The sequence below is a fragment of the Tursiops truncatus genome, chromosome 7 (assembly GCF_011762595.2).
Source record: "Tursiops truncatus isolate mTurTru1 chromosome 7, mTurTru1.mat.Y, whole genome shotgun sequence".
In the NCBI taxonomy this organism is placed as follows: Eukaryota; Metazoa; Chordata; class Mammalia; order Artiodactyla; family Delphinidae; genus Tursiops; species Tursiops truncatus.
In genome coordinates this window covers 108,826,131-109,114,488 of record NC_047040.1, presented here as the reverse complement: position 1 = coordinate 109,114,488, position 288,358 = coordinate 108,826,131, and the positions used below count along the sequence as shown (strand labels likewise).

Sequence of the window (288,358 nt, the reverse complement as noted above, 5' to 3'; positions counted from 1 at the left end):
TGAGGGGCCCCTGTCCACCACCCCCAGGCTGAGGCTAGTAGGAAGAACTCATGGACCCGGCCAGGAAGGAGTGGCCATGCGGTGTCGCACAGGCACCAGGCTGAGCTCCCACAAAAGCGTAGGGGTGAGCCATCACCCAGAGTCTGGGAACCCGGGACAGGTGGGGCTGCAGCAAGGCAGGCTCACAGCGGCAGAGTCTGAAGCCCGGTGGCAGGCTAGATGGCAGGCCTGCCCCTCTGCAGGGAACTCGGAATGGCTTCCGAGGGAACGTGCACCTGGCCAGGAACGCGAGGTCAATTTCAGCTGCAGACAGCCATTCCCAGATCTGCCGGCAGGGAGGGAGACATCAGAGTTCCCACACGAGGGTGCTGTCAGGGACAGCTGACTTGGAGTGCAGCCCCGTTAAGCTGGGACTGGGCCAGCAAGACTCCACTCCCTGGCTGACCTGGAGGGAGGAAGAGGAGGGCCTTGGAGCTGAATTCCAGCCGGACGCCAGCCTCGCCAGTAACAGGGCAGAGATCATGGAGTCTTAGGGGAACTGCAGGTCCCAGGCCCTCTTCATCCAAGTCTCTGGCCCCCGCTTCCCCATAGGTGGGTGGGAAAGCCAAGGTCACATTTCAGGAAAACCCTCACACAAGAGGACCCCTTCTGACCATGTGCAAGTGTCCACGGCATCTAAACCCCAGCCTCTCTCTGCCCATCTCAGCCACGTGCACATCCTACAGAGACTGCAGATGGTAGTGGCAAATCTTGCAGGAAAAAGGCAGGATGTGGTAAAGTCTAGGAAAGAGCTGCTGTTCTCACACCCCAATCCCCATAAAGAGGGATCAGCAGGGTGGGCAGGTGATCAGCTGAAGAAGAAGAACCCCCTCCCCCACAGCAAGAAGGAGGGGCCCCAGGCCAACACCCAGCACCCAGCCTCACAGCGTGCCCGGGGAAATTGACGAGCGTGCAGACTTTTCTTTCAAAAGTGACCCTTTCTGGGATCGTATCACAGAGCCAGTTATCCAGCTTTGTCAGTGTCATCACACACACATCATCATCATCATCATCAACTTCATCATCTTTGCCTAAGAATAATCATAACCAAAATTTAAGAGTAAGATAAAATCGAGCTTTTTAAAAAATGTTTACATTAAACATCTCAATGTGATGTCCCATGTAAACCTCTTCTAAAAACAATGATATTTTGGTGCCTAAATTATGTGATATCATTTTCTGTGGCCTTTTTCTCGGACCGCGTGCCCTGGGGCGGAGTCCCCTGCCACCATCCCCAGCGCTGGAGAGGCCAGGGAAGAGCGTAGCCCTGCACCCGCGCAGAGGCTGGTGGGTGGTCTGGGAAGGCCTGGCTGGGCACTGTTCCATCCGGCAATTTTGGAATAACCTCCCCACGCCCGCCCCCTGCCCCGACCCTTGGGGTGGGACTAACCAGGAGCCTGGAGCCAAGGCTTGCACAGCTCTTGACTTCCAGGCAGAGTGGGGCCTGGATAGGAAACAGACATGCTTGGAATTCCAAAAATGCACCCGTCTCAGGCCTCTGCCTGCCTTCCCCAGCCTCCTGGGACTGTGAGAGAGTGGGGAGTGGGGCCTGGAAAGCAAACCCAGCCCTCTCCCCTCCCAGAGACAGGGTGGAACTCATGCTCACCGCACCACCACCCACTCCATCCCCACGGAGTCCAGCCTTGGGATTTCCTGTGCACACCCCAAAGCTGCCTGTGTGCCCAGTGGGCCAGCTCCAAGGGTGAACGCTGGCCCCGTCGCCCCAATAATGCAGTTTTCAGTCACCCCACCCCACCCCAGGGCATGATCTCCAAGAGGGACCCCCACCCAGGCCAGCCTCCTGATCCAAAAAGTGGAAACAAGGGGGCGTGGCAGAAACCCTAGTCAGACGCCCTCCTCCTGACACCTGACAAACTCCTGTTTTTCCCTTAAGAGCTCTTCTGAATTCAGCTCATCCAGAAGGCCCTCCCTGTCATTGGCCCTGAGGAGTCGGGGGCTGGTGGAAAGAGAGGGCACACCCACCAAAAGATCCACGTCCCTGATGAACCCCCAGAAACTGGTCTGGCATTAAGCATAGATCATGTCCCTGAGGCGGGGCTGGACTACCTCCCGCAAGTAGGTGTATGCTCTCACAGTAGACAAGGGAGGGAAAGCGGGTACAGCAGGGAGCACACAGCAGCCAGGACACAGCAGACGGGGTGGCAGATAGGAGACAGCGACTGCACAGCTGCTTTCTTTCTGGCACATCTGCCTCTACTAGAGACCCTCCTTGAATTCTTCATCGGTGCCTGGTGAGGTAGGAAGGGAAGTTCTTGCATTGAGCTGACCCATGAGGCCGGTGTCAGTGGTTTGAGTACAAATTGCGTTTATTTCTCCTCCAATCACTACTTTCAGGCATGTGTGTCAAATCTCCCTTTGGGCACACATTCAAGTACCAAGAAAATCCAGCCCAAAAGAAAAGTGTCTGTGTATCCAGTCTCCTTAAAACTCATTCAGTGAAGGACCCTCTTCCCCTCCCAGGGCACTCCTCATGGGCAGCTCCTGTTCCTGTTTATTGATGACTATCTCCTCACTGTATCCTCACATGGCTGGGTGGGAGCAGGCAGGGCGGGAGGTGGTGGGGGAGGTGTTATCTCTCTCTCTCCTGCATTCTCTTATAAGGGCACTAATTCTGTTCATGAGGGCTCCACCCTTATGCCCTAATCATCTCCCAAAGCCTCCACCTCCTAATACCATCACATTGAAGGTTAGTATTTCAACATATGAATTTGGGGGAACACAAACATTCAATTCATAAAAGAGATAGATATCCATCATACTGTAAAATTTATGATGCTGTCTGGGGAGGCCTGGGCTGACCTTTCCAGGGTGGTTGAAATATCAAAATTATTTTCATAATAATACTGAGACATTATTTGCCTTTTTCACTGTCATTCTCTCACGAATAAGCCCAGGCATCTTTCAGAGGCTGATGACATGTAACACATCCTCACTCTGATAGCTAGTGATACGTATACTGTGTATTCCTATGTTTTACAAATTTCCCAATTTTAAATTGTGAGATAGTGAATGCAGATAGATGTAACCATGTTGCTGGTAAGTGTTAAACAACCAGGTATCCAAGCAGTAAAGTCCTGCTATGTAGCCTTTGCCAGTTTCCATATTGTAAATATTCTTACCATGGCCGATTTTAAGCTACCAAGGTAATGTCCCTGAACAGAGTCCTAAAAAGAGCACACCATCACCTCCAGCCAACTGGTGAGAGACAGCTCCCGTACAGTGCAGCCCTGGATAGAACACACATTAACAGGAGCTCTTTGGGGTCCTCAATAATTTTTAAGAATGGAAAGGGGTCCTGAGATCAGAAAGTTTGAGAACCACTGCTCTACGTCACTGCTGACCAAACAATGTGCAAAGGACAGCCCTGGGTACAGTCAGAGCACAGGAAGCTGAGGACCTGGTTTCCAGAGTGCCAGCCTGATGGGGGAGTCCCTGGTGGAGACTCAAGCAAGGGGAGAGTCCACTGGACGGTCAGACAGAACGTGCAGCAGGAGGGCTGAAGGGGCAGTGACCACAGGTCTGGAGAGGCGGAAGGAGCAGGCCCTCTGCAAGGGGCTGGAAGCCGGAGAGCTTGGGCTCTGCTGTCAGGAGACCTGGTGTCTGATGGAAGCGGCTGTGATCAGCCCGTTGACCCGGCCACCCTGGTCTGCTCTGAGCCACATTCCTCCCAGAGGACCCCAGAGCCCCACAGTGGAGCAGAGGGAGGCTGGCAGTTTGAAGAATGATTTACAGGGGAAGATCTCTCTGGAAGGCCACCAACTAAGCCAGATAGGCTAGACGTGAGGTTATGCACTGACCCTGCGACCAACCTGTAGCAGGAGAGGAACTGCCAGGCCAAAGCCCGGTTGGTTCGTGACCACCCTGACCCAGCCAGCTCACCATGTTTCTACCCAGTGCCTCCACAGCCCTGCTCTGGTCTCGGAGTTGGGAGCTCCAAAAAGATTAAGGCTGCTCTGCCTTCCCTAGTGGGGGATGGGCAGGGAAACCCTGAGGTCAGAGGGACCTCAGGGTACAGACAGCAGCCTGGCCCAGGGGAGGCATCTTCCGTGCACTGGTGGGTGGTGGGAGGAGGGGCCTCTGCGAAGGACCACGTGCCAGGTTGTGAAAGAGCAGCAGGAATGCCTGGTGCCTGTGAGGATGGACAAGTGTCCCGGGGTTGGAAAGTCAGTGCAAAGGTGTGAACCAGCCCTGGGACTGGGAGAGAGGGCCTTGGGGGCCCCCAGAGCACAGAAGACACTAAGCGTGAAACCACGGTCCCGGGCTTGCCCTGAGGGGCACCCTGTGCAGGAAAAATTGGCTACAGAGGGTAAGTTCCTTTTGATCATCCAGGTAAAAACTCCAAAAGCTGTGAGGTTTCCTGTGTCCCAGAGGGGCCAGATGACCTGGTCCCTGTTTTTTTCACGTGCTCTGCCCAGAAAGTCCCCCCATCCCCCATGTCTAGTGCCACTGGGATGGGCGTACCCCACCCCCCGCTCCAGATCCCTCTCCCCTGCCAGCCTCCCCTCCCCCTCACCAGGTGTCCCAGGCAAATGCCAATAAATGCCCTTTTGGCCCAAGCAGTGTGAAGGTGGTTTGGTTTTAGTGATCAGTAATTAAAAGTCAGATTTTCATTTGCAGGAACATAGTCAGCAATGGGGAAATGAAGCATCAGACCATTGAACAGGAGGAATTGGCAGCTCTCAGGGCTAAGCATGAATGAGCAAACAGTACATGTCTGCTGTAGCATCCCTTCATCTTTGTCATCACTCCCCCCTGTACTGACTTTAAAATGTGTCAACTGCCTTTTACACAAACCATCCCATTTGCTCTTCCAAACCCCCGCAAGATAAGCGGAACCCACCCCCATATATATATAAAAGAAGTGAGAAAACAAAGGCTTAGAAACACCAAGTAACGTGCCCAAAGTTGCCAGCTGGTACAGCGGGGCCAGGATTTGCCCCAGGCCTGCCTGACCCCACAGCTCTCGGCCACCAAGACCTGGAGTTCAAGTGTGAGAACCTGCAAGCCTCAGATACACAGTCAGAAGCAACACTAATACACCTCTGAGAGAGCTGAAAGAGGGAAAACTAGAGTGTGGCTTTCAAATGCTCGATTTGCACGCATATTTTACTCCTTGAGAAAAATAAGGCATTGCCAGTGAAGCTTGTCTCACTCACACCGAACTTTGGAAACCTTCACATCGTCCCAGAGCTGCAGGATGGCTGGGGCAGTCAGAGGGGCTGCCAGACCCCTGTCTGGTGGAGGTGGAGGTGAGGGTCCTCTGGGCAATGGATCTAAGCCCACCAGGTTTAACAGCCAGGAAGGAGAATGCAGCTATGCTCTTATGCACGGTCGGCTCCCAGGTTCTCAATCCCAATGCCAGACCTGCAGGTGTGGAGTGAACGTAGGGGGACCTACATCTCTGCTTGCCCCCAGCTCCAGGAGGTGAAGCATGTGACCCAGGTTGATCCAAACAGCACATCCCACCCACTGGGCCCCAGTGATCACTTCAGGTGTGAGCACATGACCCAAGCTCATCTGATAAGAGGGAATCGCACTTTGGCAGGAATTCTAAGACACGGGGCTTTCTCTAGTTCTAGATCATGTAACTGTGCAGGAGTGAGGCCTGGAATTGCAACAGGCATTTCCCACCATGACAGAAATCAGCCTGAGAGGAGACTGGCCATATAATTGAGTACAGAAGGAGAATCACAGAGAAATGAAGGCAGAGTTTTTGAATTTTACTTATAGGAGACTATGGGGCAGGGACCACTGGGTTCCTGCAAAAATATCCATTATTTCCTCTATTATTCTTAGAAACAGAAATTTGATTTTGCACAGCGATGTGCCCAAGAGAAAAATTACATTTCCCAGCCTCCCTTGCAACAGAGGAGACATGTAACTAATTCTGGCCAATGGTACGCAGGTAGAAGTTCTCAGGCAGGGCTTCCAGAAAGGATTCTTTCAAAAGGAAGCCCTTCAGTCAACAGTTTACTGAAGGTTCTAGGTTTCCAGATTGGAAAGGAAGAAGTAAAACTATCTACTTGCAAATGACATGATCTTGTACACACCCTGAGAAACACACACCAAAAAAAAACCTATTCAAGCTAATTCAGCAAAGTTACAGGATGCAAGATCAACACACAAAAGTCAGTTTATTTCTATATACTAGTGACGAACAATCCAAAAATGAAAGAAAACAGTTCTATTGACAACAGCAGCAAAAACAAAATAAAATACTTAGGAATAAATTTAACAAAAGTGTAAGACTTGTGCATTGAAAACTACAAAACATTGTTGAAAGAAATTAAAGAAGACCTAAGTAAATGTAGAGACACCTGGCATTCATGGATTGGAAGACTTAATATCATTAAAGTGGGAATACTCCCTACATTGCTCCACAAATTCAATGCAACCCCTATCAAAATTCCAACTGGACAATTTGATCCTAAAATTCACATGGAAATGCAAGAGACTTAGAATAGCCAAAACAATCATGAAAAAAAGGACAAATCTGGATGACTCACAATTCCCAATCTCAAAACTTACTACAACGTTACAGTAATCAAGACTGTATGGTATGGCATAAGGTTTGATAGATAGATAGATAGATATAACAGAATTGAGATTTCAGAAATAAGCTCATAACAGATATGATTAACGGAGTTTCAATAAGGGTGCCAAGTCAATTCAACAAATGGTACTTGAACAACTGAATATCCACATGGAAAAAGAATTAATCTGGTACCCTACCTCACACCGCATACAAAAATGAACTCAAAGTGGATCAAAGTCCTAAATGGTAGAGCTAAAATTATAAAAGTCTTAGAAGTAGACAGGTGTACATCTTCATGATCTTAGGCACCAGTTTCTTAGATATGACACCTAAAGCCCAAGTGACCAAAGTTAAAAATAGGTAAATTGGACTTCCTCAAAAGGAAAGCTTTTGTGCATCAAAGGGCACTGTCAAGAGAGTGAAAAGACAAACCACAGAATGGGGAAAATATTTATAAGTCATATTACAGATAAAAGTTTATACCCAGAATAGGGCTTCCCTGGTGGCGCAGTGGTTGAGAGTCCGTCTGCCGATACCGGGGACGCAGGTTCATGCCCCGGTCCGGGAAGATCCCACATGCCGCGGAGCGGCTAGGCCCGTGAGCCATGGCCGATGAGCCTGCGCGTCCGGAGCCTGTACTCCACAACGGGAGAGGCCACAACAGTGAGAGGCTTGTGTACTGCAAAAAAAAAAAAAAAAAAAAAAAAAAAAGTTTATATCCAGAATATAAAATAAATTACTAATTTTAAAATGGGCAAAAGAAATGCAAACCAAAATCACAATGAAATATCACTTCACACCCATGAGCATGACTCTAATCAGACAGACAATAACAAGTGTTGGTGAGGATGTGAAGAAATTGTAACCTTCATGAACTGCTGATGGAAGTGCAAAATGGTGCAGCCACTTTGGAAAACAGTCTGACAGTTCCTCAGAAAGTTACCAAAAAGTTACAGGGTCACCATTTGATCCAGAAATTCCACTCATAGCTTGTATATATGAATGGGAAAATGAACATTTGTCTACCCAAACATTTGTACAAAAATATTCATGGCAGCATTATTCATAATAGCTGAAAAGTGGAAACAACCCAAATGTCCATCCACTGATGAATGAATGAACAAAATGTGGCATATCCATGCGATGGAATATTATTCGGCAATAAAAATGAACAAAGTACTGATACACTCTACGACATGTATGAACCTTGAAGATCTAATACTAAGTGAATGAAGCCAGATACAGAAGACTTCCATTTTACATGAAATCCAGAGAAACAGAAAGTAGATTCCTACTTGCCATGGTCTGGAGGAAGACAGGAATTGGTGGGGTGGGGGAGAGTGACTGCTAATGGGTACAGCGTTTCTTTTGCGGGGGAGGGGTGATGAAAATTTCTGCACTTAGTGTTAAGGGTGCACAATTCTGTGAATATACTAAAAGCCACCAAAATGCACACTTTAAGATGGCGAATTTAATGGTATGTGAATTATATCTTTATTTTTTAAAAGTGACACTTATTGTATAAGCCAGTTTGAGGTAGATTTTCTGTTTCTTGTAAACAAACACAAAAGACTCTTCTCTGATACTCAGTGGGGCTGCCCTACTCTGCTTTCTGCTTTATTCCTCTGCCAGGAAGGCAGTCTGCTTTCTCTTGAATGTGGATGGCGATGAGGCCTGGCTGTGATTGCCTGGGCCACTGGGACCAGGGATGGCCTGGAAGAGCTGGATGTAGGACTGGAGGTGTCCCCCAACTTTTGAGAAGGAAGAAAGTCTGACCCTCTGGTGCACATTTCATGGGTGTTGCTGCCTCAGGGCTCTGGAGGAGCGGGGACCAAAGAGTGACCCCATCAGATTGCCTCATGAACCACCAACCCCCCTTCCGCAGGTTGCTGGCCAGCCCACCTGGTCAGACGCCCGTATGGTACCACAATGGCCTCCCCCGGGCCAAGGCAGCCTGCACTGCTTCCTTGAGCAGAGGGACAGGGGAGGTGACAGGAGCAATGACTAACACACACCATAAGTCACCTCAGCCCATTCTTCAATCTTGTCCTGAAGAAGGCCAGCTACTCTGTTAAGCACATAATACGAGGTGTGTGCATGTGTGTGTGAGTGTGTGTGTGTGTGTGTGTGTGTGTGTGTGTGTGTGTAAATTCAGCTTTGGAAATGCCCAGCCTAACTCTCCCACAGCCATGCCTCTTGGTGGCCAGCTTTCAGGTCCCCTGCCCACAGTGTGGGAGTGCACAACCTGGGAATGTGGCCCATCACCAGGGACACACTGGGCAGCTCCCATCATGGGCGGGAAGTCACATAGATTCAGACGAGAAGCAGGTGAGGCTCCCTGCCTCCCTGAGGTGATGTCCATTCCATCGCCATACCACTGGTCAGCCACGCTGAGGGGCGGCACGTCAGGACAGACCTCAAACTCTCTGCTCTCCAGCTTCAGTCAAAGGAGCATTGTTCGTGGAGGAAGGCCCGGAGAACACACATTCCTTGGACTCTTGGAGATCACACCCACCCGAGAGCCGCAGGCCCGGCTGTGTGGTTTGGCCCATCAGGATTGTCTGCTGAGGGCTGTTAAGACAGGCCCAGGAAACCAGGGTTCTGTTGTTATTATGCTGTTGGTTTGTTGGGGTTTTTTAGAATCTTTTTTAAAGTATGCATTCACACAGAAAAAGGCACAGAACAAAAAACATGCGGACAGTGAAGTAAACACCCATGTAACCAGCACCCAGCGAAAGAAAACATTGCCAACTCCCTGGAAGCCCCTGGGGCCCCCACCTCACCAAAAATAACTGCATTTAAGTGGAACCTACAATTTGTACTTTTGTGTCAGGCTACTTTCACCCAAAGTTACACTTGTGAGACCTATTCATGTTACTGCATGTAGCCATAATTCATGAATTTTCATTGCTTAAGTATTCCACTGTAAGAATGAACTGTGAATTGACGTTTGGGTCCATTTCCCATTTGGGGCTATTACAAATAATGCTCTCAATGATGTTCTGGACCTGCATCCTGAAGTCCACATATATATACTTTTCTGTTGGGTATATTCTTATAAGTGGAATTGCTGGGTTATTGAAAATGGAGGCCTTCAATTATGTGAAAATAATAGAAATAGAAATAATGCCAAAGTGTTTTCCAAAATGATTGTACCCATTTACACTCCCACCAGCAGTCTGTGAGTTCCTGTTGCTCCACATTCTCAACAACACTTGGTATTGTCAGTCTTTGTAATGTTAACCATTCTGGTGAGTGAAGGTGCTGTATTAGTTAGCTACTGCCACATAACAAAGTACCCGAAAACAGCGAACATTTATGACTTCAAGATTCCTGTGGGTCAGGATGTCAGGCGTGGCTTATCTGTGTAGCTCTGGTTCAGAGTGTCTCAGGAGATTGCAGTTGAGACGTCAGCCAGGGCTGTGGTCATCAAAGGCCTGACTGGGGCTGGAGGAGCTGCTTCTAAGATGCCAACTCACGTCAGGGCAGGAGGCCTCGGTTACTCACCACCTGTGCCTCTCCATAGCACTGCCTGACTGTCCTCACAACAAGACATCAGGTTTCCCCAGCAAGTGAACCAAGGCGGGGGCAGGCGGGGAGAGGCCATGGTGTCTTTTACAACCTGGTATTGGAGGTGACACACCATTACCTTTGCCATATCCTTTCATTTAAAGTGAGTCACCATAATGGAAAAGAATATGAAAAAGAATGTATATATGTATAACTGAATCACTTTGCTGTACAGCAGAAAGTAACACATCGTAAATCAACTATACTTCAATAAAATTAAAATAAATCAGTAAATTAAAAAGATAAATTTTTTAAAAAAGTGAGTCACTTAAGTCCAGCCCACACTCAAGGGCAGGGGGATTAAGGTCTACCTATTGAAAAGCTGACTATTCAAGAATTTGTGGGCAGATTTTAAAGCTACCAGAGGTATTTCACTGTGGTTTTAATCTGCATTTATCTGACGAACGAGGTTGAATACCTTTTCATGCTCTTACTGGCCATTTGGGTTTACTTTTTTTCAAAGTACCTATTCAAGTCTCTTTCCCAATTTCCTGTTGTGGTCTTTGTGTTTTCTTGCTGACTTGTAAGAGTTCTTTACATATGGGGGATATGAGACCCTGTCAGCTATATGTCCCCACGATTGTGTAAGCTGTGAAATAAATCTATATACACACACATATAGGATCCCTTGCCGGATCTGCTTCTCTGGTTGAACCCTGACTGACACACTTAGGTTACTTTGCCTTTCCCTTTAAAATCTAAATCCACATAGAGTTGATTTTTGTGTGTCTGGTGCAAGATGGGGGTCAAGGTTTTATTGGTTTGTTTGTTTCACAATTAGGTACTCAATAACCAGCACTGTTTATTTTTAAAAAAAAAAAAAAAACCTTCCTTTACTACTGCTTTGCCAGCTCTTTTACAAATCGAGAATGCATATATTCACAGGTCTGTGTTTTCTAAGCTAATCTGCTTTGGCCAGAAAGAAATTCAGTTTCAAATTTGCTGCCCACTTTCAATAATGTGTCAGACTTTATGACATGATTTCTGATACCAATTTACCACTGACTTCACCCTATAATTCAGTCCTTATTTTCCCTTCACGTTGGTGCACAGTTAGATGCTCATTAAATCGTGGTTTCCTCCCTTTCCCCTGCTTTGGAAAACAGAGCCCTAGAACTGACCTACACGATGGCTGGTTTTCCTGAGGGGCACAAGGGTGCTGAAATGGTTCCTGAAAGCCCCGATGATGCTGATGGGAGAAGGGCAGGTAATGGAGTGAAAGTCTGAGCATGGAGAGACCTAGCAGAGAAGCACAGCACACAGATCTGGGCATGGGGGGCTGGGCACGGACAGTCCCCATCCCACAGGGACAGAGGAGTCAAGAGGGTGGGCATTACATATAGGCCTTATATTTGTAAATGTAATTTGTTTAAATTATAAACATCCTTTGGAAACACTCCTTTGCCATCATGACAACACTGCTCTTAAGAAAGTGGGTAAAAACCACCCCCCAACCTAACCCAGCGTTGCTTCTCATCTTTCCTGTGTCCACGTGAATGTGGGGTCTTTCCCACACAGCGTCCTTAGGGCCGACACCAGCAGCGAGCCCCACGCTTCTTCACCAAACATTTTCACAAATGGCCTGTGGGTTCCCTCCTCCTTCTGGACCGGCCGCAGTGCTGGACACTACCTGCACCTGCGTTAAAGCCACATTCCTCAGGGCTGGTGGGAGCTGCACACAGGAGTTTGGAGAAACAGGTACAACCCTGGTTAAGTTCATCACGATTCCTCCACACTGTGAACGAGGATGGAAGTGCAAAACTAATAAGGAATCTCCACATTGTGCTCTGACGCAGAGCAGGCTCCCCTATAGCGTTGCTGAAGGACAAAAGCAATGCGGAAAGCAGTGTGTGGAGTGCGCTGCCTTTTCTGCAAAAATTGGGAAAAGGGGGAATTTATGCAATATTTGCTCGACTGGGCAGAGAATACCTCTCGAAGGACATGCAGAAATGTGTGATATCAGCTGCTATAGGGAGGAAGGTGACCCTTCACCAGGAGCCCTTCCCAGCTCTTGGCATTTGAGCGGGTGAATACTCTGCCTGTTCATAAAATCAAAACAATTGTTGTAAGAAAGAAAGAAAAGAAGGAGTGAGGCGTTGAAGTCCTGAAGGGGTGCAGCTCCCCGAGCCGGGCCAGGACCAGGGGGCCTGCGGAGTAGGCTTGGCCGCTCTGGGAGGGGACCGCCACCCGCCACCCGCCAGCCCCACCAGCCCGGGCTGCCGCATCCGCCAGCTCCGCCCTTGCAGACGCTGCTCTGGCAGGAGCCCTCGGCGGAGGCTGCCGACGCCAGGTCTGCCAGGCTGCCCAGCCTCCCTGGTATTCCTCTTCCCTCATGGCTGCTGGCAAGGCACCTCTTTTTCTTGGCAAGGCACTCTCTGTGAAAAATGTGGTGGCCACGGGGCTGCATCTGCAGACAATGACTTGGACGTGGTCTGAATTGCGAAAACTCTCTCTTTACCTCTGTACTCCAGATCCCCACTCCCTGCAGCAGCCAAGCCGGGCACCAAGGGGCTCCAGGGAAGGGCACCGGGGCTGCCGGGCCAACACCCGAGGCGGGGTGGTGGCTGGGAGCGGGCACAGACGTTCAGAGACCCAGGGGAGGCGGGCCAGGATGGGGAGTCATGGGCGTACGTGTACGGGCACTTGCAAGAGGTCTGGGTGAGTGCGCGTGCACGTGTGTGCACGTCTGGGTACATGCGTGCGTGCCGACCAGGCCCGGGGCATATCAGAGAAGCCTTGCCCTGCAGCGGGGCACACGTCTGGGGGGTCCTCCCTGTGGGCTTGAGGCAGGTGTGATAGCATCCACCTGCGGAGGCCAGCAGCTGCTTCACCACTTGCTTGCCGGATCTCTAGAAAATTCTGTTAGTGCTTAACTTTAGTTGCTTTGTCTATAACAAGAGGTAGTGGTGAGGACACAAGATGTAGTTTGTGTGAAGGGCCCCACACACTTTAGGGACAAAGACACAGCAAATGCAGCCTCCGGCCCCGGCCTCTGCTTCACATCCCCCAGACCCTGCCTCACACCCAACGCCAGAGACGTGAGCTCCTGGGAGGCCCACCCTGACAGAGGAAGTAGGCCTTGACACGGAGGCCAGAGGTGATCCAAATACACGGCAGGTTCATATCAAGCTATTCCTGGGGAGAAACAAAAACAAGTTGTCAAGAAAGAGGCAGCAAATTGGCAGCCACAGCTTGGTACTGAGGGTTCGGGCCTTTTCTTTCCAGCTTTGACTCTGGATCCCACGGGTGGACATTTCTGGTCCTAAAAGTACATGGCTTTCCCCACAGGCCAGTCAAGGCCAGGGCTTGTGGACCAGGGACCAGGGCAGGGCCTGGCATGGGGCAGGTGGAGAGGATCAGGGTGAGGGGTCAACGGCCCAGGTGATGCTCCCTGGATTTGCCCAGACCTGCCAAGGATGACTGGTATTTGTGCTAAGCCCACAGAAGGCCCACTCTCTGAGAGGGGCTCCACCCAAACACAGCAAGCATGGGGTCCTGCCCCCACCCACCCAAGATGGGGCAGGCCAGACACCTGGCCAGAGCCACTGCTTCCAGCCCTCTCTCCTTCTGGCCTCGAATGTGTAAAGACAGAAGTCGAGAGTCCAACCCACGGGCCCTACACTAAGAAAAAGCAGGTCTGCAGGAGAAAAGGACCAAACAGGGGTTGAGTACAGAGCCCCAACCCCAGACATATTAGCCATGTGCCAGCCTCTTCTGTCTGCCCACCTGGGTACCCTCCGCCACCCACTGGATGGTCTTGGAAGGCTCCCTTGCCCTCTGGCCCTATGTCACCACCAGCCAGTAAGAGGCACCCGCAGAGCAGGCAAAGAGAGGTCTGGCATTGATTCCAGCAGCCCCCTCCCCGCTGGACCACGGCAGACAGGGTCCAGTGCTGAGGATGTCGCGTGGGCACAGCTGCTGGCCCGTGAGGCCACCCCCAGCCAGAAGGCACTGTGGGCTTTACCTAGACCAGACCCTCCGCCGGGCTCTGTACATGCGGACACCACCCAGCACGGCAGCCGGAGCAAGGGGAGGGTAGTTGTATAGTCAGCATTATTAATTATCTTTCTCACTTGAAGAACCAGTGGAAGGGGGCCAATGGGGCAGCGCCCTGGTTTGCCTGACACTCTCAGGAGGCTGGCTTCTCAGGAAGGGTCCCCTGCCTCCCAGGGCAGCTGATTAACCATACCTGGTGAAAGGGAAGGTCGCACCTTGCAAGAAGGGATAACAAAGACCCTTACCTATCTTAGCTCAAAGGTAGGGAAAATGATTCCTCAGAATTTGTAAACTCAAGGCTCACCTCACATAGGTTTAGGGTTCAGATTTATTGCACCTCATAACCTAGGTACCACACATACCAGAAATCACATGAAAAGTGTTCTTGGGCTGGTAACAACCCACGGATACCTGGAAAAATTAAATAATTTTAATTGCTATCCTGGCTATCTGGGTCACAAATAAGTACCATGGAAAAAGCCCTAGCTCACTCACCAAAACTGCAAAACAGGAAGTGAGCCATCAGGAACAAGCGTCAAAAAGGACCACAGAGAATCAGCCTCCAAATACTTCATATAATGGGGTAGGCTGATAAGTGCTATAAAATGTGTAAAATTATTAAACATATGAAGGAAGAGGTGAGAATTATAAGAGCAGAATACTACATAATTAGAGAAGGCAGGTGCTCAGATAAAATGTTGGCTGCTACATGCGTTGACATCAGGCATTCCTCAGTTCCCAGGAGGACTCTTCTATCAATATTGTGTTTGACTGCAAGGAATAGAAAGCCCAAATGACCAACAGTGGTTGGTCAAACCAGGATATGTCTCATATAATCAGCAAAACTTTGTGACTTTGAGCCAGTTCTGGTGGAAATTTGACAAGCCTGAAGTATTAACCTCAGAGGAAGGCTTCTGTTGGTGCTGGCTCAACTGCTCACCTGTGGCATCTCGGGCCCAGGCTCCCATCTCTCCACTTGCCTCCCTTAGTAAACCAATGTTTTCCTCATCCTTGCTGCCTCATGGTTATAAGATGGAGCTGCCACTCCAAATATGTCACTGAAAAGGAGTAACCAGTAAGGGTAAAAATCCAGCTACATCTGTCCCTGCTTCCTCAGAAACGTGACCACCACCATTACCACCACCACTACCATCATCATCTCCACCATCACCATCACTACCATCACCTCTACCACCACCACCACCACCACCTCCACCACCACCACCACTACCATCACCTCCACCACCACTACCATCACCACCACCTCCACCACCACCATCACCATCACAACCACCACCACCACCATCACCTCCACCACCACCACCACCACTACCATCACCTCCACCACCACTACCATCACCACCACCTCCACCATGACCATCATCATCACCACCACCAGCACCTCCACCACCACCACCATCACCATCACCACCACCACCATCACCACCACCACCATCACCACCAACACCATCACCACCACCACCACCATCACCTCCACCACCACCACCATCACCATCACCACCACCATCACCTCCACCACCACCACCATCACAACCTCCACCTCCACCACCATCACTTCCATCACCTCCACCACCACCACCATCACCACCTCTACCTCCACCACCATCACCTCCATCACCTCCACCACCACCACCATCACCATCACCACCATCATCACCTCCACCAGCACCACCATCACTTCCATCACCTCCACCAGCACCACCATCACCATCACCACCACCATCACCACCATTACCACCACCTGCACCACCACCACCATCACCACTACCACCACCACCATCACCACCTCCACCACCACCATCACCACCTGCACCACCACCACCATCACCATCACCACTACCATGACCACCATCACCTCCATCATCACCACCATCACCACCTCCATCACCACCACCATCACCTCCACCACCACCACCATCACCATCACCACCATCATCACCTCCACCAGCACCACCATCACTTCCATCACCTCCACCAGCACCACCATCACCACCTCCACCTCCACCACCATCACTTCCATCACCTCCACCACCACCACCATCACCACCTCCACCACCACCATCACCACCTGCACCACCACCACCGTCACCTCCACCACCACCACAATCACCATCACCACCACCACCATCACCACCTCCACCACCACCACCATCACCATCACCACCACCAGCAACTCCAGCAACACCATCACCACCACCACCACCACTACCATCAACTCCACCACCACACCATCACCTCCACCACCACCACCATCATCACCTCCATCACCACCAGCACCACCTCCACCACCAACACCATCACTTCCATCACCTCCACCACCACCACCATCACCATCACCACCACCGTCACCTCCACCCCTATAAAAGTCATAGTTTGTGTCTCACTGGTAGGAACCATGACTTATGTTCACCACTAGCCTCCAGGGATGCTGGGAAAGAGAGTATGTCACCTGAGCCTGGCATATCACGGACCCCAACAACACTGAGATTCTTTTAGCAGGGAAAGATGAAAGGGAGGAATGCTGTTGAGTCGGCAACTGCTGTGCTCCCACAGCCCTCAGTTCCGACCCCCAACCACACACACCATTGCTTCTTCCAGTGATCTAGGTGGACCGAAGAGGCATGGGGACTATATCAAACTTTTAGGGGGAATTTTTCAAACTAGTGTCCTCACCCCTTCAACACCCAAGCTTCCACAATGTCCCCTGAGGTGTGGTCTCCAATCCCTATGGCCTATACATTGAATCACCGATATACTGAACGTGAGGCGCCCCTCAGAGGCGCCAGGGCTGGCATGAAGTTTAAAGTTTCAAGGGGAAGGGTGGGGGGGAAGGGATAGTTAGAGAGTTTGGGATTGACATGTATGTACCACTATATTTAAAATGGATAACCAGCAAGGACTTTCTATATAGCACAGAGAACTCTGCTCAGTGTTATGTAATAACCTAAACAGGAAAAGAATTTGAAAAAAAATGGATACATGCATGTGTGTAACTGAATCTCTTTGCTGTACACCTGAAACTAACACAACATTGTTAATCAACTGTACTCCAATATAAAGTAAAAAGTTTTAAAAAAATAAAAATAAAAAATAAAACCGTACCCTGTGACGACCGGCCCCGGAGGTTAAGTAAGGTCTAGTTTTCCTGACTGTCCACAGGTCCCCTGCAATCCTCACACGGTTCACTCCCTCTGACTCTTACAGGTACCCTTCTCCTCTCAGGGACACTTCCTTCCAGAAGACTCTTATGTGGCAACAGAGGTTGGGCCAGGAAGTTTCTTGACTAAGGGTGAATTTAGGGACCTGCTAAAGAAATAAAAAGTGTTATCGGCAAGAGGTTTTAACCAGCTCAAGAAAGCACACTCTTCAATCATGTTCACGATCACCATGAAACCATGAACCATATGTAATACTTATACAATTAATAGAAAGGTGAACTTAATATAAAATTTCTGGGAAGAAGTCTACTGTTGGCCATTAGCTGACATAAGGAAGTTGTCCTTATTTGAAAGTAATAAAATTTGATAGAAAGTTAATACTTCAGGCTTGTCAAAAATTCCACCAGAATTGGCTCAAAGTCACAAGGTTTTGCTGATTCTGGGTTTGATATTAAAAACCACCCTGAGAAAGTTCCAGAAGCGGATCCATAAGCGTCACTGGCGGTAGGAACAGTTGTCCACACTGCCCTCGTGTCCAGGCCACAGGCCCTGGTAAAATTTGACTATAAAGCCCAAGGCTATTTTGAGATGTGTGAGAGCAAGGAATTTGCACAGAATTAAGTGACGAAGCCATTGGGTCGTTAAAGAGCAGTTTGATTTTCTTTTTCCAAGGGACAGAACAAACTCTATCAAAGGCAGGACAGCAAATGAAGTTCAAGGAGAAAAATTCACTTGCTGAAGATGCTAAAAGTCTGTGTTAAAAGAGATGTTGGAACTTAAATATATTCGCATGCTTATATCCACTAACATTCCAATTCCTTACTATTTCCATTTTTTAACATAAATTTCATGCTATTCCAGGTGGTGATGAGTTGAATTTACTTTCAACAACTGAGAGCAATTACCACAGTTATTCGGGGCTGTGGCTACAAGTCTGGATGCCTTGAGAACTGCAAGGGCTGGAGGCTTTTCTTCCAGAGCAGGTAGTGCCAGGGCTGGTGGGCACGGAAGGGCCCCACCCACTGGGGGAGGAACAAGGGATGCAGAGGCAGCTCTGTGCTGATGGTGAGAGAGGGGTCATGCTTCCAGAGAGGGGCTGGTAGAGGGGAGCAGAGGCAGCAAGGAGAGAAGGACCAGGTGTAGGCAGAAATGCAGACACTTGCCTCCCTGGGGTTAGAACTGGTCTTAGGTGTGATCCCAGGTACTCAGGTAGTCATCAGAGGCCTGGAGGGATGGACAGCATGCTCAGGTGGTAAGCGTGGTGGGCAGGATGGAGAACGCCCTCCTCTGTGTCCCAGCCCCCTTTCCCCAGGCAGCCTGTCCTATCCCCCCACCTACCCCCTCCCAATCTGCAGGAGGGGCTGAGGGACAGGCATGGAGACAGAGACAGGGACCCAGAGAGTCCTGGCACGGCTTAGCTGGGTGACCTTGGCCAGGGACCATGACGTCTTGAGCCTCAGTTTCCTTATCCGTAAAGTAGGCCAGAAGCATTCCTGACCACTTCGCAGACTTAGAACATCACCAAATGTGTTAGCTAGATTGTTACTCTTTTCCCCATTTACAGAGGAGGTGAAGTGATGTCTCCAACGCCACCCAGCTGGCGAGGGGCGGACCAGTTGTAAACCCTGCCTGTGTGCCGCTTGCCCTGTGGCAGAAGCACAGGCAGAGCTCCCTCGAGGGCCCGGGGAGCCCCGCTTCCCTGCCGCCCCAGGCTCATCCCTGGCAGGGTGCGCGGAGGGCACACGGGCGGGGTGAGCAGGCAGGCTCGGTGGCTGTGGCGCCACACGTCCTGACATCCTGACCCCAGGCGCTGGCCCAGGAGATGCCACTCCTCCAGACCCCTGGCTCCGCTCACCCCAACGTCCTCATCCGCCCAAGCCCACATCCTCACACACAACCAACACCTTGTGACCGCACTGTGGTCACAGCTGCGCGGGTGGACCAGTCATCCAGGGCCTCAGTGTTCTCCTCTCTAAACTGGACAACAGAAGCGCCACTGTTGTGAGGATGGTGGAAGCAGGTGCTCCTCTAGCTGCCAAGTGCAGAGCCCACCCGGGCGAGGGCTCCATGGCCTGGCTCATCACCTAAAATGTTAGGTGCATTTCCCCGGTTCTCCTCTGGACAGGTTTCCCCACCATTCAGTGGGCGGGGTTTCCACCAAACGCCTCCAACCGGCGAAGAAGACGTGGCCAGGGTGAGTGACCACAACATCCCTGACCATCTAGGCATTGCCCCCAACCTCCAGCAGCCAGAAGAGGCGAAACGGGACGGCACGTACCTGGCTTTAGTGAGCTGAACGATGGAAAACCCTTGCTTTACATACCTCAGACGATGTTGGCCAAGATTAAGGGTTTTCTTAAAAAGAAAGGAATGAGAAGAGGGAGGATGTGGCTACAGAGATGACCCAGTGGGAGGACAAAGGCTGCGGAGTTCCGGCCTGACTGGTGGTCACAGTGAGATGACTGCTGACTTCATCTCTTTGTCCGATCAGTGCTGACGGAGTGGCTACTACACGCCAGGTCCTGCCCTGCAGAGCCTGTCCTTCGAGCAGAGAGGCCATGCCCTCAGGGCTGATGTCCCAGGGCAGTATGACTCACCCACCTCAAAATGTTAAGCACAGGGACTTCCCTGGTGGCGCAGTGGTTAAGAATCCACCTGCCAAGGCAGAGGACACGGGTTTGAGCCCTGGTCCGGGAAGATCCCACATACTGTGGAGCAACTAAGCCCACGAGCCACAACTACTGAAGCCTGCGTGCCTAGAGCCCGTGCTCCCCAACAAGAGAAACCACCGAAATGAGAAGCCTGCGCACCGCAATGAAGATTAGCCCCCGCTTGCCACAACTAGAGAAAGCCAGTGTGCAGCAACAAAGACCCAACGCAGCCAAAAATAAAAATAAATAAATAAGTAATTCTTTTTTAAATACCAAAAAAAAATTCTTTAAAAAAATTTAGGGCTTCCCTGGTGGCGCAGTGGTTGAGAGTCCGCCTGCCGATGCAGGGGACACAGGTTCGTGCCCTGGTCCAGAAAGATCCCGCATGCCGCGGAGTGGCTAGGTCCGTGAGCGCGTCCGGAGCCTGGGCTCCGCAACGGGAGAGGCCACGACAGTGAGAGGCCCGTGTACCGCAAAAAAAATAATAATAATAATAAAAATAAAAAAATTTTAAAATGTTAAGCACAGCTCCTAACCATCCAATGTCATGTCCTCTGCACAAGGTTGTGTTTTAAGAGGATCATGTGCTTTTTCTCGCTGTATTCCTAGAATAAATCCTATTTTGTCATGGTGTAGTGTTACTGGATTTAATTTTCCCCTATTTAGTGTTTTTACACTTATATACAAAAGTGAACTTGGTCTAGAGTTGTGAGCTCGCATGCATCCGTGTGTGTGTGTGTGTGTGTGTGTGTGTGTGTGTGTGCACACGTGGGTGCTGACTTTATCAAGTTTTGACATCAAGGAAATCCTATGGGAATTACTTACCTAAAGTTTGGTAGACTTTGACTATAAAATTGCTTGCACCAATGAGAAATTACAATAGAAAAAAGTATTATATTTATAACAGCAATACAAAATAAGTATCTGGATATAAATTTCTCTCCACCGTACTGTTCTTTTTAATTGATGTATCTTTTACGTACAACAAAATGCAAAGATCTTCACCTTTCAGTTCAAGAATTTTGACAGTTGCAAACAACCAAATCAATATCCAGAATATTGGGGCTTCCCTGATGGTGCAGCAGTTAAGAATCTGCCTGCCAATGCAAGGGACACAGATTCGCGCTCCGGTCCGGGAAGATCCCAAGTGCCGCGGAGCAACAAAGCCCGTGTGCCACGACTACTGAGCCCACGTGCCACAACTGCTGAAGCCCACATGCCTAGAGCCCGTGCTCCGCAACAAGAGAAGCCACCACAATGAGAAGCCCGCGCACCACAACAAAGAGTAGGCCCCACTCACCGCAACTAGAGAAAGCCCGTGAACAGCAATGAAGAACCAACACAGCCAAAAATTTTTTTAATGAAATTAATTAATTTTTTAAAAAAGATCCAGAATATTTCCATCACCCCAGAAACTTCCTCATGCTCTTTTTCTGCCAATACCCGACACACACTTTCAGAATCAATCACCATTATGATTTCTACGACCAGAGGCTAGTTTTGCTTGTTCTAGAAATTCATGTAGATGAAACATACCATATGAACTTTTTTGTGTCTGGTTTCTTTCAAACAGCATAATATTTTTGAGATTCAACCCCATAGCTGTGTGCATCGATAGTTCATTTTATTGGTAAGTAGTATTCCAAAATTGTACATCAAAATTGTTTAATTCATTCCCCTACGGATGGATTTGGGATGTTTCCAGCGTTTGGTAATTTGAATAGAGCTTTAATGCACATTCACGTGCAAGCATTTTTTTGGACTCTTGTGTAGGTTCCTAGGAGTGGAATTGCTGGGTCATAAGATATGTGTAAGTTTAGCTTCATAAGGAACTGCCATCCTATTTTACATGCCCACCAACAATGTATGAGAGTTTCAGTTGCTCCATGTTTGATATTGTCAGTTGTCTTAATTTTTGCTAGTCTAGTAGGTATATAGTGGTAACTCCTTGCAGTTTTAATTTGCTTTTACTTGATGACTGTTAATGTTGAGCATCTTTTCATGCACTTCTTAGCCATGTATACATCTTCTTTTGTGAATTGATGACAAGTCTTTGCCCGTTTTAAGTTGGGTTGTCTGAATATTAATGATTTTTAGGAATTCTTCAGTACATATTATAAATATGAATCCTTTATCCATATTATGAATGTTTTCCTCATCTGTGGCTTGCATGCATGTTTTCTCTTAATAGCATCATTTGATGCTCTTGATGATGTCCAGTTATTATTTTTTGATTTATGGTTCATGGTTTTTGTGCAAATTTGTTCAGTGTCTTTGTCTTCCTCAAAATTGTAAATATTCTCCTATGTTTTTGTCAAAAAGATCGATGGTTCTAGGTCCACATTTAGATGAATTTTTGAATTATTTCCTGTGTGGTATTGTTTACTTTTTATGCAGATATCCAGTTTGTTTCAGCATCATTTGTTTAACAAGTTTTCCTTTCCCCTTTGAATTAACTTGATTCCTTGATCAAAAATCAGTTGAAAGGAAGAGGCATCTGCCCTCCTAAGTTCACTGCAGTATCATTCACAACAACTAAGATATGGAAACAACATAAATATCTGTTCACAGATGAAAGGATAAGGAAAATGTGGTACACATTTTAAATGGAATATTATTCAACCTTTAAAAAGAAGGAAATCCTTTCATTTGTGACAACATGTATGAAACTGGAGGACATTATGCTAAGTGAAATGAACCAGACACATAAATACAAATACTGTATGATCTCACTTATATGTGGCATATTCTTTTAAAAAGCCAAACTCATAGTAACAGAGAATGGAATAGTGATTACCAAGGTCTGGGGCATGGGGGAAAGGAGTAGATGTTTTTAAAAAAAAAATCAATTGACCATATTATGTAGGCATATTTCTGTTCCACATAACCAATGTCTATCCTTATGGCCTCCTTTACCACCTGGATTAATGTAGCCTGGTTGTAAGTCTTAAAATCAGGTAGTGCATCTCATTCATTTTATTCCTTTACAAGGTATTTTGGCTCTTTTATATCCTTTACTTTTTCATATAAATTTTAGAATCAGCTTTCTTCAAAAAGGCTGTGTGGAAGTTTGTTTGGCACTGTGTTGAGTCCATAAGCCAATTTGGAGAAAATGGGCATCGTCTTAATATTATGGACTCCAATCCATGAACATGGTATATCTCTCCATTAAGTTGGCCCTTATTTAATTTCTCTCAAAAATGTTTGTGCAATTTTCAGTATGAAAATCTTGCTCATCTTTCATCAGATTGGTTCATAGGTATTTCAATGTTATTTTTAAGTTTTTTGTTTTTATTTTTTTTTGCGGTACGCAGGCCTCTCACTGTTGTGGCCTCTCCCGTTGCACAGCACAGGCTCTGGACGCGCAGGCTCAGTGGCCGTGGCTCACGGGCCCAGCCGCTCTGCGGCATGTGGGATCTCCCCGGATCGGGGCACAAACCCATGTCCCCTGCATCGGCAGGCGGACTCTCAACCACTGCGCCACCAGGGAAGCCCTATTTTTAAGTATTTTTAATTTCACTTTTGTAGGTTTTTGTATGCCTCCTTCATAAGATTGAAGATATTCTCTTCTATTTTTAGTTAGCTGAGATTTTTTATAATGAATATGTGTTGAATTTTATCGAATTCTTTTTCTGCATTTTTAAAAATAATGATACATTTTTTTCTCCTTTAGCCATTTAGTTTCCTTTAGTCACCACTTTATGGTGGTTAATTACATTGATTTATTTTTGAATATTAGATAAACTTTTTTATCCTTGGCATAAATCCCACTTGATCATTATATATTTTTCTTTCTTTCTATGTTTGCTGAATTTGATTTGTTAACATTTTGTTAAGAATTTTTTCATATATGTTTATGAGGGATATTAATCTAATTATAATTTTCTTGTCAAATGTTGGTATCAGGGCTATGCTGGCCTCATAAAATGAGTTGAGAAGTATTCCCTCCTCCTTTATTTTCTCCAAAGGATTATGTCAGATTGGCATTAGTTGTCCATAAATATTTGATAGAATTTCCTGAAAGAGCCATTGGGCCTGGAGTTTTCATGGTAGGAAAGTTTTTAATTATAAGTTTAATATCTGTGATAGACATAAGGCTATTGAGACTTTCTATTGTTGTGTGACTTTTAGTAATTTGCAGTTTTCAAGGAATTTGTCAGCTTCATCTAAGTTGTTGAATTTCCTGGCATAGCGTTGTTCACAATAGTCTCTCATTACCACTTTAACATCTGTCTGATCTGGGGTGGAAAGGTTTTTTATTTTTGTTTTTGGTTGATTTTCTTTTTTTTTCCCCCAGCATTTAATGTTGTTCCACTGTCATCTGCCCACCGTTTATTCTCTTTTTTTTAAATATTTATTTATTTATTTTGGCTGCATCGGGTCTTAGTTGCAGCAAATGAGATCTTCCTTGCAGCACGCGGGATCTTTTGTTGTGGCACATGGGTTCTTCGTTGCAGCATGTGGGCTTCTCTCTGGCTGTGCTGTGTGGGCTCTAGAGTACATGGGCTTAGTTGCCCCATGACATGTGGGATCTTAGTTCCCTGACCAGGGATTGAACCCACATCCCCTGCATTGGAAGGCAGATTCCCAACCACTGGACTATGAGGGAAGTCCCCTGCCCTCCATTCACTCTGATGAAAAGTCAGCGTAATTCTTTCTACTGTTCCTCTGTATATAATGCCTTTTTTTCTCCGGCTGCTTTTAAGATTTTATCTTTATCTTTGGGCTTCAGTAATTTGACTATGACGTGCCAAGGTGTGGTTTTATTTGTTTTTACTCTGCTTGAGGGTCACTGAGCTTCGTGCATCCGTGGGGTTATTGCCGTTCATCAATCTTGTTAAATTCTGTATCATCTCTGTTAAATATTTCTTTTGCCCCAATCTCTCTAGCCTCCCCTTGATGCTCCACTTACACATTTATTGGACCATGTGGTATTTTCCCACAGATCTCGGATAATCCCTTCTTTTTTTTAATATTCTTTTATTTTGTATTTCAGTTTGGAGATTTTCTCTTGACCTATCTTCCAGTTCACTGATGTTTTTTCTGTTGTTCGTTAGCAAATAAATTTTGTGTTTTCAATAAAGTATTTTTCATTTATAGAATTTCCAGTTTGTTCTTTTTTTTCTTTTAAAGACTTTCTTTTAATTTATTTATTTTATTTACTTATTTTTGGCTGCATTGGGTCTTCATTGCTGCACGTGGGCTTTCTCTAGTTGCAGTAAGCGGGGGCTACTCTTCGTTTCTCATTGCAGTAGCTTCTCTTGTTGCGGAGCATGGGCTCTGTGCACGCAGTCTTCAGTAGTTGTGGCTCATGGGCTCTAGAGTGCAGGCTCAGTAGTTGTGGCACACGGGCTTAGTTGTTCCACGTCATGTGGGATCTTCCTGGACCAGGGCTCGAATCCATGTCCCCTGCATTGGCAGGTGGATTCTTAACCACTGCAGTACCAGGGAAGCCCTGGTGTATTTAACTAAACAGAAAATTAGAACTTCTATATGACAAAAAAATATGAATTAAAAGATAAATGAAAGTCTTTGAGAAATTATTTCTAAAATCTGTAATAGATATGGGATTAACACTATTAATATTTTAGAAACTAATAAAAATAAAAAATAAACACCCCAATAGAAAAACAAACTAAGAAAATGAGTGGGTAATTTGCCAAAGAAGAAAATAAGTGGTCGAAAAGAATGAAAACAGTTCACCGTTACCAGTAATTGAATAAATGCAAATTAAAACAGTGAGATACCATCTTTCACCTGTCAACCTACAACAGTTTGAAAATAGTAAGAGTCCTTCATTCAGTAAATATCAGTTCAGCATCTTCTACATGCACCATCTGTATGTATCCCTGGGAGCTGGAATCCAGAAGTGAACTGACAGTCTCTGCACTTAGGGTCTAGTGTGGGCAAGACAAGGTGATAAGCGTAAGGGAGAAAGATAAGGGAAAGAAAGGGGGCTACGAAATAATGGGGAAAGGGGATGGCTCTTTTACATAAGATGAATGGGGAAGGCAATTCTAATCAAACAGTATCTGAGCAGAGACCTGAAGAAAGTGAGGGCTGTTTGGATGTCCGAGAAAAAATATTTCAGGCAGAGGGATCAGCAGGTCAAGTCAGGGATCAGCCCCTGAGGGCAGGACATGCTAGGAACACTCAGGATAACAGTAGGAAAGCCATCCTGTCTGGAAATGAAGGGGAGCATGAATGATGGAGTCAGAGACCTTGAATTTCTGGAAACTAATTTTCTCATACACTGTTGGCAGAAAGCCCTGGGTTGTTTTTTTTTTAATATTTATTTATTTATTTGGCTGCGTCGGGTCTTTGTTGCGGCACACAGGCTCTTCGTTGTGGTGCACGGGCTCCAGAGCGCACAGGCTCAGTAGTTGCGGTATGTGGTCTTAGCTGCTCCGCGGCATGTGGGATCTCACTTCCCAGACCAAGGATAGACCCCGCGTCCCTTGCATTGGAAGGCAGATTCTTAACCACTGGACCACCAGGGAATTCCCAAAACATTGCTTTTTATTTCTCCATCTGCTCGATCTGCTTGACAGCCCCGTCCCAGGGTTACAACAGAGAACACCTGATTTAGCCCCATCCAGTCATTCTAGACAGATCCAATCATTGTTAAGGCTTTATCTTCTTTCTTTTTAAATTTTCTTTCTTAGCTTTTGTTTATGAAAAGTTGGAATCCACACAGAAGTAGAGAGCACAGCATAATGAACCCATCGACACCCATCACATTTCATAGGCACCCCTCCCCACGGGAGCATTTTAAAGCAAATTCCGGGGCTTCCCTGGTGGCGCAGTGGTTGAGAGTCCGCCTGCCGATGCAGGGGACACGGGCTTGTGCCGCGGTCCGGGAAGATCCCACATGCCACGGAGCGGCTAGGCCCGTGAGCCATGGCCGCTGAGCCTGCGCGTCCGGAGCCTGTGCTCCGCAACGGGAGAGGCCGCAACAGTGACAGGCCCGCGTACCGCAAAAAAAAAAAAAAAAAAAAAGCAAATTCCATAAGTGCTTCAGATTGTGTCTCTCATCAGATTGTGATCCTCAAATCCTCCCTTTGGACAGCCTGGTCTCCACTTGCACGGCTCAAGTAAATTCTTTCAGAACTCTGAATTCTTAGGAGTCCAAGCATGCCCAGGGCAAGACGGCAGGTGAGATTCACGGGAAGCGGGCTCGCTGCTGGGACTGACGTAGCCACTGTCCCACGAGGGGAGGCTGGTGGAGCCGCCCGCATGCATGGGCACGGGCTTTACTGCAACCCCAGATCTGGCCCAATGGCCCACGGGAAGCCACCCTGCCCTGGGACGCAGTCAAGTTCCGAATCCCTAGCTGGGGCATCAGAAGCCTCCAGGCCCCACCTCAGCCACAAAGAAACCGAAGCCTGCTTGGGAGAACAAATCCAGCCTGCCCGCCACGCGTAGCCCATCGGGGCTCCCCCCTGTTGGCACGGGCTGCCCTGCAGAGCGGATGACACCACCGAGCAGCTCTGAAGGGACTAGGCCCCCCCACAGACACCTCTGTATTCACGGACACCTACTTTCATCTTGAACTGTTAAGAGACGAAAGTTTTCGAAAAAGTTTATCTCGCAACAAAGTCTGCCTTTCAAGCCTACCGGCCAGGTGCAAACTCAGAAGGTCTCATTTTGGAGTTCTGAAGCTGAAGATTGCTCCTGCGTGCCCAAAGTGCCCGAGGCACGAGGATGCCTCCAGGGAAAGAGGGAGACTTCAGGACCAGGGGATGCAAATGAGATGGGTGTACTAACATATGCAAAACATACTATTCCCATGAAAAAGTGATGAAGGCTGTGTGAGGGAAACAAGGGCCCCAAGGCACACTCAGTAGGGTCCCAGGGTGGGAAATGCCAAGCCAAGCAGAGTTGGGCCAGCGCAGGGGGAGGTGGAGGCTGGACCCCACCCAGAACCTGGTTCTTGGATTCCCCCAGGGCTCAGCTGCCCAGAAGTGTGAAGGTGAGGGGACCCTCGGCCCTGGCTCTCACCAGGCATGGGATAGTGTCACCTTGGCCAAGACACTTCCACTTGTTCAGCCTTAACGTCCCCATCTGTGAAACAGGGGAATGATGCCCGTAGGGCAGCTGAGAGAACTGAAAAAAATAATGCCCAGAGGAGGCCCGTCCGAGGGCTGGCACATGGGAGGAGTTGGTCGTCTGTATTCAGCAGAGTGCTTCCTACAGATCTTTAGTGTGCGATGTACGTTGGTTCACTTATTCCGTACAATGACCCTACGAAGGAGTCTATCCTCATTTCACAGATGAGAAAACGGAGGCCCAGGGAGCTCAAGTAACCTGCTCTGGGTTACACAGCTGGTTGGACAGAGCTGGGAAGTGATTCCTAACGGCCCCACTTGACTTTGTTCTTATATGGCTGAGGCCGAGATCCTCCTCCTTGGGCCCCTGCCCCACATGGCCTCAAGGGACCAGCCTGAGGAGGGAAGGGGTGTCCCAAGCCTCCGTCACCCAAAAGCCAAAGTCCCACAGTGAGGCTCTCTTCCAGCCCCAGGGTGGCCGAGATGTGCAGGCCGGCAGCCATGAAGCAGAGGCCTCCATTCCCTGCCTGCTTCCTCCTCTGCTGGCCCTGTGGCCTTGGCCTGGCCTCCCTGAGCCTCAGCTTCCTCATTTGTAAAGAAAGGGCGACAACCTGACTTGCCTGAAAAGTTGCTGTGTGTGCAGATTAAATGAGATGATGCCTGAGAGGCTGGTAAGGCTGGTTACCAGCACAGAAGCGGGCAAGGGGGTCTGAGCTGTGCTCACCGGCCCTGCTGCCCACCTGAGCCAGAAGCAGGCCCCTTCCTGACCACCAGCCACGTGCAGCCACCGCAGGGAATTGGGCCCAGCCCAGACCTCAGCCAGGCAGGTGTCCTGGTTCACCGTGCCCACGGTGTGAACCCTGGCCCCTGAAGCTGCAGAACTGAAGTAGATGCTATAGCAGGGGGCTAGCCCTCCCTATCCCTCTTGGGGTACCCAGACGGGGGTGCCGCCCTCCTCCCATTAGCTGCTCAGAACCCCTGGGCCGACTGTGTCACAAAAGGCTCCTCTGTGAAGGAGGGGGGTTAAAAGGGGAAGGGAGAAAAATGAACGGCAAGAACATTCCCATTTGGAGAGACAGGTGGGCACTGCAGAGCTGGGAGAAAGTGACATGGTCAGTCAGGTCACAGCTGGGGGACACAGGGGCAGTGCCTCCTGGGGCCTGCTCTCCAGGACAGATCAGCCCCTTCCCCACAGGGCTGCTGGGGCAGGCAGGCCACACAGGCAGCAGCCCAGGGACCCTCTTTGACACCCAGCCCTCTCCATAAGCCGCCCGTATCCCCACCTTTGTGCCCCCAACTGGAGCCCACTAAAGGCCGTATGACCCCACCTGGGAGAGAAGCTTCCATCAGAAAAGTCAACCAGGTGTCACACCAACTCGAATCTAGCAGGAGGGTGAATCTTAAATTACAGCCTAAAATGACAGAGGAATCCGTTAAAAAGAGCCAAGGAAGAGAAGGGAGGGGCAGGCCGTGATCTTGCAGGAAGGGCAGCTGTCACAAAAGGGGGAAATGCGCCCTAGTGAGATCCACAGAGAAGTCGGTGGAGGGGCCAGACACTCAGTGAGAGGCGACCAGCTAAGCCCAGAGATAGAGAGACACGAGGTGGTCACATGGAGTGGAGGGCACTGACCTCACACACCCTCTCCCCTCGCCAGCTCTGCAAGGCGTCGGGTCCCCGGAAGACCCTCCGCCGCCGTCCCGTGCCCTGGCCCTGGTGGGGGCAGTGGCAGCAGGCACCACTGTCCTGGTGGCTCATCTCCATCCATTCCATTCAGCCCTCTAAAGGGTGCTAACCCCCCAGGGAATAGTCCTACCAGTGTATCTTTCCACTGTGCCCCCACTGGCCTCCCAGATGGCTCCCCCAACCCCAGCTAGGTTGGGACCCCTTCTTGGCAGAAAAAACAATGATATAAATGTGGGATGAGGTCCTGCTGGGAGCTGGACACACCAACGAGACACCTGTCGCCTCTCACCTCACCCTTCGTTAGCCCTGGAATTTCCAAAGGCGTGTCCCTTTATGAGAAGTTTCCACGTATAAGAATGTGGACAATGCCCTCGGGATAACATTATGCCCGTCCAGGCCTCACCGAGCTGGCAGAACCTGGCCCTGCCTAGTTCAGGCACTGCCCTGTCAACAACCCGGTCAGCAGGGAAGCACCTGGGAGGAAGGCGGGCCTCACTGCCCTCTCTGTGGTCCAGGAGGGGAGGGAGACGCAGAACAGGGCCTCCAGTGCTGGGCGGGGAATCCCCACCAGGCAGCAGGCCAGGTGGGCCCCTGCCTCGCCCACCTCTCAGTGCCCTCTACACAGCAGGCACCGGGTAGAGGGGGACAGGGCCAAGCTCCCAGGTGTGATCGGCTGGTCAAGGTGCGCAGTCACCCGGGTCCAGCCGCGCAAGAGCCACTCACACGGGTTTCCCCTCTGGGCCACAACTGGGTCACAAACCTCAGCTTTTGGGGGCGCGTATTAGATGTGGACTATGTTATTTCCATCTGAATTGCTCAGATTCTCATTAAGCCGTTTATACTCCCACCTCCACCCCACCCCCCGCCCCCCGCCCCGAAAGGATTTAAGGTTGCCTTAAAATCCAGCAGGAGAGAACACAAAAACCAGCCACTGGCCACTGGCCACTCGGCGGTCAGGGCACGCAGAGAGAGTTAGAGACCGCTGCTCTGGGGCGCCCCTCCTCCAGGCCGGGACGGCCCGGGCCCTTCCAAAGTTCAGGTGGAGGTGGGGACAGCCCTTCGACCCACAAGACCGCGCCCTGGGAAGACACTGCGCAGGCCTCTGTGCTGGGCCGAGGCGGAAGGAACTGGGTACCGCGCATAGCCTGCGGTGCAAGCCAGCCCTGGACACAGGGACAGCTCTGCGGCGGGAGGGGCGGGTGAGACGGCTCCCTGGAGGAGGAGGCCTTAAATAGGCGGGTAGGACTCCCCAGGAGACGGGGGCAAAGGCAGAGGCACAAGAGGGAAGCGTGGGGACCCCTGGAGAGAGAGGCCTCCATAGAGGGGAGGACGCGCTGGTTAAACCAGAGTGACCCTGAGTCTCCCGGCTCGGGGCCCCGGCGACCCCACCCTCCCAGGTCCCACTGGGCCAGCCCCTGGGGTCACGGCAGGCCGCTCGCGGCCCCCCAGGCGGGTCCAATCGCAGCGACGCCGATTCCGCCGCGATCCTGAGTCCACCTTAAAAGTTTGTCCCCAAAGAAACCCCTCTCTCTCTCTCTCTGCCGCGCCGTGGGAAGCAGGACCATCCCCGGAGGAGGCTCTGAAGACAGAAGGGGGTGCCCTCCTCCACCCCCTCGCAAACAACAATAGGCGACCGACCGAAAGAGAACGAGGGAATCAAGCGTGGAAAATCCCCCAATCCTGCAATGTCAATGCTGGGCGCGCGGCGGGCGGGCGGCCGCGGTGCTGCCTCCACGCGCCCTTCCACGGGACTGCAGCCCGAGAGGGAGGGGTGCTACGGGTTGATCTCCTGGTTCTCAGACTCTGAGGACGCAGGGCAGGTAGGGAGGGAAAGCTTGCGTTTGGGTTCTTATGGCTATTTTAGGCTCAAAGTAAATTGCATTTCATTCCTAAAGCCGAAATCTTCTCACTGCTTGCACTTTCCCGAAGCAGAAGTACAACGACTTGTTTTTATTTGATGATCACATCCTACAACTAGCCGTGTTTTTTTCTCTTTCTTCGATATTTAAGCCAGAGATCATACATTAAAGACTTTATGAAGTGAATAGTCAGAGGACAAAGATAGTCACGAAGCAGAAGAGCGGCGATTGCTTTTTCCTGAACTTTGAAAACACTCAAAGCTGGGCGCTGCATCCAGCAAACTATTAGCCCTCAGTATATGCATTCATACACGGTCTTAGGACCGTGGGGAACCTTGGCTACCAGGCCGATCAGGTAGGGAGAGGAAGGAAACAGCGCGTGAGGAGGACCCAACTGAGTGCCAGGCGCTTGGCAACGCTGTGACCTCACTTGAGATCCACACCGCCCTTTGATGTGTGTGTTTCTGCCGGTTGTCAGGAGGACAGTGGAGGCTCAGCAGGGAGTAGGTTGATGAGGCTGCCAGTCGGGGAAGGGGAGAGTCTGTATTCCATCCGGCTCCCAAAGGTCCACTGATTGACTGAAGCAACTTGAGTCCATCCATGGCTCCTCTGACTTGACTTGGCGATAGACTCACCTATGGCCTTGGGGTCTCACAGTGTGTGTGCAGCACTTAAAGGGGATAACTGTGTAAAATCCTACAGCCATCTAGAAAGATCTTCTTCCCCCTAAAGGAATTCTAGGAAGAAAAGACTTCTGAGCTATATAGGAGGTTCCCTATGAGCCCTTCTGCCAGGTACAAAGCTGGATTAAACAGCTTCCCTGGCAGAGCTGCTAATCCGAGGGTCAGGAAGCTCTGGCTCCCATTACGGCTCCTGGGAGGGGCAGCCACCCACTGCAGACCCTGTACTAGACACTCTATCCTCTCTGGGCCTTAGTTTCCCCATTGGGACAGTCAGATTTTCACAAGATGGGGCCGCAGGCCAAGCACAGATGATTTTGGTGGCCTTTCGGTAACACTGCAGGTTTCTCCTGGACATTCTGGGCCACATTCCCATCTGGCAGCAGAGAGCTGAGGAATGGTCCCAGCTGGCATCGCCAGGAGCTGAGGAATGGTCCCTCTGGACCCTCTCGCTGTGCCCTGCTCCAGCCTTGGCCCCTGGCCTGGGGGAACCGAGTGGAGTGCAGGGGTGAGTAAGGGCCAGATGGGCCAGGATCAGAATCCCAGCTCCGCTGACTTCACAAGAGTAAGAGGAGCTCTGCCAGGCCTGGGGGCCACCTGGGGTCTCCACGCTGGGCCCAGACACCCAGAGCTGAGGGGATGGGGTGCCCGCAGGGGAGGCTTCTGTTCTGTTCACCCTGCTCTCAGTTTTCTCTTCTGTAAGATGGGTATTATAGTCTCCTCCGCAGATTTGCTGATGGGCTCAGATATGAGACATCTACAGTGATTGGTACCCGGTAGTTCTGCGTAAAGAGCAGCCTTCATTACAACTCACCACTTGACAGAGGACTGTCATCTGGGGAAGGACGCCCATTGGGTTGACCCTGGACAGCTCTGCCCTCCAGGTCTGAGCTGCTGCCTCCAGGGCCATAAAGGAAGCCTCCCCAAGCCTCAGCCCAAAATGGGGTCAAGTGACTGCAGACAGGCAGGTGGCTCCAGGCTCCCCACTGTGCCAGCCTCCACTCCTGGCAAGAATGAATCATTGCTGGATAAGTCTGAGCAAGGTACCCGCAGGCCTCCTGGGCCAGGTCCAGTTTTCAGGCAGCTAGAGGATGGGCGGGGGCTTTGGGGCCCTGGGTCCCCCTGGGGACTGGCCACCCTACCCCACCCCCAGCGGGCCTTAGGTCACCCTGCACAGGGCTCAGCGTGCTGCATCAGAGTGGATGTGTCTTCAGCCCCTTCTGAAAACTGCATGCTCCCCTCTTAGTTGGATTTTGGGGTGTCGGTGGTTGGTTTTCCAGTTCTCCGGGTTTGCTTACCAGAAGGGATTTCTGGCCTGATTTTATATATTTTCAACCGTTTAGTTGATGTATAATTCCTCACAAACCCTCCCCCCGCCCCCATGCTTTCAGGACCCACGACAGAACAGAAACCGGGGGAGCTCCTGACAGGGGATGACATGGGCATTTGAACCCAGGCCTGGCAGCCGCCTGAATCCAAAAACTTGGACCCAACCCAGCGATGCGGGACACTGAGATTCTCAGCAGGTCATTTCTCACCCTGGCCCACCCCATTGCACGGAGGTGCCACAGATTCTGAGCCCAGTCAGGGCCAGGCGGTGTGGGTTCCAGGGCTAGTGCGGGGAGTCTGCCTCAGGGCCCAAGCTGGCAGGCGGGGGGCAGGCTGGGCTAACGGGGAGGGGGGCCCCCAGGGCCCAGGGGCACTACCGCGGATAGGAGAGGCCCACGGCCGCTACACCCTCTGACCCATCTACCAAAGCCAGAAGTTAATGTTTTTGTGGACCATCAAAATTTTAAATATTGGTTCAACTTTTTATAACTTTTTCATCGGGATCATAATAAACTCGGAGGTAAAAGCGCCCATTGACTGAAATTCCTTTTAAATAACGAAGGACTGCATAAAGCCGGCCCCTGCGGACACTTCTGCATCTCTCCACGAGAGGGGAGGGGGAGGAGGGGGGCAGGGGGGAGGAGTGGAGGGGGGAGAGAAGGGGGACGAGGGGGAGGGGGAGGAAGGTCCCACCACTGCCGTGGGTCCCAGGCTCCCCACCCCCAACCCTCCCTCATTCCTTCCCGACCCGCGCCCCGCCCCACCGCCCCCAGATCCCACCAAGTCCATCCAGCCCGGGCCCCCTCGCGTTCGGATCTTCAGAGTGCCCAGCGTGCAAAGCCAAGGCTTTCCCTCCCGTGAAGCAGGGAAGGGAACCCAGGCTCCAAGGCACCCGCCGCCGCGAGCCCCTCCAGCACAGAAGGGCCGTCCGCGCCCCACTACACGTTTCTCCAGTCTCTCCCCACGCCTCTAAGGACAGAGGTCAGTTCCCAGTCCTCGCTGCCCGCCTCGGAGCGGCCTCCTCAAGGCCGGAGACCGGCGTCCGGGGACCAGGTACCGGCCTGCAGCCCCGGGGCTCTGGGGGCGGGGCCGCGGATCGACGCGGGCGGCGACGGCAAGAGGCGCGGCGGGGGCGGGCCGGGGGCGGGCCGGGGCGGGGCGGCGGCAGACTGCGGAGACGCGGCGGCGCGCGGGGCGGCGCAGAGCGTTCTCGGCGCGGCGCGGAGCGGAGTTGACCGGCGGGCGAGGGGCCGCAGGGGGAGCGGACCGGGCCGGAGCCGATCCGGAGCTGAGCCGGGATCGGGCCGCGGAGCGGGGCCCGGGCGAGGAGCAGCCATGGCGCCGCGCAGGGCCGGGGCCCGCGCCGCTGCGGGCGGCCTGGGTGCCGAGTAGCCGGGCCGGAGCGCGGGCGGCGGCGGCGGCGGCGGAGGCAGCTGCGCCCGTGCCCCCCGCTCTCCAGGCCCCGCGCCCCGCGCCCGGGCCGCCGGCGATGGTGACACATGCGGCGGCGGCGCGCCGGCGGCAGGACCATGGTTGAGCGCGCCAGCAAGTTCGTGCTGGTGGTGGCGGGCTCGGCGTGCTTTATGCTCATCCTCTACCAGTACGCGGGCCCGGGACTGAGCCTGGGCGCGCCCGGCGGCCGCGCGCCGCCCGACGACCTGGATCTCTTCCCCACGCCCGACCCGCACTACGAGAAGAAGTACTACTTCCCGGTGCGCGAGCTGGAGCGCTCGCTGCACTTCGACATGAAGGGCGACGACGTGATCGTCTTCCTGCACATCCAGAAAACGGGCGGCACCACCTTCGGCCGCCACCTCGTGCAGAACGTGCGCCTCGAGGTGCCCTGCGACTGCCGGCCCGGCCAGAAAAAGTGCACCTGCTACCGGCCCAACCGTCGCGAGACCTGGCTCTTCTCCCGCTTCTCCACGGGCTGGAGCTGCGGGCTGCACGCCGACTGGACCGAGCTCACCAACTGCGTGCCCGGCGTGCTGGACCGCCGCGACCCCGCCGCGCTGCGCACGCCCAGGTGAGCGCCCGCAGCCGGCCGCGCTGTCGGCCCGGGACGGCGGGGCGCCTGCTCGCGGCCGCTCCCCCGGGCCCGGCCCTCGCCGGGGGGACCTGCGCCCACCCTCGCTCCCTGCCCTCTTCTCCTGCCCTCTTGGGGACCCCACTCGCCGCGGCCCTTCTGGACCTCCTCCTGATCTCAGGGCGTCCGAGCCCCCAGTTGGTCCGCCGCGGCCCGCCGCTCGAATCCCGCTCTCACCTCCTCCTCTGTGCCTCTTTACTTTTCCCCACCACCCGGCGGGCTGCGCGGAGCCTGGGCTTCCCGGGGTCACCGTCCCCTGCCCGCGGCCCGTCACCTGTCGTGACCCAGCTCTGGGTCCAGGCTGGCCTGTGTCGTCGGGCGGGAAGACGGGTTCCTGTGCGAGTGTAACCCACCTGGAGTGCTTGCTCTCCTGCGCCGCTCTCACGCCCAAATCGGAAGTGAGAGAAGTGAGGTGCCTCTCCCCCTGCACCTGCAGGGCCCCCGGCCCGCCAGCCTGCCTCGAGAGGGCTGGGGAGGAGCTGCCAGGGAAGGGGGCTGGCTCTGCCGTGCCCAAGTGTGCAGGTAGAACAAAGGCCCGAGTGTCCCCTGGGGCTGGGGGCAGGGAGAAGGCAGTGCTGCCTGCCCCTGCGAGTTGGGCCAGAACCAGGCGCAGGCTCGCTCTGAAAGAAGAGCAGACGGAGGCCTAGGGCAGCTTGCGGGGAGCTGAGCTGGCTGGGGGCGCCTATGCAGCCAGGTGCCTTCCCTGGGGCCCCCATTACTGTGGAGGTTGGGAGCACAGGGCTGACCTTTGTTGGGGGACAGCTCTCCAGGGAAGCGCTTTGTAGCCAGAAACACTCTCTCTCTCCCCACGGTGCTGGGTTTCCAAGGGTTAAACTTGGGAACCTTTTTCTCCTGTTCACGTGGGTGCCCTGCGGGGCCTTCTCCCTGAGATGCCTGGGCTGGGAAGGTCCAGAAAGGAGGTCTTCTTGCCAGCCTTTTGTTTATCTTCCTCGTTTGCCTCAAGAGTGCGTTCACGGGCAAGATGGGCGTTGGGTAGCTGAGTTCATCAGCACTCCTGGGTCGAAGGTGCAAGGTCTCGGTGTGTTTGGGTGATGAAGCTTTGGTATCTGGCCAGCTCGGAGCTCTCCCTGCTCGGCCTTTCAGTCCTTCTACTGTTGTCTTTCCCAGGTGGTTAGGAAACTGGGGCCATGGAGCTGCGGGGGCGGGGGGGGGAGTGTCTTCCCACTTTCCCTTGGCTGTCCCCGCACCAACAGCAGCTCCCAGCCTGAGATGTGATGTGCTGGGTGCCTTAAGGCTACATGGCCACCAGTCGGCCTGTCCAGGGGCCCTTGAAGCATCGCTTCCTGCCCAGCACTTGGCCTGATCTGCATAGATGCACTTTGCTGGCCTTGTACCATCCCCTCACCCCCTCACTCCCCGGGGTCCTGCCACTCCGTGCTAGACTGGGCTGGGCCTGGGGGCTTGCAGCCACTTGCCCATCTATCCTCTGCCCACCAGGGCTGCAAGCCCCTGGAACTGGGCACTAAGCAACCCACATAAGCCCAGGTGGGCACCTCTCTGCCTGCAGGAGTCAGGGTGTGGAGGGCGAAACGGTCCCGTCTGCCAAAGGCAATTAGGTAGCGAGAGCCCGGAGGGGAGAGGGTGCAGACCTCGCTCTAGGCGCTGCCGAGAGGCCTGAGTCAGGCTTGCCAGCAGACGTGGCCTTGACCCTCGTGTGCCACCAGGACACTCGTCCTACAGCCCCACCTCCTGAGGCTGATTTTCTCTTTGGGTCACCAGGGTGAAGGGCCCTTGGCGTCCCTTCTCCAGAGTCTGTCCACCAGAGCAGAAGGCCCGCTGCCCCTACAGACAGGCACCGAGGAAACGGGGAAGCAGCCAGGGCCTCCGGTGCTGCACGAGGGCGGGTGCGTGTGGCAGGGGTGGAAGACTCCGTGCGTGGTCCGCGTGGTCCGCATGCGTGGTCAGCCGTGGCTCCGTCCTGCTGCGGTGGGGAAGTTGCTGAGCTCAGCAGCTGCCGGCCGTGGAGGAGGGGTTTCCAGGGTTCTCGGGAGGCCCGCCCTCTGCCGTCCGCTCGAGGAGTGGGCTGTGCCACCAGGCAGGTGACAGAGCCTTGCCGGCCTTCCGTGTCACTCTCCCTGCCTCTCCCTTCAGTTCTGGTCCAGGCGCCAGGTTGATGGCGTTTTTAATGAGCTTCCTGGAGGGGCCAGGGTAGTCTTGGCTTTGTGTGTTTACAAGCCTGTGTGCTCCCCTAGTCGGGCTGGGCCAGAGCGCTGGGGGTTCAGGAGGCAGCTCCCCCATCTGCCCAGGGACCCGGCACCCAGAGGGACGGTGGCAGTGCCCAGCCCCCATGGGATGCCTGCTGTCGGGTGGTGCCTGGTTTCAGGAGACTCGGGTGTCGCCCTTGCCCTCCTTCCCGCCCTCCCCATGGTCCTGTGGTGTCGGAGCGGCCGCCTGGCTGGTGAACTGAGGAGTGACATGGTACTTTGGGGGCTGGGCCTGGGCGAGAGCCCTTTTTTCCTCCTCTCCGGTCCCCAGGGCCAGCCAGCTTGGGGGTCGGGGTGGGGGGCGAATGTCTTCCCGCTGTGAGGTATGCTTCTAGAATCTCTCCACCGAGCCTCTCCCAGCTCTTGGTGCTGGCGTCCACAGGGCTTTGGGGCCTGCAGTGCGGGGAAGTGAGGGTTTTCACGGCTCCCGTGCTTCCCCGCCCAGCCACGTCAGCCGGGGTAGTTCTGAGATGGGCAGGCATCGAGGAGACAAATGGAGATGGACAGGTTTCCAGCGTTTTGCTGGAATATGGCTTGGAACTTGCAGCATCTGTGAGTGCTTCCTGGTGTGGAACAGAGGAGCAGGTGTGTGAGCAAAGCACTGGCAGGTCCCTGTTTCGTCCTGTGCCCAGCAAGGGAGCTGCCACACCTGCTGGCATCTGCTAGGAATGCTTGTAAGGCCCCCAGGGAGGCCTGGCCTCAGGCAGGTGGCCGACCGTTGCCAAGGGCCACTTTGGTTAGAGTGTGCCAGTGCCCCACGCTGCCATTCACCTCGTAGGGTCGGGATGGTGCTCCTAAGGTCCAAAACGTCCCTCCTTCCTCTTCCCGTCGGCCTGAAAGAGATGGAAGAGGACGCACGGTTAGGGTCTTGCCTCGGTTGCCCTGGAAACGTCCCTAAAATCATGTAGGCTTCATCTGAAGCCGCAGAGGGCATTTGGGACCCGAGTATGGCTCCCAGGCCACCTTCATGGGGTCCTCTCTGCAGGTGGGCTCCCAGCATCCTTGATCTTAGCCGGCAGAGGCTGTGCTTCCTTGTAGGAGGAAGGAGTCTTAGTGTCAGTCCTGCAGCCTCACTCTGGTCGCACACCCTCCCTCCACCATCCCGAGTCCCGTCTGGTTTCAGAAATCCGCTGGTGCAGCCAGGTGCTCCTGTCCGTTCAGCCCCAGTTTTGCTGCCCCTTCCTTCAGGAAGCCTTCCCAGATAGCTCCCTGTTGCCTTAGGTGCCCTTGGCCACTCTCCGTCTGCCATCCTGGCATGTCCATGGCATGTTGGCACTGGCCGGAGCCCGAACAGGTGCTGCCTACATGTGGCACCAACAAGAACGTTCACCTCTTGGTCCTGCAGCCTCTCCGGGAGCTGCAGTCAGCGTGCCCTTCCCCCATGTGTCCTGTGGTGAGTCAGGTTCAGGGACACAGTCTTGAGTGCAGTGCTGGTCCCAGAGAACCTCAGGGGCTTCTCAGTGGGCCCAGCCAGGGGGCCCAGGTTAGCCTGGAGCATCCCTATGGCACCGGACAACTTGGCTTCACAGTCGCATCCTTACGTGCAACTAAGGGACAAAACCTTCATCTGCCTGCAGTGGGGCAGATGTTACCCAGAGCACATGACAGGGACCAGTGAACAGGGCCCGGCCACCTGAAGGAATCACCCGGAGAGGTCTTGGGTTGAGACGGAAGGAATCTAAGGTCAAGAAACTCAGAGTTAGATTTTCTTTAAGCAGGAACAAACAACCAAAAAACCTCTTCTTTTTAAGCAAACGCGTGAGAAGACAAACTTTCAAATGACTTACCGGCGATCAGTTTAAATGATGCCCTGGTTTGTGAAATCATCAGGCTGTACAGCGCACGTTCTCCTCAAAGCACCGCAGAACTTACAAGACCAGGGCTTCCTGTCCTCCTAGGCGCTTCCCTTGTAAAACCCGGGGCACTGCAGAGTGGGCTGGACACAGTGCAGGGGCTTGTGTGCCCCCGGGTCAGAGAGCCTTCCCGGTGGGTGCAGCTCCCAGCGCTGGGGCCTGGGGGCTGGTGAAGCCCCTGGTCTTCGTGGAATCAGTCAGGGTCTCTTTCTCAGTGGCAGGACTGAGAGGTTTGGCTGCTGCCCTGGGAGAGTGGCAGGCCATCAGCGGGGACCTGGCTTTGTCATCCTTAAGGGACCCTGAGTCTTTTCATTTCATATTCTTTCCGTTTTTTTTATGATGTAATGACTGTAGTAGATAATCGGCAGTAAAGTATAAAAAAGGAAAGTTACTGTACTCTCTGTGCGTACCTTTTCTTTTTATTATAATTGGCGCTATAACGTAAACTGTCTACAGATGTTATTCTGTGGCATTAAAAACAGTAATTTAGTGGCTACAGGTGACTCACCTCTGGGTGCACCATAGTTGGTTCTCCTCTGGTGTTGAATGCAGATCTCCCATTCCTGGTTCCTGTAAGTAACGGTACAGTGGACATCCTCGTACATAAAGTATTTTTGCATACCCCTGTCTTCCTTTGGAAATTCCTAGGTGTGGAATTTCTGAGTGGGATGGTCTGAATGTTTAAATGCTCTCAAGGTAAATATTAAATTACTTTACACCTTATTTTGTAACCAAGTATGGTATTTGAGTACTCACCTCGTTCGTATTCAATATTGTTCTGGGTTTAAAGAGTTTCCTTTCTTCGGTGAGCCAACTGTCTGTATCTGGTTTTTATTGAAAAGTCCCGCCTGACAAGTGCACCCTGGAGGGTGGCCCGTCACTTTGGAGGGGGTGGACAGGGCTGTACCCAGCCACCCTGAATGCCGGCCCGTCTGGTCACAGATGTGTGCATTTCTCCCCTGCCCAGAGCGGAGGTGCAGTTCTCTGCCATCTGGGGCCAAAGGGGAGGGGTGAGTGGCCGTGGGGGCCTGAGTTGGGAGAGCCAGGGTCACAAAGGGAAGGGTGCAGACGGGAGGTTGGCTCTTGTCCCCTGAGCGCTCCGCGGGTGCTTGGAATGGGCTGTCTCATTTCCCCCTCCCTGCTTCCACAAAGCACGTGTGGTAGTTGTCCCCGTTTTCCCCTCAAGGAGGTCAAGGCCCAGAAAAGTTAGGAAGCTGATATCCTGACGTCTGTCTGTCCTATGGCCCGTGTGCCCTCCCCCTTGGTGCCCCCAGCTGGGAAGACCAACCTCGGTGAGAACCGCCACCAGCCACCAGCCGTCGCGTCTGTCCCGCCTGGGGCAGAAGGGCTCCCGAGACCTTGGGCAGACACAGGCGGTTTCACGTGCAGATCTGGGTAGTCGGTGTATTGGAGAACATCTGGCAGTCTTCGCCCCTGCGGTAGCAAGACGGGACTCAGGCCACACCCTCCTGGCTCTAGCAGGGCAGCGCAGGAGGGGCTGTGGGGGGCGTCGGCGCTGCTGACAGCCCAGAGCGGGCGAGGCTCGGGGGCTGCCGGCACAGCGGGGCCGGCGCCTCCTGCCGCCTCTCCTGGGTGACCGGGTCCTTCTCAGGTGGTCCTGGTCCTGCAGCTGCCAGCCCCACCCCCAGCCCTGCCGGAAGGGCTGTGGAATTCAGGCCAGGACGTGATTCAGCTGGTCTGCGGGGAGGACGGGAAGGGAAGGGGGCACGTCTGACAGGGGGTCTCCCTGGTGGGCACTTACAGCCGTGTGGATGCGTCTCGTGGCCGACCCGCTCTCGTCCTCGGGCCCGTCCTTTGGCCTCGGTGGCCGGCACTCGCAGGTAGGCAGGCGCATTTGCAGGGTCTCCATCTCTCAACACTCTTACTCCTGCCTTTTCCAGAACTCAGCGGCTGTTTCTCTTCCTGTTACATTTTTGCTGTCAGTTTGGTTTGGGGTTGTTTTTTTTGGGGCGTGGGGAGGATGTTATGCAGAAAAAAGGTCCTAAGCACAGAAACAGGCAGGCACGCGAGTGGTGACGGCAGGAGGTGTGACCTGTGGCATCAGAGGGATTTGGAAGAGGCACCTCCGCGTGGGGTTTTGCCGGATCCGTAGGAGTAGAGACAGGAAGCAGCGCTCTGGAACCACGGTGACTCGCGTCGTCTGAGACCCGCGGCCAGTCACAGGGACAAATGGTAACAAGAGGGCAGTGGGGACAGGGGGGCAGTGTGCGTGGACAAGGGCTCTCCCGGAGGCCAGGATGTCCAGTCTGTCCCCGAAGGCAGGCCTGTCACTTTCTGGCTGTGGGACTTGTGGCCTTATCTCTCTGTTCCTCCCCTTCCTGGTGTGGTGTTGTCCCAAGTCCCCAGCTTCCAGGCCCTGTTATTTTGGAAAAGCATTGCATGGCCACATCCACACACCGGAGAGCTAACAAGCTGCTCCCAGGCTGCCTGACCCGGGTGGGCACTGTTGGAGGGCATCAGGGTCAGCGGGGCGGGGGGGCGGCCATGGAGGAGGCGTCCAGCCACTGGAGACCGCACACATCCTACCCCAGCCTTGGTTTAGACCTGGGGTCTCTCTTCCTTGACGGGGGAGCAGAAACCAGCCAGGGCAGCCCTGCTATCCCACTGCCAGCGAGGCCCCCGGCCAGGCCCCCAGCCGGCTCCGTGGGTGCTGGCAGCTTTGCTGAGGACACGCAGCCCCGCGGCTGGCCGGCGGCCTTTCCCTGCAGCGCTGTCTGCGTCCGTGTCTCTCGAGGCTCATCCGGGACAGCTGGACTGTTTGGAGGCCCCGCCCCGCCCTAGCTGTTGGTCTGTTCACTCGCTCAGCCGAGCACCCAGGCTCTGGGGCCTTGGCTTACCAGGGGCTGCCTGCAGGGACCGACATACCCCGAGTTCTGCAAGCCCTGCACAGGAGCTCCTGGGCCCTCTGGGTGCCCGGGGCTCAGGCTCCGGGGCAGGGCGGAGGCGCGTGGGGACTTGGCCTCTTGGGTTCCTTCCGAGAAGCCCAGGCAGCAGCTCTGGGCGCCAGCAGGCCCGACTGGGAACCAGAGGAGGAGAGAGGAGCCCCGGCAGCCTCTCTCACCTCGTGTCTGGAGCCAGTGGGTCTCGTGGGCACAGAGAAACAGCCCTCTGAGCCTCAGTTTCCCCATCTCTACAATGGGTGTATGGAGCTTGTCATTTGGTTCTGTGGAGGAGCCCAGTGTCCTGTGACCCATGACCTCCTGTGACTTCCTGGGCCCTCCGGCCCCAGTTTGTGTCCGTGTCCTGTTGGAGCCGTGGCCACTCGTCGTAACCCCGTAGAATTCTGCAGTCCAGGGGTGAGCGCCGGCCTCACTGCCCAGGGGTGGGGCCCGGTCCTCACCTGTATGGGGGCAGCTGTCAGCAGCTTCCCTCAGCGCAGAGTGGGGTGGGGGGGGTGGCCTGGAGCACTGTGAGAGAGTCTGGCCTCCCGGCCGCCCATGAGCCTCTGTTACGTGGGTAAAAGGCCCCGGGGTCGGGGTAGGGGGTGGGGCATCAGAGCAAATCAGTAATCATCTGGAACGGTAGGAACTAGAGAAATGAAAACTCTGGAGTTAATTGTTTACAAAGCTGCAGAGTTGAAGGAAGTCAGTGGTGCGGGGGACCCCCCCACCTTGGTCACAGGCCGGAGCTGGGACCCCAGCCTCTCTGCAGGCCTGATGCTCCAGGGTGGACACCTGAGCTCCTGAGCCAGCCCCGTCTGGGTTCCCTGTTCCCTGATGCACCCCACCTGTATACGCGTGATACCCTGAGCCACATTTTCTCGACCTGCCTTGTAGAGCCGTGGGAGGACTCGGGGGACGTGCCGGAACCCGGCAGGTGGTCAGCTCGGTAAGGTTCTCTCCACCCTCGATGACAAGGGAGGACAGAGGTCATCTCTGGGCCGGCCAGCAGTGAGGGAGCAGAAGCGGTGGGCGGCCAGGCCCTGCTGTCTCTGTACCAGGGGTGGCGGCAGAGCAGGGGTGGGGGCCCAGATGTGGAGCCGCACCAGCCGGGTTGAATCCCTGTTCTGCCACCTGCGAGCTCTGTGACTCGTGGGCCTCGGTTTTCCCATTTGTGAAGTGGGCGTAGGGACAGCGCCTGTCTCATAGGTGGGAGCTTGCAGTTATGCCTTGTTGCTGGGCACTCTTTTTTTTTTTTTAACAAGAGGCTACAGTGCCTCCCCTGTCTCCGGAGACAGGGCAGAGCCCTTCAGAGCCAGCTGGGAGCTTGACTTCTGTCCCCACTCTGAGTTGGTCAGCTCAGGGGTCAGCAGGGCACTTCCCTGGCAGCAGCTGAAGTCTAGGCACTTAGCTGGGAGGCCAGTGACGTCCACAAGCGTCACTGGCCTTCCAACATGATGGCCTGGGGTGTGCTGTGTTGCGGCCATGGGGGTCTTCTGCTCACCCCAGGCTGTGGCACTGGGGACCCCCGTTCCTTCCCGCCTGTGCCCACTTGACAGAAGGGCTCGTTCGCTCCCTGGATCTCCAGAAGGCCCCTGCCTTCCTGTAATCAGGGCCTGTGGAGACAGTGCAGGTTGGTCCTGCTGTGCGGGCAGCTTGTCCGCCTCCCCCTCTGAGGACCTGGAGACCCAACCAAGAAGAAGTCAGTGGTGAGGAAGGGAAGGGCAGCAAGGCCAGGTGGGTCCCACAGCCTTACTCCTCTCCTCCCTGGGCCCCCGTCTGCCCCGGCCCTGGGCTGCGGTCACCCACCCACGGGCATCGACGGGAGGGGAGCGGCAGGCAGGCTCGTGTGCTCACGTGGTGCTCGCCCTGAGCTGAGCCCCCGGCACCTCGCCCCTCCCCCTCCCCACCACTGCGTTCCTTGCGTCCTCTTTTATACTTTCACTCACTGCCAACACATGTATCCCTTGAACAGCACCCAGCACCGTTGGGTGTTACACACTGTACTTGACCTTCTACTCCTCGCTTCCTTCGCTAGGCCTTGCTGTTGAGATTTATCTGTGTTGGTCCGTGACACACATGTTTAATTCATTGACTGCTGGGTTTGTCTAGACACATCTTTCTTCCTGGGCTTTGTTCTGTGAGCAGACGGGGAGGCGTGTTTCACAGACCAGGTGATAGTGACCGGGCTTGCCCATCCTCAGCTCTGCCAGAGCTCTCCAGACAGGCTCCACTGGCACAGACACACACAGACAGGCAGACACACACACACACCCGCCCCAGCCATGCCTGAGGTCCCCACCATGTGGCCTGTCAGGTGCTGCCGTTTCTGCCGAGCCAGCAGCCAGGAGCTGGTCCGCTGTGGTCTTAGCACATGTTTCTTTTCCCCTGACTGGGTGAGACGGGCATCCTGTCGTGTGGTTACTGGCTGCCGAAGTTTCCTCCAGCTGCTTACCTACCTGCTCACGTCTTTGGGCAGCTTATCCCCGAGAGGTGGCTTGTCCTCTCCGTGTATCCTGCTATGAAGTTCTGTGCGCGGTGTGCTTGGCAGGCAACTCCCCTTGACTGTCCTTCCCCTGCCTGTGGGTCTGGACGTTTGGTTTACCGGCGCCTGTACTGGGACGGGCTGGGTGGGCCAGGCATGCCCTTGCCCTTCAGCCAAGTGCACGTGCAGGGGGGAACGGGAGCGTGCCTGCTGACTTCTGAACCCCTCTGGACGCCCTTGTGCTGGGGGATCAGCCAGAGGCCCGGAAGGTTGGATGAGCGGACAGGTGGCCAGCTGCCCGGCCATCCTCCCTGCAGCAGGAGCGCCCCCAGGGCCTTCCTCAGAAGCCCTGAGCAGTGCCCAGGGCAGCAACCGCACAAGCCCAGAAAGCCAGACAAGTAGGCAGGCCCCCTGCTGCATCGCACTCCCATCAGCCCTGGCTTGTTGAGTTGGAAGAAAGGATCCTGCAGCGAAAACCGGAGCCTGCAGCCCACTGCCGTAAAGTCACGGGCCCTCCCTTCCCCTCCTGATGGAAATCTGGGCAGGGCTTTCCCAGAGTGAGGCCTGCCTGTGTGTGTCACACCCCAGCCGGGTGCCTGGTCCCCCACCTGCAGCAGTCACCCCCCAGGGCTTACCCCTGCACGGCCCTCCTCTGGAACCCAGCTTCCTGCATCCTCCTGGAAAGGCACGTGGGGGCAGGGCACCCTTGGAACACAGCAAACCCCCGCCCCCGCCAGGCCCCACTTGGCCCCATATTTGCAGCGTTTGCCCCTAGACCACCTCCCTGACCCGGCCTGGGAGGGGTGACCCGTGAATCCCCAGCCATCTGAGAGTTAGCTCCTGCCAGGCTTCCCAGGGCCCCAGGAACAAACACAGCACGCGTTTGTGGCCCTTGAGCAGTGGGTGAGCATCGCCCCTCTGCCTTACGAGCTTTCAAGGCTCACGTGTAAATATTTACTTCCCTGGAGTGCTGGTGTCCTTGGAAAACGAGGACCTGCAAACACAGGTTCTGTGTTTGCATCAGTGCGACAGGAAGTGGGGTCAGGTGTCGTCCCAGAGCAGCGAGGGTTTTCTGCGAGTCCTGGGTCACGTTCCCTGTTAGGGAACCTGACCACGGCCGGGGAGGGAGGAGCTGGGGAAGGCTCCGATCTCCGTGCGCCCCACTTACAGGGTGCTGTGCACCGTGCTGCGGGTGGGGTGAGCAGGTGTCCTTGCCCGGAGGACACAGTCTGGGAACAATGAGTGGCCGTGACCGACAGCCACACCAGGTGCCAGGCCTTCCTCACTCCCACCTCACTGTCAGGGCCCCGCTGGGCAGAGGAGGAAACCGAGGCTGCGAGAGCCTAAGTGACTTGTCGCCACGGTCACACGTGGCAGAGCTGGGATTCATACTTGGCCTGTGGTCCCAGGGCTTCGTGTTAAGGCCTCCCCATGACAGGGAGCGTGCAGGGTCCCCCAGGAGGGGAGAGCCAGGTGTCACCCGGGCGTAGGGTTCAAGCTCGCCACGCTGCCTGCCTGCGCGGGAGGGTGTCGTGGCTGCCTGGAGGGTGGGCTTTCCCAGCAGCACGAGGTGGTACAGGGTCCCGGGGGAGGCCCCGAGTGACCACCCACCCCCTCCTCCTTGGGGCCCTGCTGCGTGACTGGCCGCCCGCCGGAAACAGCCGAGCCATTAGGCCTGACGTGTCACTCCCCTGGGGGGAGGGGATCGAGGCAGGTGGAACTAGGGCAGGCGGAGCAGTTGGTCTCCCAGGGGTTCGGAGGTTTCTGATGTCACCTGTGAGGAGGGGCCCCGCTGGGCAGGCGCGGAGCTGGGAGGCAGGTGGGCCGTGGCGTGAGAGCACACTTCCCGCCTGCCCGGGGCGCCACAGCCTCGCCTGCCCAGCCTCACGGCCTTGCCACGGTGCTCTTCCCCTAGCCACTGCACCTGTGTCCCGCAGGAGAGGCCGCAGCTCGGGCACATGCCAGCACCCTCCGTCCCCTCAGCGAGCGGGTCGGCAGGCGAGCAGGTCCGGGCACGGTGTTTTGCTCAGGCAGGTCCAGACGGGAGGCTGCTTGGTGGCCCACGGCGCGGACCCTGCAGAAGTTGAGGGCCTCCCGAGCCCTGCTTTCAAACCAGCATCCTGCAGTCAGAAAGCCCAGGCCTGGGAGGAGAGCTCTGTTCCTCTGCTTCCTGGAAGCTTGGCTGGCAGAGCGCCCAGCGGGAAACATCGTTTTTATCAAATCGGAGGCAGTCACGTTTCAGCCAAGTGGGTCAAAGGCAGGCAGCGGGATTGGTGGCGGCCTCCCCCGGGCAGGAGCAGGCCCCTGTCCTCAAGCATCGGCTCGAAGGGGGGCCCGGCAGGCGTCAGGCGGGACTCGCCACGGGGCACGGAATGCCCGCCGGGCCCGCAGAGGCCCAGGACACGCGCGGATGAGGCCCCTCGCCCCCTTGCCCACCCAAGCCGCCGAGGCTGACAGCCGGCACCTTGGGCCCCTCACCCCGCAGTAGCCGTCCTCAGGGCCAGCGCTTCCCACGAGACCCTCTCTGGGCGCAGAGGAGTTGACCAGCTCCCCATGGGCCAAGGGACCCCCCAGGCAGCGGGGCGGGGGCCATACTCGCCCGGCAAGGCTGAGGGAGCCCCAGCCTGAGCCCTGCTGTCTTTGGTCACCTGTCCCTCTGCTGATCAGGCCAGCGGAGGCCTGAGGTGGTGCCGGCCGTGGAGGGGCCGTCCCGGAGCTGCTGGGGGCGCTGACTGGCCCCAGTGTGGGCTGGAGACGGGCTGGCGGGCGGGGGTGGCGGCCTCCTGCAGAGCCGTGCGGCGGCGCATCACGTGAGCTGTTTCTGCCAGAGGAAGTGCCCTTCGGAGGGTCGGTGTGTCAGCGCGGAGCTGGGGGCGGTGGCCCGCGCCGTGTGTGGCGCTTGGTCGCTGGCCTCCCCCAGGTTCAAGGCCGTGGCAGAGTGTGTCCTCGGGGCTCAGCTGGCCCCGGCCTCCCCAGCCAGAACCACTCAGAGGCCCCGCTGGCGCTGGCCACAGAGCTGGCGCACGAGCCTGAGCCTGGGGGGCCCGCAGCTCTTGCCCGCTGCGCTAGCGCAGAAGACCCCAGCCTTGCCCGCTCGGGGCTCTGTGCGTGGACCCCTCTGAGTCTTTTTAAATTCCTTTAGTGGGTTTTGATGGAGCCCTCAATCCTGGCCCCCAGCCCTCCCTTCCAGGGCCGCCCAGCCGTGTCTGCAACGGGTGCCCAGCTGTATCTGACGGGCAGCCAGGTGTGGGAAGGCCGGGGGGTCGCGGCTTGCGGCGTCTCCCTTGGGTTGTACTTGCAGCCCCCGTCGAGCTCCCGGGGCAGTGTAAGGGCCTTGGCCCCTCGGGCGGCGACTCTGCCATCCGTCGGCCAGGCCTCACTCTGGTTTTCTCCAAGCGACATCAGGTCGGGGTCCCTTCACACACACCCTGCTCTGCCCCAGTCTCGGTGCACCCTGGACCCCCAGTCACTCTGCCGGCCTCTGGGTACTTGGCCCTGGCTTGCGGGGACCAGGGGGCACAGGTACTGTCCCAGGTGTGCCGAGAGGTGGCTCCACTCCTCTCCTGTTACCGGTGGGGAAGCAGAGGTACGGAGAGGTCAGGCGACTTGCCAGAGGTCCCGTGGCTCAGGCAGCAGACCCGAGTGTCCTGGAGCCCCATCTGTACCACGCACACCCCTGGCTACAGCTGCTTGGCAGTTATCATTCTGGAGCCAGTCCTCGGGGGGGGTGGTGCTCTGGTGGGGCGCCAGTCCTGCCCCAGGGAGCAGCGACTTACTGAGGGAGGGCCATCCCAGGAATGCAGCTAGCATCCTGGCAGAGTCAGAGGGCGCCCAGAGGCAGCCCGGTCGGTCCCACGTGCAGCAAAAAGGAAGCTCAGGGTTGTGGAAAATTTAGTGCCAGAGCTGAAAACTATTTTTTAAATATTTGCCTTCCGTTCTTTCTTCCTACAACAGAAGCACATACCGTAGCTCGGGAGCTGGCCCGGGAGTCATGGGGCCCAGACGGGGCCTCTTGCGCCTCTCTGGGGAGGCCTCGCTCGGAAGCAGCAGCGCCAGCTTAGAGTGCGGGCCCGGCTGGAAGCCTCCGTGCTGCGGCCCCACTGTGCGCGGCGAGGGGCCGTGCGGTCTGGCAGCCCTCCGGGTTCCCGGGTGCTGGGTGAGCGTTCCTGAGAGACAGGATTGCCTCCGTGGGTCAGGCGGGAGTGTTTTCCGATTGACTGGGGCTCGACTTTATCCAGGGAGAGGATGGTGGGCACGTGGAGGGGCTGGCACTCTGCCCCCTGCCCCACCCCGCCCTCAGGCCCAGCTGGGACCTCTGAGTGGTTCTGGCTGGGGAGGCCGGGGCCAGCTGAGCCCCGAGGACACACTCAGCCATGGTTTCCACTGGTGTCGGAGGATGCCATGGGGGCCAGGCTCTGGCGGGCAGGGCCACGGCCTTGGACCTGCACACGTGTCCCCGAGGTGGGAACGAGCACCTCCACCTCGGTCCTGTGCACAGACGGTGCCCACGACTGGCAGCTCCTGGTGCGACGCCCGCTGAGTCTCCAGCCGGCTCCCAGCCCCTCCTGCCCCGACGCCTGCCGTGCACACCACCAGGGTAAAGCTGACAGGCCGCCGCCATGGGGAGCGTGCCTTGGCCCCAGCTCTAGTTTGGAGGCCTTTTCTGAGCTGTCTGCTCCATGTCAGGCCAGCCACAGGCCATCCTCCACCGCCCAGAGCGGCGGCCTCGGGCTGGGGCTGGACTTCCTCAGGGACACGGGGTCCCCTCCCCAGGGAGAGGGCGGGGTGAGGGGCCGGGGGCCTCTCCCGGGGCTGACCCCAGGTCGCACGAGGCACCCACACTGCCACACAGCCACCCCACCTGTTCCCAGGCACACGCCCGCGCACTCTCCCGGCAGCAGCTTGCGCTGTAGGGCAGTGGTGACCCAGAAACGTCCTGGAACAAAAATCCTTTCTTCCTTACAAGTGGTTGGCACTTTGAGACATTTCCCCCCCTGTGAAATTCCTTCCCGCTAGCCCCCTTTAAGAGCCAAGTGGTTTTTCCACCCTGTGGCTGGGCCACCCCTTCATCCCTGCCACCTCCGAACAGGCCAGGACATCAAGGAGACATATGTTCACGGGAAATTTGCTGCTGTTGCAGAAGTGCGGGCAGGGGGCAGCCTGGAGCTGAGCGCTCAGCCCCCTGCCCGCAGAGAGCCGGGAGGGCCGGGCCCTGGGCTTTGCAGAAGGCTGTCATGGGCTGGAAGACCAGACTCCCTGGACAGCTGGACCTTGGCTCCCTGGCTTCTTCCTCCTGGCCTCCCAGGAGGGGGGACCCTGGCTGATGACAGTGACAGCAGTCCTGGTTTCTCGGACAAGCGTGACAGCACGGGACACGAGGTAGGGGCAGGCCTTGGAATTAGCCGCGGGAACTCTGGGTCAAAATCTTCCTTGAGGGGGTCCCTGGAGAAGTCCCCCGATTTTGTGGAAGGTGTAAAAGGAGGGGGTCCTGGAGTCCGTTTGCCAGGCAGAGCCGGGCAGAGCTCACCTGGCTGGGGTCTGACATCCTGTGCTGCCCCGGCCTGGGCCCCGAAAGGGAAACCTGGGTGTCGGGTATGGATAGGAAGAGGCCAGCAGGACCCCTGGCCGAGCCCCCCACCCCAGCCTCTACCTGGCAGATGGGCAGTGTTTGCAGGGCCGGGGGCGGGTGAGAGGCCATGAGCTTCTGTCCACCATAGCCCCCCCCGCCCTGTTGGACTCCGTCCCACCGACAACCGGGGTCCCTCAAGACAGGCTTGGGCCACCGTGACTCTTTGCTGAGAGGACCTGGTACAGAGTAGGTCGTGACCTTCAGAGACAGCCTAGCTCAGGCCCCCTGTGTTGTGGCCGGGCAAGTGTGACCAGTCTATACCTCGGTTTCCCCATCTGTAAAATGGGCCCGTGCTGCTCTCTCCGATTCCCCTGGGGGTGGGAAGCGCGGCCTGCTGGGGTGCCTGGCGCCCAGAGAGGGCCCCGGAGGAGAGGGCACTGCCCACTGTCCCTTCTGTCCACCCTCGTGTCCCAGGTTAGAGATCGGAATCCTAAAAAAGACCACCAGTGGTTTCCCTGTTGCCTGGGCTCACGGTCTTTGCCGCCTTGACGTCGTGTGTTTGTTGAGAGCGCGGGGGGGCCGGCGGGGCAGAGGCCTGGGTGCTGTGAGCCTCTGGGGCCCCACCTCACGGGCGGTTGGGGCTAGGGCCCCCAGCATTGGCGTGGAGTGTGGGGGGTGGCTGTGTGCCCCTGTCCCCACCAGGCAAGGCAGGTGCTTTCTGCGCCCCTGCTCTGTCTGGCCAAAGAACAGAAGCAGGGTTCTCGGCCGGGTCACGCCTGAGGCTGGTGCCCTGGTCTCGTCTGTGGTCCTGTCACCGCCCCACCCCCACCCCCCGAGAGAGCTGAGGGAGGGGTGGGGGCCGGTTTAGACTGGGCAGGCTCTGTTTGTCACCCCATCCCTGCGGGTCCCCTGGAGCAGCTATACCCAGAGGAGGGCCTCCTTCTTTCCTGAGAAGCCTGCTGTGGTTTTGCCCAAGACTTGCTCTGCCCAGGGCTGGCTGCAGACGCTCCATTGTAGGAGAGCTTTTTTTTTTTTTTTTTGATTGTTACGTGTACGTAACATAAAATTTACCGTTTTAGCCGTTTTTAAGCGCACAGCTCAGTACCATGAGGTGCGTTCACATTGCTGTGCAACCGTCACCACCATCCGTCTCCAGAACTTCTCCGTCTCCCACAGCTGAAACTCTGCCCCTTGAACGCCTTCCCACCAGTGCATTACAGCCACCCTTTTGCTCTCTGCTTCTATGAATTTGGCTCCTCTAGGGACCTCCTATAAGGGGACTCATGCAGAATTTGTCCTTCTGTGACTGGCTTGTTTCCCTGAGCCTTATGTCCTCAAGGTTCATCCGTGCTGCAGCGTGTGAGAGAATTCCTTTCCTGTTTCAGGCTGAACAGCATGCCATCGTACGCATATACCTCATTTTGCTTTTCCATTTGTCCTTCAGTGGACACTCGGGTTACTTCCACCTCTTGTTCCTTTGAATAACATTGCTGTGAATGGGCCTGCAAATAGCTGTTCCCGTCCCTGCTTTCCATTCTTTCGATATCTGTCTAGAAGTGGAATTGCTGAATCACGTGGTAATTATACGTTCTAATTTCTTCAGGACACCGCCATCCTACTTCACGTTCCCATCAAGAATGCACATAAGGGTTCCAGTTTCTCCGCGTCCGTACCAGCACGTCGTCTTTTCTGGTTGGTGACTTGTCACGGCCTAGGGCAGGGCGGTCCGGAATGTTGTGCAGAAGCGCTGGGGCGGGAGTTGCTTGGGGTCTCGGGAGGAGTCTGGCAAGGCCAAGTTCAGACTCCGTGGGCCCAGCAGATGGGGCAGGCTGGGGTGTGGGACAGCGCTATGTGGAGTTTGGGGCAGGGGTCCAGCAGAGGGTCTGGATAGGTGCAGAGGGGAGAGGGCAGTTCCCCCCTCCCCGCACTGGCTCCAGAGCTGAGCTGAAGAGCTGCAGCTGCATGGTGTGCTTGGCCCTGCGGTGGTCTCAGCATGGACCCACGACCGGGGCCAGGCCCACAGCCTGGGAATCCCAGCATGGTCGGTTCAGCTTCTGCCTCGTTCAGTGTGGCCCTTTCGTGGTCCGAGGCCAGCTGGGAGACTGACTGGGTCTCGTCGTGGCCACAGACTCCTGCCCTACGTGGCACGCAAATCCCTTCGCACTTCCCAGGTTGGTTTTTAATTCCTCAGCCCCCCGTGGGCAGCCAGGAGGCAGCCACGTCTGTGCTGCCTGAGACCGCCGTGCACGCGTGGGCTCTATGTGCCAGGCCACCCCCGGGGCCCTACGCTGGCCGGGCCAGGGGGTGCTGGGAGCATGTGCCGAGCTCTCGTGGCCTCGGGCACCCGGAGTTTATGAAGGATCCCTGCACGGGGTCGTCTGGAGGCTCCCGGGTCTCAGGCTGTTGTAGACTTACCGCTCCTCTCCCGGGCGCAGGGCTCTGGGCGACAGGCAGGATATTTACGGCCCAGCTGGCGCCACTTGCAGGCTTGTCACCTTCACGTTCCTGTTTCCTGATTCCCACCAAGATTGGTGTCACGTCAGGGACAGTGCAGGGGCCTTTGCCTCTGAAGCCATCGCTCAGCAGCCAGGGCCCTGGACGCGCAGTGGGAAGCCTTCTCATCCGGCAGGAAGGGCCGCGGCAGCGTCCTGGAGGGCTGGAGGCCACGGCCCTTCAGCTCACTCTCCAGACACAGTTCGGGCCATGTTTTTCTTCTTCCTTGTGAGAAGTTTTAGATGCGTGTGTCCCGACTTCTGAGTCCTCCTGGGGCCTGGCAGTGAGGCCCCCTCCTCGTGTACCCTCACGCCTCAGCCCAGAGCCCCGGGCAGGATCGGCCCTGGGGTACAGAAGGGGTGGGGCTTGGTCCTGCCCTCCAGGACGCACTCAAACCCCATCTTGCAGCGCCTTCCTCTTCTGGGTCCTGGGGGTACCATCCACGCCCAGGCCCGCCCTGCTTCTCCATGCGGGCCGCACATACCCCAAGGGGTGGCCTCAGCCAGCAGGGAGTCCATCTCCAGGACTCTTGGGGCCCATGGTTTGCAACTGCAGCTGCTCCTTCAACCTGGAGGGCCCCTTCCTGTCTAGGGGTCGCGGAGCCGCAGTTTCTGGGAAGTCCAGAAGCTGCTCTCCTGACCTCCCCACTCTGTGCCAGAAAGTTGCCCGGTGGGTGGGCGATGGTGGCCGAGGTTACCACCACGGACTGCTTTTGCTGGACGTCTCAGGGGGTGAGCGTCACGCTCCCTGGTCAGTTTCGTTCCCAGCCTCAGAGCCCGAGTTGCTCTCTGAGTCCTCACTCAGGCCCTGTGCCGGCCCTGGGCACCTGGGCAGACGGGCCAGGCTAGTGGGAGACAGGCCAGGAGAGGAGAAGAGCCCCATGTTGTGTGCCACGCCATGGTTGAGAGGTGGGCCAGGGTGGAGAGGGTCCAAGGGGAAAAAGGAGAGGAGGAGGTTCCCCGGAGCAGGACTGGGGAGCAGCGCTCCTCGGCAAGGGGGCGGGCGCGCAGTTGGGCACGGGAGTGCCTGGTCCGCCTGGGGGCCCCTGCCCACGCCGAGGGCTTGGCTGTTGGGACAGGAGAGCACAGCCTGGAGGGTTGCTGAGCAGGGGAGCAGCTCCACCGGCGTCCCTGAGACAGAAGCTTTCAGGTCCTGCCCAGCTGAGGGGCCTGTAGCCACACACAGGACCCCAGACGTGGGCCTGGGTACCCCCAGGGTGGCCTCCAGGACCCCTTTGCAGCAGGAGCGGGTCAGAGCAGGAGTGGGAGGGAGGGGCAGGCGCTGTCACAGTGGGTGAAGCACGTGGGGCCAGACAGGAGGGAGGCCAGCCTGGACTCAGACCCCTAAGGGAGCCCCCTCCCCCGGGGACCTGGCATGCAGCGGGCAGCCATGGGCCACCCCTGGTCGTGGCAGGCATGCGGTCCTCCCCTGACCTGTCAGCCCTTGCTCCCAAGGTGGTGCTGAGGGGCTAAGTGGGCTCCAATGGCGCGGGGACCTCGGTCCCGAAAAGGGCCTGTGTCTCCAGATAACTCGAAGGGCCTCCAGAGTCCCTCGGACGTGCTGGGGGGACCCGGGCTGGGGTGGGCCCAGGTTCCGCTGTGCCGGGGCAGGGGTCCGCAGCAGTGGGGTGGCTCTCCATAGACCCGCCCTGAGCTCCCAGCGGGCCAGGCCCACCAGGAACCCCACAGACAGGCCCTGGCCATGGGTTTTGCCCTCCCTGAACCTTGGGGAGACAGATGTGTCCAGGTGGGAACGTTGGCATGACCCTGTGTGTCTGGGGGCCTGCCCTCCAGTGGGGGGATAACCCTGTGCTGCAGCCCCTTGGACTTGCCTAGAGATGCCCTGAGGGGGGTGACGCCCCACAGTCAGGGTCCCGAGGTACAAAGCCTGGGCTACTGCCCCTCCCTCCCCCAGGTTCCTGCACACTGGCCACGCCCCGCCTCTGAGCCAGGAGGGGGGCCCCGCAGGTTCTGCCTGCTGCCGCAGTGGGAGGCGCAGCAGCCTGTCGGGGCTGGGGCCTGTCTGCTGCCCCAGGAGAGGAGCCTAGTGACCAGGCAGAGGCCCAGCCGCAGCTCCTTGCGTGGCCTTTCTCGGGATCTCCTGCGTCTCGGGCATCCTCCCATGTGAATCAGGCCGTCTTTTCAAGATGGAGCCTGCCAGCTGACTGTACCCTGCCGGGCCCCCCCACTCCGCCCCCGTGCTCCCAGTGAGTCACACCTCGTGCCCTGGCCTGCAGCCCGCAGAGCGCCCCGAGCGTAGGGCCCTACTCACTTCCCCATCGCCGCTCCCCTGCTTCAGGGCACCGCTGTCCCCACCTGAGCGCCGGGACACCCCTTGCAGGACAGCCCGGGCTTCTGCTCAGCGCCTACAGCCAGGAGAGCTCTGGCCTCATGTGCTGGCGCTGCCCGTTCACGTTGGCGTCATGCCCGGGCTTCCCAGTTAGACTGTCAGCGTTCCCCCAGGGATAGGGTGCTCGCCTGGACGCTGGCATCCTTCCCCGTCGTCTCCCATCAGCCAGGCCTGGAGAGCCGGCTTCTCCTGGCAAGCAGGTCCCTGAGCTCCTGGGCACCGAGCACACTTTCCCCTTGAGCACAAGGCTCGAGCCCTGAGTGTTTCTGTGTCCAGGCTGGTATAGACCTGGGCCCGCTGCTTCCTCGTCTGCATGTGGCGTGGGTGTCCCTACCTCGAATGCCAGGCCTGAGTGTGTAGTGCACGATGGGCCGGGATCCCGTCCAAGCCACTGTCCTGCCAGGCTTGGGCTCCGGGAAAGGACGGGCGTGGGTGGCTGGGCGTGGCCCCTCTCAGGTCACACCCCTTTCACCCAAGTTGGTCCCCGTGACAGTGGGAGGACCTGGTGCTTCCTCAGCCCCGGCCACTGGCCTCCTGCACCAGCTCTTGCTGTCCAGGCCTTTCTGCTCACCGCTGCCCAGCTCAGCCTCCCCCAGCTGGCTCCCTCCACCCCCAGACAGGCCCGGGCTCCTCTGCCGGGCACGCAGAGGCCTTCTCCTGGGCCAGACCCTCTCCCCGCGGCCACCCTGGGGTCAAGGAGGTCGATGAAGCGTGAGCAGGCTCTGTCTGGGCCCAGGGCCTTTTGCGCTCGGGGCAGAGCTGTTCCCCTCCGGGTCTGTCCAGGGGCCTGCTCTGTTCCCTGAGCACACCCGCATCTCCCACAGACGGAGAAGGGGCCAGCTGATTAAGGAAGCAGGAAGCAGGCTTGGAGAGGCGTGGCCCCCATCCTGCCACCATGTGGGCACTGCCAATCCACTCGCTCCAGACGGGGCACCGGCCTCTGGAGACCCCAGGTCATGCAGCCAGGGCCTCTCCCTCGGGGGACCAGAAGCTAGCCCACTGAGCTCACTCAGAAGCGGGCACTCTGGCTGACGCACCTGCGGAGCTCACCTGGGGCCGGGGGCCCTCCCTGCCCAAGGCCCAGGCCCCAGGAGGCTCCGCACAGGGAGGATGCAGGCCAGTAAGGCTACCGCTGCTCCGGTTGCATGGCTGCCCCAAACCCCCAGAACCCTCAGCCCTCCAAGAGCCACCCAGACCCTTAACGCCAGGCACTCCGGGACCCGGCAGAGAGCACAGGGCGTGCGAAGCAGCCCCCTCCCGCGTCCAGGCTCTGAGGGTGAAGCCCCAGCCCGGTGCCTGCACACAGGTGCTCAGCAGAGACGAGGTGGGCAGACAGGGTCCTTGCTGTCATTTTATCGCAGGAGTGGAGAGTCACGGCCCAGGGAGTGGGCATCTTTGCCCCGTTCCTTGTCTTAGAGGAAATGCATCTGACTCCTCCCCGCGAGGACCGTGTTGCTTCTGGGTTCTTTTGGATACTTTATCAGGTTAAGGGAATCCTCTTGCAGTCATGAATAATATTTAATTTTAGCAAGCACTCCTTACACATCTGTGGACGTCTGTAATCCGTGGCTGCGATGAATCAGATACGTGGATTTTCTCGCATTAAACCATCCTTGCGTACCTGGGATCACCTGACTTGGTCATGGTGTCTTATCTTTTATAGGCTCTACTGGATTTGATTCGATAAGATTTCTGTTTGCAGTTTTTTACGTCTATATTGAGAATGAAAAGAGCTGTAATTTTCCTTTCTTCTCGTGTGTGTGATTTCGTTGGCCTCATAGAATGAGCTGGGGGTGAGCACATGCATTTCCTTGCTGTTATCTAGGAGAGTTTGATAATCTGTTCTTTTAAAATTGGGTAGACATTTTTTTGGTAGGAATTATCCCCCCCACTTTTTATTTTGAAAAAATGTCAAACCTGCAAAGCAGTTGAAATGGTAGTAAAACTTTAGTGCTTTACTTAGACACACTGCTTGTTAACATCTGTCATCTTGGCATACGTGCCGGTAGGTATGTGCTGTCTCTTGTTCTAACATGTAGGAAGATTTTGAACGACTGCTTTGTTTTTTTGTTTTGTTTTGTTTTTAAGCCTATGGGGCTACTTGTGGTTTTTATATTTGACTGACGGCTTCCGTCTCCCTCCCTCCCTCTCTCCCTCCCTCCCTCCCTCCCTCCCTCTCCCTCCCTCTCCCTCTCCCTCCCTCCCTCTCTCTGTCTCTGTCTCTCTCTCTCTCTGTCTCTGTCTCTGTCTCTCTCTCTCTCTCTCTCTCTCTCTCTCTCTCTCTCTCTCGCATGTTCTCCCAGTGCCCCTACCCCCGCTTGGCGAGAGCAGATGAGTTCGTTCTGGCTGTTTCCTTCCCTCGCGGCCCTCCTCTCCTTCCCTCTGGCTGGGCTGGAGGTCCCCGGATGGCCTCCCTCATGTGGGGGGCATGGTGTCTGTATCACGTGGTGAGGAAACAGATGCAGAGACATTCCTTGGGTTACCCGTCAGGGCCACACAGCAGCTAAGTGGCCGAGCTCGTGGCAGGTAGGGAGCCCCGTTCCCGGTGCGTCTTGCCCCAGCTCCTGGAGACCCTGTGTCTGGGGTCAGTCAGCGGCAGACACACGCACCGGGGGTGGACGCCCCTGATAACTGGGGAACTTCAGCGGCGGAAGTTTGCCCGTCTGCAGAGGGCATCTGACAGCGGTGCCCGCCCCAGAGGTCGCAGGAGTAAAGCAAGTGTGTGCCAGCTGCGCCCCACCGCCAGCCACAGAAGCACATGGTGGAGGCGCCCCTGAGGCGGCCTGGCGGTTCCTGGTTCTGGAAAGGTCCTTTCTCTGGCCCCCAGGACCAAGGGTCATTGCCGAGGTGACTGCCCTCCCAGCTCACGGGATGGTTGCCCCTCTGGGAGCGCAGGGCCCACAGGCCAGGAGAAAGCAGTCCGCCTGGGCATGACGCGGCTCCTGTCTGGGGCGTGCCGCTTTGGCCCTGGATTTCTGTGTCTGGGGAAAAACAGTTCCTGTTCAAAGAGCTTGTGAGGCCATCATCCCCTGGCCGACTCTGCTTGTGTGGGAGGACGTGTGTGCGCGGGGCGGGGGGCACGTGCCAGCCCCCTCCTCTCCGTTCACAGGCTCCGTGCGGCCGCGCGAGAGGGAAGGATTCGCAGGGGTTCGCTCGTGGGAGCAGGCGTGTTGTGGGGCGTGAAGCCAGCCCCCAGCCGTGGGGTCAGCAGGCTGAGCCTGGAGGGGGTGCCACGGATGCCCCCAGTGGTCCCCAGACCAGCTCCGGCCCTCCTGACCCCCAAACAGGCCGATGACTGGTGGTCTCGTGGCTCTGGAGACGTCTGCACAGCCACGGGGGAGGCCCAGGGCCTCCCAGGCCTCTGACTCCGAACCTCTAGTGAGAAAATCAGGTTAGATCAGGTACACAGAAGGCCTTTAATCTGTTTGTTTTGTAATTACAGGCTTGGTTGTATGAAATTGGAAAAATACAAAAAACTGAAAGCGGAAGAAAAAGTTGCCCAGAGCTCCAGGCCCGGGGACGAGCCCCCTCCACGTTTGGCGTGTGTTGTGTTTCTGCCCCGTCTTTCCCCTGCGCCCAGTTTCTGTGTTTTCCAGAGCTGGCGTCAAGCTGTAACGTGAGCTTTGATGTGGTGCGTTTGCTCACCACGCGTACGTACGTGTGTTCCTGTGTCGTGCAGAAGGGCTGTCCCTGTCGCCGTGGAGTCACCGGGCGTAGGTTTCGAGTTCCCTGAGCTTGTTGTAGGCCCTGAACTGTTTGTCACCTGGCGGGGGCCGTGTCCACTGAGCTGTGCCCCGCCGCGTGGGCCTTCTGTGCTGGGTCTTGACTGCCGTAGCATGCGTCCCTGGCACAGAGACCCAGAGGCTACGGCCGGGGCAGGGGGAGCCGGGCGTGCGTGCTGTGTGCCCGGGGCCACGCTCGGCGGTTACAGGCTGGGAGGACGAGGGGGACAAGCGCCAGCAGAGGCCTGCGGGCAGAACGAGTGAGATGAAGGCTCTGGAGGCAGGTCTCGGGCCCAGTCGGTGAGCGCACGTCCCCACCCGGGGACGGAGCAGGGCTCGGTCACCTTCCCTCCTCCCCGGGGCGGGGGCGTGCGTGTTCAGATGGAAGGGAAGCCTCCCCGCCGGTGTCGAAAGCCAGAAAGCACCGGGGGGGGCAGGCACGAGATGTGAACGGCAGCCCCGCGGGGCCCCGCAAGTGCCGGGCTGGGTCACGTCCCGAGCAGCGCCCCCTTAGCTGGAGCACCGCCCGGGAGCCCAGGCGGGAGCCTGGTGGAGTTGGGGGGCGGAGGGAGGCTCCCCATGGCCTTCGGACAGCCCGGAGGAGCACCGCTTGTGACACTCGGTCGACAGTCCGAGGCTGAGGCCACACCTCAGGGTTTGGGAACGGCAGACAAGCTCCCAGAAAGCCATCCTTTGCTCATTGGAGGGGACGTCTCTGGAAAGGCCCGTGCTTGGGTAGGTGGGGCGTAAGCCTTACCTCAGCTGGGAGGACATTGCCAGTATATCCTCCTGTGGCCCCGACCCTGGGCAGGGCTCCCAGAACCCCCCGCAGCCGCAGCCTTTCTGGTCACCTGCCAGGAGGGGTGGTCAGGGGCCCGGCATCAGTGCTGTGGGAGGCCTGTCGTGGGTCTGTGCGCCGTTGCCAGGCACAGTACGCTCTGTCCCTGTGTGCATCTGGGAAGGAGGCCTCACCTGCACCTTCGTGGGCGGGGCACCCGAGCCCCCACTGCTGGACGTGTCCACTGAGAGGTTCTTGCAGGGCGATCACCCCTGGTCAGGAATGGAGAGTGACCGGCACACAGGCTGGAGCCAGGAGGGCAGACGTGCTGGGGGCCTGGCTGGAGGCCCAGGCAGGACCAGCCTGCGGCCACACCTGCGGCCACCAGCTCTGCCCCTCGTGGTACCCAGCTCTGGCTTTGGGCCTTTCCTCCCTTCGGTGCGCACAGCTCCCCCCAGTGTGTGTTGGCCTGGTGGTTAAGTCACACCATGGCTGTCCTGGGGGGCCTTGTGAGGGTCCAGTGGGATCACAGAGGTCAGGGGGCTGGGGAGGAAAAGCTCAAGCTTCCTGCAGACGTGGGGTCCTTGCCTTGAGGGGGAGGCAGGGGCTGCAGCCCCTGGAATGCACTCGGGCGGCCCTCCTGCCTTGGGGACCCCCTTGCCGTCCCCCACCCGATCGGCAGTGCCTCGGATTCTCTGGGCCGCGGAGCCAGGGGCTGAGGTAGCCTGCTCTGCTGCCCTGAAATTGTGCTAACGTTGTGTAGAAATCAAGGGAAGCTTTTCATCCGCCCACGGAGCTCTAGGTGCTGTCGGGGAGGGGGAAGCCGACTGCAGAGGTGCTTCCGAAGCCTGAACTCAGAACGCTCGGCTTCCTTCATAGGGATTTTTTCAGCCACTTGGAATTTTGAAACAAGGACGGGAATTTCCTTTTTCCCACGGTTTGATAACGTCCTTTCCTCATTGAACCCAAGACCTCCTTTCTGCTTCTCACCAACCTGTGCACTTAGATGAGCTGGTCTGTGCCGTGGTGTGCCTGCCCCCGGCCTGCCCTGGGCCTCTCCTCTGCAGGAGTGCTGCCCCACCCCCACCCCTGCCCTCTGCGGGGCCTCCTCCTTGGGAGCTGAGGTTAGATGCCACACCTTAGAGGCCCTGCCTGACCCTGACCCTGCATCCAGCACCCGATCTCTTAGCACTTGTTCATCTGGGTGTCTCCCAGTCACAGGTCCAGTCCTTCAGATGCTGCAGGAGGGCAGGGCTGCACCGGTCCCACACACAGCACGCGCTCCTGTGACGGAGGAAAGGATAAGTCCAACGGGAGGGGGCCGTGGGGTCCCAGGCAGGGTGCCGATCCCGGACGCAGAGGGATGTGGTCCCCCAGCTCCCCGCCTCTGTACCTCCCCGGGCTGCGAGTTCCTCACCTTTGTGGATCGCCTAGGCAGCAAGGCTGCTTGACACGTTCCCTTTCACCCAATCCTTGCAGGAGCCTGGGAGGCACAGGAGGCAGTAACGGGCTCCGAGGGGCCGGCATGGAGGTGGGGACGGCAGAGTCTGACGCTTGACCCGCCCCCTCTGCGAGGATGCCTCATATCACAGGGACAGCCCTCGCCCTACTGTCTCCTTACTGGGACAGAGCGCCCGTGTGTCCCTGCTGGCCCAGGGAAGGGATGCGGGCTCTCAGCTCCCAGCAGTGCCCCTCTGAGCCAGCACTAGGCAGTAATTGGCAGCCAGGGCACCCACGTGGGTAGGGAGGCAGCGTGTGAGCCTCCAGGCAGGATTTAGCCTGGCAGGAGATGTGCGCGTGGAGGATGCCTGGCAGGGCATGAAGGTCCTTGCCGTGAAGGTCCCATCCCCAGGTCCTGCAGCCCGGGGTCAGACAGCCCCCTCGCCCTCACCCACTCCCTTTTTGGGTCCTGCTGGCACCTCCACGCAACTCTGACGGCCCCCTCCCCGCGGCTTGTACAGACCGGCCCTGGGGGCAGTGGGCGCACTGCGTGCGAGGGCCAGGCCAGCACTCCCCTGCGAGCCGTGTCCAGCCCTCCAGGCGCAGAATCCCAGAGGCCCTGGAAGCAGGTGGTCAGAAAGGCCTGCATCTGGAGCTGGGGGCCCACATGGCCTGTATGCCCCCAGCAGGCTTGGGCCTCCAGCCGGGCCCTCCTCCTGCAGGTGGGAGCTTCTGGGGACATGGGCTTCCCCCTGGGGTGGGGGGCAAGGGCATAGGGGCAGGGCCGCGGAGGCATTGGGCTCAGTGCGGGCTCACGGCAGCCCGGCTCTCAGCCCTGCCGCTCCTGCCTTGGCAGGGACACGGGGCCCCATGAGAGTCAAGCCCTCCCCCAAGCTCTGCGTCTGCATTAGTGTCATCAGCCAGCAGGAGGCAGGGCTGGAGCGGGGCTGGAACCAGAGGAGAACCTGTCTGGGAGGCCCGCCCCGCATCCCACAGCCAAGGTGCCCAAGTCCAGGGCCGGGCAAAGCCCAGGACTTTGGCTCTTCCCCTCCCGGGGCGGCCATCAGGAAGACGGTCACAGCTTCTGGGTAAAGTGGTTCTCCTCGGGGCTGGTTCGTCCTCCCTGCAGGTCTGGATGTGTTTTTTCTTTATGCAGACCGCTCTGACTCTTAATTAACTCACTGTACTTTAAAGGAAATGGATCGTAAATTGAGTCCATAGTTTAGTTAAAAATACCAGCTCTCCTGACTGCTGTTTGGCAAGTGGTCAGCAGGTGGCCAGGGCCAGCCTTGCCAGGCGATGTGTTCATGTGCCTTCTGGGGCCAGTGGCTCAGCAGGTGACCAGTTCTCCCCAGGCGGTTACAGGCTCCGGGGGCCTGAGCTCCAATCCCAGCACTGCCACCAGCCAGCTCTGTGGCCAGGTTTGCTGTTGAACCTTTCTGGACCTCAGTTTCCTTATGTGCAAAATGGGAATATTTTCTTCCTGTAGGGTGTCTGGCAGCGTCCAGGATGACCAGGGTAAAGCCTTGAGGGTTCACTAAATGAATGCCTCGCCCCAGACCTGGCTGGACTCACCGCTGATCGTGCCTGGGTCCTCGTGCATTGGTCCGGAGTAGATGGAGTAGGGTAGCAGTTGATTCCTCTCTCTTTGAAAAGGAGCCCAGCGTAGGCAGGCCAGGCAGGTGGTGCAGCCGGAAGAAGCGCCAGGAACCCAGGCTCTTTCTCTGGCCCTACCATCCCCAGAAAGCAAGCCTTCTGCTTCACGGTCCAAGACAACTGCTGGCCCTCTGCAGTCACATGCGTGCTGCAGCCAACAGGAGAACGGTGTGGGGGGAGCTGTCTCTAAGGACATCCTGATGGCCAAGCTTAGTCACACAGCCACACCGGGCTATGAGACACTTCCTGGGCTTCTTTCTCCTCAGGGATTTCCATGCTGTTTCCTAAACCTGTGGAGCCACCTGGGGGCCCACGTGAGCGCCACTCCCAGTAGCCGGACTCCCTCCCCGCTGTCCGTAAGAATTCAGCTCCCTGGGTGAGCCAAGGAGGGCCTTCCCACCTTGTTGGAGGTGGGCAGGGCAGGGAGCAGAGCTGTGAGGCCAGCTGGGCCCCAGCCTGCTGGGGAAGGACAACAGGGCTCCCGTGCCCAGGTGGCCTTGGGCCGGCATTCTCCTCGCCACCCGTCCAGCTGGGACGACCAGCGAGGGGCCTGCGCCAGCCCCAGAGCTTCCATTCTGGTCCTGCCAAGGACCGTGTCCGCTTTAGGCTCTGCCTGTCTGGGGCGCAGGGGCTCTGGGAGGACTGGCCCGCCTGTGTGCGCACAGCACCTGACCACTGATGCCGCGGGGCTGCTCTCCCAAGCCAGGTATTTTGGGAAACAGAGTCAGTTAATCGACAAAAATAACAGCTATGAGTTCATAGCCGCTCTGCGGACACGTTGCCCAGGAAGAAAGGCCTGAGGCCAGCGTCTCCTACCTGCATCTGGAGAGGGGCTCCCCAGCCCGCACTGCCAGCTCAGCGCTTGCTGAGCTGGGTTTCTCCTGCAGGTACCCGGGAGGGGCGCCGTGCTTTGGTGCAGGGAGGTGAGTGCTGGCCAGAGCCAGTAGAGACTGTCCGTTCCATCAGCTGGTTCACTCTTGTGCTGCCGGGGATGGTCCAGCTCCCCAGCCATGCCGCTCAGAGCAGGGCCCGCCTCTCCTCCCAGCGGGCCCCTCTCACATGGGCCCACGCTGCTCCCTCAGCCGTGGGCTCTGGGGGGCACCTGGCCTAGGTGAGCAGCACGCAGTGCTGACGAGGGCCCAACTCAGTGACCTAATGACCAAGGTGGTACACGCCATGACCTCCCGAAGGGTGTCATCTTCCTGCTGGGAGGGGGACCCAGACCTTGGAAAGCAAGCCGGCACCCCCACCCCGGGATGCTCCCCAGGCCCTGGGGTGGGACGCTCATCAGAGCAAAGCTTTGGGAGGTTCCTGCACCCCTGAGCAGGCCCCATGGCAAGTTCTCCCCGGGGTCCTCCCTCTGAAGTTCCGGAGACCTCTCAGAGTATGGTTTTTTTTGAAAATTAACCGTCTGGATACTGGCTTCACAGTGTGGCCTCTGTCCTCATGAAGGGACTCCTGGTCCCTGGGAGACCACAGTACAGAGTTGGGGTAGAGGGGGCCTCAGGTACCCCTCACAGAGTTTCCCTTGCTGCTCTGGGACCCCAAAGCTCGTCCTGGGGGAGAAAGTGGCAGTGAAGCCAATCCCCCTATGGCATTAATTTTTTTTCAGTGACTGTATATCTGGAAGTAATACAACAGTATTTCTTTAAAAAAAAAAAAAGGTTGTAATTCTAATGCTAAATAACAGTGTCCTCACCCGCAATTAGGGAGCTGCAGCTCTGCTAGCACTGGTAGAAAAATCCACCTTCGTTTCAGGGTCTGAGTTTGTTCCTTGAGTTAGAGCCTTGTTCACAAAAGCCCTGCCCTTGGAGCCCCCAGCCCGGAGCGGAGCGGGCAGCTGGCGTCCTATCACAGAGGACACGTGAGCACAGAGCTTGCAGAGCTGACTGTTTCTGATGGCCTCTTTGCACCCCAAGCAACAGGGATGTTTTATAACCTTTATTACTTGATTTCAGTTACGTAAATGACGTGTGCTCACTGCAGGCAATAGAGTATGTAAAGAAGAAAATGGAGTTTTTTTGTTTTTCTGTTGTGTTCTTTTTTGGCCGCACTGGGTCTTTGTTGCGGCGCACAGGCTTCTCTAGTTGTGGCACGTGGGCTCAGTAGTTGCGGCATGTGGGCTCTCTGGTTGTGGCGCACAGGCTCAGAAGTTGCGGCACACAGGTTCCCTAGTTGTGGCGTATGGGCTCAGTGGTTGTGGTGCATGGGCTTAGTTGCCCCGCAGCATGTGGGATCTTAGTTCCCTGACCAGGGATCAAACCCACGTCCCCTGCATTGGAAGTTGGATTCTTAACCACTGGACCACCCGGGAAATCCCCAAAAATGTTAGTGTCACCCATTTGGGCATATGAGTGTTCACTGAACTTTCAACTTTTCTTTAAGTTTGAGTTTCTCATAATAAAATGTTGGGGGAAATCCATAGTTTCGATCTCCGGAGAGCCACTTAATAACGCCTTCTGTCTCCGCACAGGTAGGCACAGGCCCTTCTGTGCACCAGCAGCCTTGTGAGCACCTGCGCCCTTGGCTGCAGGACCATCTGCCGTGTGTGTCTGCCACTGACTTCTGCGTCCGTGTCTCCTGTAATGGCCGGCATGCCACCAGCATCCTGCAGCAGACTTGCCACATCTCAGCCCTTCTCTTTAGAGCAGACTCCTTCTGGAAGCGTAATTGCTGATCCAGCCCCTCTCCCAGCCACAGAATTGTGCACCCACCCCGGCTCTCCCGGCTCCCAGGAGGAGGGCCAGGAGTGGGGTTTGGGGCAGAAGAGGGAAGCTCCTCCAGCCATGGGTGTGACCCGAGGGAGGGGAGGGGCCGTTTCTGCCTCCGAGCCTTGCATCAGCCACCCATCTCTGCGAGCCAGGTTTCCTCATCATTGATAAAGTATGCAGGCTACAGAGCGGGCCTCCCAGTCGGGACTGTGGGCTCCGACTTGCCCGATGCCCACAGCAGCGGGCAGGAGGGGGAGGGGCTTCTGAGGCCAGCGAGAAGGGCCCTCTCCCTGATCCCAGCCCTGCGGCAGGGCAGGCCCCCCAGCCCCTGCCACTCAGCCGCCTCGCAGCGGTCACCTTCCAAGGAAGGAGCGCAAAGCTGCACCTTGCAGAATCTTCCCAGAGGCCGTCTGAGTGTTTGTCATCAATAAAGCAGGGCTTCCTGGCTGCTGGTCCCGTGAGAACTCAGACTCTTAAAACTTCAGAGCTGGCCGCTCCCTGACAGCAGTGTTTGCACCCAAGAACAAAACACATTCCTCGTTCACTAGGATGTACATGATGGTGGGATGCACCGAACCAGGGCACACAAAACGTCAGAACAGCCCAGGTCGCAGACAGCATTAAACAGGGCGTAATTAAATGCAAGGAAGCGTGACGCGGTCGGTTCACGTGTGGGCTCTTGGGAGCGGTGGTAGACCGGGCAGGCTAGAATTGTTTCACGACATGAAGTTTCTTTGAAGTCCTATGTTCTGTCTTTGAATCCACGTGAATTTGCACTCTGTTCCACTTCCCATCCGAGCTTGTTTTCCTATAAATGAACAAGGCCCTTCTCTGTCCGGCCCCGCCTGCACCTCAAGCCTGCTCTGCCCCCTTCTCAGGTCACGAAGGGCTGTGTCCCCACCGTCTCTGAGAAGCCTTCCTGACCTGCCCCGTTGGTGAGCGGTGCCATTCATCACCTCCTGCTGCCCTTGTTGGTTCCGCCCCACGCAGCCCAGAGCCCTCTAAGAGCCCTGCCCGCCTCTGAGCCTGGGCTTATCCTCTGTGAAAGGGGAGCGGTGCCTGGGTCCCGGGCTCTGCCTGGTACGCCACAAGCCTGTTGGCAGTGGGCACTGGTGCCGTTGTCAGGGCCCTGGGGGCATTGCTGGTTTATGTCCTTTGCTGTGCGTCCATGGAGTGCCAGGGCAGGGCCACAGGCTTCCAACTCCTTCCTCACCCCGTTTCCGCCCACCCAGCTGCAGCTGTTCCCACTGTGGCTCCACCCACTTCCCGGGGGACAGCCCCCAATCCAATGGGTTCCGTGGGCAGCTTGGGTGCTGAAGGCAGAGGTACTGAGCGTGAGGCCCCCTCCCTGTGCACAGGCCGCACGTGCACCCTCGGCCGAGCCTGGGCACTGAACACACTCCCGTGGCCACCACCCAGCCCACCGCGGGGCAGTGGGCCCTGGATGCCATGGGCTGTCCCGCGCTGAGCAGGGCACTGCGGTGTCCCCAGTACATAGGCCTGCCTTCCAAGAGCTTGCCCTCATTGAGGTGAGAGGATGGGGTGAAGACCCTGGGGAGAGGGATGGCGCATGGTGGCGGCCCGAGTGACCTTGCACACAGCTGCAGAGGGACGACCTCATGCCACGTCCTGCCGCCAGCAGTGGACCGTGTGGGGTGCCGGCTGGCTGGCTAGATGGTGGCGAGCAGCCAGTGGTGGAAGCTTCAGAGGAAGAGGTGTGAGCAGGGCTTCCTTGTCATCCCTCCGGTCCCAGTGTGTGCCCCGCTAGGGTGACAGCGCTGTGAATCCTGCCCCCGACTCACAGGCAGGACGGTCTGGGCTGGGGCGTGCTCTGCGCCGCTCCCTGGGTCTCTCCTGGGACGTAGCAGGCAGCCCTGCTCCACGGAGACCTGCCCGGGAAGCTGGGGTACAGTGGGCTCCCACTTAGGCCAAGATGTGAGTTAGGGCTGTGCTTGCAGAAGATGCCAGAAGCCTCCCACCCTGACAGAGCATAATTTGCCCGCCAAGTCACTAAACAGGGTCCCTGGTCTCCCGCCTTTGGGTTGGCGGCAGGAAAGGGGAGCCCCAGGGGGTGGGGCGCACTGTTTGCACCCCAAGGCCCTCCTGGATGGGAAGCCGGCCATCAGCTGGGAGCTCCAGCTCCGGAGGAGCTGTGGTTCCTTCCCGGAGGCAGGAGCAGCTGGCTCAGCATCATGTGGTTAGTTCACACGCCACAGGGCGGCCCCGACTGACCCAGAAGACTGGCCACCCTCACAGTCCCCAGAGGTGATGCCCCCAAGGGGTCCTCCCCTCCCCCGTGGAGCCACTCCCTACTCACATGAGCATGTAGGAAGGGGTCAGGGGTAAGGAAAGGGCTGCAGACACCTGGAATTGGCTGGCAATTCCAGGTGGGAGGGGACACCAGACGCTTTGAGGAACTGAGGCTCCAGGTTTGGCAAGAATGCTGGTCCACCTGCAAGGCCAGCAGGGGCCTCGCAGGCCGCCCTGGAAAACCTTGGTTTTAACACTGCTTTCCTTATCACACAGTGTTTGGGAAATACAAAAGAAGTTGCGTGAACGTACATAGGGAATAAAGCCCAAGGATGCACGCCTGCACCCTCGCTCCTGCCTTAAGCACGAGGGCGTGATCAGTGCCATGGACGCCACCACGGGCTAGCGCATTCCCTGCCTCCCCCGCCACCGCCCCCCGAGACACCAAGGCTAAGCTCTGACTGGAGGGCTCCTGTGTTTCCCCTCATCACCTTTTTCTTGCCACTGTTTTCAGTACGTGTGTACGTATCACTAAATAGCATTTTCTTGGGTTTTCTTTTTAGAAACTTGATAAACCATATCGTTGCACTCTGTTACATATTCTTATCTGCATTCTTTCTGCAACATCTTATTCATCACATTCACCCGAGCTGCCGTGAGTCGCTGTCGTTTGTTCCTGTCTGTTGCTGGGCAGTGTTCTGTTGGAAGAATGTACCCCATTGGTGTACGCATGCCTCTGCGATGGATGTTTGGGGCTCTCACCAGCAGAGCGCTGTGGACTGTCTTGTCCACATCTCCCAGGGCGCATGGGCGAGGCCTCCCCATGACGTGTGCCTAGGAGACGACTCGTGGGGGCGTGGTGAGTGTGAGGGTCACGGGGTGAGCGTGTGTGCGCCCTCCGCCTACCCGTGAAGTCGCTCCACAACAGCTGTCCCGGTAAGCATTTGTCAGAAGTTGGCCTTGCCCCACTTTGTTTTGCTGCTCCAGTGGGTATCACGTTGTGGCGGAGTGTGCTGTTCCCTCGATGACTAATGAAGGGGAGCATCTCTCCATATGTTTCTTTTTAAGCCTGTTTCCACATTGTTTTAGTGTTTTTAGTTACAAGAATTCACACATGCTTAAAGACAAATAGCTCCAAGCGGTTTATGATAAAAACCAACAGATCTACTTTTCCTTTCCAGCTTCCCCAAAGGACCTCTTGCACCCCTTTTTGGTAGCCTTCATGTATTGACTTCCATGTTTCTGAGTCATGTATAGTGATATTTCTTGTTTCATTGATTTAAATGTTATCTGTGTACTTTCTGTTTTGATAGATGAAGTGTTCTTTTGCCCTTATCCTTCTCCACACCCCACCCATTCTCCAAGGAGAGTTAAAGCTCAAGTTTTTATTCAATCACTTACCACTGTTTATATCATGATGTCTCTAAAACCATTGTTTTCTTCTGAGCCTAGTAACATACTTCATTTTTTTTTAATGTAACTTTTCGTTTTTCCTAGAATTAACGATTGCCCTCCTTTTTTTTTTCTTTTTTTGTTTTTTGCGGTATGCAGGCCTCTCACTGCTGTGGCCTCTCCCGTTGCGGAGCACAGGCTCCGGACGCGCAGGCCCAGCGGCCATGGCTCACGGGCCCAGCCGCTCCGCGGCACGTGGGATCCTCCCGGACCGGGGCACGAACCCGCGTCCCCTGCATCGGCAGGCGGACTCTCAACCACTGCGCCACCAGGGAAGCCCAGCCCTACTTTTTACTTGCTTTGTCCTCCATCTTCATAGACTCCTTTTTTTCCAGGTGATTCCAAAGATCTGCCATGTACCTACCGTTCGCTTTTTTTTTTCCACCAGTGATGTGTTTTGTCAGGTCATCTGTCTGGGCCCCTCTTTCTGGAAGCCCCGTCCCTCTTCTCCTGACAGACCCAGCGGGATGCCCAGTGGACATCTGGGATCTCTCCTGGGTTCGAGCTTCTGTGTCCCACACTTTTTTTTTTTTTCTCATCTACTGTATGAGGTACATACTCCAGTATCTTCCTAGAGCAGGATTCACAGAAAATAAATTTCCCAAGCCTTCACGGGTGTGAAGCTTGGCTGGGTATGAGATACAGTTGGTCTATTTCCCGTCAGCATTTTGAAGCCATCGCTCCATTGATTCTTAGCATATGGTGTTCCATAGAGAAGTTGAGTCCCACTCGTTACGTGTTCTGGTTTTCTGTCCACGTGCTTCATGCGTCATCTCTGTAATCTTGGGTCTGGTCTCCGTGTTCATTTGCTGGGCAGTGGGCGAGCCGTTTCGCTCGAAATGAATTAAGTGCTTGACTTCTCATTGTTTCTTTCATCATCTCCTCCGCCATGTCCTCTCTGTCCTTCTGGAACCCTTGTTGGCTAGCAGTTGGACGGCCTGGATGGGCAGATCCTGCTGGAGGGTGAGAGGCAGAAGGCCCCCTGTTTATGGGGGACCCCAGATGTGAGTGCAGGGGGAACTTCGCTCTGGGGCAGAAACCCTGCAGTTTCCTCTGGGGTGAGGCTGGGGCAGAAGCTGGGTCCCCCGTGAGCGTGCCGGCCGTCGTTTGGCCCCCTGCCCAGTTCTTCGTGTCTCTGAGCCATGAGCGCCTCCAGAGAACACACATCTGGTTTCGTCCTGGGCAGGGAGCTGCCTGGACGTGGACAGTCGGTCGTCTGGGGGGTCTTCTGCCCCCGCCACACCTGCCCTCTGCTCACTTTCAGTCAGTGCCCTCGCTCCCCCTTCAGTGGCCAGGAAAGCTGCCCTGTCTGCTGATGTGCCTAACGGGCAAGGGGGGCGCAGAGCGAGTGAGACGGGAGCAGGCGTGCTGAACAGAGGGTGGCCGGGGCACAGGCCTGTGGCCACGGGTGCCTGCTGTGTCAGGACAGCGGAGCAGGCAAGGGCCAGGGTGGACCAGCAAGCGGAGCTGGGGGTCAGGCGCATGCGCTCCTGAGGAGGCCACCCAAGGTCAGGGGTGCGCACCCACAGGGGCTCCCGTGCCGTCCAGGCAGGAGCGGGGCTGGGGCTGGGCAGTGACCGGGGGCCGCTGGCCCCTCACACAGGGTCTAGGGTCTGCCTGGACCCTTAGTCTCCACAGGCCGTGTTGGGAGGACAGAATCGGGGGCCCAGGGCCTGGCAACGTCCTGAACAGAGAAGGCTCAGCACGGCCCATCCGAACACCACCGCCCCGGTCACCACGGGCGAGCCCCTGCTCCTGTCCAGCCAGGCCAGCACCCAGGGACGCAGCGATGAGCAAGGCCGTCCCACTCAGCACCCATGTGGTACACAGGGGAGCCGCGGGGGTCAGCGTGAGCCCAGGGGCCCAGGGGGCTCAGTCGGCTCTGGCTCCGGCACGCCGCAGGAGGGCTAGCGGCCCCGTCCCCCTCTCAAGGGTGCATTGAGATCCGTGAGGGTCTGGGGGGCAGCTGGGCTTCTCCAAGCCTGCCCTCGTGGTGGGCGGTGACAAGTGCTGACGCAGGGCTCCAGGCCTACGCGACTGCAGAGGCCTGTGGGGACACAGACGCTGGGGCGGGCGCTGGTGCCCCGCTGTGCACCGTGAGTTCTTGCCATCAGAGGTCACCTTGCAACCAGGTTGAACCCCGAGTGGCTTCGGTGGGGCCACGTAGACAAATCTTTGTCCGCTGACACGTCATACTCTGGTTTTCTGTGTCCAGGAGAATCTACCACGCTGGCCTGCCCGTGTGCACACGGGGTGGGGAGGGCCGAGGACGGGACAAGGGACCAGCCGGGCTCAGCAGTGGACACGGTGTGTGCCAGCAGCCTGCACGCAGCACTGTGTTTGTCCACGTGCGTTTCTAGGTGTATCTCTGTGTCTGCCTGTCTGTCGTGGTCTCTTTAGAAGCAGTTGTCGTGGTCAGGATTTATAAGTGTCATATACTAGGTCTCTAGAAGGCTGGCCCTGGGATGAACTGACCTCCTCGTCCTGACTGTGTTGAAGGTCTTTGTCACCCGTGCCAGTCCACCTAACCAGGGTCTGCAGAGAGGGGCCTGGCCTCCCGCCCTACCCCAGTGCTGAAGCCACTGGGGGCCTCCAGGTAGCTGCCTAACCTCTCAAGGCTTGATTTCCTCCTCGGGGCCTGCCCCGAGGCACCTTCTGTCTTGGACCATCTGGCCCATCCCAGTCTTGTCCCCAGAGAGGCACCACGGCCCTGCTCGGCGCACACACAGGAACCAGCTCCCCGCCACCCCCTCCCTACCGCAGGGTGAGCTGAGAGGTCAGTGGAAAGTTACCACTGTGACAGAAGCCCAAGAGGGAGCCGTGTCTGCAGGACGAGGCTTCCCTGGGAAGTGGTTCTGGCTGAGGTCTAGGGTATGAGTCAGAGTCAGCTGATGAAATAGAGGGAGGACAGAGTTCGTGCAAAGGCCCTGGGGTGTCTTCTTGGGAGCCAGCAAGCGGGGGGCGGGGAGCAGTCCCAGCAGTCAGAGAGGAGCTGGGAGGGCACAGGTGGGCCTTTGTTCTTCTCCCAGGGGCAGCCAGAGCCACCAGGGCACATTCCACAGGAGCTGGGGGAGGGGGTCACATCGGGGCTGCCAGCCACCCCCGCCCCACCCCACCCCAGGGGCTGGACATGACCGCCTGCAGAGGCGGAGCGCGCTGTCAGCACCTGGGCTGGGGCAGGGCGCATGAGAGCTGACGGGGGCCCGAGGCACAAACGGGAGAGCCCAGGCTTCGCGGAGGGCTCAGGAGTCAGGATGCCCATCCTGCCGTCTCCTCCCTGCGGACTCCCTCCCCCAGCCCCCTGGGTGCCCTCTGCCCAGGTCTTCTCCCACTGTCTGCCATTCCTGCGGTTTTCTGAATGTGCCCCCCTAAGGCTGGGGTGACCCCCGGTGGTACCCCGTCACCTTCGCCCTTGCTAGTTATCATGCCCGCACCCCAGGGCCCCCTTGCCCCCTGGGAGATGCGGTCAGATCAGGGCACTGCCAGACCCTGCGACGTGTCTTGTGCCCCCGTGGCTTCCCAGAGGGCAGTGCGAGGGCTGTTCTTGTTGGGCCTCGGTGAGGAGGGGGCAGTGTGGGGGCAGCTTCCATGTTGCCATCAGGCAGGGGCCGGGGGAGGGGGGATGGACCCCCCCAGGAGTGGTGTGTGGGGACCCAGTGGGCCCCTGCTGCCCACTTCCGAGGACACTCTAGGCTGCTCGCCCCAGGCCCTGGTTCCCCTTGGCCTGGGACCTGCCCCACCTGCACAGGCAGCTGCTCTGCCAGCCCTGGAGGTGGGGCTCCGAGAAGAGCCGCAACCCCCCCCTGGGGCGACCCACACCCACCAGGCCCGTCACAGTTCCTGGCACTGGGGCCGATCATCACAGCACACCCTGCAGGGACCTGAATCACCCCGGCTGCCTCTCACCCCAAGGGAGCGAGGAGAAGGGGGCACAGCCCTCCTTGAGTCAGCTCTCCCATGGTACGGACGGATGCCCCTTACCCACAGCGTGGGGAGGTGGCATTGGTGCCCAACTCCTTGGGGGTTGGAACAGTTCCTGGGAGACGATAAAAATTATGAGTTACGGCTCACCCCGGGGGCTGGGTGGTCTCCTGGTGCCCCTCCCCCACTGGAGCTCTGCAGGAGGCTGGGGTGGAGTGGGCCCAGTGGGAGGCCCTGGCCCAGACCTGCCGTGCAGCCTGGGACTGTGAGTGACTTTTCAGTGGCCCCTTGGGCTGCACCAAGCCTGCCACTGTGACAGCTCTCTAAACGTCTGGTACCAGGTAGTGTGGACCCTGGGGCCACTCTCCTCCATGCCCTGCAGGGCAAAGTCAGGTTGCCCCTCCCAAGGTGCGAGGCAGGAGGGCACGCCTGGGGCTCGGGGGAAGGCCCCAGAGGAGACCCTGGGCCAGGGTTCAGGAGGGCACCAGGGCTGGGCCCTGCAGGACACTGCAGCGGTCACGCTCGTTATTGTGGTGGTGGCCTGAGACCTTTGTGGGTTACATCACATCTCACACCTGGGTTTCTCATTCAGCAGTGGGCCTTTGGAGACCTGAGATGTGATGGCTAATCTCAGAGGTGAAGCCACTCCCCGGGGGTCGCATAGCATAGGCGCTGAGCAGAGCCATCCGACTCAGGGCTGCAGCCTCCCCGCTCCTTCACCCCCCAGTGGTCCCTACATGCCCCACCCCTGCCTGACGCCCCGGCCTCACCTCCCCCCCGCTCCCCGTCTCGTTGCAGGAAGTTCTACTACATCACCCTGCTGCGAGACCCCGTGTCCCGCTACCTGAGCGAGTGGCGGCACGTGCAGCGGGGGGCCACGTGGAAGACATCGCTGCACATGTGCGACGGGCGCACGCCGACGCCCGAGGAGCTGCCGCCCTGCTACGAGGGCACGGACTGGTCGGGCTGCACGCTGCAGGAGTTCATGGACTGCCCCTACAACCTGGCCAGCAACCGCCAGGTGCGCATGCTGGCCGACCTGAGCCTGGTGGGCTGCTACAACCTGTCCTTCATCCCCGAGGGCAAGCGGGCCCAGCTGCTGCTGGACAGCGCCAAGAAGAACCTGCGGGGCATGGCCTTCTTCGGCCTGACCGAGTTCCAGCGCAAGACGCAGTACCTGTTCGAGCGGACGTTCAACCTCAAGTTCATCCGTCCCTTCATGCAGTACAACAGCACGCGGGCGGGCGGCGTGGAGGTGGGCGAGGACACCATCCGGCGCATCGAGGAGCTCAACGACCTGGACGTGCAGCTCTACGACTACGCCAGGGACCTCTTCCAGCAGCGCTACCAGTACAGGCGGCAGCTGGAGCGCCGGCAGCAGCGCCTCCGGAGCCGCGAGGAGCGCCTGCTGCACCGGGCCAAGGAGGCGCCGCCGCGGGGGGACGCCGAGGAGCCCGGCCGCGTGCCCACCGAGGACTACATGAGCCACATCATCGAGAAGTGGTAGTGGCGGCCGGCGGGGGCAGGTGGGACCAGGCAGACTGACCAACACACTCGGCCCCCAGAACTCTGTGGGAAGAGGACCCCCGTCCGCTTGCCAGAAGACGGACGGGCGGTTGAGGGAGGGGAAGGGGTGGGCCTGGTGGGTCGGTTCTTCCCACCCTCCCAGGCCGGGGCTCTGAGAAATCAACGTGGGAACCCACTGGGTCAGAGGGAAGGGTGCTTGGAGGACCCCCCAGCCAGGCCTGCAGGGCTGGGAGCAGGTACGTCCCCGCTCTCCCGTCCTCCTGGTCACAACGGCCACAGGTTTGAAGACTAGAAAAATCCAATGCAGTGGAAGGCGGACCTGCCAGGCCAGGTGTGTGGTCACGCCCACCAGGCACACGCCCGCTCCCCCCGTACTCCCCCTGCAGGTAGCTCAGCCTCCAGGGGACCCCTGGCCCCAAGGCCTGCGTGGAGACACAGCCCTCTGAGGTAGCCTCAGGAATGGAGCTCCCAGCTCACCCATCTTCAGGGTCAGGGCCCACCCCATCTAAAGCCAAGAAGACTCTAGTCCAGCCCCTGGGAAGCCCACTCCCCTCTCTAGCCCAAGGTCAAAACCCACAGTGTGGCTTCATGCTTCGGGTCAAGAGATCAAAGCACATCACCTGGGGTCCCCCACCCCGTTTTCCTCAGTCCCCAGAGCAAGGGGCGCTGTGGGGAGATGGTCCCCATGCTGCACTGCCCCCTTGCGTGGGCGGAGGGCATCCCAGGAGTAGGAAGGCCATAGGTGAGGATGCTTCCACCTGTGTCCAGGCAGACGTCCCAGCCAGACCAGCTCAGACAGGAAGGGGGACAGAAATCAAGAGCTCTCCCCCTGCATTGTCCTTTCTGACCCTCTGGGCTTTGTCAGTGGGCTGCCCCCAGCCCCAAGCCCATGACTTGGACATTTATGTGGGACTTAGACCCATTCCCCCCACAGCCCCGTGTATAAAGTTCAGTCAAGCCTCCGTTGGCTGGAACTCTGCAGACCACAGCCACTGCCCACGAGCCATACTTTGGGGCCACGGTGGTTCAGGACAGCCAGGAAAGGGTACTCGGGCTTTCAGATTCTCCTCCAGGATTGGAAGAAACAGCTCTGGGTGGCTCCCCTAATACCCAGATACACAGCCCCCCGACCCCGGGCTCTCCCCGCGTTTTCCTGCGCCCTTGCCCCTACCAGCTGGTCAGGCCTGTTCCCCGCAGCCCTGCAGATTGGAGAAGCCATGTTCAGTCCACTGTAGACACTTGCCCCACGCCCATCCCTCCTGTGCTCGGGGAGGCCAGGCCAGCGTCGCCTCTGGACGTGCGCCCCGCCCCCCACGACATGAGGCCCGAGACCTGGTTCTGGGGAGCTGAGTGTGAGCCCCACGCCCGAGGTGGATGGGCACCCCGTCTCCCCAGGAGAGGAAGCACACGTGCCCGGCGGCTGCAGGCCAGACTCGAGGGTGGTGAGGGCCCCGGGCCCCCGGCAGCCTCATGGGCAGATCCTGCCAGGGTTCCCTGCCCCAGGTTCCCCTTGGCCACCCTAGCTGCCCTCCTGTGGAATGAGGGAGCCGTAAGCACCGGAAGGGTGCTTTAGTCTTTGCCTGTCTGGCCTGAGCCGCCCCCCCTCCCCCGCCCCCGCCCGCCAGCTTCCTGCGCTGGCCACTTCATCTTGCAGTCCAAGGACAGCGCAGTCAACAGGCCCCCGAGAGCGGACACATCATGCTGAGGAGGTGAGTGCTCAGGCAGCTCTTTTAAAGGGGTGTGAAGGTCAGCATGGGGGTCTGCGCCAGTACTCATCTGGGGCGGGCGCGCTCCAGGGAGGAGGGCGGGACACGTTCACGAGAGCTCTGGGGTCCTGCACAAGCACCCGCGACGCTAGGGGCTTGCTGTGGCCTCCCACCGGGAGGAGAGCTGCGGTGCGTGAGCCGCCCGGGCACCCGGCCAGCGGCCTGGCTCAAGCAGCCCTCCCCGAGGTGCGCTCCTGAGGGTGTGGCCCGAGTGCAGGATGTGTTTTGTACATAATGGAGTGTTTTAACTCATGGCCCGTTGTCCCAAGTCACACGGTCTCCTCGGTTTCTTCACTGCATCTGGAAGGAGGTCCTGGCTCCGGCCAGCATCCAGGCAGGGGTGCCAGTGACAGCACCAGCTGGCAGTGCCCCTCGGCCACTTGGGTCTCCCGTCCAGCACTGCCGGCTCAGGACGCCTGCTTTGAGGTAAAGGCTTCTTGTGCCTGCAGCATCTCCTCCAACACCACGGGCTGGGGCTCCAGGGAAGGGATGGCCTCCCCAGGGCTCTTCCCAGGGCTGAGGGACAGAAGCAAACATGCAGTGAGTGAACAGCTCCCCGCTCCCACCACCCCAGGCCTTCGATGTCCTCTCTCGGAGGAGGCGTGAGGGACGAGAGAACTGTCCAAGCAATGAGTCTGTGAACGTCTTGGGAACTGGAAGAGTTTAACTTGAACCCAGGAGCGTTTAAAGCTTTATTTATTTATAGCTTCTTATTAAAAAAAAAAAAAAAGTGTTGAGAAGAAACCTTTTGGTGACTCATACAAAAAAATGAGTTGATGATGGAAACGCAAGTCATAATCATCTAATTGTTTTTGTCTAGGTCAAGATGAATGTTAGCAGATGAAATAAACCCTGAAAAGGAGCGCTGGTGTGTGTGGTCTGTGGTCACATAGCAACGCGCCTGGCGTGGCGCCGTCCCGGTTTGATTTTCGAAATGAGCATCTGTGAGCTCACAGGAATCACACAGGAGCAGACGGGCTCCCCTCAGGAGCAGGCGGCAGCCCAGTAAGAGAGGAGTTAACACACTGTGTCACTAAGCCTTGCTTTGTGAAAGTAAGAAATGTGACTGTCATCACCGCAAAGAATAACTTAGGGACTTCCCTGGCGGTCCAGTGGTTAGGACTCTGCACTTTCACTGCCGAGGGCCCAGAATCCATCCCTGGTCAGGGAACCAAGATCCCACAAGCCGCGCGGCGTGACCAAAAAAAGAATAACTTATCAGTCATTAATGATAGGACTTGAAAAGACGAGGCCCGCTTAAGGGAAGACAGACAGAGCAGCGCAGGCATCGTGTGCTTACCTTCTGAGCCTCCTTCCCCTCAACTTTGATCTTGAAACATTGCCAATGACAGGTTGAGAGAGCAGGTCGTGGACACCATAAACCCTTAGCTGAGATCCCCCTGGATTAACACGTGTCACGTTTTGTTATCCTGCACTCCCACTCGTTTTCTGTCTCTGTGCACACGCATCACACACACACACACACACACACACAACCATTATCACGTTCCTAAACTTTAACATAATATTAGCTGAAGCACAGTCCGCATCCAGATTTTCCGGTGGTCCGTGCAGTGTCCTCAGAATGTTTCTGTGACCCTTGCAGTGCTCAGCTGTCACGCCTCTACTGTGTCCTTTAGCTAGGCAGAGCCCCACCCGCCGCTTTCCTTCGTCTGTCTTAGCGTTGGCATCTTAGTATAGGCCGGTCGCCTCTCTTAAGGTCCGCGTGCGTCTGTTTTCTCACGGTCAGATTCAGTTAAAGGCCGGGGGCATAAATGCTGCGCAGGTGACGTGGTTCTCCGCCCGCCAGCGCCGATGAATTGTCGTTCTCTGTCCCAGTTGATGTCTGGGTCCTGACGTGATCACGGGTCTCACTGCTTTTTCTTCATGGAAACCGATCCGTTGTGCTCGCGGGTAGGGCTGGCCGTTGCTGGACAGTGGAGGGCCGGGGGCCTCAGGAACCGGCCCCTGCACTTCCTCCAGTGGGCACTGTCGCACACAGGACTCTGGAAAGGCTGTGTTCAGACCCTAAGGTCTGAGGGTCTCTTCTTCCTCTTCCCACAGTCTCGACCTGGAGGCTCAGGCATCCAGCCCAACTCCCCATCCGTCCCCATCCCTTGCCTGCAGAAAGGAGGAAGGGCAGTCACAGCCGTGCCAGGGGGCGGAGGGGGCCGCTTCCTAGTCACCAGAGCTTCCCCGCCCAGCGAGTGCTTGACCCTCCGGGTCTGTGAGGAGGCGTCCTCTCTCTTACCGGAGCGGAGCCGTGCAGGAACGGGGAGCGGACGCCCCGTGCAGACCCAGCCTCAGTCCCTCCTGGACATCACACGTGGGGCCTCAGCCTGCTACCCGCTCGGCAAACCCAGGGGGAATGTGTCCTCCTGCTGCAGTGGCTCCATTCAGCCCCGCAGAGCCAGTGTGTGAAAAGACAAAGGCCGAGTGATTCCTGAAAACACCTCCCCGCAAAATGGGGGTTTTCGCCTGCCTTCTCCTGTTTAAAGTTGAAGGTCACTTCTGAGTCTTCTGCACTGGCTGCGGCCTCCCGTGCGTCGGCCCAGCCTGTCAGCCCGGCCACCCTTTCTGATCCCCTGCCCCTCCCACCTCACCTTGCTCCTCCTTGGTCTCTCCCTGCCACCCCACCTCCTCTCCCCCCACCAGCTGCCCCGCAGCCCAGCCTCCCACCCCTGCATCCCTTGCTGTTTCCTCTTCACGCCAGCCGTGCCCCAAGCGGCGGGCCTGCCACCTGTGTGCTTTCCCTGGATCCTCAGCCCCAACCTTCAGGCGAGCTGGGGACCCCTCCGTGCTCCACACCAGGTCCCTCCTAGGGAAGGCAGTCCCGACTTGCCCACCCACCCAGGCAGGTGCCCTTGGCAGGGACACAGAGAGGAGCCTGCTCCCAGCCCAGAGCACGGGAGATCCCTGGGGCCATCACCAACCCAAGACTCTCCTTCCAGAACACGCACCTCGTCCCAGGGACCTCCTCCCCAGAGGCCCTGGGGAAGATTCGGGGTGCGGGTCCTGGGAGCCTTGGCCCAGCACCCCCGGCTGACCAGGCCCCCTGCCCACAGACTCCTGCCCTGGTGGGTGGGGATGGGCGGAGGGCTTCGCCCTTGGCGTGGGGGCTGGTCTGGGCTCCCCTCCACGTGCAGCAGCGGGCAGAGCCTCTGGGAGTACAGCCTGTTGTCAGGCCAGGTTCGGAACCCAGCTGGCCCACGGTCCCGGGTCGGCCCTTCTCTGTGAAACGGGAAGGCTGCTGTAAGGGGTCACCTGCTTCCGGAGGACAAGGCGCCGGGTGTGGGCGGGGCCACAGCGAGCCACGCCCTCATCTCGTCTCCAGCCCCGACCACCGAGCCGCCGCTGGGGAGGCCTGACGCTCCCCACGACCCGCTCAGCCTCACCCAGCGCACTGCCCCCCGACGAGCCAAGCCACGTGGGCCTCAGCCTCCCCTGCGGAAACAGCTACGGACTGTCCTGTTCCTTTCTTCCCCTCAAAGGATCGTGACAAATTTCCAGGTCCCCCGCCTGCCAGCCCCGTCCATCTCCCCGGCCACGGTCAGCGCCATCTGGTTTCCCGTCCCTAGGAGTCGGCTGGGTCATCCAGCTGCCTTCTCTCTCTCTCTGCCAAAGACAAGACCCTCCTGGCCCCAACGCCTGCTGGGCCTCCCACTTCCCTGCACCCCCAGCCCAGCCCACCGGTCCCAGGGCGTCTCCCCTGGCCCAGGCTTCAGGTGGGACCCCGGTTCCTGGCGGGCCCAGAGGAAGGGTCTGAATACACAGCACTGCCCAGACTTGCCCCCAAACATGCCCTTTTTAGAGAAATTGCTCATGTCCTGACTTGAAATTTCCATTCCCTCTGAAGTGTGATTGAATTTTTAAAATATGTCCCTTCAAGTTAACAGTCTCTTCCGGTTAGAACCAGTGTGTTAGGAGTCCTCCTCTGATTCCCCTCCCCTCTGGGTGGCATCTGGGCACACGGGACATTCCTATCCCCCAGTGATGGGTGGCAGGGCCCTCACACGCCGCCCCCCCGCCTTGTCCCCCTGCCACCTCGTCAAGAAGGCCGTCGGGCCCCCGGCCAGGACTCCCAGCCTCTGTCCTCAGCGCCTCCACTGCAGGGTGTCCAGGACAGTCGGGACTTGGGATCATCCTCTTGGCCTGGATGAGGCACAGAGGTCTCCCCGGGGGGCTGGCCCTCCAACCCCGCTGTTACTCACCAGGGTTCTTGGCCGCCTCAATCGATAGAAATTGTTAAGAGACCAGACAAGAAATTCAGGCAAGGCTTTACTGGGGCCCCTGCTGCAGCAGGGGCCCCCGAGAACACACAAAAGTTTCCCTTGCTCACTTGCTCCCCGAGTGAGGGGCGAGCTAGTTCCTTATATGGGGTGAGGGTAGGGGTGGGTCCAGGGGTCAGGCCGGAGGGGTAGCTGAGGGGGTCTGCCCACCCGTTTGGTGGTGTTGAGTGCAGGGGGCATGCTCAGTACGCTGCTTTTGCTCCTGTCTCTTTAGAAGTGGCAGCTGGGAGTTTTTTGGTCTTTTTGTATCTTATTGTCCAGGATTTGCCCCAACTGCACAGGGCATGCAGTTATTTTTAGTCCCTTACAGTTTCTTTGTATTTTGTTGCTCGGAGGCATTTGTCTAGGTACAAGCACTACAGCGAAGGGTCCCAGATCCCAGGTCCCAGCCTGTCTCACCGCCACGGGGAACCCCCCACACACCGGCAGGTTCTTAACCTCCCCCCAGACAGGTGCCCCCCAGCCCACCAGCCATAGGAGGCCAGCTCTCTGCCTCGGTTAGCCTGCCACTCTGCTGCAGCTGACCCGTCCTGCAAACAAACAGCTCCAAGGCCCCAAACAGGCCACACGCGGTCCCCTTTCCTTCTGCTTCCCTCTCGGCCCAGCCACACTGTTTCCAGTGTCTGACCCTGGCCAAGGCCACCGACAAGGAGCACTGAGACCTCCCCTTCAGCTCTGCCTGCGGGGCCCCCTAACCCCGGCCCCCAGCAGCTTCTCCCTCTGAAGGGCCTGCTCTCACTGACCCCATCCTCCCACCCCACTCTGTGGCTCATCGAAACCCTGGGATTTCTCCGTAAAAGGAAGCCTAGGGACGGTGGAAAACACTTCTTTCGCAAACAAAAAGCCAGGCATTCAAGACACAGCCTCTCCAAGACTCAAGAGAGCCGCCTGGAGCCTTGCAGCTGGGGCTCCGCGGGCTGTTCTGTCCTGTGTCACCCTTCCGCAGAAGCCGCAAGGCCGGTATTCAGGCCCCGGGGGCTCCGGACAATATTGTGCGCTGAACAGGTCAGCCTGGTGTTTTCGCAGTGCCGTCGAGGAGGGGGACGCCTCACACAGGGTGCTCTGAGGGACTCTGGCCAGAGGGCTTCCTGTGCAGCAGAGGCCGCGTTGTACAGTTCACACATTGTTCTCTAGGAAAGGTGTTTCACGCACAGTCTGCCCTCGTGCTTCCAGAGCGCGTTGAGAGGTCCTGCACGGGACCTGGCCCGGACTCCCTGCCCATTTCCAGCCGGCACTCCACACAGGAAGGGATTTGTCCCCATCAAAGGATTTTAAACCTCTGGCATTGCAGCAGAACCTGCCGGTTGTCCCCTGATACTCGTCCCCCACTCCTTCCTTAGCAAGAGCGCCTCCACGGATCAGTGGCCGCACAGCCAGCCCGGGTCTAGACCACACTTCCCAGCCCCTCACAATGACATGGCTACACCACGAAACTCTGGCTGACAGAGTCTTAACCACGAGACCACCAGGGAATTCCCCCTTTTGTACCTTCTGAATTTTGAAACATGTGAATGACTTACCTTTTTAAAACATAGATGGCTGAAGATAAAAACAAAAATGTTCAATTCACAACAGCGATTTTTCTCAGAGTTGGCAGAGCAGGGAGCGGCTGGGACTTTGGCTAAAGGAATAAGGGAATTTCAACTTTATCTGTAACACTCTACGTGCTATAGTTAGAAAACAAGGCCCATCAAAGAGTAACAACTGTCACTTCCGGGTGGTGGGTACGGGGGCGGAGGTGGTCGTGTTATTTTCTGTACTTTCTGTATGGTTTTCTGTCTCTCAAAACAAAATCGTCATTGTGAAAAGCCCGCATGCACAGAAGCTCGGGAACTCGGGCTGGCTTCAGGGTCCTGATGCAGGGAGGGGCCCAGGGAGACAGCCAGGCCCAAGAAGAGCTCCTGGCGGAGACGTGGGACTGAGGGATGCGGGGCTTGGAGTTTTGCTTTGTGTCATTTTGCTGGATGAACATGGAGCAGTCGTGACGGTCCCCAGTGTGGACCCAGCCTTCCCACACGTCTGTTTGTCCCCTTCACTGGAGCCCAAGTGGAGGTAGAAATCAGGTTCCCCACTGGCCTCTCTCATCACCCGAAACGGGGGTCCTCACTACTGACCGTCGTGGGGGCCTTATTACCAGCCAACGGGGTAAAGGCCTTCCCTGACACCTGCACCCCAGCAGGGACGCTGGGCCCATGGATGGTCTAGGAGCCCCACTGGGCCTTTGCCACTGGGGGTGGGAGCAGGGCCCCAGGTTTTTCTGTGCTGACTGGCTGCAGCAGGGTGGTTACTGCCTAAGCGTTTTCCACCCTGCTGGGCCGCCCCTTTGCTAGTCTTTGGGCTAAGACAGCAGGCTTCCCTGGGGCTCTGCTGCCTATGCCCGCTGGCGCCTCTGGGTTCAGGGCTGCTTCTGCGCCATCTCTGGGATACGTGAGGCAAAAAGACAACTCAGGAACTACTAACATGTCATTCCTTTGGTCTCAAAGTCCCTAGTTGGTGTGTTTCTTCTTTGCCTTCTAGAGCCTAGGTAGATACAGATGATAGATAGATGATAGACAGATAGATAGATAGATGATAGATTAGATAGATAGATGATAGGTAGATAGATAAAGTTGATAGACAGATGATAGAGTAGATTGATAGATGATAGATAGTTACAAGGATAGATACATAGATGATAGATGATAGATTAGGTAGATGATAGAGTAGATAGATGATAGATGGATAGATGATAGAGTAGATAGATTATAGATAGACAGATGATAGATAGATGATAGATACATAGATAGATGATGCATAGTTACATAGATTAGATAGATATAGTAGATAGATGATAGAGTAGATAGATGACAGAGTAGATAGATGGAGTAGATGGTAGATGATAGATACATAGATGATAGATTAGATAGATTAGATAGATGGATGATAGATTAGATATTTAAATGATAGATGATAGATAGATAGATAGATAATAGATGATAGAGAGAAAGATGTTAGATAGATAGATAATAGATGATAGACAGGTGATAGATACATACATAGATAGATGATAGATAGATAGACGGATGACAGCTAATAGATAGAAGACAGATAATATATGTTATATATACCATGTAGGTAAGCCTCCTGTATAGATACGTAGAGAGAGAGGTGGTTTAACTCAGCAGGAGGAAGAGGAAAAAGCATGTCTCCTCTCTGTTCCCAGGAACAGAAGCTTCCTGTCTAAAGGACTCCTGTTGTAACCAAGCTGCCTTTGGGTGTGGTTATTCTTAGAACAGGCATCAGTGTTTCCTCTGGTCAACGTCAGGGGGGCTCCACACAGAAAGACCTCAGGCACAGTCACTGAGAAAGTGGACGTGAGGACAGAACAATGACCATCCGGCGTCCTCGCTGCCCCCAACTCAGGACGACGCCCACAGCAAGCTTGGCCCAGGCCCTCCTGAACTGAGTATTTCTGACTTTCCCGAGCACGACAGAGACCTGACTCCCTCCCAAGGCCAGCTCCGCCCGTCTGCGGGCCCAGGCCAGAAGCAGAACCGGCACCATCCTTTCCTCTGCAGTCACCTCTTTGGTTCTTCTTTCGTCTTGCTGGGCGTCCGTCCCTGAGCAGGCTGTGTGAGCTGCACGCGGCTGGCTTCCCTGTGTGGGCCCCGGCCCACTCTGGGGCCTCGCCCTGTGGGGTCAAGTGACAGGAGGGGCATTGAGACAGGATGTGGACACCACGGGCTCACCCCTCAGCTCCATCTCAGCTCACATGCTAGTGGGTTGGGAGGGAAGGGGCCCCCGTGGGTGTGCTCCCCCAGCCCCCAGCCAGTCCTCACATGCTCCCTTCCATACCCACCCTTGACCATCACTCTGGTCCTGAACTCACCAGCCTAGGAACCAGTGAGGAATTTCTACCCCCAGATCCTCTGCTTGCCAGCTTTGGGGCAAAACGCTGCTTCTCATCGTGCATGTGCTTCCACTGTAAGATGAGGGGTCAGATTTGATCTGAGATGCAGGTAGGTAGTGGCTGCCCGGAACTCCCTGTGAGATGCTGTCTGCAGCTGGACAACAAATGGCTCCAGGACAGAGAGGATAAGTCTCCAGGCGTCCCGGGGATGGACCCACCTTGCCCATCGGGCCCTGCTCCATCAGCACCATCTGCTGTCCCCTCCACATTCTCATTCACACACTGGAGCTTCCTGCAAACACCTCCTGACCACGCTGCTCGCATCTGATCTCTTGCTCCAGGCCTGGGGAACACGAGCCCAGAGACCCTGCTTCCAGGGCTGGGGAACACGAGCCCAGAGACCCTGCTTCCAGGGCTGGGGAACACGAGCCCAGAGACCCTGCTTCCAGGGCTGGGGAACACGAGCCCAGAGACCCCGCTTCCAGGGCTGTCACCAGAAGGTCTCTCTCCACGTTGCTTCTCCCTTCATGGAGCCACAAGGGGACGGAGGGAAGGGGGCCAGCCTGGGGGTCGGGCCTGCAAGGCAGCTGGAGGTCTGGCATTGCTGAGAGTGACCACTTCACGTGGCTCCAGGGACTGGTACGGAAGAGCGTCCTCTGGTTGTAGCCACGTTACAAAGTCCCTCTGCTTTATTCCAGCGTGTTCTGGCCAGGGCAGAAGAAGGAAATAATGGGTAGAGGGTGAGGGGCGGGTCAAAACGAGCCTAGTTACCCACCAGCAAAGTGATTCCCACTAAGGCCAGACCCCCGGGAGAGGTGCCTGGCCCTGTGTGCTTCATGCTGTATTGTTACATGCTGCATGTGTCATGGGCGATGCCTATTAGATGCTCTCTGCGTCACATGTTAAACGTGTGTGCATGGTATGTTTGTTGCATGCCATGTGTGGTGTATGTTGCGTGGCATCTGTTACATACTAGGCATGTTATACTCTGTGTACTGCGCAGCAGGTACTGTAGTATGTGTTATATGCTATGCGTTGTGTGTTATGTATATTACATGTTATATACACATTATTGCCATGTGTGTTTCATGCTGTAATATTGTTCACTGTGTCACATGCTCTATATTACATGCTATACGTTCTACTCCCTATGTTACATGTTATGTGTGTGCTCTACACATGCACAAGCCGTACTGCACATTATGCATGTTTACAGCATGTGTTGCATGCTGTGTTTTCTTTAATTTTTATTGAAGTATAGTTGATTTCCAATGTCATGTTAGTTTCAGGTGTACAGCAAAGTGACTCAGTTATACATATACATCTATCCACTCTGTTTTAGATTCTTTTCTCATGTAGGTGGGTACAGAGTATTGAGTAGAGTTCCCTCTGCTTTATGGTAGGTCTTTATTATCTATGGTATATATAGTAGTGGCATGTTATGTGTTATGTCATACATGTGCATGTGCATGTGCATGTTTTGCACTGCGTATGACACGTTATGTGTGCTGTGTGCTATGCCCACTGTACACCATGTGTGTTAACGTGCAACTCCTCACAGACACTGGCAGTTGAGTCCAGTCTCCCAGGAGGAGGGGTCACTGGCTGCTGCAGGCTGCGTCCTCCCCAGTTCTGAGCTCCCTTTACTCCCAACTCTGCCGGCCAGGGTGCTGCCACCAGATGCCAGGTCAGACCCACAGAGGCAGCCTGTGCTCCTAGCGGGGCTTGGTGAGAGCCTGGCCTACGGCAAGGCACTTCTGTGCTTTTAGATCAGCGACAGATGAATGTACGTAATTCCTTTGTCCGTTCTCCTGTTGTGGGTTATTGGGTTGTTTCTAAGTTTTAACTGTTTATAAATACACTTGCTATTAAATTACTTACGTGGAGATGTTTTTATTTCTCTTGGGTGAATACCAAAGAGTGGAATTTCTGAGTCATGTAAGAGTGCATTTTAACATTATAACAAACTTCCAGTTTTTCAATGCGTTTGAACTAATTTCCCCCACAGGCTCCACCTCCTTGCCAACCTTTGTTGATGTCGATCTTTTCAATTTTCATCATTTTAGCAGTTGAGTAGTGATATCTCCTGTGATTTTAACTTTTATTACCCAGATAAGTAATGATGTGGTGTACCTTTTCATATGCTCATGGGTCATTTGGAAATCTTCTTTTGTAAAATGTCTCTTTTGCTCATTTTTTAAAATTGGGTTGTCTTTTTCTTATTACTTTGTAGAAATTATTTATGTCTTCTTGACAGGAATCCATCGTCACATGTATGTATCCTGGATATCTTCTTCCAGCCTTTGCCTTGACTCTTTACTCTTTTGATGAAGACAAGTTCTCAATTTTAATAAAGTCTAAATTATTAATGTTTTGTTTGTTTTGTGGTTACTGCTTTTTTTTTTGAGACTTTTGGACAAATAAATGTTATATATAAGGCTTCCAGGAAGCCTCCTTCAAAAGGACAGAGCATGCCCTTCACCTTTCTTTCGTCTAGAAGGGTTGTGCATAGAACACAGACATGATGGTCAGCGCCCTAACAGTCATCTCAGACAATGAAGTGATATTGGGAACGGAAGCCACAGAGAGAAGGAGCCTGAAACATCATGAGGGCACCGTACTGGCCCTAAAACTGTCGACTTCCAGACTTCTTTTATATAAGACAGAAATAAACTTCCATCTTGTATAAGCCTCCATCCTTCATGGCTGAATCCAAACTGATATATAAAGATCAGTTAGCAAACTCACTAATTACCCTTACATTTTTCATTCTGTTTCAAAATTTCTCTAAATCATCAGGTCTAATTCCCATTGTCCTTCAGAGTCACCTAATGACCTTATAAAAGTAGGGGTGCCCAGGGTTTAAGTTGGGCCCCAGCACCCTGTTCTTCAAATAAGACGTAATCCCAGAGGGAGGAGATATGGGGATATATGTATATGTATAGCTGGTTCACTTTGTTATAAAGCAGAAACTAACACACCATTGTAAAGCAATTATACTCCAATAAAGATGTTAAAGAAAAAAAAAAGATGTAATCCCCCCAGGGCTGCCAAGGTTGAGAATTGTTGCTTTTTTCTTGGCTTGAAAGTGTGGGCATAATGGTCTAGGTGGCTGAGCTTTGGACACTGGTGAGAAATGGACCAAGGCAAAGAGACTTACGAGATACAACAGAATTGCACTCGTGAGTTCTAACTCATGCCTTGAAATCTAGGCTACACCTGCCAGCCAGAAAAACAGATTTGTTCTTTAGAGTGATATAGAGTGTGGGACATGGATCTTGGCTCCTGGAGGAATGACCCCGGACCAGTTACAACCTCTGAGAGCCTCAGAAATATGTCTCTTAGAAATAACACCTGCCTGATCCCCAAACTGTTGTGAGAATCAAACAAGACCATGGACTTCAAAGGACCTTGTCCGTCACATCCTGCCAAGTTTCTGGCATTGCTGCAGCATAGCACGGAGGTTCTGTGCAGCCCACAGCGTCCTGAAGACCACGTGCACAGCCTTGCCCCTCAGAGCTTCACACTGAGCCCAGATCAAGGCCCAGGCCCCCTAATGCCTGGAGCCACAATCTTTATCAGCTTTTGGACACAGAAGCCCCCGGGAATCAAGTGAAAGCAGTTGATCTTCTCCCTGGAAAACGCAAAAGTCACAGACACACATACACACAAAATGTGCATAAACCTCAGGGATTTGCTGTCTCCAGGAAGCTCACCAGGAACTTAAAGTAAGAATACGTGTTGTACAGCATGTCACCTCCACTCAGGACCAGAGGGAGGAGGCAAGCACTCCAGGCAGTGGGATAGCCTGCTAACAGGATGTGGCAGAGAATAAACCAGTGAGTGACAAGACTCCAAACAGGGCAAGGGTCTCCAACCCTCACCTCTAACAGAAGGCAGCTCTCCACCCTTGGTACCTGTTATAGAACAAATTGTGTTGCCCCCCCAACCCTGCCCAAATTTATATGTTGAAACCCTAACGCCCAAACTGACTGTATTTGGAAAACAGCCTTTAAGGAGGTTATGAGGTCATACAGTTAGGGGCCTAATCCAGTAGGACTCGTGTCCTTATAGGAAGAGGAAGAGACGCCAGGGATGTGCACCCACAGAGAAAAGGCCAAGTGAGGACACAGCAAGAAGGTGGCCGTCTGTAAGCCAAGGGGAGAGGCCTCAGGAGAAACCAAACCTCCAGACCCCTTGATCTTGGACTTCCAGCCTCCAGAACTGTGAGAAAGAAATTTCTGCTGCTTAAGCCACGCCCAGTCTGTGGCATTTTTGTTAGCAGCCCTAGCAGACTGAGACAGTGCCTGTGCAGCCTGAGCTCTGGACAGCTGGGGTGGCTGGCCTGTCGGTGAGTGAGGTGTCCCCAGGGCACAGCCTCGTTCACGCTCCTCCCGGTGGGGCTGCCCCTCCTGCCTGCTGGCCTGACACAGTGGGGCCCCACCAGCACCGCCAGCCCCAAATCAAGCCTCCCACCACAATATCTGTACGTCTTCCAGGCCCCTGGGTCCAATTTTTAAAACCATTTCTTCTCTGGTTTTAAAAGGTAGATTTACCTAATAAATTTCACCCAGAAAGAAATTATAATCCCATTGTGGAGGTAAACAGAGACCATTCAAATGAGAACAGGTGAAGTTCCTTTATTCAGAGGTAGCAGAGGAATTAGTCACCATCAGGTGCGTTTTCGTAAAGACTCAAAGGCAGACGGAGGAGTGAGAAAGATTTATTATGGAAAAAATGACAAGTCAGGTGTGCCCTGAGTGGAGCAAAAGCTAAGTGTTGAATCTAGGCAGTAGGTGTATGGGTGTTCATCTAATTATTTTCTCAACTTTTATACATGTTAGAACATTTTTGGAAGAAGAAGCTGGGAAAAAATGTTGGATCAGCAGCTTTGTTTAAACATAACACTGGGGCTTCCCTGGTGGCGCAGTGGTTGAGAGTCCACCTGCCGATGCAGGGGACACGGGTTCGTGCCCCGGTCCGGGAAGATCCCACATGCCGCGGAGGGGCTGGGCCCGTGAGCCATGGCCGCTGAGCCTGCGCGTCCGGAGCCTGTGCTCCGCAACGGGAGAGGCCACAACAGTGAGAGGCCCGCGTACCGCAAAAAAACAAAAACAAAAAAAACCCAGCATAACACTGACCAAAAATTGTAGAACATGAATCACTAGCTTGAATCAAAAAACCCACAACTTCATTTTTATTTATGTGTTTACATATTCCTTTTCACAGCACAGTGCCCGAGGGTTAGGAATCAGCCAGCTGTGAACAGCCCTGCCACTGTGCTCCGGGGGCCACAGAGAGCCAGTCCCTGCAGGAGTGGCCACCCAGCTTCCTGGGCTCTATGTATTTCCATACATTCAACTGGCAGCCAGACAGCTTCCTGGGAGGCCAGTGCTCGGCACTCAAGTGTCCTGGGGCCCCTCCCCACACGCACACTCGGCCTCCCTCTTGGGCAGAGATGTCTCCATTTCTGAAGGAGGGACGCACTGCATCTCCAGCCACAGCTGCCCTGTCACACCCCAGAGAGGCCAACTCAACCTTGGCCCACGAGCTTCCTGGCCAGCAGCCCCGAGCTCAGGATGGCCACACAGGGCCAAGTGCTAATGAGGCCTCTTGATTTGTGTTTCTTTCTAAGTGGATTAGTCAATCAACCTATTTGTGTCTACCCTCAAAGCACATCTAATCCCTTCTCATCCCCGTCACCACCACCCCGGTCCCCTTGATCACAGCAAGAACCTCCTTCCTGGGCTTCTGGCTTCCCTCTGGACCCTCCACGTGTCCTCCACACAGCAGCAAACTGAACCATACCCGTTTACTTCCCCGTTCAAGATCCTCTGGTGGCTCCCTCTGGGGAAAAGCCCAAGTATTAAGCACGGCCTACAAGGCCGCATGTCAGGGGTCAGCAAACTATAGCCCACAGGCCAAATCTGGCCCACAGCCTATTAGTAAATACAGTGTATTGGAACACAATCACTCACACTCATTCACTATTATCTATGGCTGCTTTCCTGCTGCAAGGGCTCATCTGGAACCGCCCTAGATGTTGCCATGAAGACACCCAAGTAGCCCCGTGGAGCAGCCCACTTAGAAAGACCAAGGACCCCAGCCAGCGTCCAGGCCTGCGCTGCCAGCCATATGAGGACACCACGTGGGATGGGGATCCTCCAGCCCAGTGAGCCTGTAGATGACTGTGGCCCCAGCTGACCTATGGCTTCTGACACCAAGTGGAAACTGCCCAGCTGAGCCTTTCCCAAGCGCCTGACCCCCAGATTCTATGAGCACTATATGCAGTTGTTTCACACCACTTGCATCAGGCCTGCTGATAGGCCCATCCTGCCATTCCGCCGTGTTCGTATGGTAAGCACACCTTTAATTACAGAAAAATGTCTGTCTGTATGTGTATGTGTGTACATATATTTATGTGTGTGTAACACTTTATAGAAATGCGTGAGAATGGGTTTCCTTTATTTTATTTTATTTTTCTTATTTTTGCGGTACGTGAGCCTCTCACTGCTGTGGCCTCTCCCGTTGCAGAGCACAGGCTCCGGACGTGCAGGCTCAGTGGCCATGGCTCACGGGCCCAGCCGCTCCGCGGCATGTGGGATCCTCCCAGACCGGGGCACGAACCCGCGTCCCCTGCATCGGCAGGCGGACTCTCAACCACTGCGCCACCAGGGAAGCCAGGTTTCCTTTATTTTAATCCTTTTTTTTTCTTCTTTGCTTGGCTCCATACAGCCCTCGTCTCCCATCTTGTCTCCCACATATCCTATATTATAACCTAATTTCCATATATTAGGTTCCATATATTCTCCATACGTCCCTCCATATTGTATGTATTAATAACCAAGCATATAGATGCATTTTGATACCTACGTACATCTAGGTGTCTGTATGGATAAAGGGTGTTGGCTAGGGCTAGTTGGCTTTACAAAGAGGGATCCCGTTTCCCGCTTTTCTGCATCTTGATTTTCTCACTCAATGATATCTCATTTCTCACTCAATGAAACCTTCTGCTCAAGCACTTGCTGGATCTTCTTTGTGGCTGCCTTATGTTCCCTAGGTGGATGAGCATACCTTCCCTGTACGCACAGCCTCACCCACTGTGTTTATTTCTATTACAGTGGCCCAGAGTGGCCTGGTGCATTGTTTTCCTTTTTAAAGATTTTTTTGACGTGGACCATTTGAAGTCTTTATTGAATTTGTTACAACATTGCTTCTGTTTCATGTTTTAGGTTTTTGGCCAAGAGGTATGTGGGATCTTAGCTCCTCAACCAGGGATTGAAACCGCACCCCCTACATTAGAAGGGGAAGTCTTAACTGGTGGACTGCCAGGGAAGTCCTGGGCCTGATGTATTTTAAATCTTAATAGATGTTGCTCAACTGCTTTCCAGGAGGTCTAATGTCCAGGAAGATCTGTGCGTTTTCTTGCTGTGGACACAGGCCCGCAGTGTGCAGGGCTGTCACAGCTGCATGGGGACCAGCCTGCCCCAGCCCCCAACATGCTCCACATAGCTTTGTGCAAAGCCTTCTGCAAAACCACATCCCATTGGTTCTCCAACTTTCCTCAGGCCCAACTAAACTTCATTAGCTGATCAACACCACTAGGTGTAGATAAAAATCACTCCCAAATTCCCCTGTACGGTTTTGCTCTCAGAGAAGAAACACTGCCCATCAGTGGTCCAGGGGACAAGGGCAGCTTGGGCCTCCACCCCTGCCCTTCCCCTCCCCCCATATCCAGGCCCCTCTGATGTCCTGCTTGTCCAGAGGGAGCTGCCAAACCATACACACCTGTAGCCACGTGACCTGAGGGCAAGTGTTAATTGTTAGAGGCAGAACCATCTAAAACAGGTGTCCCTAAACCCTCTCAGATCAGACAGCCCTTGGCGTCTCAGAAACACATAAGGGGTCTATTTTTTCTTTTTCTTTTTCTTTTTTTTTTTTTTTTTTTTTTTTTTTTTTGCGGTACACGGGCCTCTCACTGTTGTGGCCTCTCCCGTTGTGGAGCACAGGCTCCGGACGCGCAAGCCCAGCGGCCATGGTTCACGGGCCCAGCCGCTCCGCGGCATGTGGGATCCTCCCGGACCGGGGCACGAACCTGCGTCCCCTGCATCGGCAGGCGGACTCTCAACCACTGCGCCACCAGGGAAGCCCCTAAGGGGTCCATTTATTAAGTAGTCAGGTCCAAACACTTAACAAGTATGTATATGCTAATAACTTAGTAGCTGTCTGAAAGCTGTACACATGAATTTTAAGAAACTATTTTTAGTTCATTTTTACATAACTGCCATTGGTTACTGACTGGGTACGTGGGCTTGCTGGGCGCTGCCCAGCTTTCCAATCCTCGCAATCAGATTGTACGCCGCCTGGCCCACGGTGACTTCTAAAACCCATCTTTCGAGTGGATACTAAAACCTATCTTCGCGAAGACAGGGAAAGCGCCGCAGCATGACCTGGTGTGGAGACCTCGAGCCAGCAGCTCCCCCCATGTCCACCAGAGGGCGCTGCGTGCTCCCGGAACTGAACATGCGCGGCCCAGCAGCTCCTGCCTCGCGCCGGCTCCGGACTCCCCCGCCACTCCCCGCTCCGCCAGTGCCCGCAAGAATCAGGTAAGGTCAGGAAACAGAGGCGGGTCCTGGGCTGGGACGTCGGCTACCCAGGTAGGAGCCTGGCTCGGGGAACGTCGCTAGCATAGAGCACAGGCGCCGTGGCCCCTGCTCCCGGGACCCCATCTGTGCGCGGCTTGTCCCCGCGCGCGCTGGGGTCAGAAGGGGTCCGGGTGGTGGGAACACGACCGTCCTCGGACACCGCCGGGGGCGGACCCTGACGGACCGCGGGGACCGCGGGCAGCCCATCCTGGGCCACGTGACACAGAAACCAAGACCGGACTCTTTCTGGCAACGAGCCAGGTGTGGTCCACTGCGGCGTCCCCACAAGCCAGGACCGGCCCCGGGTCTGCGGCCTCTGCAGTCTCGGGAGCCATCCAGGGCTGGAGACCCGGCCTCGGACACAGCTGGGGACGCAGAAGATGCTCTATAAAGGCTTTTAAAAGAACAGACTACACAGAATGAAGACAAAAGATACACAAGCAGTATTCACAGTATTTACTTTTGAAGTGAGAATATAGACTGCTTTTCTTGTTTTTCTGCACCGTTCAGACTTTCTAAACTACATAGGTATCACCAGAATAAACTTTTTAAAGCAGTGGTTTGCTTTAAGAGGAAGTCGTGCATTCCTCTCCATCTAGGAGCGCTGAAGTCTGAAAAGGGGATCGCAAACTCAGATGTATCCAGATGCCTGGTGAGTTGGGTAAATGAGGGCAGAGCTGAGCATAAGGCAGTAGGGAGTGGTGGGGACTGCAGAGAACCAGATGCTCTGAAGGAAGAAGGCTCCTCCAGCTCCAGATCATCTTTAATCTTCATAAAAGCCTAGGGCAGGGAAAGGGGAGGCAGAGCCCAAGACGACAAAGCAAGAAGCAGCTGCAGGGCGCCCGTGGGAGGGGGCGGGCGGTGCAGGGGCGCGGGCGCCACCTGCCGGTCCATGTGGTTGCGCTTTCCCACGCCACGCCCGTGGCCCAGCCTGCTGCAGCATCTCTGGCCCGTGGGGGAGGGACAGGGGGCTGCTCCCTGGCCTCATTTCACCCGTACAACAAAGCCGTTTGTCCGACCACGCAGAGGTGTTGTAAGAGGGGTGAGGGGGCAGTGGAAACACTTGAAGGGTGTGCAGATCTCCAAATATCAATATGGAAAGCATACCAATGAAACTTAAAAGGGTGTACACAGGAGAATCTTTACGACCTTGGGGCAGGGAAAGATTTCTTAAACAAGACAAAAAAGGAAGAGATTGATATTTAAAGCTTGTCTACATTAAAATTAAGAAGTTCTGGTCCTTAAAAGACACTGTAAAGAAAATGAAAAGAAAGAGGCAAACTGGAGAAAAGAAAAAGATATTTGCAATACATATACTTGAAAAATGATTTCAACCTAGTGTGTGTGTGTGTGTGTGTGTGTGTGTGTATTTAAGTCTATGAACCAAGAAGAAAAAGACACAACTCAACAGCTTAAATCCTAATATTTCCTACTTCCTAGGAAAGGAACCAGGAGGGCCAGTAAATGTGTGAGAAGATGTCCAGCCTCATTTATTTTCAAAGAAACATAAATTAAAACAATGATATTCAATATCACACTCATTAGATTAGCAAAAATTAAAATTTCTGTCAATATGGAGTGTTAGGAAAAAAAAGAGCTTTCATGCATGGCTAGTGGAATTGTGAAATGGAGCAATCACTTTGGAATACAGCTTGGCATCTAATAAAGGTGGACGTATAACAAAGGTGCCTCCCCACCGCCCAGGATTCCCCTCTTCATATATGTACCTAAATGGAATGCAAGCACCTGTGCACCAGGACCCATGTAAAAGAATGTTTGTGGTAGCGATGTTTGTAATAGTAAAAAACCGGAAATAACCCAAATGGCCTTACTGTAGAGGGAGTGGATAGCCTATACTCAATTTTTTTTTTTAAATAAATTTATTTATTTATTTTTGGCTCTGTTGGGTCTTCGTTTCTGTGCGAGGGCTTTCTCTAGTTGCGGAGAGAGAGGGCCACTCCTCATCGAGGTGCGCGGGCCTCTCACTGTCGCGGCCTCTCTTGTTTTGGAGCACAGGCTCCAGACATGCAGGCTCAGTAGTTGTGGCTCACGGGCCCAGTTGCTCCGCGGTACGTGGGATCTTCCCAGACCAGGGCCCGAACCCGTGTCCCCCGCATTAGCAGGCAGATTCTCAACCACTGCGCCACCAGGGAAGCCCCCCTATACTCAATTTTATATGGCCTGACCTAATACATTGCTTTAAATTAAATATGAAGGAGGGAAAACTATTAAGAAAAGTAAGGGAATGATTAATACAAATTTTAGAAATATAATAACCTCTAGTAGGGAGAGAGGGGGCTATGATTAGAGAGAGGCATGTGGGATGGGAGGGAGGGGAGGAGTTGCTTCTAAGGTACCTGTAATGTTTTCCTTCTCAACCTAGGTGAGATGTATTTTATTTTGAATCTTTAAACTGAACAGATGTGTTTTTTATACACTCTTATTTGTATAGGACATATTTCAAAATTAAAATTTAAGAAGAATGTAATGTAAAACACCATACAGATATGTACTACAGCACATTTTCTATGTGTTGGTCCATTCATATCCATTGTTAAACACCCGCCATTGGGCTGGACCAGAGAGGGAAAGAATTTTTACAGCCCAAACCTCCATCCTCAAGAGGCACGCCTGGCTCTCCAGCCCTGCCTCTTTGTGCCTCCAATCCCCACTGATATGGAAGATGTACAGGACCCACACACCATAAGGTACAAAACATTGCTGAGCTAAATTAAAGAAGACCTAAATAAATGGAGAGAAACTGTGTTCATTGGTTGGAAGACAGTATTGTTAAGATGTCATTTCTCCCCAAATTGATCAAAGGTGAATGCTGTCCTAATCAAAATCCCAGCAAGCTTTTTTGTAGAAATTGACAAGTTGACTCTAAAATGTATATGGAAATGCAAAAAACCTAAAATAACTCTGAAAAAAAGACTTACGTTACCTGGTTTCAAGACATTAGAAAGCCACAGAAATCAACACAGGGTGATATGGGTGGACATATCGATGAATGGAACAAAATAGGGAGTACAGAAGTAGACCCGCATATATATGGTCAATTAATTATCAATAAAGGTGCCAAGGCAATTCAATGGAGAAAAGGTAAACTTTTCAACAAATAGCAATATGCAAAACAAAACAACCTGATCTTTACCTCACATCATAAAAAAATTAACTTGGAATGGATCATAGATGTAAGAGCGTAAAGTATAAAACTTCTAGAAGAAAACATAGGAGGAAAACTAAGTGACCGTGGTGGTTTTAAAAGAGATGTTCACAAATTCTCTGATATTCCTTCTTTCAAGATGTGGAGCTTAATTTCCCTCCCCCTGAATGTGGGACAGACTTAATTCAGCTCTAGCAAATAGAATTTGGCAGAAGTAATGGGCTATCACTTCCAAGATTAGGCTATTAAAAGACTGCAGCTTCCACCTTGGGCTGGTTTGCTCACTCTCCCTCCCTCCCTCCCTCTCATTATTCACTTTGGGGGCAGCCAGCTGCTATGTTATTAGGAGAGGCCCATATGGTGAGGAACAGAAGGTCTGCCATCAGTCATGTGTGACCTCTGAAGCAGATACTCATTTTGAGTCTTAAGATGCCTGCAGCCTCATAAGAGACTGAGCTAGAACTATCCAGCCAAGCTGCTCCCAAATTCCTGACTCATGTGAAAATAACAAATGTTTGTTTTTTAAGCTGCTAAATTTGGGGATAATTTATTATGCAGCAATAGATAACTAATACAGTGATCTTCAGTTTGGCAAAAATGCCTTAAAAATGACACAAAGAGGGGGCTTCCCTGGTGGCGCAGTGGTTGAGAGTCCGCCTGCCGATGCAGGAGACACGGGTTCGTGCCCCGGTCCGGGAAGATCCCACATGCCACGGAGCGGCTGGGCCCGTGAACCATGGCCGCTGAGCCTGCGCGTCCGGAGCCTGTGCTCCGCAACGGGAGAGGCCACAACAGTGAGAGGCCCGCCTACCGCAAAAAAAAAAAAAAAAAAAAAAGACACAAAGAACATGAACTATAACAAAAAAAAAAATCCATAAATCAGATGTTATAAAAAACAAAAACTTCTGCTCTTTTAAAGAAGCTGCAACAGGGTTCCAAACAAGATGATGTAGACACCATTTTTCCCTGTTCCTTCCACTAAGTACAACTAAAACCCTGAACATAATACAGTTGACAATCATAAAAGGACTGTCTTAGCTTGGGCTCTTATAACAGAATACCATACATGGGGTGGCTTAAACAACAGACATTTATTTGTCACGGTTCTGGAGGCTGGGAAGTCCAAGATCAAGGTACTGACAGATTCAGTGTCTGGTGAGAGCTGGTGGAGAGGGAGAGAGAGAGAGAGAATGAGAATGAGAGAGCGAGAGCAAGCTCTGTTACCTTCTCCTGGTTTTTTTTTTTTTAACTATTTATTTAATTTATTTATTTGGCTGTGCCAGGTCTTCGTTGTGGCACGCAGGATCTTCGTTGTGGCATGCGGGATTTTTAGTTGAGGCATGAGGGCTCTTAGTTGCAGCATGCAGGATCTAGTTCCCCAACCAGGGATCAAACCCAGGCCCCCTGCATTGGGAGTACAGAGTCCCAACCACTGGACCACCAGGGAAGTCCCTCCTGGTCTTATAAGGGCACTAATCCCATTATGGGAGACCCACCCTCATGACCTCATCTAAACCCAATCACCTCCTAAAAGCCCCACCTCCAAATACCATCATATTGGGGATTAGGACTTCAACATATGAATTTTGGGATGACACAAACATTTAGTCCAAAAAAGGACTTAAAGATGGAAGGCAGACTGGCTATTTGATGGTAGCAGACAATGCAGGGCAGCCCAGATATGGCACTTGGGCCAACACGTGGTCAGTGGAGAATGAATAGAGAGAGTTCCCCTGCACCCAGGAGCGGCAGGTGGCCCAGACTGCATTGCTTTCCCTCTAGCCATGGTGCCAGCAGAGACCAAGTGGTGATTCCTGACTCGAGCCCCCCACCCAGTGGTAGCAGAAAGCCTATGGCAGCACAGCAAGACCAGAGGACCTGGGGCACTTTCTTCCCCGCTGCCTGCTGTCTTAGCCAGGCTGGAGTCTGGACTTACACCACCACCCAGCAGCCTCTGAGACTGCAGAGCTTTCCTTCCATGTGGGTAGCATCACCGACCCAGCAGTGGCAGGCAGTGCCCCTCGCCCTCCAAACTAGGGAATGGTGGGAGGAATTTGGAGAGGAGAGAACGGGAGAAAGGGATTTTCTAACCTGTATAGGTTATTCTGGGCAGACAGCTGATTGACCCACATGAGAAACTGGCCAGAATGAACTCACCAAAATGTTTGAGACCCAGGCTTTCACGGCAGCCTTTGAATAGCACACAAACAAAGCAGACCAGAATAGCATTGCAAGAACTCAGGAACAAATTGTCATTGGAACCACAGTCCACAAAAGTAGGCCAGGACCAGCATGCATCCTAAACAGGATGACTGCTAGAATAGACTATTTAAATAGGATCCAGAGTCTTATAATGTAACATTCACAATGTCCAGGATACAGGTAAAAAAAAAAGAAATCACCAAGAGCCAGGAAAATCACAGCTGGAAGGGGAAAAGACAACAAATGCCAACACTGATATGGCTCAGATATTGGAGTTATCTGACAAAGATTTTGAAGCAGGCATCATAAAAATGCTTCAGTGAGCAATTATGAATACTCTTGAAACACAAAAATAGAAAATCTGAGTAAAGAAATAGAAGATATAAAAAGAAACAAGTGAGAATTAAAGAATTAAAAAATTCACTAATCAAGCTTAAAACTCACTGGATGGGCTCAATAACAGATTGAAGAAGAGATATGAAAGAATAGTGAAGACAGATGAATAGAACTTATCCAATCTTACCAACAAAAAGAAAATAGATGGGGAAAAAAAAAACCGACCTCAGAGACCTGTGGGACAACAATGAAAGATCTAACGTTTGTGTCACTGAAGTCCCAGAAGGGGAGGACAAAGTGTGGAACAGAAAAAAGAATTGAAGAAATAATGGCTGAATACTTCCAAAATTTGGTGAAAAGCATAAACCTATACATTTAAGATGTTGAGTGAACCCCAAAAGGGCAAACCTAAAGAAATCCACCCCAAGATGTATTATAATCAAACTTATGAAAACCAAAGACAAAGGAAAAAGTTCTGAAAGCAGCTAGAAAGAAATAATGTGTTGCCTATAGAAAAACAATTCAAATGACAGCAGATTTCCTATCTGAATCCAAGGAGGCCAGAGTAAGTGGCACAACATTTTCAAGTGCTGAAAGAAAAGAGCTGTCAATGCCAAACTATATCCAGTGAAAATATCCTTTAGAAATGAGAAATGAAGTCTTGCTTAGGCAGAGAAACACTAAGAGACTTTGTCACCAGCAGATCTACTCCTGAAAACTGGCTAAAGACATTCTCTACACAGAAAGGATATGATAACAGAAGGAATCTTGGAACATCAAAAAGAAAAAGAAAAAAAAGAGAGAGAGGGTGAAATGGGTAAAAAAAAAAAATAGGGGTAAATATAATGTTATCATTCTCATAAGTTTTTAAAATTATGTTTGATGGTTGAAGTACAAATTATAACATGATCTGATGTGATGCTTAATATATTTAAAGGAAACACTTAAGGCAACTATATTTTAAAAGTGGAGAAGGTAAAAGGATCCAAATGGAGATAAGGTTTCTACACTTTTCTTGCAGCAGTAAAGTGTCAGTACCAGTGGTCTGTGATAAGTTGTGTGTGCGTACTGTCACACCTAAAGTAACCACTAAAAAAAGTATACGTAGAGACATAAAACTGTGAGAAAAATCATAATTTAGGTCCCCGCAAATGTTCAAATAACCCAGAGGAATACATGAAAAAGGGGACAGAGGAATAAGAAACAGAAGAAACAAACAGAAAAATATTAGAAATATAGAAATATTGATGATCCCTAAATCTCTTACTTGGATATGTACATAATAATCACCTCCTTTGAGCCAAGCCTTTTGATTATTAAAGTAAGCTCTAAAATCATATTTATTTAAACAAATCAAGATGGAATCCTAAAAAGTACCCAGGCAGCCCAAAGAAGGCAAGAAAAGAGAATCAAAGGAATGACAAACACAGAAACAAACACAAAACAAATAATAACATGGCAAATTTAAACCCTAACATATTAATAATTACTTTAAATGGAAATGGTTTAATTCTTAGCAATTAGAAGACAGAGGTCGACAAAGTGGATTATAAAAAAACACAATCCAACTATATGCTATCTACCAGACACTCATTTCAAACATGACAACATAGGTAGGTTGAAAGTTAAAGGATGGAAAATGATACATCAGGCAAACATAAATTTAAAAAAAAAAAAGCATGGGTGGATATATATTAATAAAGTAGACTTCAGAGAAAAAATTACTAGGAACAAAGAGAAATATTACATATGATAAAGGAATCAATTCACCAGGAAGACATAATGATTCTAAATATGTGTGCACCAAACATCAGAATCTTGAAATACATGAAGCTGAAAGAAAAAGTAGACAGATCCACAGCCATAGCTGGGGACTATCACACCCTACTCTCAGCCACTGATAAAACAACTAGACAGTAAAGACAGAGAAGAACTGAGCAACCCTACCAAGCAGGATGTAACTGGACAGTAAAGACAGAAGAACTGAGCAACCCTACCAAGCAGGATGTAACTGGACAGTAAAGACAGAAGAACTGAGCAACCCTACCAAGCAGGATGTAACTGGACAGTAAAGACAGAAGAACTGAGCAACCCTACCAAGCAGGATGTAACTGGACAGTAAAGACAGAAGAACTGAGCAACCCTACCAAGCAGGATGTAACTGGACAGTAAAGACAGAAGCAGGATGTAACTGGACAGTAAAGACAGAAGAACTGAGCAACCCTACCAAGCAGGATGTAACTGGACAGTAAAGACAGAGAAGAACTGAGCAACCCTACCAAGCAGGATGTAACTGGACAGTAAAGACAGAAGAACTGAGCAACCCTACCAAGCAGGATGTAACTGGACAGTAAAGACAGAAGAACTGAGCAACCCTACCAAGCAGGATGTAACTGGACAGTAAAGACAGAAGAACTGAGCAACCCTACCAAGCAGGATGTAACTGGACAGTAAAGACAGAAGAACTGAGCAACCCTACCAAGCAGGATGTAACTGGACAGTAAAGACAGAAGAACTGAGCAACCCTACCAAGCAGGATGTAACTGGACAGTAAAGACAGAAGAACTGAGCAACCCTACCAAGCAGGATGTAACTGGACAGTAAAGACAGAAGAACTGAGCAACCCTACCAAGCAGGATGTAACTGGACAGTAAAGACAGAAGAACTGAGCAACCCTACCAAGCAGGATGTAACTGGACAGTAAAGACAGAGAAGAACTGAGCAACCCTACCAAGCAGGATGTAACTGGACAGTAAAGACAGAGAAGAACTGAGCAACCCTACCAAGCAGGATGTAACTGGACAGTAAAGACAGAGAAGAACTGAGCAACCCTACCAAGCAGGGTGTAACTGACATTTACAGAACACTCTAGCCAAGAGCAGCAGAGTGCACATTTTTTTCAAGTGTATATCCTGGATCATACAGGAAGTCTTAACAAACTTAAATGAACTGAAACTATATAGCCTATATCCCCTGACAGTAATGGAATTAAGCTAGAAATCAATAATGGAAAGACAACAGGAAAATCTCCAGACACTTCGGAATTGAACTATCCACTCTTTTGTGATGGTTAACAGATTCTGGTCACCAGCGCTAGCCCCCGCCACTGCAACGCCAGGAGGCGGGAGAGATCACTAGCACGGCTGTGAGGGAGGAGCCAGCTGCCCCTCAGAAGCGGTGACACTATAGAGCCATTCTCTAGGCAGGGGAGTCCAGCTGGCACTGATGCCAGCTGGGGCTGTGTAAGCAGTGTTGGGGATATGAATGACTGAGCCACACAGAGGTAATGTGTGAAGTCCTTCCACTGGGAACAGTTTTTTGTAAACATTGCTAAGCCATGGGGCGTGTGATCTGCTACTAGGTGCAGAATAGCCAAGGACTAGATATACTATAATAGTGTCTGTACTGTAGTCAGCACAAATCTCTACCTTTTGTTGAAACAAATTTGCTTGTTGGAGCTTTTGGTAAAATACACTTTAATTCCTTTCCAAAAAAACTTCACACTTACAATATGAAAATAAACGCTTCTTTAATGAACAATTAAATGAAAATTATCCAGGACCTTACAGGATTTTTAGTATGTACCATGCATATCTTAGAAGACAGTACATTAGCTTGCTGGGATCATTAGGCTATGATCCTAATGGGAGACAGTAATTTATAAAACAGTTACCTAACAGCTTTCCCCAACAGTAGTTCCCCTGAAATTAAAACAGGAGATAAAATTAAATAAAAAGAAGAAGTCCTCAATGAAATTAAAAAACATAGAACTGAATGAAAATGAAAACACAACATGTAAAAATTGGTGAGATATGGCTAAAGCAATGGTGAGAGGGAAATTTATACTACTAAATGCTTACATTAGAAAAGAGGAAAAATTCATATCAGTAATCTTAGTTCCCACCTCAAGAAACTAGGAAAAGGAGAGCAAAATAAACCCAAAGCAAAAAGGAAGGAAGGAAATAATAAGAGCAGAAATCAGTGAAATTGAAGATGAGAAAAAATGAAGCAAAAAGCAAGTCTTGAAAATATTAATAAAATTGATAAATCTTGAATTAAATTGATAAAAATAAAAAGAGAAAAAATACAAGTTACCAATATCAGGAATGAAGGAGGGGATATCAGTATAGAACCTGTAGCCATTAAAAGGATAAAAGGGGAATATTATAAAAACTCTACACCATAAATTTAACAACCTAGATGAACTGTACCAATTCCTAGAGAGTCACAAACTATCAAAACATACCCAAAATGAAATAGATAACCTGAATAAATTCTATTATCTGTTAAAGACGTGGAATCTATAATTTAAAACCTTCCCCAAAGAGAATCTTTATGCTTTGATAGTTTCCCTGGAAAAGTTTATCTAACATTTAAAGAACTAACTTTAATTCTATACAATCTCTTCCAGAAAAAAGAAGAGGAAGGAACACTTCCCAACTCATTTTATGAGGCCCTGAAACCAAAACCAGACAAAGACCATACTAAAAAAGAAAAAATAAATAAAAACTACAGACTAATACCTTCATGAACCTAGATACAAAATTCCTCAACAAAATATTAGCAAATTCAATTGAGCAATATTTTAAAATAATTATGCACCATCACCAAGTGGGATTTATTCCAGGGATACAAGTCTGTTCAGTGTTTGAAAATCAATCAGTATAATCCAACATATCAATAGGCTAAAAAGAAAACTCACATGATCATATCAGTTGATTCAGAAAAAGAATTTTACATAATTCAACACCCATTCATGACAAAAAAAAAAAAACTCTTAGAAACTAGAAATAAAGGGAAACATCCTCAACTTGATTTTAAAAATCTACAAAAAAAAACCCTACAGCTAACATCATACTTAACAATAAAATAGACCTTAGTTCTTAAATCAGGGACATCTGCTCTCACAAATCTTATGCCACATAGTATGGGAAGTTCTGGCCAGAACAATAAAGCAAGAAAGAAAATAAAAGGCATACATATTGGAAAGGAAGAAATAAAAGTGTCCCAATCTGCAGACAGTATGGTTATCTAGATAGAAATCTTATTAAAAATAAAATTCCTAGAACTAATAAATGAGTTTAGCAAGGTTGCAGGATACAAGATGAACAGTCATAAATCAGTTGTATTTTTATACACTAGCAACACACAGGTGAAAACAGTTTAAAAAAGCCATTGACAATTCCTTCACAAAATTAAATATGTTATAAATGTAGCAAAACACATACAGGACTTGTATGCTGAAAATTACAAAACACTGATGACAGACATCAAAGAAGCTTTAAGTAGATGGAGAGACATTCCATGTGCATGAATTAGAGGATTCACATAGTAAAGATGTCAATTCTCCCCAAACAGGATTAACCTAAATGCCAGAAAGATTTTTGGTAGCTATAGAGAAGATTATTTCTAAATTTACATGGAAAGTCAAAAGAACTAGAATAGCTAAAAACATTTCGAAAAAGAAAGGGCGAGGAACCACCTACTTGATGTTACAACTGTACAGTGACAGTAATCCAGACTGAGTAGTGTTGGCAGAGGGACAGACACAGAGAGCAGTGGAACAGCATAGACTGTTCCAGAAATATGGAACCCTCAAATAGACACACGCAAATTCTTCCACGTGATTTTTGACAAAAATGCAAAAGCAATTCAACAGAGGAAGGATACTTTCTTCAGCAAGTGGTGCTGGAAATATTGGACATCCATTGGCAAAAACATGAACCTCAACCCAAGTTGCACACCTTATAAACATTTAATTCTAAATGGATGTGGATTTAAATATAAAAAGTTAAACTATTTTAAAAATTTATGAAGAAACATAGGAGAAAATCTTCAGGTCCTAGAGCTAAGCAAAGAGTTCCCAGACAAAGAAAAACTGGATAAATTGAACTTCATCAAAATTAAAACTTTTGCTCCATAAAAAAAGCTGTTAAGAGGATGAAAAGACAAACTATAGACTGAGAGAAAACATTTGCAAACCACTTATCCTACAAAGGACTTGTATCAAGAATATATAACTAATTCGAAATTCAACAGTAAAAAACAAAAACAACAGTCCAATTAGAAAATAGACAGGGCTTCCCTGGTGGTGCAGTGGTTGAGAGTCCGCCTGCTGATGCAGGGGACACGGGTTCGTGCCCCGGTCCGGGAAGAGCCCACATGCCGCGGAGCGGCTGGGCCCGTGAGCCATTGGCCGCTGGGCCTGCGCGTCCGGAGCCTGTGCTCCGCAACGGGAGAGGCCACGACAGTGAGAGGCCCGCATACCGCAAAAAATAAATAAGAAAATAGACAGATAACATGAACAGGGGACATACAAATGGAAAATCATGCAAAAAGATGTTTGACATATTAACCATTGGGGAAATGCAAATTAAGACCACAATGAACTATCAATATACATCTATTAAAATGACTAAAGGTAAAAATAGTGACAACACCAAAAACTAGTGAGGAAGCAGACTCTGGATCTGTTACACATTTCTGATGGGGATGTAAAATGGTACAGCCAGTCTGGGAAACAGTTTGATTTTTTTATATGCCTAAATGGTTACTTGCAAAACAATCTAGTAATTACCCTCTTGGACATTTATCCCAAAGAAATGAAAACATGTTCACACAAAAACCTATACATAAATGGTCATCCAACTTTATTCATAATAGCCCAAACCTGAAAACAACCAAAATTTCCTTCAATCGGTGAATGGTTAAAACAAATCTCTGGTGCATCCACATAATGGAATACTATTCAGCAATTAAAAATAGCAAACTACTAAAGTACACAAAAACTTAGATGGATCTCAAGGGAATTATGCTTAGTGGAAAAGAGTCAGTAATCAAAGGTTACATACCGTATGACTCCACTTTCTATATGACATTGTATAACGTTTTGGAAATAATCAAACTATAGAAATGAAGTACAGATTAATGGTTGCTGAAGGATGGGGCAGGATGCTGGAAGTGAGAGCAAACCTAAAAGATAGTACAAGGGCATTTTTTCATAATCTTGATTGTGGTTGTGGTTATATAAACCTGTATATGATATAGATCAAATTGCAGAGAACTACATACACACACCCACACACACACAGACACGTACACACACACACATGGGGAAGGTAGGGGAAGGGTAAACGGGACTCAGTACTATTTCTGCAACTTCCTATTGAGTCTGTAGTTATTTTTTAATTAAAAGTTTTTTAAAGGACTTCCCTGGTGGCGCAGTGGTTAAGAATCTGCCTGCCAATGCGGGGGACACAGGTTCAAGCCCTGGTCCAAGAAGATCCCACATGCTGTGGAGCAACTAAGCCCATGAGTCACAACTACTGAGCCTCCGCTCTAGAGCCCATGAGCCACAACTATGAGCCCATGCCCCACAACTACTGAAGCCCACGCTCTAGAGCCCACGTGCCACAACTACTGAGCCCACGTGCTGCAACTACTGAAGGCTGAGCGCCTAGAGCCCATGCTCCGCAGCAAGAGAAGCCACCACAATGGGAAGCCCGCACACTGCAACAAAGAGTAGCTCCCACTCGCCGCAACTAGATAAAGCCCACGCAGCAATGAAGACCCAACGCAGCCAAAAATAAATAAATAAATGAAAAATTTTTTAAGTTTTTTAAAAGCTATAAAACAGTTGCAAAAATGAAAAGGTAAGGCGCAAGTGGGGATAAAATATTTGCAAAACATATATTTGTCAAAGGATTTGTGTCCAGAATCCATAAATAAGTCTTAAAACTTAATAAGAATACAAACAGCCCAATCTTTTAAAAAAAAGGACAAAATATTTGAACAGACACTTCACCATAGAAGATATACAGATGACAAGCATATGAAAAAATATTCAACGTCACTAGTATTAGGGAAATGAAGATTAAAACCTCAATGAGACCACTACACACCCACTAGAATGGCTAAAATTTTAAGACAGGTGTTTGCAAAGATACAGTGAAACTGGAAGTTTATACCCTGTTGGTGGAAATAAAACATGGGAAAATCATTTTGGAAACCAGTTTGACTGACAGCATCTTACAAAGTTAAACATACACCTTCCATGTGATCCAGTCTGTCCAGTCCTAAGTATGTACCCAAGGGGAATGGTTGCCTATGTTCATACAAAGGCTTATCTGTAAATGTTCAGAGCAGCTTTCTTTTTGGTAGCTGCCACGACATTGACTGAGCCAGGACATCACAGCCAGCGAGGGGCAGAGGGCAAATTTATACACTGGAATTTCTCCGTGTTTAGAGTTCCATTTTATTCCCATACTCTCATGGGTATTTATACCTGCACAAAGGATTGGGGGCAGGCAAAACCTGGGGCGGCAGAGATGTCAGTTCATCAGTCCATCCCCTCGTCCTAGAGGATTTGCATCTTTGTCCAGCCACTCCAGCCCTCATAAGCAGCTCTCTCAAGTGGTCCCCACTGTAGGCAAGGAAGGTGAAAGGAGACCCAGCATCCTGCCGTACACCTTCATGCACCTCCCATCTCCAGCCCCACCCTCCCAGGGCCACCTCTCTAAAACATCATTTCCTTATTTCCTTTATCAAACTAGCAAGCAATTTTTTAAAGTGCTGATATCAACGGCTGCTGACAATGCAAAAAAAAATATCACACACGCACGCACGCGCGTGCGCACACGCTCACTCATAGACAGCTGGTTCTGGCAGGCATATATTGCTTTTTTTTTAATAAATAAATAAACTTATTTATTTATTTTCGGCTGCATTGGGTCTTCATTGCTGCATGTGGGCTTTCTCTAGTTGCAGCGAGCGGGGGCTACTCTTCATTGCGGTGCGTGTGCATCTCATTGCGGTGGCTTCTCTTGTTGTGGAGGACGGGCTCTGGGTGTGCCGGCTTCAGTAGTTGTGGCTCGCGGGCTCAGTGGTTGTGGCTCGCGGGCTTGCAGGCTCTAGTGCGCAGGCTCAGTAGTTGTGGCGCACGGGCTTAGTTGCTCCGGGGCATGTGGGATCTTCCCAGACCAGGGCTCGAACTTGTGTCCCCTGCATTGGCAGGCAGATTCTTAACCACTGAGCCACCAGGGAAGCCCCGCATATATGGCTTTTAAACCTTAAAAATGTTCATACCTTTTGACCATTTTAGGAATTTATCCTAGAGAAACAAGTTTAGCTGTTAAAAAAAGAATTTAGCACTCAGTGAAGTATTTACAATATGAAAAAGTGGAAACAATTATAACATGTTCAACAAAATACAGAAAAATTACTCCCAGCCTCAAATTCCATATTAAACCAAATATCATCAAGTGTCAGGGCAAAATTAAAACATCTTCAGGCACATAGGGACTCAAAAATACCTCCCATGTATTCTTTCTTAGGAAGGATGTCCTTTGGCAAAACAGGGTAGGAATCCAAGAGAGAGGAAGCCCTGGAATCCAGCACATGGGGCTCCAACAGCAGAGAGGCAAAGAGGGGTGTCATGTGATGGAGACTGGTGGGTGAGTCTGGTCTTGAGCCCCCTCAACCAGGATGGAGCCCAGACTCAAGGATGGGGGGATGCAGGGCAAAACTCACACGTCCAGACAATGAGGTGGATGTGTATTGTGGAAGATGATAGAAAGGCATTTGATAGACCCGTTGGACCACTTGGGGGACAATTAATGCATAGAAAACTAAACAAATCAGAGTGAGAGAGACAGTTAATCTAGTTAAAATAGGTTATTTCAACAAGGAAAAAAGTTGTAACACATAGCTTGTTTCAGAAGCAAACTCTTGATTTAGCCAAATAGTTAAGCTACTGTATTCATCTGCTAGGGCTATCATAACAAAATACCACATATGGGGTGGCTTAAACAATAGATATTTATTTTCTCACAGTTCTGATGGCTAGAAGTCCAAGAGCAAAGTGCTGGCATGGTTGGTTTCTGGTGAGACCCAATTCCTGGCTTGTAGACAGCTGCCTTCTTGTTGTGTCCTCACTTGGCATTTTCTCCGTGGGTGCACATTCCTTGTGTCTCTCACTCTTTCTGTAAGGACACCAGTCTCATTGGATTAGAGCCGACTCTTATGACCTCATGTAACCTTAATTACCTCTTTAAGGCCTCATCTCCAAATACAGTCACATCAGGGGTTAGAGTTTCAACATATGAATTTTGGGGGCACACAATTTAGTCCACTACAGCTACTATACTCAATGGTGTGGGAGGGGAAGTGACCAGGCAGGAGATGTTTCTGTAGGGGAGCCAAATCCTCAGTTACCATGAGTATCAAGAAATAGTAATATAGGGCTTCTCTGGTGGTGCAGTGGTTAAGAGTCCGCCTGCCGATGCAGGGGACACGGGTTCGTGTCCCAGTCCGGGAAGATCTCACATGCCACGGAGCGGCTGGGCCCGTGAGCCATGGCCGCTGAGCCTGCGCGTCCGGAGCCTGTGCTCCGCAACGGGAGAGGCCACAGCAGTGAGAGGCCCGCGTACCGCAAAAAAAAAAAAAAGAAAAAGAAAAAAAGAAATAGTAATATAGAAGGATATTCTTGAGAAGTTTGGAGGGGAATACTGGAATAAATAGCTTAAAGAGTTGAAAAATATTCGCCAGCAACTTGCTGGTTTTTCCATGTACATTTTTAAGCACTCTTTGATTTTATTAAACTTTTGTGGTAGACACTGTGATGTATTTGCCAAAAGCTAATCCTCAACTCACCCAGCCCCCTGAAAAAGCCGTTGAGGGAGGTTGGGAGAATTGACCTCAGCTCAAGGGGTGGGCTTGACTGATACCCAGTGGCTGGCTCTGGAACAGGAAAGGCTTTCCCAGTCTTCTGGGAAGGTCCTTCCTGACATGAAAGATGGGGTTGCCACCATGGGAAGTCAGTTTCTCCCACGGTGTGGACAAAGAAACAGGCAGCACCCAATGCCATGGGTGGCTATCTTAGTCCAAAGCTGATGCTGTGGCTGCCAGAGCAGAGAAACAGGAAGAACCTAGGACCTTAGTGGCATCTCTGAACACCTGAATCACTCAGCTAGAAGACTGTCCTCACTCTGACTTTTGACATGTGAACTAATATGTTTTCTTATTGGGTGTGCCAGCCCAAGGAGGATTTCCTCTTATATGCACCTTAAAGCATCCTCAGAGATACAACTCCATTCATGTATAAAATTGCTGAAAGTAAAATGGTATTTTAAAATGTAGTACATACAGTATGGTCATATTTTGATACGTACATATATGTAAAATATATATGCAAATACATGAAAATGTTAATAGTTGTAATCTCTGGTAATAGAATTTTTTCTTTTTTCTGTATCCATCAGGTTTTATTCAATAACAAGTATTACTTGTGCAACTGGATAATTTTACTACATTCTTCCCTTGATTTGCTGATGGTCAAACTTCTTTTGTTTTAAGTTTTATTAAAAATATATTGCAGGGCTTCCCTGGTGACACAGTGGTTGAGAGTCCGCCTGCCGATGCAGGGGACACGGGTTCTTGCCCCAGTCTGGGCGGATCCCACGTGCCGCGGAGCGGCTGGGCCCGTGAGCCATGGCCGCTGAGCCTGCGCATCCAGAGCCTGTGCTCCGCAACGGGAGAGGCCACAGCAGTGAGAGGAACGCGTACCGCAAAACAAATAAATAAAAAATAAATGTATATATATATATATATATATCATATTATTTGGTAAGGACATTGTAAATGTGGCTTTATTTACTCATAGTAAATACTGCTAACTCTCATTCAATATGATGCCAGTATTACCCTTATATCGAAACCAAGCAAAGACATTGCAAGAGAAAAAAACTACAGGTCAGTATCTCTTATGAATATAGATGGAACAATCCCCGGCAAAATATGAGGAAACTGAATTCAGCAATATGTAAAAAGAACGATACTCCATGACTATGTGGGATTTATCTCAGGACTGCAACCTCTGTTTTAAAAATCAATGTAACACATCATATCAATAGAATAAAAAACAAAAAGCACATGCTCATCTCAATAAACATAGAAAAAAACTGACAAAATTCAACAAACTTCATGATAAAATCACTCAACAAACTGGGACAATAAGGGAACTTCCTCAACTTGATAAAGGGTATCTATGAAAAACCAACAGCTAACATCATACTTAATATTGAAAGAATGTTTTCCCTACCAAGACCAGGAACAAGACAAGTATGTCCACTACCACCAATTCTATTCAAAGTTGTACTGAATGTTCTAGTCCGTGAAATTAGGCAAGAAAAATGAGTAAAGACATCCCAATTGGAAAGGAAGAAGTAAAACTATACCTATTCACAGGTGACGTGCTCCTGTATATAGAAAATCCTAAAGAAATCCACTAAAAACTATTAAACTACTAAACAACTATTAAACTACTGAACAAGTTCAGCGAAGTTGCAGGATACAGGCTCCGTGTACAAAATCAATTGTATTTCTAGACATTTCAATGAACAATGCAAAATGAAAGAAAATAATTTCATTTACAAAAGCATCCAAAAGAATAAAATACTTAGGAGTAAATTTAACAAAAGAAGTGAAAAAATTATACTCTTTAAACTACAAAACATAGTTAAAAGAACTTAAAGATCTAAATAAATGGAAAGACACCCATTGTTCATGGATTGGAAGAACTATTGTTAAGATAGCAATACCCCACAAATGGATATAAAGACTCAACACAATCCCTATCAGAATCCCAGCTGGGTTTTTTGTTTGTTTATTTTTTGTAGAAATTAACAAGCTTATTCTAAAATTTGTATAGAATTTCATAGGACTCAGAATAGTCAAAACAATTTTGAAAAAAAAGAACAAAGTAGAACATTCTTATTTTCAAAATTTATGAAGTTACAGTAATCAAAATAGTGTGGTACTGCCATAAAGATAGACATAAAGACCAATGGGATAGAATGGAGAGTCCACACATAAACCCTCACAGGGTGCTGGGACAACTGGAAAGCAACATGAAAAATAATGAAGTTAATCCCTTACCCGACACCATAGACGAAAATTAATGCAAAGTGGATATAAGACCTAAATGTAAGAGCTAAAAATTATAAAGCTCCTAGAAGAAAGCATAGAAGTAAATCTTCATGTTCTTGAATTTGGCAGTGAATTCTTGGATATGACAAAATGTGTGAGCAACAAAAGAAAAAAATAGATAAATTTGACATCATCGAAATTAAATGTTTTTGCTTCAAAAGACACTGTCAAAAGTGAAAAGAGGGCTTCCCTGGTGGCGCAGTTGTTGAGAGTCCTTCTGCCGATGCAGGGGACATGGGTTCTTGCCCCAGTCCGGGAAGATCCCACATGCTGTGGAGCGGCTAGGCCTGTGAGCCATGGCTGCTAAGCCTGTGCATCTAGAGCCTGTGCTCCGGAATGGGAGAGGCCACAACAGTGAGAGGCCTGCGTACCGCAAAAAAAAAAAAAAAAAAAAAAAGTGAAAAGAAAACCCACAGAATGGGAGAAAATATTTGCAAATCATATATCTGATGAGAGCCTTGTATCTTGAATATATAAATACCTCTTTCAATAATGTTAAAAAAACACAATTTAAAAAATGGGCAAAGGCATTTTTTCCAAGGAAGATATTCAAATGGCCAGTAAGTACATGAAAAGAGACTCAACATTATTTATCACTAGGGAAGTACAAATCAAAACCACAATGAGATACCACTTCACATCTAATAGGATGGCTCTTTTTTAAAAAGGAAAATAAGTGTTGGTGAAGATGTGGAAAAATTGGAAAACTTGTACGTTGCTAGTGGGAATGTAAAATGATGCAACTGTTGTGAAAAATAGTATGGAAGTTCCTTAAAAATTAAATATAGAATGACCATATGATCCAGCAATTCCACTCATACATATTTACCCAAAAAATTGAGAACAGGGACTCAACCAGATACTTGTATGCCAGTGTTCATAGCAGCATTATTCATAATACCCAAAAGAGAGAAACAACCCAAAAGTCCATTTAGATGAATGGATAAACAAAAGGCTGTGTGCACATGAAATGGAATATTATGCAGCCTTGAAAAGGAATTAAATTCTGATACATGCTCTGCTGTGGACTAAGTTGTGTCCCCACCCCCTAAATGTATATGTTGAAGCCCTAACCCCCAGCGTGATGGTAGTTACAGGTAGGGCCTCTGAGAGATAATTACGTTTAGATGAGGTCATGAGAGTGAGGACCTCATGATGGGATTAGTTCCCTTATAAGAAGAAAAAGAGACACAAGAGCTCTCTCTCTGCCATATGAGGACACCATAAGAAGGTGGCCATCTGCAAGCCAGGAAGAGAACCTGACCATTCTAGCACTCTCATCTCAGTCTTTAAGCCTCCAGAACTGTGAAAAGTAAATTTCTGTTGTTTAAGCCACCCAGTCTTTGGTATTTAGTTATGGCACCTTGAGACAACTATGTCATGCCACAGCATGGATGAACATTGAGGACATTATGTTAAGTGAAATAAGCCACACAGAAAAGGATGACCATTGTATGATTCCACCTATATGACGTACTAAAAGAGTGAAATTCATGGAGACAGAAAGTGGAATAGTGGTTATCAGGTGCTGGGGGTAGTTGTTTAATGGGTACAGTTTCAGCATGAGCTGATAAAAAAGTTCTGGAGATGGATAGTGGTGATGGTTGTTCAACACTGCAAATGTACTTAATGCCACTGAATTTTATACTTTAAAAAAATGGTTAAAGTGGTAAATTTTATGTTATGTATATCTTACCACAATAAAAAAGTGCAAAAAAAACACATGGATTTGACAGACTGAAAGAAGGAATACATTACTACATTATTAGAGTTGGCAATTTTTAAAAAAATAGCAGCAATCATTTCTTTATTTTAATTGAAGTATAGTTGATTTACAATGTGTTAGTTTCAGGTGTACAGCAAAGTGATTCAGATATATATTTGAAAATAATCTGAAAAAGAATATGTGTGTGTGTGTGTGTGTGTGTATGTGTGTATATATATATATATATATGTATATATATATATATATATATATATATATATAAGCTATTACAAAATATTGAGTATAGTTCCCTGTGCTATACAGTAGGTCCTTGTTGGTTATCTTTTTTATATATAGTAGTGTGTATAATTTAATCCCAAACTCCTAATTAATCCCTCCCCCTCCCCTTACCCCTTTGGTAACCATAAGTTTGTTTTCTATGTCTGTGGGTCTATTTCTGTTTTGTATATAAGTTCATTTGTATCATTTTAAATTGAGGTTTTGATTTGCATTTTCCTTATGATTAATGAGGATATTTGAGGATATTTTCATGTGCTTATTGGTCATTTCTTTATCTTCTTTGGAGAAATGTCTATTCAAGTCATTGCCCAGTTTTTTAATTGAGTGGGTTTTTTGTTTGCTTGTTTTTTGTTTTGTTTTTGCTGTTGAGTCATAGGAGTCTCTATATATTCTGGATATTACTCTCTTATCAGATATGATTTAGAAATATTATTCTTGTTCTGTGGCTTGTCTTTTCACTGTCTTGATAGTGTCCTTTGATACACAAACTTAAAAGTTTTTTGATGAATTCCAATTTACTTTTTCTTTTACTATGTGTGCTTTTAGTGTCATAATTAAGAAACCATTGCTAACTTGGTAGGGTTCAACCTCATTCTTTTGCATGTGGCTATACAGTTGTCTCAGCACCATTTTTTCAAAACAAGACCTTTACCCCAACAAATTGTCTTGGGACTCTTGTTGAAAATCAATTAACCATATATGTGAGAGTTTATTTCTAAGCTCCCTATTCTATCAGTCTATATCTCTAGCTTTATGCTAGTGCCACACTCTTTTGATTACTATAGCTTTGCAGTAAATTTTTAAAATTGGGAAGTGTGAGTCCTCCAACTTTGTTCTTCTATATCAGGATTGCTATGGCTATTCGGAGTCCCTTGAAATTCCATATGAACTTTAGGATGAGTTTTTCTATTTCTGCAGAAAATGCCAGTGGGATTTTGATAAGAATTGCATTGAATTTGTACATAAATTTAAGAAGTACTGTCATTTTAACCATAGTAAGTCTTCTAATCCATGAATGCAGTATGTCTTTCCATTTATTTAGGTATTCTTTAATTTCTTTCAGCAATGTTTTCTGGTTTTCAGTGTACAGTCTTTCTCCTCCTTGGTTAAGTTTATACCTAAGAAAATTATTATTCCTGAAGCTGTGCAAATGGAATTGTTTTCTTAATTCCTTTTTGGATTGTTCATTGCTATAGAAATATAGTTGATTTTGTGTGTGTTGATTTTGTATCCTACAGCATTGCTAAATTCAACTTTCTTTGTAGATTCCCTGGGGTTTTATATTGGGCTGGCCGAAAAGGTCATGAAAACCCGAAAGAACTTTTTGGCCAACCCAATACATACTGTGCCTTCTGAAAACAGAGATAATTACCTCTTCTTTTCCAATTTGAGTAACTGTTATTTTGTTTTTCTTGCCTAATTGCCATGGCTATAACTGCAGTACTATGTTGAATACTGACAAAAGTAGGCATCCTAATCTTGTTCCTGATCTTAGAGGGAAAGTTTTCAGTCTTCCACCACCAAGTTTATTAGCTCAGTTGGGTTTTTCATATATGGCCTTTATCATGTAGAGAACATTCTTCTATACCTAGTTTATTGAATTTTTTTTAATCATGAAAGGGTGTTGGACTTTATCAAATTCTTTTTTTTTTTTTTGCATTGATTGAGATGATCATGTGGTATTTTTCCTTCATTCTATTAATGTGGTATATTACAATGAATAATTTTCATATGTTGAACAACACTTGCTCTGGGGCTAAATCCCACTTGCTCATGGTGTATAATCCTTTTAATATGTTAGAATTCTATTTGGTAGTATTTTGTTGGGGGTTTTGGCATCTGTATTCGTTAGGGATATTGGCCTCTAGTTTTTTTGTAGTCTATGTCTGGCTTTGATGTCAAGAAGCTAGCCTATGGAATGAGTTAGGAAGTGTTCCCTCCTCTTCATTTATTTGGGAAGGGTTTGAGAAGGATTGATTTTCATACATCTTAAGTATTCGGTAGGGTTCACCAGTGAAACCATCTGGTCTTGGACTTTTCTTTGCTGGGAGGTTTTTTAAATTACAGATTCAATCCCCTTTTTATAGGTCTAGTCTGATTTTCTATTCCTTCTTGAGTCAGTCAGCTTTGATAATTTGTGTGTTTATAGGAATTTTCCCTCTTGTTGGCAAACAATTGTTTGTAGTATTCTCTCATAATCCACTTTATTTCTGTAAAATCAGTAGTAATGTCCCCACTTTCATTTCTAGTTTTGACTGAGTCTCTCTCCTTCCTCCCCACCCTCATCAACCTAAAGGTTTGTAAATTTTGTTAATATTTTCAAAGAACCAACTTTTGATGTCACTGATTTTTCTCTATTGTTTTTCTACTCTCTAATTCATTTATCTCTGCTCTAATCTTTGTTATTTCCTTCCCTCTGCTTGTTTGGGTTTAGTTTGCTCTTCTTTTTTCTAGCTCCTTAAGATTTACATTTAGATTATTAATTTGAATTTTTCTTCCTTTCTAATGTAGGCATTTACTGCTGTAAATTTCCCTCTTAGCACTCCATCCCATCAGTTTTTCAATATTGTGTTTTTATTTTTATCTATCTCAAGGTTTTAAATTTTTTCTTTGTGATTTTTTTTCTTTGACCCATTGCTTATTTAAGAGTGTGTTGTTTAATTTTTGTAAATTTCATTATTGTGAAATTTCCAGTTTCTCTTCTATTATTGGTATCTAGTTTCATTCCATTGTGATCAGAAGTTACTTTGTATGATTTCAGCCCTACAAAATTCATTAAGAATTGTTCTGTAGCCTAACATATCATGTGTCCTGGAGGGTGTTTCATGTGGAATTGAGAAGAATACATATTCTGCTGTTTCGTGGAGTGTTCTGTTTATATCTGTTAGATCTAATTGGTTTACAGTGTTGTTCAGGTCCTCTACTGTTATTAATCTTCTGTTGGACTGATCTATCCTTTTTGAAAGTGGGTACTGAATTGTCCAACTATTATTATAGAACTATTTCTCCCTTCAATTCTGTCCATTTTTGCTTCATATATTTTAGGGCTCTATTGTTAGGTGTGTACAAGTTTGTCATTATTGTACCTTCTTACTGGATTGAACCCTTTATCAATATATAATGTCCTTCTTTGTCTCTTATAACTTTTTTGAATTAAAGTCTATTTTATCAGACAATAATATAGTCACTCCAGCTCTCTTTTGGTTGCTATTTGCATGGATTATCTTTTCCTATCCTTTTACATTCAAGCTCTTTGTCTTTGTATCTGAAATGAGTCACTTGTTGACAACATATAGATCATGTTTGTGAAAAAAAAAAATTTTCCCAATCTTTGCCTTTTAACAGGGGAGTTTAACCCATTTACATTTGAATTTAATACTGATAAAAATATTTACTTCTGCCATTTGGCTTTTTGTTTTCTGTATGTCATACATTTTGTTTCTCAATTACTGATTTGGCAGGGGTGTATTTATTTGAACTTTTGAAGTGTACCAGTTTGATTCCCTTCTTTCCTTTTCTATATATTTTTATATTACTTTCCTAGTGGTTACCTTAGGAATTACAATTAACATCATAAACTTATATAAAAACCTGGTTTGAATAATACCAACTTAGTTTCAATAGTGTACACTCTGCTCCGTATATCTCTGTTCCTCCCCCATTGTTTTGTTGCAAATTATATTTTTATACATGTTGTGCTCATTAACAAAATTTTTACTTTATGTATTTGCCTTTTAAATCATATGGGAATAAAAGAAGAGTTATGAAGTAAAAGTAAATGATACTTGTTTTTATATTTACCTAGGTAGGTACTTTTACCAATGTTTCTTCTTATGACTTTAAGTTACTGTCTCGTTTCTTTTCATTTCAGCCTGAAATATTTATTCTCTTTAGCATTTCTTGTAGGGTAGGTCTACCAGTAATGAACTCCCCTGGCTTTTTTTTAATCTAGAAGTATCTTAATTTCTCCTTTATTCTTCAAAGATAGTTTTGCCAGATATAGAATTCTTGTTTGAAAGTTTATTTTTATTGTTTTAAGGACATAAATATGTCATCTTACTGCCTTCTGATTTACATGGTTTCTGTTGAGAATTTGGCTGTTAATCTCATGAGGATCCCTTGTACATGATGAACTGCTTCTCTCTTGCTGCTTCTAAAATTCTGTCTTTGGGTTTCAACGATTAGACTATGTATCTTGGTGTAGATTTCTTTGAATTTATCCTGCTTTTAATTCATTATGCTTCTTGGAAGTGTAGATTCATGTCCTTCAACAGATTTGGGAAGATTTGGGCCATTATTTCCTCAAATACGTTTTCTGCACTTCTTTCTTCTCCTTCCGGAACTCCAATGATGCATATGTTGGTACATTTGATGGTGTCCCAGAGGTCCCTCAGACCCTGTTTTTCTTTCTGCTCCTCAGACTGGATAATTTCAATCGTCTTTAATCTTCAATTCTCTCATCCTTTTTTTCTGCCTTCTTAAATCTGCTGTTGTACCATTCTAGTGAATGTTTCATGTCAGTTAGTATAATTTTTGGCTCCGGAATTTGTTTGGTTCCTTTTTATAATTTCTCTCCTTTTAAAAAAATATTTTCATTTTGTTCATGTCATTTTCCTGATTCCTATTAGTTCTTGGCCCATGACTTCCTTTAGCTCATTGAGCATATTAAATCAGTCAACTCAATATCTTTGTCTAATAGTTACAATGTCTGGGATTTCTCAAGGATAGTTTCTATCAAATTCCTTTTTTCCTGAAACTGGGCCATACTTTCCTGTTCCCTTGTAAGTTTTTAAACTTTTTGTTGAGAAATGGACATATAATACCCAGAGGGTATTACGTTAGCTTTGGAAATCTGATTCTCCCACTCCTCTGGGATTGATAAATTTTGCTTGTTGAGGGTGGCACCATCTGTGACTTTTCCAAACAATTTTTGCAAGGTATGCATTCCTTGTGTGTGGTACCTGAAGTTTCTGTTCCGTTATCTGTGCAGTCAACCAGTGACTTGAGAACAATTTAATTGTCTGTCTCCAGCAAGGAAAAAACATGCTCCTGTCTCTTTAAATCTTCTTTTTTTAAAAATTAAATTTATTTATTTATTTTTGGCTGTGTTGGGTCTTCATTGCTGCATGCGGGCTTTCTCTAGTTGCAGCGAGCAGGGGCTACTCTTTTATTTTTTTTTTTGCGGTACGCGGGCCTCTTACTGTTGTGGCCTCTCCCATTGCAGATCCCGCACGCGCAGGCTCAGCGACCATGGCTCACGGGTCCAGCCGCTCCGCGGCATGTGGGATCTTCCCAGACCGGGGCACGAACCCGTGTCCCCTACATGGCAGGCGGACTCTCAACCACTGCGCCACCAGGGAAGCCCCAGGGGCTACTCTTCATTGCGGTGCACGAGCTTCTCATTGCAGTGGCTTCTCTGGTGGAGCACGGGCTATAGGCGCCCGGGCTTCAGTAGTTGTGGCACATGGGCTCAGCAGTTGTGGCTCACAGGCTCTAGAGCGCAGGCTCGGTAGTTGTGGCACACGGGCTTAGTTCCTCCGAGGCATGTGGGATCTTGCCAGACCAGGGCTTGAACCCATTGTCCCCTGCATTGGCAGGCGGATTCTTAGCCACTGCACCACCAGGGAAGTCTCTTTAAATCTTCTGATAGATAACCCCAGGGTAAGCCACTGCTACTGAGGGCCAAAACCAAGGAAAGTTTCTATGCCAGTTCCTCAGGCATCACTAGACCAGCCCAAATGCATAAATCCAAATGTTTTGAGGACAAGGTCACCACTACCCACCCTGGCACCAGCCAGCTGCTCCAGGAACTCAGCCAAGATGGTGCTAAGGAATCAGGAGTGGTAGCTGGCTTGTGCCTGCCCCTAACTTACAAAAGATCAGAAGCCTCTCCCTTCAGCACATGAAGTGCTGGTTGTTGTAAGTGTCCAGACATGTTCCAGAGTTCCAAAGTAGTTTATTTCAATTGATCTTTCCAGCTTAACCGTTGACTCAGCAGAGTGACTGACCCCAGATCTTTGCAGCCTGTCATTTTGCTTGTTGTCACACCTACTCTGTATTTTTAAGTAACGTCATTAGGTGCATACATATTTAGGATTGTTAATGTCTCCTTGATTAATTGACTTGTAGCATCATAGAATATCCTTCTTTTTCCTCTGGTAATTCTCATTGTCTTGAAGTTCACTCTGTCTAATATGAATATAGCCACACCAGTTTTCTCATTATTAGTGTTTGTGCGAGACAGTTCTTAATGTCAACCTATTTTTATTTAATGTGCATCTCTATAAATTCCTTTTTAAAATACAATCTGAAAATCTCAGACTTCTATTTAGAGTGTTTAAGACCATTAATATATAATGCAAATACTGACTTTTTCAGTTTAAAGACTACTGTTTAATTTGTTTTACTATTTATCTCCTCTACTTGTTCCTTTGCTTCTCCTTTCCTGCCTCTTTTGGGTTGATTGAGTTTTACATGTTTTTTTTTTTAATTGAAAATTAAAATTTTCCTATCTCCTCTTGTTTTGTTTATTTTGTTTTGATTTTTGGTATAACTGTATTTTTTCAAATGGTTGCTCTAGGGAAAACAATATGCTTTCTCAGCTTATCAGTTTATCTTCCATTACTGTCATACCAATTCATAATAATGTAAGAACATTATAACTCCCATCCTTTGTGCAATTGTCATGTATCTTACTTCTACATGTTATATACCCAAAATACAGGTAACATTTTTGCTTTAAGCAATCAAGTCTCTTAAAGGAAAAATAGTATATTTACCCACATACTATTTCCAGCGCTCTTCATTCCTTCCTGTAGACATGAATTTCTATCTATCTGGCATCATTTTCCTTTTAGCCTGAAGAACTTTTACCATTTTTTTTATAGTACATGTCTACAAGCAATGTATTCTCTCGACATTCAGTTATCCTGAAATTGTTTTATTTCATTTTCACTTTTGAAAAATATTTCCCCCACATAATGTTAAGACAGATTTTCTTTCTTTCAGCACTTTAAAAATGTTATTCCTCTGTCATGTTCTTTTTTCCTGATAAAAAGTCAGCTATCATTCTTTTCTTTTTTAAAATAAATTTATTTATTTATTTATTTTTGGCTGTGTTGGGACTTCATTGCTGCACGCAAGCTTTCTCTAGTTGTGGCGAGCAGGGGCTACTCTTCATTGCGGTGCACGGGCTTCTCATTGCAGTGGCTCCTCTTGTTGCGGAGCACGGGTTCTAGGCACGCAGGCTTCAGTAGTTGTGGCACGTGGGCTCAGTAGTTGTGGCTCACGGGCTCTAGAGCACAGGCTCAGTAGTTATGGCACAGGGGCTTAGTTGCTCTGTGGCATGTGGGATCTTCCCAGACCGGGGCTTGAACCCATGTCCCCTGCATTGGCAGGCAGATTCTTAACCACTGTGCCACCGGGAAAGTTCTCAGCTATCACTCTTATTGTTATATCTGTGTATGGTATGTCTTTTTTGTTTTCCTGACTACTTTTTAAAGATTATCTTTGGTTTTCAGCATTTGACTATGACATGCCTAGGTGTGACCTTCTTTGTATTTATCCTGCATATGTGTGTGTGTGTGTGTGTGTGCACGTGTGCGTGTGCATGCGCGTGCACTGGTTTGGGGGGTGGGGGGTAACACACAGTGAGGCCGGACAAAGATCAAGGGAAAAGCTAGAAGAGTTTTACAGTTTTGTTATATCACAGTTCACACCATGCAGGACCCCTCGGGGGAAGCACTAGGGTTGGTCACTAGGAAGAAGGCAAGGCAGGAACTGTGGGCAAGAGCTTTAAATGTGGTTTCCCCAGGAATGAATGAGTGAGGCAGGATAAGACTGGCTAATTTGAATATTTCGATAAGCTCTGGAGCATAGGAGATGTCCCTGCATGTCTTATATCTGGCCTTGGGCGATTAGGGTGGGTATATAGTGGCCCAGAGTTGAAGAGTCCAATAAGTGAAGTGGTTGAGGGCGTGGACTAGATTGGCTGTTCAAGAGAACTGACTGGCCTTTAGCCAGGGCCAAAACTGGGTCAAGAGAGCATTTTTAAGAAACTGTATTTCTGGAGTCACTAAGGCTCTTGGATCCATGAGTTGTTTTTAATCACACCTTGACGATTTTTGGCCAGTATTTCTCCGAACGTATCTGTTACACTGCTTGATACTGCCTCACAGGTTACTACATATATTCATTTATGATTTTTCTCAATCGTTTTTCCCTCTTTGCTTTTCAATTTGGATAATTTCCATTAACCTGTCTTCAAGTTCTCTGATCTTTTTTTTTTGCAGTGTTTAATCTTAAGCCTACCCATGAAATTGGTTTTTAAAAATTTCATCTCTCCTAAAATTCCCCACATCTTCATCCTTTGTATATATCCATTCCTATTGTTTCTTTAACATATTTATTTCCTTTTTAAATAAATTTTATTTTTTGGCTGCAGTTGGGTCTTCGTTGCTGTGCGCAGGCTTTCTCCAGTTGCAGCGAGCAGGAGCTACTCTTCATTGCAGCGCGTGGGCTTCTCATTGCGGTGGCTTCTCTTGTTGCGGAGCACAGGCTCCAGGCGCACAGTAGTTGTGGCTCGCAGGCTCAGTAGTTGTGGCACACGGGCCTAGTTGCTCCACAGCATGTGGGATCTTCCTGGACTGGGCATCGAACCCATGTCCCCTGCATTAGCAGGGGGGTTCTTAACCACTGCACCACCAGGGAAGTCCCTATAATTATTCTAAAATTCTTATTCAACAATTTCAACATCTTGGTTGCCTGCAGATCTCTTGACTTTTTCCCCCTTGTTTATGTGTCCTAATATTCATTCCTGTTTCTTACGTCTGATCTGTGATTGTATACTGGACATTCTGAGTGATACAGAGACTCTGGATTCATTAATTTTCCCATGAAAACTGTTGAGTTTTAGTAGGGAGTTAAGTTACTATTGGATCACCTTGATTCTTCGAAGGCTTGACTTTACACTTTATTAGAGTGGTTCTATTTTAGTTTTGCCCTTAGTCCTAGGGCCTAGACCCGAGTTCAGCGGAAAGCCCCAAATATTTACTGAGCCTCTCTAACTTGGTGGGACATAAACGCCAAACTTTCCCTCCCCAGCGCCAGACATCTTCTGAGCTTTTCCAGCCTTCCAGCTGTTGCTTTGTTTGGCCCTCTTGGAATCCTGCTTTGTTCAAGCATAATTTAGGAGTCAGCCAAGGATATGAGGGGAGTATGCACGGCAAATTCAAGGCTCTGTGGCTTCCTCCTTTCTGGGATTTTCTGCCTTCAATTTCCAGCTGCTTGGGCAGCCTCTGAACTCTGACTTGGTTCCTCAGCCCTGTAGAACAGCCACTTTTTGTTTTATTCCCTGTGGGCCACATGAGGAATAGTTGCTTAAATGTGGATCTTATCCAGTGTGTTTCTCTTCTTTCAGGGGTTGGGTCCCCTCCAGTTTTTGCCTGTCTCTGATCACTTTCCAGTGCATTTCAACAATGTATATCTATTTACTGGTTGGTCTGATACAATGCTCTTGCCACTGATGGAAGCCAGACTATAATCCTACTTCTTTTTACCTCTTTATCTGGTTGATGGTTATACAAGTGTTTACTTTGAAAATCTATCAAGGTGTATGTCTGTGTACTTGTACCTTCAAATGCTATACATCAATAGTAATTTTTTTACAAGAAAAAAGAGGTTTCCTGTGGGTACCCAGTTTAAAACCCCTGAGGGGCTTTCTGGTGGCTCTGGATCAACTCAGATCCCCACTCCAGCACCTCGCTCCTGGCCATGACTCCAGCCCCAGAGGTTCACTTGCAGCTCCTTAAATGAGATACACCAGCTCTCCAACCTCACTGTATCCCCACCTCCCTCATTCTACATAGATAATGCCTACTGATTCCCCAAACTTGAGTTTAAGCATCCTCTCCTTGTAGAAGCTTTTCCTGACCACCAAACCCCTCGTTCCCTCCTCCACCGTAGGTGCCCTCTGTCATGTTCTCACAGCCACAAGGTCCCTCTGCCCAACCTCCACCTCTGCAAGTGCTCCCATTACACCAGCTTGCGGTGTCCAGTGAGCACCTGAATGGTGGGAACCGTATCTTCAACCTTAAATCCAGCCCCAGCGTAGGAGCTCAGAGAATTTGCAAAATGAACAAAGTCCGTGCCATCCTTCCTGTTACGGTTAGTGCTTCTGGGGCAGCTTGCCTGCCAGACCCTGCCTGGGGCAGTCCCCCAAACTTGGGGACCTCGGAAGAGGCCTGGGTGCTCCCCTGAGAATCTAGAGAATTGGCTGCACCTGGACCTAGCTCCTCAGCAGACAAGGCGTTCGGGTAAAGCTCTTCCTCCTGTCCAGGCCTGCTGCTTCTGTCAGATGGAGGGATGGAATTTCGAGCTCTAACGACTTACCTTTCCTAAGCATAAAAGCTGAATGACGGACCAGACGGTTTTAAACAAGAGAAGGAAAAGTTTATTGTGTTGAGCAGACCTTATCTTCATTACAGTACCAGGAAATTCATTCTCAATCCATTTCAGGCGCAGAGGGCTCTGTAGACGTTTACTGTCCCAGTGCTTGTTCCCGAGCAAGGGGCAGCACCTGGACCTTTGCTGCATTTAATGGAACAGGATTACAGTAAAATAGAAGAGTTACAAAGGTTTTTTTTTTTTTTTTAAGTACAGTTTCTTTAAAAATTCTAATATTTTTCTTTGTTTTTTCCATGTTTACCTTATTATTAGCAAAAACAACTGGTTGGAAACCACCGTACTTGATAATCTTTTCTCAAATTGCTGACCTTAGGTTAATGTATTTTGCCATTTTTATTGAGAAGAGGAATTATGTCCATTTCTCTGGAAATCTAAAAGGTGACACGTAAGGCAATGCATAAATTACAGGTGGGATGAAGGCCTTGCCTCAAACCCTAACTTGTGTCCTACTTACATCTGCCGCATTTGGCCTCTGTGTTGCTAGGTGATTGGAAAAGACTCAGGAGATGGCCTCACTTTCGGGCTGCTTCTGGGGAGCATGCAGGTGCCTGAAGCTGATTTCGTGGTTTGTTTTTATAAGCTGTCAGCACTCAGTGACACCCTGAGAGAGAGAGATCCTCTACTCAGTGCCCTGACTCACCGCCACCCAGAAGCTTCATTTCTGTATTAGATTGAGAGATCAAAGACCAAATAATGAAAGAGAAATTGGTATCCTCCAGATACTCTGAAGTACCAACAAAGACCTGAGTTAATGACGTCGAATTTGTGGAATTCAGTCAGGTTACTACCAAAGTCCTAATAAAGATCCTTCCTCACTGTAGCAAGACTGGGAAAATAGGAATTTAAATTACAAAGGTTATCCCACCAGACTAGACACAAAACAGCAATATTCAAGTTGATTAACCCTTATCATCCCACAAAAGTGTCCCCATAAAAATCAAATGCTTAAAAAACTATTAAAATTACACAATGGAATATATTTAAATAACTTTGCACACAACACACCCTGCATTCACTGTTACCAAGAGAAAGCTTCACCAAAACACTTCCACTTCCATGATACTGATACCACAGCACGAACATTTTACTCAGAAAAATGCACGAGATGTCCTCTTGAAACTCTTGAGTTGAATTATTTCTTTTAATCATCCATGACAGTTTCAGGAAAAAAAGAAAACTGCTTTCAAGTAGCCAAATTTACTCCCAAGGGGGTGTCGGGGAGGAGGAACCACCTTATGCTCGCTGCTGTGAGGGCGGGGTCTGACCCGTTCCAAGTTACGAGGTCAGTAAAGTGGAATTCCCAGCCGAAGGAAACTGGGATTTTCATTTCCCTTCCAGTCTCTTCTGGAAACCGCACTGCTGTCCCTGGCCGTCAGCCCCTTCACTCAGTAATCCTGCAACCAGACAGACGTTGTTCGTTCCATCAGACCTTTCACAAGGCTCATGATATGAGGGCGTGAGGACAGCAGAGTCGATTAAGCTCCCTTCTTGGAAAGTACTACCTGATTTTCATGAAACCTTTGCTCCCCGCCGCCCCCCGAGCTGAGCTCACACAGTGCGTGGGCCTACCAGGTGCGCGTGTGCTTGGCAGGCAGGCCAACAGCTCTACATTTCAATCTGAAGTGCCACTTTGACAGGTTCGGCACTCCCTCAGGCGTGCGGAAAACTGCCGCACCAGCGCTCTCAGCGGGGCAAGTATTCAGGACGCTTTTAAACGAAACACAGGCACGTCCCCGCAGCTCCGAGAGCAGGCCGCGTGCACCCGTTCTGACCTCCGTCAAACACCACTGTTTGCAAGACATAAAAACCCACACTGTTGCGTGTCGTTCTGATGTGTCACATTATGTCACATTGCTCTGGCACTGATTCAGAAAGAAAAAGTTTCCACTGTGGCATGATGAAGGGGGAAAAAGTCCATTATGTATGAAAAGATGGTTGAGAACAACATACTGTGAGTAGCTTCCAGAAGCTTGCACTTCTCGGTAAAATCAGTTCATGTTTCTTGTGAAAAATCTCTCCTATCTTTCCCGTCACAATTTGCTTTCATACGGTAGAGAGAACAGACAAAGCTGACCAAGACCAAATTTTAGTGGCGGTATCATTTCCCAGGGCGCTAGAGGTTCGTTTTGCAAGTTGCTCATGCCACGCGAACCAAGGTATTCCTGGCATGAGAAGGAGGACCCTAGGCCGTTTCAGAAGCAAGCGGGGTCTCGCATGTTTAGATTCAACTGTTAATAAGACTTAAATTTAGGGTGGTGACAAATAAGGGGCAACGAGGACACACACACACTACACAGAGAACAGATTTCACCTTCCTCATGAACGATACACGTTAAGAGCCCAGGCAGAAAAACGTGGAAAGGTGGCCTATTCCATGTCCCGAGGGAACCAGCGTTTAGAAAGCACATCCCAGTGACTTTTGTTATTTCCTGCTCAACCTCCCAGTAAATGAAGTGGGAAAACGCACAACTGCGCCCGTGGTTGTAGACAGAAGTGGCGGCGGCAGCGGCAGCCTCTCTGAAGGCTTAATTAACCCTCAGATGGACCTGAGTGAATGTTTTCCACTCTCATTGATTCTATCCCTTTAGCTGCTCTGACCAGGGGAGGAGCAGCGTGGGGGGAACTCACGCTAGAGCCTTTGTCAACAGCGACACCTCTGAGGGACCTTTGCAGTCTTGGATCGATTTATCTAAAAATCTTTCGGGCTCCCTCCTCCCCAGTTTTCTAATGGACCTACAAAAGCACGCTCAAAAGCTCCCTAGGACTAAGGGACTCCCGAGCTAACCTTGGCGTGTGAATATGGAAAAAGTTAATTCCTCGATATTTGTCCTAAGACTTTGGAAGGAGGCACAGTCCACGGAGTGCTCTGCTGCTGTGCCCTGCAGCCTGGGCAGCCAGGGGGCAGGACCTGCAGCCTTACAGCCACGCAGGCCAACAGCACCCGCAAGACTCCTCGTGGGCGCCTCCCGGCTCTGCCCACCCAGCAGGAAAGGCTGCCGCGGAAGCGCCCTTCTGGGCTGCTGAAGTGAAGACACGAAAAGCCATGACCAAAGGGCCAAACCTGCTTCAAGATGCAACTCTGTGGAGTCAGAACGGGTGCAACACTGGCAATTTCTGCAAGTCAAAGGCAGCCCACCGCACTAAACTAAAAGGAATACAGAACAGTGTATAGAAAAAAGTGAATTACACAAGCAGAATCTCTCCCGATCTCGGATCTGGGAGTCTTCCGTAGAGAAAAGCCAAAGCCAACTTCCCCTGGGTCTGAGAGACGAAAATCCTGCGGAGAAGAAGAGGGTAAATGATGCGGTGACTGTCCTGAGGGAGCCCTGAGCCCTTCAGGATGGATCACTACAGGGGCTTACTATGGCTGTATCCAGTAAGGAAATAACAGGCTTCTTTTTTAAGAAAGTGGGAAGAGAAAAGCAAAGACTTTCACAACTTAAAAAACTGCTTATAAAACAATTACTTAAAACGTTCACTGGGGCTGGGTGGAGAATAAGGACAACGTCTTCATTTCCAATTAGTCACAACGGTGCCGACGGTCTATAAAAGAGGACGGCCAATCTCCGGTCCCCCTCGCCCTCACCCCAGCGTTCCAGAGCCTCCTACTCCTGACATTTTCCCTACCCTCAGCCCAACCCACCCCCATCCTAACCCCAAATTAACCTGCCCCGAGCCGAGCCTGAAGACACATGATTGTTGGTTGGGTTTCAATTTGACAGTGAACCTGATGCTGGGGAAGGGCACAGGGGAACGCTGGCGCAAACCCCGAGGTGCGCAGACCTTGGGCAAAGCTTCTGATGGCTGATGTGGGCGGCACCTGCCCTGCGGCCCAGGCTGCAGACTGAGCTCCGCTGCCCGTAGGCTGAGGTAAGGAAGGACACGGTGGCTCTGGCTGGTGGCTTCCCGAGACACTGTGGCACGTGTGGGCTCCTGGGTGTGAGCACCACAGGGCTCGTTTTCTTCCAGTTGCCTCTGCCATCTTCCCCTCTGGTTAGAAGCCTGCTCTTTATAGAGTCCCCCAGAGATCAGCCCCTTGTCTTCCTCTGAGGTATGAATCCAGTGGAGCCTTGACTCCAGAGATCCAGAGCCGCCAGCGTGCAGGAGTCAGAATGAACGGTGCGGCACACCTGCCCAGCCAGTTCATCAGCAGTTGTATAGACAGATTGGAAAAAACTAGCATTTAATATAAAAAGTGTTCTTCAAATGGTGTAATTCCCTATCCTCCTCTGGAGATCATAATTCTTCATGTTTCTGAGGTCCTACGGAAAAGGAGAATGATTGAAAAGAAAAGGAATTATTGTCAAGTTATAAAAGTACAGACTAGGGACTTCCCTGGTGGTCCAGTGGTGAAGAATCCGCCTTCCAACGCAGGGGACGCGGGTTCGCTCCCTGGTCGGGGAACTAAGATCCCACACGCCACGGGGCAACTAAGCCTGCGTGCCTGAGCCAGCGTGCCACCAACTACAGAGCCCATGTGCCCTGGAGCCTACGTGTCACAACTAAGAGCCCACAGGCTGAAATGAAAGATCCCGAGTGTTGCAACGAAGACCCGACACAGCCAAAAAAAAATAGTACAGCCTAGGCATTTTCTGGTACGAAACCTATTATTTGTGCCCCTACCTCTGCTGTATCTCTCTTTTTAAATTTTTAGGAGCTTTGGTTTAGTGTGTTTGTGTTATATTTTGAAAGCAAAAACAAACTAAAAAAGACATATCTTTAAGAACATGGAAACTACCTGCATACCCCTAACTCCACCTAAATATTGTTTTCACAAGTACGATATTTACTTCTAGGAAAAATGCACATATTTTTAGTCAGGAGTCTTCTTTTTTCACTTAATAACATATAAACACTTCCTATGTAGCAGTGTAGCTCATTTACTATTTTCTATTTTTGGGTGTTTAAAACTGTTTTTTAATGCCTTTGGTTTACAAGTAATAATAAAATAAATTTCTCCATGTACATAACTTTCTTCTTGCATTGAATTATTTCTTTCAAGGTAAATTCTCGAGAGAGAAATTACTGAAGATATAAGCACTTTAATGGCTCCTGACGATCGACTGGCTGCCCTCTAACAGGGATTGTTCTAGTGCACAAAGCTTCAGCAAGGTTCACCCACAACAGGTTCATCACCATCTCCCCCAACAAATGGCATTACCAATATGTACGCTTTTTTCTATGTAGCATGTATTAATGATAGATTCCTTTAATTTGATTACTGTTTCCTCAAATTCATTTATATTTCTGTTTTCCTCTTATTTAAACAGTATGTCTACATTCTTTGCCATTTATCTATGGAAATCCTTGAGGTTTTACTCATGAACTTAATTATTTTTATGGTGAATATCCAACCTTTTAGCTGTGATTTTAATATCATGCCATAGTCTTCAGAATCACTCAAGATCCATGTTCTATAATTGCTTTTTGAGAATTCGTTTTGAGCTGAATACATTAAAATCCAGAGCCCAGCTTATTAATGGGTTTACAAAAGGTCACTTTTGTACTCTAATGATTTTTTTAGATTGGCTACCATCCGAGATGTACATACAGTAGGGAAAACATTATATGAAGATTTAGTCCTCAGAATACTTTTTTCAAATCAATACGTTCTCTGTCTTGACCCTAAATGTGTTCATTCACTAGGAATCTGACAAGAGGTCCCCCAAATAATGGCAGGTTTGGCTTATGTATCACAAAACTCATGAACCTAAATAACAATAATCACAATGAAAGCAGTCTTTCTTCAAAAAAAGAAAGAAAGAGAAAGAAAGAAGAAAAAAAGGGCAGCAATTGCATTAATAAATACTGTTTAGAACCCAACTGAATAAGGAAAGTGAACAATATACACTAGCAGATGTCAGGATGGAAGGATTAAATAACTGTTTCTTCTAGTCCTTTTATTCCTTATTCTGCTTTTGCAACAAACAGAAATTAGACAGGCCAAGAAGTACTTGCCTAAAGCCAAGAGGCTGTACGTACCTTCTCGGCTCGGTTCTTGTGCCGGTGTGTCTTTATGAAGTGCTCCCGATTCCTTCTCCTCCTGAAAGCGTGTCTGTAGCTGTTTGATCTCCTGATCATAGTCCTGCCACTCTGGGACAATTCGAACAGCGGCCTCCAGCTTGGGCTCTTTGGTCATTGGATTATTACACTGTGAAAACCAAAATAACACACTTCAACTGAGCTGAAGGAAGGGTATATTACACAGAATTCAAAGGTGTTTCTGTTCTTGGGTTACAGGTCCTTACTGGACAAAGAGAACAATACTGAGGAAGCAAACCATATTAGCAGAAGCAGTGTGGTAGTGAGTGGGCCGTACAAAGCTTCCGCAAAGAAGTTGTGGAGCGCTACTGGAAGGCAGGAAAAGAAACACTGGAAACATTACAAGGCACAGAGTGATCTGGAAGATCAGTGGTAACTTCACCAATTCTAAGTAGTGAAAACAACCCCATCACACACTGGAGGATTTGGCTTCCTGCTGAGGTTGCTGTAAGAAGTTCTGCAGTCCCTGAACTACACAGTTAAAGAGAATGACTAAATTATCTAGTCATCCATCAGACAGGACTAAGATGCAGAAAAGAGCCACCGACAACTTACCAAATCAATTGTTTTTGCCCTTTTCTTAGAGGCATCGTCACACCATGTTTCACACCAAAGCCATTCTTGAGGGAGGGATTTAATTGGCACCTGGTGGATCATGTTATTGGGCAAATCCTGTTCGGAAGAGAAGATAAAACACAACAATCTAAAGTTCTAGGGTAATAAACAACAAGGTCCTACTGCAGAGCAGAGGGAACTATAGTCAATATCCTGTGATATTGGGATAAGAATATAATGGAAAAGAATATGAAAAAGAAAAAATATACATATGTATAACTGAATCACTTTGCATTACAGCAGAAATTAACACCACGTTGTAAATCAACTATACTTCAATAGAATATAAAAGAAAATGTTTAGAAATGAAGTCCTTGGGGAAATTTAAATAAATGCACAGCGAATTAGCTGTTCATTACATATCACATGTCAATCACAAATTTTTAAAACAGAAAAGAGTCCGTACCAAAAACCTTAGAGAAACTAAAATATTTATTTCCGGTGTTTTTAAAAACCACAAAGTTTAGAGGATCCATAAAACATCTACCCACAATAAGCATCTGAAAAACTTTAGCTTAAAACTCACAAACAGCCTGCACCTAGATTCCCTCCATTAGGACAATTCTAAGAAAAACAGTACTGCCTTCTAAAAGCCAATTAAGCATCGAGTGTGGCTCTTGTACTTCAAGGGTTTGCTTCAATTAAGGAAGCTCTGAATCCACCTTGTCTGCTAAGGCTTGATCCCAAGTAGATGAAGCCCACATGTTTTCTAGCCAGCTGTACTCTATGCTTTGAAGCTTTTCTCTCAGGAAAACTTGTGCGTTTGACACAATAAAACGTTCCATTGTCCAAAGACACAAACAACCAATACGATCCGATAATTTCACTTCTGGGTATATACACAAAAGAACTGAAAGCAGAGACTCCAACGGATACTTGAACGCCGATGTTCACAGAGGCATCATTCACAAGTCAAAAGATGGAAATAAGCCAAATGTCCATCAACAGATGAATATCCAAACAAAATGTATATACGTACAACGAAATATTATTTGATCTTAACAGGAAGAAAAGTTAGGTACATGCTACATCATGGAGGAATCTTGAAAACATTATGCTAAGTGAAATAAAACAAACACAATAGGAAAAATATTGTGTGATTCCAAAAGTACCCGGAATAAGCAAATGCATACTGACAGAAAACAGAATAGAGGTTACCAGGGGCTGGGGCAGGAGAAAAGGGGAGTTGACTGTTTAATGGGTACAGAGTTTCTGTTTGGGATGATGAAACAGTTCTGGAGATGGACACCTGCACATTGTAAATGTACTTAATCCCACTGAACATTTAAAAATAGTTAAAATGGTAAATTTTACCGCAGTAAAAGATAATCAAGGTAAAATACAGATACTTTCGGACAACAAAAACTGAATTTGTTACTAGTGAACACTAAGTAAAGGACCATCTTCAGGCAGAAGGAAAATGATCCAATATGGAAGCCCAGAAATGCAGGGGAGAATGCAGAGTAACCCAAAGGGTAACTATGTTAGTTCAAATTTAAATAGATACTGACTGTATTAAACAAGAAGAATAACTTCTTCTGGGGTTTAAAATATAGACAGATCTAAAATACATGGCAACATAGTATTTAGGTTGAGATAAGGATAAATGGAGTAATGAGTTCTAAGACAATGACACTCAAAATGTAGTCTGTGGACTGGCAGCACAGAGTTTGCTAGGAATGCAGATTCTAAGGCCCAACCATATACCTACTGAATCAGCCTGTGGGGGATGGGGCCCAGGGCTTAAGGCTTTAATAAGTTCTTCAGGTGATTTTTTTTTATATATGCTAAAATTTGAGAAGAACTGTTCTGATGTTTTTGCACTGTCTGGTAGATGAGTAAAATACACTAATTAACATTAGCCTTTGCAAAGTCAGAAATGCATACTGTAATCTCTAGGCTAATCATTAAAAAATTACTTTAAGTGTTTGGTTTAATAGAGGGAAAATGGAATTATGAAAAAATCCTCAATCAATCTGAAAGAAACTGACAGGAGAAAAAAGAAATACAGGACATATGGAATAAGCAGGACTATGGAGAAGCCAAACTTGCTGGTGATTACATTAACTATAAACGGACTAAAGTTCAAATTAAATGACTGTCACAACCACATGAAAAAACAAACCAATATAAGCTATTTATAAGAAACAGAACTAAAACATAAGGATAAAGAATGATTGAGGGGCTTCCCTGGTGGCGCAGTGGTTGAGAGTCCGCCTGCTGACGCAGGGGACACGGGTTCGTGCACCAGTCCGGGAGGATCCCACATGCTGCGAAGCGGCTGGGCCCGTGGGCCATGGCCGATGAGCCTGCACGTCCGGAGCCTGTGCTCCGCAACGGGAGAGGCCACAACAGTGAGAGGCCCGCATACCACAAAAAAAAAAAAAAAAAAAAAAGAATGATTGAGAACAGAAGGATAAAAAAATATACCATGTAACACTAACTAAAAGGAAAACCAGCGTAGCTGCACTAATACTAGATGAAGCACACTTTAAGCCCCTGCCCAAAAAGCATTAACAGAGATAATAAAAGGTTAATTCGTCAGACATATATATGACTTCTAAGTTTTTAGGCACTGAATGATACAGCCTCTAAGCACATCAAGCAAAATTTGACAAAACCAAAGACAAGAAAGATTTCACAATATGGAAAGAGATTTTAGCACAATTCTCTCAGTAACTAATAGAAAAACACACAGACAAAACACACACAAGGGCTTCCCTGGTGGCGCAGTGGTTGAGAGTCCGCCTGCTGCTGCGGGGGACGTAGGTTCGTGCCCCGGTCCGGGAGGATCCCGCATGCCGCGGAGTGGCTGGGCCCGTGAGCCATGGCCGCTGAGCCTGCGCGTCCGGAGCCTGTGCTCCGCAACGGGAGAGGCCACAACAGTGAGAGGCCGGCGTACCGCCAAAAAAAAAAAAAAAAAAAAAAAACACACACAACAACATACCACTAAACCTCACCTAATGGACATACATAGAAAAACATTACACCTAACATCTGCAGAATATGAAAGCAGTTGAAATGTTTACCAAAACTGATCATATCTGGGTCAGCTCAACAAGCAAAGCTCAACAAACTTCAAATGGCTGAGATCATACACAATACTTTCTCAGACTAGAGCAACTGGGCTAGAACAAAAAAAAACCCTGGAAAATCTCCATGTACATAGTGAAAGAAACAAGAGGGGAATTAAAATATCTATTAATGAAGGCAGTAATGGAGGAACTGAGAGACACAAAAGACATATAGAAAACAAGTAGGAAATTGGCAGATGTAAATCCTACCACACTAATAATTACATTACATGTAAAGGGATTAAACTCTCTAACTGAAAGCCACATGGGCTGCCAGCTCACATCTAACAATGTAACAGATTAACAATAAGCATTACTCAAAATTACATAGAGCGTCAGGAATTCTTACACTGCTGATGGGAGTATAAATCAGAACTACTTTGGAAAACTGTTTGGAATTATCTAGTAAAGATAAAGATGGACCAATCTGATGACCCAGCAATTCAACTTGTAGTTGTACACACAATTGAAAGACGTATACATGTGCATCAACCAAGACATGTGCATAAACGATGATCACAGCAGCATTATTTGTAGAAGACAAAAATGAAAAACAACCCAAATGTACAATAAACAAAACATGTATACCACTTCACACAACAATACGGATGAATCTCACTAACATAACATTAAGCAGAAGAAGTTAGACTCGAAAGAGTACATCTTGTATAATCCCACTGAGACAGGCAGAAAAAAACAGGTAAAACTATAGTGTTTAAGGATACATGTGTAAGTAGTAATTCAATACAGAAAAGCAATGGAGTGATTACCACAAAAGTCAGGATGCTGGATACTTCCGTTAAAGAGGGTGGCTTCTGGGATGCTAGTAATGTCATATTTCTAAAACTGGGTGGTAGTACATGGGCATGTGCTTTGTGTAATTCACTGATGCATGTGAATATGCAAATATTTATAAATTTTTGTTTTGTACACTCACTTTTCTTTATGGGTGCTATCTATCACAAATGCTTAAAAATGTTTAAGGCAGACTTAAGCAAAACAAAATATGTGAAACTATGTATCTAAAACGCAAACTATAATCTCACCTCTAAAAAATGTTTAGCATTAATAAACAGTGACTCATCCAAACTTCTTAAAAAACACCATGGTTGCTGATATGGGAAAAAATGGGAAATTACGATACTATATTCTATGCTGTGAATCCTGAGCTAGTTAGTTCCTAAAGAAGCGAAATACACTGACCCTAGTAGGCAGAGAAACAAATGGATCAGATTAGCTGGGTACAAACGAAAAGATAAGGTAATGGTTCTGAGTGGCAGTGTCCTCCTTCTATCTCCCTCCCCAAACCAACCTCAGGCCCATGACATTTTTCACCATTATGTCCTCTCTTGAGGACAGATAAAAGTGTCACACACACACACTCACACAGACACACACAGACACAGACACACACACACACACACACACACATTCCTTTCCATGAAGACATAGAACACTGTCCCAACAGAGAAGTGAGAAGCAAATACTACACTTCATTTTCCGACACAACATTGTATACCCATCACTGAAACGGTTAACCAAAAAAAAGGGCCACTTACTTGATCAAGATTTGAAAGGCTGTTAGGATCCTGACTCAGACCTTGGTACTGTCCCCTGAGTCTGTCACCAGCAGCTATTTTCCTAAACTTCTTCAGATCCACGACATACAATGCACTGGACAGAGAAAATCCATTTGTTATAACCATGGATTATCGCAGGAAAAGTAACCACACTGATTAATGGAACAGATCACTAGGCAAACATTCTGGCTTCTCTTTGAAAAGGTAAGCTGAGGTCTACAGTGGAGCTCAGAGTCAGTCTGTGCTACTTCAAAGATGGCTAAGGAAGTTATTACAAAATCCATATTCTGGTACCACGAGCTCACTTTGTCACTGTTCTTTAAGTAACTGCCTTCCAAAGGAAATCATCTCTGACAAAAGATTCCTAGCAAATGTCAGCAGATTTGGTAATAAAGACTGATAACCATTAGTTGAAGATATCCTGATGATGTCTTAAATGTTATAGGAAAAGAAAAAACACCCAAATGTTACAGTTCTTTTGGACCAAGAACATTAAGTACAATACTGAAATCACCACACCCCAACATGTATCTCTACACATGCTGCTTCCTACATATCCCCCTACTCTCCAAATCACACTCTGCCCAGAGAAGATAATGTAGAAAAGCAACAAATGCCCAACAGATACATTCACTGTTTAACCTAGGAGTTCTAGGAATCTGTCCTACAGATATACTTGAAATATATACAATTATGTATTTAACTATTCACTACAACATTGTACGTCATAGGGAGACCATAAATAATATATATACTGGAATAATATGTTGATGTAAAAAGGAAAAAGGTCTCTCTCCACATGTGGATATAAAGTCTACTAGAGACATCAAGTAAAAAAAGCAAGGCACAAAACTATAAATAGGATAGTATATATTTTGTGTAAAAAAGAAGTCACAGTTGTTTACCTAAGAATTAAGAAAGTCTGGAAGGACACACCGTAAATTAATAGAGGATTTTATCTGCTGTGGGAGTGGGAACTGGGAAGAAGGGAGACAGAATGGGGAAGATTTCTTTTCACTGTGTATTGTTTATAATTTTTATTTCTGAACCACATTAACGTATTACCTATTCACAACTTTAAACATACAAAATTACTTTTAAAGAACATCAAACAACAGCATTAGAAGCACTCCTTCTTCGGCACCTGATATGATACTTTCGCCCGGATAAGTGACTGGCCCAGTAGCCTGACTTCCAGAACCTGTAGCCGTCCATCTCCCTGCGACTGTCACAGAAAGGAGTGTAACCATAGGGAGCACCGTCCAAACTGAAATCTCGCAGCTCTTTCAAATCTGTTCGCACAATCTGAAGAAGAGAGAATCACAGTCATCTGTTAAACAACCATGCAGACAGCAGGGTCCAGGAGATACGGCGGGGAGCTCAGGGCTCAGCGGCACAGGCAGGAGACCCAGCTCGAGCCTCACTTCCTCCACTGATTAGGCTGACCGCCCTCACTAGCATGTCAAGACGCTTAGCCTGGTGCTTGGCACAGAGTATTTCCAAGCATTCAAAAAAAAAAAAGCAGAAATAAAACAAATTAATAATTGATACATTGCACAGCCTCTCTGTGACTCAGTTTCCTCATCTAAAATGGAGATCTCACAGGGTTGTTGGGAGGATTACATGAACTAACGGGGAATGACGGGGAATGACACCTGGCACACAGTGCTCAGCAAGGATTAAGTGTGATTATATTAGAACTAGGAAAGCGTGCTTCAGGTTGAGCCAGTTGCGATATAAGTGAGCCAGAGGGGGCAGAATTCCCAAGAGCTGGATGAAGCTTTGTCCAAATGACTTGCACACATTACATCACTTCCATTCAGATGAGGAACTCAGGTTTCAGCCAGCTCAGGATAAGGAGAAAGGCTGTAGGGTAGAAGTACATTTACACTTCTTGAGTTTGTATGCTCTAAAATTTCTAAAATTAGAAATCTTAATTTTCTAAAATTAAGTGTGTTCCTTTTAATTAAGTCAAATCTTGACAGCAGGATGACCTTCTGAAGAGTTCCACATTATCAAGGTCACCTACTTGCACTTCCTCTCGCTTACTCTTGTCAATAACTTCTAGCTTTTGAGCAAATAATTGGAGATGATGGCAAGCACTGTGCTAAACTGATGAATTTTCCAGTTGTTAGTTTGTATGTTAAATGAACTAAATTTAAGATACAAAACTGCATACACAATGCAATCGCAACTGTGTAAAAGAGGCAATAGGAACAAAGATGAAAAGGAGATATGTCGAATACAAATTTTAAAAGTGATCACATCTGGGTGATACATTTCCATATACTCTAAATAATGTAAACCAAGCATGTACTTTTCCATAATTGGAAAGATAAAATCATTTAAAAAAGGAAAGGAAGTCCAATGCCTTTAATACAAACTGCTGAAGCGCAGTCGCTAAGAGCTTACCTGATCGGCATCCACAAACAGGAACTTGTCAACAACCAGCGGGAAGAGCACATCCAGGAAGAGGATCTTGTAACCCCAGATGATGCGCTGTTTCTCAGTCTGCTGATGAAGCCACCGGGGCCATTTGTACTGAACAAGCTCATACTGAAAATTGTACTTGTTTGCCATGTAAGGTATAAACTCCTATTTTGAGATACAGGGAACAACAATCATTTACTTTGATTAAGAAAAACAAGTAAGTCAACCAAGCACGATTATGGCACAAGTAAAACACATTTACCCTATCAGTGGTCTAACGAAGAAACGTGACCCTGACTCACTCGTGACTACATAAAAGAATACATATAAACTTTTGACAAATCCCCATTTTTTATGGCTTCTAATCACCGCATGAGATGACAGAAATCTTTAAGTGAAGGCTTTTAGATAATTAATTTGTGTATGTGTGTCTGTGTGTTTAAGGGAAATGGACTTTATCTGTCGAAACTTGACTTCAGCAGAACATTTTTTTGAGCTTGATTTTAAGCCTTTCTCACCACTAGGTCTAGCCCGGGGAATGACACAGCAAACCCAAGTACTCTGAACAAGGTTGCTGCCGTTAAGTCTTTCAGATTCTACATGTAAGTACTTCCAGGGGACCAGAAGTGCATCACTTCTCTCGGAGAGATATTACTGAGTACATTAAAAGCTGCTTGAAGAAGAACAACAACAAAGATGCAAATAAATCAATTTAGATGACAAATACTAACTGATATAAAGCGGAAAACTTTCCAAGCGTGTTTTTGTTTTGCACAGATGATCCTTTACTTCCACAGATCACTGGGTAGTTGTTCATGACAGAACTAACCATCCTTCTCACTGGAAACCTGTACTGTGCTTTCTAATTAAACAAGGACATGCACGCTCAGAGGAGGAATGTTACTCCATGAAAACAAAAGATACAGACTCTCCTCCTATGTTATCCAAGCTTCAAATAAGTCATAATTTTGTGTTCAGTTTTATAACAACTATTCCCCCCAAACAGACCAGTCTGGAAGAATAATCAACATTGAATTATGCGGGTGAATCAGGGTAACCAAATACAAGGAAAATTTTTAAATCATACACATAATGTAGAAGTAGCAAAAAGTATATCACACTGTACGTATGTCCTTACTAGGAATGTTTTCCTTTGCGAAGCCTGAGAAACAAACCTTAAACGTGGGGGACAAGTAATTCTTCAAGAACCAGAATTTCACAGGAGTCTTGGTATTCTTCAGTACTGATAGCATCATTATGCTGTCAAACAAAAGCAAAAAATAATAACAATTGTCCAAATCTTTTCAATCTCAACAAAACCAAGGAGAGTCCATCAAGAGACCACTCAGTGTTCTTTGTGGCAGAGCTAACTGGTGGCTCAATTAGGCAAAGAGAGACCCTGAGTAGGGGACAATGGAAAACTGCCCTTATTCATCTTTACAGTGTTATCACTGGATGGGAAAGAAGGAATACTTATTACCTATAGTAATATACTGAACTGATAGAGGCACATGTTTTAATTACGTTACAGCTTTAAATAAACTGCTTCATGAACTGACACGTTAGTTAGGGTACAAATGAATCCTGGAGGCTGTGCTTAGCTGAGGACATCACCCTAAAAAGAAGCTGGAAAAGCCCGGTGGCTCTGCGTCACGGCACTGCCCCCCACGGCCTGGACGGGGCCTGCCAGGGAGGAGAGCGGGGCGAGGTAAGGGGACGGCAAGTGGTTACAGCTTCAGGATTCCCTACTTTGGAAACAAACAAAAGCAAATTTTGAGTCAAGGAATTTAATTAAATTCAGTTGTTACTGACATCTGACATTACTATTCTAGGTCAGATATTATTTCTTGGGAATATGAGGGCTAAACATGAGTAAAATGACATCTTGACTAGATTTGTAGTGGAAAATTACAAGGAAAAAGAACCCTGGCATTAGGAAAGTTATTCTCAGGCAAAGGCCTTCCTGACCACTGACAACAAGACGCCCTGAGGGCCTTTCCCCTGGCGACCGCTGTGTCAACCAGCCCAAGCCTGTGCCTCTCCTCCACTCTGGCTGTGTGACCGCAGGCGAATCCTTCCACCCTCTGAATCTCAGCCTGTCTATAAAACGGAATTAAGATCCCTCCTGGCTCTAACATCCTATGAATCTTCAGAAGGCAGGTCCATGGCCCTATTCCACCTCTATTCTCTATGTTAACCTCCTAATTTCCGGTTTAAGCGATGCTTGGTGGACAGTTAAACACCACTCCTTATGATGTGTGCACAGTGATACTGAAATATGTTTATAGCCTTGTAATAGGTACACAGATGCATTTAGCTCCCCTTCATGAGGCTGGCTGGATCAAAACAAATACAATTATATATGGTAATCCAGTCACAACCCTTAGAGTGTGTCAAATACACAGAAGTATAACAGGCAGAATCCCATAAAACACGTACTCCCTAAATAAGAATCCTGTAACAAATTCATGCACACATTCTGAAATAACCAACATGACTAACCGAAGAAATCTTTCATAGAGATGACCAGATGCGACAGAGAAAATATTAATTATGTCATCTTTCTCTTGTTTCACTTCCTCAGTCTTCTGTCCTCCTGTAAAGCCCCTATAACAAGAAAGGTAAAAACAAGAACACTTGAAACACTGATACAGACACACTGCCCTTTAAGGGGAGAGGGAAGGAGACGGTGCTTCCCCATCCCTGTTCCTTCCCGAGAGCGCAAGGCTGGCAAAAGCAGCCCACAGGAAGAGAGGTGGGGATGGCTGCCCAACGAGAGGGAGGCTGCCCACAGGGTCTCGTGTAGCTTCAGGAGAAGACTGGACACAGGCTAGTCCACAGAATGCAAGACATACAATGGAAGGTTAACTGAGCAATTACCACTCAGCTCTCCAAATAGCGGACAAAATCCAACAGCAGTCAAGAACTAGGGCACAGAAATAACCCCACCATGAGGGGACGATAACCTCTTTCAGTTAATCAGTGGGAAACACTCATCTACTCTAAGTACAAGTGCAAGATTGCACAGAGCAGAATCTGAAAAGCCCAAACAGGATTATTATACTCAAGAGAAGGGAGGGATGGTGCTTATATATCAGTTTTTCCTTAAAAACATTATTTCTTTATGATGCCAGTTTACCATTTGAAGGAGTCCCAAAATCCAGATTCATTCTCATTAGTTCCGTCGCTCAGCAAGTCTTCATTCACCATGTCTGCCTTCTTCTGAACCTGCAATCAGTCACACGTGATGGATCTGATTCCCCCTACTGGGTCTAATAGGCATTAGATGATCTTCACCGGACGCACACTGTGAACACTGTCAGCACTAGGGAGGGAATGATCCTGCCAGCAGGTACAATCCGCCCCAAGTCCAGACGTATTCAACAAACTGTGCTCATCATATCACATGAAAATCTTGAGTGAGGAGATAGCAACCTCTTTTAATTAGACAATAACTGTTTTTGGTTTGAAAAATGGGCAGAGAACCTTATGGTCTGAGTAAAATCAGAAGCACAATTCAGCAAGCTAACTGCTAGTTCTAGGGAAAGAGGGCAGCACACACGAGCCCTAACTGTCAGGAAGGAGTCATCTCATGTGACAGCCTTGTACCAGGGCTGACTAGTACAAACAGGGGTCGAATCTTCTCGACAGCACAGGGTTCATTTTTCTGCTCAACCGTGTGCCGTCTGCATTCAATTTTACTGTGTATAATGATTATTTATCCCATAATACCTTTTACTTGAATTTAAGGCACTAGGAACTTCAAAATTCTGAGAACAGAAAGCAGAAGTGAAAAGAAATTAAATAATGCTACCATTTATTGCTGGTGTTGAAATTCTCATTGGCATTCTTTCCAGTCTTCTGAGAATAAAATCATGAATAATAATGTGAACTGTGGCTGTACAAGCAAAGCAGTATCTATGAAAACATCTGATGTAAAACGAGACTTGTACTGCTCACTGAGATAACCCAAAAGGCGCAACCTCTCAGGTGAAGAAAGCCACAAACTCATATTTAAAAAAGACATTTTGCATTTCAAGTGCATTCCTATAAACGCTACAGTAAAATTCCAAAGGTGAATTAAAGTCTTGGGCTGGTTTCTTTCTTTTTCCTTCAGCTTTACTGAGATGTAATGAACAAGTAACACTTGTAAATTTAAGGTATACAGCGCGATGACTTGGTATAGGTATATATTGTGAATATATAATAACAGCACAATTTCTGGAGTGAACACATTCCATCACCTCACATAGTTTGGGGCTGGTTTCAAGATACGTATTTTTACATAACAGCTACTAAATACCAAGTTACTGCTACTTTCACTAACTTTAATAGAGTGGCTGCCTTAATATACCAAACTCACCTTCACTTTAATGATTTTGCTTTTGAAGGTGCTGAGGACAACAACAACTTCAGCGGCATCAGGTGGAGAATCTGTACCGTCGTGACTTAGAAAAGGAAGGAAGGAAGGAAGATGGATGTCACAAACCACAGGCCTCAAAATGCAGTAAATGGTCTGATATCAACCCCCCATATCTGTCCATCGTCTTTATGTGATTTCTGAACAAATTATTTTCCAATCTGCAGGAAACCCCTTCAAGCTACGCAGAAGCACTTGTCAAATTCTCTATCCTTACACGTTGAGTGTGCCAACCGGTCACAGCCCAAACGTCCTTCTTGAGTCCCTCTTTGAATGACCTTCCATTGAGTGAGAGGCTCCCGGTGCTGGCAAGCACATCGTGAGCACGGAACCACTGTCTGTGTTCACGAGGTCTGAGCCAAGCACGGCGCCCTTCGATAAAGGAGCGCCTGGGGGCCTGGGCCCCTGCACCGTCACCGGAAACGCATCACTACTGCTCTGTAATGGGCAAGTAGCAAGACATGGCTCTACTTCAGAGTTTTGTAAACGCTTCTACTCTGTCCTTCCTGGAGGCACACAGCCAAGCCCAGGCCCTGCACTCGATCTGGCGCCCATCCTCTGGAGGAAGAACTCTAACGAGCTCTGTCTGCAAGCAGACAGGGCAGAGGAGGAAAAACTGAAAACAGTATTTCCCTACTAATCAACTGTAATGCCTAAAATTACCAGTCACCAAATTTTAATGTGATAACTACAGAAAGCCACGATAGAACATGAATTCACTGGATTCACTGTCATCCAGCAGAGAGCAAAGTTCTCAGGCAAAGGTGAGATCCTGACAGGGAGCATGAAACATTCCAGAGCCTGGGAAGCAAAGGAGGAAGAGAGCCCGCGACTGTGAGGTGCTGGCCACCGTAGGAGGCCTGGCCAGGAAAAGGACACACAGCAGGGACGGAGTTTAGAAAGACAACACATAAGCTTTTGGGGAAAACATTAATAGGCGAAAACCCTACTATGTACAATGAAGATTTTACTATAATACAAAAATCTTCTACTTTCTTGGTAAGAAATATGCAGAAATCCACAAAGCTTTCATGTGGGTCAGTAAAGACTATGAAGCTACAATGAAGACACAACAGGATGATGTTCTCAAATAAACTCTAATGGAAATCATTCCCGAAATGAATTGGCATGAAGTCTTCTCACATAGCTTAATACTAATTTAAATTGTGTTAAGCAGAATTTAGATCACACCTTTTTAAAAGGCAGTATAATTTTTTTAAACTAAGAGTCACTTGTAGCAAATCTTAAAGCAAAAAGCAGGCTACCGACAATGCTCTGGGAGTACCTTCTGTACCACCTCAGACCTGGAAAGACAAGCGCTCGCACCAAGGTTCCACGGCCAAAGCTTACATGTCTTGTCAATCTGCAACTCACTCAGGGTAGAGAAATATACTATCCAGGGTTGAAAAGTCTGACTGTTCTTCATTTCTTTTCTCCTTTCTTGAAATGACTCACTTTCTCATCTGCCTATGGTTTTCATCACAGTGACAGAATGATTTCATCCTGGGATACTGTTAGCACGAAAGAATGACCGAAGAGTCAAACTTAACTATATATATTGTTAGTATTTACACTGCTTGTTATCCAATTATACCCTGACAAGTCTCCCACATTTAATTTCCTAGAAAAGCACCGTTTCATCACACATACAATTGCAAATTAAATTCTTATTGCCTGGGTAACTGCCGGTGTAGTATTCAATTCAAGCTGATTCTCATTGCAGAATGTTCTAAAAAAAAATGTACCTGCATCATTTAATCCTACCTGTAGATTCTATAAATGTCTTCAGAACGTCCCTTCCTTAGTCTGAGAATCCAAGCTCCTGGGTTGGCTTTTAACTGAAAATAGCCCTAGGACAAGAAGACAAGACAAATTTTAGTGCTCTTAAAAACATCAAAATGCTGTTTCTGAGGGACAGTTATTTCTTTTTCTGAAATATCAGTCACCTTTATTTTAAATAAGATGGTTAACAAACGAATGCAACTCTTAAAATCTACATATTAGAAACACTAGCAAAATACTGGCCCGTCAAGCCAAGAAGCCTGCCCTTTAGCTGTACTTCAGTGAAGAAGCAACGCATGATGTGTGAATAAGCTTCAATCAAAAGGAAAAAAAAGAAGGGAAAAACGCTGTTGGCTCATAAGCAATACTTTTTCAGGAGCCAATCTGGTTAGAGTAGAATATTCTAGCATGTTTTCTTTTAAGTTGTCTTAAAAGAAAAAGTTTTTTTTAAGTTGTCTTAAAAAGAAAAAGAAAGTTGTCTTAAAAAGAAAAAGAAAGTTGTCTTAAAAAGAAAAAGAAAGTTGTCTTAAAAAGAAAACTTCAGTCCATCATGAATTTTAATCTCCCTCATGTTCAGAATGCTAATTGCTCTATCATAAATCGCAGTGCCCAAATTAACATGACTGAGTATCACCACTGGATGTACTGATCGTTTACCAGATTAGCCATAACAATAGTGTCCACGATGACTGGCTGGGCTGAAGTTCCTAAGGTAAACTGCAGTCCCCGTGGGGGCTGGCCGGTGGTGATGTCATAGCAGTGACCTTCCAGTAACAGGTACTCCAGCTCATACTCAGCAGCCACTACGCTGTCCACCTGCAATATCAAAATTAAATCACTTGAAGACCACTCAGCAATAAAAAGAAACAAAGTACTGATACATGCAACAACATGGATGAATCTGAAATGCATTATGCAAAGTGAATGAAACCAGACATAAAGGGCAACATACCATATGATCACATTTATAAAAAATTCAATAAGAGGCAAAACTATAGGGATAAAAAGCAGATCAGCTGTTGCCTGGGGCCAGGGGGAGGAGGAGGGGTTACCTGCAAAGGGGCATGACAGAACCTTTTGGAGTGATGGACATGCTCTGTATCTTGATTGTGCTGGTAGTTAGCAAGAGTACACAATTTTAGAAACTACGGTGGGTTGGAAGGAGAGTCAGGAAAAAGGACACAGAAAAAAATAAGGAGATTACTCCAAAAGTACAGAGAGGATAAGATGCTAATCTACAAGAGGAGTACTGGGAAAAAAGCATGTAAGGTAAAACTGCCAAATGAACGAACAGATCTAAAAGCAAATAATGGAGAAGATAGATAAAACAATCCTACAAGGATCAGCTCATATGAGAAAAGAGAGAAACAATGAGAAAGATCAGAAAAACATCAGAGAGCAATGCAAATTCATCTTGGCCTTTGGAATATAGCTGAAAATATTGCTATTCTAAATGCAAACGTCCAAGATGAATTTAATGGCTCCGTAATGGCATAAAACCATTCACGTGCTGCACCGACTGCCTAAATTCTTGCTAATTTCTTGCAGAAAACAGGATACAACTACAAAGTCTTAGGGCAGCTTGGGCTTAGCTAATTGAAGAGTTTCTACCCCAGGCTAGCTCAGGCTTGGTTTTATGACCCTACCTAACCCTAACAGTGAGCTCCTTGGAGCTTAACATGTTACTGCAATGCTCCACATGCTCACGAGTCTCAGGCTCTGTATTTTCAATGGAGTGCAGAGAAACTGGAGGAAGCCTAAGAAAGAGGAGCAAAAACTCTGGGAGATACGGAAGAAACCTACTTTGTTTTCGTTTTGGGTTTTTTTTTAAAAAAATATTTATTTATTTATTTGGCTGCACCTGGTCTTAGTTGCAGCATGCAAGATCTTCGTTGCGGCGTGCGGTAACTTCAGTTGCAGCAGGCGGGATCTTTTTTTTTTTAGTTGCGGCATGCAGGATCTAGTTCCCTGACCAAGGATCGAACCCGGGCCCCCTGCATTGGGAGCACAGAGTCTTAACCACTGGACCACCAAGGAAGGCCCCGGAAGAAACCTGCTTTGCATCTGATCTATACTTCTATGCACTGTTCTTTAGTGCTTTGTGTGGTCTCTTCAACAAGAGTTGGTTCCTCCAGGTCTCCCTATTTGTTAAAAATATGGTGTGTACGTATGTACACATACACACGCACGTGCACACACACTCTCTTTCTCTCTCTCTCCCTGCCAACAACTTAGTACCTAAGGGTTTCTACTTAAAGAAACTAGAATTATTCAACCTCATGATAAGAGGGCTGCTAATTCCTTTGGTAACTATCTTCAAGTTTCCAGTCTCCCAATTCCCAAGAAGACAGAACCAGAAAACAGGCTTCAATTGTAATAAGAGATATTTAAGGCAGACACAGAGACAAATGTAGTTAAAAAGGAAGGAGGCTCTGAGGCACCGTAAACTCCCTGGAAGTAAAGACCATGTCTTTTAATTCCTTTGTTAATATACTCTAAGCTAGGTGTAGAGTGAGGGCTGGGAAGAGACATCAGTGAAATGAAATTGCACTATCTTTGAAAATGGATTAGGGAAAAAGGACCACTTACCTTAGAGACTTCAAATACAGTTATATGGAAATAAATGAAACAGAGAACAGAAAAACAATAAAGAAAAACCAATGAAACCAATGGCTGGTTCTTCACAAATATCAACAAATGGACAAACTTTTAGCTTGACTGACCAGGAAAAAAAAGAGAGAAGAGCCAACTTACTGAAATCATCAAGGATAAAGGAAACATCACTATTCAATAAAAAAGACTATAAGAAAATGCTATGAATAACTAACTACATGCCAAAAAATTAGATAACCTAGATAGAATGGATAAATTCCTAAGAGACACAAACTTTGAAAACTGACTCAAGACAAAATAGAAAATCTAAACAGACCTACAACAAGAGATTGAATCAGTAATTAAAAAATTTTGCAGGGCTTCCCTGGTGGCGCAGTGGTTGAGGGTCCGCCTGCCGATGCAGGGGACACGGGTTCGTGCCCCGGTCCGGGAAGATCCCACATGCTGCGGAGTGTCTGGGCCCGTGAGCCATGGCCGCTGAGCCTGCGCATCCAGAGCCTGTGCTCCGCGGCGAGAGAGGCCACAACAGTGAGAGGCCCGCGTACCGCAAAAAAAAAATAATAATAAAAATAAATAAAATAAAATAAATTAATTAATTTAAAAAATTCTTTTCCAATCAGGCAAGAAAAGTATATAAAAGGCATCCAGACTGTAAAGAAAAAGTAAAACTCTATTTGCAGATGACATGATCTTATACAGGCTTGTATACTAAGAACTACAAAATATTGTTCAAAGAAATTAAAGACCTATATAAATGGAAAGACATCCCATTTTCATGGTGCAGAACACTTAATATTGTTAAGATGGCAATCTCTCCAAATTCATCTAGGGATTTAATGCAATCCCTATTGAAATCCCAGCAGCCTCTTCTGCAGATATTAACAAGCTGATTCCAAAATGCAAAGAACCCAGAATAGCCAAAACTATCTTGAAAAAGAGGAACACAACTGGAAAACTCACACTTCCTAATTTCAAAACTTACTACAAAGCTACAGTAAATAAGACAGTGTGGTACTGGCCTAAGGACAGACACAGAGACCAATGGAGTAAAATTCAGAGCCCAGAATTAAACCTTCACATTTAGGGTTAACTGATTTCTGAAAAAGATGTAAAGACCATTCAATGGGGGAAAGAATAGGTTTTTAAAACAAATGGTGCTGGGGCAACTGGATATCTACATGCAAAGAATAAAGCTGGAACTCTGCCTCACACCATATACAAAGACTAACTCAAAATGAATCTAAGAAGTAAAATGTAAGAGTTTTAAACTGTGAAAGACCTAGAAGAAAACACTGGAGTAAACTCTTGTGACCTGGGATTAAGCAACAGTTTCTTAGATATAACTCTGAAAGCACAAGCAACAAAAAATAGGTAAATTAGACTTCATGAAGATTAGAAACATTTGTGCTTCAAAGGACGCCTTCAAAAAACTGAAAAGACAACCTGTAAAATGGGAGAAGATATTTGTAAAGCATGTATGTGACAAGAGACTTGTAACCAGAATATATAAAGAACTCTTACAATTCAACAATTAAAAGACAAGCCAGGGCTTCCCTGGTGGTGCAGTGGTTGGGAGTCCACCTGCCAATGCAGGGGACGCAGGTTCGTGCCCCGGTCCAGGAGGATCCCGCATGCCGGCCCATGGGCCATGACCGCTGAGCCTGCACGTCCGGAGCCTGTGCTCCGCAGCGGGAGAGGCCACAGCGGTGAGAGGCCCACATACCGCAAAAAAAAAAAAAAACACAAGCCAATTTTTAAAAATAGGCAAAGGATTTGAATAGACATTTCTCCAAAGAAGATACACAAATGGCCAATAAACACATGAAAAACTATTCAACATCATTTGTGATTAGGACAGGAATGAAAAATGATGCAGTCACTTTGGAAAACAGCTTGGTAATCCCTCAAAAAGTTAAACATAAAATTACCATATGATCCAGCAATCCCACTCCTAAGTATATACCCAAGAGAAATAAAAGCATATCTACGAAAACTTGTACACATATGCTCATAACAGCATTATTCATACTAGTAAAAAAGTAGAAACAACTCAAATGTTTATCAGTGACATATAAATAAATAAATAAATAAATAATAAAATGTGGTGTATCCATACAATGGAATACTATCTGGCAATAAAAAGGAGTGAAGTACTAATACATGCCAAAACACGAATGAACCTTGAAAATAATTTACGTGAAAGAAGCCAGTCACAAAATATATGACTCTATTTAGGTAAATGTAATAGAACAGGCAAATCCATAGAGAAAGAAAGTAGATTAGTGGTTGCCAGGGGCAAGGGGAATGGGGAGTGATTACTTATGGGTATGGAGTGTTTTTTAGGGGTGATGAAAATATTCTAAAATTAGACAGTGGTGATGGCTGCACAACTCTGTAAATATACTATAACTACTGAACTGTACACTTTACAAGGGTGAATTTTATGGTATGTGAATTAGATCTATTAGGCTGTTATTTATAAAAATACAATTATACCTGAACACTACTGTCTCAGAAGCCCACCTAGACTGTGATCCAGTCTGTTCAGTCAGAGACTACCACCGCTACATCTTCAACAGGCTTTACAGTAGTGGTTAGACACTGGGAAGCAAAGATAATTCTTACCTCTTCTAAGTAAATGTTATCAAGGTCATATGGCGTTCTGACAGACTCTACCATCCAACTTTCAGGTGTGTTCAAGTTCAGAGTGAACAGAGGAGACTGTGGCATATCCAAAAATTTTGCTATTGGACCCTTAGCAAAGCTATTGTCCGAAGTAAAAGAAATCTCTGCTTCCAAGACATAACGGTAAAAGCTGAAATGGAAAAGAAAGATGTGAATTTTTTTCCAATGCAACCACAGTCCTTGAGTTTATACGCATCCACACAGGTAAACAACTGGCTTAAGACAAATTGGATTTGGAAGGGCTTCCTTCCAGACTGAAAAAAGTGTTTCCAAAACTACCTCTTGACCTAAATGTACATCCTGTGGTTGTTGCAGACGGGAGAGGAGAGCAGGGGAGGTCCGGCTGGGAGGGGAGGTCCTTCCTTCCTGCCCTGTTGGGGGATGGGGGGATGGAGGCAGCCGTTGCTGGAGTCACAAGCATGTCCTGAGCACTTGCCTCGCCTGAGTGCTTGCCTCCCCTTGGTGAAAGAAACTCACTTTCCTCTCTCTCAAAAACAAAGTCCTAAATGGTGGCTGAGTTCTCGGGCGCGCCCCGAAAACACTGTATGCAATCATTTAAACATTGCTCTTATCCGAGGATAATGGTGAAAGCTGGAACCCTTCTGTCACTTTCAAACACGGCTTCAATTCACTCAGAATCTAACCTATAGAAGCCAGCGCATTCGCAAGGTGGCAATTTACCACAGTCCCCAGATGTGCTACACTATTACTACTGACTGCTTTCCAGATGACCTGTTTCACAAATGACCATTCCAAAGCTCAGAGAGTACGCAGATAAGCCTGCCTTCCTTTCAAGATACATGCAAATGAACCACATACATTCCAACTTAGAAATGACTGCTCTTCTAAGAAGAAGTATATAGACAAGTGTCTTTCTACACCACAGCACATTTTAAGGTAAATTTAATAGCTACATTGATTCAAATGTTTTTAGAGAATTATGTAATTCTGACCAAAACAAAAAAAAGGAAAGAAAGCAAACCACAGGTGCAAGTGGCCTGGGTTAATTCCACTTTTTTTTTTTTTTTAATTTATTTTTGTCTGCGTGGGGTCTTCGTTGCTGCGCGCGGGCTTTCTCTAGTTGCGACGAGCGGGGGCTGCTCTTCCTTGCGGTGCTCAGGCTTCTCATTGCGGTGGCTTCTCTTGTTGCGGAGCACGGGCTCTAGGCATGTGGGCTCAGTAGTTGTGGCTCACGGGCTCTAGAGCACAGGCTTAGCTGCTCCGCGGCATGTGGGATATTCCCGGACCAGGGCTCGAACCCGTGACCCCTGCGTTGGCAGGCAGATTCTTAACCACTGCGCCACCGGGGAAGTCCCTAATTCCACCTTTAAATGCTCCCACGCTCACACTAAGTTCTTAGAACTTTTGATTAGTTCTTAGAAATTTAGGAAAACTGAACTTCAAAATAAGTGATTTTTTTCAAATATGAGGTCCATATATAAACCCATTTTGATCCTTGACATTCAATTTCAGATTGAGTGTGATTTTTTCCAGGGGTTGATTTCTTAACACTTTGTTTTACCTTTTTAAAGGCATGTCGGAAAGTTTAGATTGGCAGTTCATAAACACTCTTAGATTCATGTTGATCAGCTGAGTTAAAACCTAAAAGAGCAAACCAGATGACAAAACATAAAAATTTTCCCTACAAAGTGACTGATATTTGAGATACAATATTTACATTGTCTCTTCAGAAAAGTATCGACACTAAGTTAGGAGAGAGAACATTTCTTAATATCTCAAGCAAAAATACAAAGATAATAAATGTTATAAAGTCTGCACTGGATAAATCCCTAGAAATCACAGCTCTAGTGCACAAGCTAAACCACACATACATATCACGTGGACAAAAACATGGGAAATAGGTCATTGCAAATAACTGCTCCCACATATGTGGGGAAGCAAGACAGGCAATGGATATAGCTGTCTACATAAGGAAGAGTTTAAAGGTTCATCAGTGCAGCTTACAGACTATCATAGGAAAAAACACAGACAAATACCCACAAAAAAGGTTAAGTGATTATATACTTCAATAAAACTTAAAAAAAACACAACTCAAAAAAAAATTGAGGCAACTATATTTTTGGCAGAGTTCTTTTAAAATTTTTTAAGTTGCAATATCTTATAACATATTTAAAAGACATTCTGCAGGGAATTCCCTGGTGGTCCAGTCGTTAGGACTTGGTGCTTTCATTATTGCCGAGGGCCCGGGTGCAATTCCTGGTCGGGGAACTAAGATCCCACAAGTCGTGTGACGCAGACCAAAAAAAAAAGACACATTACAAAAAAAAATGCTAGCTATAAGAAAGGAAAATGATAAAGCAGAATGCTTTTACCTTTTTACTCTTCGCCAATATAAAGTATGGCAAAAATAAATTTGATTCAAAGACATTTTGCTCTGAATAAATTTTTTTTCTTAGTTACATGAAGTAATCAACCAAACTTGTACCTACTTTCAGAGGTTATTAAATTGTTTTCAGAGCCATTACTAATCTTTATGAAAACATCTGCTCTGCCCAAGATGCCCTGTAGCACTTTCCAATGCCCTTTAAAGATAACCAAGGGAAAACGATGCTCGCAGAGAATCTCAGGGTATGGGACCACTTCCGGTAAATACGATGTGACACAGATGACGGAAACTGCCTCTGCAGTTGTCCCTACCAAAAGCAACGGGGCAAGTCTCTGCGCTTCTCTGGTGACAGGGTCAACGACGGCCACGACATCAAAGTACGTCTCCCCTTCCTTTGGCCTCAGTTTAATTGCACTACAGAGATCAAAAAGATAAAACATTAATCTGGAGGCAAAGAGGAAACAGTTGATTTCTTTGGGGGGGATGGGGTGGGGAGATGACACATCCAACACAACCAATCAGCCCTCTTAACATTTCAAAAAAACTTTAGATCTAAAACAAAAGGTTACATGGTGGTCAACTATGTGATTAGGTCTGCCACAAAGTTTAAAAACCCTCTAAAAGCTTCTGATGTTTGTTTTTGACAGTTACATTATGCCAATTTTTATTTCTTGGCAAGAAGGTTATGAGGAGAGAAGAAATTGACTTTTCTAAATAGTAAAAGGAGCATAAGAATATTACAGAAACTTGCGAAAGAGTGAAAAAGGAAATAAATAATCATAAAATCTCACCATCCCAACTCAACCATTTTGTGGCATATTTCTACATAGTCTTCCTTAAATGCCTATGTAAAGATGAGATGCACCTACAGGATATCAGCAATTTTATAATGATTTCATTCCTTCCCCCAAAAGTTTCTTATAAAGATTTTTCCATGTTGTTATACATCAATATCCTGAATAAGAAATAATCTTCGATTTACCAAGTGAACCTGCTGTAGTTTACTCAAGCTATTCCTTATTGCTGGACATTTACTTACTTATTTATTTTTTAACATCTTTATTGGAGTATAATTGCTTTACAGTGGTGTGTTAGTTTCTGCTGTATAACAAAGTGAATCAGCTATACATATACATATATCCCCATATCCCCTCCTCTTGCGTCTCCCTCCCACCCTCCCTATCCCACCCCTCTGGGTGGACACAAAGCACCGAGCTGATCTCCCTGGGCTATGCGGCTGCTTCCCACTAGCTATCTGTTTTACATTTGGTAGTGTATATATGTCCATACTGCTGAACATTTAGATGCCTTTCAACCTGTAAAGAACTTCTCACATCCAGTTTTTTTCACACTTGGAAATTTCTTGAGAATTAACATAGTCCTAGACATGAGATTACTGAGTCATAATGACACAAATATTTTTGTGGCTAATATGTCTCGTCAACCACATTTCCTGAAGAACTAAACAATTTTACAAGGCCAAGAAATGAACTTCACTACATCTTGTCAGCATTAAGTTATGCAATTTTTTTGTCTGTTCTTAGTTAAGTGAAAAAGGACAACTCCTAGGATTTCTGGGGAGAACATGCATTTCCCCACATGTAATTTCTAGTTACATGACCTCCTTCTAAAGCCACTTTGACTTAGGTGGCTTAAGAGAAGCAGGAGCCTCTGATACATTTTAAAAAGGAATAAACTTGAAAGGATTTAAAAATACATCCAATTTTCCCAAAACATTAATTGCTTAATCAATGCTTATCTTTGTTTACTCTGAACACTATTTTAATGTGGTTTTGAAATTAATCACCACTTTTATGCAAAAACATTTATCCAGTGGGATAAAAACAAAGTTCAAAACAGAACATAATAACTAATAAAACTGGGTAAACACAGTTTAAATGGTAATGAAGGTCATTTCAAATCTTAACTGTTTTGGAAATAACCGTCAGAATAGCTTTGTGACTGTACTGCAACACATGCTTTCAATTTGGTATTGATAATTCCAGCTACCAATAATTATTCCAATACATTTTTTTCCCTCTAATACAGCTGTTCTCAAAGTGTGGCTCCAGACTAGCAGCATCAGCTTTACCCAGGAATTTGTAAAAAAACAAATTGTCAGGCCCCAACCCAGACGTACTGAACCAGCAACTCTGGGGGTAGGTCCAGCAATCTGCATTTCAACAAACTCTCTAAGTAAAAGCCAAAGTATAAGAGCTGCTGCCGTCAGATAACTTGGACCTCCTGTGGTACTCTAGAATCTAGAAGGGAGAGCGCATTAGAGAACAGCATTATACAAACTCTCCCAAAGGAAACGAGAAGAGGGGTCCCCAACAGTCCTCTAGAGCACAGCGTGTGGGTCAGGCCCCTAAGCCTGGCTGGTAGGGGTAGAGCTCTGTACGGCATACCCATGTCCTGAGCCAGTGCTCTAGGTGACCGACCCACAACAGACATCCTCAGAAACGGACCCTGTAAGGTCTTTTAACCACCCCCGCATCTCTGCAGCAAAAAAGAGGGCAATTCAAACACCAAGAAAAGAGGAATATTGGTGTGGAAACGGAGAACAATATAAACTGACAACACGATGTTTAAATATACTTGCTGTATTCATCAGAGAAAAGACCAGAATAAGGCTGAAAGTGACAGACACAGAAGCAACATTAGGGGAATCACCCACATTTTTGAGAGGTGAGTAGAGCAAACGTCAAGGAACGCAGCACTTCGCCAATCTTAAGGTACGCAGGGGTCACCTGGGGAATCCTGTTACAATGAAGATTCTGATTCAGGAGGTCTGGACTGCGGCCAGAAGACTCTGCCTTTCCAACAAGCTCACAGACAGTGCCCTGTTCCATGGACCACACTTTCAGGGAAAGGGTATACATAACCAGTAATTCAGACTTCTTGTTTCTTGCCTAAGTAAGAAACTTCTGACTTGAGTATAACAAACACTCATTTAACTAACACGACCCCAATAAAAATAACTTCTCTAATTGAAATTTGCATCATAATAGAATTTGTAATTAGGACATTTTAATTATATATGACTCATGGAGAAAACGATGTGCTAAATAGGGAAGAGGTCTAGCTCAGGTCTTGGCTATGACAGGCAAACAAGTCGGCAGGTCAATTAGGAATGTTTCCTGTGGTAGTAACCAGACCATGTCACTTCCTGAAACCATACAGAGTAAAGAGAGGATGGTGCTAGTGGGTAACATCCAACCTGGGTGATTATTAGCAAGGAGCCACAGCCAGTGAGAAAGGAGAGGATCTCCATTCTAGCCTGGAGTCACTAGTTCAAATTTTATCCCCACATGGACCGGCTGTGAGAAAGCACAGGTCAATTAAACCAAAGTCCAACTTACTCCAGACTCATTAACCCAGAGTCACAGCGGAGCAGGATGCAGGCTTCTGCATCTAGAGCCTCCCTGGTGATCCTAAGGTGCAATCAGGACATACACCTTCCTGGATACATCAACTGTAGACATTCTTCCTCAAGACAAGTTAACCTTAAGTCTACTCATGAGAAAACAACCCAGACTGTGGGACATTCCACAAGACAACTGGCCTGGACTCTCAAAAAAGTCAATGTCATAAAAGACCAAAAAAAACCAAAAAACACCCCCAAACTGTTCCAGCTTAGAAGAGACTAGAGACACAACAACTGACTGCAATGTGTGATCTGGACCAAACAAGCAAACAGCTGTAAAAAGTCATTACTGGGCACTGGAGAAATTTGAACATGGACCGGTATTACATAGTATTACTTTATCAAGGTTAAACTGCTGAGGTATGCTTAACAGTACGATGGAGATACTCCTAGTACTCAGGAGACATATGCCAAAGAATTTAGGCATGATATATAATGATATCTGCAACGTACTTTCGCATGGTTCTCCCAAAATGTGAGTGCATGTATGTTTGTATGCAAGCATATACTATACACACACACGGATAACTGTGGCACAATGTCTACAATTGGTGAAGCCAGATTAAAGATATTTGGGTATTCACTATAATAGACTTTCAACTATTCTCTAGGTTTGAAACTTTTCAAAATAAAAAACTGGAAAACAAAAGACAAGGACTTCCTTATAATGCTATACTTATTTTTATTTTACTGAAAACAAGACAGTTTTCAATAAAAGATGAGACAAATGCTCTAACAACCTGTTTATTCTTTAATATCAGAAAATGACAACTGATCGGTTTCATTAAATGCTTTCTGTTTTCTTAAAGGGTATATTCAGAACTATTTCAGATTTATTTAGAAATAAATGTCAACTTTCATGCAACTGATATCTGTTACATGAATTTTATATATGAATATATATAAAAACCACATGCCAAATTTTCCATTCCTGTAAGAGTTTATATACACACTTTATATGGAAAAATAAAGGAGGTGAGGTAAAGGTAAATATCACAAATTCAACACTGATTCTATACCTGTGTCTATCTTCGAAAAACTGGTATTCGATTCTTGCATCTCCTTTTGGTTGAGCTGACAGGAGAGCATCCACCTTCATTACCAAGTCACTCGCCCTGAAAGATGTGGTTGGTGAAAATTTAGCATCTCTTTTACTGAAGGTTTTCCAATTGTTGCTGAACATAATATAATCAACCTAAGTACTGAATGCCAACAAGCTGGTCTGAAGAAAATATAAGCTTTGTATCAATTGGTATGAGAAAAAAATACAGATTTTGTCACTGATAAGTTTTACAGCCCTGGGGTAGGTGCTGATTTTTCCATATGTGAAATGGAGATAATGCCTACTTTGCATGGCTCTTGTAAATACTGCACTGGCGAAACACAGAAAGTAAAGCACCTAGCTCAGGGCCTGGCCCATAACTCTCCCTCACCCTCTTCTAAATAACTTTATTACTTTTTATGATCATCAGAGTAATAACTTACCGAAAAAACATTCAGGAAAAAAATATAAGTTGAAAATGGAGATGCACACAATAATAGCATATTCAAGAAATAAGTATTGATAACATTTTAGCTCATCATTCTTCCATATTTTAAAATATATATATCTACATACACAAAAGTGGTACTATATTATTTGGTAACCTGATTTTTCATTTAATAATATAAACATTTTGTTGGATAATAAGTATAGGGGTACATCAATATTTTCAATGACTGCATAATATTATATTTATGGATACATCATAATCTATTTCACTATTACAATCAACATCACGGTAAACAACTTAGAAAAGCATTTCCGCTTTCCCCACCCCTCCTAACTTGATTTCTAACCAAGGAAGATCTTGAACTAAATCATGAGACTGAAAAAATGCTCTAATCTGTTGAATTGAGGACTAAATTCCAAGAATGCTAAAATATATTTGAATATATTCATGAATATATCTGAACTGGAATCAAGCCTATACATTCTCTCATCGAACCAAACAACTCTATCAAATTATATCTTTTGGTACGTCTCAATACTAACTCTGAATACATATAATACAGGCCATTTGTTTCCTGTGATGTGTCAACATTGTCACAAAATATGTCCAGGGATCCTCGGTTCTGTGGACTGGGATGATCGCCATGATCAAAGAGCCCACAGGTGAGCTCCACAGGGCTGACGATGGCGTCTTGGCTGCAGGTCTGGGTCACGCTTGAGAGCTGTGGCTGTCATGCACGACCAAGGTGGAGCAGCCCTGGCACTAACAAAAATCTTAGGCAAGCAAGGTCACTCTGAGAACCCTAATAGTTTTAGCATCAATCTTCTGGCAGCCCCACAACTACCTTATTGCCCTAAATTCAACCAGGACAGACCCAGAGCCATCTCTGGTTGGTAAAAGGCCAAGTCTTCTACGCATAGTCTGGCAACTACATAGTCCACAAGGACTCCCAGGGCCTCCCACGAAGCCTCCACAGAGACAGGGAGTGGTCCAAGGGACACCACACCAAACCTATGCCTATGACACAGTGGCTTCAAATCAGGGGGTACCTCCTGGCCTGCATCAGGGAAGTGTTTCCTAGGCTAAAACAAGGGGCATCACTCAACAACCAATGAGGTGGAAGGAAACCTCTTTATCTGTAGCCCCAGTTTGGGTGAGATGAAAAAAGATTCCTTTCCGTATCACACGAAACTTGGCAAAGAGACTACTTTCACAGCTATCAAAGTCAACGCTTCACTAAGAGTGCTTGTTGAACTCTGCAGCATCATGGGGTATGAAATAGATGAAGAAATAAAACAGAAGAACTTTAAAACTCTATATCCTCAAACGATGCATCAAAGAACACTATCAAGAGAGTGAAAAGTCAACCCATGGAGTGGGAAAAAAACACCTGCATATCATATAGCTATAAGGATTGATATCCAGAATACAAATGAACTCCTACAACTCAACAACAACAAAACAAATAATTAAAAATGAGCAAAGGACTTGCACAGATATTTTCCCACAGATATACAAATAGTCAATAAGCACACAAAAAGATGCTCAACATCACTAATCATTAGGGAAGTACCAATCAAACCACAAGGAGATACCACTTCACACCCATTGGAATGGGTATTACCAAAAGAACAGAAAATAGTAAGTGCTGGTGAGGAAGTGGAGAAATTAGAACCCTTACGCATTTCTGATGGGAAAGTAAAATGGTGCAGCCTCTGTGGAAAAAGGTATAATGATTCCTCAAAAACTAAACATAACCATACATCCTCCAGCTACACATTCATTTGATATTTAATGCAGAAACCATGTGAATATGACTATGAGCTTCAGTTACACAGCAGGTACACAGACCAGTCAAATATTGATTTTTTTCCCATTGAGGTATAACTCATTAAAATATATAGACTAATAATAACATTGAAAGAATTAAAATAACAATAAAGAACCAACAATAACCAACTCATCATCACTTTTGGAATATGTAAGAAAAAAACCTCATTATTCCATACTAGTAAATAAAGAAAAAGAAACATTTAACTTGTCTTTTTTTTTCCTGAACAAAATAAAACTGAAAGGTAATTAAAGAGATAATGAGCGAAAGTATTTCTTTACATAAGTATTCTGAGGAAATAAATAAAATCACCTCTCTACTTCTGCATATGTTTGAAATTTTCCACAATCAAAAGTTACAAAAAAAAAAATCAAAATGGAGAGAACTAATCCAGTTCTTTAAACAGCTGGCTACAAAATAAATTAACTCATTTCAACAGAAGTATAAATAAACACCTGAATTGAAGAACATTATTATATTTTAAAGCTGGAGATAAAAGCATCTTGGAATAGGTAGCATGAGGAAAGTCCAATTGATACAGCCCCTGCGACATGAACTGATTCATTTCTTCTATGGCAAAACTTACACATCTTCTTCTACCCGAAGCTGTTGAATATGAGATTTGATTTTCTGTCCTGAAGTTTTTAAGATGATATTTTCTAGGAGGTGGAAATCGTCTTGATTAAAGAGTTCACTGTCCTCCAGTGGCCCAATGATCTGTGAAGAAGAGCAGGGTGGTCAGTGCTGGAATCAGCGGGCTGCAGAGAAGTCCTTGGTTGTCCTCAGGCTACCTTACAAACCAGATCACTTTACAGACCCGAAACACGTTTACATCTAAGTCAAATCAATGAAAAAAGTGAAAATAAAACCCGAATCAACTCATACAGTTATTCACTTATCAATTCCTCAACTACACAGAGTGTATGTAGACTTGAATACTTTACAGTAAGCAAACTCTGAAATAAAATAGCAGTATCATTTTCATTAATTCTCACTGAATATAATTAAGAAAGCCCAAATAGAAACGTAGTGGTAGATATCGGAGATTTCACCCTAAGGGCTAAGAGTTTAAAGTTTGGTATGTCCGCCAGAGTCTCATTTCCGTGGCTGCAGATATTTGTGAAATAGTCCAAGCATAAACCGACTGCACAAACCATAAACATGGTCCCCACACGGGACGAATACTTGATGAATCACAGGTCTTACGGATTTGGGTTCTGAGAACCACCACACTCTCACCACCTTACACAATGGCAGGACAAAATTAAACGGGAGGAAGGTTTCACATAAGGACGTTTATGTCAAAATGAGCAAACTTCCTTTGAAACAAGGGAGCAGAAATGACCATCAGCACTGCACAAGCCCTAATCACCTTTGGAGAAAGTGGCTCTGTCTGAAGAGTTTACTAGCTTCAGAGGAGAATGCTGCCAAGACTGTTCACTGATCTAATTTGAAGTCAACCTTGTCTCAGGACAAAGTTCTCACCCTTCCATTGCTGATCACTGCCCTCTGTCCCTTCTTCAGCTTCAGAACATCCCTGCAGTACATGGCATGAGACAAAATGAAATCCATTTTGGAAGACTCAAAGACCTCTTTAAAAAGACTGAAATCCATGCCCTAGGAAAGTAATTGTTATTAAGGAAAAGTAATTGTTATTAAGAAAACCATAAAAATGAATAATCATATAAATGTCATAAAATGCTCTTTTAGTGGAATGTAGTGACTAATTTTAATAATTAACACTACGATGTCTCCGTTCCCCACTCTCTCTCCCATTTTTTCCCAACCTCCCACTTATCAAGTAATGCTTATTTCCTTTTCCTGTTCCTTTATGTAATTGTTCAATTGGCAAACTATAATTCATGATACTTTTATTCTGCATTTTAAAATCTTACTAATTTCAAGAGTCTTTTTTTAACTGAAATATCAAGTACATTCATCATTTTATAAGAAATCTTAAAACTACAAAATAGTCCAAAGTATGTAACATAAATTAATAAAATGGGCTTATGTTGGAAATACATCAAGAGCACATGAGCCTCTAACTCATTAAGTAGCTTCAACCTCTATAAACAAATATTTTTCTTTGTTCTACAAACAAATCAAATATTATCTGTCTTTTAAAAACTTACAAAACCAATGGCTTTGTGCTTAAAACATATATAAGCTTATATCATGCACATCTTGAAGCCTAGCAAGTTTAAAAGTAATAAGGGGAATATGGCAGAATTGTTATTTCTTGGTAAGACCCTTCCAATTAAAAAAAAAAAATCATCTGAGCTCAGAACTAAAATCACAAATCCTGATCATCAACAGGAACAGGACACATCAGCCCATGGGAATGGACTTCTGAAATAACAATACAAGGCAGCCTCGTGCCACACACAGACTTACGCCAACGGAGAACTCCCCAATGTCAGCTCCTGCAGCCAGCGCCTCTGCAGTCTCCTCCTTGGCCATTTTTGTGATGAAGTTCTTAGCAGAGTTGGAGGTCTGTGTTTGGAGAGCTGCCCAGATTGCTCTGGAGACCTGAGTTTTCTCATAACTTATATCTTCACTAGGATTATTGATCATGCTTACTCTAACATTGTTACTGGATTTCTATTTACAAAAAGGGAAATAAGAGTTATATGGTAGATGCCTTGAATTTAAAAAGCAGCATTAACATCAGTCATATCCCGTAAGTAGCAAGTAACACTTAAGTCTTTGGTAGTTCTCCTCTGCATACAGAGTAAAATTAAAATGCTATAATCAGGCATTCAAACCCCTGCATGAACTGGCCCCCAGCCTACCTTTCCAACTTCATTTCTTACCATCCCTGTAAATACAGCATACATTACAGACCATCAGAGTCCTGTATTTCCCCAACACATTTTGCATTCTTCTAATGCATGTTATGCCTCACATTGGTATGTGAACCCCAGCTACACCCATCTTCATTTCCTTAAGTCCCAACCCTCTTGAAGGGCTCTGCTCAGACCCTTCATTCACATGGCCTTTCCAGTTCTACTAAAAATTAATCTCTTCTTGGGTCAAGAGTCAAGAATCCATGTGGGAGAAGATATCTGGGGCCCACAAAACCAAAGAAGGGCCATGAGCAACATAAATTCATACTTATGTGTATCTAAAAACATGTACAAGAGTATTCACTGCAGCATTCTTCTAGCCCCAATCTAAAAACAACCCAATTGTCCATCAAACAGACTAAACAAACAAAACTTTGTGGTACAGCCATATGACACAATACTGCACAATGAAAAAGAACTAACTACCACTACCTGTAACAACAGGGGTAAATCTCCAAAATGTTGAGTAAAGAAACCAAACACAAACAAGCACGTATTATAAGAGTCCATTTAACTAAAGTAAAAAGCAGGCACACCTAGGATGTGAGAAGAGGGACGGGGAGGGCTAGTGATGTGGCCACAAGCAGGGGCGTGCTTTTAGGACTTCGGTAATTGTTTCTGTACCTGCGTGGTGGTCACATGGGTGTGCTGACTCTGTGACACTACATCCTATTGATTTGTGCATGTCTTTTGAACCTATATTTTACTTCAATTACTCCCTCCCTGTTCTCCCACTTTTCACCACTTGAGCATTTGTCAGTTTGAGTTAGAGTGCATTATACGTGTATCGTCCTTCGCCTGGACTACTCCTGATACAACTGACCGCACCATCCAGTCTGTTCCCTTAGACAATAAAGGCACTCAGCACATCAGTGAAGCTGAAATCACCTGGATATTTCAGTAAGCCTCCTTGGGACACAGAGTGGCAAGGGGACACAGGAGGGGTGTGAAACTTGGATGAAGATCCAATCTGAAACCGCTCAGGAAAAGGAAATGTAACATCTCTCTCTCTGACGATGACAATCTCTAGAAGGGTTGATTATTTTTCAACCGTTCACCACTGCCCATTCACTCCACTTCTACAGTTTATACGCTGCACAACTTTCAGACGACCCATATGTGCATCCCTCTGCATGCCTACACCTACTTTTATTACACACGTGCTAATGTGCCTCTGTGGTATTTCTCCCATATCTGGACCTCTCTCAATATAAGGACCCTGTCTCTCCCATACAATATACAACACAAACTTTGCAGCATCTGCAGCAAGAACATGAACAGTCATACAATAAAAACTTGTCTATGATGACGATCTTATTATTTTTTCCTCTAAAAGAATCTATTCCTGGGACTTCCCTGGTGGTCCAGTGGTTAGGACTCTGTGCTTCCACTGCAGGGAGCCCGGGTTCAATCCCTGGTCAGGTAATTAAGATCCTGCCAGTTGCACAGCACAGCCGGAAAAAAAAAAAAATCTATTCCCTTACATAAAGCCAGAATATTGCAGTCTTCTCTGTTTTCTCACTAGCTGCCAGACCTCTGAAAAAACAATGCTTCTTTCCCTCAAGCACCAAAAAGCAGGATCCAGCCTCCCCACCAGAACATTATCAGCACACATACGCCCATGAAGATAACTGCAGCCTCAAACAAAGATACGGAATGAAGCCGTAGATACTTGCCTGATGTTTAATAGCATCATACAATAATTGCCTTCCAGGAGGGCTATCAAAATCCCCAACAATCCAAAAAGTTACTGGCCTAATAAAAGAATCATCTGTAGAAGAACAAAAACAACATATTGAGTGGGAGGGGAAAAAGCACATCCTATGTTTCAATATTGCTATTAAGCCAAGTAATTTCTGAAAACCATGCAAAAACTAAGAAAATGACAAGTTTAATAAGGATACAAAGCAAAAGTTTTGAAACTCTGATACTAGAATGAAAGCAGGGTAACCTTCCATGCGGCTTAGTTAAAAACTAAGAACATGCACTTATTAGTTCTATTTTGATTTGGGAATCTGTTAGCATGTAAAATGAAAGAGTCTTTGAACGTGTGGATAACATATTATAGTCTTTAATCATATTCGTTTATTAACTTTCTAAAATATAATTCTTGGCAAACATTTATACACAGAATTTATCTGCATTGATAAATTATCTGTTACCCACACGTTACAGAAACATCCCAATAAAGTGTCAATAAATTCTGAATTACAGTGGTGCCTGAAACCACATAAGATAATTAGTTAACAAAAGGAATAGAACATTCTGAAATTTAAAGTTACCATAGATTTCCTTGGAGGACATTCCTGGACAAAAGTAAAGGAAAAAGAGTAGAAGAAAAGAAAATGTCATTTCTCTAATTAATGCCAACTGTAAGAGTCAAATTTTAAATAATGCCCAACATCACCTATGCTTCTTTTCGCTCCTTAGTCCCATTAGGGTTACAGCACTGTTCCAAGACCTCTCAGAACCAATTTCTTTGAGGAAACAAATGGAGCAATTGCCTGTACTTAAACATATATCTGGGAAACCAGAAATTCTCTCTGGGAGAAGACCACAGTAGATAAAAATAGCTGCCTTAGGGACTTCCCTGGCGGTCCAGTGGTTAAGACTCTGCGCTCCCAATGCAGGGGGCACGGGTTTGATCCCTGGTCAGGGAACTAAGACCCCACATGCCACATGGTACAGCCAAAAAAAAAAAAAATAGCTGCCTTACGTGACAGTCAGTGCTCTGAAAGGGTAATAAGTGTGACCAGAGGGGAGAAGCACCCGTCTGCCGTTAAGAGGATATCATTTTACACAATTTTAATCTGAATAAATAACTCTGCATCAAAATCAGTTTAAAAACGTGCACAAGGATTTCTTGTACCAAGCTGATCTTACAAATGCTAAAAACAATTAACCCAATATTGTCATTGAAGAGACAAGTCAAACCAATTTTCAATCCGTTAACCCATTTTTACATCATAATTCTTTTTCCATTTTGAACCATGAAAAAATTTTTCTTTTTACCTTTAATGTCTATATAAAATTTATAAAGACAACATCTGAATTTTCAAATATATATAAAAAATTAAATTTTAAACAGATATCTTCTAGACTCAAATAATTATACAAAGTAATAAAAGAAATTATGGAATCTCTTTTCCAACAGACACTAAAAAAAACAAAGGAGAAACAAGTTGAATCCAAGGTAAGCCTAAAATGTATTACCTTTCTTGGTCAGATAATTCATACTATTGGCTATAGCAGCAGTCTTGCCTTGGGAATCCAAGACGGTAAATCTAGCATAATCATCCACAAAAAAGTTATCTGAAAGAAAAATTAAAGTAGATTTATAATTAATATGCCTAAATTCAATCTAATGTTAATATTCAATTGATAATCTCATTTGACCATAATACACATTTTAATAAAATGCATGAGCGAAATATATTGTTTCAAGTCTATTGAACAAGTTCACAACATGACCCACCCCATTAATCACATTTTAAGACACAAATAGAAAATGTACACATCTCACACATAACTCTCAGATATGTGTTTGTCAGTTTGATGGTTTAAATTTATTCTATTCCCACTCTTTTCACTTTACACCTACAGCACGATCTTTTAAAGAGACACTCTTAACTTCATCTCTCCTTTCCATAGTCCATCCCCATAGTAAACTCTTCCCTATCCTATTTGGGGGTAAAAGGGGATGAATGGGAGAGAAAATATTAAAAAAAAAGTCTTGTTTTAGTTATTTCACATCTACCAAAGTAACATTTTTAACCTTAACAGAAACAAAAGGTCATTTTCAGATATGTTTCTTTTCTGATTAGTGCCTATGGGCAATGCTCTTATTAATCATTTCCCCCTCAGATAACTCTTGCTAAAATTCCAGTTTCATCAAGTCATTCCCTTGCTCTCAATACTCTGTAATTTCTTCCTACCTACAAACTGGTCTCCAGCCTGGTATCATAAACCCCTTCTTTATCTCCAGCAATCTCCCCAGGCCTTTGCATTATTTACTCCCCAATACAAATGCCCCGTTTCTTGCAATGTCCTCCACCCTCCCATGTATTTGTCTGTCCACCCACTAACCCGTCTATCCTTTCACTCAACAAAGCACACCAAGGGCCTACTATCTGTTCAGTCAGTAGTCTAGCAAAGGTAAGCAATGGTAAATAAGACAGACACTGCCCATGACTTCATGTAGCAGAAGGGAGGAAGCACCATGGCCTTAAAACTGAGTTGCCAGACAGCAAAGGCCAAGAGCAGCATAGATGATGGAGCTATGACAACTGGGTTAGGAGGATGCCAGCTGCTCTTTCACTGGGAGCTCCAAAATGCTCACCAAGCAAACTGCATCCTTGCCACTGTGGAGTAGCATCATTTCACAGCTGAGGAATGTAACACTCAGTGGAGAACGATACCCAAACACAGAACTACTTTTATGGTCCTTATTCATGAGTACTGCAAAGGTAACTCTTTATAATTTAATTTAAAATGATGGAAACGACAAAAACTCAGGACAAAAATTCATAATACTGCTTGCCTTGCTCTACTAATACTTCTGGTAAAAGGCACTTTCTTACTACTTTCTTTTTCAAATATAAGCATACATGTGCATTTTTCCTCTGCCTATATTTAAACATTTTCTTCTGCCTGAAAGGAAAGGAATTTAGTTTCAAGTAGAATAGGGGTAGTTGCAATAAAGTAACAACCATAAACAGATCTATATATTCACTATATTCAACTACAACAACAAATACACTTGGTTTTGACTTCACCATTACACATATCCTTTCCTTCCCAGTGAGATTTCCTGAGCAAGTGGTAACTCTACTGTATTTCCAGCAGTTTGTTAAAGTGGCCTTAAGAGTCTCCAGGAAGGCAAAAGGAACAAATTGTACCTGGGCTTAACCTCTTAAAAAGGTATTCTTGGGCTTCCCTGGTGGCGCAGTGGTTGAGAGTCCGCCTGCCGATGGAGGGGACACAGGTTCATGCCCTGGTCCTGGAAGATCCCACATGCCGCGGAGCGGCTGGGCCCGTGAGCCATGGCTGCTGAGCCTGCGCGTCCGGAGCCTGTGCTCCGCAACGGGAGAGGCCACAACAGTGAGAGGCCCGCGTACCGCAAAAAAAAAAAAAAAGGTATTCTTGTGGAAACAACCTAAACACTCATCAACTGAGGCACAGATAAGCAAAGTGTGGCCTATCTATACAATGGAATATGAATCAGTCATAAAAAGGAATGAAGTCCTCCAGAACTGTCAGACAATGAAGTTATATTTATGTTTGTGATTTAAGATATTTATTATCTGAAAAAAAGAAAAAGGAATGAAGTTCTGAGACAGGCTACGACATGGATGAACCTTAAAAACTTTATGCTAAGTCAAAGAAGCCAGTCACAAAAAACGTCCAATTATATGAAATATCCAGAATAGAAAAATCCATAGAAACAGAAACTTAATTAGTGGTTGCTGAAGGACAGGAAAAGGGGGAAATGGAGAGTGACCATCATTTCTTTTGGGGGGGATGATAATGTTCTAAAGTTAGTGTGATGCTCACACAACTTTGAGAGTATACTAAAAACTGTGCACTTTACAACTGTACACTTTGGAAGGTTGAGTTTTATGGCATGGACACCAGGGGTCACCAATCCCCGGGCCATGGACCAATACCGGTCCATGGCCTGTTAGGAGATGGGCTGCACAACAGGAGGTGAGTGGTGGGTGAGCCAGCGAAGCTTCATCTGTATTTACAGCCACTCCCCATCGCTCGCATTACCGCCTGAGTTCCGCCTCCTGTCAGATCAGTGGTGGCATTAGATTCTCATAGGAGCACAAACCCTACTGTGAACTGCACACACGAGGGATCTAGGTAGCGCTCTCCTCATGAGAAACTAATGCTTGATGATCTGAGGTGGAACTGAGGCGGTGATGCTAGCGCTGGGGAGGGCTGCAAATACAGTATTATTAGCAGAGAGGTTTGACTTGCATGGAGACCATAAATCAACTGCTTGCAGACTCATATCGAAACCCTATCAGTGAGTGGCAAGTGACAATTAAGCTGCATCTGGTGGCAGGCTTTAAGTCAGAATCCGACACTTACTTTAGTCCATGCGTAGCCCAACCCACACCTGAGCCCCAAGCTCAGGGCTTCCACTGACTCTGCATTATGGTGAGCTGTATAATTATTTCATTATATATTACAATGTAATAATAATAGAAATAAAGTGCATAATAAATGTAATGCACCTGAATCATCCCGAAACCACCCCCCACACACCCTCGGTCCATGGAAAAACTGTCTTCCATGAAACTGGTCCCTGGTGCCAAAAAGGTTGAGGACCGCTGATGTACACTATTTCTCAATGAAGCTTTATTTGTTAAAAAGGCATTCTTAAGTTCTCGGAGTATAGCTACCTGAGATATTTGTCGACGTTATCACTGACTGACTGCATAATGAGAAAGAAGATAGCTGCTTAAGAGCTTCAGGACTGTAAGAAAGTCAACAATCTAGGTCCACTCTTACCATCTAATGCCTACATTTAGTTGGCATTTAAAAGGCACTGAATATCTTTCAAAGTTTACAAAGATTTATCCAGGAAGAATTTCTCTCCTTTTGGAGGAAACTCTTGTGAATTTAGAAGCTCATATAATGAACTCAAGGTGAAGGAAACTGTGTCACAACCTTGGGTTATCAGAAATTCTGAACATTACAATCCAATAAATGCAAAGATTCTGAAAGACAAATCAAAGAGGCCCCAAATTGTTCCCGAAATACTCCTTACTTGTTGCTGTTAAATCCAGGTATTCTCGCTCAGCTGTCAAAATCCTAGAGTTGATTCGGGGAACAACATTTGGCTGATTCATGATGTATTCTACCACATCTTGATCATGGGACAGTTCACCCTAGAGGGAAAAAAAAAAGAAAACAGGGTGTGGGTGAGATGCACGTTAAACAAATATGATCAATAATAATTTATTAGGACCTAAAAAATCATTAACTTTATAGTATCTTCTTATGTACTGATAATAGCTAAAAATAGAAGTTACCACGTTATAGGGTCCTGTCAGTGCCAAGCAAGGTACAGTATGTACGGTATCTCTAATCCATTCAACAATGTGAGGAAGATGTGGTATCTATTTAAGAAAGGTTATGAAGAACCTAGGGGTAAGACAGGTATAAAGACACAGACCTACTAGAGAATGGACTTGAGGATATGGGGAGGGGGAAGGGTAAGCCGTGACAAAGCGAGAGAGGCATGGACATATATACACTACCAAATGTAAAATAGATAGCTAGTGGGAAGCAGCCACATAGCACAGGGAGATCAGCTCGGTGCTTTGTGACCACCTAGAGGGGTGGGATAGGGAGGGTGGGAGGGAGGGAGACGCAAGAGGGAAGAGATACGGGAACATACGTATATGTATAACTGATTCACTTTGTTATAAAAAAAAAAAAAGAAAGCTTAAATAACTTACTCAAAGTCACAGAGCTAATGAGAAGTGAATATGAAATGCAAACCCATGTTTATTTGATCTCACCACAGAAACAAACAAGCTCTAGAAATTAGTTGAAGAGTTAATACAAGCAAAAATCCATCCTGAGATCTACTCAGTTAGCGTCTCTCTAAAGAAGAAAGCCAAATTAATTCTCTCAGGCGTTAATATACTTAAAAAAAAAAAATCACCCCAAGCCTTTTTCGATCTCAGGCATTTCAATCTCAAGTAATCCTACATTTCCAGAGTCACAATTACACTGGGGGAGAAGAAATCATTAACTAAAGAATTAATTAAAGAATCATTAATTCTTCCCTTTATACTTCTCATATTATAGAAATACTTGTACTGCATGAGGGTGATCTAATGTAAACGGCTGTGGAAACTTGCAAGTTTTTCACACTTAATATATTTCATACAAAACCATATTTCAACATGATTTTCAGGGGGAATAGATGTGAATCAAATATACACAATCAAATCTTAAATATTCCACTCAGGCATCTTCTGTGGCTACTTATCTCAAGAGCAATAACTCACAAATTCTCAAACTATAAGCCAATAATGAGCATATGTGCCAACCGCATAATTCAAAAGACTTACAAAGGTAATCGATGACTTGCTATAGATGTAAGCTCATGTATAAAACTTTGGTCTCTATTATAAGCCTGAACTGATTCCAATAAAAAGCCTAACTCAAGGAGGCAATCTGGCAAATCTATCAAAATTTTACATGTACATACCTTCTAATGCAGCTCACCTACACACACATACACACGCACACACAGTGGTTGTTTCCAGAAACAAAAGATGAATGGCAGGGGAACAGGAATGAATAAATGACAGTTTCTCTTCATTTATACCTCTATACACATTTTGAATCTCACACTATCTGCATATCATATGCTTTTATATATAGTGAATTTAGTGCAAAATTTTAAATGTACATTATTACCCTTTGACACAGTTCCAATAATTGGTATTTCTCAAAAAATTACAAAGTACAAAGATATACATATTAGAACATTCACTGACCATTATTTACAAAAGTGTACATCTACAAGCAACGTCCAACATTGAGGGATAAAATAAATGATTATTCATTCTTAAAAAGGAATAGCAGCAATCTAAAAGTTTTAAGACAGAGTTATGTTCAGAAATGCAGTGCTAAGATATATTCAATTAGAAAAGTAAGCTAAAAAGCTGAAAAATGCACATATAGATATATATAAATCAATATACAGAGACACACAAATATTTCTCTAGGGATGAGGGTAAGAACTTTCATTTTTACGTTATATAATTGAGTATTTCCCAAATTTAGTATTTTCTAAATATGTGTGGAAGCACATATAACTTTTGTCATAATATTTAAATTCTTATCTAGCCAAACCCATTCATTTCATGTTTCATTCCTGGAGCTCCATGAAGAACAAATTCCTTAACAAAACTACTGGGACCTATTCTTATTCATGAGGAGACATGCAACCGAATTCGGCCAATATTTTTTTGTGTGTGTCTAAATGCATTAACAGTCAGCACAAGAAACAGCTTCTTTCAAAAATACTGCTTGTTTTTTTTTTTTTAAACAAATGATGCTGGGAAAACTGGACATCCACATGCAAAAGAATAAAGTGAGACCATTACCTCACAGCACACACAAAAACTAACTCAAAGTATATCAAAGACATCAACATAAGAGCTAAACCATGAAACTTTTAGAAGAAAACATTAGGGAAAATCTTCATGACACTGAATTTGACTATGATTTTTATGATATGACACCAAAATCACAGGCAACAAAAAGAAAAAAGAGGTAAATAGGACTTCATCAAAAACTAATTTTAATACTTTAAAATTAACATTTAAAATATTATGACAAAAGTTATTTGTGCTTCTACACATATTTAGAAAATACTAAACTTTGTATATATAAATTGTATAAAGTAAAAATGAAAATTCTTCCCCTCATTCCAATCTCTAAAGAAATATTTCTGTGGTCTCCATGTATACTGATTTTTTTTTTTTTAATTTTTTGGCCACGCCATGCAGCATGCGGGATCTTAGTTCCCTGACCAAGGATCGAACCCATGCCCCCTGCAGTGGAAGCTCAGAGTCTTATCCACTGGACCCCCAGGGAAGTCCCATATTGATTTATACATAGGTATATGTGCATTTTTCAGCCTACCTTTCCAGTTGAATATACCTTAGCTCTGCATTTCTGAACATAACAACTCTATTCAATACTTTTAGAATGCTGCATAATATTCCTTTTTACAAATGAACAGTAACATTTATTTCATCCTCTAATGTTGGACGTTACTTGTAGAAACTTTCGTGAATCAAAGGACACCATCAAGAAAGTGAAAAGAGAACTGACAGAATGGAAGAAAATGTTTGCAAATCATATGTCTGATAAGGGATAAATATCCAAAATATATAAAGAACTCCTATACTTCAACATCAATTTAAAAAAAAACCCATTTTGAAAATGGGCAAAGGACCCAAACAGACATTTCTCCAAAGAAGATATACAAATGGCTAATAAGCACCTGAAAAGATGTTCAGTCTCATTAGTCCTTAGGGAAATGCAAATCAAAACCATAATGGGATACCACTTCACACCAACCAGAATGGCTATAATCAAAATGACAGAAACTAAGAGGTGTTGGTGAGGACGTGCTATGGAAAACAGTTTGGTGGTTCCTCAAAATGTTAAACACAAAATTACTGTATGATCCAGCAATTCCACTTCCAGGTATATATCAAAAAGAATTGAAAGCAAGGACTTGCAGATAATTGTACAATTGTACAACTGTATAATTGAACTAAATGTTCACAGCAGCATTATTCACAATAGCCAAAAGGGGGAAACAACCCAAATGTCCATCAGCATTTGAATGAATAAACCAAATGTGGTATATACATCATTTAATCTTAACAGGAAGGAAATTCTGATACATGCTGCAACATGTATGAACCTTAAAATAAGCAAAACACAAAAGTGACAAACACTGTATGATGCCACTTACATGAAATACCTGGAATAGGCAAACGCATAGACACAGAAAGTAGAATACTGGAATCGCAGTAGGGAAAGTTACCTTTATGACATTTAACTTGCCCTATTACTATCTACTTGTCCCCAGCTATGCAGGAACCTTGAAAACCAACAGCCCTGCAATAAAGGTGAAAACCAGCAGAAGAGGAAAGTCTAGCATTCTCTTTATTTGAGCGGAATCAGACCTTACTTGGTGCCAAGTGTCTTTTTCCTGGAGGTGTTTGTCAAAAACAATCAGGAGTAACTGTTTAATGTCTCAGTTGTTTGAGTGGTGACAGCAGTTGGGTTAACATAAAACTGGCTAAAAGGAACAGAAGAAAAAGCTAGGGAATGAGATGTCTATGAGGGATTTTGAAAAGTCCTCACATTCCTTGGAATCTAAAAGGCCACGTGCATGGTGGCCAGGGGTGTGTACACGCCCAGGAAAAATCTTTGAAGGCCCTAAACTCTTGGCCCTAATTAACCTTGACACTCGAGCAAGCAAGAGCTGAAGAGGCTAAGGCAGAGTTGTAAACCGCCTGGCTGAGAGCCAAAGTCACACTCCAGCATGTACACAGGCACACCTGGGAAAAACTGGGAGACTTTCTTGGATTCATGCATTTAAGAAAATCTCTGTTTATTCATTAGTCGACCAATAAGCTAACAAACAGAGACTTAAGAGGCTACATGCGATAAAGAATACAGACTTTAAAGAATCAATACAGTAAACTCACTAAACAAACAACAGCTGCAACAACAAACCTTGGTAGGGCAAAGACTCTGATTTATGAAGGTGTCACATTACATTAATTAAAACATCCAGTTATCAACAAATTTTAAAGACATGCAAAGAAACAAAAGTGTGACCCATAATCAGGAAAAGCAGCAGTTAGTATATACTGTTACCGAGGGAGTCCAAGCATTAATCCACAAAGTTTTAAAATCAGCTATTTAAATATATTCAAAGAACTAAAGGAAATTCTATCTAGCAAACTAAAGGTAAGTTTGAGACTCGTGTCTCACCAAATAGATAATATCAATAAAAAGAAAAATTATGGAAAACACCAAATAGAAAAGCTGGAGTTAAAACATATAATAACTGAAATGAAATATTCACTAGAAGGACTCAGCAGAATATTTCAGTAAAAAGAATCAGTGAACTTTAAGATACAACAAATGAGATTATACAGTGTAAGGAACAGAAAAAAAGAAACCTGTGGGACAGTAAACAGTATCAATATATGTATACATCAAGAAGGAGGAGAGGGGGCTTCCCTGGTGGCACAGTGGTTGAGAGTCTGCCTGCCAATGCAGGGGACACGGGTTTGTGCCCCGGTCCGGGAAGATCCCCACATGCCGCGGAGCGGCTGGGCCCATGAGCCATGGCCGCTGAGCCTGCGCGTCCGGAGCCTGTGCTCCACAAGGGGAGAGGCCACAACAGTGAGAGGCCCGCGTACCGCAAAAAAAAAAAAAAAAAAAAGGAGGAGAGGGAAAGAAAGGACAGTGTGTAATAAAGAATTTGGCTAGCTCCCTGTTTCCAGGGAGGTAACCTCTGAATCCTGAAATTTCCTGAATGATAGGAGTGGTGTCTTTGTTATTTATGCAGGGCCCCTCAGACCACACCTGACAGTTTATACTAAAGAGGTGATTCGTGGTGGTGGGCCCTCAGGTAGTTTATGCTAACAGGATGACTCAGAATGCAGGCTGCCTAGGCCAGAAAGACAAATCATGTGTTTAGAGGATTGGTGTTTTGAGCAGCAAGACCTCCAGAAACAGGAGGGGGGGCTAGAGACTGAGTTTAGTCACATGGCCAATGATTCAGTCAATAGTGGCTATGCAGGGATGTCCCTGGTGGCTCAGTGGTTAAGAATCCGCCTGCCAGGGACTTCCCTGGTGGTGCAGTGGTTAAGAATCCACCTGCCAATGCAGGGGACATGGGTTCGATCCCTGGTCCGGGAAGATCCCACATGCCGGAGAGCAACTAAGCCCGTGCGCCACAACTACTGAGCCTGGGCTCTAGAGGCTGTGAACCACAACTACTGAGCTCGTGTGCCACAACTACTGAAGCCCACTCGCCTAGAGCCCGTGTTTCGCAACAAGAGAAGCCACTGAAATGAGAAGACCGTGCACCGCAACAAAGAGTAGGCCCCGCTCGCCACAACTAGAGAAAGCCTGTGTGCAGCAACAAAGACCCAATACAGCCAAGAAAAAAAAAAAGAATCCACCTGCCAATTCAGGGGACATGGGTTTGAGCCCTGGCCCGGGAAGATCCCAAGTGCCGCGGAACAACTAAGCCTGTGTGCCACAACTACTGAGCCTGCGCTCTAGAGCCTGCAAGCCACAACTACTGAGCCCACATGCTGCAACTACTGAAGCCTGTGCACCTACAGCCTATGCTCCGCAATGAAAGAAGCCACCGCAATGAGAAGCCCGCGCACCGCAACGAAGAGTAGCCCCTGCTCACTGCAACTAGAGAAAGCCCGTGCACAGCAACAAAGACCCAACGCAGCCAAAAACTTTAAAAATATACATATATATATATACATATATATAGTGGCTATGAAATGAAGCCCCAATAAAAACTCTGGACACCAAAACTTGGCTGAACTTCCCTGGTTGGCAACAAGTCACATGTTATCACACATCAGTGAGCTGGGAGGATAATATATCCTGACTTCATAGGGAAAAGACACAGAATTCTTACATCTGGAACCTTCCCAAGCTTTGCTGTGTGCACCTTACTCTTTGGCTGGTTCTGATACATATTCTATTACTATAACAATGCTAATTGTAAAGACGGCACTGTCCTGAGTTCTGCAAGCCATTCTAGCAAATTATCAAAACGCCTGCATTTGTAGCCAGTCGATCATAAGTAACAGTGGCCTGAGGATCTCTGAACTTGGGGCTGGTGTCTAAAGTGAAGACAGCCTTGTGGAGAACTGTGTCCTTAATCTGTTAGGACTGTGGCCTAACTCTGAGTAGTGTGGTATCAGAAGTCATTACAGGCTAAAAGACTGTCAGAAGAAATAAAGGGTATTCCCAGATTTGATGGAAAATGTGAATTCACATATCTAAGAAATGTAATGAGGGTATATCCATATAATGTATGTTTTTCAATCTCAGCACTATTGACATTTTGGACTAGATAACTCTTTGGAAAGGGAGGTGCTGTCCTGCTTCTTTGGAAGGGGGAGGGACTGATCTGAGCATTTTAGAGGTTTAGCAGCATCCCTGATTCCTGCCCGCTAGATGCCAGTAGCACCCTTCCCTTCCCCCAATTATGACAACCAAAATCGTCTCCGGACATTGACAAACGTGCCGCCAAGTGGGGTAAAACTGTTCCTTCTTATTGAGACCCACTCGTGTGATGGAATACTACACAGCTGTCTTCAAAAACTGAGAATACTCTATGCACTGAATTAGAAAGACTCATAACATGCATTTTGTTAAGTGAAAAAAGCCAAGGTATGGAATAGTTATGTAATTTGCTACCACTTTTAAATAAAGGTTGGGAAGGAGTAAATATTGTTAGCATACAGATACAAAAATGCTTTGGAAGAATTCAGAGGAAACTTAAAACAGCAATTACCTATTATTGGAAGGTGGGTAGATGAATGGCTACATACAGAGGGAGATTTTTAATTTTATTTTTTATGATGATTTAATAATCATGGGAATTTTTTAATAATTAAATACACTGATCAAAACTGACAAATCATTTCAGCCTTTCCATTAGCTCTGTCTTAATAATCATCACTTATAAGGGTGCCAGACCTTGATCTCCCTCTCAAGCTACTGAGAATCCTCAAGTGTACTGAGATTTTCTTTGCCTATACATTGGTTTGGGCTCCTGAAACATCTGTATAGTGAGTCATATTTTGATGTCTTGAAAAGTGGAAAACTAAGGGAGTGGAAATACTGTAGTTTGTTGTAAAACACAAACAAGCAAGAAAGAAATGTAAAGTACTATAAGTAAGAAAAACTCACGAGTTCCACACCTAGACATGCTCTTGTCATCTGAAAGATGACAGGATTTTCTATACAGAAAATGTTAAAGAATCCACAAAAAAACTCTTAGAGCTAATAAACAATATCAACATGGTTACAGCATATAAAATCAATATATAAAAATCAATTGCATTTCTATTCACTATCAATGAACTATCCAAAAACTAAATTAAGGAAACAACTACATTTACAACAGCATCAAAAAGAGTAAAATGTAAAATACTAAGGAATAAATTTAACAAAAGAAGTGTAAGACTTCTTCACTGAAAATGATAAAACATCATTAAAAGAAAGTAACAAGACCTAATAAATAGAAAAACATCCTGTGTTCATGGGTTAGAAGATTCAATATTATTAAGATGTCAATATTCCCCAAATTGATCAACAGTAATAAAACAAATAACCCAATTAAACACAGGCAAATAATCTGAACAGACACTTCTCCAAAGAGAAATAAATGGTCATAGGAAACAATGCTCAACATCATTCATGGTTGAGTAATGCAAATCAAAACCACAATGAGATACCACTTCACACCCACTAGGCTATAATCGAAGAGACAGACAATACCAACAACTGGTTAGAATTCAGAGAAAATGGAACCTGCATACATTGCTGAGAGGAAAGTATAAGGGTGCAGGTGCTTTGGAAAACAGTCTGGCAGTTCTGTTAAAAATGGAATTACTATTAAAAATAGAATAACTACACTCCTAAGTGTATACCCAAGACAACTGAGAACATATGTCTACATTAAAACTTTTACATGACTGCTTATAGCAGCAGCATTATTCATAGTAGCCAAAAAAGTGGCAATAACCTAAATATGAATGGATAAACAAACTGTGGTATATCCACTGGAGGAACTATTATTTGGCCATAAAAAAGGAATGGAGTACTGACACATGCTCCAATAAGGATAAACCTTGAAAACATTATGCTAAGTCAGAGAAATCAGTCACAAAAGACCATATATTATATGAATCCCTTTTTGTAAAATGTCCCAAACAGGCAAATCCATAGAGACTGAAAACAGATTCATGGGTGCCAGGGGGTGGGGTAGGGGAAAATGGGGAGTGATTGCTGCTGGGTGTCAGGTTTATTTTAGGGGTGAGGATAATGCTCTGAAATTAGACAGTGGTGACAGTTGCATAATTCTCTGTAAATACTAAAACCCACTGCATAGTCTACCTTAAAAGGCTGAGTTTTGGGGGTCTGGGAAGATGGCGGAAGAGTAAGACGCGGAGATCACCTTCCTCCCCACAGATACACCAGAAATACATCTACACGTGGAACAACTCCTACAGAACACCTACTGAAGGCTGGCAGAAGACCTCAGACCTCCCAAAAGGCAAGAAACTCCCCACGTACCTGGGTAGGGCAAAGGAAAAAGGAAAAAACAGAGACAAAAGAATAGGGACGGCACCTGCACTAGTGGGAGGGAGCTGTGAAGGAGGAAAAGTTTCCACACACTAGGAAGCCCCTTCGCGGGCGGAGACTTTGGGAGGCGGAGGGGGGAGCTTCGGGGCCGCGGAGGAGTGCACAGCAACAGGGGTGCGGAGGGCAAAGCGGGGAGATTCCCGCACAGAGGATCGGTGCCAACCGGCACTCACCAGCCCTAGAGGCTTGTCTGCTCACCCGCCGGGGCGGGCGGGGCTGGGAGCTGAGGCTCGGGCTTCGGTCGGAGCACAGGGAGGGGACTGGGGTTGGTGGCGTGAACATAGCCTGAAGGGGTTAGTGCACCACGGCTAGCCGGGAGGGAGTCCGGGGAAAAATCTGCACCTGCCGAAGAGGCAAGAGACTTTTTCTTCCCTCTTTGTTTCCTGGTGCGCGAGGAGAGGGGTTTAAGAGCGCTGCTTAAAGGAACTCCAGAGACAGGCGCGAGCCACGGCTAAAAGCGCGGACCCCAGAGACGGGCGCGAGCCGTGGCTAAAACCGCGGACCCCAGAGTCGGGCGCAAGCCATGGCTAAAAGCGCGTACCCCAAAGACGGGCGCGAGCTGCGTCTAAAAGCACAGACCCCAGGGACGGGCGGGAGACGCTAAGGCTGCTGCTGCCGCCACCAAGGGGCCTGTCTGCGAGCACAGGTCACTATCCACACCCCTCTTCCGCGGAGCCTGTGCAGCCCACCACTGCCAGGTTCTTGGGACCCAGGGACAACTTCCCCGGGAGAACGCACAGCAGGCCTCAGGCTGGTGCAAAGTCATGCTGGTCTCTGCCGCCGCAGGCCCGCCCCGCACGCAGTGCCCCTCCCTCCCCCCCCCCCCGGCCTGAGTGCGCCAGAGCCCCCGAATCAGCGGCTCCTTTAACCCCGTCCTGTCAGAGCAAAAAACAGACGCCCTCCAGCGACCTACACGCAGAGGCAGGGCCAAATCCAAAGCTGAGCCCCTGTGAGCTGTGAGAACAAAGACGAGAAAGGGAAATCTCTCCCAGCAGCCGCAGGAGCAGCGGATTAAAGCTCCACAATCAACTTGATGTCCCCTGAATCTGTGGAATACATGAATGGACAACGAGTCATCCCAAATTGAGGAGGTGGACTTCGAGAGCAAGATCTATGATGTTTTCCCCTTTTCCTCTTTTTGTGAATGTGTATGTGTATGCTTCTGTGTAAGATCTTGTCTGTATAGTTTTGCTTCCATCATTTATCCTAGGGCTCTATCCCTCCATGGGTTTTTTTTCTTAATAATTAATTTTAATAACTTTATTATACTTTACCTTCGTTCTTTCTTTCTTTCTTTCTTTCCTTCTTTCCTTCCTTCCTTCCTTCCCTCCTTTAGACAACGAATCATCCCAAATTGAGGAGTGGTCTCTGAGAGCAAGACTTACGATATTTTCCCCTTTACCTCTTTTTGTGACGGTGTATGTGTATGCTTCTGTGTAAGATTTTGTCTGTATAGCTTTGCTTCCAACATTTGTCCTAAGGTTCTATCCGTCCCTTTTTTTTTCCTAAATAATTATTTTTTAATTCAATAACTTTATTATACTTTATTTTACTGTATCTTCTTTCTGTCTTTTTTCCTTCCTTCCTTCCTTCCTTCCTCCCTCCCTCCCTCCCTCCTTTCTTTCCTTCTTGCCTTACCTTCTTTGCTTCTTTCTTTCCTTCCTTCCTTCCTTCCCTCCTTTCTTTCTTTCCTTCTTCATACTTCTACTAATTCTCTCTACTTTTTCTCCCTTTTATTCTGAGCCATGTGGATGAAAGGCTCTTGGTGCTCCAGCCAGGAGTCAGGGCTCTGCCTCTGAGGTGGGAGAGCCAACTTCAGGACTCTGGTCAACAAGAGACCTCCCAGCTCCACATAATATCAAACGGTGAAAATCTCCCAGAGACCTCCATCTTAACACCAGCACCCAGCTTCACTCAACGACCAGCAAGCTACGGCACTGGACAACCTATGCCAAACAACTAGCAAAACAGGAACACAACCCCACCCATTAGCAGAGGCTGCCTAAAATCATAATAAGGCCACAGATACCCCAAAACACACCACCAGACGTGAACCTGCCCACTAGAGAGACAAGATCCAGCCTCATCCACCAGAACACAGGCACTAGTCCCCTCCACCAGGAACCCTACACAACCCACTGACCAAACCTTAGCCACTGGAGACAGACATCAAAAACAGCGGGAACTACGAACCTGCAGCCTGCAAAAAGGAGACCCCAAACACAGTAAGATAAGCAAAATGAAAAGACAGAAAAACACACAGTAGATAAAGGAGCAAGATAAAAATGCACCAGACCTAACAAATGAAGAGGAAATAGGCAGTCTACCTGAAAAAGAATTCAGAATAATGATAGTAAGGATGATCCAAAATCTTGGAAACAGAAAGGACAAAATGCAAGAAACAGTTAACAAGGACTTAGAAGAAATAAAGATGAAACAAGCAACAATGAACAACACAATAAATGAAATTAGAAGTACTCTAGATGGGATCAATAGCAGAATAACTGAGGCAGAAGAACAGATAAGTGACCTGGAAGATAAAATAGTGGAAATAACTAATGCAGAGCAGAATAAAGAAAAAAGAATGAAAAGAACTGAGGACAGTATCAGAGATCTGTGGGACAACATTAAATGCACCAACATTCGAATTATAGGGGTTCCAGAAGAAGAAGACAAAAACAAAGGGACTGAGAAAATATTTGAAGAAATTATAGATGAAAACTTCCCTAATATGGGAAAGGAAATAGTTAATCAAGTCCAGGAAGCTCAGGGAGTCCCATACAGGATAAATCCAAGGAGAAACATGCCAAGACACATATTAATCAAACTGTCAAAAGTTAAATACAAAGAAAGCATATTAAAAGCAGCAAGGGAAAAACAACAAATAACACACAAGGGAATCCCCATAAGGTTAACAGCTGATCTCTCAGCAGAAACCCTACAAGCCAGAAGGGAGTGGCAGGACATACTGAAAGTGATGAAGGAGAAAAACCTGCAACCAAGACTACTCTACCCAGCAAGGATCTCATTCAGATTTGATGGAGAAATTAAAACCTTCACAGACAAGCAAAAGCTGAGAGAGTTCAGCACCACCAAACCAGCTTTACAACAAATGCTAAAGGAACTTCTATAGACAAGAAACACAAGAGAAGGAAAAGACCTATGAAAACGAACCGAAAACAATTTAGAAAATGGGAATAGAAACATACATATCGACAATTACCTTAAATGTAAATGGACTAAATGCTCCCACCAAAAGACACAGATTGGCTGAATGGATACAAAAACAAGACCCTTATATATGCTGTCTACAAGAGACCCACTTCAGACCTAGAGACACATACAGACTGAAAGAAAGGGGATGGAAAAAGATATTCCATGCAAATGGAAACCAAAAGAAAGCTGGAGTAGCAATTCTCGTATCAGACAAAATAGACTTTAAAATAAGGACTATTAGAAGAGACAAAGAAGGACACTACATAATGATCAAGGGATCGATCCAAGAAGAAGATATAACAATTGTAAATATTTATGCACCCAACATAGGAGAACCTCAATACCTAAGGCAAATACTAACAGCCATAAAAGGGGAAATCGACAGTAACACATTCATAGTAGGGGACTTTAACACCCCACTTTCACCCACGGACAGATCATCCAAAATGAAAATAAATAAGGAAACACAAGCTTTAAATGATACATTAAACAAGATGGACTTAATTGATATTTATAGGACATTCCATCCAAAAAAAACAGAATACACATTTTTCACAAGTGCTCATGGAACATTCTCCAGGATAGGTCATATCTTGGGTCACAAATCAAGCCTTGGTAAATTTAAGAAAACTGAAATTGTATCAAGTATCTTTTCCGACCACAACGCCATGAGACTAGATATAAATTACAGGAAAAGATCTGTAAAAATTACAAACACATGGAGGCTAAACAATACACTACTTAATAATGAAGTGATCACTGAAGAAATCAAAGAGGAAATAAAAAAATGCCTAGAAACAAATGACAATGGAGACACGACGACCCAAAACCTATGGGATGCAGCAAAAGCAGTTCTAAGGGGGAAGTTTATAGCAATACAAGTCCACCTTAAGAAACAGGAAACATCTCGAATAAACAATCTAACCTTGCACCTCAAGCAATTAGAGAAAGAAGAACAAAAAAACCCCAAAGCTACCAGAAGGAAAGAAATCATAAAAATCAGATCAGAAATAAATGAAAAAGAAGTGAAGGAAACAATAGCAAACATCAATAAAACTAAAAGCTGATTCTTTGAGAAGATAAACAAAATAGATAAACCACTAGCCAGACTCATCAAGAAAAAAAGGGAGAAGAGTCAAATCAATAGAATTAGAAATGAAAAAGGAGAAGTAACAACTGACACTGCAGAAATACAAAAGATCATGAGAGATTACTACAAGTAACTCTATGCCAATAAAATGGACAATCTGGAAGAAATGGACAAATTCTTAGAAAGGCACAACCTGCCAAGACTGAATCAGGAAGAAATAGAAAATATGAACAGACCAATCACAAGCACTGAAATTGAAACTGTGATTAAAAATCTTCCAACAAGCAAAAGCCCAGGACCAGATGGCTTCACAGGCGAATTCTATCAAACATTTAGAGAAGAACTATCCCCTATCCTTCTCAAACTCTTCCAAAATATAGCAGAGGGAGGAACACTCCCCTACTCATTCTACAAGGCCACCATCACCCTGATACCAAAACCAGACAAGGATGTCACAAAGAAAGAAAACTACAGGCCAATATCACTGATGAACATAGATGCAAAAATCCTCAACAAAATACTAGCAAACAGAATCCAACAGCACATTAAAAGGATCATACACCATGATCAAGTGGGGTTTATTCCAGGAATGCAAGGATTCTTCAATATATGCAAATCTATCAATGTGATAAATCATATTAACAGATTGAAGGAGAAAAACCATATGATCATCTCAATAGATGCAGAGAAAACTTTTAACAAAATTCAACACCCATTTATGATAAAAACCCTGCAGAAAGTAGGCATAGAGGGACTTTCCTCAACATAATAAAGGCCATATATGACAAGCCCACAGCCAACATCATCCTCAATGGTGAAAAACTGAAAGCATTTCCACTAAGATCAGGAACAAGACAAGGTTGCCCACTCTCACCACTCTTATTCAACATAGTTTTGGGAAGTTTTAGCCACAGCAATCAGAGAAGAAAAGGAAATAAAAGGAATCCAAATCGGAAAAGAAGAAGTAAAGCTGTCACTGTTTGCAGATGACATGATACTATACATAGAGAATCCCAAAGATGCTACCAGAAAACTACTAGAGCTAATCAATGAATTTGGTAAAGTAACAGGATACAAAATTAATGCACAGAAATCTCTGGCGTTCCTATATACTAATGATGAAAAATCTGAAATTGAAATCAAGAAAACACTCCCATTTACCATTGCAACAAAAAGAATAAAATATCTAGGAATAAACCTACCTAAGGAGACAAAAGACCTGTATGCAGAAAATTATAAGACACTGATGAAAGAAATTAAAGATGATACAAATAGATGGATATACCATGTTCTTGGATTGGAAGAATCAACATTGTGAAAATGACTCTACTACCCAAAGCAATCTACAGATTCAATGCAATCCCTATCAAACTACCAGTGGCATTTTTCACAGAACTAGAACAAAAAATTTCTCAATTGGTATGGAAACACAAAAGACCCTGAATAGCCAAAGCAATCTTGAGAACGAAAAACGGAGCTGGAGGAATCAGGCTCCCTGACTTCAGACTATACTACAAAGCTACAGTAATCAAGACAGTATGGTACTGGCACAAAAACAGAAAGATAGATCAATGGAACAGGATAGAAAGCCCAGAGATAAACCCACACACATATGGACACCTTATCTTTGATAAAGCTGGCAAGAATGTACAGTGGAGAAAGGACAGCCTCTTCAATAAGTGGTGCTGGGGAAAATGGACAGATACATGTAAAAGTATGAGATTAGATCACTCCCTAACACCATACACAAAAATAAGCTCAAAATGGATTAAAGACCTAAATGTAAGACCAGAAACTATCAAACTCTTAGAGGAAAACATAGGCAGAACACTCTATGACATAAATCACAGCAAGATCCATTCTGACCCACCTCCTAGAGTAATGGAAATAAAAACAAAAATAAACAAATAAGACCTAATGAAACTTCAAAGCTTTTGCACAGCAAAGGAAACCATAAACAAGACCAAAAGACAACCCTCAGAATGGGAGAAAATATTTGCAAATGAAGCAACTGACAAAGGATTAATCTCCAAAATTTATAAGCAGCTCATGCAGCTCAATAACAAAAAAACAAACAACCCAATCCAAAAATGGGCAGAAGACCTAAATAGACATTTCTCCAAAGGAGATATACAGACTGCCAACAAACACATGAAAGAATGCTCAACATCATTAATCATTAGAGAAATGCAAATCAAAACTACAATGAGATATCATCTCACACCAGTCAGAATGGCCATCATCAGAAACTCTAGAAACAATAAATGCTGGAGAGGGTGTGGAGAAAAGGGAACACTCTTGCACTGCTGGTGGGAATGTGAATTGGTTCAGCCAATATGGAGAACAGTATGGAGGTTCCTTAAAAAACTACAAATAGAACTACCATATGACCCAGCAATCCCACTACTGGGCATATACCCTGAGAAAACCAAAATTCAAAAAGAGTCATGTACCAAAATGTTCATTGCAGCTCTATTTACAATAGCCCGGAGATGGAAACAACCTAAGTGCCCATCATCGGATGAATGGATAAAGAAGATGTGACACATATATACAATGGAATATTACTCAGCCATAAAAAGAAACGAAATTGAGCTATTTGTAATGAGGTGGATAGACCTAGAGTCTGTCATACAGAGCGAAGTAAGTCAGAAAGAAAAAGACAAATACCATATGCTAACACATATATATGGAATTGAAGAAGAAAAAAAAAATGTCATGAAGAACCTAGCGGTAAGACAGGAATAAAGACACAGACCTACTGGAGAACGGACTTGAGGATATGGGGAGGGGGAAGGGTGAGCTATGACAGGGCGAGAGAGAGTCATGGACATATACACACTAACAAACGTAAGGTAGATAGCTGGTGGGAAGCAGCCGCATGGCACAGGGATATCGGCTCGGTGCTTTGTGACCGCCTGGAGGGGTGGGATAGGGAGGGTGGGAGGGAGGGAGACGCAAGAGGGAAGAGATATGGGAACATGTGTATGTGTATGACTGATTCACTTTGTTATAAAGCAGAAACTAACACACCATTGTAAAGCAATTATACCCCAATAAAGATGTTAAAAAAAAAAAAAAGGCTGAGTTTTACAGCATGTAAGTTATATGTCAACAATAACTATATATATATATAAAATATGTGGATTTTTCTGAGTCAAAATTCCTTACAAGCAGAACAAATATCTCTTAGAATGGCTAAATTCTTAAGAATTTTTAAAATAAAATTTAAGCTTGAAGCCAATAAAATTCGTTATTTCAAAAACAACATACAGAGGGCTTCCCTGGTGGCGCCGTGGTTGAGAGTCCACCTGCCGATGCAGGGGACACGGGTTCGTGCCCCGGTCCGGGAAGATCCCATGTGCTGCGAAGCGGCTGGGCCCGTGAACCATGGCCGCTGAGCCTGCGCGTCCAGAGCCTGTGCTCCGCAACGGGAGAGGCCACAGCAGTGAGAGGCCCACGTACCGCAAAAAAAACCCCAAAAAACGTACAGAAAGTCTCAGGGATATTTTCACTACAGCAGAACCTGCTGGGAGTCTGCAAATCAATTATGAGTGGTGTATAGAAAACTTTATTGCCTACTACAGGACTACAAAAATGTAAGCAAACCATTCTCTTTCAAAATCAGCCTTGAAACAGTACTTACCAAGTACACTGCTCTTTGAAAGAAGGTTGTAGTCTCCAGGATTTTGTGCATTGTGATGGTTTCCAACTCATCAGGGTCCAGCTGCTCCTTTTCAAAGGGCATTCCATTGAACAGGACAACAGGCAGTGGACCAACTCCAGTCTGCTCATAGTAGCCTCTTGCTTCCTGAAACACATGGGACCACAAACAGCATATTTTTGTCCTTCCTGAGACAAATGGAACAAAGCATATTTTTCACACATACATGTTCTAACAAGAAAAGAAACAACAGAAATATGGAAACCAAGAAATAACTAAAGAAAAATTCTTTTAAAAATATATAAAGAACTGGGGCTTCCCTGGTGGCGCAGTGGTTGAGAGTCCGCCTGCCGATGCAGGGGACATGGGTTCGTGCCCCAAGGCCGGGAAGATCCCACATGTCGCAGAGCAGCTGGGCCCATGAGCCATGGCCGCTGAGCCTGCGTGTCCGGAGCCTATGCTCCGCAACGGAAGAGGCCACAACAGTGAGAGGCCCGCGTACCGCAAAAAAAAAAAAAAAAATTTACTGAGTTTTAATAAAACCACAAAACCTTATAAATCAGGAAGTGGTTGAAGATGGGGATGAGGGTAATTTTAAGCAGCCCAGGCTACCAGACCTGAATTACATATACTACAGCCCAAATTATACAAGAGACTTTTGAGCAATGATGGAGATATTCTATCTTCACTGTCCAATGCAGTAACCACTAACCACATGTAGCTATTGAGCACATGAAATTAATTAATTTCCACTTTAAAAGCTCATGTGGCCAGAGGCTACTATAATGGGCAGCACAACTATAGACTGTCATAAATTATTAGTGCTCCTGGGCAGATAACTTGAGATGAAATATTTACACCCAATTCTAAATTTAAAAGGGTCCATATCACTAAACAAGAAGTTACACCTACAGAAAACAAAACAAGGTTGGTGGGAAAACAGTGCTCAAAAATTGTTCTATAATGTACTGAGCTCAATCTTTTGCCTTCTCCAGGACAAAAGAGGTTCCTTGGCAGGGAAGTACCAGGCAAGCAAACATATCTGAGACTTTTCCAACAATCGACATAGGTACATTCCCCCAGATATCAACCACAGACCCAAGACTAAGATTTTAGAGTAAAAACTATATTACTACCCAAGATATAAAAAAAGCTCCTTAAAGCATTCTTGTTAAACATCTTGTAACTGCTATCTTCTGAAAATAGCAGAATTTTAAAATATATAACCATTTTAGATAGCACAAATAGAAAAGTACCTCAATTCGGTAACTAATACCAGTCATCAGCTTAGTTTCAGATCTAGCCACAGTGATAACTGATAGTACAGACTTATCTGATGGACTAACATGGCACAATGAGAAAGGCCTTCCAGGTTGATTTCTGCCATCTCTGTATGTCATGGTTAAAACTTTTAAAATGTACACTCCCAAAACTGTTACATTAATTCTGTTCTTTGACATCTCACCTATCTCAAAGAAGTTCATAAAAACTCAATTTAAATATACTTTGAGCTTTGAAAATCAATCTCCCAGGAAAACAAAACAAAATCCACATTATAACTCTCAGTGACTATAAGAAGTAACACTGGTTTTCTCTGAACGTGGCAACTGAGTAAAAGGCAAGAGTGGGAGGGAGATGTTTTGACTATAAACTTTCCATTTTTGCAACTTGCAAATAGATTATCAGATTAAAAATTAACAGAATGCAGGCCAATTATCAGAGTCACGCTTAAAAATTACACGTGAGAATTTCTACCAACTGATCACTAAAAATGTTAATTACACATAATTTTGAAACACTGACTACAAAGTCACAAATAAGCCATTCATAAATGATAACTGAGATTAATAAAGACTCAGAGTTAATATGCCAAATGTAAAATGTCTGCATGAATAAGTTAGAACTTTTCTTACTTTGACTTTGAAACATATAAATATGCCCCTATCAGACTATATTCTCTTCAGTTCAAAAGATCTACCTTAATTGTACTACGTAGTTTTAGAAATGATTACTTCTTTCAAATACCAGGCATAGAAGATAACACAGCTTCAGATATACACAAAGGTACAGATATTCCTAAGTGTAATAACATTTGCTAACTGCACTCATTCCTCCTTTAAAAAAAAAACTGCACTCGGGCTTCCCTGGTGGCGCAGTGGATAAGAATCTGCCTGCCAATGCAGGGGACACGGATTCGATCCCTGGTCCGGGAAGATCCCACATGTCGCGGAGCAACTCAGCCTGTGCGCCACAACTACTGAGCCTGCACTCCAGAACCCGCGAGCCACAACTACTGAGCCCGTGTGCCACAACTACTGAAGCCCATGTGCCTAGAGCCCGTGCTCCGCAACAAGAGAAGCCACCGCAATGAGAAGCCTGCGCACGGCAACGAAGAGTAGCCCCCTCTCACTGCAACTAGAGAAAGCCTGTGCGCAGCAATGAAGACCCAACGCAGCCAAAAATAAATTAATTTTTTTAAAAAATGCAGTCATTCCTCCTTTTCAAAAAAATCTATTTTTCTTGGGCTTTTTCATATGAGGGGTACAGCTCCTGCAACTTAAAAAACCTTACTGATCATTAGATTCTTAGGACCTCTGAGAATCTCCCAACATCCTCCTCTTGAGAGTATATGCCTACTTAAATAGCTAGGTAATTACGATCTGTTTATATGGGAAGGGCCTCTAACCAGTAGAGATGAGGAAAATGGCCAAATCTGGGAAACTATTGAGGAGTTAGGTCTGTGATACTCCCACCTGATTCTTCAGCAAAATCAAGATTTTAATGCATAAAAGACAACGTGTAAAAATACCCTTTTCCCCAATTCGTCCACTATAGTCAATGTTTTTCAAGCAAATCCTTTTGATATAGCAATCATCCACAATAAAAAAGGCAACATGTACTTTTTCTTCAATAGGATGATAGAAAACCAGAGTTAACCATTTTCCAAAAGTGAAATATAAGAAAATTCCATTAATTTTCTCAAAGATTCCCGAAGTGGCCCTTCTTTCCTTTTATTTCACCTTTTCTTTTTCTATAGAGTACTACTCAGGCTGTTTGTGAAAATGTGAAAAATCACTACGTGCCCATATCAATATTATTTTATTTTTTTAAAAAAAAGGTAAGTGACTGAACAGAAGGTTGCAGTACAATAATGGAAACATGTTCAGTCTAAACTGAGTAGCTCTCATGACCAGCTTCAACTCCAAACCTTAAAACGAGGAGATTTAACACTGAGGCAGGAGTGATGTCAATATCATGGCTGAATAAGACTTCCCTCATTAGTGTCTCTCCCACAGAAAAACAACAACTTGGCATCTATCCACTGACAAAAGGGTCTTTGTGGGAGCTTTGGAACTCAGCACCATATGCCAAGTGGCCCGGGAGAAGTGTCGCAGCAGGTAACATGCAGACGGACTTTGACCCTGGCTGTGGGCTCTGCACTGATGCATGAGCTGGCTCCAGGGAACCCCTGGGAAAAACTACTTAATCAATCACCCATAGACAAGACAGCCTCTGTGAAGTCCAGGTTTCCAGCAAGAAGTTCCAGGACACCACTGGAGCAAAAAAATATGAATTTGGACACACTGGAGAGGGTAAGAGAACAGTCTGACTTTACTCACATCACCCCTCTCCCGAGGCAGTACAGCTTAGGGCCACAAGAGATCTTCTGAGCCTATGATTTCTCCTACAAGGGACATAAGAGCAATGGCTGAGCACTCAACCTCCCCAGCTATGTGGGATGCTGCCAAAGAGGCTCATTTCTCTCCCGCTCCATCCAGAATACTGACTTGTGAGTGGCATCACCATGGGTGAAGAGGCTGGGAGAGCAGCAGACAGTGCACTCATAGGGCATTTAAGGAAGGCAGATCCTACTTACGGCATCAACAAGCCCACCTATGAGACACCCAGGACACCTCATCCACAGATGCCCCCAGATGACTCATGGGCACCCCGCAGTGCTCTGCACACACCTTACCACCATATACCCACACCCTGTGGCTGGCTGCCAGTGCACAATCCCGACAAGGGCAGCAAGAGTGAGCTTTGCCAGATGGATAGTGAGGATGTACAGAAAGCCAATCCACATCAGTAGGCCAGAAAGAGACAAACAACTTGAGCTTTAGTGCCACTTGGGGGAAACAAAAAGGAGGTGGCCTGTCCGCACCCAGCCTGCGGGCAATGTAGAATCAAGAGGAGCTAAATAAACAAGTTCAGAATTCTGCACAAGAGGGAACAACAGCACGGAGCAGGTGTACCCACAGACATTCTGAGAAAGCCTCAGAATTCCAACCTTCCTGAAATGGAAGGTATTTCTCTCCCAAAGCAGAGAGTAAAAACTGGTAGAAGTGACTGCTACCAGTCACTTCTGGTAGCAACTTAAAATTGCAAGGAACTTGAAAAATCAAGAAAGCATAACATCACCTAAGGATCGCAATAATCTTCCAGTAACCAATCCCGAAGACATGGAGATCTGCAATTTACCCAATGAAGAATTCAAAATAGCTGTTTTGGGGAGACTCGGTGAGCTACAAGAAGACACAGAAGGACAATTCAACAAAATCAAGAAAACAATACACAAACAAAATCAGAATTTTTTTTTTTTAACAAGAAATCAGAATTTTAACAAGGAGAGAGAGCATAAAAAAGAACCAAACAGAAATTCTGGAGCTGAAGAATATAATGAATGAAACTTTTAAAATGGTATAGCATTAACATCAGAGTGAAATCAAGCAAAAGAAAATAACCTACAAGTTAGAAGACAGGAACTTTGCAATTATCCAGTCAGGGGACAACAATAACAACAACAGCAACCGAAGAATTAAAGAAATGGTATATGGATAATTTTCAAATTACTGGAGTTCCAGAGAAGATGAGATAGAGAAGGGGGCAGAAAGCTTATTTAAAGAAATAATGGATAAGAACTTCCCAAATCTGGAGAGAGATTTGGATATCCAAGTTCCTGAAGACCATAGGTCACCAAAGAAAATAAATTTAAAGAGAACCTCTCCAAGACACATTATAATAAAACTATCAAAAGTCAAAAACAGACACTCTTAAGAGCAGCAAGAGAAGAAGAAGCTTGTAACTTACCAGGGAAGGCTAACAGTGGACGTCTCAGTAAAAAAGCTGCAGGCAAGGAGTGAGTGGGATGATACATTCTAACTGCTAAAAGAAAAAACTGCCAACCAAGAATACTCTACCTGGCAAAGTTATCGTCTAGAAATGGAGGAGAAATAAAGACATTCCCAGACAAACAAAAGCTAAGAGAGTTCATCATCACCAAACCTGCCTTACGAGAAATGCTGAAAGGAGTCCTTCAAGCTGAAATGAAAGGACGTTAATTAGTAGCATGAAAACATACAACACACTAGTAAAGGTAAGTATATAGTCAAATTCAGAATACCCTAACACTGTAAATGTGATGGTGTATTAACCACTTAACTCTATAAAGGTTAAAAGACAAGAGTATTCAATGAAGCAAGAGAGGGCCCTCAACTATGAATTTTGTAGCAATGCCCTCCATGCTCAAAGGGAATGCGGGATGGATCACAGTTGCCTGAATTCCCCTCTAATGATGATGCTGTTCATGCAGAAAACTCCATCTTGCTGTTTTTCAATATAAAGAATATGCTGATGAAAAGCAAAAAAAAAAGACAAGAGTACTAAAAGTAACTATAGATATAATTTGTTATCGAATACACAATATAAAGAGTTAAGCTGTGATGTCCAAAACAAAAAAGGGGTGGGAATAATAAAAGGGTAGTTTTTATATTTGATCAAAGTTAAGTCATCAACATAAAAGAGACTGTTTTATCTATTAAATATTTTACGTAAGACTCATAGTAACCACAAAACAAAAATCTACAGTAGATTCACAAAAGATGAAGAGAAGGGAACCAAAGCATACCATTATGGAAAATCATCAGTGCACAGAGGGAGGCAGCAAGAGAGGAAAAAAGGAACAAGGGAAATATAAATCAGCCTCAGATAACTAATAAAATGGCATTACTGTGTCCCTTATCTATCAATAACTACTCTAAATGTTCCTGTATTAAATTCTCCAATCAAAAGGCATAGAACGGCTGGATGGATTAAAAAATAAGACCCAACTATATGAGCCTACAATTCCTTGCGGCTTTAAGGACACAGACTCAGAGTGAAGGGATAGAAAAAGATACACTTACGTAAGTGGAAACCAGAAGAGAGCAGGGGTAGCTATATTTCTATCAGACAAAACAGAGTTTAAGCCAAAAACTGTAACAAGAGATAAAAAGGTCATTATATAATGACAATGGGGTCAATTCATTGAGAAGATTTAACAATTCTATATATATATGCACCCAACATCAGAACACCTAAATATATGAAACGAATACTAACAGATCTCTAGGGAGAAAAAGACAACTATATAATGTTAATAGGGGCATTAAAGATATGGAAGCAGTAAACCATAATTCAAAAAGAGACACGTACCACAATGTTCACTGCAGCACTATTTACAACAGCCAGGACATGGAAGCAACCTAAGTGTCCATCAACAGATGAATGGATAAAGAAGATGTGGCATATATATACAATGGAATATCAGTCAGTCATAAAAAGAAATGAAATTGAGTTATTTGTAGTGAGGTGGATGGACCCAGAGTCTGTCATACAGAGTGAAGTACGTCAGAAAGAGAAAAACAAATACCGTATGCTAACACATATATATGGAATCTAGGACAGGAATAAAGACACAGAGGTAGAGAATGGACTTGAGGACACGGGGAGCGGGAAGGGTAAGCTGGGACGAAGTGAAAGAGTAACACTGACATATATACACTACCAAATGTAAAACAGATAGCTAGTGGGAAGCAGCTGCATAGTACCGGGAGATCAGCTCGGTGCTTTGTGACCACCTAGAGGGGTGGGACAGGGATGGTGGGAGGGAGGCGCAAGAGGAAGGGGATACGGGGATATATGTATATGTATAGCAGAAAGTAACACAACACTGCAAAGCAATTATACTCCAATAAAGATGTTAAAAAAAATAAAAAACAAAGATATGGAAGCAACCTAAGTGTCCATCAACAGATGAATGGATAAAGAAGATGCAGTTTACATACACAACGGACTCCTACTCAGCCATAAAAAAGAATGAAATTTTGCCATTTGCAACAACATGGATGGACTTGGAGGGCCTTATGCCAAGTGAAATAAGTCAGACAGAGAAAGACAAATCCTTTATGATCTCACTTACATGTGGAATCTATAAAATACAGCAAACTAGTGAATATAACAACAACAACAAAAAACAGACTCACAGATATAGAGAACAAATTAGTGGTTACCAGTGGGGAGAGTGAAGCTGGGAGGGACAAGATACAGATAGAGGATTAAGATGTATATTACGGGGACTTGCCTGGTGGCGCAGTGGTTAAGAATCCGCCTGCCGATGCAGGGGACATGGGTTCAAGCCCTGGTCGAGGAGGACCCCACATGCCACGGAGCAACTAAGCCCGTGTGCACAACTACTGAGCCTGCGAGCCACAACTACTGAGCCCGTGTGCCACAACTACTGAAGCCCACATGCGTAGAGCCTTTGCTCTGCAACAAGAGAAGCCACCACAATGAGAAGCCCGCACACTGCGAAGAATAGCCCCTGCTCACCGCAACTAGAGAAAGCCCGTGGGCAGCAACAAAGACCCAATGCAGCCAAAAATAAATAAATAAATGTATTTATTTTTAAAAAAACTCTAATAAATTTTTTAAAAGATGTATATTATATATACATAATACATATCTTCCAGGATAACCTAGAAGAAATGGATAAATTCCTAGAAACATAAAACCTACCAAGACTGAATCATGAAGAAATAGAAAATCTGGACAGACCAATAATAAGTAAGGAGTCTGAATCAGTAATGAATATCCTCCCAACAAAGAAAAGCCTAGGACCACATGGTTTCCTTAGTGAGTGCTACAAAACATTTAAAGAGGAAGTAACACCAGTCCTTCTCAAACTCTTCCAAAATACTGAAGCAAACAGAACATATTTTATGTGGCCAGAGTTACCCTAATAACAAAACCAAACAAAGACAACACACAAAAAAGAAAATTACAGGCCAATCTCTCTGATGAACACAGATGCAAAAATCCCCAACAAAATATTAGCAAACTGAATTCAACAATACATCAAAAGGATCATACAGGGACTTCCCTGGTGGCACAGTGGTTAAGAATCCGCCTGCCAGGACTTCCCTGGCAGTCCAGTGGTTAAGACTTCGCCTTCCAATACAGGGGGTGTGGGTTCGATCCCTGGTCGGGGAGCTAAGATTCCACATGCCTCGCAGCCAAAAAACCAAAACAGAAGCAATACTGTAACAAATTCAATAAAGGCTTTAAAAATGGTCCACATCAAAAAAAAAAAAAGGAAGAATTCGCCTGCCATTGTAGGGGACACGAGTTGGAGCCCTGGTTCGGGAAGATCCCACATGCTGCGGAGCAACTAAGCCTGTTCACCACAACTATTGAGCCCACGCTCTAGAGCCCATGAACCACAACTACTAAGCCTGCATGCCACAACTACTGAAGCCTGCGCACCTGGAGCCCGTGCTCCACAACAAGAGAAGCCACCGCAATGAGAAGCCCACGCATCGCAATGAAGAGTAGCCCCTGCTCACCACAACTAGAGAAAGCCCGCATACAGCAACGACGACCCAACGCAGCCAAACATAAATAAAATTTTTTATAAGATGATCTTCAAAAAAAAAAAAAGAAGGATCACACATCACGATCAAGTGAAATGTATTCTAGGGATGAAAGGATGATTCAACATCCCCACATCAATCAATGTGATACACCACATTAACAAAATGAATGATATAAACCACACGATCATCTCAATAGATGCAGAAAAACCATTTGAGAAGATTCAACACCCATTTATGATATAAACTCTCAGTGAAGTGGGTATAGAAGGGACATACCTCAACGTAATAAAGTCCACATACAACAAATCCACAGCTAACATTATACTCAATGGTGAAAAACTGAAAGCTATCACTCTAAGATCAGGAACAAGACAAGGACGCCCACTCTCGCCACTCATTTTCAACACAATACTGAAAGTCCTAGCCAGAGCAATGAGGTAAGAAAAAGAAATAAAACATGCCCAAATTGGAAAGAAGAAGTAAAACTGTTACCATTTGCAGATGACATGATTTTATGTGCAGAAAACCCTAAGACTCCACCAAAAAATTACTGGAAGTAATAAACAAATACAATAAAGTTGCAAGATATAAAATCAACGTACAAAAATCTGTTGCATTTCTATACACTAGGCAGAAAGAGAAATTAAGAAAACAATCCCATTTATAATCACAATAAATTTAACCAGGGAGGTGAAAGATGTGCCCTGAAACCCATAAGACAGTTGAAAGAAACCAAAGACGACACAAATAAATGGAAAGATATTTCATGCTCATGGATTGGAAAATTTAACATTGTTAAAATGTCCATATTAAGGGACTTCCCTGGCAGTCCACTGGTTAGCACTCTGCACTTTCACTGCTGTGGGCCCTGGTTCAATCACTGGTTGGGGAACAAAGATCCTGCAAGCCATGCCTCACGGCCAAGAAAAAAATAAAGCCAATTTAAAAAAAAACCACACACAACAACAAAAAAGGTATTTCCCTGGCGGTCCAGTGGCTAAGACTCCACACTCCCACTGCAAGGGGTGCGGATTCAATCCCTGGTCAGGGATCCCACATCCTGCATGGTGCAGCCAAAAATAAATAAATAAAATGTCCATATTACCTAAGACAATTTACATTACAGATTCAATGTAATCCCTATCAAAATCCCAAGGACATTTTTCACAGAAATAGAACAAAAATTCTGAAATTTATACAGAAACAGAAAAGATCCTGAATAACCAAAACAATCCTGAGAAAAAGAACAAAGCTGGAGGCATCACATTTCCTGACTTCAAACTATATTACAAAGCCATACTAATACAAACAGCATGGTATTGGCAGGAAAACAGGTACATAGATCAATGGAACAGAATGAGAGCCTAGAAATAAAACCAAACATATATGGACAATTTATGACAAAGGAGCAAAGAACATATAATGGAGAAATGATATCTCTTCAATAAATGGAGTTGGGAAAACCAGACAGCCACATGCAAAAAAAAAAAAAATGAAACTAGACCACTACCTCACACCATACACAAAAATTAACTCAAAATGAATTAAAAACTTTAATGTAAGACCCGAAACCATAGAAGTCTAAGGAAAAAAAAGGCAGTATCCTCTCCGACATCCATCTTAGCAATATCTTTCTAGATATGTCTCCTCAGGCAAGGAAAACAAAAGCATAAATAAACAAATGTAATTACATCAAATGAAAAAAGCTTCTGCACAGCAAAGAAAACCATCAATAAAATGAAAAGACAACCTACCCAATGAGAGAATATATCTGCAAATAACATATCCAATAAGAGGTTAATGTGCAAAATATATAAAGATCTCATACAGCTCAAGAACAACAACAAAAAAAACAACCTGATTAAAAAATGGGCAGAGGACCTGAATAGACATTTTTCCAAAGAAGACATACAGCTGGCCAACGGGCACATGAAAGGTGTTCAACATCACTACTCATCTTGGAAATGCAAATCAAAACCACATGAGATATCACCTCACACTTGCCAAAATGACTATTATCAAAAACACAGGCAATAACAAATGTTGGTAAGTATGTGGAGAAAAGAGAATCCCCTTGCACTGTTGGAATGTAAATTGGTACAGCCACTATGGAAAACAGTATGGAGATTCCTCAAAAAAAATTAAGAATAGAATATGATCCAGTAATTCCACTTCTGGTTATTTATCCAAAGAACATGAAAACACTAATCCAAAAAATTATATGCACTCCTATGTTCATCATGGCATTGTTTACAATAGCCAAGATACAGAAACAACCCAAGTGTCCATCAACAGATGAATGGATAAAGAAGATGTGAGATATACATACACACACACAAACACACATACACACAACAGAACACTTCTCAGTCATAAAAAGAAGATGAAATCTTGCCATCTGTGACAACACGGATGGACCTTGAGGGTATTCTGCTAGTGAAATAAGTCAGACGGAGAAGGACAAATACCATAGGATTTCACTTACACGTGGAATATAAAAAAGTAATAAACAAACAAAACAAAATAAATGAACAAACCAAACCAAACAAAAACAAACATGTAACAAAGTAGTGGATACTGGGGGTGGGGAAATGAGTAAACAGGATCAACTGTACAGTGATGAATGGAAACTAAATTTTTGGTGGTGGGCAAGCTGTAGGGGAGACAGAAGTAGAAATATAATGTTGTACACGTGAAACTTACATAATGTTACAAATCAATGTTACCATAATAAAATTATATTAAGTTAAAATAAGTGCAAGGAAGGAAAGAAACAAAAACAAACTGAATGACTAGAAAAAAAAAGTGAAATGCTAAAAAACAACTGGTGTTGAATTGGGTGTGGGTAAGACTTGAGAGGGAGATTATAAAATCTAGGATTCTGTACTCAGATAAAAGAGAATGTATAAACAATGCATTATCAGCATGGTTTCTAACGAAATGATAGCTCAGATCTCAAACAGATGAACCAAAGGCCTTGTCCTTCATTCAAAAACATGAAAAAAAGCTGGTAAATAAATACACTTTTTTATTGTTTTAAATTGTTTCAGAAATGTATTTTGATTCCTTGCCTTAACATTTGTTTTCAATAAACTGACCACCTTGTTCCTGCTTACAATAAAGGTCCTTCACTATAGTTAATGTCTCACTATTATCTTTCAATAAAGACTTTAAAATATTTCCCTATATCCTTATTATGAGACTTTATCACATTTCCTATTGCATTTCCATCTTTGGCCTCAACAATTAAATACATGACACACATTAGGCACACACATCATACCTTACAAGCATACATCATATACTTCCAACAGATTTTATCCAGAACATATATCACTCAGGTACTACCAGTGCACTACAAAAAGAAATTATTTTTCAATTGTATAGTTGATAGGCCAGCTAAAATCAACGATATCTTCACAAAATTGAAATATAAACTATATTTGCAGAGACAGAAAAGTTACCAGGTTTCTAAATTTTTAAATGCTAAGTACCGGAGGACTTCCGGGAAGATGGCGGAAGAGTAAGACGTGGAGATCACCTTCCTCCCCACAGATACACCAGAAATACATCTACACGTGGAACAACTCCTACAGAGCACCTACTGAACGTTGGCAGAAGACCTCAGACCTCCCAAAAGGCAAGAAACCCCCCACATACCTGGTTAGGGCAAAAGACAAAAATAAACAGAGACAAAAGGATAGGGATGGGTCCTGCACCAGCGGGAGGGAGCTGTGAAGGAGGAAAAGTGTCCACACACTAGGAAGCCCCTTCGCGGGCGGAAACTGCGGGTGGCGGAGTGGGGGAGCATCGGAGCCACAGAGCAGAGCACAGCAACAGGGGTGCGGAGGGCAAAGCGGAGAGATTCCAGCGCAGAGGATCAGGGCCAACCGGCACTCAACAGCCGAGAGGCTTGTCTGCTCACCCGCTGGGGCAGGCGGGGCTGGAAGCTGAGGCTCCGGCTTCGGTTGGAGCACCAGAAGAGGACTGGGGTTGGCGGCTTGGACACAGCCTGCAGGGTGCTGGTGCGCCACGGCTGGCTGGGAGGGAGTCCGGGAAAAAGTTTGGACCTGCCGAAGAGGCAAGAGACTTTTTCTTCCCTCTTTGTTTCCTGGTGCGCGAGGAGAGGGGATTAAGAGTGCTGCTTGGAGGAGCTCCAGAGACGGGCGCGAGCCGCAGCTAGAAGTGCGGACCCCAGAGACGGACATGGGACGCTAGGGCTGCTGCTGCCGCCACCGGGAAGCCTGTGTGCGAACACAGGTCACTATTCACACCCCCTTCCGGGGAGCCTGTGCGGCCCGCCACTGCCAAGGTCCTGGGATCCAGGGACGGCTCCCCCGGGAGAACGCACGGCGCGCCTCAGGCTGGCAACGTCATGCCGGCCTCTGCCGCCACAGGACTGCCCCGCACTCCGTGACCCTTCCTACCCCCCGGCCTGAGTGAGCCAGAGCCTCCGAGTCGGCGGCTCCTTTAACCCCGTCCTGCCTGAGCAAAGAAAAGACGCCCTCCAGCGACCTACACGCACAGGCGGGGCCAAATCCAAAGCTGAGCCCCTTGGAGCTGTGAGAACAAACAAGAGAAAGGGAAATCTCTCCCAGCAGCCTCAGAAGCAGCGGAATAAAGCTCCACAATCAATGTGATGTACCTGCATCTGTGGAATACATGAACAGACAACGAATCATCCCAAATTAAGGAGCCGTGTGGATGAAAGGCTCTTGGTGCTGCAGCCAGGAGTTAGTGCTGTGCCTCTGAGGTGGGAGACCCAACTTCAGGACACTGGTCCACAAGAGGCCTCCCAGCTGCACATAATATCAAACGGCGAAAATCTCCCAGAGATCTCCATCTCAACACCAGCACCCAGCTTCACTCAACGACCAGCAGGCTACAGTGCTGGACATCCTATGCCAAACAACTAGCAAGACAGGAACACAACCCCACCCATTAGCAGAGAGGCTGCCTAAAATCATAATAAGTCTACAGACACCCCAAAACACACCACCAGACATGGACCTGCCTGGCAGAAAGACAAGATCCAGCCTCATCCACCAGAACACAGGCACTAGTCCCCTCCACCAGGAACCCTACACAACCCACTGACCAAACCTTAGCCACTGGAGACAGACATCAAAAACAGCGGGAACTACGAACCTGCAGCCTGCAAAAAGGAGACCCCAAACACAGTAAGATAAGCAAAATGAGAAGACAGAAAAACACACAGCAGATGAAGGAGCAAGATAAAAACCCACCAGGCCTAACAAATGAAGAGGAAATAGGCAGTCTACCTGAAAAAGAATTCAGAATAATGATAGTAAAGATGATCCAAAATCTTGGAAATAGAATAGACAAAATGCAAGAAACAGTTAACAAGGACCTAGAAGAACTAAAGATGAAACAAACAATGATGAACAACACAATAAATGAAATTAAAAATACTCTAGATGGGATCAATAGCAGAATAACTGAGGCAGAAGAACGGATAAGTGACCTGGAAGATAAAATAGTGGAAATAACTAATGCAGAGCAGAATAAAGAAAAAGAATGAAAAGAACTGAGGACAGTCTCAGAGACCTCTGGGACAACATTAAATGCACCAACATTCGAATTATAGGGGTTCCAGAAGAAGAAGAGAAAAAGAAAGGGACTGAGAAAATATTTGAAGAGATTATAGTTGAAAACTTCCCTAATATGGGAAAGGAAATAGTTAATCAAGTCCAGAAAGCACAGAGAGTCCCATACAGGATAAATCCAAGGAGAAATACGCCAAGACACATATTAATCAAATTGTCAAAAATTAAATACAAAGAAAGCATATTAAAAGCAGCAAGGGAAAAACAACAAATAACACACAAGGGAATCCCCATAAGGTTAACAGCTGATCTTTCAGCAGAAACTCTGCAAGCCAGAAGGGACTGGCAGGACATATTGAAAGTGTTGAAGGAGAAAAACCTGCAACCAAGATTACTATACCCAGCAAGGATCTCATTCAGATTTGATGGAGAAATTAAAACCTTTACAGACAAGCAAAAGCTGAGAGAGTTCAGCACCACCAAATCAGCTCTACAACAACTGCTAAAGGAACTTCTCTAGGCAAGAAACACAAAAGAAGGAAAAGACCTACAATAACGAACCAAAAACAATTAAGAAAATGGGAATAGGAACATACATATCGACAAATACCTTAAATGTAAATGGACTAAATGCTCCCGCCAAAAGACACAGATTGGCTGAATGGATACAAAAACAAGACCCATATATTTGCTGTCTACAAGAGACCCACTTCAGACCTAGAGACACATACAGACTGAAAGTAAGGGGATGGAAAAAGATATTCCATGCAAATGGAAACCAAAAGAAAGCTGGAGTAGCAATTCTCGTATCAGACAAAATAGACTTTAAAATAAAGACTATTAGAAGACACAAAGAAGGACACTACATAATGATAAAGGGATCGATCCAAGAAGAAGATATAACAAATGTAAATATTTATGCACCCAACACAGGAGCACCTCAATACCTAAGGCAAATACTAACAGCCATAAAAGGGGAAATCGACAGTAACACATTCATAGTAGGGGACTTAAACACCCCACTTTCACCCATGGACAGATCATCCAAAATGAAGATAAATAAGGAAACACAAGCTTTAAATGATACATTAAACAAAATGGACTTAATTGATATTTATAGGACATTCCATCCAAAAACAACAGAATACACATTTTTCTCAGGTGCTCGTGGAACATTCTCCAGGATAGATCATATCTTGGGTCACAAATCAAGCCTTGGTAAATTTAAGAAAACTGAAATTGTATCAAGTATCTTTTCTGACTACAACGCTATGAGACTAGATATCAATTACAGGAAAAGATCTGTAAAAAGTACAAACACATAGAGGCTAAACAATACACTACTTAATAACGAAGTGATCACTGAAGAAATCAAAGAGGAAATCAAAAAATGCCTAGAAACAAATGACAATGGAGACATGATGACTCAAAATCTATGGGATGCAGCAAAAGCAGTTCTAAGAGGGAAGTTTATAGCAATACAATCCTACCTTAATAAACAGGAAACATCTCGAATAAACAACCTAACCTTGCACCTAAAGCAATTAGAGAAAGAAGAACAAAAAAAAACCCAAAGTTAGCAGAAGGAAAGAAATCATAAAAATCAGATCAGAAATAAATGAAAAAGAAATGAAGGAAACAATAGCAAAGATCAATAAAACTAAAAGCTGGTTCTTTGAAACGATAAACAAAATTGATAAACCATTAGCCAGACTCAAATCAATAGAATTAGAAATGAAAAAGGAGAGGTAACAACTGACACTGCAGAAATATAAAAGATCATGAGAGATTACTACAAGCAACTCTATGCCAATAAAATGGAAAACCTGGAAGAAATGGACAAATTCTTAGAAAGGCACAACCTGCCAAGACTGAATCAGGAAGAAATAGAAAATATGAACAGACCAATCACAAGCACTGAAATTGAAACTGTGATTAAAAATCTTCCAACAAGCAAAAGCCCAGGACCAGATGGCCTCACAGGCGAATTCTATCAAACATTTAGAGAAGAGCTAACACCTATGCTTCTCAAACTCTTCCAAAATATAGCAGAGGGAGGAACACTCCCCGACTCATTCTACAAGGCCACCATCACCCTGATACCAAAACCAGACAAGGATGTCACAAAGAAAGAAAACTATAGGCCAATATCACTGATGAACATAGATGCAAAAATCCTCAACAAAATACTAGCAAACAGAATCCAACAGCACATTAAACGGATCATACACCATGATCAAGTGGGGCTTATTCCAGGAATGCAAGGATTCTTCAGTATACACAAATCAATCAACATGATACACCATATTAACAAATTGAAGGAGAAAAACCATATGATCATCTCAATAGATGCAGAGAAAGCTTTTGATAAAATTCAACACCCATTTATGATAAAAACCCTGCAGAAAGTAGGCACAGAGGGAACTTTCCTCAACATAATAAAGGCCATATATGACAAACCCACAGCCAACATCATCCTCAATGGTGAAAAACTGAAAGCATTTCCACTAAGATCAGGAACAAGACAAGGTTGCCCACTCTCACCACTTTTATTCAACACAGTTTTGGAAGTTTTAGCCACAGCATCAGAAAAGAAAAGGAAATAAAAGGAATCCAAATCGGAAAAGAAGAAGTAAAGCTGTCACTGTTTGCAGATGACATGATACTATACATAGAGAATCCTACAGATGCTACCAGAAAACTACTAGAGCTAGTCAATGAATTTGGTAAAGTAGCAGGATACAAAATTAATGCACAGAAATCTCTGGCATTCCTATACACTAAGGATGAAAAATCTGAAAGTGAAATCAAGAAAACACTCCCATTTACCATTGCAACAAAAAGAATAAAATATCTAGGAATAAACCTACCTAAGGAGACAAAAGACCTGTATGCAGAAAATTATAAGACACTGATGAAAGAAATTAAAGATGATACAAATAGATGGAGAGATATACCATGTTCTTGGATTGGAAGAATCAACATTGTGAAAATGACTCTACTACCCAAAGCAATCTACAGATTCAATGCAATCCCTATCAAACTACCACTGGCATTTTTCACAGAACTAGAACAAAAAATTTCACAATTTGTATGGAAACACAAAAGACCCCGAATAGCCAAAGCAGTATTGAGAAAGAAAAATGGAGCTGGAGGAATCAGGCTCCCTCACTTCAGACTATACTACAAAGCTACAGTAATCAAGACAGTATGGTACTGGCACAAAAACAGAAATATAGATCAATGGAACAGGATAGAAAGCCCAGAGATAAACCCACGCACATATGGACACCTTATCTTTGATAAAGGTGGCAGGAATGCACAGTGGAGAAAGGACAGCCTCTTCAATAAGTGGTGCTGGGAAAACTGGACAGTTACATGTAAAAGTATGAGATTAGATCACTCCCTAACACCATACACAAAAATAAGCTCAAAATGGATTAAAGACCTAAATGTAAGACCAGAAACTATCAAACTCTTAGAGGAAAACATAGGCAGGACACTCTATGACATAAATCACAGCAAGGTCCTTTTTGACCCACCTCCTAGAGAAATGGAAATAAAAACAAAAATAAACAAACGGGACCTAATGAAACTTAAAAGCTTTTGCACAGCAAAGGAAACCATAAACAAGACCAAAAGACAACCCTCAGAATGGGAGAAAATATTTGCAAATGAAGCAACTGACAAAGGATTAATCTCCAAAATTTACAAGCAGCTCATGCAGCTCAATAACAAAAAAACAAACAATCCAATCCAAAAATGGGCAGAAGACCTAAATAGACATTTCTCCAAAGAAGATATACAGAGTGCCAACAAACACATGAAAGAATGCTCAACATCACTAATCATGAGAGAAATGCATATCAAAACTACAATGAGATATCATCTCACACCAGTCAAAATGGCCATCATCAAAAAATCTAGAAACAATAAATGCTGGAGAGGGTGTGGAGAAAAGGGAACCCTCTTACACTGTTGGTGGGAATGTAAATTGATACAGCCACTGTGGAGAACAGTATGGAGGTTCCTTAAAAAACTACAAATAGAACTACCATATGACCCAGCAATCCCACTACTGGGCATATACCCTGAGAAAACCAGAATTCCAAAAGAGTCATGTACCAAAATGTTCATTGCAGCTCTATTTACAATAGCCCAGAGATGGAAACAACCTAAGCGCCCATCATCGGATGAATGGATAAAGAAGATGTGGCACATATATACAATGGAATATTACTCAGCCATAAAAAGAAACGAAATTGAGCTATTTGTAATGAGGTGGATAGATCTAGAGTCTGTCACACAGAGTGAAGTAAGTCAGAAAGAGAGAGACAAATACCGTATGCTAACACATACATATGGAATTTAAGGAAAAAAAAATGTCATGAAAAACCTAGGGGTGAAACAGGAATGAAGACACAGACTTACTACAGAATGGACTTGAGGCTATGGGAAGGGGGAAGGGTAAACGGTGACAAAGCGAGAGAGAGGCATGGACATATATACACTACCAAACGTAAGGTAGATAGCTAGTGGGAAGCAGCCGCATAGCAGAGGGAGATCAGCTCAGTGCTTTGTGACCGCCTGGAGGGGTGGGATAGGGAGGGTGGGAGGGAGGGAGACGCAAGCGGGAAGAGATACGAGAACGTATGTATATATATAACTGATTCATTTTGTTGTGAAGCTGAAACTAACATACGATTGTAAAGCAATTATACTCCAATAAAGATGTTAAAATGAAAAAAAAATAAAATAAAATAAATGCTAAGTACCTAAATATTTCACCATCACCACCTTTATTAACAGTAACCCCCAATAATAAGGATACGTAAGGAAAGTAGAGTGTTGCAGTCAAATGAGAAGTGCCAGAGAATGTTTACCTTCCGATTCTGATCATAAGCAGAGTCAATCCCCAAAATGCTGTTCACTTCCACATATGGATATTTCTTCTCCAGGACACTGACCACATGTTCAACTTTAACTTTTTCTCCAGTCCTTACTTTGTTATATATCTGAAGAAAGAAAAACCAGGTAACCAACTACACTTTCACATGTAAATTTTGGAGTATTTATTACAACAGATTTCAGAATGAAGAGGAAAAATGAAAACAATAGCTAATTCTCTTAAAAAGAGCAAATGGGCCATATTAGCAATTCTCCCTTTTCCATATACTTCCTTATGCCTTCTTATGTTAGAAACTACATATTCTTAAAATGACTCAATCAGTTCATATTCACAGTAAGTCCCAAATGCAAAAATGTGTTAATTTTTTAAAAATCCGAATACTTATAAGTAATCCTTGAAATAAGAACTTATGTCCATGAAGTTTAAGGGGAAAAAATGTTTCAAAATACATATGGCATAGTCCTTGTTTTTAAAAGGCAGACATAAAACAATAACGAAACCATGTCTATACTGTTACAGTTAAGCGTCTAGAAGGATGCAAGCTTTTAACAGTGGCTGCCTTTAAGGAGCAGGATTACGGAGGGCAGAGACAGATTTTTTAATCAACACACTTTAATATTATTTTTTAAAAGTTTTAATAATGAACATAATTTTTTTTTACTTTTGCAACTAAAAATAAAGAAAAAGAAATGAAAACTCTTTATCCTTTCTTTTATACACACAGCTGTGAGGGGAAAAAACTTTAAAAAACAGACTTAAAAACCCTTATTATCCTCTGCAACTTCATTGGAAGTTGCAGAGCCTACTGCTAACTAAGGACCACCACCATTTCTCACAGAGATCACAGCAACAGCTCACCAACTAGTATCCCTGCCACTTTCCTTACCCTTCACCAGATCCATCTCCATACATGCATCAGAATGAGGTTTTAATTGGGGTTTAACTCTGTGATCTGGACACCTATTACCCAGCCTAACGGCCTCAATGACCAATGAGGTTCCCCTCTCCACTCTGCTCTCACAATATTCTGCTCAAGTCATACTAACAACCTGGAGTCACTACTTCTGATTTGCAGCCACTGTTCAACTGACTCCTGTTTTCCCTCCTACACTCAGCTGGGACAACTTCCCACTCCACAAAAATGTCCGTGGCCATCCCTAGTGGAGTGAGGTCCTAGTGCTGCTATAGTCAGCGGTGCTTCCCACACTGTACCAAATCATCTGTGTGGAGGCGTCCCCCACTAGATTGTAAGGTGTTTGAGGACGAGGGAAAATCTTACTCTTCTTTGTATCCCTAGCAGCTGGCACGGACCTGGCAAAGGGTGCATCTTTAATAAAAGTTGGCCAAATAAATAAATGAACATTTCAATTAATAAAAAATGCCCCGACTGAATCTCTAAACAGTAAACGTAACAAACATAATAAACAGCAGGCTGAAATCATGTTTATGGGTAAAATAAAAGTCATGAAAATAACTGCTTTAAAGATAAGTTTTTCAATAATTAACACTAATCTGTAAGCAAAAGAACTATTACTGGTCAACTTTTTATACTCAAAAATAGAAAAAAAACAAGGAGAGTTCTCTGAACTTGAGCAAGTAACTTAAAATATATATATAAAAATCAGGATATTTCACAGTTTCCAAGTAAAATGGAGAAAACAATTAATAAGAATTTTATGACTTGAATATTAAACTGATTCTTAACGAAAATATCATGATTGTCTTAAAAGGGAAGAAAGCAAAGTTTTTTTTTTTAAACAAGTAGAAAACATCACATTTACCGAAAGGCATTAATCAGTGATTTCAAATCGCCAAAAGGCAGAAAACTAAGATACATTACTGTATTAGTATCTAAGGAATCTTAGCTGAAATCACAACAATCTATTATTAACATTAGTGTATCAATAAAGGCAACTCTGGAAATACAAAATGCATGAAGTTTGTGTGAATAATTTACCTTTTTCTCTTTCCAGAAATATAGAATCTCCTTACCACATACTGTTTCTTAGAGTAAGTTAGATTTTTAAAAACTATTCGCCATTTTGAACAAAAACATACGTGTGTCAGAGTTTGGAAGGCATGATAATCATCCACTTCTTGGGCAACATAATTATACGCTCTCAGAATAGCCACTCCAGCATCCTGCATCCCATCAACATCTTCAGAGTCATTAACCACAAAGATTAAACCAAGTCTGGGGGAGAAAGGGAAGGGCAAAAAGAAGAAAAAGAAACATCTCGAAGAATGCAACCAGTTAAATAAGGAAAGGCATCCTCTCTTGAAAAACACAGTTCACATCATACTCTAACATGGCTGGCAAAGGCATTCATCACTTGCAGAATAAAAAAGCAGGTTCCCAAAGGTGGCTTAGACTTTTTAACTATTAAAGCAAGCTGTTTCAATATCATGAAATGAGGCCATTACTGACGTTTAAGGTATTGCCGTAGTTTTAGATGGAGATTTTGTTCTGTTTTTAAATAAAAATTAGGGGAAGTGCTTCCCTGGTGGCGCAGTGGTTGAGAGTCCGCCTGCTGGTGCAGGGGACACGGGTTCGTGCCCCGATCCGGGAAGATCCCACATGCCGCGGAGTGGCTGGGCCCGTGAGCCATGGCCACTGAGCCTGTGCGTCCGGAGCCTGTGCTCCGCAACGGGAGAGGCCACAACAGTGAGAGGCCCGCGTACCACAAAAATAAATAAATAAATAAAGTTACAAATGGGCAAAAGATCTAAACAGGCACCTCACCGAACAAGGCATACAGCTGGCAAATAAGCACATTAAAAGATGCTCAAAATCATATGTCATTAGGGAACTTCAAATTAAAACCATAATGAGATACCACCATACACCTATGAGAATGGCTAAAATCCTAAAAGTACTGACAACATCAAACTCTGGAGAGGATGGGGAGCCACAGGCACCCTCATTCATTGCTGGTGAGAATGTAGAACAGTACTACCACTTGGAACACAGTGTGGCAGCTTCTCAAAAAACTAAACACACTTTTACCATAATATAAAGTAATCACACTTAGCAGTATTTACTCAAATGTGCTGAAAACTTGTATCCATACAAAAACCTGCATACAAATGTTTGTAGCAGCTTTACTCATAACTGCCCTAATCTGGAAGCAACCAAGATGTTGTTAACAGGTGAATGAATTAAAAAACTATAGGACATCCATATAATGGAATGTTATTCAGTGATAAAAAGAAATGAGGTATTAAGCCACAAAAAGACATGGACAAAGCTTAAAAGCATACTGTACTGCTAAGTGAAAGAAGCCAATCTGAAAACGTTACATACATCATGATTGCGGAAAAGACAAAAACTATGGAGACAGTAACAAGATCAGTCGTTGCCAGGAGCTGGGAGAGAGGGAGGGAGGAAGGGAGGGACAAACAGGTAGAGCACAGGGCATTTTTAGGGCAGTGAAACTAAGCTATATGATACTATAATGGTGGAAACATGTCATTATACATCTGTCAAAATCCACAAAATGTACAGCACAAACAATGAACCCTAATGTAAACTATGGACTTCAGTTAATAATAATGTAGCAATACCAGTTTATTAATCAACATTGCTCTAAAAAAATACAAAGTCTATTAATTTTTTTTTTAAGTACAGCCTAAAAATATATGATAAACATATATCAAACATCATGCTCTCAGGAGGTATGTGTAGAATTTGTGTATGCATGGATGAGGTAGTTGCATGTGTGAGGTAGTTGAGAGGGCTTGTTTTTAGATTATAAATTGTCTTTGTCTTTTTAAAACCCCTCTTATGACAGAAATCAAATGAGTAAGCACCAGGCAGAAATGACCGAAATATTATTCTTATGAAAATAAAAATAAGGGCTAGAACCTAATTATCTCCTCACAAAGTACTTCCCTTTCCCAAGTATTCAATTTTTAAAAAGGGCATCAGAGTTGTTCTGTTAGCTAAGTCCCCAAATCCAGACTACTGTTTCTCCCAGGACCAGTCCCTCATCAAGTACCAGTAGGGAGGTTCTCAGATTTGTCCCCTCCTCTCCTCGGTCCCTGCCAACAACTCCGTGTACCACAGCAACTCATACAACGGAAAACAACCGCTGGTCTGCCTTGGTCTTTCCACCAACTGTTCACAACATGCCTGTGAGTTAACTGCCTTCTTCTCACCTACCTTTGCAATCTGAAGAGCCCATGCCCTCTTCCTGCCCCTCAATGCCATTCAGTAAATCTTTAATTAATGCCCACTGTGTACCATAAGCCAACTTCTTTTGTGTTCTTACATTCCCTTTTCATCAAAACATAGCTCTGGCTGTAATCCTCCACCTAACCATGTGGTATTCAGGTTTACATTAAAAATTTCATTAAACTCAAAATCTCTGCTTTTCCATCAATGAAAACTCGCTATTTTCTTCAGTCTATCTTAAATCCAACTTTGCCATGAAACCTTTGTCCTTCCCAAATATCTGCCTATAATCTTTTTTTTTCCCTGAAATTCTAAAGCACTTAGAACTAGCAAGGACATAACCTAGCACTTGATTGAATATCTTACTGGAAGTAGGCACAGTATTTTTTCCAAGAGGGTAGAAATGTGGCTTATGTTCCACTCGCAGCATTTAGCTCAGTGCTGAGTATGGAACACACAATAACGTCAATGAGCTAAAGAGCTCTTTTCTTCTTTATTTTCATGTTTTCTAAGAATTCAAATTTTATCAACATGTAAAATTACCACATTCTATTCAGAATGTGGGAATATCTTAATCCTTATATGTAAAACCTTCAAACATTGTTCTGAGAAGGTAGAGTGGAAACCCCAGCCATTTAAGTACCCCGTTGGCAGATTTAGTAACACAAGTGAAATAAATGTGTCTGTTTGCATCTATAAAAAGCTGTGTATACATTTAGTCCTTGACAGTCTGACAAAAGTTCTTGGCAAAGCTCCTTATCTCTGCTGAAGGTAGGCTTTGTGATGTGAACGCTTACTTAGGAAAATTCCCTGAGCAAGCTGAGATCACATGCTATTTTTACTCAGGCTATTTATTAATAACTCAATGACGGCAAGATTCTATTCATTGAGAATCAAATTCTCTCCCCCAAAAGACACCGGCTTCATACTGAGCAAAAGATAAAACTGCCCTTAACGACCCCCACGATTAATTATCCTACAATTCAGTAACACCAGACTTGTTAAGAATGACAAACAAAACCTCAGCTAAACGAGATATACCATCAAATCGATAACGGTGTTACCTTAGTGGTATATGATTACTGAGGAACATCTCAGCTGTGTTAATCAACTCTGCAGTGCTCTCATGAGCAGGATCAACTATGAAAACCTGTAGGGAAGGGAAAGGAAAACATGAAACGACATTTATTCAAATGTCGCTGGGCCAATAAAAATGCCTTAGTCTTTACACTTGAAGGCCACCTTTTTCCAGCTACTTTCGAACCACATAAAAAAGAAGTTATACAAAGAGCAGTTGCCCTCCCTCTGTATTCAAAGAATGTGGTACTGAAAGGCTAAGTGATTTTCTCATGATCTTATGCTAACAACATGGAAACTGTATCCAGCTGGCTAATACATGTCCTTTACTACACCTAACAAAACCCAAATTTTATTAACTCTGCCACCTTAGAAAATGGAGATTAGCTTCCTGTGTATTCATTTCGAAGGATCTCTGAATTAAGAATTCATTTAGAACCCAATTTTTAGACAATAGTAGCTATCATGTATTAAGTTCTCATGATGTACTTTAAAAAATAGTAATTACCCCATTTAATCTCATTTAATCAAATAAAGTTCTCATTTAATAAAGTTTAATAAATTATCTCATCTGGTAAGAGTAAAAGAGATTGAAATTTCGACTGGGAAGGAAAAAAGTGGTTTCAAGAGTGAGGCAAGTATAGAGGATCGTTTCCCTTGAAACTTCTGAGGAAGCCAACCTTGGCCATAACCTGCCCCGTCTCTTTAGGAACTACATGAGGTAAAAGAAAGACATGAGAGGGGAAAAGAGTGTCAACTAAAACCCCTTTTCCTCTATCTCTCTAAAGCAGTGGAATAAGGATTAAAAAGCAGGCGCTGATGAAGATTTATTTAAGGGAATAAATTGAACTATTAAATTTTAGGGATTAAGATATTCAAGAAAAACGGTAGTAATATATTCATCTTCTGAGTAAAAAAGAACAACTATCTTAAAACTTAACACAGTCTAAACCGTGAGATTAAGGATGAGGAGCGTTTCCTCATACACTGACACTGCACAGCCCTACAAACAATCAGTACACTTCCCAACCCTTCCACTTTGAATATGGAGCTAGAAAAAGAGCATATCTAGGGGTGGTGGTGGGGAGAAGCAGCTTGTAAAGGAGAGAAGTGAACGTTCCAGATATGACAGAAAGCAGGGGAGAAGGCAAGGAAGAAATAGAGATCACAGCCCAGCAATAAGGAGTTTTACTTACCATGTTGTGCAAGTTCTTCCTGATCTGTCGGATAACACCAGGAAAAGTGGGGCGAAGCAACTCCTGTAGACTAGAAGGCCATGAATTATATCTGCTATCAACCTCCAGGTTGTTGATCCACTACAAAAAAAAAAAGAACACAACATTGTGCATACACTTTAGTCACCATTAGTGAAATTTGCAGAAATAACAATAAGACTTTAAATTATTTCAAGAAGAATCACGTGGGAAAGACCATTTTTGAGAATATAAAGATCAAGTAGAAAAACGAATGACTAAAACACAAGCCACAGAATAGGAGAAGGTATTTGCGACCTACTAAATCAATAAAGGACTAGTGTCAAGAATGTCTATAGAAATCTAATATATCAATTAAAAAGAGGCAAGCAACATGAGAAATGGAAATGAGTCAAGAATATAAATAAGAAATTTACAGAGGAAATTTAAATGGGCAATTAACACAAGGAAAAATGTACACCTTTACTAGCAATCCAAGAAATATAAACTAAAAGCACAATGAAATTTCACACTGATTAAACTGAAAAAAAAAATTTTAAGTTTGTCAATATCCATGAATAGGCAAAAATATAGAACAATGGGAATTCTCACCCGATTCTGGCATCTGGAAGTCACTTTAGAGAAGATGACCTGATAAAGTTGAAGCCTTTATCACTACCCTACCACTAAGTACTACAGCTCTAGGTGTCTACCCCAAATATTTTCTCACATGTATGCACAAAGAGAGAGGTACAAAAAAGAGCCGTTAACAGTACTGCTTATTAACAGCAAAACACTAGAAACAACTAAATATCCATAAAAAAGGAACGGATAAATAGTATACAATATTTGTACAAAAAGAGCAGGGTGGGGCTTCCCTGGTGGCGCAGTGGTTGAGAGTCCACCTGCTGATACAGGGGACACGGGTTCATGCCCCAGTCCGGGAAGATCCCACATGCTGCGGAGCGGCTGGGCCCGTGAGCCACGGCCACTGAGCCTGCACGTCCGGAGCCTGTGCTCCGCAACGGGACAGGCCGCAACAGTGAGAGGCCCGCGTACCGCAAAAAAAAAAAAAAAAAAAAAGAGCAGGGTGGGAAAGTATGTGTATATTACCTTGCTTATGTAAATAGAGTATTTCTGGAAGGATATACAACGAATTGACAATGCCTGTTGCTTCCAGGGAGAAAAACTGGACAGCTGGGTGAAGCGTTTTTTCAATACACACTCTTTTGTATGTCTTAAATTCTAAACTGTGAATTGATAAAAGATATTTTTAAAAATAAGTAAAATATAAAACATGTGATAAACTAGATCTATATGTATCATCCTACATAAGCCTTCAAAAAATTACTGAGTAATAAAAATTGTTGAAGGATACTGATATGGCATTTTTCAAAATTTTAAAACATACAATAGGGAAGAAAATGATCAAGTAAGGTACAGGAGGGATACACGCCCACTTCAGAAGAGGAATTAATTACCTGCAAGGAGGAGAGGGGTGGAACTGGGAAGAGATATAAAGAGGGCTTTGACTGAAACATTTTTTTCTTCCAAGAAAACATGAAATGATTAAATGGTAGCACTTAGTAAGTATGGCGATGGGTCCTACAGTTGCTAATTATGTTAGTCTCTTTACTCTTCGTAATGAAAAAATTTTTAACAGGAAAAAAATGACATAACAGTATTCATCAAAATAACAGTTACATCACCAAGTGAGAAGTCAAGTAGTGAACATCTACATTCTATATTATTCCCCTATCCAAACTTTCCCTAAAATCAGTGCAGGACAGACACCAAGAAAAGGGGACTGGAGAGCTGAGGGTGCCAGGCATGTCTCCATCCCCAACCTCACTTCCACCACGACTGCCCAAGACAGCTCTGCTCCCTCTGGTCTCTTTACAGACGAGGAGACAAAGGCCCAGAGACATCACAGAGCGATAATCTACATAAGTCCTTCAATATAAAATATCAAAGGCCTGTTAAAGGAGGTTGGTAGCTAAAAACTGGTATTTTTAAACAAAATCACACAAGACTTGCGTGCACCTGAGAATATACAAACTAAACATTTTCCCAAGAGATGCGCAGCCAAATTCCTGAAGATACAAAAGTGGAAAAGTCACGGTCTTAGCCACAGGAAACCTGATAGCTCAACTTTCTGGAGCATTTAAGAGCCTACTTTACTATATACACACAGCCGCATGTATGCAGTCGTTGTAAAACTTTGATGCCGACAAAAGAGATAAGAGGAGTAACTTACCTCTCCTAAAAGACAAATGCGAAAACCATAATAAAATACTTGGCCAGACCACTCCCTGGACACGCTCACAGAGTACCTACCGAAATAGCAGGGCTCCTGATGTCTACAGCATAGTCGGCCTCAGAGGGCTGGATGTTCAGTTTCAAAACATTATGCAGAGAAAGGCCTTCTATTCCCAATCTATGCAGACCCTCCATCACCCGAGCTTCATTCCTCAATATATCAAACAGACTGAAAAAAAACAAATAGGTATTTAGGAGAAAGGGCTTTAAAAAAAAAATTCTCACCATGAGAAAAATATATCAGTTCAAACTCAATGCCCTATCAAACGAGTTGAGAAATCAAAAGAGGGAGCTCTTCCCTTGCTTCCTTTTGTCCAAATATGCGGAACCAAGTAGGCAGGAGTTGCTTCTTGGCTGATGCTTATTTATACTTATCTACGTATACACTGTGTATAGAAATTATCTCTAAGTATAAACACACAATTTGAGGATGAAATAATCCTAAATGTGGATTTTACATTGCATGTTTTTAAAAACACTAATCTCCCTGTGATATTTCTTACAACTGCACATGAATCTAAAATTATCTGAAAAGCTTACTAAAAAAACACCAAAAAATATACTAAATAATATATGTTTAATATATGTTTCAATATCAGCATCAATTCCCACAGGCACACACACAGATGATCACAGAAAATGGTCTGGAGGAATTCACACCCAACTTAAGAGGTTTCCTGGGTAAGGAAGAAGAAATAAGAAGACTGTTCCTTTATCTCTGCATTATTTAAAACTGTTTACAATAAGCACGTACACAGTTTGCAATACTCTGGAAAATTAAAGAGATTTTTTTTTAATAAAAAAGAAAAACATGGGCAATCTTTTAATGTGTCCTTTACTAATTTTTTACTAGCTCTGAAAGCAGTATATGGACATAAAAGCTCAATTAACATAATGTGAAAAGTATCTTACTGTGGAAACTGCTTCTTTTAAAGCATTAACCAACCACAGCTTTTGTTTTCACTATTATGAAGCCGCAGTATCAACTGTGTCAATTTTAATATCAATGATAAAATCAGAATTCTACCTGTCTTCTGCACCCAACCCCCAAAATTCATAAGGAAAATTTAGAGCAACTTAGTCCTAAACCACATTTTAGCAAAACAAAAAGGTATCAAATAATATATGTAAGACAGATCACCTTCTGAGACATTTTGCATTTTGCATAAATCTACTTCATACTGTTCTCAGAAACAAAAGAAGCTGCTCTCTTCTGTTTCTGTGGTTAACAGGAAAACTAAGGCTCTGAAAGGGTACCCTCAAAAGACACCTGGGCCTTAAATGTCCAAGGCATCAGATGTACATTAGGATAAAAAATGGCCAAGTATCATCCTGCCCATCCCAGCCAGAACATGGGCCTACCTAAATGCACACACTGGGCCTGATAAGTCATCGGGCTTTGCAACCTGTCACATCAAGGAGGAACAACAGTCTGGACATGTCATAAGGAGCCACACGTTATAAAAACTTTTCAGGGTGAAAAATATTATCCATACCTGAATATATCCTGCGTCTCTAAATCAATATGAAGCCCATTGATGAACAGTGCTGAATCTCCAGGCTGTAACCCTAAAGTTCCCTTGAAATACTGAAATATTAAAAACTTATTAAGGAGCAGGAAGAGAACACTTAACAAAAATTTCCATGTTTCTGGTTTTATTATACATACAAATGTTGACAATGATTAATACAACTGTTTCCTACAATACGGGGGATAGGGAGCGTGTTAAATAAACCAAGCACGGAGAGTTACTTTTTGGCTGCCCTTCCCCGTCTGTGATGCCAGCCAAGGTTGTGCTAGCAGTCACTGACAGCTGGGCCTCCTGGATGAAGTCCAGGGATCCGATCTCAAAGGGTTTCAAAACCCCACACCTCCTTTAAACTTTCAAACTAAGGTACACCAAGAAACTCTGAGTTGCTGAGCTAAGGACAGCACGTACATACACCCGAGCTCTCCAAGACCACCTCCACGGGGCCCTTCAACTGCTGCTCTCTGACGCGGTGGAATGCATGTGACTATGCAGCCCCTGCAGCCCTCAGACCCGCCTGACCCACTGGAAACAGTGCTTTGATGCCATATCATACACAGCTTCTGTTGGCTTATATCCTTTCCAATCAATTCCTCTTTCTCTGCAAGGAAACTGGAACGGTTGATCACATATTCAACACCACACAGTAGAGAAGGGAAGAAACGTATCAGATACTAGGGACAGAACATGGATCCCTTAGCTCTCCCAGGGCTGGGGGAGAGGGGCAGGGATCGCTGAGCTCCCTTCACTCCCCCTCACTCAGTGGACAGAGAGAAATGAACTCTAAGATCTAGGACTGCATGGGAAAAACACAAAACAATGCAGAAGCCACGGCTTTTGCTTCTCTGCCCTGCCAGGATAAAATGGCAAGGAGGATAAGGGGATAACAGAAATTTGCATCAACAAGAATCAGAATTTCTTACAAGGGAAAGAAAAACTCCACATCCACTCATTCCCAGGCTGTGAATACAGCACCCTGTGACTGTGGGAAAGACTGACTGGGAACTATGTGAAATGAAACACAACAGAGGATGGGGATCTCATTCTGAAAACAGGGGACTGCACGGAAGTTACCAAATGCTCTGCCCTACTGGGCTTCTACAACTCCAGCAGCCAGACCTCACCCTCCCGGCAGAAGATCAGAAGATCCTTTTCGGGAGACTAAACAGCTCAAGAGGAAAGGTTTAAAGATTCTGTCACTGGAGTTCCCTGGGAAACGACCATACCACCACAGCCTACAGTCACAAAGACGCATCCTTCAGGCTTTCAATCAGTTTTTTATTGCCTCACTGTCTAATATGAGCTGTTAGTGAGAGATCACCAGACATCTAAGGAAAGCCTCTAACATTAAAGACAAGAGAACAAGACAAAAAGAAAGGCAACTTAAGAGGGAACAGACCATGCAGAGAAAAGAAGACACATACATGAACCATCGATATCTTCAGAAGGATAAGACAACACCATAAAAAGAAGAATTCAAAAATAACCCTTGTAAATTAAAAATTTGACAACTAAAGAAAGAAATCTCAACAAGTGGTCTGAAAATCCTTCCCAGAAAGTTTAAAAATAAACGACAAAAGAACTGGAAAACAGGAAATAAAAGATTTTTAATTAGGCCAAACCAGTCAGGGAGATATAACATCTTAAGAATAAATAGGAATTCTAGGAAAACAGAAAAGAGAAACCAAAAAGAAGAAGAAATGCAAAGAAATATGTCCAGAAAATTTCCCAATACTAAAGGAAAGGATTTTCCAGATTTAAAGGGCCCACCAACCACCCAAGAGTACAAAGACTTTTTAAAAAGGCATTATCACTATGGAATTTCAGATTACTAGGGTCAAAGAAAAGACCCTACATGATTCCAGAAAGAAAAGCCAGATCTCATACAAAGGCTTCAGACTTCTCAAAAGCCATAATGGAAACCAAAATTCCAAGGAGCAATAACTTCAAACTTCTAAATGACTTCCAACCTAGAATTCTATACCCAGCCAAGCTATCAATAAAAACAGAAATGGAAGGGACTTCCCTGGCAGTCCAGTGGTTAAGACTCCACGCTTCCATTGCAGGGGGCGTGGGTTCGATCCCCAGTTGGGGAATTAAGATCCTTCTTGCCGCTCAGCGCAGCCAAAAACAAACAAACAAAAAAACAAAATGGAAAACTGATTTCTCAGAGTCTGAAATTTACCTCACATGCAACCTTTCCCATGAAGAATGATTTGCTGCACCAAAATAAGGGAGTAAACCAAAAACAAAGAAGACATGGAATCCAAGAAATAGGAGATCCAAAAAAAAGAGGTTAAAGGAAGGTCTCAGGATAACTGGTATGTACTAGACATAAAGAAAAACCAGTCCATAGTGAAGCAGATCAAAAACTGATAAAACCATGACAAAAACACAGGGATGGTAGAAAGATGGGGAAAGTGCCAATACGGAGTACTGGTAGACAGTGGGAGAAGTGGGGAGAGCAGTGAAAGAAAGTCAGACCTCATCCTTGTAACAGAAGGCCAATACATAAGATTGGAAACTGAGAAAGTACCAACTTAAGTTTGCTGGAATCTGGAGATAAATATCCAAAGAATCAACTAGGAGTTGAAAGCAGATGCTTCTGGGAAGGGGGTCACACAGGGAGTGAGACATGTTGGCGGGGGTGCTTTTTTCTAAAGAAACAGGTAGCACCATTTGATGCTTTGATTCATTTGATTCATATTCAACTTTGATTAACTACTGAAAGTATAAAAAAGATTACAGAAATGAATCAAAATACCATCGTCTTTAATAAAAGAAGAGTAAAACTATTAAATGTCACTGATTTAACTCACATTTCCGCATCTTTAAAGATATAATACAAAACAGAAAGGCCACTATTTTCCATTGGTTAATACCTTCTGATTCTCTTCCACTTCGGTTCTGAGTTCTGAACTCACGGCTGTTTTTGTTATTGCTCTAAGGAAATAAAGACATTATCAGTGCTTAGTTTAGTATTTGATATAAAAGACTTCAATTTCCCTATACGAAATAACACATTGCTCCATAAATTACAAAAAAATGGAAAAAACCTTAAACCTTTACAATTGATAAATATATTCCTCCTCTCAGATGTGTGTATTTGTTTATTATGTATTTGTTTATTATCACAAGATATAAAACCAAGGAAAAGTAACAGTAACAGTGCAATTATTATTGCACTTTGATGCGAGTGCAATTATTTCCAAGATCTTAGTTAAATATATGTAACTCTATTCCTGTATATGACCTCTACAGCTCACAGGCTAAGGATATTGTTCAATAAGTTAAGGCAGCAGACTGTTCAAGCTATTTAAGCACATGTATATCTTCAATAGCATGCTTGATTAAATGATAATGTACTATATGATTCTTAAGTTCTGTCTAAGAAGTATTTTCCCAAGACTAATCAAATAAACAAATTTACAAAACATCTCATATCAGAAGTCAAAACACCTCATTCAGTGACTCAAGAAAAGGACTGACAATTATTTAAGTTTCTGAAAATGTGGCTTTTAAAACAGGTTTGCCTTGTATTTATGAGATGTGGAGGACCATTATACAATTGAAAGCAATAGCAGAAAAGCTGCATTCAAAATCTTAATCTGTCACTATGAACAAGTCAGTCTCTATGATTCATTTCCTTCATCAAGAATGAGTAAGATGATTGCTTCCCTGGTGGCGCAGTGGTTGAGAGTCTGCCTGCCAATGCAGGGGACACGGGTTTGAGCCCTGGTCTGGGAAGATCCCACATGCCGCGGAGCAGCTGGGCCCGTGAGCCGCAATGACTGAGCCCACGTGTCTGGAGCCTGTGCTCCGCAACAAGAGAGCCCGCGATAGTGAGAAGCCCGCGCACCGCGATGAAGGGGGGCCCCCGCTTACCACAACTAGAGAAAGCCCTGGTGCAGAAACGAAGACCCAACACAGCCATAAATAAATTAATTAATTAATTTAAAAAGAAAAAAAGAATGAGTAAGATGATATATAAGAAACTCTTCAGGAAGAAAAACACCAGAGTCCATGCCAGACCCTAAGTTAGTTACATCTACATACATTAAATGTTGTTAACTCATCTAATCCTGAAAGGTAGGTGGTGTTGTTTCTGTTTTACTGCTGAGGAACGTGATTATTTACAAAGTTCACACAACTAGCAAGAGGCAGTGCCAGGAACACAACCTAGACTGCTCTCTTCAACCACACAACACAGGGGCTTGTCGCCTTCTCGGGAAGATGGGCCATTAACAATATAGTGCTGGTAGTAAGACAACTTTAATTTCCTAAGCATTTTCATATTTTAATGGCTTCATTCTATGCACAAACATGAAGATAATTAGGCATATGTTAAAAAGAAGAATGTCTCAAAGCCTTATTACTCTATGTTACCTGGCTTTGGTAGGAAAATTTTGGCTAAGATCCTTCATAATCACCAGAGCTAACTCAATAGGAGCAGCCAAGATTCGGGCAGCAGTCTGAAAACTTAGATCTGCAACAACATCAAACGCAAGTTAAAGTGTATTCATCTACAGCAATGAGAAAGAAATAGGAAAAAAGCACATTTATTTCCCACTATTTTCTTGGTAATCAAGAATGCCCTAGAATGCCATTTCAAAGCATGCCCATGGTCGAATTGGAGGTTTTACTCACTTCACAGGCCCCTAGAGTGTTTACTGTAGCCGTTCCTTGATCTGCCTGCATGAACACTAAGGCATATACCGACACATTTAGCACAGGATTAATCCACCCCAAACTCTTTTCCTTCTTCTGGATTTTCAACATAACACAAAGTACAGCAAAAGACTTTAGTAAATTATGCTGGGAAAGAAAACCTTGATACATAGTTCTTTGGACCAGAAAAGCACACATACATCCTGCCATACTGACATGCCTTTAACATCCAACTGTGTAATAAATGTATACATACAGAAACACAAAGATTAAAACAAACTTGTTACAAGCTTATGCACCTGGTCACACAAAGAAAGATCTGGTAACTCATCTACAAATATACATTACTCTGCAGAGTGTAATTTGTCTACAAAAGGACTTTCTTCCTTTCTTTTCTAATAAATCACGATTAATCACATGATCCTTAAAATTTGTGAATAAATACAATTAAATTCAAATTCTATTTTTTTAAATACCATAAAATTTAGAATGATTCCTCTACGTTTTTATTACCTTGCAACTGCCAAACTTTTAAAGGTGCCATTTCATTGGTGCTCTCAACGAGATGCTTTCTGAGTTCTTTCAACTGTCCCTGCAGGTCAGGGTGCAGGTCTCTGAAAGAAACATAAAATCAATCCTTTTCAGGTGTCTTTTCTTTCCCAAAGCACATTTAGAAGTTGACCCCAAATTTATCTTCACAACTCTCCCCACTTAGTAACAGGAAAATTCCTACAATATAGGAAAAATATTAAATTATTCTTAAGAAACAAGTTAATATAGAAAAGTATGAGTTAATTTAAAAACCATAAAATTTACAGATTAAAAAATGAATCACTACAACAGTGACTCTCTGTGTTGGGGGAGGGAGAAGAGTGGGACTGAGAGTAGGGAACAGAGGGGACCTCAACTCTACCTGCTGTGTTTTACTCATCTTGGTTCTCTCTTTCTTCAAGTAAAAGAAGGTGTTATGTTGCAGGAAAAAAAAAAGCTTGATAAACAATTCTTTGGTACAGAAAAGCAAGTACAATAGAAACAGTCAATTCTGGGTGGTGAGTACAGGGGTATGTTATATTATTCTCCATCCTTTCCAGAACCTTTTTAGTTTCTCAAAATAAAATTGGAAATACCTTGCTTCCAATCCCAAAATGAGTTTCTTTCAGCTACATGCTCATAAATCCTTTAGTCACATGAATATAATTCAAGCTAACCAAGATTATTGCATTTTGTTTAGTTTTATCTTGAAATACAGTGCATTCTATTTAAAGTTAGTAAAACAGAAGTTTTCAGAGGCAGAGATCGATCATTTGGGTCAGACAATCAGACGGAACAGAGTAATCCTGTTTTTAAGACTAAAAACTCAAAATTTCTTAAATGCAACCTGCCGAAAGTAAAATATCTACTCAGATCCTTCACCATCCCAGCAATCCATTCCAGTTACTATACTTTTCTTCATGATAAAAATACCTTAAAATGGGTCACTTACTTTAGGTAGTTAAATAACTATTCTGAGTGTCCAAAAAGGAAATTGTCTTCAATATTCTACATACTACCTACCATACTACCATACTACCACATACTACCATAAAGCTATCTAAAAAACAAACATATAAAACATGAATAGGAAAAGGGATTCTGGAAACCTGGATGCAGTAAAAACGGAACCTGACTGCATATTAATAAGGCCATAACTGATGTTCAACACAAAGAAATGTGCATTTGCACAGGATGAACTCAACATTTGCACAGTCACTCAACATCAACAAAGTCATCTCTACTAAACTGTTAGTCTAGCTGTCATTTCACTGGGTCAAATGTTAAAGCTAAAATATATGAAACTGCACCTACACATACTATTTCTATTAAAAAAAATAAAAAGCACACCACAGATGTCCTAATTAAGATTTCCAGATAAAGAAGAATTCAGGGCTCTGAACAATGATCAAATCATAACAGAAATAACTGCAGCATTTAAAATAACAGCTAAGAACATTTTTCAGCTATAAAATTCTATTATGCTTTCATAAAATAGTTACGGAATTTTCTTCAAAAAGCCATTTCCTATCCTCTTTCATATAAAGTGAATTGTAATAAAATGTATTTCAACTGAACATATATAAAATCTACCACACCTCCTACTACAACTCTTTTGCAATTTTTCAAACTATGTTTAGTATAAGTAAATAGCTATAAATATAACATTGTAAATCAACTATAATTCAATAAAATAAAATTTTTTTAAAAAGAGATAAGAAACAAACAAGCAAAAAAATAAATAAATAATAGCTATGACCTCTCTAACGTAAAATACATTTGATTTTCCTCAGGAAAAGAATGCATAAAACAATTAGATTTCTCCTATTATGTGAATCAAAAAATGGCATGTGACTTTAGGCTATCAACTGCAAGGTCCAGAAAATAAATCAATTTAAGCCATAAGCAGGCAGCCATAGTATCATGTAAGAATAATGTGCTTCAGAATTACCAGAAATCATAAACTGTACTACAAACTAACTGGCCATCTCCTCATATCAGATCACATACATAAAGTATTGTTGGGAGATCCGTTAACTCAGGCAGTAAAGAGAAAGATGATGCTTGCAAAGTGAAGAAGGCTGGAGGTTTAAAGAGAATAAGACCCTTTCCCAAAAGAATATACATACCTTAATCTTCCAAAGAGAAATCCTTGAACTTCATCAATAGGATCATTTTCACCAATCACGGTGGTGTTAACTTCAGTTCCTACAAAAGCACAGCAAATACATGTCTAATCACTCCGATTAGAAAGAAAAATATTAACTTCATAGAATTTGAAACACCTGAAACTATAATAGATTTAAAATGTTGAATACCTCAACTAACACAGTGGTTAACAAACACACAATAAATGAGTTTTTGATATATCCTGTGTTCCTGGATAAAGAAAGAATGTATTTTTCCTTAAACTGTGGAAATTTTTACATGTTAAATATTTCAAAATTAATACCTTTAAAATTATGAATAACGGATTTTTCAATATCAAAATTCTGAGGAATTTGCAACTAGGCAACTTAATCCTAAATATAATTATTGAGAACAGGATAATGAAGTACTAGGCTATCTTCCATGTACCAAAACCAATCATTTTTACTTTTAAAACAAGCTCAAAGGACATAAAAAGATTACGCATAAAACTTGTTGAAATAATTCAAAACCCTAGAATATTACAACAGGAAGTATCCACAGTAAACTGTTCCAAGTGCAGAAAATAATATAAAAACATGAAACTGTTTGTTAATTATATGATAGCTTAAGATTTCACATTGGGTCACAAATTAATTACTATTTGTGAACTACCTATCATCAATAACAATAGCTACTACTTACTGAACTCTTTTGTGAAAAAAAGTCGTTAAATTCTTTACCTCTACATCTTATTTTCTCCTCAAAAATACTTCAAGAGGCATATATCATTATCTGAACTCTACAGAGGAAAAAATTAGGACCTAAAGAATTTGTCACCCAACTCAGATATAGCAGAACCAAGATTCAAACATAGGTTCATAATACTCCTAAATCTATTCTTTTTCATTAAAGAAACAAATTCCCCTTTAACTCCTATTTAAAGAAAAGAAAACACATTGGTCTTAATTTACAAATTCACCTTTCACCTGAGTATCATCCTTGGCCTTGTACTCAGTGCTCTTAATGGCCAACTCCACACCATAGCCAGAGAGGTAAACAGGCTCCTTCCTGGGATTCTGCAAGCAGAGCAAGTATTCCACCATCACCACTCAGCTCTCCACGCATTCCCTCCTAGCTCTTTATGCATCACAGCATACAGGGCCTGACCATGTTAATGTCACATAGCCATCACCTAGGATTACACACTCAAAACATGCTTGAACTTCCATGGGAATCCTTAGATTGTGGATCCTGCCACAAGTGTGAGAACGGGAATTCCAAGGTAGAAACAAAACCAGATGAAGGGGGCTTCCCTGGTGGTGCAGTGGTTAAGAATCCGCCTGCCAATGCAGGGGACACGGGTTCGATCCCTGGTCTGGGAAGATACCACATGCCGCACAGCAGCTAAGCCCGTGTGCCACAACTACTGAGCCTGCGCTCTAGAGCCCGCGAGCCACAACTACTGAAGCCCACGTGCTCTAGGGCCGGCGCTCCGCAACAAGACAAGCCAGCAAAATGAGAAGCCCGCGCACCGCAACAAAGAGTAGCCCCCACTCATCACGACTAGAGAAAGCCCGCCCGCAGCAACAAAGACCCAAGGCAGCCAAAAGTAAATTTTAAAAAAAATTTAAAAAAAAACAAAAAACAGATGATGGGATAGCGGAAAGGGCAAAAGGTCACCAAACCATGTGAAGAAATGGAGAAAACAAAAAAGCATTTCCGGAACCTACGCAGGGTTGAAAACTGGTGAGGTTTCAAACCTAGAAGTGCTTTGTTGAGACCGTGTGTGTAAATGTGTGTGTGTGTGTGTACATTTTTTTACTGACTTTAAATGTCTTCAGGCAGGGTTTGGGCTGACCTAATGTCACAGGCTTACCATCATCCTGAATAAGGATGGCCCTTTAAATACCAGCAATAGGGACTTCCCTGGTGGTCCAGTGGTTAAGAATCCACCTTCCAATGCAGGGGACGCAGGTTTGATCCATGGTTGGGCAACTAAGATCCCATGTGCGGTGGGGCAACTAAGCCCGCGCACTCTAGAGCCCACACGCCACAACTAGAGAGAAGCCCACATGCCCCAACGAAGAGCCTGCGTGCTGCAACAAAAGATCCTGCGTGCTGCAACTAAGACCTGACACAGCCAAATAAATAAATAAATATTAAAAAAAAAAAAACAGCAATAGAGCAAGGCGGGGGGGGGGGGGGGGGGCGGGTGTCCAAAACTGGATATTGATAAATCTGTTTCTGCTCACATAAATTTTCATTTAAAATTTTTATTTTACTTTCCCATGGACTTAACATCCGATATTTACTGAGCTTAACATGACACAGAAACTTTAAAGGCCACCAATCTTTACATATAAATATTTTAAATGCTAAATGCCACACAAGGTTTCGAAAGTTTAATTTTAAATCAATTCTGCCTGAGTTTACCTCTTTAGAAATCCTTTTTCTATCAAATAAAAAGATGCCAAAAAGAAAAAAAAGGGTTTGGAAAGGAAGTGAATTCAAGAATCAGTGCCATAGTATGATGACCATATTAAATCTGGACCAAATTAAATATAATTTACATGGTTCATTTTGAAATAGAACGTAAGGAATTTCCTGGCGGTCCAGTAGTTAGGACTCTGTGCTTTCACTGCCCAGGGCCGCGGGTTCAATCCCTGGTCGGGGAACTAGGATCCCAGGAGCCGCATGGCATGGCCAGGGAAAAAAAAAAAAAAAATCAAAGCTGAAATAGAATGTCAATTTTATACGGCCATTTTTTAGGCATATTGTTTTACATTTCTTCAGAAAGGCAAGCAAAGTACCTCCTATGTGCAAATAACAGATTTGATGAAAGTACTACACTTCCCAAAAAAGTAGTTCAAATCATTTTATAAAGGGGGAAATTATTAGCTGAAGTGCTAAGGTTGTGGTGGGCAAACTAATATTTAAAACAGTCATAAAATAAGTCAATACTTACAGGTATATAATGTCTGAATACGTAATTGATTTTGCCTGCACTGCTTTTTGATACAAGTTGTCGGTGAAACTTATAAAACTCCTCAGAGCCAATCTCAGAGTAGAAAATAACCACTGAGCTTTCAGGATTAGATGAGGGATATCTGTGATCTCCTTTGAACAATAAAGGTTTTGGTCTGAAAATAAATATTAAAAGCTTAAAATTGTTAACTTAAAAAAGCTTTTAAACATTAAAAACAGTACAAAATGAAGCTACAGCAATGATAATTTAAGCAAACATTATAAGCATCTTAAATAGTTTTCAGTTAGTAAGAATACTGAAAACAAAACAGGTATGAGTCTTATTTGTTCATAATTAAAATTAACGAATGTACATTATATAAATACTAACCTTAAAATGTAGACTTTGACTAATAATTGTTACCAATTTCTAGAGCAGGGGGTAAAAAAGCCAGAAAAAGGATACACATCCAGCCCTCATAGTACTAAAACTTTAGTAAATTATTCTACCATATAAATAGAATGTAATTACCTTTTTATCTGAAGACCTAAGTGCAAATAATGCAAAAAAGCAGAGGATAAATCTAAGCGTGTAACTTCCCAATTACAGCATCTCCCTCCTCTATCATTTTTACTATTATGATCATCCTACTACTGCATCTAAAATTTAGGTTATCCTCATAAACTTTAAAACTCCCCCCTCAAGAAAACTTCTCTAAGAATGACATCAAGATATTAGCAGATCTTAATGCACAGACTTTATGGCCTACCAATCCTTCTTAAGGAGGTATACCTACACGTACTAAGTGGAAAATGCCCCTTATAAAAATAAACCTACCTACCTGTATAAATTTATAACCACAGAAAAAAGTATAAAAGGATATATGCCAATCCATTAAAAATAATTACCACCTCTCAGAAGAGGAGACATTATCACTCTTTTCTTTATAAAGGTCTGCATTATTGTAACAAATTAAAGAAAGAATTTTTCAAGTCAGCCAATTTTGTTTTCCCCAAGGAAACAGCACTTTACTATGCAGCCAATTTTGAATGTCCATACCTCACCCCAGACAGCTGAATGCTCACTGAGTTTCTGGTTATCACCCTGAGGAAAAAGCACTCATACCATTTGGTGGGCAGAGGACAGGTGCTGAGCAGATAATCTCACTAAAGAAGAATTTCCCCACCTAAAACACCACCTGGCACTTCCGGTAAAGCAGGGCAGTATCAGAGAGAGAGATCGCTGTTATACAATTTCTAACAGCATTGGAGGATGTACAGAGGGGTTACTGCCCTAGGCAGACAGCAAGAGGTACCTATTGTTATTTGTCCACCACAGGAAACCTACATTTAAGCAAAAAAATCAGCCCACTGATTACCAATTTAATATTCAAATTAAGCTTGCAATTATCTTAAATAGTCTCCTTTGTCTGAAACTAATACTATCCTGAGAGATCATTATCATTAATATCATTACTCCAGGCACTGGCTTTAATACACAGAATATTCTTTACTAAGCTGATGACAAAGCCTAGGTAATCTCTCCGATACAGTCATTAGTTACTAAGTAACAATAACAGTAAGTACTCTTATTATCTCTATTTCGAAACAAGATGAGGAAAGAAAGGTTATGTAATTTGCCTAAATTCACAAAACTATTTTAAGTGATGGAGCTGGGATTTAAATCTACTTGGTTCTGGTTCCAGAATTCACATTCTAAACCACTACACCTACGGACTAAAAAACCCGTACGAAAAATCAGACGGCGGACCTGATATAGAAGAAAGCACAATGAATGCATGACGTTTAAATAAAGAAACACACAATCTACCTTTCAGAAGCTGTTAGTAGAAGAGTCTCAAGGGTATCAAAATCACAAGTCCTCTTTCCATGCACTGAAAAAAATGAACTACATCCTTCTGGTGGAGGTTCATCAGCTGCTATCTGTCATTTAAGACACAGACATTTTTAAAAATAATCTCTAACCAAAAACAAGACAAAAACATGAATATTCTAAATAGGTAATAAAATAATAATAAAACAACATTAGTAAAAGCAGAAATTAACATCTATCGAACACCCATTATGTGACAGAAAGAGCTTTACGTTTCACTGCTTTCTTTGTATTATTTCATCTAGTTCCTCCCAATATCATTCCATGAGGTAGGTGTTATTATTATCCCCAAAACAGAACTTTAAAATTCTATCTCAGAAGATATCAAAAGATATCCGGGGGGGACTTCCCTGGTGGCGCAGTGGTTAAGCATCCCCTGCCAATGCGGGGGACACGGGTCTGAGCCCTGGTCTAGGAAGATCCCACATGCCGCAGAGCAACTAAGCCCCTGCGCCACAACTACTGAGCCCGTGCACCTAGAGCCCGTGCTCCGCCACAAGAGAAGCCACCGCGATGAGAAGCCCGTGCACCACAATGAAGGGTAGCCCCCGCTCGCTGCAACTAGAGAAAAGCCTGTGCGCATGCAGCAACGAAGACCCAATGCAGCCAAAAATAAATAATTATTTTTTAAATGTTAAAAAAAAAAAAGATATCCAGAGAACACAGTACCTTGTAGAAAACTAAGCTTACAAATGTCAATTGTACGTGTCAACGTATAACAATGCAGTCCTAATTAAGTATAATACGCAGATTAATGTGAAGCCCCTCCCTGAAACAGGAAGAATGACGCTGAATCTAAAAAACCAACGGGGCCTAAAAAAAGAGTACAGATGGAAAGGTAAAATTATCCAAGGAGCACACTAAGATATTCAAAGGAAAGGCTGAATGAGATGTGGGGTATGTTTAGAGTGAAATGCACTAACGCCCAGGCACAATGAGATAAGTCCACCTGCAACTTAAACGGGAGGCACACTGCAAAGCATGAGTGTGTAGAGATGGGGAAAGGAAAGGACACACTGACAAGGTCTGGGTACACACTGATGTCATTATGTAACACATTCCTACTGAATGTCCTTTTCTACTGCTGGAATACAAATAATTAAGAACAGATGGGGAGAAATGGAAAGCTTGCTATGAAAAATTAATATTAAAACTTTCCATTACATTTTTCTTCTTTTTTGTAAATTATTACAAAACTTACAAACTTGTGTTTGTAAGAAGAAAGAACAGTACAATAAACCCCTATGTACCCATGACCCAGCTTCAGTAATTATCAATTCATGGCCAATCTCATTTCTTCCACCTTCCTACCACACTCCACTGGATCATTTGGACACAAGCTCCAAATAGCATTTCATTTATAATGTTTCACTATATCTCAATAAAACACAGAAGTGTTTTGTTGGTTTTTTTTTTTTTCTGGCCGGCCGCATGGCTTGCAGGATCTCAGTTCCCCAACCAGGGTTTGAATCCAGGCCATGGCAGTGAAAGCCCAGAATCCTAACCACTAGGCCACCTGGGAACTCCCAAAACACAGAGATTTTTTTAAAAAAACATACTACCATCATCACACTTTTAAAAAAAGTAATACAGGGCTTCCCTGGTCGTGCAATGGTTGAGAGTCCGCCTGCCAATGCAGGGGACACGGGTTCATGCCCCGGTCCAGGAAGATCCCACATGCCAAGGAGCGGCTGGGCCTGTGAGACATGGCCGCTGAGCCTGTGCTCCGCAACGGGAGAGGCCACAACAGTGAGAGGCCCACGTACCGCAAAAAAAAAAAAAAGTAATACAATTCTGTATTGATGGCCACCGGCAGCAGAGTTTTTCAATCTTCCCAAGTTCTCCCATAAAAACAAAGCAAAAATGAAAACAAAAACCAGTGGACCACATTTATGACAAAACTAGGTGGAAGGAAATCCCCATGATACAAAACACAAAAATGACCTGCGGTTATCAGAGGCCATAGAAGTAGAGGGAAACTGCAGAGATTCTGATGATCCTGAAAACAAGAAAACCCCAAAACAGCCAAAAGGTTTTCACTGGAAAGTATGGTGGGCCGACGGGTTTTGTTTCACCTAGTACAGGTAAGCACAAGGCAGTCTGACCACTGTGAACTCATAACTCACAGGCTAGGACTCCCTTCCAGGAAAGGGCCCCACCTCTAAGGACAAACTGCTGAGGGCAGAATAAAACTCAAGCAGGACAGAGATAAAAGCCAATAAAAGAAAAAGTCCAAATATAAAAGTGAAAGAGGGGAGCAGAGTCAGGAAGTTTCAAAAAGCAAAAGCTACCTTTTTTTTAAAGCCACCCTATTTTAACACAACATAAAATCAACAGAATAGGGAACCATGCTGACCTCCAAAAGTTAAGGAAAACTAATTTCACATCAAATTGAGCAGAAAAAGTCTCAGTGTCAAATCCCATACAAAGCTATTATAAGAAAAGGGGAGAGGGGAAAAACAGAGTAACACCCTTATTCTTATAGACGAGTGCTGTACAAGAGAAATTTCTGCAATGATAGCAATCTATTGGGAATTCCCTGGTGGTCCAGTGGTTAGGACTCAGCGCTTTCACTGCCGGGGCCCTGGGTTCAATCCCTGGTCGGGGAACTAAGATCCAGCAAGGGCCTTGCTGGGGCCAAAGAAAGAAAAAAAATTAATAGGGCAAACAGTATAAGTTATTCAACAGAAAAGAAAGGGATAGAGGGAGAACCTATAAATTAAGAGACCACTCACCCCCAAAAAAAATTAATAATTTTTTTAAAACTGGGCAAGATTAAACTCTATTGTTTGGTGATGAACTCTTGGGCAATGAAATGTTTTTTTAAAAAAAAAAAAAAAACAGCAAATGATTCCAACAGAAGAAAGTGATTCCTTTTGAAGGCCAAAAGTCAGCTGTGATGGGGACACAGCACATCAAGGGCTTCCATGGTGCCTGGCTAAATTCAGTTTCCTGACCGGGGTGAAAATTACAAGAGTGTTCACTTCGCTATAATTCTTTATACTATATATTTCTTGTGAGTCATTTTCTATGCTGTTTTTATTTCAGAATAAAAAAAAAGGTTTTAAAATTAACAATTCTTTTATACCAAACATACAATCAGCATACACACCTTTGATTCTCTTGGTATTTTTTACGAGTTTGTTCAACTCAAAATCCAATAAGGGGCTTCCCTGGTGGCGCAGTGGTTTAGAATCCGCCTGCCAATGCAGGGGACACGGGTTCGAGCCCTGGTCCAGGAGGATCCCACATGCCGCGGAGCAACTGGGCCTGCACAACTGCTGAGCCTATGCTCTAGAGCCTGCAAACCACAACTGCTGAGCCCAAGTGCCACAGCTGCTGAGGCCCACGCACCTAGAGCCCGTGCTCTGCAACAAGAGAAGCCACCCAACGAGAGGACCGCGCACTGCAACGAAGAGTAGCCCCTGCTCACCACAACTGGGGAAGAACCCGCGCGCAGCAACAAAGACCCAACACAGCCAAAAATAAAAATAAATAAATTTTTTTTAAAAATCCAACAAGATCCACACGTTGAATTAAGTTGACACCTTTTAAAATTTATTTATTTATTTATTTCTGGCTGTGTTGGGTCTTCGTTTCTGTGCGAGGGCTTTCTCTAGTTGCAGCAAGCGGGGGCCACTCTTCATTGCAGTGCGTGGGCCTCTCACTGTCGCGGCCTCTCTTGTTGCGGAGCACAGGCTCCAGACGCGCAGGCTCAGTAGTTGTGGCTCACGGGCCCAGTTGCTCCAGAGCATGTGGGATCTTCCCAGACCAGAGCTCGACCCCGTGTCCCCTGCATTGGCAGGCAGATTCTCAACCACTGGGCCACCAGGGAAGCCCCAGTTGACACCTTTTTAAAGTCTCTCTTGAAGCTCCTCCTTCCCTCTTTTCTTTTCCTTTTAACTTACTTGTTGACAAAATCAGATTATTTTACTAAAAAGCTTTCCTCATCCTAGCTTTTCCTGACTGTATTCCTGTGATATTGTTTCACATTTCCTATCTGCTGTATTTCCCGTGAACCGCTTTTAGATCTACAGGCTATGATCACACTCAGGGTTAACTGGTTTAGCAAAAACTGTATCGCCTCTCTCTTCACCTGTGCTGTAAAAATAAAGTCTGGTAGGCAGTTTTTTGTGTAGATATTTTATTTTTCCTTAAATGAAAATAAGTGCAAATTATATTTTTTATAATATGTTATTTGAAGATTTAACATCATCAATTTTGCTTATTATTTATAAACAAATTGTAAATCCTAGACAATTTCAGGTAGAAAAGGTATAGTTCTGTAATACTATGCCAGGACAACTGCAATACAGCCGATCAAGATATGCAACCACTAAAGAATACTGTCACGTGTAAGCACTGAACTCACCTGCTGGAAGGCTTGAATTGTCGCTGAGTAGGAGTGAAGAGACAGACAAAATTTCAACAGATTCTGCTGTAGTCGTGACAGAAACTGAAATGCAACTTCCAATATTGCATGATAATAGGAATAATCAGTACCTGTCAGGAAGAACATTAACCAAAATAATTCTATATGACTAGAGGTATCCAAATAAGATAGTTCATAAAGTATAAAGCTATGTGTTACAAAAGCGTACTGATTGCAAAATGCTACCATTATACTGTCCTGAGCTGCTGTCAAATGCTTAGAATTCCTTGAAGTACACCATGCAATTGGACTTTTCTTCCCTTTGTTCAGACTATCCCCTCTCCCTAGACTGCAATTCTCCCACTTACCTGGATGACTAACTCCTACTTTCTTCCTCAGGAAGAATTCAGCTGTGAGAGCACCTATTCCAGGGAGGCACCGCCTATCCCTACCCCATGCCTCACTCGACCAAGTTCATCTCTTCTTTGCTCCCATAATATTTCTTCGCTTAGCTCTTTCACTTAGCACATCATTTACTCATTTACCTACTTACTAACTGCCCCTCCCAAAGAGCCTTTGGGGCCCCAAAGCCCGAAACTATGACTTGTCTTTGTAACCACAGTGTCTGCATATGTTATCTATTCAAATAACCCAACAAGATGGAGCAGTGTGATGAGGAAGTACAAGATATTAAAGAATACTAATGAAACTGTAGTTTGGGGAGAAGCATTAAAACAATTGGAACACATTATCTGAGGGGAAAAAAAACGCATGTACCAGTATGAAAAAGTCCCCAGGATATATTAAACGAAAAGCACAAGGTACAAAACAATGTATATAGTACGCAATTTTTTCTTACTCTTAGAAAGAATAAGAAATAGGAATACATACTTATGTATTTATTGTAAAAAATAAAAAAACACTGAAGACTAAACAAATTAATTTAAATGGCTATAAAAAGCCAAGAGAAACAGGAGGAATAAGATTTTTCTGTGTATAGCCTTTTGTATAGCTTTGACTTTTAAACCACTATTATCTATTCCAAAAAGAAATTTAAGAAAAATATTTCACATTTAAAAAAGCAAAATGGGGCTTCCCTGGTGGCGCAGTCGTTGGGAGTTCGCCTGCCGATGCAGGGGACATGGGTTCGTGCCCCGGTCCGGGAGGATCCCACATGCCGCGGAGCGGCTGGGCCCGTGAGCCATGGCCGCTGAGCCTGCGTGTCCGGAGCCTGTGCTCCGCAACGGGAGAGGCCACAACAGTGAGAGGCCCGCGTACCGCAAAAAAAGAAGCAAAATGTAAAAGGTTCTATATGGCATTAGCACCTTCTAAGTAGAAAAAGAGATCAGAAAGAAATATCTTAAAATGTTGCCAGAATGTTAACGGTGACTATCTTTGGGTGGCGGACTATGACTAGTATTTCAAATAAAATGTTTAACGTACTTTCATGGTCACTTCCAAGAATTCATACTCCCCTAATTTTAACCAGGAACACATCAGCATTTATATTGAAGAAATTTCATTTTAAACGTCAGAATTCAAAATTCATTACAAAACTTACTTTGATAAATTTGTTTTATGAAGTCATAAACTAAAATGATTTTTTGATAACTCAAACAACTCTAGCTGACTCCAAATTATGTAACTAAAGCTTACAAATTATGTAACTAAAGCTTACAAATTATGTAACCAAAGCTTGTTCAAAACTTTTATGCACTTAAATCATGAAAAAAGATTCAGACTTGACTTTTTAAATATGTATTAATTTTTAAATATCATAAAGTTAAAAATCAATTAGTCAAATATTAACAGCAGTCACATAATTTTTACACATTTTCTCTTCAACAAGGACTTACGCCTGTCAATGTAATACTCAAGGTTTTAACTACTCATGTATCAGCATCTTTGACTATTAATGTTCATACTCTATGTAGCTTATATTGAATTGGAAAATGTTTGTGAAAGCTCATCAGAAACTGTAAACAAGTGATACAGTTTACCTTGTCATTAATTTGACACCTTGACACTCCAGTTGTGTGTGGCTGGCATGCATAATGGAAAACATTCTGGATGGCACTAACTTAATGATAACAAACTTAACAGATAATAGATCAGTTGTATAATTAGTTCATAACAAAAGAAAGTGAATCAAATCTGATGGTTATTAAGTAAATGCTAAATGATTTTAAAAGAATTTGACTCCCACAAAATATTCATGTAGCACTTTCAATAAAAGAACACAAAAGAACAAAAACAAGGGGAGAAACAAAAAAAAAAATCAAAGGTAGCTCTTATCACCAAAGTTATAAACTTTTTCAAAAATAATTACTAGTTTGTGTTGACTCTGCTGGCTACCATCACAACTCTAGTCAGTAAAGATAAAAATGTATTCCATTAACTGCCATGCCACACATACTCTGAAAGAGATCAATTTTTCTAATATATTCCCAGACACCGAAGTCAAAGAAGCATTTGCTTCAATTTTACCGTGATGATCTGATGATCCAATATTTTGACTGGCTTCTACAAAATTCCAAAATTTCTCTTGACTGTCTTCTGCTAAAAACTCACTGAGAGAAAAGGGGGAAATATCAGAAATAAAACAACTTAATGAAATCTTCCAATATAAGCTATATTACTAAGGAGAGTAAAAATAGATTTTTAAGTTACCAAATGTCCAAAGCTTGGCTTTTATTTGATAATATATATTATACACGAACATGTATAACATATATTTTCTAATGATAAGCAAGTCTTACTAGCTTATTAGCTATTAATAATTAGCTTAGTAATTTATTCACTTAATAGCTTAATAGGTATCCCTAAAGAAACCTAGAATAATAGAAATGTTGTAACAACAGGGAAGTCCCAATATAAAGAAAGGTTATGAAATCTCATTTGTGAAAAATGCTGTCAGTAGTAGAAGCAGAATTAGGAAATTGATAATTCTAGTACTAGTTCTGCTCACTCATTTTCTGAAATACCTTGCAAAGAACAAAAAAATATGTTTTCGCCTAAGTTTCTCCCAAGGAAAACATGAACCCTAGAAAAATTTCTAGGAGACTAAAGGCAGCATGTCGTAATCTTTTTACATCCACAAATCCAAATTTGCAAAATCACCAAATATTAGTTTAAAGTTAGCACTGATTTAATAAAATCAGGTCTTAGAACTTAATGCCATCTTAACTTTTTCCTTGACTTTACACTACTGTACTGACCTAAAATAAAATGGCTATTCTACGTTTCCCTGCAGTCAAGAGCCTAAAATCCCTTAAAAGAAAATGCATGTACTAATTGAATGATTCATGTAAATCGGTAATCTTCTCCTCCAAGGCATACCAATGTAGTGGTGGTCTTTCCCTGTCTGAAAGCAAACTACAGATCTGGATAGCAGCTTACCTAGCCAAAGGAAGACTTTCCCATTACTTGTCAACACTGGGCTGTACAACTCTCACTCTACTCCACAGCTAGACACAGAAATATGGCAACATAAGAAACATTTCCTGGTAATGCACAGCTTCTCTAAAAATAGGTTTCTGAAAATACCCATCATCATAATGTATTAAATTATTTAGTGCCCCCTTGAGTGTGGCATTTTCTAGGCTTTCGAGTAACTGACATAGACATCATACCAACCTTATAACAGCTTATAGTCTAAGAAAACAGGTAGTAAAACAGATAGATTATGATATGCAAGTAAATGCTTTGTATTCTTTGTAAGAATACAAAGTGAATCTTAGCTTAGATTCCTACAGAGGCCATATGCACATAAATATATACTTTTCATATAATTACAGGAAAACTTCTTAAACGTACATTCTTTTTCACCCCACTGCATAAATAAGTCTTACAACGTCTACGTGTCAAACAGCCTTAAGAAAATTAATTACCAGATCCACTGAAGTAATCCACGGAAGACAGGAACAATACAAGGTATTATTAAAAGGAACGCTGCCATTTGTTTATAGTATGCTTAAGTTTGTTTGCTTTTTGTTTTAAATTGTTTTTTAGCTTCTGATACCTGAGTAAAATATCGATAAAACTTCCACTGAGTAAAATATTGATAGTTTTCCAGATGACATTATACGATGTCTGGGATTTGCTTTAAAATATTCTAGCGGGAGAAGGTAGGAGGGTGGTGGTGGTGACGGTTATTGGACTTGAGTTGACAATCACTAAAACCGGGTGACAGGTAGAGGGAGAGCACATTATATATATATACCATTCTCTCCACTTATAAACTTGTTAACTTTCTTAAGGGCACAGAGTTAGTAAATCAAAAATCTGGAATTTACATTCCAATCTCAATCACTCAAATCTATCATGCTGCATTCCCAGGCCATTATAATATCTCAATAAATGATTGTATAAGCACTCAATAAATGATTGTTTCAACTTTAATAATAACCTTTACTTACACAATATTTCTTTTAGTAACTACAGCTGCTCAAAACATACTCAGGGCTCTACTTCAATTAAATATATATCACTTCATGGACAACCAGAAAGCTACAAACCCTTCATTAGCATCAGGTCCAACTTAAAAATACACACAAGGGACTTCCCTGGTGGCGCAGTGGTTAAGAATCCACCTGCCGATGCAGGGGACAAGGGTTCGATCCCTAGTCTGGGAAGATCCCACATGTCGCAGAGCAACTAAGCCCATGTGCCACAACTACTGAGCCTGTGCTCTACAGCCCACAAGCCACAACTACGGAGCCCGCGAGCCACAACTACTGAGCCCACAAGCCACAACTACTGAAGCCCGTGCGCCTAGAGCCCGTGCTCCGCAACAAGAGAAGCCACCCCAATAAGCAGCCCGCGCACCGCAAGGAAGAGTAGCCCCCGCTCGCCACAACTAGAGAAAGCCCACGTGCAACAACAAAGACCCAACACAGCCAAAAGTCAAATAAATAAATAAATTTATAAAAAATTTTAAAAATAAAAATACACACAAGAATAGTTTTAGTCCCTAAGGGCCAGAAGCAAAAAAGACAAAATGTCTGTATTAGCTACATGCCTCGATGTGTGGAAAAAGATTCTGGCCCTTCACCCTCCCCCCAATGGACAGTGCTGTGACCCACCATCAATGTCTGCCATGGACCCAGGAGGGAAGGAGAGTGGCCTCAGCTAGCTCTGGAGGTGAATATAGAGTAGTTTCAAAAAAGCACAGCAGTGTTTTTGAGTTGCCTACACGTCCCATTTCCTTGGCAAACTGTTCGCAAATAGCCACAGAAGAGAAGTAAAAATAATGAACCAAAATGGCAAATGGCCAGGATATCATGAAAAGGCGCTATGTTTGTTATGGGTAAGTTGCAGCGAAGGAAACAGTTTACAGTACTCACTTCACAGAGATCAAAGAAACTGAAAAGAAACTGATCAACTAAGGCTGACAATTTTAGCATACTTTCTCAAAAGTCCATAAGTATATGCCATAAGACTCTTCTAAGACAATAGACAAACACCAAGAAATTTGTTAGTCTAAGTGAGAGTAATGGGATGTAATCCAGTGAAGAATGTTAAGCAGAATATCGTAAAACATCCGTTACGGTTAGTTGCACAAAATTATTTAGAAAGTGATAGTAAATCTCAATGACTTAGGTTGACACCAGATAAATCATCCAAAATAAGATTAGCAGAAAGGAAGAAAAAATGTTCAGCTACAAGAGTCCTGGCTCAGGCAGTCCAGGACCTCACATGACCTTCAGACACTTCACTGTTACAACCACCAAGATCCAACAAAGCGCGGACATTTGAGGGGCTCGACCTATTTATCAAATTAGTTATTGTGACATCACTATGAAATACATGCAGTGGAGTTTGGGGGTTTCTGGGGGTGAGACGGGGTTGTTGGAGTTTTGCGGGGGGAGGGGGTTTGCCATTTTATTGCTGAGGAAAGGGAGGCACAGACAAGTGATGGGAGAAAGTCTGTTCAGCAGAAAGTCGGGGAGGCTCCTCAGCAAGTCAAGACGGGCTCCTACGCGTCCCACGTTCCCACTGGCCTCTCCTCAATCCTGTACCAGAGGAGGCTTTGCCTTAGAAGGCACAACTATCCGTATACACTACCAACACAATAGACTCTTCATTCACATCTTCCTAGGGATCAAGGGGAAGATGTCAGAAGATAAAATTAGACCACAAAGTTAACTGATATAACACAACAGTTCAAATTTCCAGCTATATCAAATTCTGAAAGTTACCAAATGCTCATGGCTCACCTACCTAAATGTATGCTTTGGAAAGATTCTCTACAGGTCCTAGCTATATGTTATTTGAGATACAATAAAAATAAGTTTCCCTCTACAAACAAAAAACTGACTAAAAGAGAGGTATCTGGTTATATTTATATTACAAACACTAAATAAAACGTACACTTGGGTTAAAATCTCCCAAGAAATCATTGACTATATTGCATTTTATCAATTTTAAGACACTGTCAATTCTTTTTTCCAAGTTTGGGAGATCTTTTTTTTTTGGCCGCACTACATGGCATGCGGGATCTTAGTTCCCTGACTAGGGATCAAACCAGCACCCCCTGCATCGAAGGCACAGAGTCTTAACCACTGGATTGCCAGGGAAGTCCCTGGGAGATCTTCTTTATTGAGAAACTGAGATGTATGTTTTCTCTTTTTCCTAAAAACATATGTGTGGTTTCTACGATCCATCTACTAACTCCTTCTTAGGGTTCACTTGAGCTGTTGTCAAGTTTCCTTCAACTTTTATTTTCTTCTGTACTCCCCAGACCAGGGAATCTCTTCTAGCTTGAGAGATAACAGTGGGAAGCCTGATGTGATTTACTGCATATTTGCTATGCTCTAAATCCCTTCAAGGCCTAGGCCTTTGAAACTCATTTTCTGCACCAAGACCCTAGGAACAAAGCGGGATAGAAATGGCTATGTAGGGGATCAGGCAGACAGGCACGAATCATCTTCTAGAGTTTCCTGTAGCCCCAGATGGTACAGTCCCAGCAGAGGAGCACTAAGGTAGAGATGGGGTAGGAGACTGGGGTCCAGTATGTTTCAGGAATAGCAGGATGAAATGCTGCCCAAAGACACTGTCAATTTTAAGACATATCATTGTTTTATGAAACACTGAGTGAAAGATGCCACCCATTTTAAGATAGCATTGATTTGATTAAATGCATCCTGATTTTGGAGATGCTACAATCGGATAAAATGTGGCCACTTTCTTAGCTTCCCCCTGCACTCTCTTATGTTGGGGTCTCCTTCCAAGTTCTTGGGAGGGTCATGTCCTCTTCCCCCACCTTGCCAAGCTCTCTTCTCTTCCTTTTATTAAACACCTCTTAACACCTTCTTCAAATAAATAGAAAATTTCTTTTAAGTAGAACTCTCTCTTCCTTTAGTACCACATGTACACTTTTCCTGGACGATAACATAATAATTTAACCAAGTCAATATATTTGTCTAAAGAAATCCCTAAAGATCTCTATCATCAATTCAGTCCTAGCCTGCTGACAGATAGAGTCTGTGTCCTAACAGCCTGTGAACAGCACACAAGCACAGTGCACGCTGAAAGAAGCTCTTACTAAATGCATGTGATGAGAACCTCACGCCCTAAAAACCTCCTGAATATTCACTAGCAGAGCCTACATTTTCACTCAAACACGTGAAAGAAAAAAAATGTCTTCTTACCTGGTTTCTAACAACAACGGAGTGGAAAACCATTTTGTTGTAAGAGAGGTTGTAATGGCTTTTGAATCTGCCTTTGCTGAGGAAAACAGCCATAGTCCAGCGAGTACAGTCAGAAGGCCCATTTTACGGCAAACCCCTAAAAAGGGAAAAAAAAAAGTTTCGCTACAAGGCAATGTTTAAACCTGAATCTTAATAATTAGAGATAAAAAATAACATGACTATCACAGAAATAAAAATGCTTCCGAAATATAACAGCACCTACTATCTAGATAGTTCAGCAGACCTTTAGACACAACTAAAGGTGTGTCGTTCAGTACACTCTCTCCTACAAAGGCTGCACTTCATCTCCTAGGTGCCTGTACCATACAGAGATATAAAAGTCAGCTGGTGGCCCAGCAGGTTGCACACAATCATACTTTATGAAGCAGGAGAGTAAATAAAGCTTAGACAGGTGAAAACACAAATGAAAGGTGTTACAGGTTGAACTGTATTCCCCCAAAAAGACAGAGTGAAGTCCTACCCCACCCCAGTACCTCAGAATGTGAACTTGTTTGGAAATATGGTCTTTACAGAGGTAATCATGTTAAAATGAGGGCATCAGGGTAGGCCCTGGTCCAATGACTGGTGTTATTAAAAGAAAGGGGCGGGGCGGGGGGGGGGGAATGTGGGCAGAGAGACAGGCATGCAGAGGGAAGACTACATGAAGAGACACAGGGAGAATGCCCAGTAAAAACGGGGGCAGACACTGGAATTACACTGCAAGCCACGAACACCCAGGGCTACCAGACGCTGGAAGAGGGAAAGAAAGATCCTCCTCTACAGATTTCAGAAGGAACGTGGTCCTGTGACACCTTAATTTAGAACTTCTAGCCTCCCAAAATTCGTGAGACAATAAAGTGCTGCTCCAAGCCACCCAGTTTGTGGTACTTTGTTATGGCAGCCTTAGGAAGCTAATAGGGTGGGTCGCGAATGTAAAATCAAATACAGGTTCTGGAATGAGGAAATGTAAGAACTCAACAGATCCCCATCTATAAAATAAGAAAGTTGGGGTCACTGGTGAATCAGCAGGGCCACAGAATGCAGGCCTCCTAAATCCCCAGCAGCAGCCTCAGCAAGCATGCCGAGAGCCTTGGGGTCCACATCATTTCACAAAAGGTCTCCGGCTGCAGGCTTCTTTGATCTGTGTTTTCATCCCTGGAAGTCTGCCTAACACAACCTAATCGACTTCCACTGTGATATAAAAAGTCAGCATCCAAGTTCCACCCATTTGAATGGGAACCCAAAGGGGACAAGAATATGTGGGAAACACTAAACCAAACTTGTGCTTCTGAATGTTAAGGTCTGGTAAAGCTCACCCCAATTCCTCGACGCCAGTTATAATACACACTGTTGTGGAGAGACAGCCCACATACTGGAGCAACCAGTCAGCATCTTCCTTTTACAAAAAGCTTTATCATTTGTGCCAACATCTTGCTTCATATGACACACAATATCTCTAAAGAACAATGGTCCGAAGAGAAATGAATTCTACCAAATAGAAAAGTTGCTTTTAAAAGAGTCTGAAGTTCAGGCACTGCCAGCTTCTTTGGAAACAAAAAAAAATTAATATGAACATCCTATTTATAAATAAACATTAAAAAAAATCAACATCGATAAAGACAAGGACTAAGCAAACTAGACCGCTGACAATGAAACCTGCTGGCCCTGATTCCTGGCTTGGGGGCGGGGGAGGAGAAGTCCAAGTCGATGCAGGCCCCTCTCGGAATGTAGCAAAAGTTACTGACATTTCCCGCAGAGGAGGAAGCAAGGACCCAAACTTTTACATACAATTTCAGCCCACTCAACTCTCTCCGAAACTCTAGCCTCAGAAACCTGTGCCTCATGATAGAACAAACACGGGTTAGCAGGACGAGAAAGCCTTTGGAGTCAGGCACCTGTGATCAACTCCTGAGTTTGCTACTCACTGGCAGTTTCACCCCAGGCACCTCACCTGATAACTCCCTCGCCCTTAGTCTCCCACTCTCTCAAGTAGGAATAACAGTACCTGCCGCAACATGCGCCACGAGCGAATTGAGAAGGCAACGTGAAAGTCACTTTGTAAAGTGTCAAGTACTACAGTGGGGAGGGGACAGGGAGGGACCGAAGGCCCCAGGAAACACCCGCACTTACAGAGCAATTACTCCGGGCGAATCACTCTGGACAGCGCCACTGCCAAGCACTCTGCAAACTCGTTACCCAGCCCTTTCACACAAGGCCCCAGGAGACTGCAGCTCCCGAGGGGGGCAGCCTCGTCCCCTTTGTCCACCAGAGCCAACAGCGCAGGGCCTGGCAAACAGCAGGTAGTCCATAAATACGCTGCATGATGCGTGAAACACTATCACCCCTACTTGAAAAATAAGAAAATGGCAGCTCGGAGAGGCTAAGTAACTTGCCGGACTAATAAATCGCAATGTTTGGAACCCACATCTGCCTGTTTTCAAAAGTTCCACAATACCATGCTCTCTGCCCTGGTCCTCTGGCTTTAAGAAGGGGTAAGAATTCATACTGTGCAGACCCAGAATGAGCAAAGGACTTTATTACAAGACCCAAGGCAAGTCCAAAGATTTTCTAGGGGCAGAGTCCTTGGGACCCAGGTGGCTGAGAGAGGTACAGCTTCAACTTGAAACCAAGGGTGTGAGCCTGAAGTTGGGAGCAAACCAAACCAAGCCACCAGCCTGAACAGATCCATACTTGGGCTGGCTCTGGGGACTGAATGCGAGCTCCTCAAGCACAGGGAGTTTTGTCCATCAGTCACATGCCTAGCATAATGCCTGGAACACAGGAGGCACTCAAAATAAAATAAACACAGACTTTGTTCATCAAAGGATGAATGAAAGCCACTGGAAGAAAGGGATGTGGCACCAAGAGTAAAGGCGCTACAAAAGGCCTAAGACTTAAGAAGGGTGAAAATGAAAACTCTACGTACCATGACTCACCCAGAGATCCCCCTGCCCTGCTTTAAGGAGAGAGTTTCTGGGCACAGTACAGCATCAGTAGAGATGGGAAAAAGAGGAAAGCTACACACTAAAGAAGAGCTTTCCCTTACCCCACATCCTTGATACCACAGGTAACACCAGAGGAAAAGGTTGTCCAGAGAAGTAGAAATAAGAACGTCACTGAGTGGCCTTTTGTTTGAGGATGGCTTCATTCTACGAGATCCCGTATCACTCTGACCCTCTGACCTTAAAAGCTGTGAAATAACAGCTGTCAGAATCTGCAGCGTGGCACTGCATGATTATAGGCATCACGCTTCCAGCATGATGGATAAATTAAAAACAGTCTTTAAAAGGTTCTACGCCCAAAAGATTCATCTAGTAAGATCTAGTGTGTGGCCCGGTTTCTTTAGTTTAAAGACACTATCTCTTGCTCATTTATCAAAAATATTAATCAAAATTATATTATGGCAAATGTTTTTCACTTTTGGAAAACAGAAGAGGCATAAAATTATAAATCATCATCAACTTTTTCTTTTTCCATTTTTAAACTGACGAAAATAGCTTACAAACTCAAAAAAACCTTGCAGGGTGCAAGTTAATAAGTAGCCATCCGAGTTTCAACATATATGATAACAGCAAGGAAAAATACCAGGAAGTACTCTTCTTGAGAAATAAATTTACTTCTGAAAAATTTAAACTTAATATACACTTATACCTGTTAGCAAAACCCATTTGCTGTGAACCACATACATGCAATTTCAGGTTAAAATTAGATACTATACATGTAATATGAAAATGATCGCAAGTAACTGGAGAAAAAGTCTAATGGTATTTTCTCCATAGTTCAATTTATTCTCCTCAAGTTAAATATGCACTGTGAAGATGCCCTACTACTGTATAAAGCAACGTTTATTTCCTTCAATAAAGATGAGTTTCAGCTAAGTTTAACAAAAGGAAGTCAAATGGAAAGGCTACAATCAACCCAAACTTTGTGTTGTTGTCATATAGCTATTTAAAATGTCTTCAAACATCACACAGTAAAGTTGGCTGGCCAAGTACACGATGAATCAATGTTTCCAATACAGTGTAACACAGTAAGGCATAAGACCCCAGGACTTTGAATGAACAAAATATGCTAGTTCTCAAATCGGGCAAGAAATGCAAAACGATCTAGAGATTCTGGCCAAGGAACACGAAGAGCTCCCACCCATAACCGATTGGCGATGTACGCAGATCTTTCTCTTCTGGCAGGTCCCACACTAAAAGTGAAACCGGATCATCCAATTTTCAGCCATCAGATCCTCGTATTAAATGAAAACGGAACCAATATTCATCACCCGAATTCATTGTAGGGAAAAAAGAAATCTATAAAAAGATCCATTCGTTCTCCAACCGGAGTCCTGCAAACTGCTGGTTCTCAGCCTACTTGGGGTCAGGCTTGGACGAAATTCACGTTAGGGCACTTCCCCCACCTCCGTCTGCACTTGGGCACACGGGTCTCGAAGCTCTTCAATGAAGGTTCAAAACGGCTAAACAGAGCCCGCGACCACCCTCGCAGAGACGGTATGTGCCCAGAGGACACCAAGGGACAACTCGGGGGACTCGCAAAGAAGGGGAGGGCTGGGATACAGGAGGGGAAACTGAGTCAGGGAAGAAAAGGAAGCTCAAGGTGACCGGGACACAAGGTGGCCTCGCTCCCCAGACCCTCTCTCCCCCCGCGAGAACTCCCCACGCCCCCCCCCCAGGGGTACCTGTCACCGGCCGCGCAGCGGCAGCACACGCGCCGCCCGCAGACCCTTTCCAGTCCATGCCGGGGCCGCGCTTCGTCCACGACTGCACCTGCGACAACGCCGGGGCGGGGCGGCGCAGCGGCGGGGCGGCAGCAGCTGCGCCAGTGAGCGGCCTACACGCGCCTTTCCCGTGGCTCCTCTCGCAAGCCGGCCTTGCAAAGATAGAGCTCTGCCGCCGACCGCCCTTTACTTCCGCTTCCTACTGGCTAGAGACGGAGGACTTCCGGCTACCGAGTCGCAGCCGGAGCCGCCCAGAGCGTCTCTCGGCCGCCATCTTACATCCGATGAGGCCCCGCCTGCCTCCTTGCTCTTTGCAGTTCAGTGTGGTTAGGGAGGCGTCGGTCTTCGAGGTCGTGGGGTCTCGTAAAGGGGGACAGCTGAGACCCAGAAACTTCTTTACATAGAAAGTGTAAAATTTTAACTGACTTTTGATTATATGACACAAACAGTCCTTCGCTTGAGAATGGCAGAGCAAGGACTAAAAACACTTGCCTTAATCTGATAGCTATATGTCTCTACTGTGCTTAAGAACTTCTGTAGCTGACTACTGGGCTTTCTGTTCCTTGCTGGACTAAAAGGAGTTCAAATAATTTTAAGGAATGGAAATGACTTTTAAAATTTATTTCTTGAGGGAGATTTTGTGTTAGTAGATTTCTGTTGTGTGTTTTTAAAATCACTTCAGGTGATGCTTCCATAAAAAAGGAATTGTTTAATTCACTGAATTACAGTTAGTTTTTTGCTCTCTGTTTTAACTTGGTCTTCTACTATTGATGCATGAATAACACCAATATTTGCTTAGTTATAGCATACAATCAAGTGACAGCGCAGAACTTCTAGGAAAGTTGGGTTTCTCTTTTTCTAAAATTTTCTCAGAAAATTCAGGGCTATTTTGTTTGACTTAAACGCAGATTTTTTTTATTGTTTTAACTTTTTATTTTGAAATAATTACAGAATCACAGGAAGTTGCAAACAGAGTACAGTGAGATCCCATGTACCTGGTTCTCCCAATAGTTACATCTCAAATAAGTATATTACAGTCTCAAAACCAGAAAATTGACATTGGTACAATATGTTTGTATAGTTTTGTCATTTTATCACTTGTGTAGTTTTGTGGAACCACCACCAAAATCAAGAACTATTCCAGCACCACAAATATTTCCAGTGGGTCAGGGGGAAGGAAGGACAAGTAGATGGAGCACAGAGAATTTTTAGGGCTGTGAAACTATTCTTTATGATATTCTAGTAATGGACACATGTAGTTATACACTTGTCAAACCCACAGAATGTACACCAGGAACCCTAATGTAAACTATGGACTTTGAGTGGTAAGGACGTACCAATGTAGGTTCATCAATTGTAGCAAATGTACCACTGTGGATGCTAATAGCAGAAGCGGCTGGGCATGTGTGGCGTTGGGGGTATATGAGAACTCTGCACTTTCTGCTCATTTTGCTATGGCTCTAAAACTGCTCCAAAGTCCAAACAATGAAGTCTTTTTAAAAGTGAAAATCATAAATGTTAAAGGTGGAAGGAATATAAGAAATAACCTAATCCTCTATTCTCATTGAAAAAATGAGTAAAAGTAAGACTCAAACTTTCAAAAATAATTGATAGACTTTATATTTTTAGTAGTTTTATATATATATTTTAATTTTATAGGAGTATAGTTGATTTACAATGTTGTGTTAGTTTCAGGTGTACAACACAGTGATTCAGTTATACATATACATATATTTATTCCTTTTTATATTCTTTTCTCATATAGGTTATCACAGAATATTGATCAGAGTTCCCTGTGTTATACAGTAGGTCCCTGTTGGTTATCTATCTTATGTATAGTAGTGGGTGTATGTTCATCCCAAGCTCCTTTAGCACAGTTTTAATTTTACAGAATAATTGAGCAGATAGTACATACAGTTCCATATAACCATCCCACCCCAACACCTAACAAACACCCAATACCAGTTTCCCCTAATATTAACATCTTGCACTAGTGTGGTACATTAGGGTTACGTATATATAATGGAATATATGGAATAATTTTCAAACGGAATAATTTCCAAGCCACATATCTGAAAAAGGACTTGAATCTAAAATATATAGAGGACTCTCAAAACTCAATATTGTGGAAATAATACTGATACATTATTATTAACTAAGGTCTATAGTTTACATCACAGTTCACTCTTAGCGTTGTACAGTTTTATGGGTTTTCACAAATGCATACATAATTATCATTACAGCTTCATGCAGGATAGTTTCACCCCTCTAATAATCCCCTGTGCTTCACCTATTCACCTCTCTCCTGAAATCCTGGCAACCACTGATCTTACCACCATCTGCTATAGACTGAATGTTTCTGTCACATCCCTAAATTCATATGTTGAATCCTCCAATGTGATAATATTTGGAGGTGGAGCCTTTGGAAGGTGCTAGATCATGACGGTGGAGCCCTCATGAATGGGGTTAGTGCCCTTATAGAAAACCCCAGAGAGCTCCCTTGCCTTTCTCCCATCTGAGGATGCAAAGGGAAGTTCTTGCCTGTGGTCCACTTTGTCCATTAAAGTCTTTAGCATATTACACAAAGTTACTTTAAAATTCTATTCTGATATTTCCAAAATCTCAGCCATATTTGAGTCTGATCTGATGCTTTAGCTCTTCAGATTATATTTTTTCTTGAATTTCAGGATGGCTCTAATTTTTGCTTGAAACCCAGACATGATGTACTGGGTAAAAGGAACTGAGGTAAATAGACCATAGTATGAAGTTTTATGTTTTTTTGGCTAGGAGTTAGGCTGTGTTTACAGTTTGCTGTAGCTGTATATGTCAGAGTCCTAAATTTCTTCCACTGTCCTTGTTTTTCTCTCCTCTTTTGTATTGGGTTTCCCTAGAAGCTGCTGCTTAAATAGAGTCTGCACATTGTAGTCCTTTCAGCTGTAATCCACCTTATTATACAGGAGCCCTGTTGATATGATGGCGAGGTTGATGAGAGGGAAAGCTCTGCAACCCTGTGATTAGCTCTCAGCTTTTAGGAGGCCTGTGCCCCTAGGCTGTAACTTTCATAAGTGCTATTCCCATTTGTATGAGATAGGGTAGCCAGAGGGGGCTGGAGTTGGGTAATTTCTTCCCCTCCAAGTCAGAAAAAGCTATGGTAATGGCTTTTTCCTTGCTGGGTAGGACGTTTTTCTGGAGAATTCTCTGGGCTCGTTTCAAAATGATTACTTTTCCCCTCCCCCAGGCCAAGCATGAAGGGATTTTTCTAGGGTACCCACTGTGAGAACCTGGTAAGTCTCCTGAGGCAAACCCCACAAAAGTGTGGGAGCCCTCTCACCTTACTCTGGGTCCTCAGGAATATTTAACTCTCAAATTAGTCTAGACTCAGCCTCTAGAAATTCACCCAAATTGCCTGTTCAGTGTTCCTCCCAGTTACTAGTTGCAGCTGCTCCTACTGCAGGTAAGCTGCTCTGTATTCTCTGTGTCTGTCCATCTCTCCAGTTTTGGGGGTGGCAGTTTGTCCTCTGACTTAATTCTCTCTTGATTTTCAGCTCATTCCGTTTTTTCTTGTTGGGAGGACAGGAAAGATGACTCCCAAACACTACTCATAGAGCAGAAACCAGAAGTCCCAGACAGACCGCTTGCAAGGAGTTGGTGACAGAACCCAGGTCTCTAGATCAGTGCTGTCTGATAGAAATAAAATGTGAACCACATATGTGGTTTAAAATTTTCTAGTAACCACATTAAAAAAGTACAAAGGGGCTTCCCTGGTGGCGCAGTTGTTGAGAGTCCGCCTGCCGATGTAGGGGACACGGGTTCGTGCCCCGGTCCGGGAGGATCCCACATGCCGCGGAGCGGCTGGGCCCGTGAGCCACGGCCGCTGAGTCAGCGCGTCCGGAGCCTGTGCTCCGCAACGGGAGAGGCCACAGCAGTGAGAGGCCCGCGTACCGCAAAAAACAAACAAACAAAAAAAAAGTACAAAGACACAGGGAACTATATTCAACATCCTGTGATAAAGCATAATGGAAAAGAATATAATAAAGAATATATATATGTATAATGAGTCACTTCACTGTACAGCAGAAACATTTACAACATTGTAAACCAGCTATACTTACATTTAAAAAATGTAAGTACAAAGAAATAGGTGAGATTAATTTTAATAACATATTTTATTTAACCCCATATATCTACTACATTATCATTTAAATGTGTAGTTATTTTAAGAGTTATTAAGATATTTTACTATTTCTTGTACTGTGTTTGAAATCTAGCATGCATTTTGCATTTCCAGCATATCTCAATTCAGTCGTTTTTTTTAAATATTTATTTAGTTATTTGGCTGCGCCGGGTCTTAGTGCGGCACACGAGATCTAGTTCCCTGACCAGGGACCGAGCCCGGGCCCCCTGCATGGGGAGCACAGAGTCTTAACCACTGGACCACCAGGGAATTCCCTCAATCCAGTCATCTTAAGTGCTCAAGAGCCGCAGACTCTGCTACACAGCATCAGTCACCATAAAAAATCAATAGCAAGAGTAAACTGAGCACATCCTTACCGGGACTGTTCCTTGAACACAGGGCACACCGCTCCGCTTATCCCCCCTGCCTGGATTGCCTTCTTCCCTTTTCTCCACAAGGTTTGCTCATACTCTTCACTTAGGTCACTGTCAACATCACCTCTTCAGAGGGACTTTCCTGACTACCCCACATAAAATCCATCCCCCAAACTGTTACCCTCTCTCTCCTTCACCTACTTTATTTTTTCCATTCTGTATTTGTTTATAGTCTGCTATCCCCTATTAGATGTCACCCCATGAGGAAAGGGACATTACTTAGTTCCATGCTATGTCCTCAGCCCCAGGACAGTGCTCATGCAACATCCAATGATGAGTTCCAGCCACATCACCCGCCTTGGTCCGTGAGGACATACTCAATGGAGGAGATGTTCTGCCCTTGCTGTTATTCTCACCCAGTCAGCTTGTGGGCAAAGGACCTGCCTTGAGATCAGTGAGTCCCCTGGAGCTGCTTAAGAGACATAGCATAGAATCCTCCAGGTTTTAAGCTCTGTTTGTCATTCAGAAAACTAAATTGTACTGTTGGCTCTGTGTGCTTTTTCTCTTAACAGGGGGTTCAGGGGACCCAATGGGAGAGTTATGTCCTGCAGGGGTGCTGGCCCTACAGTCAGACCCTGACCCTTATAAGCCAGCCAGATAAATTATCATTTCAATGTGTAGTTATTTTTTAAGTTATTAAGATATTTTTCTATTTTCTGTACTGTTTGAAATCTAGTATGCATTTTGCATTTACAGAGTCGCCTTACTAGAGTGCCCAATGAAGAAAAGAAATTGCCTGGCAAAAGAAATTGCCCAAAGGGGGCTTCTCTGGTGGCGCAGTGGTTGAGAGTCCGCCTGCCGATGCAGGGGACACGGGTTCGTGCCCCGGTCCAGGAAGATCCCACATGCCGCGGAGCGGCTGGGCCCGTGAGCCATGGCCACTTGAGCCTGCATGTCCGGAGCCTGTGCTCCGCGATGGGAGAGGCCACAACGGTGAGAGGCCCGCGTACCGAAAAAAAAAAAAAAAATGCAGCCAAATAAAATAGAGGGAAAGGGGCAGAGGCGGAAAGAATACACAGATGGAGGTTCCAAGGGAAAGAGCAGGCAACACCTAAAACCTCTCCACCCCTGTGGACAGGAGCACTGGCTTGACTGGTTTGCGAGTCAGTGATGTGAGAGCAATGAGTTTCACATATTCCACAAGTTATACTTTCTCCCCTGAACAAGAAGCCCTAATTCCACAGACCAACTAGCCATGGACCCCTTAGGCCTTATAAGCCTGACCTTTAGGCTCCTCATGGCTCGGGGATGGGCCAGCTGTACCATTTCTCAGGCGTCTCTACATGGAGGTTAGCTAATGTATTACAATGAGTGTATAATGAGGCTTGAGTTCTACTGGAAGTCGAATCTTCTGCCATCTTGGACCTAGTTGGTTCTAACCAGTTTTTGTCCTATCCTCAAGGTTGTGCCCTGCCCTCTTCCTTCCTATCTCAGTTGAATGCTACCCAAACTGAGGAGACACTACTGATTCCCTGGGAGACTGCCTGCCCTTGGTCCATCTTGGCCAAACCACCTCTTTCTTGTGGACACGTGTACAAGAGTTAGACTCAGAGGTCATCACTTGATGTTTTATCAGATGGCAACTGGAGACATAAGTCCCAACTATCACCCCCTAAAACTTTCTCGTTTGGAATGGAGGGGTGGTTTCCAAGTCTTGATTTTCTCTAAGCACTTCTATACCCCAGGATTCTTTGTTTAATAAGGTGTTCACATCACAATAATTTCTTACTGTTCTTTTAATGTAGATTCTGTTTAATATGGGTTCATCCTCTCATTCCTGGGCTGCTTTCAATTATATTCTTAAAGAAACTTGAATAATCACCTCTTGGTGACTATAATTTAGATATTAATTCTGCTAAAATAAAGTAAAACATACCTTTTTTAGGCTATTTTTTTAAGATTGCTTCAGGAGATTGTGGGGAGGTTTGAAGATGACCTCCAAAGATTCTTGCCTCCTAGTATTCACAACCTTGCATGGTCCTGCAATATTGTAATTTATGATAAATATATAGGGACTTCCCTGGTGGCCCAATGGGTAAGACTCCGTGCTCTCGATGCAGGGGGCCTGGGTTCAATCCCTGGTCAGGGAACTAGATCCTACATTGCATGCTGCAACTAAGAACTGGCGCAGCCTATATAAATAAATAAATATTTTTTTAAAAAAAAGAAAGAGAAGAAATATATGTATTTGGTCATTCAGATGACCAAAATATATCTCTCATATATATTTGGTCATCATCTACAGTTCCTGGCTCACAGCTCCAAAATGCTTCGAATTTCCTGAGTGATGAGAGCTTAAAGATGTCTCTTAGGTTACATTAATGAGATGACTTTTGAAAAGCACCTAAAAGTGAGGGCTGGTTGCCAGAACCAACCGTATGATTAGAAGGTTGGAACTTTCAGTCCCCCCACACACACCTCCAAGGAGGTGAGAGAGGCTGGAGGTTGAATCAATTACCAGTGGCTAATGATTTAATCAATTATGCCTATATAATGAAGCCTACAGAAAACCCAAAAGGGAGGGGTTTGGAGAGTTTCCATGTTGGTGAATACATGGAGATTTGGGGGAAATGGCGCTCTCCGAGAGGGCATGGAAGCTCCGTGTCCCTTCCCATATACCTTGCCCTATGCATCTCTTCCATCTGGCCCTTCATGAGTTATATCCTTTTATAATAAAAAGGTAATCTAGTAAATAAAATGTTTCTCTGAATTCTATGAGCTGTTCTAGCAAATTAATTGAACCCAAATAGGAGGTCAGGGGAACTTTTGATATATAGCCAATAGTCTTGCAACTGGCATCTGAAGTCCAGGGTAGGGGTTATGGGAACCTCCAATCTGTAGTCCATCTGTCAGTACCACTGGTAACAACCTGGTTGTGTGATTAGTGTTTGAAGAGGGGGTAGGGAGTCAGTCTTGTAAGACTGAACCCTTAACCTGTAGGATCTGACACTATCTCCATGTAGAATTGAGTTGAATTCTAGGACACCCAGCTACTATCTGAGAATTGCTTCCTGTTGTGTAGCAAATCACTCCCCACCACGAACTGGAATTGGGATCTGCACAATTTTAGGTCCCCTCCCACAGTGAACATGGATGACCTAGGTAACCAACAGATTATTGTGGAAATTATGGAGTATGTCTTTCGAGATTAAGTCATAAAAGACATTGGTACTTCCCTCTTGCTCTCTCTTGCATCACTCGCTCTGGAATAAGCCAACTGCTGTGTTGGTGTTGAGACTCAAGCAGCCCCAGGGAGAGGTCTACGTGAGCAGGAGATGAGCCCCCAGCTAACTGCCGGTATCAACTTTCTGGCCATGTATGTGAGTTGTCTTGGAGTTGGATTTTCCCACTGTGGCTGCAATCTCTGCCCATAATCTTAATTGCACCTAGTGAAAGACACCAAGGCAGAACCACTCAGTTAAGCCAATCGCTGGTCTCAACTCACAGGAACTATGTGAGATAATGGTTCTTGTTTTTTAATGCCACTATGTTTTGGTATAATTTGTTACATATCTCAAAGCCACAAAGCAGTGTGGCCCTGTGCCAGTGCACACAGAATGGCCTGGGGCACATCAGCCCAGGCAGAAATGAAGTTGGATGGGCAAGGGGTACCCATGCTGGGAGCACAGGCAGCAGCTGTAAATTGTATCCTCATTACTCTGACCAGATATAGAGTTTTGCTAGGGAGTAGTCCATGCTTGTTTCATGCAGTTTCTGAGGAATCCCTGCTCCATGTCGTATCCTGAGGCATGTAGCACAATGATGCCTCGAAAAGAAACCCTGTATTCACTGGGAATCATTTTTTTCTCAATATTGTGTCTTTGTAAACAGTCTTGAAGGAAAAACAAGTCCAACACCCCAGATTGTTTGAACTTGAGATGAGGTTTATCCATAGCAGCTCCATGTTAATGATAAATCTAGAACAGTGTTTAGACTGCAACAAACAGTAACATATTTCATATTGTGACATAATGCTCATAAACATATCTATAAAACTGAAAAATAGTTTATGAGACTATATACATTTGATCATGTAAAAACATTACAAAGTTGATATCAAATATTATTCTATTCATATGTATATATAATGCAGGAAAAAATAAACAATACAAAAACAAAAAATTGGAAGGACTTTGTTCAATGCCTGTTCCTGAGTGTATTTCAACCCAGAACACTCAAGGACAAAGCTATTATGCACATATCTGGTTGAGACTTATGTGAACGTTCATAATAAAAACTCAGTGGTAAGTCTCATACTTGCTAACTATAGATAAAATTCTCCTACATTTCACAGATGTGAATTGTGTTATGTTAAAATTAAACGCTACATAATACAAAAGAAAACAATCAAACTAAAAAAGAAAAAAACAAAAACCAAGAAGAAAGGAAAGAAGAAATACAAAATCAACTGGAAAACATGATTTAAAATGGCAATGAAAGGACTTCCCTGGTGGTGCAGTGGTTAAGAATCTGCTTGCCAATGCAGGGGACATGGGTTCAATCCCTGGTCTGGGAAGATCCTACATGCTGTGGAGCAACTAAGCCCCCGAGCCACAACTACTGAGCCCGTGTCCTGCAACTACTGAAGCCCGTGTGCCTAGAGCCCCTGTTCCACAACAAGAGAAGCCACCACAATGAGAAGCCTATGTACCACAACAAAGAGTAGGCCCTGCTCACAGCAACTAGAGAAAGCCCACATGCAGCAACGAAGAACCAATGCAGCCAAAAATAAATAAATGAATAAATAAATTTGTTTTTTTAAATGGCAATGAATACATATCTATCAATAATTACCTTAAATGTCAATAGACTAAATGCTCTGATCAAGAGAAATAGAGTGGCAAACTGGATAATAAAAGAGCCTACAATATGCTGCTGATAAGAGACCCACTTCAGGGCAAAGGACACACATATATTGAAAGTGAGGGAATGGAAAAAGATATTTTGCGCAAACAGAGGTAACAAGAAAGCATGGTGGTAATACTCACATCACACAAAAGAGACTTTAAAACAAAGTCCATAAAGAAAGATAAAGAAGGATACTATATAATGATAAAAGGATCAATACAATAAGTGGATACTACACTCATTAAAATATATGTACCCAGTATAGGAACACCTTAATACATAAAACAAATACTAACAGATATAAAGGGAGAACTTGATGGGAATACAATAATAGTAGGAGACTGTAACACCCCACTGACATCAATAGACAGATCTTCCAGATAAAAATTCAATAAGGCAAGAGAGATCCTAGATGACACAATAGAAGAGTTAGACTTCATTGATATTTTCAGGACATTACATCCAAAAAAAAAAAAAAAAAGCCCAAGAAACAGAATACACATTCTTTTCAAGTGCACATGGAACATTCTCTAGGATAGACCACACTCTAGGACACAAGAGAAGCCTCAACAAATTTAAGAGGATAGAAATTATTTCAAGCATCTCTTCTGACCACAACAGCATGAAACTAGAAATCAGCCACAGAAAGAGAAATGAGAAAAAAATGATTACATGGAGATTAAACAACATGGTACTAAAAAACCAATGGATTAATGATTAAATCAAAGAGAATAATTAAAACTACGTTGAGACAAGTGACAATGAAAACACAGCCATACAAAATCTATGGGATGCAACAAAAGCAGTCCTTAGAGGGAAGTTCATAGCAATACAGGCCTTCCTCAAAAAAAACAAGAAAAATCTCAAACAACCTAACCTACCACTTTAAAAATTAGAAAAAGAAGAGCAAACAAAACCTAAAATCAGCAGAAGGAAGGAAATAATAAATATCAGAGAGGAAATAAGTAAAATAGAGATAAAAACAATAGAAAAAAATCAATAAAATCAAGAGCTGCTTTTTGAAACAATAAACAAAGTCAACAAACTTCTGGCCAGGCTCACCAGGAAGAAAAGGGAGCGGACCCAAGTAAACAAAGTAAGATATGATAGAAGAGAGATAACAATGGATACTGCAGAAATACAAAAATCCATAAGAGAATACTATGAACAATTATATGCCAACAAATTGGACAATCTAAAGGAAATGCACAACTTTCTAGAAACATACAGCCTGCCAAGAAGAAATAGATAAGTCAAGAAGAAATAGATAATTTGAACAGACCAATCACTAGAAGTGAAATAGAATCTTTAATTAAAAAACAACAGAAGGGCTTCCCTGGTGGCGCAGTGGTTGGGAGTCCGCCTGCTGATGCAGGGGACATGGGTTCGTGCCACGGTCCAGGAGGATCCCACATGCCGCAGAGCGGCTGGGCCCATGAGCCATGGCCACTGAGCCTGCGCGTCTGGAGGCTGTGCTCCGCAACGGGAGAAGCCACAACAGTGAGAGGCCTGCGTACTGCAGAAAAAAAAAAAAACAGAAAACAAAAAAACTCCCTGCAAACAAAAGTTCAGGACCAGATAGCTTCACTTGGGAATTCTACCAAACATACAAAGACCTTATCCTGACCCTTCTCAAACTCTTCCAAAAGACTGAAGGGAAGAGAACAGTTCCAAAGACATTCTATGGGACTTCCCTGGTGGACCAGTGGTTAAGACTTAGTACTCCCAATGCAGGGGGCCCAGGTTCAATCCCTGGTCAAAGAACTAGATCCTGCATGCTGCAACTGAGAGCCCACATGCCACAACTAAAAGATCCCACTTGCTGCAACTAAGACCTGGTGCAGCCAAATAAATAAATAAATTTTTTTAAAGAATAAATTAACCAAAGACATTCTATGAAGCTACCATCACACTAATAGCAAAACCAGACAAAGACAGTACCAAAAAAGAAAATTACAGGCTAATATCATTGATGAACACACATGCAAAAATTCTGAAAAAAATATTAGCAAACCAAATCCAACAGCACATAAAAATGATCATACAGGGAATTCCCTGGTGGTCCAGTGGTTAGGACTCCACACTTTCACTGTGGAGGGCCCAGGTTCAACCCCAGTCAGGGAACTAAGATCTCACAAGACACATGGCATGGCAAAAAAAAGAAAAAAAAAGATCATACACCACAATCAAGTTGGATTCATCCCAGGGTCACAAGGATGGTTTAACACATGCAAATCAATTAATGTGATATACCACATCAACAAAAGAAAAGACAAAAACCACATGATCACCTTGATAGATGCAGAAAAAACATTGATAAAATTCATTCATGATTAAAAACTCTTTCCAAAATGGGCATAGAGAGAACATGTCTCTATATAATAAAATCTATTTATGAAAACCCACAGCCAACATAATACTCAATGGTAAAAAGCTGAAAGCCTTCCTGCTAAAATCTGGAAGGATGCCCACCCTCACCACACCTATTCAACATAGTATTGGAAGTCCTAGCCACAGCAATCAGACAAGAAAAAGAAATAAAAAGTATCCAGATTGGAAGGAAAGAGGTAAAATTGTCATTATAGGCAGATGACACAACACTATGTATAGAAATCCCTGAAGACTCCACACAAAAGCTACTAGAACTTATAAATGAATTCAGTAAGGTAGCAGAATACAAGGTTAACATACAGAAATCTGTTGCATTCCTTCACACTGGCAAAAAAAAATCAGAAAGGGAAAGTTTTTTTAAAAATCCCTTATAAAATCACATCCAAAAAATGTACTTAGGAATAAAGCTCACTAAGGAGATGAAAGACTTATATGCTGAGAACTGTAAAACATTGATGAAGGAAATAGAAGATGATTCAAAGCAATGGAGAGATATCCCATGCTCTTGGATTGGAAGAATTAATATTGTTAAAATGACCATACTACCCAAAACAATCTACAAACAATCTATCAAATTGCCCATGAGATTTTTCACAGAATTAGAACATATAATGCTAAAATTTATATGAAACCATAAACAAGCCAGAAGTACCAAATCAATCCTGAGGAAAAAAAACAATCCTGAGGAAAAAAAACAAAACTGGAGGCATAACCCTCCTAGACTTCATACAATACTACAAAGCTACAGTAATCAAAACAGCATGGTATTGGCACAAAAACAGACATATGGATCAATGGAACAGAACAGAGAGCCCAGAAATAAACCAATATACTTTTGGTCAATTAACTTTCAACAAAGGAGGCAAGAATATACAATGGAGAAAAGGCAGTTTCCTCAGAAAGTGGTGTTGGGAAAGCTGGACATGCACATATAAATTGATGAAGTTAGAATACACCCTCACACCATATGCAAAAATAAACTCAAAATGGCATAAAGACTTAAATATAAGACATGACACCATAAAACTTCTAAAGGAGAACATAAGCAGAACATTCTCTGACATAAATCATAGCAATGTTTTCTTAGGTTTCCCAAGGCAATAGAAAGAAAAGCAAAAATAAACAAATGGGATGTAATCAAACTTATAAGCTTTTGCACAGCAAAGGAAACCATAAACAAAACAAAAAGACAACCTAAGACTGGGAGGAAATATTTGCAAATGATGTGACAAACAAGGCCTATTTTCCAAATTAAACAAACTACACATACAACTCAGCAACAAAAAAACAAACGACCCAATCAAAAAATGAGCAGAAGACCTAAATAGGTATTTCTGCAAAGAAGACATACAGACAATAGGCACATGAAAAGATGCACCACATTGCTAATTATTAGAGAAATGCAAATCAAAATACAATGATGTATCACCTCAATCCAGTCAGAATGGCCATCATTTAAAAAGTCTACAAATAATAAATGCTGGAGAGAGTGTGGAGAAAAGGGGACCTTCCTACACTGTTGGTGGGAATGTAAATTGGTGCAGCCACTATGGAAAACAGTATGGAGGTTCCTCAAAAAACTAAAAATAGAACTACCATATGATCCAGCAATCCCACTCTGGGTCATATATCCAGACAAATCTATAATTCAAAAAGATACATGCACCCCTACATTCATAGCAGCACTATTTACAATAGCCAAGACATGGAAGCAACCTAAATGTCCAGTGACAGATGAATGGATAAAGAAGATGTGGTATATACTTATATACAATGGAATATTACTCAAGCCATAAAAAAGAAGGAAATAATGCCATTTGCGGCAACATGGATGGACCTAGATTTTATCATACTAAATAAAGTAAGTCAGACAGAGAAAGGCAAGTATCATATGATATCGCTTATATGTGGAATTTAAAACTAGATACAAATGAACTTATTTACAAAACAAAAACAGACTCAGGGACATAGAAAACAAACATGGTTACCGAAGAGGAAGGCGGGGGAGGGATAAGGAAAGTTTGGAATTAGCAGATACAAACTATTTTATATAACATAGATAAACAACAAGGTCCTACTGTATAGCTCAGGGAACTATATTCAATATCTTGTAATAAACCATAATAGATACGAATATGAAATAGAATATATATATGCATCAGTATAACTGAATCACTTTGCTGTACACCAGAAACTAACACAACATTGTAAATCAACTATATTTTAATAAATTAAATAAAATAACATATTTAAAAATTAGGGGCTTCCCTGGTGGTGCAATGGTTAAGAATCCGCCTGCCAATGCAGGGGACACGGGTTCAAGCCCTGCTCTGGGAAGATCCCACATGCTGCAGAGCAACTAAACCCGTGCACCACGACTTCTGAGCCTGCGTTCTAGAGCCCGTGAGCCACAACTACTGAGCGCAGGCACCGCAACTACTGAAGCCTGCACGTTCTAGGGCCCAAGTGCCACAACTACTGAATCCCATGTACCTTGAGCCCGTGCTCTGCGACAAGAAAGGACACCACAATGGGAAGCCCGCACACCGCAACGAAGAGTAGCCCCCACTTGCTGCAACTAGAGAAAGCCCACACGCAGCAACGAAGACCCAATGCAGCCAAAAATAAATTTTTTAAAAGTTTTAATTAAATGCTATAAATCCACCCCCTGCCTCTTGGTAATGGTCAAACTGATCATTTACCAGTGAATCAAATGTCACCTATAGACAAAAGCTTGAGACACCAATAGTAGCAAATGCACATCCCTTGTACCATCTCACTCACAAACTTGTCAAAACTGGCATTAGCATTTGTCACAATGGGTGTAGTTTCGGAGTAAGAAACTGTGAAATGCAGTGTGACATTTTCTGTTCTTTTTTTTTTTTTTTACTTGTCACAGCCCACAGATTTTTGGGTAGCTGGTCCACAGATTTGAAAACACTGGCTTAGAAGCTTTAACCTTTTAAATAGATACAGTATATGGCTCCCTGCCTGTATTAGCTTTCTATTGCTGCTCTTACAAACTACAACAAAATTAATGACTTATAGCTACACACTTGTATTTTCTTACAGTTCTATAGGTCGGGAATATGACATGGATCTCGCCGGGCTGCATTGCCCTCTGGAGGCTCTAGGGAAGGACCCACTTCCTTGCTCATTCAGGCTCTCACAGAATTCAGTTCCCTGGGGTTGTTTGACTGAGGTCCCCATTTCCTTGCTGACTGTCATCTGGGGCTACCTTTAGCTCCTAGAGGCCTCTCTCTGGTCCATGCACATAGCTCCCTGCAGCTCAGAGCCAGTAACAGGACACTGAACACTTCTCTTCTGTTCTTGCATCTCTCCCACTGCAAGCCAGAAAGGGTCTCCTCTTCTAAAGACTCGTGTGATTAGATTGTGCCCACTTAGGTAATCTCCCCATCTCAACCTCCATATCCTTAGTCATATCAGTGAAGTTGCTTTTGCCATGTCAGGTACCATTTATAGATTCCAGGGATTAGAACACAGAAAACCTGGAGACTCTTATTCTGCCAACCATGCTAACACATAGGTCCATGCTTACATACGTACATTTTATTGATAACAAAGCTTAGGATTGTCAAATGAAATTATTTCTTTATCATACTTGAGTATGTTGAAGACGCAGTGTTTGGGGGAGCTTTGTAAGCTTCCATCTGGTGCTTTCTCTGTAGACTTCAAAGTGCCATTTGCTATTCCAGATGGTGTTTTAACATTTATACATAAAGCTGGGTACACACAATAGCACACAGAAGTCACGTTTAGGTGTAAACTCAGAAGAATACTAAAGATAAAAAAGAGGCAAATCTCAGCCAGTTTTTACTTGTAATTTGTTAGATGTGAAAAGGAAAACCTGAATTTTTCAGGCTTTCCTTAAAGAATCCTGAATGGGACAGTTGGTTCTTTACCCAGTATCCAAAGAATCTTCCTTTAGGCTGCAAACCATCTTGTGTCAGCTGTGGTGGTACCTACTATATACTTTCTAGTGTCCATGGCTCAAGACTCCAGAATCTTGAGATCAAACTAGTCACTGGCCAGTTGTTGTGAGGTAGATTAAGTTTGGCATTCACATAGTCTCTGGTCTCTGTGACCACCACTGACTTCCAGCAGCCATACCTCTGGTTCCTACTCCAAAGCCCTCGTGTCACAGAATGCCCCACACATTTCCTTGATGTAAGAGGGATGGTATATCTAGCAAACGTTCTTTCATTCATTCAGTTAATTAATACTCACTCTGTGCCAGAAATAATCCTTGGCCCTCAAGGAGCCCAGGCTATGGGGAGAGAGACAAAGACACAGATGATTATAAAACAGGTGAAAGGCAAAGACAAAGGCCATTTTAGGCCATGGTTGTGTGCAGACGAAGGGCACTAAGCCAGCAAAGAGAATCAGGGAAGGCTGCCTGTAAGCTGTTAACAAGTTTGATTACTTCTCTCTTTTATATGATAACGCTTTTCATTATTAAAAAAATATAACCCATTGGACAAAGAAAATTTGGGAAACTCACGTGTAGAAAAATTAACCTATACCTCTATCTTCCAAACATGTCTTCATTTTAAAATTTCCATCTATTTCCTTCTATTATCTTTTCTATTTGTAGAAATAGAGAGAGAGAGATTTGGGAAATTTTATTTTATTATATAAACTTTCACATGCAAGCAGCATTTTCGAAACTTTGAAAATTTAGGGACATCCCTGGTGGTCCAGTGATTAAGACTCCGCACTTCCACTGTAGGGGATGCGGGTTCAATCCCTGGCTGGGGAACTAAGACCCCGCATGCTGCACAACGCGGCCAAAAAAAAAAAAAAAAAGGAAAGAAAGAAAATCTAGCTGATCACTATCACATAGATTTGAAAATCCACTTGACGTTACCGTTTTACACAAATTCCTGGTGTAATTTAATTTTCAAATATTTGGGGATTTTCCACATATTTTTGTTATTACTTGGTAATTTAATTCTGTTATGGTCAGAAAACATGCTTTCTATAATTTCAAATTATTAAAATTAATGTGTTTGACAGATAAGAATATGGTCCATCACAGTGAATGTTCTGTGTGTACTTGAAAAGAATAATTCTGCTCATGTTGGATGAAATGCTCTAAAATGTCAATTAAGTCAATTTGGTTGATAGTGTTATTCAACTCTTCTTTAATCTTACTTATTTTCTGGCTTATTTTCCTTTCTTTGTTATCCAAAAGGTAACATATTTTAGATATTCTTTTGCACTTTACTTTTTTTAACTTATATCCTGGAAATTATCTACATGTTCATGGAAAACTTCTTCTCAAATTTTTTTCTTTTTATTGTTATAATTTAAATATGAACAGTTGTTTGTGTTTTAACAAACACATTCAGTTGTGTAATGACGACTACAATCATGATGTAGAAAAATTCCATCACCTCCCAAAATTCTCCCATGCCCCTTTGTAATCAAACTTTTCCCACCATCCCAGGCCCTGGCAACTACTTGTCTGTCTCTATCCCTGTAATTTTGCCAATTCCAGAATATCATAGAAATGAAATCACTGTGTAGCCTTTCGAATCTGGCTTCTTTCACTTAGCATAATCTGTGTAAGATTCATATATGTTGAATGAAACAGTAGTTCAGGGACTTCCCTGGTGGTCCAGTGGGTAAGACTCTGCACTTCCAATGCAGGGGGCCCGCTTTCGATCCCTGGTCGGGGAAATAGATCCCGCATGCACGCTGCAACTAAGAAGTCTGCATGTCGCATCTGGAAAAATAAAAAAAAGATCCCACATGCTGCAACGAAGACATGGCACAGCCTAAATAAATAAATATTTTTTAAAAAAGAAAGAAAGAAAGAAACAGTAGTTCATTCCTTTTTGTTACTGAGTAGTATTCCATTGAATGGCTGTACCACAATTTTTTAGCCATTCACCAGTCTTTGAACATTTGTGTTGCTTGGTAATTATGAATAGAGCTACTATAAGCATTCATATATGCATTTAATGTGAGCACTTTTTTCATTTCTTTTGGGTAAGGCAGAGTAACACTTGCTGGATAATAATGTAAATGTAAAATTAACTCTATAAAAAATTGACAAGCTGTTTTCCAGAGTGACACAAGATTTAAAAGCATTCACTTTCTATAATTAGGAAGATCCTGAAAGTAAGTACCTCTTTATGTTTGACACCCTCACTTTGCCTCACTTGCCTCACCTAGCCCCAGCCCTGTCTCTAATACATATAGGACTATTCAGGTTATCTGTTTCTTCTTGTGTGAACATTGGTAACTTGTGTCTTTCAAAGAATTTGCCTATTTCATCTAAGGAATTAGGAAACTTTTTCTATAAGTGACCAGATAGTAAGTATTCATAGGCTTTTTAGGTCACATATATTCTTTGTCACATCTTTTCTCTTTCTCCTTCTCCTCCTCCTTTTTTTTTTTCTTTTGCAAGCTTTTAAAAGTATAAAAACCATTCTAGGCTCATGAGCTCATTGGACCCAAGAGCCATAATCTGCTCCTGGTATAAGTTATCAAATTTAGGAGCATAAAATTCATAATATCCTTGCTTCTCCTTTTTTTTTGGTCATGCCATATGGCTGTGGGATCTTAATTCTCGAACCAGGGGTTGAACCCGGGCCATGGCAGTGAAAACACCAAGTCCTAACCATTGGACCACCAGGGACCTCCCCGTTTGTTTCTCCTTTTAATAACTGTAGAATCTGTAAAGATATTTCCTTTCTTATTTCTGGCATTGGTAATTTGTGTAGTCTTTTTCTTAATCAGTCTAATTAGAGATTTATTTATTTTAATTGCTCTTCTCAAAGAACCAGTGTTGCTTTCTTTGGCCTTTTCTTATTTATTTTCTCTTTTCATTTTCAATGAAATTTGCTCTTTATTTCCTTCTTTCTGCATGATTTGGGTTTAATTTCCTTCTCTTTTTCTAGTTTATTAAGGAGAAAACCTAGATCATTGATGTGAGACTTTCTTCTTAAAGCTGTAAATTTCCCTCTAACTACTCAGCTGTGCTCCACAAATTTTTATTTTGTATTTTTATTTTCACTAGATTCAAAATGTTTTCTATATTCCCTGCTTCCTCTTTGACTCATGGATTATTTATAAATGTGTTGTTTAATTCCTAAAATTTTAGGGATTTTCCAAAACTCTTTCTGTTTCTCTCTAATTGTGGTTTGCAAACATGATTTATGTAATTTCAATTATTTCAAATTTGCTAAATTTTGCATTATGGTGCAGAATTTGATCTAGTGTGGTGAATGTTCGATGTGCAATTGAAAAGAATGTGTGTTCGGCTCTTGTTGGATGGAGTATTCTATACATGTCAATTAACTCAGCTTGGTTTGTGGTGCCATTCAAGTCTTCTATATTCTTACTGATTTTCTGTCTACTTTTTCTAGCAATGACTGAAACAGAAGTGTTGAAGTTTCCAATTATAATTGTGTTTTTGTCTATTCCCTGTTTTTAGTTTTTTCACTATTTAATACATGTCTTTTAAAGCCCTTTATGGCAATATATATTTACCATTGTTATGTCTTCTTGGTGAATTGACCACTTTATCATAATGGAATGGCTCTATCTTTGTTAATATTCTTTGCCCTGGAGTATATTTTTTGACTGTAGTATGCCCAATACAGCTGGGTATTTTTAGTTCTTAATATTTGCACTTATATCTTTTACTTTTAACCTATCTACTTTGCCTTTATCTTTAAGATGGGTTTCCCTCTTTAAAGTGGCCAAAAAATAAGTCTTAAGAAATTTAAGAAGTCTGAAATAATATCAACCATTTTTCTAACCACAGTGGTATAAAACTAGAAACAAATTACAAGAAGAAAAATGGAAATTCATAAATATGTGGAGATTAAGCAACATGCTACTGAGCAACCAATAAGTCAAAGAAGAAACCAAAACATAATTTTTTTTAAACTTGAGACAAATAAAAATGAAAATACAACATACCAAAACTTACAGGATGCAGCAAAAGCCCTTCTAAGAGGAAGGTTCATAGCAATAAATGCCTACATTAAGAAACAAGAAAGATCTCAAATAAGCAACCTAACTTTATACCTCAAAGAATTAGAAGAAAAGAATAAGCAAAGCACAAAACTAGTTGAAGGAAGGAAATAACAAAGATCAGGGTGGAAATAAATATGATAGAGACTAAAAAGACAATAGAAAAGATCAATGAAACCAAGACCTGGTTCTTAAAAATATAAGCAAAATAGACAAAACTTTAGTTAGACTCACCAAGAAAAAAAGGAGAGGACTGAAATAAATAAAATTAGAAATAAAAGAGGGGAATTCCCTGGTGGTCCAGTGGTTAGGACTCGGCGCTTTCACTGCTGGGGTCCTGGGTTCAGTCCCTGGTTGGGGAACTAAGATCCTGCAAGCTGGGGGAAAAAAAAAACACTTACAAAGGATCATAAGAAACTGTTATGAACAAATATACATCAACAAACTGGACAACCTAGAAGAAAAGGATAAATTCCTAGAAATATAAAACCTACCAAGAATGAATCATGAAGAAATAGAAAATCTGAACAGACAAATTTCTAATAAGAAGATTGAAAGAGTAACCATACCTCGAATAAACAAAAGTCCAGGACCAGATGGCTTCATTGGTAAATTCCACCAAACATTTAAAGAAGAGTAAATACCAATCCTTTTACAGCTCTTCCAAAAAATAGAAGAGGAAGGAACACTTCCAAATTCATCTTAAAAGGCCAGCATTACTCTGATACCAAAAGCAGACAAAAACACTACAAGAAAAGAAAACTACAGGTCAATATCCCTGGTGAACATAGATGAAAAAAATCCTCAACAAAATATTAGCAAATCGAATTTGACAATACATTAAAAGGATCATACACCATGACCAAATGGGATTTATCCCTCGAATGTAAGGATTGGCTGTCAACATCTGCAAATCAATGTGATACACCACATTAACAAAATGAAGGATAAAAAATATATAATAATCCCAATAAATACAGAAAAAGCATTTGACAAAATTCAACATCCATTTATGATAAAAATAAAAAGCTCTCCAGAAAGTGGGCATAGAGGGAATGTACCTAAACATAATAAAGGCCATATGTGACAAACCCACAACCTACATCATACTCACAATGAACATCTGAAAGTTTCTCTTTTCTCCTAAGATCAGGAAAAAGATGAGAATGACCACTCTTGTCACTTTTATTCAAGGTAATATCTGAAGTTGTAGCATGAGCAATTAGGCAAGATAAAGAAATAAACATCATTCAAATCAGAAAGGAAGAAATAAAAAGTATTTACAGATGACATAATATTATATATAGGAAACTGTGAAGACTCCACCAAAAAACTGTTAGAATAAATGAAATCAGTAAAGTTGCAGGGTATGAGATCAGTATACAAAAACCAGTTACATTTCTATACACTAACAATAAACAATAACAAAAAAAAGAGAAATTAAGAAAACAATATCGTTTACAACTGCATCAAAAAGAATAAAATAACTAGGAATAAATTTAGCCAAAGAGGTGAAAGACATACTCTGAAAACTATACTACATTCATGAAAGAAATTGAAGACACAAATAAATGGAAAGATATTCTGTGCTCATGGATTAAAATTAATATTGTTAAAACGTCCATACTATCCAAAACAATCTGCAGATTCATTTGAATGTCTATCAAAATTCCAATGGCATTTTTTACAGAAATAGAACAAGCAATCCTAAAATTTGTATGGAACCACAAAAGACCCCAAATAGCCAAAATGATCTTCAGAAAGAAGTTCAAAGCAGGAGGTATCACACTTCCTCCTTTCAAACTATACCACAAATCTACAAAAATCAAAACAGTATGGTATTGGCACAAAAACGGACATATAAATCAATGGAACAGGATAGAAAGCCCAGAAATAAATTCACATATTTATGGTCAATTAATCTATGACAAAGGAGGCAAGAATATACAATAGAGAAAAGACAGTCTCTTCAGCAAGTGGCTCTGGGAAAGCTGGACAGCTACATGTAAAAAAATGAAATTAGAACATTTTCTAACACCATATACAAAAAAAAATAAACTCAGAATAGTTTAGAGACCTAAATACAAGACCAAAAACCATAAAATTCCTAGAAGAGAACATAAGTGTAACACTCTTTGAGATAAACGTAGCAGTATTTTTTTGGCTCTGTCTCCTAAGGCAAAGGAAACAAAAGCAAAAATAAATAAATGAGACCTAATTAAACTTAAAAGATTTTGCACAGCAAAGGAAACCATGGACAAAACGAACAGACAACCTACCAAATGAGAGAAAATATTTGCAAATGAAATGACTGATATCAGGTTAATATCCAAAATATATAAACAGCTCATACAATTCAATATCAAAGAAACAAACAACCTGGTTAAAAAATGGACAGAAGACCTGAATAGACATTTTTCCAAAGAAAACATATAAATGGCCAACAAGCACATGAAAAAATGTGCTTAACATTGCTAATCATCAGAGAAATGCAAATCAAAACCACAATGAGATATCACCTCACATCTGTCAGAATAACTAACTATCATCAAAAAGACCACAGATAACAAATGTTGGTGGGGGTGTGGAGAAAAGGGAACCTTTGAATACTGTTGGTGAGAACCTAAATGGGTGCAGCCACACTGTGGAAAACCAGTATGGAGGTTCCTCATAAAACTAAAAATAGAACTACAGTATGATCCAGCAATTTAACTCCTGGGTATACATCTGAAAAAAACACAAAAACACTAATTTGAAAAGATGCATGCACCCCAATGTTCATGGCAGCATTATTTACAGTTGCCAAGATATGGAAGCAACCTAAGTGACTATCGATAGCTGAATGGATAAAGAAGATATGATGTGTACATACAATGGAACATTACTCAGCCATAAAAAGAATGAAATTTTGCCATTTGAAACAATGTGGATGGACCTGGAGGGTAATACCCTTACTGAAATAAGTCAGACAGAGAAATACAAATACTCTATGTTATCACTTATATGTGGAATCTAAAAAATAAAACAACCTAATGAATATAACAAAACAGAGACAGACTCACAGATACAGAAAACAAACTAGTGGTTACAAGTAAGGAGGGGCAAGATAGGAGTAAGGGATAAAGAGGTACAAATTACTATGTATAAAATAAATAAGCTACAAGGATATAGTGTACAGCACAAAAAATATAGTGAATATTTTATAATAACTATAAATGAAGTATAATCTTTAAAAACTGTGAATCATTATGTTGTATGCCTGAAATTTACGTAATATTGTAAATCAATTATACCTCAACAAAAAAGGAAAAAGAAAGAAAGAAAGATTTCAAAAAAGGCAATCTATGGAATGGGAGAAAATATTTGCAAACCATAAATCTGATAAGGGGTTAATATCTAAAATATATAAAGAACTCATACAATATAATAGCAAAAAAAATCTGATTTACAAAGATGATTTAAAGAAATGGAGAGATATACCACACTCTTGGATTGGAATAATTAATATTTGTTAAAGTGGCCATACTGGAGACACAAAAGACCCCAAATAGCCAAAGCAGTCTTGAGGGAAAAAAACGGAGCTGGAGGAATCAGACTCCCTGACTTCAGACTATACTTCAAAGCTACAGTAATCAAGACAATATGGTACTGGCACAAAAAATATGTATAGATCAATGGAACAGGATAGAAAGCCCAGAGATAAACCCACACGCCTGTGGTCAACTAATCTATGACAAAGGAGGCAAGGATATACAATGGAGAAAAGACAGTCTCTTCAATAAGTGGTGCTGGGAAAACTGGACAGCTACATGTAAAAGAATAATATTAGAACATTCCTTAACACCATACACAAAAATAAACTCAAAATGGATTACAGACCTAAATGTAAGACTGGACACTATAAAACATTTAGAGGAAAACATAGGAAGAACACTCTTTGACATAAATCACAGCAAGATCTTTTTTGATCCACCTCCTAGAATAATGGAAATAAAAACAAAAATAAACAAATGGGACCTAATGAAACTTAAAAGCTTTTGTAAAGCAAAGGAACCATAAACAAGACAAAAAGACAACCCTCAGGATGGGAGAAAATATTTGCAAACAAATCAACAGACAAAGGATTAATCTCCAAAATATATAAACAGCTCAGGCAGCTCAATATTAAAAAAACAAACAACCCAATCCAAAAATGGGCAGAAAACCTAAATAGACATTTCTTCAAAGAAGACATACAGATGGCCATGAGGCATATGAAAAGCTGCTCAACGTCACTAATTATTACAGAAATGCAAATCAAAACTACAGTGAGGTATTACCTCACACCAGTTACAATGGGCATCAGCAGAAAATCTACAAACAACAAATGCTGGAGAGGGTGTGGAGAGAAGGGAACCCTCTTGCACTGTTGGTGTGAATGTAAATTGATACAGCCACTATGGAGAACAGTATGGAGGTTCCTTAAAAAACTAAAAATAAAATTACCATATGACCCAGCAATCCCAGTACTAGCCATATACCCAGAGAAAACCATAATTCAAAAAGACACATGCACCCCAATGTTCATTGCAACACTATTTACAATAGTCAGGTCATGGAAGCAGCCTAAATGCCCATCAACAGACAAATGGATTAAGAAGATGTGGTACATATATACAATGGAATATTACTCAGCCATAAAAAGGAACAAAATTGGGTCATTTGTAGTGACGTGGACGGATCTAGAGACTGTCATACAGAGTGAAATAAGTCAGAAAGAGAAAAACAAATATCGTATATTAATGCATATATGTGGAACCTAGAAAAATGGAACAGATGAACCAGTTTGCAGGGTAGAAATAGAGACACAGATGTAGAGAACAAATGTATGGACACCAAGGGGGGAAAGGGACAGGGGTGTGTGTGATGAATTGGGAAATTGGGATTGACATATATACACTAATATGTATTAAATGGATAACCAATAAGAACCTGCTGTATAAAAAAATAAATTAAATTAAATTTTAAAAAAATAGCCATACTACCCAAAGAAATCTACAGATTTAATGTGATCCCTATCTAATTACCCATGACATTTTTCACAGAACTAGAACAAATAATGCTAAAATTTATGTGGAACCATAAAAGACCCAGCATTGCCAAAACAATCCTGAGCAAAAAAAACAAAGCTGGAGGCATAACCCTCCCAGACAAAACTGCAAAGCTACAATAAACAAAATAATGTGGTACTGGCACAAAAAGAGACATATGGATCAATTCAGCAGAATAGAGAACCCAGAAGTAAACCCACACACCTATGGTCAACTAACTTTTGACAAAGGAGGCAAGAATATACAATGGAGAAAAGACAGTCTCTTCAGCAAGTGGTGCTGGGAAATCTGGACAGCCACATGTAAATCAATGAAGTTAGAACATTCCTCACACCATAGACATAAATAAATTCAAAATGGCATAAAGACTTAAATATAACACACCATAAAACTCCTAGAAGAGAACATAGGCAAAGCATTCTCTGACATAAATCGTGGCAATGTTTTCTTAGGTCAGTCTCCCAAGGCAATAGGAATAAAAGCAAAAATAAACAAATGGGACCTAATCAAACGTATAAGCTTTTGCACAACAAAAGAAAGCATTAAAAAAAAAAAAACGAAAAGACAACCTACAGAATGGGAGAAGATATTTGCAAGTGATGCAACCAACAAGGGCTTAATTTCCAAAATATACAAACAGTTCATATAATTCAATATCAAAAAAATGAACAACCCAATCAAAAAATGGGCAGAAGATCTAAACAGATATTTCTCCAAAGAAGACATAGAGATGGTCAATAGGCACATGAAAAGATGCTCATCATCATTAATTTTTAGAGAAATGCAAATCAAAACTACAGTGAGGTACCACCTCAAGGCGGTCAGAATGGCAATCATTAAAAAATCTACGCACAATAAATGCTGGAGAGGGTGTGGAGAAAAGGAAAACCTCCTACACTGTTGGTGGGAATGTGAATTGGTGCAGCCACTATGGAAAACAGCATGGAGATTCCTCAAAAAACTAAAAAACAATGAAATAATGACATTTGCAGCAACATGGATGGACCTAGAGATTATCATAAGTGAAGTAAGTCAGAGAAAGAGAAATATCGTATGATATTATATGATATTCATATGATATTTACACTTATATGTGTAATCTAAAATTTGATACAAATGAACTTATTTACAAAACAGAAACAGACTCACAGACATAGAAAACAAATATATGCTTACCAAAGGGGAAGGGGTGGAGGAGGGTTAAATTAGGAGTTTGGGATTAGCAGATACAAACTACTATAGATAAAATAGATAAACAACAAAGTCCTACTCTATAGCACAGGGGACTATTCAATATCTTGTAATAATCTATAATGGAATAGAACATGAAAAAGAATACACATACGTGTGTGTACATATACGTATGTGTATGCATGTGTATATATATGTATATGAATCACTTTGCTGTACACCAGAAACTAACACAACATTGTAAATCAACTATACTTCAATTTTAAAAGAATAACAGGCAGAGGATCTGAATAGACATTTTTCCAAAGATGATATATAGATGGCCAACAGGTACATGAAAAAGTACTCAGTATCACTATCAGGGAAATGCAAATCAACCCACAATGACATATGACCTCACACCTATTAGAATGGCTGTTATGAAAAAGACAGGACATGGTAAAAGATGTAAAAAAAAGATGTAGAATAAAGGGAATGTTTGGTGGGAATGTAAATTGGTGCAGCTTCTATAGAAAATGATATGGACATTCCTCAAAAAACTAATAGAACTACCCTACGATCTAGCAATCCACTTCCAGGTATTCATCTGAAGGAAATGAAAACACTAACTCAGGTAGATATCTGCACCCTCATGTTCATTGCAGCATTATTTACAATAACCAAGACATGGGAACAACCTAAGTGTCCATCAATGGATGAATGGATAAAGAAAATGTGATGGAGATAGAAGTAGAGATATATTTCAAGGACTAGTATTCTGCCGAAAAAAAAAAGGAAAGAGCGAAATCCTGACACATGCAACAACATGGATGGACCTTGAGGGCATTATGCTAAGTGAAATAAGGCAGACAGAGCAAAAAATTACCATGTGATCTCACTTATATATGGATATAAATTAAAAAAACAAAAAGCTAACTGATAGGTACAAGAAAACAGATTGGTGGATGCCAGAGGCAGGGGTAAGGGATGGGCAAAATGGGGGAAGGTGGTCAAAAGGTACAAACTTCCAGTTATAAAATAAATAAGTCCTAGAGAACAAATATATGTATACCAAGAGGAAAAGGAGGGGTGGAGTGGGAGGAATTGGGAGACTGGGACTGACACATATACACTATTGATACTATGTATAAAATAGACAACTCATGAGAACATACGGCACAGCACAGGGAACTCTGCTTAATGCACTGTGGTGACCTACATGGGAAGGAAATACAAAAAAGAGGGGCTGAGACTTCCCTGGTTGTCCAGCGGGTAAGACTCCATGCCCCCAATGCAGGGGGCCTTGTTCGATCCCTGGTCGGGGAACTAGATCCCACATGCATGCCACAACTAAGACTTTGCACGCCACAACTAAAAGATCCCACATGCCACAACTAAGACCCGGTGCAGCCTAAATAAATAAATTTTTTAAAAAGAGGGGATTCATTTTGCTATACAGTAGAAACCAACACGACATTGTAAAGTAGCTGTACTCCAATAAAAATTGATTTAAATAAATAAATAAAATAAGTCCTGGAAATGTAATGCTATAAATAAAGTAATTGGGTTTCCTCTAGACAGCATATATTTGTCTCCACCTGCTCTCTCTAAGAATTTAAATTCCCTGAGCACAAGGATTTTGTGGGGTTTTTTTTATAGCTATATTCCCTGTGCCCAGAAAACTGTTTGGCCTGAAGCAGATATAAAATTTTTATTGAATGAACATCCAGCTTAAATATACATTACTAGAAAGATTTCTTCATTTAAAGGCATGATATTGTTCTTCTTATCATTCCTCTGGTATTCATGTTGAGAGTCCTCATTTTTCTTTCCGATTTGAAAAATGTAATGTCTTCATTTACTTAGTCTTTTTTTTCCCCTCTGTTCTTTTCTTATGAGAGTAACTCGCCAACTGAATCTTTGTCTTTTCGCCTTTCAAAGTGATGATTGTTTAGTTCAAATGAATTTCCCTGACTTTTATTTCCCTCTCCTTGAATGTTTTGTGGTCACAGTATATTTTATTGTACTTCAATGTAAATAAGAATCCTTACCTATAAAAATTTTATTTGAACATTAAAAAAAGAAAAGGTGAGGGTTTCCCAAGATTTGCCCGATAGAAGGCAAATACACGGTATTTTTAATATGAATAAATTTCATTAACATTAGACTCTATTAACTTTTTATTTTTTGAATTCCAAAGGCATTTATTGAGCACCTACTATTTGGAGGCCCTGGGCTAGACACTTGGGACACAGCAGTGAATGAAACAGGTAATGTATTTACCCTCCTGGAGTGTAAAAACTGATAATAAATCAGTAAAGATGTAAATAAATAGAATATAGGAGGGTGGTTAAGTATTTTTTAAATTTTACTGAAGTATCGTTGATTTACAATGTTGTGCTAGTTTCAGGTGTACAGCAAAATGATTCAGATATATACATACATACATTCATTCTTTTTTAGATTTTAACCATGTAGGTTATTACAGTGTATTGAGTAGAGTTCCCTGTGCTGTACAGTAGGTACTTGTTGGTTATCTACATTATATACAGTAAAGTGTGTAGGTTAATCCCAAACTCCTAATTTATCCCTTCCCCCATGTTTCCCCTTTGGTAATAAGTTTGTTTTCAAAATCTGTGAGTTTGTTTCTGTTTGGTAAATAAGTTCATTTTGTATCATTTTTAAAAATTAGATTCCGCATATGAGTGATATCATATGATATTTGTCTCTCTCTGTCTGATTTACTTCACTTAGGATGATAATCTCTAGGTCCATCCATGTTGCTGCCAATGGCATTATTTTGCTCTTTTTATGGTGAGTAATATTCCATAGTATATATATGTACCACATCTTCTTTATCCATTCTGGTGTCGATGGACATTTAGGTTGCTTCCATGTCCTTGCTATCGTAGATAATGCTGCAGTGAATATTGAGGTGCATGTATCTTTTCAAAGTACTGGATATATCCTCAGGAGTGGGATTGCTGGATCACATGGTAGCTCTATTTTTAATTTTTTAAGGAACCTCCATACTGTTTTCTATAGTGGCTGCACCAATTTACATTCCCACCAACAGTGTAGGAGGAGTCCATTTTCTCCACATCCTCTCTAGCGTTTATTGTTTGCAGGCTTTTTCATGATGACCATTCTGACAGGTGTGAGGTGATACCTCATTGTAGTTTTGAATAGCATTTCTCTGATAATCAGTGATGTTGAGCATCTTTTTATGTGTTTTTTTGGCCATCTGTATTCTTTTGGGAAGTGTCTGTTTAGATCTTATGCCCATTTTTTGATTGGGCTGTTTGTGGTTTTTTTGTTGTTTTGTTTTGGGTTTTTTTTTTGTTTTTTACATAGAGCTGCATGGGCTGTAGACTCTTACCTTTTAATTCAGTGGTCATTGTATGCAGTTGTCAGACTCTGTCTCTGAGCAGCCCATCTCTCTGCTGCACTTCCTCCAGAGCAAAAGCTGAAACTGTGGGAGTGCCCCCATAGAGGTACCAGCCAGACCTCAGCAGCTGGCCTGCACTCGTGTGCATGTCCCACAGGTCCTGGGGCACCCACAGGCAGCTGCGTAAATTGTTAACCAGATGGCGCTGCCATCTCATAGCTCTGCGACCCCAGTCTCCCATGCAAAACACTTGTAGGTTTCACCAGGAATAAAAATATCTTTGTCCCTTCCTTACAGACAGCCAAATGGCACATAAAAAGATGCTCAGCATCTCTAATTGTTAGAGAAATGCAAATCAAAACCACAATGAGCTACCACCTCACACCAGTCAGAATGGCCGTCATTAAAAAGTCTAAAATAATAAATATTTACATATTACTCAGCCATAAAAAAGAATGAAATAATGCCATTTGCAGCAACATGGATGGACCAAGAGATTATCAACTATCAAACTAAGTGAAGTAGGTCAGAAAGAGAAAGACAAATACCATATGATATCATTTATATGTGGAATCTAAAATATGACACAAATGAACTTATCTACAAAACAGAAACAGACTCACAGACATAGGCAACAGACTTGTGGCTGCCAAGGTGTAAGTGGTGGGGGAGGGATGGATTGGGAGTTTGGGATTAGCAGATGCAAAGTAGTATATAGAGAATGGATAAACAGCAAAGTCCTACTGTATAGCACAGGGAACTATATTCAATATACTGTGATAAATCATAATGGAAAAGAATATGAAAAAGAATGTATATATATGTGTGACTGAATCACTTTGCTGTACAACAGAAATTAACACAACATTGTAAATCAAATATACTTCAATAAAATAAATTTTTAAAAATCTTTGTGGGCTTCCCTGGCGGCGCAGTGGTTGAGAGTCCGCCTGCCGATGCAGGGGACACGGGTTTGTGCCCGGGTCCAGGAAGATCCCACCCGCCGTGGAGCGGCTGGGCGGGTGAGCCATAGCCGCTGAGCCTGCGCGTCCGGCCCCTGTGCTTTGCAACGGGAGAGGCCACGACGGTGAGAGGCCCGCGTACCGCAAAAAAAAAAAAAAAAAACAACTTTGTCCCTTCCTTTGCAGTCACTACTTTTCCTTTCCAATTTTTTTATTGTGGTAAAATACACATAACATAAAGTTTACCATGCTAACCATTTTCAAGCAATTAAGCATTTTTCACTATTTAACCAATCTCTCACAAATCCTTATACATGAAGATACAGCGGAAGAGTTCCTTCAATCTGCACTCTGCTCGTAGTGTCTCGTATTGAAACTGGCTTCAGCAAACGCCTGAGTCTAATCTTCTAGCACCACTTAGAGTTGAATCATATCAGAGTGGAGAGCATGTCCAAACAGCCTGGTCTGTTGGCGAAGATTATTTGGGTGCATAAAGATGGGGGCCACAGGATTTTACAGTCTCCGTGGTTTTGATTCGACCAGAGAGCAGTCACCTAAGTCACAGAAGGGATACAGGTGCAATCCCGAGAGGATGGCTGGGTCGATCATGATTTCATCACAAAAACAGAAGCCACTCTAGACAGTCCAGAAAAAATTAGAGGTTTACCCAACTGTGCTGGGAAGACACTAAGATGGCCACAGTGATTCCTCTCTCCTGCTGGCTGTGCACACGCTCATGTAATCCCATTCCCATAAGTGTGGATGACCTAGCAACTTGCTCCTAACGAGCAGAATGCAACAAAGACATTGTACTCTAAGGACATCAAAGGAAGTCGCCTTGGTGAGTAGGTTACAAGAGATTGTGACATCATCTTGCTAGTGGACTCTTTCTACTGCCTTTTCTATTTGTGTTGATGACACAAGCAGCCTTGTTGGAAAGGTTCACATGGCAGAGAACTGAGGGTGGCCTTCAGGCAGCATCCAGTTGGGAACCTTCACAACAACAGACCACAAGGAGCTGAATTCTGCCAACAATCACTTGAACCTAGAAATGGATCTTTTCCCACTCAAGACTTCAGATGAAGCTCCTGCCCTGACCAACACCTTGATTTCAGCCTTGTGAGAAACTCTGAAGCAGAGGACCCAGCTAGGCCATGAGCAGACTCCTGGCTCAAAGAAACTAAGTAATACATGTGATATGTTTTAAGCTGTGAGTTCGTAGTAATTTGTTTTGTAATAATAGATAGCTTATGCAATAACTATTGGAAGGCTCAAGGAATGACTGGAGGCTGTTACTGTCTCAGCTGTCTACAGCACATGGCAAAGAACTGAACTTCTACCCTGCATCTGAACTTGCCACCATAGATTCTCTTCTGCCTTCAAAATCTTGAGCAAGGGGACTAGTGGTTAAGTCCAGTGGTTAAGAATCCACCTTCCAATGCGGGGGACACGAGTTCGATTCCTGGTGGGGGAACTAAGATCCCACATGACGTGTGACAACTAGGCACCGCAACTACTGAGCCCACATGCTCTAGAGCCCCTGTGCCACAACTAGAAAAAAGCCCATGCGCCACAACTAGAGAAACCTGCGCACCACAGCGAAGATCCCACAAGCCCCAGAGAAGATCCCGGGTGCCACAACTAAGACCCGACGCAGCCAAATAAATAAATAAATAAATAAATGTTTTTAGAAAATCTTGTGCAAAGGAAAATATGAGTCTGGAATATCTTGGATGCCATAAAATAAGGAAGTGCTTTAATAAATATGGGGGAATGTCGAAAGGACACAGAGCCAACCAGAAGTTCTCAATGGCCAAAGCTCAAGTAATTTGGGAAATAAGCTAAATAATAATAGTAATGGACAATAATTCATAGAATAAAATAAATATCCATGATTCCTTGCTGATATAAATTAATTAATTAATTGGAGAGAAGGGACAACCCTTCCTTATGGAAGAAAACTAGTTACAAAAGTATTTGGGGGACTTCCTGGTGGCACAGTGATTAAGAATTTGCACTCCCAGTGCAGGGGTCCCTGGTTTGATCCCTGGTCAGGGAACTAGGTCCCACATGCATGCCGCAACTAAGAGTTCACATGCCACAACTAAGGAGCCCGCAAGTTGCAACTAAGGAGCCCACGAGCCACAACTAAGACCCGGTGCAACTAAATTAAATAAATTAAATGAATAAGTATTTGGGTTGGCCAAAAACGTTCGTTCATGTTTCCGTAACATCTTACAGAAGGAATACGAGAAATGTAAAATAACCACCAGGCAAACACCATAGCAACAATTGTTGGAGGCAAGGTTCACCAAGGGATGCTAAAATCAGTGGGCAAAATAGGATATTAGCATAATCTCAGAGTAAATGTAAGATATTTATAAATTACAAAGGGGAAAAATTAGTAATTTTACATTGGAGAAACCCAGCAAATAACACCTTAGCCAAGTGATCAAGATTCACCTTCTGATATGATGCACAAAGTACACAGCATCCCACGCATAGCTTCAGTCTAATCATGAGAAAATATCAAACTCACACCAAGAGATATTCCACAAAATACCTCACCGATACTCATCAAAAATGTCCAGGTCATGAAAGGCAAGGAAATGAACTGGAGTAGAATAAGGAAACACAAGTTGGAGGAGACAAGGATGTACAAAAACTACATGTAGTGTATGATTCTGGATTGGTTCCTGGAATATTAAAAGGACATTAGAATAAAATAGATAACCAACAAGGATGTACTCTATAGCACACGGAACTATACTTAATATTATGTAATAACCTATGAGGGAAAAGAAACTGAAAAAGAATATATATATATATATATATATATATATATATATACATACATATATAACTGAATCGCTGTGCTCTATGCCTAAAACTTATATAATATGGTAAATCAACTTTACTTCAATAAAAAACTTTATTTTAGAAAAAAGGACATTAGAGAAAAACTGGTGAAATTTCAAGACAGTTTGTGGTTTAGTTAATAGTATTGCACCATTATTCTTTTCCTGATTTTGATAATCATACACTTATATGATCCTACAAGTTGTTAATACTAGGGGAAGTTGGGTGAGGAACACGTGAACTCTTTATACTATTTTCACAAATTTCTGAGTCTACATTTTTTCAAAACAAAAAACTTGGCATGCATACATAATCTCCTACTCATATGTAAAATGCCAACAAATGACAAGAATTCCATCATCCCGGTTCTGCCTAGTATCCTGATACTGGCCCTCACATCATCAAAGATGCTCTTGTGCTCTCCCCAAGAAGGTGAGACCCTGAGACCTAAAAGTCTCTCTCTAGTAGATGTTCATTCCTTTTCTAGATCAATTACAGTCCAGTTTTGATACATTGTAATCTGAAGTCTAAATTATACGGTTAATATAAACAAATAAGGTCAGTACTAGCATATCATGCAGAACCATCTATAAACAAAGCCTGAGGGAAAAACTCGTCTTTCTCAGTGGATTGGTCATAGGGAACTCCCCACAAGGCCATGGTGTGAGAGAACAGAGTCAGTGCCTGGGATCTAAGGCATTTGCTCACACAAATCACTTGTGTTTTCAGGACAAGTTCATGCACAATCTTATACGTACTGTTTCTGCTTGATGTAGAATTACTGGTATGCATGACCAACTTTATAGCTTCATAGATCCAATGACAAACACCTAGATCATGATAACCAACACAGGTCAAATAATAACTTAGTTTCCCTTTGGTGTCTGCTAGCACTGAGGAGTAAATCAGGAGCTGTTTCTCAAAAAGGGAATATCTGTCTTCAGAAAATGGCATTACTTTGCTCCAAAATCCTAGAAGTCTGAGCTGAGATTCTCTATTGGGGTTTTCCAAAAGTCCCATCATAGCCATCAAAATATTAGAGATGCTTTGGAACCATTGAATCTACCGCAGCACCTTCTCTTGCTCAGGCTTTCACTCAAAACTGAAACATTACGAATTACTCAGTAAGTGTGTCAAACGTATATGTTGCCTCCAGAATCCAAAGTGACCCACCAAACGCTATGCCTCTTTATTAGTGGTAGGGGCACAAGCTGCAGGAACTCATTTCATTCGGGAGGGGGCATCTCAAAATACCCCAGACCAAAGAACCTCTAGGAGCATCAACTAAGCGACAAACTTTTGGATTTTTATGAGGTTTATCTCCCATTCTCAGTCATGCAAGTGTATTAAAAAGAAATCTAGGGTATTTGAAGCAGCTTCATTATCAGATCCAAACAGCGTCAGTGTAATAGACCAGGATGATGACCTGATGAAAGACTGTTTCCTGTAGACCGGATTATGACATAGAGCCAAAGATTCAACATCTTTGAGGAAAGATGATGAAGGTATACTACTGCTATTGCTGCCAGGGGAAAACAAATTCTGGTAGGTTTTTTTTTTAATTGGTATTTAGAAAAAAAAAAATGTCCAGATCAATTACCAGTTGATCTGATTGCTGCAAACCAGTTACCAGGAAGGTCAATTTGCTCTAAAGAGACATGAAATCAGATGCAACTGAGATTAAATTTACGATAATCCTCTGTTCTCTGAAATCAGTCTTTTGCACAAAACTAATAGGCAGGATAAATGGGGAATCCCTACGTCTTTGTTTTCTTTACTGGTGATTGTTGATCTCTGAAATTTCCCAGGGAATGTTATATTTCTTTCGTGATGTGTGGGGTAATTCCTGGGCTTCCACTTGGCCCTTCCTACCATGATAGCAGCCTTCGTTCTATGAGTCGGAGAGCCGCTGTGGGGTTTTACCAATTAGTGTGTATAGAGAAAAATATACAGAGTGAGTTCACTGACCACTAGACCTACTGTGAGACAGACTTGGACGAAAACTCCATGTACCATATGACTCCGTAAGTCACCCATTTGACTAGTAAAATGAAAAGTATTACAGTTTTAAGGGTCAAAATTTAAGGTGGGTCAGCAGGGCTGCATTCCTTCTGTGGGCTCTAAGGAAGAATCAGTTTCTCTGCCTTTCTTAGCCCCTAGAGGCCTCCGACTTTGCTTGGATCATGGCTCAGCACACTCTGACCTCCACTTTTCTCATCACATCTCCTCTCTCTCTGACCCTCCTGACTCCGTCTTATAAGGACCCTTAAGATGCCATTGGCCCCATCTGGATAATTCAGGATAATTTCCCATCTTAAGATCTTTCAGGACATCTGCGAAGTCACCTATTCACAGGTTCCATTCTGGGGCTTAGGAAGTGAACTACTTCAGCCCATCCAGTAATCCTTGAAAAGTCTGGGTATTTTCCTTCCTACAATACACAATCACTCTGGTAAATGGTCACAGATCCCGTGTGGGAGATGAGGAAGAAGAGTGGCCAAGTTGCAGGGTCTTTCCTAGGGAGTTTTCCCTCCCCTTCGATTTAAGGGGCCCTAGGGCTGTAAACTGGCTCAGATGTGAGAATCAGGTGACGGACAATGACCCTACAATGTATAGCTCAGATCAGGTCTGTGGACACCACAACTAGAACACTTTTACTTCTTAATATCGAGTAAAACTTTAGTGGAGTTCTCACATATTTTATTCCTTTTTATCATGTTCCCTAAGCCATCAGCAAGGATATCTTGAGTGAAACCATTCTGATTGCTACTCCATTCATGCTTGCTTTGCACCGTGTAATTATGATTCCATTTCTAATGGTCCTTGGCCTGTACTTGGCCTCTGCCCCCTTGGAAACTAGCAGCAGGGAGAACCACAGTTGCCATTAAAAAAGGTAATTTTAGGGAATTACTTGGCGATTCAGTGCTTGGGACTCCACGCTTCCAATGCGGCAAGCCGCGCAGCCGAAGAAAGGGAAAAAAGGTAATTTTGGTTTGTGAGCGCAGACAGCCGTGAGAAGAAGAGTAGTCACAAGCCACGTGTCTCCGTCATCTTTCTATGTGAGGGGTGAGCGTCGGAGCACTCCCGATATCTCTTTTGCTCTTTCTGTTCAGCTCGGGATCCTGGGTGCCACACGGTTGAGCCCCAGCCAGTTTACAAAGGCTGACCCAGGCTTGGCTGAAGTTTTTCTCACTTGTGTTCTTCTCACTTCAACTGTAAAGCAGTGCCGCCTGGACACAGCAGTGTAAGCTACACCACTTCCCATGCCCACCTGGTTCCTCTGAGAGTCCTCCACAATGTCAGGGGTCTCAGCAAACTGCATGGGATGACGGACACATGAGGCTGGAGGAACCCAGAATTGCCCCCTTAGTGCCTTTAGCCTGCTTACGTAGCAGTAATCATTCGGCCACTTTATCACTATAAAAGGAATTTCTGACACGCCTACTACAATGATAGACAGGCAGCCTTGGAGGAAATTCCTGATTGACCAGGATATAAGCCAAGTGCCTGATGTGGCACTACATAGTCAGACAATCAGTGGCGTTGCAAAATCTTAGAAATTAATCATAACTCTGTGAATATGTCCTGATGTCTTAATGCCTTTCTGGAGAGGGGAGGGAATGATGCCTAAGATCTCCAAAAATGACAGAAGTACCGCATCCCTCCACCTTTATCAACAGAGCCCGAGAGCAGACCAACTGTGAGCTGCAGGGAAATCGGAAGAGTCAATTTCTTGTCATTTACAGAGGTGTCAATAAAGGCAGATGTGTATTATTCCAAAGACAGGAGACTAAAGCAGACTGTTCAGAAGGATTTATAACTCGAGTGAGATCTTAGATTATCTGTGTAACATTTTCCACTGGCCATGCTGTGGTGAGGAAGGCCCATCAGTTTGTTCTGAGTGACAACAGCTTGGTATAAGTCCCACTTAACCCTGGGATGTCCCACCAATGTCCTCCCATCTGCATGGCCCCAACACCCTCACTCTTTCATTGACACCCCAGTACCTCACATGTATTGAGCTAACATGTTCCCTTTTCGGCAGCATCTGTGAAATCTTCCTTGGATCCAAATCCAACCAATCAGATAACACCTCATACAAAATTTAACCCACCCTTAATTAATGCATAAATACTTTTGTTTCTGTAATCTGGCCACTTCTCCCATTACCCTGTCATCACCTACGTCCAGCTGATGAAGTCCCATCTACTTTGAGAGTCCCCACTGGTGTGAGCATTAATAAAGTTTTATCTTTTATGCTTGTTGCTGGTTGTCATTAGCACAGCATACAGGAAGCTCTTAGATGGTGGATCGCCCAGGGGAGCCCTTTGGGGAGGTCAACACACGTGAAATAGGAGAGATGTGTTGGGAGAGACAGTTCTCCATGGGTCTCTCATTTCTTGCTGGGTATGCCAAGAATGCAAGTCCCTGACCACCCTTTCCCCTGGCCATTTCCCAGGATTGTGTTTGCAACAAGCAGCCTTGAGAGATGTGGTAATGTTTTTTCCTGGGGCAAAGAGCAGGCTTGCATACTGCTTGCCATAAAATAGGAGGTTCCCCAAGCTCAGTGTTTCCCAGCTGTGATGCAAACTCACTGTGTGCACAAAGGCTATCAGGCCCACATTGCGTCACCACCGTAGGATTGTGGAGACAGTGGTGAGAAAAAAATCATGCATGTGTCATGCTGATGCTGCTTCCTGTGCTGTGGGTAATAAAGTCCATGCAGTGAAATTTGATCCAGGAGTCTGGTAACTTCTGCCAGCACCCATGAAATAGGAACAGGCCAACATACTAGCTTGGAGAGAGAATGAAATGAAATCCCAGAGCCCGGAAGGTAGAGGAAAAGGGCAACATAGAGCCACAGAAGAAAGCCCAGAAGAATGTGGTCAAGGACAAAGCTGTTGGTGCCTTTTTTTTTTTTTTTTTTTTGCGGTACGCGGGCCTCTCACTATTGTGGCCTCTCCCGCTGCGGAGCACAGGCTCTGGACGCGCAGGCTCAGCGGCCATGGCTCACGGGCCCAGCCGCTCCGCGGCATGTGGGATTTTCCCGGACCGGGGCACAAACCTGTGTCCCCTGCCTCGGCAGATGGACTCTCAACCGCTGCGCCACCAGGGAAGCCTGTACGGCCTTTTTATAGATACCTGCCAGAAGAGTCTTAGACTCTTTGAAAGGGACTTGAGACTCGCTACTATATTTGCTTCGTAAAAAGAATGAGCACCAACACCACACACTGAAGGCAAACCCTGAGAAATGAAAAAAATAAATATAGAAGAGCAGGCAACCAAGATCACAAATTTAAAGAGGTATATCAAGTTCCCTGGAAGAAGTCTGCAGCAAACGTAGAGAAATTCAAGGACATTTTACTTTTTAATTTTTATTTATTTATTTGGCTGCATCGGGTCTTAGTTGCAGCATGCAGTGACTTTTGTTGTGGCTCGCAGGCTCTTTGTTGTGGCAAACAGGCTTCTCTAGTTGCGGCGCACAGGTTCTAGAGCGCACGGGTTCAGTAGTTGTGGCGCGGGCTTAGTTGCCCTGCAGCATGTGGGATCTTAGTTCCCCAACCAGGGATCGAACCCAAGTCCCCTGCACTGGAAGGCAGATTCTTAACCATTGGACCACAGCGAAGTCCCTCAAGGACATATTCCTGTCTTAGACTTTCCTTCTCCAGAACTTCCTCCTCCTATACCTCTCAGAAGATGGTTTAAATTTAGCATAAAAGACTGTAATAGAGTAAGACAGTTAATACAGACAAAAATGGGAAAACACCAAGCCAGTGATGATACAGGGGAAGCAAACACCCATAATATTCTAAGTGAAGAGGCCTGCCTGAGGCTTGGGAGATGGTACCTGTGCTTTTGTTGCCTCTGTGTTTTAATGATTCGTTCTGATGGATTTGGACTAGGTAGACTCTAAGCTCTATGAGGTTCAATTTCTCTGGAAAAAACTAAATGGCTACTGGAAATAACTTTTTTCAAGCAACTATAATTTTTATTTTCTCAACTACAGGATAGTAAAGTAAAACAGTATGTTACATGTAATAATCTATTATGTCATAAAACATAACGCAAAATAATATGGAAGCCTAAAGGCTACCTTGAATTTGAAACATTCCTTCCATCATGCAATGGAAATGGTGCACCTTGCTGTGAATACACCATTCATGCATCTAAGTTAAGTCAGTTACACACTTTTAAAATAGCTTTATTGTGACACAATTCCTATAACATACAATTCACTAAGTGTACAATTCATTGTTTTTTAGAATCATTGCAGAGTTGTGCAACCATCACCCACAATCAATTTTTGAACATTTTCATCATCCCCAAAACAACTCTGTACCCGTGAGCAGTCACTTCCTATTTCCCACCAACCCCCCACCCCGCACCATCCCTCAGCTGCCACTAATCTACTTTCTGTCCCTATGGATTTGCCCTTTTGACATTTCATATAAATGGAATCATACAACATGTGGCCTTCTGTGACTGGCTTCTTTCACTTATAATAATGTCTTTAAGATTCATCCATTTGTAGTATGTATCAATACTTCCTTCCTTTTTATGACTGAGTAAATATTCCATTATATGGTTGTACCACATTTGATGTATCCATTTATCAGTTGATGGACATTTAAGTTGTTGCTATTTTTTTGGCTACTATGAATAATACTGCTGTGAACATTCATGTACAAGTTTTTGTGTGGACATATGTTTTCATCCCTCTTGTATATCTAGGAGTGGAATTTCTGTCCATAGGATAACTCTGTTTCAGGAACTGACAGACTTTTCACAAAGTGCACCATTTTACATTCCCACCAGCAGTGCATGAGGTTTCCAACTACACTAACTGCTCACCAGCATTTGTTATTGTCCCTTTTACTATAGCCATCCTACTGGGTGTGAATTGGTATCTCATTGTGCTTTTGATTTGTATTTCTCTAATGACAAATGAAACTGAGCGTCTTTTCAAATGCTTATTGGTCATTTGTATATCTTCAGAGAAATATCTGTTCATATCCTTTGCCTATTTTTATTTTATTTTTTATACATCTTTATTGTAGTATAATTGCATTACAATGTTGTGTTAGTTTCTGCTATACAACAAAGTGAATCAGCTATATGCATACATATATCCCCATATCCCCTCCCTCTTGCGTCTCCCTCCCACCCTCCCTAACCCACCCCTCTAGGTGGTCACAAAGCACCGAGCTGATCTCCCTGTGCTATGCGGCTGCTTCCCACTAGCTATCTATTTTACATCTGGTAGTGTATATATGTCCATGCCACTCTCTCACTGCATCCCAGCCACCCCTTCCCCTTCCCCGTGTCCTCAAGTCCTTTCTCAACGTCTGCATCTTTATTCCTGCCCCACCACTAGGTTAATCAGTACCATTTTTCTAGATTCCATATATATGCGTTAGCATATGATATTTGTTTTTCTCTTTCTGACTTACTTCACTCTGTATGACAGACTCTAGGTCCATCCACCTCACTACAAATAACTCAGTTTCGTTTCTCTCTCTGTTCTTTGCCTATTTTTAAATTTTTATTTGCCTTTTTGTCATTGAGTTATAAGCTACTTTGTATATTTTGGATATAAGTTGCTTAACAGCTACATGATTTGAAAATATTTTCTCCCTTTCTGTGGATTTGTCTTTTCACTTTTTTGATGGACACCTAAGAAGACTTTGCCTAATGCAATGTTATGAAGACCTACTCCTATGTTTCTTAGACTCCTTCTTCTAAAAGTTTTATAGTTTTGGCTCTATTTTTAGGTATATAATCCATTTGGAGTTAATTTTTGTGTATGATGTAAGCAAAGGGTCCAACTTTGTTCTTTAGCATGAGGTTATCCAGTGTTGTAGCACCATTCATTGAAAAGATTATTCTTTCCCACATTGAATTATCTTGGCACCCTTTTTGAAAATCAGTTGATCATCAATGTGAGGGTTTATTTTTAGATTCTCAATTCTTTTTCATTGACCAATATGTATATTTTTATGCCAGTACCACACTATTTGATTACTGTAGCTTTGTAGCAAGTTTTGAAATCAGGAAGTGCAAGTCCTCCTACTTCTTTCTTTTTAAGATAGCTTTGGCTATTCTGAGTCCCTTTCATTTCCGTATAAATTTTAGTTTGTCAATTTCCGGGGGGGGGCAGCTGAGATTTTGAAACAGATTATGTTGAATCTGTAAGTGACACACATATCTGGATGGAAATAGATGCCATGCTCTGTACTGCTCTTTTTTTTTTTTTTAATTAATTATTTTTGGCTGCTCTGGGTATTTGCTGCTGCACGCAGTCTTTCTCTAGCTGCGGTAAGCCAGGGCTACTCTTCCTTGCCGTGCGTGAACTTCTCACTGCAGTGGCTTCTCTTGCAGTGGAGCACGGGCTCTAGGCACGCGGGCTTCAGTAGTTGTGGCACACAGGCTCAGTAGTTTTGGCTTATAGGCTCTACAGCGCAAGCTCACTAGTTGTGACACATGGGCTTAGTTGCCCTGCGGCATGTAGGATCTTCCCGGACCAGGGCTCGAACCTGTGTCCCCTGCATTGGCAGGCAGATTCTTAACCACTGCACCACCAGGGAAGTCCCTATACTGCTCTTAAAATAAGGAAAATCTGAAGACTGCTGGGGAAGTAGTTAAATTGCCCTTTTACAAGTAAGGAAATCAAGTGATTAGTTCTGCTTTTTCTCTTTTAAATGATCTCTTTACCTGATAAATCAGCATGTATTATAGTCATTGACTTTGAATCTCATTTTGCCATTTAGTCTTGGGAGGAATTTAACTTAATTTAATCTAGTACTGGACAGGCCATTGCAATTCTCCCTTGATTCACCTACACAGATCTGCAACTTCTACGTTTAGCATTCATTTGAGATGTTACCATACCTTCCCTTAACTGTAAACTGCATAATTGTTTTCAAATGTAGGTTTAACTATTATTCAGGTATGGTAAGGCCAACAGATCAGAAAACAATTGCCATTGAAAAGACGGTTTCTCACAATTCCCAGAGGAGGGGGCGTGCCTCACCATGCAGGGCCACATGGGAAGCAGGCGGGTTAGCCAGGAGGCAGAGAGAACAAGGGTATAATATGGGCAAGAGTTTTTATTGTGGTTCCCGGGGGAAGGAATGGGCGAGGCAGGGTCAGCAGGCAGGCTAAACACCTTTAGGATCGCAAGTGTGAATAATTTCAGCAGGCTCTGGGTTATAGGGGCTGCCAATTACTTCTAATATCAGGAGGGGTACTTTTCAATATGATACACATTGTGCTGGGTAGAGACAGTGTCAATACTGTATTGTTAGGAATATGTTTGGTACTAGAAAGGATTGTCGTTCATATTAGACAGAATTGATGGTACTTGTCAGGAGTCTCCAGGGAAACCCCTTTGTAAGAACTGAGGCTCCATCATTTGCAGAGACGTGGATGGACCTAGAGACTGTCATACAGAGTGAAGTAAGTCAGCAAGAGAAAAACGAATAACGTATATTAACGCTCATATGTGGAATCTAGAAAAATAGTACAGATGAACCTATTAGCAAAGCAGAAATAGCGACACAGACATAGAGAACGAACATACGGACACCAAGGGGGAAAGGGGGGTGTGTGAAGAATTGGGAGAATGGGATCGACATATATACACTACTATATAAAAAATATTTTTTCTCACTTGGGGTATTAAAGTTTTGTAGGAGAAAGTTCTTATTCTTAGGAAATTCATACTGAAGCATTTTAAGGTGAAGCGTCTTGATGCCTGAACTTATTTTCCAATGGTCTAGGAGGAAAAAAGCGGGTGTCGACAAACACAATCACAATGAGAGGATGGGTGAGAGCATAAAGAAAGCTGATGTTAAAAATTGTTGTGCAAAATGTTGCAAATTGTTAAATCTAGGTGGGTGGAATCTAGATGTTCATTATGCAATACTGTCAACTCTTCGATGTGTTTGAAATATTCCTAAATAAAAAAGTGAGAAAAAAAAGAACATAGTGGTGAAGTGCTTCCAACAGTCAGCTTAAAGGGAAAAACTAAAGCTAACCATGATGCAGAGCATTGTTTATTCCTAGACAGAAGCCTGGATGAGATTAGATAGATACATTCGTCCCAGACTGGTTGCTTTCTAGATACGCCCACTGCACCCCTTTGCTAAAATCCAGAGTCTCCTTTAAGGAAGTGCTTGGGTCCTGATGGTGAGGTCAGGCTAGCCTGAGCAGTCAAGAATCTATCCAAACACCATTGCGAGTGTACTTAATGCCACTGAATTGTATACTTTAAAACAGTTAAAATGGTAAATTTTGTTATATATATTTTACCACAACAAAAAATATTTTAGAATCAGCTTGTTATAGTCACACACACAGCGGGGATAAAAACCTGCTGGGATTTTGACCAGGATGGCAGTGAGTCTCTATCACTTTGGAGAGAATAAGAGGTTTTCAAGTTGAGTCTTCCAGTCCATGGAGATGGCATGTACCTCCTTTAAGCCTTCCTTAATTTCTCTCAACGTCCTATTATAATATTTGGAGTATAAATCTTGCCATCTAATCATATTTGATTTTAAAATGTTGTTGTAAAACATGATACCTTCTTATTTTATTTTCTTCCTTTTTTATGATTTATTTATTTATTTTACACTAGGTCCTTGTTGGTTATCTATTTTATTTTATTTTTTAATTTAATTTTTGTTAAAAAAAAGACAGATTCTTTATTTAA

The 288,358-nt window shown here is 44.9% G+C and overlaps 2 protein-coding genes across 13 annotated transcripts; one reads left to right on the top strand and one right to left on the bottom strand.

Annotated features, from left to right (window-relative positions):
- The first annotated feature begins 34,783 nt into the window (after window positions 1-34,783).
- On the top strand, window positions 34,784-77,636 carry HS6ST1 (heparan sulfate 6-O-sulfotransferase 1). 11 transcript variants are annotated; one of them, XR_004527486.2, is made up of 4 exons: window positions 65,623-73,520; window positions 74,280-75,007; window positions 76,634-76,717; window positions 77,082-77,636. XR_004527486.2 is itself a non-coding variant. In XM_033860323.2 (3 exons), exons 1-2 carry the CDS (start codon window positions 72,919-72,921, stop codon window positions 74,986-74,988), a joined length of 1,311 nt encoding a protein of 436 aa, XP_033716214.1. In that variant the 5' UTR covers window positions 65,623-72,918; the 3' UTR covers window positions 74,989-75,007; window positions 76,634-77,636. The 11 variants fall into 11 exon arrangements, 2 of the variants coding, with proteins under 2 accessions (XP_033716215.1, XP_033716214.1); XR_004527485.2 differs by having other exon boundaries at window positions 77,044-77,636; XR_012333184.1 differs by having other exon boundaries at window positions 65,625-73,520; window positions 74,280-75,244.
- Window positions 77,637-120,758: 43,122 nt separating this feature from the next.
- Window positions 120,759-244,492, bottom strand: UGGT1 (UDP-glucose glycoprotein glucosyltransferase 1). Of its 2 annotated transcripts, XM_019931819.3 has the most exons (41): window positions 244,283-244,492; window positions 239,557-239,692; window positions 234,392-234,474; window positions 231,905-232,035; window positions 227,470-227,582; window positions 225,640-225,814; window positions 223,654-223,750; window positions 222,674-222,752; window positions 220,527-220,627; window positions 219,732-219,831; window positions 218,228-218,288; window positions 215,313-215,404; window positions 213,835-213,985; window positions 211,501-211,620; window positions 210,292-210,377; window positions 207,112-207,247; window positions 205,028-205,159; window positions 185,867-186,031; window positions 168,718-168,838; window positions 165,153-165,251; window positions 164,222-164,245; window positions 163,616-163,710; window positions 161,488-161,694; window positions 160,579-160,710; window positions 159,680-159,810; window positions 156,789-156,884; window positions 152,654-152,756; window positions 151,518-151,597; window positions 149,936-150,125; window positions 145,355-145,513; window positions 144,680-144,765; window positions 142,859-142,943; window positions 141,635-141,723; window positions 140,998-141,102; window positions 139,671-139,755; window positions 138,478-138,660; window positions 137,210-137,370; window positions 136,045-136,159; window positions 131,352-131,468; window positions 130,737-130,905; window positions 120,759-129,016 (listed from the first exon to the last, which is right to left on the bottom strand). In XM_019931819.3, the coding sequence occupies exons 1-41, from the start codon at window positions 244,338-244,340 to the stop codon at window positions 128,991-128,993; spliced, it is 4,674 nt and encodes a 1,557-aa protein (XP_019787378.1). In that variant the 5' UTR covers window positions 244,341-244,492; the 3' UTR covers window positions 120,759-128,990. The 2 variants fall into 2 exon arrangements, with proteins under 2 accessions (XP_019787378.1, XP_019787379.1); XM_019931820.3 differs by lacking the exon at window positions 164,222-164,245.
- Between the last annotated feature and the right edge of the window lie 43,866 nt (window positions 244,493-288,358).

Excerpts from the sequence above, each read along its gene's own strand:
- HS6ST1 (XM_033860323.2), top strand. The coding sequence starts at position 72,919 with ATGTGCCCCCCTAAGGCTGGGGTGACCCCCGGTGGTACCCCGTCACCT. Across the intron at positions 73,521-74,279 it reads CTTGAGTCAGCTCTCCCATG|GAAGTTCTACTACATCACCC; the intron begins GTACGGACGGAT and ends GTCTCGTTGCAG.
- UGGT1 (XM_019931819.3), bottom strand. The coding sequence starts at position 244,340 with ATGGACTGGAAAGGGTCTGCGGGCGGCGCGTGTGCTGCCGCTGCGCGG. Across the intron at positions 142,944-144,679 it reads GACATTTATAGAATCTACAG|TCACGACGGTACAGATTCTC; the intron begins GTAGGATTAAAT and ends TCCTTTTCTAAG. Across the intron at positions 141,724-142,858 it reads GCAAAATCATTAAAGTGAAG|GTTCAGAAGAAGGCAGACAT; the intron begins GTGAGTTTGGTA and ends GACTGATTGCAG.